Source organism: Myxocyprinus asiaticus, chromosome 38, assembly GCF_019703515.2.
Source record: "Myxocyprinus asiaticus isolate MX2 ecotype Aquarium Trade chromosome 38, UBuf_Myxa_2, whole genome shotgun sequence".
Classification (NCBI taxonomy): domain Eukaryota; kingdom Metazoa; phylum Chordata; class Actinopteri; order Cypriniformes; family Catostomidae; genus Myxocyprinus; species Myxocyprinus asiaticus.
In genome coordinates, this window is record NC_059381.1 from 40936567 (window position 1) to 41224924 (window position 288358).

At 41.0% G+C, this 288358-nt stretch overlaps 1 protein-coding gene across 2 annotated transcripts; it reads right to left on the reverse strand.

The window, feature by feature from the left end:
- Positions 1-17994: 17994 nt before the first annotated feature.
- Positions 17995-235669, reverse strand: LOC127429136 (calcium/calmodulin-dependent protein kinase type II subunit alpha). 2 transcript variants are annotated; one of them, XM_051677981.1, is made up of 19 exons: positions 235493-235669; positions 233900-233994; positions 184784-184843; positions 152039-152093; positions 151336-151401; positions 150419-150491; positions 143624-143726; positions 124662-124745; positions 122788-122882; positions 120556-120678; positions 116890-116973; positions 115046-115088; positions 79167-79207; positions 46891-46923; positions 46371-46419; positions 45772-45847; positions 41077-41171; positions 23114-23355; positions 17995-21353 (listed from the first exon to the last, which is right to left on the reverse strand). In XM_051677981.1, the coding sequence occupies exons 1-18, from the start codon at positions 235552-235554 to the stop codon at positions 23123-23125; spliced, it is 1470 nt and encodes a 489-aa protein (XP_051533941.1). In that variant the 5' UTR covers positions 235555-235669; the 3' UTR covers positions 17995-21353; positions 23114-23122. The 2 variants fall into 2 exon arrangements, with proteins under 2 accessions (XP_051533941.1, XP_051533942.1); XM_051677982.1 differs by lacking the exon at positions 46891-46923.
- Positions 235670-288358: the final 52689 nt, after the last annotated feature.

Here is a 288358-nt window from a genome sequence, read left to right on the forward strand (position 1 = left end):
AGAAGCTATGAAAATTCAGACTTGAGCCAGCAAGTCTAAGGCTGCAGGATCTGTTGAGTGTCAACCGTCTTGAGAACAATGAGAGTTCTGTGGATGCACCAAGACCTTTCCTCATACATGTTGTAAATCAGGGAATACCCCTATGACATGTCCAGCTAACCATCTCAACAAAGAGACCATAAGGGCAGAGGTGATAGTCAGCATAAAACCTCACATGACTATCGTCATTGTTCAAGACAGAGATTGAACAGACTTACTGGATCTGAACTGTTTAACTTCACTTTAGCAGGACACAACTAATGATCTGATCAAAAATAAAAAGTAACAGTCAGTATCTGGTGTGGCCACCAGCTGCATTAAGTACTCCAGTGCATCTCCTCCTCATTGACTGCACCAGATTTGCCAGTTCTTGCTGTGAGATGTTATCCCACTCTTCCACCAAGGCACTTGCAAGTTCCCAGGCATTTCTGGGGGGAATGGCCCTAACCCTCACCCTCCGATCCAACAGGTCCCAGATGTGCTCAATGGGATTGAGATCCGGGCTCTTCGCTGGCCATGGCAGAACACTGACATTCCTGTCTTGCAGGAAATCACGCACAGAATGAGCAGTATGGCTGGTGGCATTTTCATGCTGGAGGGTCATATCAGGATGAGCCTGCAGGAAGGGTACCACATGAGGGATGAGGATGTCTTCCCTGTAATGCACAGCATTGAGATTGCCTGCAATGACAACAAGCTCAGTCCGATGATGCTGTGAAACACCACCCCAGACCATGACGGACCCTCCACCTCCAAATCAATCCCGTTCCAGAGTACAGGCCTCAGTGTAACGCTTATTCCTTCGACAATAAATCACCCCTGGTGAGACAAAACCACGACTCATCAGTGAAGAGCACTTTTTTGCCAGTCCTGTCTGGTCCAGCAAAGGTGGGTTTGTGCCCATAGGTGACGTTGTTTCCAGTGATGTCTGGTAAGGACCTGCCTTACAATAGGCCTATAAGCCCTCAGTCCAGCCTCTCTCAGTCTACTGCGGACAGTCTGAGCACTGATGGAGGGATTGTGCATTCCTAGTGTAACTTGGGCAATTGTTGTTGCCATCCTGTACCTGTCCCGCAGGTATGATATTCGGATGTACCGATCCTGTGCAAGTGTTGTTACACATGGTCTTCCATTGCGAGGACAATCAGCTGTCCTTCCTGTCTCCGTGTAGCACTGTCTTAGGCATCTCACAGTACAGACATTGCAATTTATTGCCCTGGCCAGATCTGCAGTCCTCATGCCTCAATGCAGCATGCATATGGCACGTTCACGCAGATGAGCAGGGACCCTGGGCATCTTTCTTTTGGTGTTTTTCAGAGTCAGTAGAAAGGTCTCTTTATTGTCCTAAGTTTTTATAACTGTGACCTTAATTGCTTACCGTCTGTAAGCTGTTAGTGTCTTAACAACTGTTCCACAGGTGCATGTTCATTAATTGTTTATGGTTCATTGAACAAGCATGGAAAACATTGTTTAAACCCTTTACAATAAAGATCTGTAAAATGATTTGGATTTTTACAAAATTATCTTTAAGTACAGTGTCCTGAAAAAGGAATGTTTCTTTTTTGCTGAGTTTATATCTAAAATATTTGTGATATTATTTTCAATAAGCCATGATAATAGTATTAATCCAATAAGTGAATGAATCATAATTCCCTTATTAAAGCTAATTCCTAACAATAGAAATTGTGAGCGGATACAACGAGCCGTTGTATTAAGATTTTATTGGTGGAGAATTTTATTCAGATAATTTAATTATTTGTCATTTATCCTTCTTATAATGGTGGTCGAATGCGGCTAATTTCATTATAACATTTCTTACATAATGATGGAGGTACGTGAGCACTTTATCCCATACCGTATACATTTACACTACCAACTTTCCTACATAATGGTGGGGAATGCAGGCAAAAATCTAAATTAGTTGTTTGTCTTTTTATACACATAGTCATTCTTTTCTTTGAATCCAAAAATCAGCTCAGAAACACATGAAACTAGTCTAAAGTGTTGCGTCTGTGACATATGTATTATGTGCCGGCTTGTTATTACAATCAAGAAAGCAAGAGCTCGTATTACCTCCCTGTTATGAGTAAAAGGATTAACAAAAAGAGCACATGAATTGAACTGAACTCTCTGATGAAACAAACCCAGTCACAATTTATGGAATAAAGTTCCAGTTAAAGTGAAAGACTCCACGAAAAGAGCTTGACATTTCCCTCTGCCAGGACGAGAATTCTCCTCACAGTGTGGTAAGGAAAAGAATGGCCTTATTTTATAGCTAGTTTGATGACATTGCAATGTTCCACTGCATTCAACTTGTCTATCTTAACTGTCTGTGGTTTAATCATAGTAATGATGTTCACAGTTTTGTGCCTGCTTGCTGATTGTTACAATGTGTAGCATTGTCTGAGTGTAATTTTGAATGGGAATGAAAATGTTTGATCATGCTAGAGATTTGAAGTAATTCTGTGTACCTTCAGTGGACAGACCCTGTTTTGTATCCAGAAACTGACACGAAAATCCACTCTGATCAAATTGCATTGTTATTTAACCTGCCATTTAAATATAGAATAATCTCACTCCGAACAAGTTGAAAGTATAAGCGCCACTCCGTAAAACAATTACGTGAGTTGTCTGGAACTTTCATTGCTTAAGAATTGCTCTTTAAAAGAATGAGAGTGATAAATACCATGCTGCAAATGGCCAAGTGTGCTATTTTATTTGTGCATTAAGATTTGCCTTGAATGCGTGGAAATTGCAAGCACCATGTAGAGTTACAACAAGCTGAACATGACAGCTGTAATTTGTGCATTGTTGAGCGCGCTGACATTCATGCGATTCGCTGAAACTGTGGTTTCCATTAATGCATTGGTGTTGGTTGCTATGACGACGAGAGTTCAAGGGAATTCCTAGGAGACTCTTCCGGGTCAACTCACCACAAATGCGCAACCTGCCGATGCCATATTGTCAACAAAGCACAGCATAGCTAAGCTACAAAGTTAGCGGTATTACATTGAAAGCCTATACTAAACCATAGCATCAAAGCTATAGGTTAGCATCCTGTGGCCTGTTACAGTGAAATACAGCTTTGAATAAACATGAAGTGATTTATCCCTTTAATTTCTTAAATGTAAAACACATTTTTTCTCTCTCTCTCTTATGCATTTTATTCAAATTGTCTCCCTCTCCATTTATCTCATCACACAAATTACTGTCTCTCAATGAACAATTGAGTTGAGTTTAATTTAAGCTGAGTATGAAGAGCCGATTAAAACTGATCTTTTCTTCACGTTTCCTTTATTATTACTTTTTTCCAAACTCTTATCAAAGCTTAACTGCTTTAGGTAATAATAGGTCTGAAGCAGTGTAAGTGTACAGAAAACTTACAGCTGCCTCTCATCCTTATTATTACCTACCACCCATTAGTTTCCATCTTATTTTCAATTACTTATTGGCTGTTTTCTTTTATTTCCCTTTTGTGTGATGGGCATTGAGGTGATCTGTTTTACGCGGAGGGCCCCCACCGGAACATTATCAACTCAATCTCCAGGCCACACAGTATTAGAAGCTATCCACTTCCCTGTTGTGGAATTTTAAATTGACAAAATCCCTCCAATAAATTTATATGTTACACAATCACGGTCAACGAGCACCGAGCCTCAATCAGAATCCCTGATACTGATATTAAGCATAACAACAGAACATTTATTGGTGGATTTTGTTCATTTTAGTCTTTGTTTATTTTCCATTTTATTTTAAATTCTGTCTTCCTCTGACTTTTCTCTTCTTACTGTTTACAGTCTAGAGACAAAGCCTGTTGAACCACCGATAATTCTGGTTAAAATATTTGTCATCAATAAGGGTCATCCTGAAATGTCAAATCATTAACCAAATTTTGTGTGTTCTTCCTAGTCTACCCTCACTCAACCACTCTCTCTTTGTGTTTATCAATGCAATCCAAATTCCGGCATCCAAACGCAGCCATGTCCGAAAATAAATTGCAGAGAGAAGCGCCAGGTAACCGTCACCACCAACCCCCGAGCGTGCCTTTGAGGCATCTGTGGTAAGCAGTTCAACTGTGCCGCATAAACAGATGTATGTGTCAATCCTGCCAGATTGAAAATACATTTAATTACACTTCACTAGTTGCTCACATTCATTGAAAACAACACATAGCTGATACTACCCTTCATTTGTGTCCCCACACACTGAAGCCAACACATAGCTGTAACACTACACCTAGGCCGTTAACCCTGTGCAGATCTGTGTCAGCTCTCTCCCTAGTCTTCCTCTACAGTGTGCCAACATGTCGCTGAAGAATGACCCCACGGCCCACTGGAAAGACTTGGAGGCGTGGCTGAATGTCATGCTGGGAAAAATCACCAGCTCCCTGGCTCACAACCTCATAGGCTAGATGAACACCGCCCATCTGATGACCTAAAGCTGCAGTCCACAAAGACCCAAAAGGTGCTAACGCATGCCATGTGCTGCATAGACCAGTTAGAAGCTGAAGCCCAAGATCGATGCAAGGTGTCCAAACAACTGGAACAAGCATAAATGAGAGAAATCGACTGGATCAAGGAAGCCCTGGCAGCTGCCAAGCACAGAGAGCAGCAGACTTAAGCCACCCAAGAGGACCTGGAAAAGAAACTCCAGCACATTGAAGCGCAACTGGAAAAGGCCAGGTTTGATTTGAAAGACATGAACTCTCGAAAAACAAGGCCTTGGAAGGCCATCTGGAAATGTCCAGATCTGAAGTTGAAACCCTGACCCAACAACTTGACCTCACCAAAGATGAGCTTGACATGGTCAGAGATGAACTGAAACACACTTATGAGTTAATGTGGCAGCTTAAAGTGGACAGGCATCCCATAGCAGCACCCCTGCTCAACAAAGCAGCATCCTCCAAACAAAAGCTTCCACCTGATGAGAGAAACGAGGGCCTAGAGCACAAAACCTCACTTGCCCTCTTCCAAGAACCCCTCTCCAACAGCAGTGAAAGGGTAAACATCCTAACGAACCCTGAAGCAGCACATGGAATGGATTTTAAAGACCTCGACAAGCTGGCAAGGAACATTGAGAAGTTCACACCAAATCCTGCTGAGGGTCACGATATCCATGCCTAACTGTGAGACATAGACTTCCACCTGAATATGAGGCCTCAGATGACTAACAGAGACACTTGCTACGTACTCTGGATAACATCAAGTCTTGAGGCATGAAGTTTTCTTGACAGACAGCCAGACCACACAAAGTCTGACTTCCAACTTTTAAAAGAGGCCCCGATTAAAGAATTTTCAGACCCAGAGTCTGAGCAAAAACTGCTTACCACCCTGAACACCAAACAGGGTCGAAATGAGACCATACAAACCTACTACCATAGACTATGGCAAGCCTACTTCAAGTCCCGGAACGAACCTGAGATGGAAGAAGAAATCAACTTCAAAACCATCTTCCTCAGAAACCTGCATCCCACGGTGATCATCTAGGAGTCACAGCCTGTCCTCGTACGATGACAACTGAACAACTGCGTGACTTGGCATATAAGGCCTATGTTAAACAAAGAATTGTCTCAAGAAAGGCCCACAAGGCATCGTCATTCTCAAGCCTTACCTCTCAAAACCAAGGGCTGGCATCAGAAGATATGTGGCATCACAGCAAAGCCTGGTTCTTCAGCATAGAGTGGAATAAACCCCATAGGGATCAAGAGTGTGACCCCCACATCAGCGCCAGACCCATATGCATGTCCAACCACTGGGAGAAACTGTGGAACAAACCACATCCCTCAAACCATCCAGGAGATGGATGTTTAAAGGCAACTGATGACGAAAGCCATTTCAACACTGTGCAGACAGACACAGAACTAAGCCTGCACACAAACCAGATAAGCCACCTGCAGAAGACTCACCAGAACTGCTAAAGCTACTCACAGCATACTTCAAGAAGAAACCACCCAAGGCCAACCATAAAGACATTTCATACTCATCTTGTCTTGTTCGATGACAGGAACACAGGTACCAGGCACAAGAGTGACCAACACGGCACCGGCTTATTGACAAAAACACAGCTATTAGCCTAACCTCAACCACATCTTAATTCACAGCATGACAGGAACTCAGTCATACAGCAGCTCATGACCAGTCATATACAGACAGCAAGAACAGTGTGAAAGACTTCTATGAACTGTGGCTTCATCAGCACCCACAGCCACCTAGAGGATCCAGATTAGCCAAGACACAAAGCGCCAGTCTTCAAATGGGTCCACCGATACCAAGTCGATAGACCAGAGCTCTGAAATCCCAGAAAAGGGGGGAGCTTGAAACAGTCTTACACAGTTTAAAATAGTCTCACACACAGCTAAAACTGTCTTGCATAGTTCTAACTGTTCTTACAACACACCATTAACACATCCAACCACAATAAGAAAATATCATACTGTTTGCCTCATAGATAAAGCACCCAACATTACTTTAAGGTACCTGAAACCCTAGCCACTCTACACTAAGTTCAAACAAGTACACACCAACCAAATTTGCTGCTCTGATCATCTTTCAAGAACATCTTATAATTTATATTTTTAAATCCAATCCCAATGCAACCCAATACACCATTCACATGATTGTAATTAAAACTTTCTTCCCATCTTATGTTATCTTACACATTATGATAGGAAACACTCAGATTCCCCTTTTACTGGCAAAATGCTAAAGCTAATCCAATTAGCCAGCAAGAAAGTCAATGGCACTATATTAGAATTGACTCCTTATGCTTTTCGTTCACGAGCAACCATGAATTCATAGAGCATTCAGAAAGCCTCATGCGAATAAGACATTTATCCATGATATGCCATGATAGTGTGGACAAGAAACAGTTCCAACTAAACTGAAGGAACTTACTGCGTTACGCTACACAATTGAACCATGTGGATCAATTTCCATAAGAAAGCAGTCCTTCATGTTTATGACTTAGCCTTCAGTACTTCCCGAGTGAAGAGTGTCAAACGAAGCTCAATCCTTCTTGTTTTAAATGGGTACTACTTCACCCTTGGTTCTGAATCATGACAGAAACAAGGCGGAAGGAATTCACCTAACGGAACTGACTCTAATCGATTAAATTCACAAACGATCAGTCGTATTCACGACGATTCACCCCAATCAAATCCAAATTACCCTTTACTGGTTTCTGAACCACTTAGGAATATTAAAGATGACTCTTAAACATGAACAATCATAGAGGAATCCAAATAACACCAAAAACATCTCAAGATGCATCTGAACGCCTAATGAATAATTAATTATTCTGCACCAGTGCTTTAGTTTTGATGGAGGTGTTGTCTTGTTGTGTTTGTCTGCTTCTTCTGCCTATATTCCAGCAATTGTCAATGCCCACATTTCGATCATTTCTGTCGAAGGGGGGATATGTAGGATCAGAGTATCCCAGCAGAAGGAAATTAAGAAGAATTAAAAACAGAATTAAAATAAGAATTAAATAATCTCGTCACTTGATAGAACTATATCTAAAATATTTGTGATACTATTTTCAATAAGCCATGAGAATAGTATTACTCCAATAAGTGAACTAATCATAATTCCCTTATTAAAGCTAATTCCTTACAATAGAAATTGTGAGTGGATACAACGAGCCATTGTATTACGATTTTATTGGTGGAGAATTTTATTTAGATAAATAATCTAATTATTTGTAATTTATCCTTCTTATAATGGTGGTCGAATATGGCTAATTTCATTATAAAATTCCTTACATAATGATGGAGGTACGTGGGCACTTTATCCCATACCGTGTACATTTCTACTAACAAAGTTTCTACAATATATATAGCCTATGCAAGAATTAACGGTTATTTGTTTTATTTGTGTACTATAATGTGCTTTTCTGTGTATAGTGAATTTTTTTTCCTACTTAGAAATATACATTTAAATGATTTGATATCACGAGAAAAAGGCATGCACGCACACACACACACACACACACACACACACACACACACACACAAAGACATTTCATATAATTACGGTACATGCTTGTCCAGCATTTGCAAAAAGCATCAAAAACTAGCACGGCTGCAATAACATGCAGTATTTTCACAAAGATTATTTGCATAAGTTAAATGTATACAGGTATATATATATATATATATATATATATATATATATATATATATATATATACAGTTGTGCTCAAAAGTTAGCATACCCTTGGAGAATTGTATGTATCATTTTTAAAGAAACATGAGTAAGCAGGCAAAACACATTTCTTTTATTTCTTATGGGATTCATATTCAACTGTAGATTATAACAGAATGGCACAATCATAAAACAAAACATGGCAACAAAGAAAAAAATGAAATGACCCCTGTTAAAAAGTCTGCATACCCTTAGTTCTTAATAATGTGTCTTGCCCCCTTTAGCATCAATGACAGCATGCAGTCTTTTGTAATAGTTGTCTATGATACCCCAAATTCTTGCAGGTGGTATAGCTGCCCATTCGTCTTGGCAAAATGCCTCCAGGTCATGCAGAGTCTTTGGTCGTCTTGCATGAACCACACATTTGAGATCTCCCCAGAGTGGCTCGATGATATTAAGGTCAGGAGACTGTAATGGCCACACCAGAACCTTCACCTTTTTCTGCTGTAACCACTGGAGGGTCAACTTGGCCTTGTGCATAGGGTCATTGTCATGCTGGAATGTCCAAGAGCGTCCCATGTGCAGCTTTCGTGCAGAAGAATGCTAATTTTAGCAATTTAGCATGATTACTCAAGGATAAGGTGTTGAAGATTTGATCAAAAATGACTTTTTTCAAATAGCGATGGTGCTGTTTTTTACATCAGTAATGTCCTGACTATACTTTGTGATCAGCTGAATGCCCTTTGGTGAATTAAAGTACCAATTTCCTTCCAAAACAGCAAAATCTGTACATTATTCCAAACTTTTGGCCGCAAGTATATATATATATATATATATATATATATATATATATACATATATATATACACATACACACACACACACACACACATTTACGTTTAGCAGGGAAACACATTTACAGTGCAAATTATGGTTACTCCAGGGATGGTTGTGCATCAGCATTAGTTGTTGGAAACGTCCCACCTCTTACTGAAATGGAAAATATGATTGATTAGCAAGTACCCAATCGCATCTGAAATTAACGTTCTGATTGGTGGATTAGCTTAGTCGGACTGTCTTGCTTGTGCCATCAGTTGCGCTCCTGCCTCCCACTGCTCTGTGCGCATTTAGAGAGAATCTCTGTACACTTTTTTAAATAATAATAATAAAACACAATTCACCCAATGGTGCAGCGGCATCGCGTTATTAGACTGAAAAAATTCTGGGTCAAAAGTCAACTCATTGCATGGTCGGCCATACGTATCATCACTTGTTTGAAGTTGGCATACACAAAATCCTAAGATAGATAGGTGGGCATATAGCGTATGCCTGCATATGCCCTAGACTACACTAATGCCTGAGTAGCGGTTTGGATTTGGGCCCACCCTGGCAAGTTTGGGGTCTCTATAACCACGTTCCCTGATGCCCAGATGTTTTTAGGGCCGAAAAAAAATAAAAATAATGACTACAGCTGCAAGCAAGCAATTTTCGGGGTTCAAGCAGCATAGGGCCTTTAAGTGCATGTGTTAAAAATAGTGCTGTCAGTCAACTGAAATATTTATTAGCAATTAATCACATGATTTTGAAAGTGCTGATATTTTACTCTACAGTGTTGTGGAAAAGTATTTGCCCTATTCTGATTTCTTCTGTTTTTATGTATTTGACATACTAATTTGTTTTAGATCTTCATTAAGGCAGTCTGAGTTAGGGGCAGTGGTGGCTCAGTGGTTAAGGCTCTGGGTTACTGATTAGAAGGTTGGGGGTTCAAGTCCCAGCATTGCCAAGATGACACTGTTGGGCCCTTTAGCAAGGCCCTTGACCCTATCTGTTCCAGGGGTGTTGTATCATGGCTGACCCTGCACTCTGACCCCAGCTTAGCTAGGATATGTGAAAAAAAGAATTTCACTGTATATGTGCAAATGTGTGATAATTATAATTAAACACACACACAAAACCCTTCAAATAACAGGTAATACATGCTTGATGCTTCCCAGTAAGGGGAGAGCAGGCTAGTTATAATGTCACTAGGAAACCCACACCAATCAAATTTACACACAGTTCACACGCACACTCTACATACCATAAAGTTGAATGTAGGTGATAAACAGCACTCAGTGAGAGACAGACACTGCAGCCACCAATACAGCACAAGAAAAAAAACTAGTCCACCTCATTGTGGCACTAAGCACCTGCAAAATGACAAAAAAAACACTCAAATAATATATACAAAACATTTTCTTTTACTCACAAAAAGATACAGTAAAGATTAATAATCCAACATTTCTGTACATACGATCAAAAACAAAAGAATAACTCAATCAACACAATCATTAAATCAACGAAAAAAAAACAGCAGCAGCGCTGCTCGAAGAAGGGCGGGGGAGAGCTGGCGTTACACATCATTGCTCAGGCAACCAGCACACAGCCGGAAGGGCATTCGTTTTTTTTTTTTAAAACAAATGAGTGTTACAACAATTTAGAGCAAAGTTTTCCCACTCACTAACGAAACAAATATAAATGACATACCGATGATTTAACTGATTTGGTACAGTGAACAGCAGGTGCGCAAAAGATTCAAACTCGCTGAAAACACAAATATGGCCAAATTTAGCCAGCACACTAACCAACTCTGTATGGATTCCAATGGTTCACACCAAAACAAAACATGCCTGGGAGCAAGCAGCCTGCCACGAGCAGTACATTGCGATTGAATTGAGCAGCCTCTCTGAAAATCACACTACAAATTCAATAAAAGGAATATTACTACTAAAAAAGGAGACACTGAGTAGCACTGCTACAAACATACCACCACAGTTGCGCTGAACAGGAAGAAGGGGGCAGGCTCTCGACATTGACGCATACCAGGTGGCATGTCAGAAGGATTTAAATACCCTAATAGCAGTAGCCCATATGCCATCCATTCATAATGTGATTGTGACGTAACCAACCAAAACATAGGCCACACACTCCACTACATTTAGCAGCAACAACTGCAAGCAAATGCTTACGATAACTGGAGATCAGTCTTTTACGCTGTGGTGGAATTTTGGCCAACTCTTGGCTGATGGCATGCTGCACGAGTGTTTGTAGCTTGCTAGCCTGCTTAGCATTGCTTATTCTTATATGTTCATCATTTTATCTTTTGCCATTTTACCACGTGCTTCGGGTTTTTCCGCTTTTCTACAGTTTCATCAGTGTGTATTATACCACGCACACCCGTTTCCCTCATTTTTTAATTTTTCTGTTTTCCGCTTTCTCCACTTGTTTACATCTTGCATCTCGACTGTGTGCATTCATTTTCTCCACTGTGTTTTAGACGGATTATTGCATCAATTATTAGGAATCGATCTCAAATCCTCGCCGAACAACCATAAAAATAACAAAAAATTACGGTAAGTCATGGCATCTGCTCATGTTATTTCTTCCTGCATTACATGCCACATGTTTACAATAGCTTCTTCCGTCAGCAGTGAGGGATTCACATTTGATAAATGAAAGGAATTAGTCAGGCTGAAGGTTAATGAGCTAGAGACACGCATCCGAATGCTAGTGGAGGTCAGTGAGAAAGAGAAGCCAGTAGATACTGTTTCGGATGCAGGTAGAACAGCGAGCAAAACACATGCACACTTTGGTTCCTGCTCTAGAGACCCCACAGCAGGGCATTTGGGTGACGTCTCAGCGGCATACTCGCTCAGCAAAGCGTCATCACTCTCCCATTCCACTCAGAGATACACCAACTGAGGATCATGTTGAAAGAGCCCTAATAATTGGTGATTCTATTGTAAGGAACATGGAAATTGAGACTCAAGCCACTATTGTTAAATGCATATCCGGTGCCAGAGCGTCTGACATCAGATCAAATTTACAAGTGCTGGCTAATGCTAAATGTAGGTACAGTTGTGCTCAGAAGTTTGCATACCCTTGGAGAATTGGTAATATATGTACCATTTTTAAAGAAAACATGAGCGAGCAGGCAAAACACATTTCTTTTATTTCTTATGGGATTCATATTCAACTGTAGGTTATAACAGAATGGCACAATCATAAAACAAAACATGGCAACAAAGAAAAAAATTAAATGACCCCTGTTCAAACGTCTGCATACCCTTAGTTCTTAATAATGTGTATTGCCCCCTTTAGCATCAATGACAGTGTGCAGTCTTTTGTAATAGTTGTCTATGAGGCCCCAAATTCTTGCAGGTGGTATAACTGCCCATTCGTCTTTCTGCTGTAACCACTGGAGGGTCAACTTGGCCTTGTGCTTAGGGTCATTGTCATGCTGGAAAGTCCAAGAGCATCCCATGCGCAGCTTTTGTACAGAAGAATGCAAATTGTCTGCCAGTATTTTCTGATAACATGCTGCATTCATCTTGCCATCAATTTTCACAAGATTCCCCGTGCCTTTAGAGCTCACACACCCCCAAAACATCAGTGAGCCACCACCATGCTTCACAATGGGGATGGTATTCTTTTCACTATAGGCCTTGTTGACCCCTCTCCAAACATAGCGCTTATGGTTGTGACCATAAAGCTCTATTTTGGTCTCATCACTCCAAAACATGAGGCGTGTCAAGGTGTTGTCGGGCATATTGTAACCGGGCATTTTTGTGGCATTAGTGCAGTAAAGGCTTCTTTCTGGCAACTCGACCATGCAGCTCATTTTTGTTCAAGTATCGTCATATTGTGCTCCTTGAAACAACCACACCGTATTTTTCCAGAGCAGCCTGTATTTCTCCTGAGGTTACCTGTGGGTTTTTCTTTGTATCCTGAACAATTCTTCTGGCAGTTGTGGCTGAAATCTTTGAAATCTGGCTTGGTATCAAGAGATCCCCGAATTTTCCACTTCTTAATAAGTGATTGAACAGTACTGACTGGCATTTTCAAGGCTTTGGATATCTTTTTATATCCTTTTCCATCTTTATAAAGTTCCATAACCTTGTTACGCAGGTCTTTTGACAGTTCTTTTCTGCTCCCCATGGCTCAGTATCTAGCCTGCTCAGTGCATCCACATGAGAGCTAACAAACTCATTGACTATTTATACACAGACACTAATTGCAATTTAAAAAGTCACAGGTGTGGGAAATTAACCTTTAATTGCCATTTAAACCTGTGTGTGTCACCTTGTGTGTCTGTAACAAGGCCAAACATTCAAGGGTATATAAACTTTTGATCAGGGCCATTTGGGTGATTTCTGTTATCATTATGATTTAAAAAGGAGCCAAATAACTATGTGATAATAAATGGATTCATATGATCACTATCCTTAAATAAAAGACAGTTTTTTTGCATGATCAGTCATATTTTCAAAATCAATGCCAAAATTTCACAATTTCTGCCAGGGTATTCAAACTTTTGATCACAACTGTATTCTAAAATTGTTATTCATGTTGGCACTAATGATGCCCGGCTTCGCCAGTCAGAGATCACTAGAGATAATGTTAAAGAGGTGTGTGAACTTGCAAAAACAATATCAGACACTGTAATATGCTCTGGCCACTCCCTGCTTTTCGTGGTGACGAGGTTTATAGTAGATTAGTGTCACTGAATGGCTGGATGTCTGAGGGGTGTCTGGAGAATAGCATAGGATTTATAGACAATTGGAAAAGATTTTGTGGTAGACCTGACCTGCTAAAGAGAGACAGAGTCCATCCCTCCAGGGAAGGTGCCACTCTCCTCTCTAGTAATTTGGCTCATAGTCTTAATAATGATAGTATTTGACTAACTGAGGCCCAGGTCAGGAAGCAGACAAACTGGTTAATCCAAACATCTGCTTGCTGGCTTGATATGTCACATAGGTCACATGAACTACAACACATACAGACTGTATCACCTAGATATTATATAGAGACTGTGTCTGTTCCCCGAATTACCAAACACAAAACTCTCACTAAATCATTTAGAAAAAATCTGATTAAGGTCAAACTTTAAAAAAAAATAAATAAAAAAAATAAAAAAAATGAAGATTAACATCATATAAAGGTAGGGCTACTAAACATTATCTTTCTACCAAAGAACTAATTGTAAATGAAATTATTACAGATCATAGTTTGGATGCGCTCTGTTTGACTGAAAACTGGCTTAAACCAGATGAATTTATTAGTTTAATGAATCTACTCCCCCAGGTTATTGTTAACATGAGCCTCATCTGAAGGGTCGAGGAGGAGGTGTTGCTACAACTTATAGTGAAATGTTTGGTGTTACTCAGAGGACAGGATATAAGTTTAAGTCTTTTGAACTAATAATGCTTAATATGACACCGTCAGATTTAAATAAAAAATCTCTGTCTTCTTTTGCCCTGGCTACAGAACATAGATCACCCAGGCCTTACTCAGGTTTCCTTGGTGAATTTGCAAATTTTCTATCTGATCTAGTAGTTACTGTAGATAGAGCTTTAATTGTTGGTGACTTCAACATTCACATAGATAATGAAAATGACACATTGGGATTAGCATTTATTGATATTCTCAACTCTCTTGGAGTCAGACAAAATGTGACAGGACCAACTCATCGCCATAATCATATGCTAGATTTCATTCTGTCATATGAAGTTGATGTTGATACTATAGAAATTCTACCGCAGAGCGATGTCATCTCAGATCATTACCTCGTCTCTTGTTTGTTGCGATCAGCTAATGTCACACAATCTACACCACACTATCTTTCAGGTAGAACTATTCTTTCAACCACTAAAGATAGCTTCACTAATAATCTTCCAGAATTATCTCACATAATCAGTAAGCCAAAAAGCTTAAAAGAACTTGATAAAATAACAGAAAATATAAATACAGTCTTCTCTAGCACTCTTGATAGTGTCGCCCCCTTCGATTAAAGAAAATTAAAGAAAAAAGACTCACACCGTGGTACAATGTTCACACTCATGCTCTCAAGAGAGCAGCTCAGAAAATGGAGCGCTAGTGGAAGAATACAAAATTAGAGGTATTTCGTGGTGCATGGAAGGATAGTGGCTGTGGCTACAGACAGGCACTAAAATCTGCCAGGTCAGCATATTTTAGTAAACTCATAAAAAATAACCACAACGATACTAGATGTTTATTTAGTACTGTGGCTAAATTGGTTAGGAATAAAGCATCGATTGAACCAGATATTCCGCCGCAGCACAATAGTAATGACTTCAAGGATTTTTTACTGATAAAATTTAAATAATCAGAAATAAAATTGGAACTATGCAACCAACATAATTATAAGATTATTTTCACAGCACCTCAGAAAACAGTGTCTCATCATTTTGCTCATGAGCAACTTCAATCCTTCACTGTCATAGGTCATGAAGAGCTAACAAAACTTACCAAAAAATCAAAAGCCACAACATGTATGTTAGATCCAATACCAACTAAGCTCTTAAAAGAGGTATTCCCAGTAATCTCAGAACCTCTTCTTAATATAATTACCTCCTTGCAGTGTTCAGGATGCAGACACACTCACTCAGTTTAAGTATAGACTAAAGACTCATCTGTTTAGCCAGTCATACACATAATTTATCCATCAACTCACAATTAGACTGCTTTAGTTAGGTCTGCCGGGACCAGAAACATCCATCATGATGCATAAAATTGAATGGCATCTACACTAATATTATTCTGTTTGTTTCCATGTCTCAACCTCGGGATTCATACCAGAGCCTGCCAGATCCAGCTCCATTCCTGCTTGGTGTTGGACTCCACTGCTACGTGTCACTGAGAGATGATGACAAACTATAGCCGGTGCAAGCCAGACATCACTTCAGTTTTTTTTACTTCAGAGGATGAACTGATGCCAACTCCAACTGTAAGACATCGGATACATCATATGCCACTGCCTGAACCTTGGACTTAGGATGGAACCCACCGAGCCCCACCGAAATGCCCTGCAGGTTGAACTGCGATGCACCTCGTCATTTATCTCTGCCTATATCACCTTTGTCTATTGATGGACTACACCTCTTGAAATGGAATACATAGACTATCATTTAATTGCCCACAAAAGCCTTCATCAGCCAACTAACAAAGGACAATGCATCTATGTGAACTTCTGCAGTTAATCCAGGATGGACTTCAAAGACATTAGTCATTAATCTTAAAGTTCATAAAAAAAAAAAAAATATATATATATATATATATATATATATATATATATATATATATATATATATATATATATATATTTTATTTTTAAAACACTGGACCTTAACTCTAACTTATTTTACAAATTTAAAACCATGACTTACACTGCACACAAATAACTAATACTGGCATTTTATTCATGTTGTTTAGCCAGAGGGGAACTTGCCCCCACAGTGAGCCTGGTTTCTCCCAAGGTTATTTTTCTCCGTTAACCAACATCTTATGGAGTTTTGTGTTCCTTGCCACAGTCGCCTTCGGCTTGCTCACAGGGGTTCTAAATACAATTATTATTTATTTAATTTCTATACACATTTTACAATCATATTTAATCAAACTACACAATGATCACTGTAAGACATTATTGATATTACAGTTTCATTTTTTGTTTTTGTTAATGCATGATTTCCTGTAAAGCTGCTTTGAAACTGTGTGTTGTGAAAATCGCTATACAAATAAATGACTTTCGAGCATGAACTGCCCATTTAAATTCCTGCCACAGCATCTCAACTGGGATCAAGTCAGGTCTTTGGCTAGGCCACTCCAAAACTATAATTTTGCTTCTTTTGAGCCATTTAGAGGTGGATTTACTCCTATGCTTTGGATTATTGTCTTGCTGCATAAACCAGTTGCGCTTGAGCTTCAACTCAGGGACTGATGACCTGACGTTCTCCTTTAGGATTTTCAGGTAGAAAGCAGAATTCATGTTTCCCTCAGTTACTGCAATTCTTCCTGGCCCTGAAGCAGCAAAGCATCCCCACACCATCACACTACCACCACCATGCTTGACCATAGGTATGATGTTCTTTTTGTGGAATTCTGTGTTTGATTTATGCCAGATGTAACGGGGCTCGTCTTCCAAACACTTCCACTTTCGACTCAACATTCTTCCAAAAGGTTTGAGGTTCATCAAGGTGTGTTTTGGCAAAATTCAGACAAGCTTTAATGCTCTTCTGGGTTATCAGTGGTTTTCGCCTCGCCACTCTTCCATGGATGGCATTTTTTGCCAGTGTCTTTCTGATAGTGGAGTCATGAACAGTGACCTTTATTGATGCGAGAGAGGCCTGCAGTTCGTTGGATGTTGTCCTTGGCTTTTTTGTGACTTCCTGGATGAGTTGTTGCTGTGCTCTTGGAGTAATTTTGGAAGGTCGGCCACTTCTGGGAAGGTTCACTACTGTGCCAAGTGTTCTCCATTTGGAGATAATGGCTGTCACTGTGGTTCTTTGGAGTCCCAGAGCCTTTGAAATACATCAGTCTGGGAAGGGTTAGAAAGCTATTTCGATCACCTTTTTCCTCATTATTTCTGGAATTTCTTTCAACCTTGACATAGTGTGCTACTGGGTGAGAACTTTTAGCCAGTTTCATGCTGCTGAAAAAGTTCTATTTAGGTGTTGATTTGATTGAACAGGGCTGGAAGTAATCAGGTATGGGTGTGTCTAGTCCAGCTGAACCCCATTATGAATGGAGTTTCATAGATTTGGGGATTTAGTAACTAAGGGCAAATACTTATTCACACTTGGTATTGGATAACATTTTTTGCTCCAATAAATAACATTAACATTAAAATTTTTATTTTGTGTTTACTCAGATTGCCTTTGTTTTATGTAAGATTTTGTTAGAATTTTTTAAACAATTTAGTACAAGATATCCACAAAAAACAGAAGAAATCAGAAAGGGGGCAAATACTTTTCCTGTCAAAATGCATTTATTTTCTTCTAGGGAAAGAAAAAAAAAAACCAATATGTAATAATAATGCTTTATAACATTTTCCAAACAAAGCCTGCCACAGTACAAAGGTAGAAATGCACTAAAGTATCACCAACTCAAGTAACACTAAACATTTCCCAAAGTCTAAGAGGGAAATTGGCTAATTAAAAAGAATAGTCCCAATAGGTTGCACATCTCTCTCTCTCTCTCTTAAACCCTCTTCCTCCACAATATTAATCATCTGGCAGGCTGATGCTATTTAATAGCTGTAGCAATTGCGAAGCTGAATTCACATGATTTGTGCCGATGTAAACTCCACATGAAGTGCTGCGGAGAATGTCTGTTTTAGTGATGGCACTGCCCAGTTAATGATACTTCATTTGAATTGTCCGATATATTGGTAAATGTGTTAATTTCGGCAGCTCTACTTATACTTAACATTTCTTTGTGTTTTAACACAAAACTCTTTGTAACACCTAAAAGAGCAATGTATCTCCTTAGATACAAAGATTTTGTCCATTTATGAAAAGTGTAAATATTTAATTCATACATTTTCAACATCAACAGTGTAATTCCTAGATCAAATATTTTAAGCAAGGCATGTCCCTCCAAATACAGTTAATATGTAAAAAAAAAAAAAAAAAAAAGATCAATGTTTACCTTGAGGTCAGACGTTTTGTCAAGACATGCTGTCATGTTACCTTTAGATAAAGATTATGAGTTTATGCCAGATTTTTTATACAGTCAGATGACCAAAGTCTAATACAAAGTCTTTTGGGCTAAGGTAAATTATATCACTCAGTCATCCCACATCATCTACAGAATGTCATTTTTGTCATACAGTTTTGGTGATCTGCATGCACCCCTCAAACAACAAATCTGCTCAAAAGCAATCTGTATTGACAGATTGACGTCAAATACACAAGTGACAAGCCTTTGTAGAGCACTTTAATTTACAAGATTAGGTGCATTACACCTTAACTACAGAAAGTACAATTTACTCAAAACATATCATACACACCCACTTTGTGGCAATAAAACCGCATGCCTCAATAAAACACATTATATACGTAAAAAAATATCAAAAGATAACATTATGCCTTTAACAAACAATAGAGTAGACAACAACAAAGGCCACAAAGCAACTTTTTTTTTCAGTTGTTTGCACATAACCACAGATTACTAGAGGACATAGAAAAGGTTTTTCATGCATTTAATTAAACTTCTAAATGTGTCTTTTGCCGTTAAATAATCAGTACAATAACAATAACTTTGGTTCAGTAATGACAATTGAATAATTGCAGTTAATTAATAATTCAATATTGCAAGTGGATATTTGTAAAGTCAAAAGTAGTGTAAAAGTGTTTTTTGTTTTAATCAGAAATGTGATTACAAAGTGCTGTCTATGGTAAGTGCTCCAGTCACATGATGTAAACTGATGAAAAGCAATGTATATACAGCCATGGCCAAAAGTTTACATCCTTTGGATTTAAATCAACATAACACAAAAACTCATGCAAACTGTCTTCACATTAAAATTTGTTTTTAATAAAGACTAAGAACCAGCAATATGACACCTTTAAGTAATCTGCTAATATAATAGTTCAGATTGTTTTAGACTGTAAAAAGAAAAAATTCCTTAATCTTACAATGTAACTGTTTATCAGTGACTGCACTAATAAAAATGTAACTGGTTTATTAAATCTGAACATATATGTGCATGTAAGAGGGAAAGGTCAAAAATGTATACAGGTGTTAATACTTTAATTTTTCAGATAAGACAGAAAGACTGTATTGAATAGCACTTTTTCTGCTTACAACAGCGAAAGGCTGATTTCAACAGCCCAGAAACTGCAATACTTTGAATACAATATCAAAAAGGTACAAATGTAGGGTCTTGACCATCACACATAATTTAAAGTAACACTTCCCTAACGGTTTACATCATTGTTGATAGAAAATGCATTCTAATTACTTTGTAACATTTAAGAACGGCAAAGCTGATTATTTACTAATTAGAATGTATTTGGTGTAAGCTCTCTCTCTCCGTAGAGTGCAATACAGCCCTTTAATTTGAATAAGTTAAACCCAGGAATCAAATATATCCTTTGGAGCTATTATGACAAAAAACAAAACAAAAAAAAAACTTTATATATTACAAATAGAATTACTATCATCACACTGGAATTAAAGGTGACAGTGTGTAAATATGTATCTGCAATGAGGTAACACTTATAATATATTAAAAACTAATGTTGACTGCAGACAGATGGCAGATTTCAACAAAATGTTGCCATTCACGTTAGCTGGCATGACAGTGTCTTGTGTTATTGTCCCCCTCAAACATAGAGGCTAAACCCTAAATACAAAAAGGAAGAGCAAATGTAATGGCTCTTTTGAGTGGAAGAACTTTATTGAAGTGCTCAGAGCACGACACATCAGGCCAGGGATGGAGAACAACCTTGATCAAAGATTTCATATTCAAAACATTGTACTTTCTTGATAACCCCATCATAAATGCCACACTTAACTTTAACCAACGCTTTGTTGTGCAGGTTGGATTTAATCATGATCAATCACTTTTGATCATGTTTTTGCCATAGATGCAGCTTTGATTTCAAGGGCTATTAAATGTTAAATGCACTTCACTAAAGCTCTGTTAGTACACACTAGAAAATGTTCAGTGGTGAACTTCTGGAAATTGGGCTGGGTTGATATTTCCAATTTTCTGTCACATGACAGCATGAATCACAAACAGTTACATTCTTTGGGGTCATCACAAAAACAATTATCAAATCATGGCAAATGTACTTATTCTACTTATCTATTCTCTAAATACTTAATTTACAGTACTCTACAATGTAAATGAGGGATTTTAAACATACCACTTTAGTTCAGATATATAAACATAGTCAGTCAAAAAATCTTTTGGAATTAAAGAATTTCTCCATGCTTGTCTCAAGTATTCATTTTATGTGACAATACTGTACCTAAGCAGTTTTTGAAAATATAGGTCTTGATCAAAAAGATGGCCAATAAGTTTGTAAAAATATACAAGATATTCTAAGAAATTGTTTAGTTTTACTCCCTGACAGGCTGTAAACTTCCCTTCATCTGTATGATCCATCAGTAAATCACTTAATCTTTGAAACAGAACCATTAATGCCACATGTGGCAAAAACAGCAGAATGTGACTTGAATCAGTTTATCCATTAAGAAATGTGTTGAGTAATATAAGCAAATGTAAATTACACTGTAAAGGGTAGGGCCAATGAAGTTCAAGTAAAAGATGCAAAGCTGTGGGCTAGTACATCCTCAAGCGAATAATTCTGCAACTCTTATACACCACTAGAGAGAGAGAGAGAGAGAGAGAGAGAGAGAGAGAGAGAGAGAGAACATGAGTTAGTACTATACATTATGTCACTGCTTGTCATGTCAACTATGAGTTACATGCTGTATTCAAAACTAGTATGAAAATATTTTTAATTCTTTTATAATTATTATATGCATTTTAATGCGAACAGTGTGTCGGAATGTAGTCTCTCAATACAATTTGTACTTTCCAGTTTCCATTTGTCATGCAGCAGGACCAAATTAATTGGTTAATTTTTTATTTGAAATGATAACCATGCTATTTGTAAATGCTGTTGTTATGAAGTCAGAATGAGATTCACAGATGCATTACATGATTTAATAAGTGTGTTTATAAATATTTTCCCAATGCACACACAAAAACACATTTCAAGGTAGGGCTGGGTGATGTGGCCAAAAATAATATCCCAATAAGTTTTTTTTTCCATTACGTTCGATATAGATATCACAATTTTCTGTACGTCATACCATTAATGGGGCGGAACAGCATTCCACATGTTTGTTAGACCTCAAGAATGAATTCAACAACTTGTTTGTTTACAAGTAAAATCCAGAGGGTAATCTACTTTAAAGTATACTCTGTTTAGTATTTAATCCTACATAAGGTGCGTGACCTCCTTTCGAGGAAATTTTGCCGATTTCATTATCTTCAGCTGATGTTTGACTTCACTGAAAGACTTTCTTGTGACACTCCACATCAGGTGGCGGTAATGCACCACTGGATGGATTGCCAACCACCAATAAACATCACAAGAAGAAATATTGTCTTGCCAGTGACAGAGTTTTGGAAAAAACATTTAACTAAATAGTACATAAACAGCAATGGTTTTGATGTCGGAATTATTGTTGTGTTCAGTCGAGAGCTATATTGCATTGTCAGTTTTGTCTTGGTCGTTACACAATGATATCATATTAGCCAGATAGCTAGCTGCTATAACTTTGCTGAACTGCTCACGTTTTTAGCAACACGCACCTGATCCATTTGTCTAGCTGTAAAGCATAGAACATTACTCAAGTTTATCAATATCGGAAAAAAAAACATTCCGATAAATATTGATATCGTTTTATCGCCCAGCCCTATGTCATGATACATTTTTTTAAGCTGCCTTTGTAAACTATAGCGGACCCCATAATTTGTTGGTGCATAATGACAATGCATATTATTTGCAGTCGCTTTACAAAAATGGGCTTTTTTCATGCAGACATGTTTTACATACTGGGTTTTTACCTTTTGACCAGTGGCTCAAAATAAAAAATAAAATGAATCACAAAGAGCGATTTCTAGGTGATGAAATATCTTAAGAACAGAACAGAACTAGTGAAAATATAAATATAAACTGTACCATGACTTTTCCAAGACTACTTTAACTAACAAACATGAATTTTCAAAGCCTGGAAAATCACAGTTTTAAAATTCCCTGATAATTACAAGTTCTCCATGAGCGTGGAAACCCTCTGCGGAAGTTTTATTTCTGGGAGAAATATCGGTTTGTTGGCTATTTCTCTTGCTAACATTAGATGAAAGATTCTAGTATCTAAAATGATACTTTTGTAGATCTGAAATATTCAAAATATTTTTTTAATTTATTTTGCTTATTACAGGTGGAGAGCATCTTTTAAGCAATCAAAGGTTTGTCATTGGTGAGAGCTACACATATGCCAAAGAACTTGCATTTGCAGAAATAAAAAAATAAAGTGCTCTTATTGCATGTTGTAATTTTTACATTAATCATTACCTGACTCTCTTATTTGGTGATGGCAGAGGGAGCACCAGAGCGGTGGAAATGAACAATCTGCCACTTGCCGTCTTTGCGGTGCCAGATCCGCGTCTCCTCTGATTGGGCAGTGTGCGGCATGCCGTTTACGTCGAGGTACTGCGTGATGCGGATGTAGGCAATGCAGGCGGCCTCCTCGCCAATCAGATGAATGTGAGGGTTCAGAATGGTGGTGTGAACAGGCTTGCTGTTCTTTGACCACACTGTGAAAACAAAAACACAATGAAGTTTTACAAAAGGTTGAGGAGAGATAATATCAACACTGTATACACGATTCACGGAGGGGTTGAATCCTTGAGATGACACGTTTATTGCAATACTCCTTACTGGATGCATGTCTTTTCCCAAACCAGTCATAATTTAAACTTCTTTTAATGTCAAGAAGTGGGAAAAAAAAAAGAAACTGCTCCCTAGAGTATGCTTGGAAGGTTGAACCCAGCTGCCATCAGCCAGCGGTTATGAAAATAACCACCATCTATAAAATGTTGATATGCTTAAGACTGTATTATAAAATGGATAGTTCCGATCCTGGATGCTGATTGGTCACATGATAAAGCACAGCTCTGACCTCTTCACAAAACTTCTATTTGTATCACTACACATTACTGGGAGGATGTCCTGCAGGTTCAAAATCAGTTAGTTAAAAATGCAGCAGCTAGAGTGCGGACAAGAACCATGAAATATGATCATATCAGCCCAGTCCTAGCGTCGCTATATTGGCTACCTGTTAAATTTTATATTAATTTTAAGATACTTCTAACAACTTACAAAACTTTGAATGGTCTAGCTCCACAGTACTTGCGTGACCTATCACGCTATATTCCATCACGTTCATTACAGTCACAGAATTCTTGTCTGTTAATAATACCTAGGATATCAAAATCCACAAAAGGAGGTAGATCCTTTGCTCTTTGGCTCCTAAACTATGGAAGTCTTCCAAAGATCGTTCAGGACTCAGAAACACTTTCAGTTTAAGTCTAGACAAAAGACTCATCTTTTCATCCAGGCATACACCTAATTTATCCATCAACTCATAGTTCTGCTGCATTAGTCAGGTCTGCCGGAACTGGAAACACTTCTCATATTCTATAATCCTGTTTTAAAGTGAATGGCATCTACACTAATATTATTCTATTTGTTTTCCTGTCTTAACCTCGGGATACATATTCTGAGGTTACCAGAGCCTGCCAGATCCAGCTCCGGTCCTGCCTGATGTCCAACTCCCACTACTACGTGTTGCTGAGTTATAACAACTAACTGCAGCCTGTGCCAGCCAGATATCACTTCAGAGGATGAACTGATGCCAGCACTAACCATCAGACATGGGATACTTCACTGCATGAAACTTGGACTTAAGTTGGACACTGGAAATTAATCTGCCACAAGCTTAGTCAAACTGCAGTGCACCTTACTGACCTCTGCCTGCATCACCTAGGTCAAAGGATGGACTACACTCTTAAAATGGAATACACAGACAATATATTAAATTAATAATTAAAGCCTTCATCTGCCAAATAAAAAAGGACGGTGCATCTACATGAACTTCCGCAGTTGATCCAGGATGGATTTCAGTCATTAATCTCACAGTTAATTTTGTAACACCTTCTCTATTGAATTTGATATGTGCTGCATATAAAATGAGGGTCCAGAGAGACTAAATTTCCATGAGTCAAGTGTGTTAGGCACAAAAATATAAAGATCTTGAGCAGTGTAATAAACAACATAACCAGTGCAAACAACCCTAAACATACATTCACAGTCAATATGAAATCATAAATAGTCCACAGTCTCTCTCAAATAAGAGTCTTTGCAAAATGTAGCACTTGGCTACAAAAGGCTCAGGCTGGAGTGGTGAATGAGATAAAAATAGTACTTAAGTTTGGTGTTGTTGAATCCTTTGCAATCCAAGAGTAATCCACAATGTGATCTATGTTTAGTAGCAATGATTGTAGATAGATGGATGATTGCTGAATGATGATGACACTTTTAGTCCTGGTCTTTATAATGGTTGTGCTGGTTTCTCATACATGTATAAAAAACTAACTTTTCTATATGGTAAGTACCTATTTGATCTGGGTTGTCAAGAGTTATTACTTGGTAATTGACATTAACCCTTTTCAAGACTTTGTCAAGGTCCTTGCCATTTGGGTGCTAGTTTGGCCATAAAAGAATCTGCAGCACGAGACAGAGGGTAAGGATCCAAACCAGGTCTCCTTCCTCAAAGGACTCTGGTTTTCTCCACTTGTTGTAGTACTTGCCTTGTCTCTCGAGCTCAGCTAGTCCATTGCTTCACCTGCTCGATGAGATCTTGGTCTCTCAACAGTGCAGTAGGCTATATGGTCCGGGTTTGGTGGTTTGCGAATCAGCCATTCTAGTAGCTTGTGTCCAAGTGCAATCTCAGCAGGGGTGAGGCCAGTACTTTCCTGCCATGACATGTTAATGATATTCCAGAATTCTGGAAACCATGTCCCAAAGGCAGTGATTGTCATGGATGTATGACGCTATCATAGTCTTAAGAGTGCAATTGATTCTTTCTGTTAGGTTGGTTTGTGGATGGTAAGCTGTAGTAGGTTTCTGGATGACTCCACATTGTTTACAGGTGTCATTCAGGAGTTGTGCGGTGAATTGTGGGCCATGGTCGGATACCAGATATGCAGGCATTCCCCACCATGTGAATATCTCCTTTGGGAGAATGTTAGCAATGATGTAAGTTTTAGCAGATCGCATTGCGAATAATTCCACCCACTTGCTGCAGTAATCCATGGTTACCATCAGATATTCATTGGATCTGGAGCTTTTTGGGAAATGGGCCCATCAGATCGACACAGAGCATGTGTCCTTGTTCCACTACGGGCGTTGACTGAAGCAAACCAGATAGCTTCGAGATTCGAGGTTTGTAGGCCTGACACGTCTTACATTCGTTTGGAGTTTCTGTAATCACTTTACGAATCTCGGGGCAATAGACATTGTCGAGCAATCGTCTTAAGGTTTTCATCCTTCCCAAATGTCCACTCAACGGGTTGCAATGTGCAAACTGTAAAAACTGTTCCCTCCATGAAACTGGTATGATTAGCTGTAATGTGTGTCCCTTGTTTGTCTGGCACACTGCGGAACAAGTAATCATTCTGTATGATATAGGATATGCGGGTAGGGTCTGTGACAGGTTGCTTGGCGATTCTTGCATCTGCGTTTCACCAATTTCATCCCAGCTGACTGGCAAGTTGTAGTCTGGTTCCGAGGTTTGACAGATGGCAATGTGTCCGACGACTTCCGGCATGGCTACTCCCCGTGATAGGGCGTCTGGCACTACATTACACTGGCTCTTATGGCACTTCACTGTAAAGTTAAAACCTTGGAGACATAGAGCCCACCTTGTGAGGCGAGAGGATGGTTTGGGGTGATTGAATACCCAAGTTAGGGCGGCATGGTCCGTGAGTACTTCAAAGTTCCTTCCCTCCAAGTACTGTCTCCACTTTTCTACTGCCCACACCACCGCTAAGCATTCCTTCTCTGCAATAGAGCACGATTTCTCTGCCCCATGTAGAAGTCGAGAAGCATAAGCTATGACATGCTCTGCTCCGTCAAAGTCCTGTGTAAGTGCAGCTCCTAGTCCGACATTCTACTATAAAATCCTTACTGAAGTCAGGTGGCATTAAAACTGGTGCTCTTTGAAGTGTGTCTTTAAGATCATTAAAAAGCATGTTGGCATTCTGATGTCCAGTTCCAAGCTGCATTCTTTCCCTTAGTGCATGTAAAGGTGCTGCTTGCTCTGAGAAGTGAGGAATGAATCTGTGATACCAGCCAGCAAGACATAAAAAAAAAACAATGTTGTACCTCTTTGAGATTCGTTGGCATTGGGACATTTTGGACTGCTTTGACTTGAGGCTTCGATGTGGACTCCTCCTTCGGAGATAACATGTTCAACGTACGTGATGGCCTTTTGAAGCATGTTACACTTAAGGTTGGGTATTGAACCTGAGGCTTCCAGTTTCACAAAGAGCTGTTTGACATGTACAAAGTGATCAAAGATGTTTTTGGAATAAATCACTATGTCGTCGAGATATACAAAACAGATTTTCCCCAATGAATTCTCTTAGTATGGTGTTCATGAGTCTTTGAAATGTTGCTGCAGAGTTTGAGTCCAAACGGTAGACGTACAAATTCGAATTGGGCATTTTTGGTCACGAATGCAGTCTTTTGTATGCCATCCTCATCCATGCAAACCTGCCAATAGCCACTTTTGAGGTCCCGTGTGCTGAAGATGGTTGCTCCATACAGAGATTCAAGTATATCCTGAATCTGCAGCATAGGGAATCCATCGAGAGGGGTCTTTGGCGTTCAGAGCTCGGTAGTCAACACAGAAGCAGGTACTTCCGTCCTTCTTGGGTACGAGGACTACTGGGCGCTGCCCAAGGTGAAACCGAAGGTCTTATGATGCCTTTGAGCATGTTAGTTACCTCCTCTTTGATGACCTGTTGTTTGCTGACCGAGACAGGATATGCTCTTTTACGTACTGGGATCTCATCGGTGGTGTTGATTTGATGACGAATTATGGCAGATGTCCTAAAGCATCAGTGCACACAGTCGGCCGATCCATCAGTAATCCTTCCAGTTGCTGTTTCTGGGCTCTGGAGGCATGAGCATGACTCACTAGCTCCTTTAAGGTAGATAGTATGGTGGAAGACATTTGCACTAGGGGTAATGCAAGGTGCAGACTGACAGTGGGTAATGAAGATAAAATAAATGGGTGATAGACATCACTTTCTTCAGGAATTGCATACATGGTGGTTTTAAAATCAATGATGTATCCTGAGGAATTCATAAATTCAAGTCCTATTAAAATAAAAAAAATGTTAAAATCACAGTCTCTCGTTACAAAGGCTCGCAGAGGATAGTTGTCCATGGATCGTGCACTGCCAAGTTACTTTTCCCAAGGCAGAATGTACATATCCATTTGTGAGGAAAAATGACTGTCCTCTGCTAGATTGCAAAACTTCATGACGTGACTTCAGCTGGTGCCAGAATGATTCTTGCATTAATGAGTAAGTACTTCCTGTATCCGGTATGGCTTGACATTGATGATTTTTAATGGTTATGCGTAGTGTTAATTGGTGTTAGCGGCTTTTTGATGTTCTCAGAAAAGACAGCTATATGGTGATTTGGTTGTCGCCCTTTTGCTGGTTTTATTGCATCAGTTGACTTTGAGGTTGGTTCCGTTTGTCTTTGTTTCCAGAAAGATCTCTCCTCGCTGATATCCCTTTCTACGAGTGTACCCACCCCCGTCTGGTGTTGAAAGGTTCAGAAGTGTAGTCTGGCTCCAAAGGGAACTCACCCTCTGTCTCTTCATACAAGGCAGCCATTTTGTGTTCTTTAGACTATATGAATTAACCTTGGCTAAATAGTTCAAAGTTAATGTCATGCACTTCTCAAAATATATTACTTTAAATACCCATTTTCTGCAATGACTCATGGAGGATAGAATTTTTTGTCTCTCATATAAAAGCAAGATTCAGGTGAGGCTTCTAAATTTTCATGAGTCAAGTGTATTAGGCACAAAAAAATTAAGATCTTCAGCAGTGTAATAAACAACATTACCAGTGCAAACAACCCTAAACATACCTACCATTCACAGTCAATATGAATCACAAATAGTCCACAGTCTTTCTCAAATAAGAGTCTTGTTTGTCTAAATGTTGCGCTTAGCTACAAAAGGCTCAATCTTTGGAGTGGTGAATGAGATAAAAATAGTACTTAAGTTTGGTGTTGTTGAAACCTTTGCAATCCAAGAGTAAGCCATGATGTGATCGATGTTTAGTAGCAATGATTGTAGATAGGAGATGGATGATCAAAGATTGTTGAATGATGATGACAGATTAAAGATAACTGATCCTTTTAGTCCTGGTCTTTATAATGGTTGTGCTGGTTTCTCATAAATAAAAACCCTCTGCATGTAACAGAATAGACAGGTCATAAACACGTGTTCTGTGCTAATAAACCATACTTACAAACCAAAAATATATATACACAGAAAGAGTACTCAGGATTGTACTTACATTTGAGCATAAGAGCAAACAAGTTCCTCAAAACAGGGTTTGATATGAGAGAACAAAGATGAGAAAGTTTCTCTATGTGCATAGTATCTGACTTCCTACCTAACACTTCTTCTCTTACTGTTAAATAGTCTGAGTGACTGCTTGATTAACACTGACAGGTATATTCACATAAGTGGCCACTGGGATTCATGGGACAGTGAAACTGTTACAATTTTAACCCATGATTGCACTACACATAAATAACTAATATTGGCATAATATTCATGCTATTTAGCCAGAGGGGAACTGGACCCCACAGTGAGCCAGGTTCCCCCGCCAAGGTTTTTTTCTCCACTAACCAATTTCTTATGGAGTTTTGTGTTCCTTGCCACAGTCGCCTTAAGCTTGCTCACTGGGGGTCAAAATATAAATATAATTATTTTCTATTATTTATTTTAAGGCACAATTTACAATCATGTTTTTATTTTTAATTTTTTAATTTTATTTTATTTATTAAACTGCACTATTATGACTCAAAGACATTATATTACAGCTTTTTCTGTTAAAGCATAATTTTCTGTAAAGCTGCTTTGAAATGATGTGTGATGTGAAAAGCAAAAGATGTTCATCTATATTTTCACAAAAGATGTGAAAATATAGATGAAATTACTCTGACGTCACATTGCAGGAAACCACGCTTCCGAGCTCTTTTGAGCAGCAGATTTCAATGGTGGAAATAGACAGCGCTGCAGTTTGAATCATCTTTTAAGCTTTATAGAGTGTAATAATGTCTGTTAATGTTAATAAAAGTTATTATTTTAATAATTTTAATATTATGTTAATATTTTTATTAAGATTTTCCATTATACAACAAACACAAATCAAAGAAGAAAAACTAAATAGAAAACAAAAACAGAGAACAACCCAGGCATATTTAAGAAAGTACTGAGTTACGTGACTGAATTAGTATCACAGCATATCTTAGCACAAGCACTCAATAAGAGGTGGGCAGCACCCTATATATGCTTCATCAGGGTCAGCATCGTACTGGGCAAGGTGATCCAGAAATGGCTGCCATATTCCAGAAAATGTATCAAGGTTACCCATTATGCTATATCGGAATCTCTCCATGTGTAATATACCAATGAGCTCAGTCAACCAGGTGTTAAACTGAGGGACAGTATCTGACTTCCAGAGCCTTAGAATTACCTTCTTATCAATAACCATTCCATACATAATAGTGCTTTGAAGCGAGACACTGTGGTTTAGCAGGGAAAGAGAATACCCAAATAATGCAATCTCTGGGTCAAGTTCAAACGTATAGCCATACATGTCAGAAAACCACTTGAATATGTCACACCAGAAATGGTAGAGTTTGTCCAGAATGTCCAGAAAAGGTGGGTCAGAGAGCCTTCAGCAGATTTACATCGGTCACACAAAGAAGAGATGGTGGGAAAAATTCTATGCAATTTGGTTTTTGAATAATGAAGTCTATGCACCAGCTTGAATTGGATTAATTGATGCATGGTATTAATAGAACAAGATCGGATTCTACCAAGGCTCTCCTCCCAAACATCATCCCCAATCTGTATACCAAGTTCCTCCTCCCAAGCATTTTTCAGAGAATGAGTGGCATAATTTACTTTTTCAGAAAATACATTTACAAAGTCTGAAACCAAGTTTTTGGAGTCAGGTAGGCCCAACAAAATCTTATAAATCCTTCTTTCTTCAGGGAGAGACTCAAAGTTAGGCACCGAATGACATACATAATTTCTAATCTGTAAGTGTTGGAAAAAATGTGTTTCGGGAAGAGGAAACTTGATTTTTAACTGAATAAATTAAGCACAATATTTATTGATATACAAATCTTTCAAAGTGACTATACCTTTTAGCCTCCAACTGTCAAAAGTCGCATCCAAGATGGGTGGGGGTAATGCGTGGTTGCGATATACTTGGATGTGAATAGAAGTGCCAGGCTGTCTGCAGCCCTTCTTAATTTGCTGCTATATTTTCAAGCAATTCAAAATGATTAAGTCCACATTAATGGTTGCAGGCAATATGGGTGTTGAGAAAAGGAGTGCTGGAAGTGAGCTGTTTTTGACATTATTCTTTTCAATGGCTACCAGGGGGGGGTATCGGTAGAGATTTTCGTTCTGTAATCTTCCTGCCAGTAGACAAGGGCCCTTGCATTCGCTGCCCAGTAATAATGCAAGAAGCACAGAAGCCCTAGTCCACCTTTCTGTCTTGGATTCTATAAATTTATTTTTTTGTAATTACAATTTTTTATTGATTCAAAAATACACAACAGAGAAAAACACAACACATACACGAATCAACATCTAACATTTAACCCCCACTAATATCCCTCCCCAATCACCAACCCCACCCTAACCCCCACTGAACACCCCTGTGGTCACATATAATAATACACACACACACACACACACACAAAAATGTTAATATATAATAAACATACATAATTAAACTAGACTTCTCACTCCCCATCCCTTCCCTGAGACTCCCCGAAAAACACTAAATAATTACCCCATTTCCTGACAAACAAGTCCCCAAACCCCAGCCTTCTACTTGACACCTCCTCGAAAGCTGCCACCCTCCCCATCTCCGCACACCACTCTGGAAATGATGGCGCTCCATCCGACTTTCAACCCCTTAAAATAATTTGTCTGTCAATCATGATACTGGTCAGAACCCAATTTTTTATATGTTTATCCCCCAAATTTATGACTGCCCCATTGCCCAAAATACAAAGTCTGGGGCAAAGTAAAATTTGAGTGCCCATTATGTCACACAAACAACTCTGAACCTTCAACCAAAATTCTTGGATCTTAACACACCCCCAAAAGACATGGGTTGTGTCTCCAACTTCTGATTGGCATCGCCAGCAGGTGGGTGTGTCTTTAAGACCAAGCCTATACAATCTAGAGGAGGTCCAATAGAATCTATGTAAAATCTTGAACTGCATAAGGTGAACCCTTGCATCTCTAGATGCAGACTTGACATTTTTTAGAATCCTAGCCCACACTCCCTCCTCCAATACCAAATTTAAATCTTTCTCCCATAATCTCTTGAGAAGTTGAAGCTCCATCCCCCAGAATCTGAATTAACAGGGAGTAATACACTGATGCCTCATGACCTTTTCCAAAAGCAGTAATCACCTCTCCCAGAGTATCTGCCTCTTTAGGTGGGTGTGTGCTACTCCCAAAAACAATACAGAGCAGGTGACACAGCTGTAAATACCTATAAAACTGAGATGTGGGAATCCCAAAATGTTGAACCAAATTCTCAAAAGATCTCAACACTCCACTCTCATACAGGTCACCGAGTGTAGTGTAAATATTATACATAAACATGATGAAAAACATTTATAGTCAAAAGTCTCAAAAGATCTAAGACCAAGATTTTTACACATCCTATGAAGCGTCAATGTTGCTCTAGGGGGCTTACACATTTTTGCAGCCATCAATAAATTAAAGTCTCCTCCCAATATTATATCATGAGGGGTGCCAGCGGCTTGCAACATCCCTTCAAGATCTATAAAAAGATCTTGAAGGTGCGTAAATATTAGCCAAAATCAACCTTTGCCCCTGAATTTCTGCTAAAACAATAATGACTCTTCCTAATTTATCTTTAATCTGTTTGAGACATTTGAATTGTAGATGTTTACTTATCAATGTATTGACTCCCCTGCTCTTACTTGAGCCAGCACTAAAGAAAATATGTCCACCCCATATCTTCCCAAATTTTTCAGCTCCCTGCAGAGAAAGATGCATTTCTTGAAGAAACACTATATCATATTTCTTACATTAAAGAAAAGAAATAACCTTCCTTCTTTTGATGAGGTGCCCCAACCCATTCACATTCCATGTGGAGAGATACAATCCACTCATATTAACATTTGACATTTTGACATATTAGAAAAAATAGATTGTGTGTCAAAAATAAAATTATAAAGACCACATTCCAACACTGGTGCAACAATCAACCCCCGATCTTTTCCCAGAAAAAAAAAAAAAAAAAAATAGAAAAAAGAAAAACGTGCACATTAACCCCACGCATGACAGCACCAACCGGTGTCCATTCTTCTAAACTCAAACAGTCTATGTACGCCTACGAGAGCCCCCGTGACAACTTTGCTGTCGGATTGCTCAAGTACGGTGTTTCTATAAAAAAAAATTTGAAACAGAATTACACAACAGAAGATAATCTATAAAACAAACTCCAGCCATAAGGCGGGATAAACACAAGGAACGTGTAGATTCATCCGCATAACTGTCCCGAAGGTGTGTTCCTCCACAAAATAAACTCCAGCCTCTAGCGGCACCAGCACACACAAAAAAAATAAAAAAAATATATATATATATATATATATATATATATATATATATATATATATATATATATATATATATAATTTTATATATGGATAGATAGATAGATAAATTAAAAAAGTGGGCTGTTCAATTTCGTCGGACAGTCAAACAAATGTTCAGTGAGCCAGCCCATTAGAGACTAGAGACTTCACCAAAAGACTTTATAAGATCTAGCAAAATGGGGATAGACTGCTCAAGAAGCAATAAGAAGAGAACAACGTCATCCGCGTATAGGGAGGTGTGATGGTCTATGTTCCATATTCATATAAGTTCAATAGATGGATGATTCCTCATACTAACTGCAAGGGGCTTGATAGTGACTGCAAAAAGCAGCAGGCTAAGGGGACAGCCCTGGCGTGTCCCACGATGTATTGAAAATTATTTTGATCTTTCCTAGTTTGTGAGGATGGAGGAAGTTGGGTGAGCATACAATGTTGTAATCCATGACTCAAAACGACTACCAAACCTAAATTCCTCTAACACCCTCACCATATAAGACCATTCCAGCTGGTCAAATGCCTTCTCCTTGTCTAAGCAAAGGGCAGCTACCTTAGAACTTTCCTTATACTTATGATACATTATGTTCATTAAACTTCTAATGTTATAAAATGAAAATCTATTAGGGACAAAGCCTGTTTGGTCCACCTGGACAATAGATGAAATGTATTTTTTTTTTTTTTTTTTTGCTAATGACTTCGTAAAGATTTTCATGTCAGAGTTCAATAATGCAATAGCATGAAAAATGAAGGCTCAGTCTTGTCCCTACCCTCTTTTAGTATTAAGAAAATACTGGCTTCATATAGTGTGTCAGGAAATTTCCAGATTCCAAATGAATGAGTAAACATCCTCAACAGAAGGGAAGCCAACTGCGCAGAATACTTTTTGTACAGTTCAATACCAAAACCATCTGGGCCCGCAGTCTTGCCATTGGGAAAGGATTTTATAGCATCGAAAATCTCTGGAATAGTGATGTCAGAGTTTAAGGCCCCTTGGGCATCATCGCTCAACTTCAACTCCAATCAAAAATGTCCCCTTTTGCCTTTGACGTGTATGATTGTTCATAATATTCTCTAAAGCAATCATTTATACCCTTAGGATCAATAACATGACCCCAGGTTTTGATCTGATTTTGTGTATAGCTCTATTAGCTTGTAAGCCTCTCAGCTGTTGAGCCAGTAATTTATGGGGCTTTTCCCCCAGCTCAAAATGTTTTTGTCTTATCTTAAACAGCTGATCCTATACCTGGCCAGATAAAATGGTGTTATATTCATACTTCAGTTTAAGAATATTCTGTAAAATGGAAGGGCTGGAGGAAGCTCTGTAGGTGGGTTCCAATTGAAATAATTCACTTTCAATTTTTAAGAGGCGCTTATGCCTTTCTTTTTTATCGAAGATTCAAAATAAATTATATGTCCCCTAATCACGTCCATAAAAGTTTCCCACAAAGTGAAGTCTTTGACATCTGTGGAGCGGGACATGGTCATGTGTCTGTCACTGGGGAGAGAGGAAGCGGTAAAGGCCATCACCTGGTGATTAATGATATGTAACACCTGTGTCTCGTTACAGTGACGATGGAGATGGGCTTGAAAAGGCCGCCGAGAACGCCAGTGAGAGAGAGAGTCAGAGACAAACACACACCTGAAGCTGCTAGCTGAAAAGCCAATACTTTGATTGTGGAGCTGAAAAGCCAATACTTTGAGTGTGAAGCTGGAAATGTTTAAACAAAAAGCTTGATTTACCTGGACTGCCACCCCTCTTCCTGCTTCCTTATTGTTGATTCCTCCACAACATCCAAGTTGTCATTGGTCTCCAGGAATTCCGAAATCTCGATGGAAATAAATTGGCAGAATGATGCGTCAAAGAGCAGGGAAGGACGAAAGCGCCAGTTATACTGCTGCTTCTTATGGTCAAGGATAAGTGAGGACGGAGAATGATCAGAAATTAAAATATTGTGTTTTTGTGTTATTGAAGTGATCACATTAGATATCAGTTTAGAGTCGATTAAGAAATAATCTATTCTTGAAAATGACTTGTGTTTTTGTGAGAAAAAAAGAGTAGTCTCTATCCGTGGGGTACCTCAGTCTCCAAATATCAACCAGATTTGTGGAAGTCATTAGGTTATTAGGCAGAAGGCAATTGGCTTATTGCACCGACCTGTCCAAACAATTATCAAGCAGCACACAGTTAAAAATCACTACCTATTATCACATGTGTATCAGAGAGTAAATTAAATATCTTTCTAAAGAAATTTGGGTCATCATAGTTTGGTCCACATACATTGAGGAGTGTAACATGAAATTAATATATGTAGCCAGTGTAGGTTCTAATGGTTGTTTAGATCAGTGTTACTATCAGAAATAATTAATAATTATTTCTTTAGTTATTAATTAATATTTAAATTAAATAATAGAATCTAACTCATTAAAACCTCACACGGTGCACCATTAAATGTAGTGTGCCATTTTCAGGAGCAGGTTTGGTTATTAGCAATAATTAATAATTATGAAAGATAATTATTAATTATTAAAATCAATAGAACATTGATGAGAATCAATGTTAGCTTTTTTAATCCTTTAAATCAACAATTATCAAAGATAATCATTAATTATTAACTTTTGATGAAACACTGATTAAAATTAACACTAGCTTATTGATCCTTCAAATTCAACAATCATCAAAGATAATAATCAATTAGCAAAAATCCATAGAATATTAATAAGGATTAATATCGCCAGGGCACCACCCTGGAATCAGGGACTAATAACCAGATAGTATAACAGTCTCAATATTAGATTGTTCTCTTAGGAAAATCGACATCCGAAGAATATCGACCTTCAAAAAGAAACAATGAAGGCTTGAATCCGAGCACTGACATCCCCTGTCAGCATTTGACACAGGTGTATGCAGAACAAACCAAAACACTTCACTTTGAAATATAACAAAGTTTATTTATGCAGTAATATCAATTAATAATCAATGCAATGCAGTCAATAAACTTCTGACTTACAACTACAAACTAAACAGTGACATGATTAGATATGGTAACCAAAATAAGCCTATAACACATGAGAGGAAGGTGTGTGTGTGTGAATGTGTGTGTGTGTAAGGAGTGACGTGCACAAAATGGCGGACGTGCCTCTCGTGGAGAGTACGTCACGCGAGATTTCCGGCCAGAGAATATGGCAGCGAATGTGGGCGGAGAGAAGCCAGTCAATGGCGTTTGCCCGTTTACCGCATGTCTTCGCTTGTACGATAACTTAGGGACAAAGCTGAGCTTTATCACGAAGTTATATACTAGCCAAAAGTGTGTGTGAGAATGTTTGTGAGGGGTCGCGTGTGTGTGTGGTTAGTACGAGAGAGAGAGAGAATAAAGTGGCGGCACCAAAGCCGGTTTCGCGATCGTGGGAGAGAAAGCAACTGTTAGTTTATCACTCAGAGACGCGGTGGACGGCTTGTAAACCGTCCCGCAGTCTTTGGTTCTTTAATGGATAAACTCAGTGTGCCGGTTTCACCCGCGATGGTGGAAATGCACAACAGTTCAATGTGGTTGGACTACAACACAGCAGATCTCATTCGTGATAACAGTACATTACAGTAATACCTTGAGTATTATTAGCAGCAATGAGCAGACTCGGCGGTCCGTAAACTGTACAAGCAATAACCTTGATACACAAGAATAACACACTATAATATTCTATCTCTGCCCAGACGTAAACCTCTTACTTGAATCACATGAGGATGCAGGTAGAATGTGTGTTCATCCGTCATTTGACTCCGACTCGTTTCCTCGAGGCTCGGGTGATGACGGGAGGCCGTTTCCTCGCTCTGTCGGCGGGCGGTATGGCTGCTGATTCTCGGCGGGCTGGCGGAGAAATCAGCGACGTCGGCTTGATTGAAGATGGAACAGAAATCTTTTTTCTCTTCACTTCTGCAGGCAAATGGATGAAGATGCGGATTGCTCGGCGATCTCCTTCGGATCCGTTAGAGTGTTCGCTGGAACACAGAGTAATCTCAACTCGTCCAGCGAGATGGAGATTGTATGGCCACAGTTTCAAGTCGTACGTTACTTCCTTGTGCCACGAGGCTACACCTGAGAGCAGCGATGAGCTGCACAGCGAGCAAGGATCTCAGAGGTATTTCTACTCCCGATGACGTCATGGTTGAGGGGCGCTCTGTTGTGTGCCTCATCCAATAGGAGTTGAGAGTTCGATCCTTTAGTGAGCAAGGCTTCATGGGATTTGTAGTCTGTTTTGGACTCCCTTTGTTTGATTTTGGCGCAATTTTTATCAGTAAGATTTATGACTTTGTGTGTGGGCCTCAGTTAGGTTTTACGACTGTGTTAGGCCTGCCTTTGTCTTCTATCTGAATACATGAGGCCCAACACCAGTTACCAGGATATAGTCACTTTCAGACATCATCAAAAGACTGGCACTGCTTCATTATCTCTGTCGGGAGGTCAGGAAAGAAGTGAATCGGTCTGCCTTTGTAGCGCAGAGGAAACTACTGGCGAGCCAGTTGTAATATTTTCTCCTTTGTTTGGAAATAATGAATCCGAGCTATCATTACGCACGGTCTCCCGTCTTCTCCGGAGATCTGCCTTCCCAGTCAGTGTGCTCGATCCACTTCCACCGGCCTGGAGAAGTTGCTAGCACCCAGCAGGTCAGGAACTTAGTCAGTAACTCCATCAGGCACCTGTTCTCAATCTTCTCAGGTAGGCCAACAATTTTGATATTCTGCCGCCTGAAGCGAGCCTCCAGGTCGATCACTTTCAGGCGGAGAGCTTCGTTCTCTGACCGTATTTTCATGCATGTTTGTTCAACGAGTGAGCGGTCATAGTCGGAGCTAGCACTTTCCACCTCCTTTATTCAGTCCCCAAAGCTAACCAGAGATGCTTGGGTAGATGCCAAAGATGCTTCTAAATGGTCAAATCAATCAGACATCGTCTTGCTCATACTCCGTATTGCCAGGAGGATATTTGTAGATTCCGCGTCAGCCTCATTACTAGACTCCAAAGCTACAGCGGCCTGCTCTGCTAGCTCCGATGGCAGTTGACCATCAATCTCATTTGAAGCTTTATCCAGCTTCTTTCCCCTTTCGGCCTTCGGCTTTGTCATTCTGCGTCTCTTAGGCATAAAGAATTATGAGGTAATGCCGGAAATATAATTAAACATTAAGTAAATGACCGAATTATTTGGAATATGGAGAGGAGTACAGAAAAACAATTCTACTCCATACGGTGCTCACTAGTGCCCCCCAGCAAAACAAGTTTAAACATGGTTCAATGAGCCTGTGTGATTATGTCCTACATGTAACAGGCTGATGAACACATCCTCACACATTTAACACACTTCTAAAGCCTAAGAGTTTGGTTATTTAGAAATGAAAACTACCATCAGACATACAGTATGTGTCTGCTTAAATAATTAACCCACATACAATAAATCATTTATTTCAATATGATAATATTCCACATCAAAACTTGATAAAAGCCATTTTTTATTGAACAATATGATTTACTCTTAAAAATAAATGCAAAGACATCATTTTAGCAGAATGACATTTATTTTTATTCACTTATCCTTTCACAAACAGTAGTCCATGTACTGTGGTGGTGAAGACGGGTCTCGTTATTCCTGTTTTATCGTATATTTTGGTCTTGATTATATAAGATCATCGTTAGATAATATTTGACCAATTGACCTCATATCTGTCACAGCGATAGCACTTTGGAAATTATAAACAGCCGGAGATTGCACGATTTCTTCGTAAAAAAAAGTTAATATCCACCAACAGCTGCCACGGGTCAGCTGTGTCTAATAGAGCAGACGCATTAATGATGGTGACCCAAGAAATATCAAGAAATAGAGTTTTCCCGGATGCAATGATGTGGTGGAAATTTATAATCCCTAATCTCCAATAATCAGTGGGAAACGGGGTGTTTCAACCCCACAAACAGCACTTTTGGGGTAGTTTCAGCGCAATTTGAGCGAAGCGTCCATAGACAGCAGTTCTTTTCTGGGCTACCAAAAGAACCCGAAAGTGGCGAGGTGGAGTGTTTGTTTGTAAACAGTAACTTCATCTATACAAATAAAAATGACTCAACTTGACTCATAGCTGACAGTTATTCTAGTTGCCTAGCAACGTTCTGTTTACTGTTCACTGCCAGGGACTATATTGTTCTGGAGGGAAGAATGGCATTTAATGATTTTACTTACAAAATATACAATTTTAATGAACATTTGTGTCTTCAATATTTTTATTATGTGGTGACAAAAGCAATAAGGCACTCCAGGCTGTGACATATTGTGAATATAGTCACGACTAAAGGGTTACTGATCTTAAGAGCTTACTTCATGAAGTAAGCTTTTTAGCAGAAAGTAAAGACCCCATGGTTGTGGAGAAGAAAATGTCTGTTTTGAATGGATCTCAAGTAGAATCTCTACTCAAGTAAAATATCGGCTTTGCGTCTTGCCTAACAATGCCCTTCAGCCAGTAGCATTGTTAACCACCACGCAAACCACGCAAGTGTGTGGGGCCCCAGACATTTCGGGGGCCCCGGTCAGAAAGCTGAGTCTGGTGACACGGGAAGGGGTAATTATTTTATAAAATCAGTTTAATGTATTTCCCCCAGTTGTACGCTGAAAGGGGGCCCCCGGCTGGACGTTTGCTTGGGGCCTCGGAAATCGTAACCCCGCCCCTGCCTTCAGCCATGACTATATTAACAATATAGTATGGCCTCTCATGCCTTATTGGTTAATTATTAAAAAAGTTCAGTATCTGGGCTAATTTGCTGAATTTTAATAAAAAAAAAAAATAATAAAAAAAAAAGAAGTAAAAAAGGCATGTATGATTCAAGAGAAAGCAATAGCATTAACTTGATATGTGAATGCAAAGAAAAAGTCGCCCTGTCATCAGTGGTATGTCTTATGGATATTTTCTTATTGTTCTATATTTTTTTTAAACAAATTAATGGCATAGGTGGTGAAATAAGTCCGAAAAGCATGCCATTCTGCTTCGAGCTGGATGAATTAGACACACAGATATTTTGGTTCCTGCAATATCATCTTTTAAGATCCTTCTCACAATTTGCATTTTTATCTGTATATAAATCAGGTCCCACTTTTACAAATTAGTTTAGGCACAAGTTTGAAGGTTTGCTGGACAAATTACTGAGGTAGGAGTATCACACACACACAGATAAGATCACTGCTAATAACCAGGCCCTCAGTTGTTCATACATCATTCCTTATACTTCTGACATAATATGAAGCAAACTTTAAAGAATGGAATAGACCAAAGATTAGTGATCCACTGGTTTATCAATAATAAAATCCAGATAATTTACAGTAATCCACATATGACAAAAATATATTATAAAATATACAATTATTGAAAACAAATAGCATCCAGATGTAATGTACATATTAATAAAATACTAATACAAAATGAATGTATATATTTTATCTGTCTTGTTATTGATATACAGGAAAGTTTCTCTTACAGTTCTCAAAGTAGAAGCGATGGAAGTCCAGCCCCTCCACCAGATTTCCCAGAGCTTCAGGCTCAAATGCTGTTACACTGGGATCACACATCTTCCTGCACACAAACATCACTGCTTATAGATGACTGAAACCTGAAAGCACTCAAATCCTAAGCTTTCCTTTCTAAGGGCAAGGTCATTAACAGCTTTAGAATAAACTGACTAAGGTAGATTTTTGCCCACAACCCCGGTTACTCATAGCATGTTAACCCCTTTACCGGTGTTCTTAAAGGAATAGTTCACCCAAAAATGAAAATGTGCTGATAATTTACTCACCCTCAGGCCATCCAAGATGTATCTGAGTTTCTTTTTTCATCAAAACAGAATTTAAGACTTTTAGGATTTCATTTCAGGCCTCCTCCTCTAAACAATGCAAGTGAATGTCCGCCATTTCTTGACGGTACAAAATGCATATTTAGGGTGCATCAAAATAATCCACACGACTCCAGTCGACAAATAAAGTTCTTCTGAACGCAAACGATTGATTATTTTTAGAAACAAAACAATATTTATATACTTTTTAACTACAAATGTTCACTTCAGTACAACTCTGTGACTTGCGCTTATGAGAGGGATGACGTAAGCTCGTTAGTAAGGTCACGTGTCATGTGAAGGAGTCAGGAAGCGCGTCATGGTTTACAAGAGAAACTTGTGCCATTCACAAACCAAAACAGTCCAAAACAATTTCAAAACAATATAAAATCAAATAAAAAATCATTTCCAAATAATAATAATAATAATTAAAAAAAAAACAATGTAAACAATGATGCGCTTCCTGACTCCTCCTCCACGTGATGTGTGACCATACCAACGAGCTTATGTCATCCCTCTCATGAGCGCATGTCACAGAGATGTACGTGAGTGAACATTTGTAGTTAAAAAATATATAAGTATTGTTTTGTTTCTAAAAAAGAATCAATCGTTTGGGTTCAGAAGACCTTTATTTGTCGACTGGAGTCGTGTGGTTTATTTTGATGCACCCTAAATATGCATTTTGGACCGTCAAAAAATGGAGGTCATTCACTTGCATTGTTTAGAGGAGGAGGCCTGAAATGAAATCCTAAAATTCTGTTTTGATGAAGAAAGAAACTCAGATACATCTTGGATGGCCTGAGGGTGAGTAAATTATCAGCAAATTTTCATTTTTGGGTGAACTATTCCTTTAAGGCGCAGTCACATTTATCTTTGCACTGTGAAATTCCGAAGGCGAAATACAAAATCTCAATAGGAATCCAAAACTTTCACTTGGAGTTAAGTTTGGTGAACTCTGACAGGCGAATTCAACACACTGACCAATAGGAAGATGCTTGGTTTGGCAGTGACCTCTGTGTTGGCGGTATTTTGAACACAGCAACACTGAATATTCACAATGGACAGTCATATCATTTTAGCTGAGAGTTTCTTTTTAACTTCACTCTCCCAAAGTATTAAGTGAAGCATTAAAAAAATGTGCTCAACATCCGCCCATGCTTTTTTTGCCCATGGAATTTCACTGTGCAAAGGTAAATGTGACCACGCCTTTACCGGCTTATCTGATGTGCGCAAGTGTTGTGCACATGCCTGTTTACGTTTTGACGTCAAAAGCAGAGAATAACCTGATGATTTCAAGTCTCATGTAAACACGTTTTTCATCTGTTGTTGAATTTTTTGAATAAACTAATGTTTGGTAGTTATCGACATGTTGAGATCACATGACCAGCCTAATATTGCTTGCCTTATCTTGCTTGCTTGCAGTTATCCCACTTTTAAGCACTGAATAAATTAATCATGGCTGACTGTGAATAGTGCATTTCTACAATGGCACTGGTAACTAAAAAATACAACTGGGTCTCATAGAATCATGGTACTAGAACTACATTTTTGCAAAATGAGTTTTACGTTGCTCGTTGTACATATTGTGAAATTTTCCTGTAAATAAAAAAATCACACAAATGTAACACAAAACACTAGAAAAAAGGCAGATTATCAGTTCATAAACACTTATTTTTGCTCTGTTCCTCACACAGTGCAATCTAATGACATCTATACACTTTTACTATAGTGCATGATTTGAAAGGCAATACATTTTAACTTTTGCACTACACAACCAACTACATTCACAAGTTTATTCTAGCATTACAAGGTAAGACAGTAGCTCAACTGATATTGTGTTGTATTTGCAACGTGAAAGACCGAGATACGAGTCCAGCAGAGCATGAGCTGAAAGTGTCATAGAAGCACAAAATGACTTGGTTGCTTCAGCAATTGCGTTTTTAACTCACATTTGCTTTTATGACACTATCGGTAAGGTTTAGGATAGGGAGGTAGGTTTTTTTTTTTTATTATTTAAAACTCTATTGAGCATTAACTTTAAAAACTTCATCTGTTTTTCATCTCACATTTTATTTTTATGACACTATTGTTTAGGTTTAAGGTTTAGGGTATGGAGGTAGATAGGTAAGTTTCGACATTTAAAACTCAATAGAGCATTGACCTTAAAGGTGGATTCATTAATATTTTACTCATTAAAAACGTTTAACTTCTAAAGGCATGAATTGTAATTTTGCAATAAATATAGGAAATCTTGACCACTTACATTAAAATGAAGACTTCAGTCATATCAGTAACCTTATAAAAGCTGTTTTATTCTACATGGAGAGGGTCCACACATGGAGGCTGCCGTTTTAGAATCACATGACCAGGTTGCCAAATACTACACTTTCACTCATTGATTAACCCTTAAACGCATACCTCGTGTCTTTAGAGACCTGGGACCTCATTCCACCTCCTGTACCTCATCCATTTTTTGGAGTTGTGCCTACGTGTCTTGAGTATTCCTCAATCTTTTTCTTATAAATAGTGTGACACACAAAAAAATGCCTAAATAAATACATTTTATAATGGTTTAAGTACCAAAAGTATATAGGATCTCTAGAGACCAAAGGTATGTAAGAGTGTCATTTTTTTTTCTTACATAAATTATATTTTTATAATTATTTCATATCTATTTAAGTTTACTATTGTAGGGCTTTACTGGTTGTTTAGATCAGTGTTACTATCAGAAATAATTAATAATTATTTCTGTAGTTATTAATTAATATTTAAATTAATTAATTGGATCTAACTCATTAAAACCTCATATGGGGCTCCAGTAAATGTAGTGTGCTACGTTTAGGAGCAAGTTTGGTTATTAGCAATAATTAATAATTATCAAAGATAATTACTAATTATTAAAATCAGTAGAACATCGAAGAGAATCAATGTTAGCTTTTTTTTTAATCCTTTAAAATCAACAATTATCAAAGGGTTTGGTTATTAGCAATAATTAATCATTATCAATGATAATTATTAATTCTTAAAATCAATAGAACATTGATTTGAATCAATGTTAGCTTTCTAATGTTAATCTTTTATCTCTTCACTACTGCAGGCAAACGGATGAAGATGTGGATTGCTCAGCGGTCTCCTTCGGATCTGTTAGAGTGTTCGGTGGAACACAGAGTAATCTCAACTCATCCAGTCAGATGGAGATTGTATGGCCACAGTTTCAAGTCGGACATTACTTCCTTGTGCCACGAGGCTACACCTGAGAGCAGCGATGAGCTGCGTCTACACAGGGGAGCACAGTTGCTGGAAGCAAATCCCGGAAGCATTTCAGAGGTATTTCTACTCCTGATGACGTCATGGTTGAGGGGCGTTCTGTCGTTTGCCTCATCCAATAGGAGTTGAGAGTTCGATCCTTTAGTGAGCAAGGCTTCATGGGATTTGTAGTCTGTTTTGGACCCCCTTTGTTTGATTTTAGCGCGGTTTTTACCAGTAAGATTTATGATGGAGGCCTCAGTCAGGCTTTTACGACTGTTAGGCCTGCCTTTGTCTTCTATCTGAATACATGAGGCCCAACACTATCACAGGATATATATTTATATGTGTATTACAAAAGAAATGAGTACTATAGTCATACAAAATAAATACTATCACGTTGAGTTTCTGTGCAACAATGAACTATCAACAATAGTGAATTATCTGTATTTTATATGCGAATACACATACTGCACTGATGTTTCAGTGATTGACTTAATTTACATTTGACATTGATATTTGATGAAGAAACAACATTGAAGTTAACTTATAGCAAGTACAACACATGAAAAGTATGAAATGACTATTGCCATTTGGGTGTATTAGTGAAATAATGTAAGTTGTGCATCTATTTCTTCTCAACAAGTGCCTGACATATACACATAAAATACACATGAGTTACACAAGTTACACATACTGTACATTACACATGTGTAGATTATGTGTTATGTGTAGCTCAATGTGTGTTTGACAGCCAGTTGCATCTCATGAAATTTCAGTGTGAAAATCTAAGACGACTGCCATATAAGTCAACGCAACAAAACAAAACATTACTGAATTTACCTTTAAGAAGTTGGTGAAAGTTGGTAAAAAGACTAAACATTCCATAACTAGTCAGAGCATGTTTATCCCAATGCCTCAAATAGTAGACTTTAAGGACTGCGGTTGTCCATTGAGTGGAAAGATGCTTTGATTTTCATTTTTTGTTGTTGTTTTGTTTAAAAGTCTAATTACTTCATTTCCCCTGTTGTGGGTACTACTACCTCACATCAAGGCTCAAGGCTCATTGCATATATATCAGATGGCCTCCAAACTCACGTGTAATTCTCAAAATCTCCATTGCTGATGGCTTCAATGAGCTGTTCAGTAACTTTGATGATCTCCTGTTTCCTCACTGTAAAACAGACAGAGATGTTTTAAAGCTGCTCAAGGTTCAAATGATGGTGGATCCCACTTCAGTACAATTCATGTGCATATCATTTAAATTTCAATTTCGATGCAAATTCGTTGAACAATCTTTCATGCATGATACTTTAGCATTAAAACCCACTGCCTATTTACTAACCACCTGCAAGACAACTTAAACAGATACTTATCTGTAAATAGCACTTAGTCAATGTAATTCTTGTAAGTGCAAGTATGTCTCCTTTCTATGTAATCAGGCTTATTTTAGAATGTGCCTTATCCACAAAACTCTTTGCCTGGCTAAATTATAGTCACTTTATTACCACCTGCAGAAAGTAACTATTACTACTGAAAATGGCAAATGGCTGCACCCTCAAAGTGTTTGACAATCATGAATGTAATTGCAAAAAAATCCCAATTAAATCCATTTTACATCCAGGCTGTAACACAACATATCCAAGGAGAACTGAATACATTTGCAAGGCAATGTAAATAGGAAGGTGTGCAGGTACCTCTTGTATCCTCATCCTCAATGGTGGTGTTGGTGCTCTCGGATGATTCCTATAAATGACAGATAGTCACAGTCAGGGTTTTATGGTTAATTTTAAAGGCTAAGATCACAGAATTCATGAGGTGGCAGCTGCTCTCTACGACTCTTCTGTGTCCTCAAGAAAGAAAGAGTTAGTGGAGATCAGAGGTAGGGGGAGCTGAGCTGACACTGCTCCTGCAATAATCCCATTAAGACAATGAGTCAAGTAATTTTAATATTACAGTGCTTTTCACAATACACATCCTTTCAAAGCAGCTTTACAGAAAAATCATGTTCTAATACAAGTCATTTATTAATTGAGTGAATGGAGTATATAACATAAACACATCTGATTTGACCAACTTTACAGATGAGATGTTACATCAACAACAGTAAAAAGAAAGTCCAGCTCCATGACAGCCATCGTTTGCTCATTGAGTTGCCTTTAAAGCTTTAGGCTATTTGCAATGTCTTTCCTTGAGGCAGATTCTCCAAACACTCACCCTCAGCTGGGTGTTGGAACTGGACTTCCTTTTCTAGAAGAGAAATGAGAAGAAGTTAGACAGGATCAAACACTATGAAATGGACAGATGGAGAATAGCAAACACGATTCAGAGTGTATGAATGAAATGCTATTGCGTCATTACAGCCTAATACTCCACCAACCCTTGTGTTTGTTCCTTGAATGGCTTATACAGTAAGTCGCTTTTGTACAATTTAAAGGCTATGATACACTCACAACTGTATACTGTTTGTGAACATTCAAACACCACCCAGGTATGAAGGTAAAAAGTAGCAACGATGTGAAAACTTGTAAAAAAACAACAGAAGTTTAATGTTGCAATCTGGACTAACAGACAATAATCAAAGACCTGTGTTCCGAATTCAAAGTTGCAGACAAATTATTCACAAATGTGTAAAATTGCATTCACATAAATACAATGACGGAAAGTTTATTGTGTGTATTTGCAGTTGTAGGGCTTTACTGGTTGTTTAGATCAGTGTTACTATCGGAAATAATTAATAATTATTTCTGTAGTTATTAATTAATATTTAAATTAATTAATTGGATCTAACTCATTAAAACCTCATATGGGGCTCCAGTAAATGTAGTGTGCTACGTTTAGGAGCAAGTTTGGTTATTAGCAATAATTAATAATTATCAAAGATAATTACTAATTATTAAAATCAGTAGAACATCGAAGAGAATCAATGTTAGCTTTTTTTTTAATCCTTTAAAATCAACAATTATCAAAGATAATCGTTAATTGTTAACATCGATGAAACATTAATTAAAATTAACACTAGCTTATTGATCATTCAAATTCAATCAAAGATAATTATCAATTATCAAAAATCAATAGAATATTAATAAGGATTAACATTGACGGGGCACCACCCTGAAATCAGGGACTAATAACCGAATATTAAAACAGTCTCAATATTAGATTGTTTTCTTAGGAAAATCGACATCCGAAGAATATCGATTTTCGGGGGGAAAAAAACAATGAATGAAGGTTTGAATCCGAGCACTGACATCACTGACACAGGCGTATGCAAAACAAACCAAAACACTTCTCTTTGTAATATAACAAAGTTTATTTATGCAGTAATATCAATTAATAATTAATACAATGCAGTCAATAAACTTCCGACTTACAACTACAAACTAAACAGTGATATGATTAGATATGGAAATAAAAATAATCCTATAACACATAAGGTGTGTGTGTGACAGAGTGTGTGTGTGTCAGTGTGGTTAGTGAGTGAGAGAGAGAGAGAGAGAGAGAGAGAGAGAGAGAGAGAGAGAGAGAGAGAGAGAGAGAGAGAGAGAGAGAGAGATGATTCAGTGACAGCCCGAAAGCTGATTTCGCGATAGCTGGAGATAAAGCAGCCGTGTTCATCACTCAGAGACGCGGTTATTTGACTCTTTAATGGATGAACTCAGTTTCTGTCTCACCAGCGATGGCGAAAATGCACAACAATCTAATTTGGTTGGACCACAATACAGCAAAAAAAATTTGTGATAATTAATACCCTGAGTATTAATAATGAGCGGACATGGCGATCCGTAAACTGTACAAGCAAAACCTTGAAACACAAGAATAACACACTATAATATTCTATCTCTGCCCAGACGTAAACCTCTTACTTGAATCGCATGAGGACACAGGTAGAATGTGTTTTCCTCCGTCCTTTAACTTTGACCCGGTTCCTTGAGGCTCGTGTAATGACGGGAGGCGTTTTTTTTTTATTTCGCTAATCCTCCTAAAGTATTAATACTTCACAGCCTACGTCACAGAGGAAAATGGTGTTAAAAGACGGCCGCAAACACTAAGCCAAGCCTGTAGTTAGCTGACCCAACAGTCCTTAAAATGTTAGCGGTTACCTTTAAACTGTCTGGTTAAATGAAATGAAATGTTGTGCTGCGCTGTTGGCTGTCAAAATCGCAATGGCAAAAAAAAAAAAAAAAAAAAAAAGGGCTTTACTTTTATCGGGTTCCGTCAGAGAGCTGACTGGACTTAAGAGATCATTTCCAACTCGTGGGTTTGCAAGAAACCTTTTATTACAGGTATGTTTATTACAGGTATTCATATAATTATAATAATACTATATCTTAAGAATATTTCTGTATATGATGGCTTTGTGCCGAACTTTCGTTTAATCGATGATTCTAACAAGCTGTGTTATTAGCAATAGTGAACCTAAACCTAGCTAACTTTGAACCTGAAGGCTAATTTTATTCTATATTATTTTTAAGATACGTATATTTATTGGAGCTGTCTAATCTGTCAAATCTAACACATTTTGCTGGCATTCTGCCACCACTTACTGCGCATGCACTGCAATGTTTGTAAACAATGGGATTGGTGTATATTGATGTTGTATCAAGAATACCAATCCTCACTTAAAACTATTGACTGTGATTTTATTATTTATTTACCATGAAAATGAATGCGTATCATGAGCTTTGAAGTAAAAAAGAAATTTCTCCTTTCGTTCATCTTAACTCGCAGAAATGCTGAAAGACACAAGTAGTCACAGACAGTGCTCATGTTGCGCATTCACAACACTCTTTCACATTAAATAATGATGAATCTAAATGTGAATTTTAGGTTTGTGTGATGTTTGTTATACGTTTCCATAAATTAATAATTGTTAAGACATTGATAGTGTTCTGTAATTGTTGTTAAAAATGATAAGGACCGTTGAAATTAACAGCCACAGCACCCACGTGAAAACTTGTCAAATACAAATCTGAAGTTGCATGTTGCAATCTGCATTCACAGAAAATAATCCAAAATCTGTGTTTTGAATTCAACGTTTCAGACAAATAGTTACAAATGTATAAAATGTCATTCACATAAATACAACGACAGACACAAACTTGTATTACACATGAACTTTTGTACTTTAATTCAGTTTCACAGTACAACCACAAGTCTGCACTTTTAACCTCTCTAATCTGGCACTGAATCTTCAAATCTTCCCGCCTTGACTTTTGCAACAACTTTTGTGATAAACCTGCAGCAAAACTCACTTGGGCTCTTGTAAATCTGGATACAAGAGAGCAGAGGCACGTTCAATCTCAAAACTGTGTGCACCGTTTTGCTACAGTTTCAGGGTTGAACGACATGTTTCTTCGAAACAGTGTGCAACGGGCTTTGAGGTACATTTTCTCTCGTTTGGTGGGTGTGTCAGAGGTGCTACCCAATCAGCAGCGACGTGTATATAAACCCCGCCGTATTAAAAAGGCAGTGCACACAATGGATCCAACTAAAGTCCTTTACAAATGTGTCCACTTTAGCTTGGTGTATGCAACAATTGAAGACATTAGAAGAAATGTTTGCCTTGTCATCCTGAAATGCGAGGCAAATGTTGGATCACCATAATTAGGAAACAGTTTCCACATATCCCTTCACTCGACTGGGATGTTCTCTGCTATTCTGGACAGCAAGGGCAGTGACTGTAACATCTAGCATATTTTGTAATATTAAACATGTATTTAACCTGATTTCATCAGGCTCTGAAAATTCTTTGAAAAGAACGCAAAGAATGGCCTTCTCAGCTGCCCTAGTTGCAACGCTTGTGTAACACAACAGGGTGTTCAACACACCACCGTTGCCATTTAAATAAACGTTTTGCTACGGTTTGTCGGGGCTGAACGTGCCCCAGGTAGCCAGGGTTGGGTGGGGGGCAATTAATTTGTGACTAATCACAAGAGATGGAATAATCGATGCAGGACCAATCAAAACTGAAAATTTGACTTACTTAGGTGATAGATGTCTACTTTATAAAGAATTCAGAGTGTTATAATGACTTGTCTGCATCTGAAATAGTATTTTATATTTAGCATTTCAGAATAAAACTTATCAAAAAACTTACACTGTACATTCCAAGATACCTCAGAAAATGTCAGCATTAAAAAATATGAATTTCCAATAAGCCTCAAGAAGCTAATCCAGCCTCTCAAAAATCACATCCAGCCCCCACGTTCCATTCATACATACATACATACAAACATACACATACATACATAAACATATACACACACACACACACACACACACATATATATATATATATATATATATATATATATATATATATATATATATAAATACACATATACATACACTTATAATAAACATACAACTCTAAACTATACCTCTCTCTCCACAGACCCACTGCGAGAGCCCCCCAAAAACGTCAAATATCTACCCCAATAAAAAGAATCCCATATCCCCAGCCTTCTACATGATACCTCTTCGAAGGCTGCCACCTTTCCCATCTCTTCATACCACTCCCGAATTGAGGGTGCTCCCACCGACTTCCAACCCCTTAAAACAATCTGCCTGCCTATCATCGCACTAGTGAGGATCCAATTGTTTATGTGTTTATCACCTATGTCGATGACCGTCCCATCACCCAAAACACAGAGTCTGGGGCAAAACGAAATCCGAATGCCCAACATGTCACACAGAACACTCTGTACCTTCAACCAAAATTCCTGAATCTCAGCGCACCACCAAAAAACATGGGCCATGTCTCCTTCCTCTGATTGGCATCGCCAGCAGGTGGGTGTGTCTTTCAGACCAAGCCTATACAATTTAAAGGGGGTCCAATAGAACCAATGTAAAATCTTGAATTGTATAAGGCTCACCCTTGCATCTCTCGATGCAGTTTTTATGTTTTTTAAAATCCTAGCCCATTCTCTCTCCTCAATTCCAGGTTTAAATCTTTCTCCCATAATCTCTTGAGAGTGGTTGAGACTCCGTCCCCCAGACTCTGAATTAATAAGGAATAATACACTGATGCCTCATGGCCCTTTCCAAAAGCAGAAATCACCACTCCTAGAGTATCTGCTGCTTTAGGGGGGTGTATGCTACTCCCAAAAATAGTACAGAGCAAATGGCATAACTGAAGATACCTAAAAAACTGAGATCTGGGGATTGCAAAATATTGAACCAGATTTTCAAAGGATCTCATCACACTGCTCTCGTAAAGATCACAGAGTGAATTAACCCCCCTCGCAATCCACTCTTACCAACAAAAAGGGGACTTATTAATGCATAGTTTGGGGTTTAGCCATAGGCTCGAGGCAACATTTAGATAAATATCTGAATTAAACACTCTGGACACTTTTGTCCATACTGAGTGTAAATGTGAAATAATGGGGTGTGATTTAACTTCTCTATTTAGTTTGATGGAAAGGCTGTGCAATGGCAAAATAGGGGCAAGGAGTTCTTGTTCAATGCAGAACCAGGGAGGGGCTCTTTCAGGTGGAAGCGACCAATGAGCCAAATGTCTGAGACCAAATGCATAATAATAAAACAAAATCTTGGGTAGGCCTAGCCCACCTTTGTCAATCGGCCTATGTAATTTATTGAAATGTAGTCTGGGGCGCTTACCACTCCAAATGAAAGACTTCGCTATGCTATCAAATTGCTTGAAATAAGAGAGGGGGACATCTACAGGGAGAGACTGTAGCAAGTAGTTAAATTTTGGAATACAGTTCATTTTAATAACATTAACCTTCCCAATCATCAATAAATGTAATGAAGCCCACCTGTCTACATCGCTCGAAAACCGTTTTATTAAAGGGTCAAAATTAACTCTGACTAAATCAGACAAATTTGTTGGTAATAAAATGCCCAAATACTTAATGCCCTGTTTGGGCCACTGGAAGGCGCCTGGCTGGAAGGCCGTTACTGGACAGTATGCTGTCAAAGCCAAAGCATCGGATTTAGACCAATTGACTCTGTATCCTGAGAACATGGAAAAGGAATTAATAATTCTGTGGAGGCAAGGCATAGATCTAGTGGGGTCGGAGACGAATAATAAAATATCATCTGCATATAGCAGAAGCTTATGCGCCACACCTCCCGCCATCACCCCTGGAAAATCATCATCTTTTCTTATCGCGGCTGCTAATGGTTCCAGGGCAAGACAGAACAATAATGGGGAAAGAGGGCAACCCTGATGGGTGCCCCATCCAGAGTAAAATAATCTGAAATTAACCCATTTGTTTGCACCGCTGCTACAGGGTGTCTATAAAGTAACTTGATCCAACCAATAAACGTACTCCCGAACCCATACATTTCCAAAATCTTAAAAAGATAATCCCATTCTACCATATCAAACGCCTTTTCGGCGTCAAGTGAGATGGCAGCGACCGGAGTCTGATCATTCGCCACTGACCACATGATATTGATGAGACACCTGATGTTATCAGAAGAGTTGCGGCCCCGAATAAACCCCACCTGATCTATATATATATATATATATATATATATAAGAGATGTCATAACTTTAATTAATCGGTTAGCCAAAATTTTAGCCAGAATTTTTACATCTAGCTGGATCAGGATAATTGGACTGTAACTTTTACACTTGCTTGGATCTTTGTCCTTTTTAAGAATCAGACTGATCCGGGCTTGTGTCATGGTTGGTAGAAGCTTTCCATTCTTTAATGATTCAGTATAAACTTCTAACAAAAGTGGAGCCAGTTCTGTAGCATAAGATATAAAAAATTCAGCGGCAAAACCATCTGGCCCCGGAGCCTTACCAGTAGGTAACCAGTTGCTTCACTATGATCAAGGACTGAGTCCATCAAAAGATTAAAGTCTCCTCCCAATATTATGTCATGAGGGGTGCCATCGGCTTGCAACATCCTTTCAAGATCTATAAAAAAGCCCTGATCATCAACGTTAGGTGCATAAATATTAGCCAAAATCAACCATTGCCCCTGAATTTCTCCTAACACAACAATGACTCTTCCTAATTTATCTTTAATCTGTTTGAGACATTTTAATTGTAGATGTTTATTAATCAATATAATGACTCCCTTGCTCTTACTTGAGCCAGCACTAAAGAAAACATGCCCACCCCATATCTTCCCAAATTTTTCAGCTTCTTACGGGGAAAGATGCGTTTCTTGAAGAAACACTATATCATATTTCTTGCGCTTAAGAACAGAAATAACATTCCTTCTTTTTATGGGGTGCCCCAGTCCATTTACATTCCATGTGGAGAGAGATAACCCATTCACATTAACATTTGACATATTGATATAATAAAAAAAATTAAAAAATGAGTGTGTCAAAAACAAAATTATACAGACCACATTCCCCATTAATGCAACAATCAAACCCCGAACTTCCCCCGGAACAAAACAAACAGAAAAAGAAAAACGTGCGCATTAACCCCGCGCACAACAGCGCCAACCGGCGACAATCCCTTTCAACTCAAAGAGTCCATGTACGCCTATGAGAGCCCCCGCGACAACTTTGCCATCGGATTGCTCGAGTCCGGTGCTTCTGCACAAATTTTGTGAGGCACAATTACAATAACAGAAAATACTTTGTAAAACATACCCCAGCCAACAGGCAGAATAACAGAAAAAACACGTAGATTCATTCACAGAACTGTCTTGAAGGTGTGTTCCTCCTCAAAATAAACTCCAGCTAATATAAAGCCATTCAGTTTCCTCGGACAGACAAACAACTGTTCAGTGAACTGGCTGTTATGAGTGCAGCAGATGAGGTAATCATTCTACTAGGAGGCATAAGCGCAAAGAACAAACATATTTAACCACAACTGTCCCGAAGTAGTGTAATTCCACAAAACAAGCTCCAGCCGTTAGGCAGAGCCAGCGCGAAAAACAAAACCGGCATCCCGGTTCCTCGGATGATCAAGAGCCAAACTAACTCGGAGGCCGTGCGCAAAAAAAAAAAAAAAAAACATAACTTACTCAACCCGTCAACTTTATAAAAAATGTCCTTTATGTGAGCATATAGATATTTTGTGGTCATCCAAAGTGTCCATTCTCGATCTGGCCATAAACTTCAGTGTAACAAAAAATCTTCCGTCATGCAAAAGTTTCTTGGAGTCATGCCATAAAACAAACTCCAGCTGCTAGGTGGAGTCAACACAAAAAGAAACAAAAATGGCACCCAGCTTCCTCAGATAATAGAGTCCCTGAACCGCGAGTCAGTCCGCTAATATAAGAAACATCAAATGGCTTACTCCAATGTATTTATAAAGGAGAGTGCCTGTTTTGGACAAGTAAATACTTTGCGACCATTCTTCGTTTCTATTCTCAGTTTGGCATTAAACATTACAGCAAACGAGATCTTTTTCTGAGTTTTTTGCATTCCTTGAACCAATCGCGTTTCTCTCTTGTGGAATTTGCAAAGTCCGGGAACAATGTAAATATTATGGTTCTTCCAAGAAAGCTTCCCTTTGCTCCTCGCCTGGTGTAACACGAGATCTTTATCGGAAGATTTCAGAAATTTGGCCAGAATCAATCTGGGCCTATCTCCCTCAGCAGTTCTGCGAGCAGGCATTCTGTGAGCTCGCTCGATTTCCAGCTTGTGGCCTATGTCGAGCAGACTCGGGAAAAACTCGTCCAGGAATTTCACCATATCTCTGCCCTCTTCATGCTCAGGAATTCCAACAATTCGTATGTTGTTCCTTCAGCTCATATTTTCGAAATATTCCAGTTTTTCCGAAATTAATTCCAAATCTGTTTTGGACGCGGGCGGATTAGCGGTTAATTCCCTTTCTGATGACTCAAGATAATCGATTCGTTCTTCAACTTATGTCACTCTTGTAAACAACTCAGAGAATTTTGTTTCCATCGCCGTAATCGATCAACGTATTACAGCGAGATCCTCCAAGTCAGCAAGAACCTTCGTCTACATCACCGACATGTTGGACAATTGACGCTGAATATTTTCTCCCGACATGCCGTACAAATCGTGTCTCCGGTCCGCAATCCCTTCAGAGGCCTCAGCTTGAACACGTAAGTGTCTTTTAATGTCTCCAGAGTCTAAGAATTTTGACTTCTTTGCCATATTTACCTCAAAGAGCAAGTATGTAATTGGGTGTATCGAATCTCACCGGATCACAACATGAAAATAATTAAAAAACTAATTAAAGTCTGTCTCTTGCATGGCGTCACGTGAACCTGTCAAAACTTTAATTTTGGCTTTTAAATATAATATTAAGAATTACTCATTTTATCCTCATAATTCGCAAATATATATATATTAGAGGTATCGGTATTAGTATTGATTTTGACATTGATACTACATGGTTTTGCACTGAAAAGAAAATGAGATGAAAATAAGAAAATAAGCTTGTCAGAGCTTTTGTAAGCATTGTGGTTAGTGAATGTGCCTTACTATGCAGATTAGTGATGTCCAAATCATTCTTGTGTTTGTTAATATTCTTTTTATTTATGTTTAATGTTAAGGTTTAATGTTATTGTTTTTGTTAGTTTACTTATTAGGGGTCAAGCTCCGAAGGGGCAAAAGACCACTATTGTTTTCGTTAGTTTTCTTATTATTTTTAGGGGTTCAAGCCTGAAGGGTTGAAACCCTATTGTAATAATTGTAAGGATTTGTAGTTGTATTATTATTCTGCCCTAAAACTGATTGTGCAGACCAAACCGTAAGTCGTAGACAGCTGAAACTCCCCCAGAAGGTAGGTAGGTAGGGAAGGTAATCCCCCAGAGTACTACAGCGTATCAAAGTTTCAGCCCAATCGGTCTCAAGGTGGCGCTATATTGATCATGTTTACATTTTGGCCCATAACTCCTAAACTGTTTATCGCACACTCAAATGTCACACTTACATCATTGGATTACTTGTCTCAAGATGAACAAATATATCTCCGATTGCATTTCTGTCATGAAAATGTGTGCGCTAATTTGCATAAATCGAAAAACCTACTTTTTTTAACTCCTCCTAGGCCGTATGTCCGATTTGCACGAAAATTGGGGTGTGTCTACTTTGAACCCTCCTGACAAAAAGTTATCAAAGGTATTTTGATTCGTTGAAGCGTTGCGAAGATATAAGCCAACAAATTGGTCAGGTGTCTTCCATTTGTATGTATTGACCAATATCTACAAAACGAAAGGCGAAATGTTACGAAACTTGATACACATAGACAACAGGACATTCTGAGGATGCACGCAAAGTCATGAAAGATGTCACCTATAGGGGGCACTACAACAAAAACGCTCATAACTCCGCAACCATATGATCAATGAAGTTGAAAATTGTTATGCGTCTTGTAGGCTATGCTATCATATTCTACAATATGACTCAGACAAATAAAAAAACATGGCCGCCAGCAGCCAATCAAATTTCAGCAAAATGGCTGTATAAATGCTGTGTAAATTATTGTATATTATCCAATGTTACCTGCTATTGTGAACTACATGTAGGACTCCCTAGGTCAATAATTATCAAAGAAAAGTTGAACTTTAGTTATTTATTTAGTTATTTAGGGGTTGCATTTATCATGTGGGTTTGACCAAGTGTATCCAAAAGCCTATAATTCCTAAAATAAATATTAGAATTTCTAAAACCTTTTTGAAAATTGGGTGCTTTGTGGCTTTATAACAGTTAAAAATTAAAATCACCATAACAATTATCCTGTTTCAGGATCATTGAACACAAGACATCAGAGTCATATTTAACACCAGTTTGCAAATTCAGCAACTTACAAATTACATATACATATACAAATACATACTTTTTTTGCATACTTTGAAAGTTCTTAAAAGGCTTGAACCCTGGCAATTGCTGCTTGCAGCTATATTTATTACTATTCTTCCACTTCTTCTTCCGCTCTTGAGTCTATGGCTTCCCATAGAACCGCTTGCGGGAAAGTTATGAAATTTGGCACACAAATAGAGGACAGTCTAATCTGTTACCACAGCAAATTTGGCATCTCTACCTTAAACTCTCTAGCACCACCAACTGCCTAAATTTGCACTCATATTTATGTTAATAACTTTAGAACCGTGAGTCCTAGAAACGAAAATCCTCTGATTCCTTGGCTCAAGACAATTCGATTGCTATTTTTCTGCCATTTTGAATTTTCTGAATGTGGAGCGGGACATGGTTGTGTGTCTGTCACTGGGGAGAGAGGAAGCGGTAAGGACCATCACCTGGTGATTAATGATGCGTAACACCACAAATCAAATCAAATCACATTTATTGTCACACAGCCATATACATATATACATATATACATAAGTGCAATGGTGTGTGAAAATCTTGGGTGCAGTTCCGATCAATATAGCAGTCGTGACAGTGATGAGACATATACCAGTTTACAATAACATCAAATTAACACAACACAATTTAAAGTCTAATATACACATAATTACACACAACAGTATACAAATAATAACATACACTGTACAGTATACAATACGCACAATATAGATACACATTATTCAATAAAAATAAAAAAGTATATATAGTAGTATATATAGAATGTACAGTAGGTTGTATTGTACTGTATTGACATTCAGGCTGTCGGTTGATAGTAAGTTGTTATGAGAGAATATATATATAATAATAATATAATTTATGACAGTCCGGTGTGAGATATAAGAGTAATAGTAATAAAATGCAGTGCTGATGTATTTTGATCATGGGAGATCAAGAGTTCAAAAGTCTGATTGCTTGGGGGAACAAGCTGTCATGGAGTCGGCTGGTGCGGGTCCTGATGCTGCGATATCACTTGCCTGATGGTAGCAGTGAGAACAGCCCATGGCTCGGGTGGCTGGAGTCTCTGATGATCCTCCGAGCTTTTTTCACACACCGCCTTGTATATATTTCCTGGAGGGAGGGAAGCTCACCTCCGATGATGTGTCTGGCAGTTCGCACCACCCTTTGCAGTGCTTTGCAGTTGTGGGCTGTGCTATTGCCATACCAGGTGGAGATGCAGCCAGTCAGGATGCTCTCTACAATGCAGGTGTAGAACCGTGTGAGGATGTGGCGGTTCATTCCAAACTTCCTCAGCCGTCTCAGGAAGAAGAGGCGCTGATGAGCCTTCTTCACAACGACTTCAGTGTGGATGGACCATGTGAGTTCCTCAGTGATGTGGACACCCAGGAACTTGAAGATGCTGACTTTCTCCACTGGTGCTCCATTGATGGTGATGGGACTGTGTTCTCTGTCTTTTCTTCTGAAGTCCACCACAAGCTCCTTTGTCTCACTGACGTTGAGGGAGAGGTTGCGCTCCTGACACCAGTGTGTCAGAGTGTGCACCTCCTCTCTGTAGGCTGTTTCATCATTGTCAGTGATCAGATCTACCACCGTTGTATCATCAGCAAACTTAATGATGGCATTGGAGCTATGTGTTGCCACACAGTCATGTGTGTACAAGGAATACAAGAGTGGGCTGAGAACACAGCCCTGTGGGGCTCCAGTGTTGAGGGTCAGTGATGAGGAGATATTGCTGCCTATTCTAACCACCTGGCGTCTGCTTGACAGGAAGTCCAGGATCCAGCTGCACAGTGAGCTGTTTAAGCCCAGAGCCCTGAGTTTCTCATCTAGCTTGGAGGGCACTATGGTGTTGAATGCTGAGCTGTAGTCTACAAACAGCATTCTCACATAAGTGTTCTTTTTTCCAGGTGGGAGAGAGCAGTGTGTATTGTAGATGCAATGGCATCATCAGTGGAGCGGTTGTTGCGGTAAGCAAACTGCAATGGGTCAAGAGAGAGAGGCAGCACAGAGCAGATGTAATCTCTGATTAGTTTCTCAAAGCATTTGCTGATGATGGGGGTCAGAGCTACAGGACGGCAGTCATTTAAGCAAGTTATTTTTGATTGCTTTGGCACAGGCACAATGGTGGATGTTTTAAAGCATGTGGGGACTACAGACAAAGAGAGGGAAAGGTTGAAAATGTCTGTAAAAACACCAGCCAGCTGGTTCGCGCACGCTCTGATGACGCGGCCTGGAATGCCATCTTGGCCCGCGGCTTTGCGGATTTCTGTTTCTCATTACAGTGACAACAGAGATGGGCTTGAAAAGGCCTCTGAGAACGCCAGTGAGGGAGAGAGAGTTGCGTGAAGCCTAAAAGCCACGTCTGTATCCGAAAGCCTGTTTAGTGTTATGAAGCTGAAAAGCCTGCTCTTTGTTTGTGAAGCTGAAAAGCCTATGCTTTTTCTGTGGAGCTGAACGCTTGAATAAAATCTTAATTACCTGGTTCCTTTTGGAACCTTTACACTGGTGCCGAAACCCGGGACATCGAAGGAAGAAGACCGGTCGCCATGGACACCTCACCACTGGGCAAAGTCATCCACGCCCTGGCTAGCATCCAGGAGACCCATCACCAAGCCCTGCTCACACAGGAGCGTCATTTCCAGGAGCTCCTCTGGGCCCAGTCCGAGGATCGGCAGGCTCTACGGAGCTGGTTAGCTCCAGGCAGATCCTCCGCCACGACCCCAGAGGCAGCGATAAAGCTGTACCTCCTGCTGATGAAGATGGGCCCTCAGGACGACCCAGAGGCATTCCTGGGCCTCTTTGAGCACTCAGCCACTACCTCCAGCAGGCCTCAAGCCCAATGGGCCCTCCAACTCGTGGTGCAACAACTACCAGCTGCAGACCGCCTGGACTATGCAAAACTGAAGACCACTGTCCTGCAACGGGTGGCCCACAACCCCGAACAACATCGCCAGCGGTTACACTCCATTACGCTGAGTGAAGTCGGCCACCCATTTGCATTGCCCAGCAGCTCCGTGATGCCTGCGGCAAATGGTGCTAGCCAGGGAAGGGCGCACCGTGGAGGACATAATAGAGTTGATACCCAAGAAGACTGCGGAATGGGTCCAGTGCCATCGCCCCACATCGGTGGATGATGCCGTCCAGCTGGCTGAAGCCCACATGGCGGCCTACCCCAAAGCCGGCGAGCAGTCCAAGTCTCTCTCTCTCTCCCTCTTCTACTGCCCCTTCTGCCCCTCCCTCTCCTCCCTCTCGACCTGTTCCCACCCCCCAAACCAGCGCCCCGCTTCCACGGGCTGCACTACATGCCGACCCCCTCCCCTACCCCTCTCCGTTGTCCTTCCCAGGGTGATGTCTCCGCCTCCACGGGTGCAGCTGGGGAGCCTGGGCCGGTCTGTTGGAGTTGCGGGGAGCCGGGACACGTCCAGGACCGGTGTCCGGTAATGGAGGTGGGGACGTGGATCCGGGTCCCCGACACGCCACAGGCCGCCCCTGATCAAGCTGGGATGTATCACATACCGGTAAGGATTAAGGGGCGTACATACCATGCCCTGGTGGATTCGGGTTGCAATCAAACCTCGATCCACCACGGCTTGGTTCATGACAGGGCTTTGGGTACAAATCACAAGGTGTTGGTGAGGTGTGTGCACGGGGATGTTTACGAATACCCGGTAGTGACCACTGTTATTCAATTTCGGGGTGTAAAACATAGAGTGCCATAAAACATAGAGTGCCACCTCTCACCGTCCCAGCAATGCTCGAGATGGGGGTAATAGAACAATCGCACAGCGATTGGGCGAGCCTGGTACCTAAGAATGACAGGTCAGTCTGGATCGGTGTTGATTACCGGAAAGTCAATGCGGTGTCTAAATTTGACGTGTACCCAATGCCCCGAATTGACGAACTGCTCGATCGGTTGGGTGTGGCTCAATTTTATTCGACTTTGGATTTAACTAAGGGATATTGGCAGATCCCCTTAACTCCATTATCCCGAGAAAAAACAGCCTTTTCCACACCGTTCGGATTACACCAATTCGTCACTCTTCCATTCGGTTTGTTTGGGGCTCCCGCCACAAAAACATGTCGCAAAGCTTCTTTTGCTGCTCATGGTGCTGATAATTGGCTTTACCCCAGTATCGCTGCTTGCAGCTATATTTATTATTATTATTAGGGGTAAAGCCCCGAAGGGGCAAAAGACCCCTATTGTTTTCATTGGTTTTTAGGGGTTCAAGCGCTTAGCGCTGAAATCCTATTGTAATTGTTAAGATTTTTATTATTATTAGGGGTTCAAGCGCTTAGCGTTTGGCCACTTGGTGGTGCTATAAGTTTTATAGGAAAAAAACATGAAAACAGCTCTAACTACACAACCGTTAGTCTGATTGTGTTGAAAATCGGCATGCAGTGTCTTTGTCCAAGGTGCCATGACTGTCTATGAGGACATTGGCATATCTTAAAAAACATGGCTGCCATCGGCCAATGAATTTTGAGCACCTATTAGACAAGGTTAACAGAGGCCGATCGGCACAAAACTCGGTGGACCTGTTTGAAACAGGGTTCACAAACTGTCTAAATATTTTCACCATGGTCCATTTCTGTATATAATAAAGAGTATAAACTATATATAATCGCATCTTAGTAAGTTATGTCAACATTTGAACCACTTTAAAGTTTTTCTTTTTTTACATTTGTATCATTAGATATTTGAGTAAGTTGAAACCCAATAGTTACGTTTAAAAGTGTAATTCAGCAATTTCTCTCAAAAAAAATCCTGTAATCACTGCCGTGCGATTAATTCTCGGTTAGGCAAGGCTGCGAAGGATCCATCTGTTGTATCCTTCATTTCACGGGAAACGAAGGACAAATTTGGAGGCCGCATTTGGAGGAGCCTTCGAATTGGGACAGCTTTTGCCACGCAGCAGTGATGCAATCGGCCTTCGAATGCGACCTTTGAAGAATGCAGCCTCTGAATTGGGACGCAGCTATAATTCATATAATTTGTTAGATCTCTTCATACTGGACCATAGGTGGCGCTATGAGCTTTAAAAAGCTTTAAAAACCATGTATTTCCTTAGTAAATTGCCTGTATTTGTTGTAAATGGTCTATTCCATCTATGATCTAGGTGGTTACATGCTTGCTAAATAAAACATAATACCTTTTTACGCATGTGCTTAAAGGCCTTAAACCGCTTGAACCCCATTAATTGCTGCTCGCAGCTATATTTATTATTATTATTATTATTATTCCGCCATAAAACTGATCGGGCAGAGCAAACCGTAAGGCCTAGAGACTTGAAACTTGGTCAGATGGTAGTAGTTTTGCATACTACTGAGAAACACGGACTCGGCCAAATCGATCAATGGGGGCGCTACAGCGATCAAAAACGCGAAACTGCTCATAACTCCTAGACCGTTTGTCGTAGACTTATACCATTGGAATCCTTGGCTCAAACCAAACAAAACGTATATCTCCTATTTCATTTCCGCCTATAAAAATGTTCCACCATCTTGGATTTGTCATAAAACCTACTTTTGCGAACTAGTCCTAGGTTTTTCGTCCGATCAGGACCAAACCAGTGCCAAACGATTCTATGGAGTCTCAATATCAAAAGTTATCAAAAAAAGTTTAAACTCAAGACTCAAGCTAGCTACGGTATGCAAAAACATCAGAAATAGGAGTGGCCAATTTTACGTAAATGGCTATAACTCTTGAAGGAAATTAGATAGCTTCATCAAACTTGACATGCTTTGGCGAGGTTTTGCCACATGGTGGCGCTATAATACCAAAAAATACATGAAATTGGCTGTAACTATGAAACCGTTAATCCTATTGACTTCAAAATTTGCATACATTGTCTTTGTCTCAGCTGCCATCATTGTCTATATGGACATTCACATATGATGAAAAATATGGCCGCCATCTGCCAATCAAATTTCAGCAGCTATTACACAAGATTAACAATGACCGATTGGAACAAAACTTGGTGGACCTATTTGACTCTTGGTTGGAGATGGTTGTGCAAATCAGCCACTAGTTGGTGCTATCACAATTTTTGATTTTTGCTTACTACGCGACCACGAGGACTTAAAAGCACATTGGGAATTGGGCATTCCAAATTGGGAGAAAAAGGGGAAAAATCCACAAAAGAAATTTCACGATTATGTAAAAAACCTACTTTTGTGAACTAGTCCTAGTTGCATTGTACTGTGTCAATAAAACCAATGCAGTACAATTCTCTGGACTCTCTAGGTCAATAATTATCAAAAAAAAATGTTGAACTTTACCCTTTGGGTAGCTATAACAGTGTCATTTAGAAAATGGGCATGGTCAAGTGTACAAATAAGCCCATAATTCCTAAACAAAAATTCAGAACTTCACGAAATTAGCACATGCAACATATGATTCTAAACAAGCATGCAAACTCTTATGGAGATCGGGATCAAAAACGTGAAACTGCTTATAACTCTTAGACCGTTTATCGTAGACTCAAGTGCTTGAGTATAGGGGCTTCTGCCTATAAAAACCTTCCGCCATCTTGGATTTTTCATAAAAAATACTTTTGCGAACTAGTCCTAGGTTTTTCGTCCGATTGGGACCAAACCAGTGCCAAACGATTATATGGAGTCTCAATATCGAAAGTTATCAAAAAAAGTTTGAACTTTCGACTCGAGCTAGCTACGGTATGCGAAAACATCGGAAGTAGGAGTGGCCAATTTTACGTAAATGGCTATAACTCTTGAAGGAAATGAAATATCTTCACCAAACTTGGCATGCTTATGTAAGAGGTCAATCTTTGGTTGCCCAGAACTGTTGGTGCAGTTTTGCCACATGGTGGCGCTATAATACCAAAGAACATGAAATTGGCTGTTATTATGAAACCGTTAATCCTATTGACTTCAAAATGTGCATACATTGTCTTTGTCTCAGCCATCATTGTCTATATGGACATTCGCATATGTTGAAAAACATGGCCGCCATCGGCCAATCAAATTTCAGCAGCTATTACACAAGGTTAACAATGACCGATCAGAACGAAACTTGGTGGACCTATTTGACTCTTGGTCTGAGAGGGTTGTGCAAAGTTTTAAAAATATCGGCCACTAGGTGGTGCTATCACAATTTTTGTAGGTGTTAATGGTTGTATATAATGCAGTGTTGTGAAAAAACACAAGTAATATATATCATCTGATAGCACTTCTCATTCTAAACAACTTTGCCTCAAGAAGCATTGGTGTCTGTCAAACCGTTTGGTAAATATTTCAGATAATGCCAGAAACCTACTTTTGCGAACTAGTCCTAGGTTTTTCACCCGATCGGAACCAAATCAGTGCAGAAATATACTCTGGAGTCTGTTTATCAATAATTATCAAACAAAAGTTGAAATTTCGACTCACAGTTGCTAAGGGGTGCCAAAACGTTTGAAAAGGGCAGCCAAAATTTTACTAAAATGGCAGTAACACCTGAACGAAATGAGATATTTTCACCAAACTCGGTACACTCATGTATGAGCTCAATCTGAGGTCACAATGACAAAACCACTGAGTTTGGCCACTTGGTGGTGCTATAACAGGAAAAAAAACATGAAAACAGCTTTAACTACGCAACCGTTAGTCTGATTGAGTTGAAAATGCAGTGTCTTTGTCCAAGGTGCCATGACTGTCTATGAGGACATTGGCGTATCTCAAAAAACATGGCTGCCATTGGCCAATGAAGTTTGAGCACCTATTAGACAAGGTTACCGGAGGCCGATCGGCACAAAATTCGGTGGGCCTGTTCGACTCCTGGCCCTAGAGGTCTGTGAGAAGTTTGAAAGAAATCGGCCAATGGATGGTGCTAACAAGTCTTACGCCTCTGTAATCACGTGGTGTTTCACACATACACACAATGGCTGTGTCCCAATTCAAAGGCTGCATCCTACGAAGGACTCTGACTTCAAAGGCCATGCCTTCGGCCGCGAAGGTCAGACTGAGCATTGTTAATTGGGACAGTCTAGCCTACGGAGGACTGTTCTTGTCACCTAACAACTGTGACAGCTGCCGAGTGACTGTAACGTTTGTACTGGACTTTTTTGAAAGTTAAATTAAACTGTCTGAAAACAAAACAGGGTTCACAAACTGTCTAAATATTTTCACCATGGTCCATTTCTGTATAAAATAAAGAGTATAAACTATATATAATCGCATCTTAGTAAGATATAAGTCAACATTTGAGTTTTTGTTTTTTTTACATTTGTATCATTAGATATTTGAGTAAGTTGAAACCCAATATTTACGTTTAAAAGTGTAATTCGGCAATTTCTCTCAAAAAAATCCTGTTGTCACTGGCGCGCAATGAATTCTGGGATAGGCAAGGCCGTGAAGGATCCATCTGTTGCACCCTTCATTTCACAGGAAACGAAGGACGCATTTGGAGGCCGCATTTGAAGGAGCCTTCGAATTGGGACAGACTTTGTCGTGCAGCAGTGATTCAATCGGCCTTCGAATGTGACCGTTGAAGGATTCAGCCTCTGAATTGGGACGCAGCTATAATTCATATAATTTGTTAGATCTCCTCATACTGAACAACTTTGCCTCAAGAACCACTGCTGTCAATCATATCGTTCATTAAATATTCACCATTATGTAAAAAACCTACTTTTGTGAACTAGTCCTAGGTTTTTCGCACAACCTCAATAAAACCAATGCAGTACAATTCTCTGGACTCTCTAGGTCAATAATTATCAAAACAAATGTTGAACTTTACCCTTTGGGTAGCTATAACAGTGTCATTTAGAAAATGGGCGTGGTCAAGTGTACAAATAAGCCCATAATTCCTAAACAAAAATTCAGAACTTCACAAAATTAGGTGAGCACATGCAACATATGATTCTAAACAAGCATGCAGACTTTTATGGAGATCGGACTATAGGTGGAGCTGTGAGCTTTAAAAAGCTTTAAAAACCATGTATTTCCTTAGTAAATTGCCTGTATTGGCTGTAAATGGTCTATGATCTAGGTGGTTACCTGTTTGCTAAATAAAACATAATACCTTTTTACGCATATGCTTAAAGGCCTTAAACCACTTGAACCCCGTTAATTGCTGCTCGCAGCTATATTCTTCTTCTTATTATTATTCCTCTTCTTCTTCTTCCACTCTTGAGTCTATGGCAACCCATAGAACCGCTTGCGGGAAAGTTATGAAATTTGGCACACAGATAGAGGACAGTCTGATCTGTAACCACAGCAAATTTGGCGTCTCTACCTCAAACATTCTAGCGCCACCAACTGCCCAAATTTGCACTCACGTTTATGTTAATAACTTTTGAACTGTGAGTCCTAGAAACTAAATTATTTTTTCCTCTGATTCCTTGGCTCAAGATGATTCTTTTCCGAAAGACTACATTTTTCCGGCATTTAGAATTTTCGGGAAAACCTACTTTTTCGAACTCATCCTAGGCCATTTGTCTGATTTTACAGGAAAATTGGCCTGCATCATCTAGAGGCACTCATGACAAAATGTTATTCACAGAATTTTGATAAACCATACCGTTTTCGAATGGCACTTCAACAAATTTGAGGAAGAACATGCAAAATTGCACTTGAGGCTGTATCTCCGCAATGCTTTGAGGGATTGGGACGAAACTTGGTACGTGTCATCATCATTAGGCCCTGAGGTTACCTGCAGGGTTTTGGCACACTGCCCCCTACCAGTCACGAGATATGAAAAAAGCACACTTTTGCTTGTAACTTCTGAACAGTTTGTCATAAAATCATCATTAGATTCACTGGGGTATAGCGAGTCCAACGATATGAAAAATTCCTATGACAACCATTTTGGACGTCAGCCATTTTGAATATTCTGAAAAATCTACTTTTTCGAACTCGTCCTAGGCCGTTTGTCTGATTTACATGAAAATTGGCTTGCATCATCTAGAGGCACTCATGACAAAAGTGTATTCACAGAATTTTGATAAACCATACCGTTTTCGAATGGCGCTTCAACGAATACGAAGAGCATGCCAAAATGGACATGAGGGTATATCTCCATAACACTTCAGCGTATTCATACCAAACTTATTATTTGTCATAGGCACCATGACTCGAGGGTGCCTGCTCAGTTTCGGAACAGTGCCTCCTAGTGGTCATGAGATATGAAAAAAGCATATTGGTTGCTTATAACTTCTGAACAGTTTGTCATAAAATCATCAAATTGGTCTCATTAGATTCAGTGGGGTATAGTGAGTCCAATGATATGAAAGATTCCTTTGTCGGCCATTTTGGACGTCAGTCATTTTGAATTTAGTCATAAAATGCTGTAGTTTGTGAACCACTTGGCGTATCATTACAAAACTCGGTATGTGTCTTTGGCACCATGCTCTGAAAGGACTCAAAAAGTTTTGGGACAGCGCCACCTTGTGGTCAAAAATTATAATGCTATTCCTAAAAATGCTAATAGCTATTGACTCCTTTTGCTTACTGTCATGAGACTAGTCTTGATAGATTACGTGGTTCATGCCGAGAACAATGATACCAATAATGTCATGATCGAGCAAACTTCCTGTCCGCCATTTTTAAATGTTTTGAAAACCTACTCTTTCGAAGACCGATTTGCACGAAAATTTACGTGCACCATCTGGAGACACTCAGGACAAAAAGTATTTAAAAGAATTTTGATAGACCAAACCGTTTTTGAATGGCGCTTCAACAAATTCAATGAAGAACGTGCAAAATTGAATTTGAGGCTGTATCTCCACAACGCTTTGACGGATTGTGACGAAACTTGGTATATGTCATAGCCATCATGCCCTGAGGTGACCTTTAGCATTCCAGCACAGTGCCTCCTACGGGTCCGGAGATATTAAAAAATGCTATTTTTGCTTATAACTTCTGAACGGTTTGTCCTAAAATCCCGAAACTGGACTCTTTAGATTCTGTGGGGCATACCATGTCGAATTACACCAATTTTGCCTATGTCGGCCATTTTGGGCATCGGCCATTTTGAATTTTGTTGTAAAATACTGTATTTTACAAACGAATTGCTGTATCGGTACGAAACTCGGTATGTGTCATCGGCACGAAAGTGCTCAACAAGTTTCAGGACAGCGCCACCTTGTTGTCAAAAATGATAACGAAATATATAAAAATGCTAATAACTTCTGATAATTTTAGCCTATAGTTATGACTCTGGTCTTGATAGATTCTTTGGGTCAAGCCAAGTTTAATGATACCACACATGTCATGGTCGGCCAAACTTCCTGTTGGCCATTATTAATTTACTTGAAAACATACTTTTTTGAACTCCTCCCACAGCGATAATCAAATTTCACCAAATTTTACTCAGATCATCTTCAGACCATGCTAATCCAAGTTTTTGTGAGCTTGCAGTCTAAACTGAATGTAACAACACCAAAATAAAAATAAATAAATAAATAAATAAATAAAATAAAAATACCAAAAAACACTTCTTGTCATTTTCACTCATTCCACTAAATTTACTCAAATTAAAAAAAATTACTTTATAGCATTGCCTGTACAACATCGCCATAATTCACTCTTACTCACAAACTTGCATGCTGATTCAGTCTGATAAATCATTCAACTAAATGAATGGAATCACTTAGGGCTGTGTTAACCAAAAGCATTGTTAGCCCAAGTTGCTCTTAAAGACCATTGGTGCCTACGATCAACTTACACTAATGATGCTTTTGGGAAACACAGCCCAGAACAGTTAATAAATGAACATCTGACTCACTGCACTGCATTTCTATACTCTGTCATCTCTGACTTCAAAATAACAAATGTTCGGTATACTTTCCCCTTAACTGGCACTCCCCTTTTTTAGCATTTACCAGAAAAATACATTTTCAACTTTACTATTGAATGTTTGGGACTAGAGACCTAATTTTGGTAAAGTAAAATTTATAAAGAGTTATAAAATGCCAAATTTCTTAGAATTATTGTAGATGCAGTACCAAATGTGGCCACAAGATGATATCAAAGCTCCATTGTTCCAAGAGTGACATACTCAGATTTAAATGTTTGAGTCTACAGACCTATTTATGGACTCTTTTTAAAGAAGACACTTGGGAGATTATTGTGCAAGTGAAATCAGTTATTTAGGTTCATTTAAAAAAAAAAAAAAAAAAAATTATATAAGTTTGAGTTTATTGAAATGAAAATACAATGCACTTTAACTTTTATTTTATTAAAGTGGCCACAGGATGAAATCATTGGTGCAAGAGTGAAAAGTAATTTCAGAATTTTTTTGAAAAACTAATTTCAGAAACACCACTCAAACCACATGAGGACACACTATTTTATTGCAAAACATTATATAAAATTAATTACAGATTATAATTATTATAATTATATTTATAATGCATGGTTACAGTGTAAGTATTGTTAGCGGTAGAAGCCAGTAATTATTCACATTTCTAACAAACATATCATATTTTTCTGCCATAAATGATATAATAGATTGTTTACACCACTAAATAAAATAATAAATGATCCAAAGTGCCCATTCATTCACACTGATCAGTGCCTGTGCATTTAGCTTTAGCCCTATAGCAGCTAGGGATGGGCATTGTTGGTCATTTTGTCTACTTGAGTCCTCGAGGGGCAATGACATGTACATAACTGTATATATAATAATATGTCTGGCAAACGTCTTTGGCTGCTGAATTGCGTCTTGTTGTTCCAGTGTATGATCTATTCATTTGTATAGGCTGTTAGAAAATAATCTGTTACAAAATGTACAAAATATTGCATAATCAAAATATAATGCATCATATTTTGTCATTATGTGAAGGTTCGCTGCCCAACTCAATGAAATAATGGGCACAATACGCGTCTGTCTGTTCTTCCTTCAGGTTAGTAATTGTATAAATCTTAGTAATCGTGCACCAGTTTTTCATGACTGTCTAAACCGTCTATTTACAAATCGCTTTCAGTTTTGAAGATGCTGCATTCTGTTCAATTTAACTGCGCTCTGTCTAGCTGTTTGAAACACTCGCCTGCTGTATATGCATTGAGTTCAGTGCCACACGCGCCTGGTGTGTGTGTGAGTGTGTGTGTGTCCAAGTGTTCGGTCCTGTGGGAAAGCCGCGATGCTCCGTATTGTTGTTGCTGTAATGATTCGTGAAGCGTTCCATTCAACTCGGAGAGTCTGAATTTCCACCTTTCAACTGGGGAAAGTGCAATGGAATGACGCTTCTAACTTGGAAACTGGTGAGGAAATCTTCAACTCCCATTTCGACGAGATGCAAGTGTGTGTTACGTCACTCAGGGCAGGAAGGTATACAGTCAATGACAAACATTCACTTTTATTGAATAATATCCATTCATCAAAAAATCCAAAGCACGAGAACTCGTGGAGTTGCAAGGGAATATTAAAAGTGCCGAGGCAGACCTGAAGTGTCGAACGTCGTCTGATGACCTCAGAGAATTGACCCGATTGAAATACAGATATAATTCTATTTTGTCACGGAAGGTGGAGTTTTGGCTATTCAGGGCAAGACAGTCATACTTTGAGTCGGGGGACAAAGCAGGGAAGCTTTTGGCTAGATATATAAAGCAGATAGAGTCTTTTTCTACCATTCCCTCAGTGAAAACTGCTAGTGGTGAAATATTTACCTCGGTCATTGACATTAATAATGCTTTTAAAGAATTCTATTTTGATCTCTATAGTTCCACGTCTTCGTCTACTGATGAAGATATTAGAACCATTTTGTGGAACCATTAGAACTCCCTAAACTGATGACTGAGCAAAAAAATTCTCTTGATTCTGAGATAATCTTGGAGGAGCTTGGCGAGATAATTAAGGCCTCACCTACAGGCATGTCTCCAGGGCCAGATGGTTTGCCGCTGAGTTTTTTAGATCTTATTCTACAGAATTGGCCCCACTTTTGTTAGAAGTGTATACGAAATCATTAAAGAATTGAAAGCTTCTGCCAACCATGACACAAGCCCGGATCAGTCTGATTCGTAAAGACAAAGATCCAAGCGAGTGTAAGAGTTATCGTCCAATTTCCCTGATCCAGCTAGACGTTAAAATATTGTCAAACACCTGTGTCTCATTACAGTGACGATAGAGACGGGCTTGAAAAGGCTCCCGAGAACGCCAGAGAGGGAGAGAGAGACAGTCCAGTGACGTTGTGTGTGTGTCTACTGAAAAGTGTGTCTCATGTTCCTCATGCTGTTCTCTTTCCATGTGGGAAAGTGAGAAAGAAAAATATGATGACCATAGTTTGAGTCAGAACAGATCGTCAGTTGCTCAACAGTCAACTTGGTGGCTTGCTGGAGCATGATGATGGCCACCGTGAACATTTTGGTCGGGAAAGTGGACAGGACACTGTTCAGGTTGTCATCCCTGGCTAGTGATGGGGTAATTCTCCTATCACTGGCAGTGTCAGTTTGAAATCATGAAATGAGTTATCGACCAGCATCCCTAGCGGTTGCCGCACTGTCACCTGAATCGGGACGTGCGTCAGGTTCTGAACCAAGAAGTAGGTTGAGTGGTGGCTCAACTCGAGTAGGGGTGTGCCGCAGACAGTTTCCGGAAGTGGGGCAATGTTTGGAAGAATGCCTGTGGGACAGGTATCTTCTGTCCTTTAGAGATCACCAGGCGGATGGGAACACCTGCTGTTCGCGCGGGGATAGTCATATCTACTTCGCTAGCAATTTAGCATGCCTGGGGAATGGTGTGGCCGGATATCAAGTGTTCTACCTCAACGGTCACTGGTTGTGCTAAACTGTGCGTTTCCTGGGTGGCCAGGTCAGCAGCTGCACTTACCTGATCTAAATCTGCTCTTAGCTGGGCAGCTTTGAGCTGCCTGCGCAGGGATTCATTTACCTCCTGCATCCGGGCATTATCTTCCTGTGCCCGGACTCTCTCAGCTTGTGTTCACCTAACTTCTTGGCACAGGCTGAGATTTTGCCTCTGCACCGCTTGGTGGCTGTTCTGCAGCTGGGTGAGCTGGGCCTGGTGCTCTGCAGTTTGCAGTTGGGTTCTGTGGTGATGAAGGAGAAAAAATTGGCCCACGAGGTCCGGGATTGTGCGCTCTGGCTTCCTGACTGGGTTGTTGACATAATCAACTAGTTCCTGCAATGCTTCATCACAACGACTAACATTGTAGCAATTAAGGTTATCTCTGTCATCTACGGAGAGATGAAGGATAGCGCCGACCACATCTTGCAGTGCTAGGTCATCTGACCTTTGAGGAGCTTCAGCTCTGGCCACGTGGGGCGATTGGTGACTCATTTTACCGGGGCTGTAATAATGCCTGCGGCACAGTGGCTCTGAAAAAGATGGCAACAGCGTGTCTGTCAGCTAGCCATCACCTGGTGTCTATGCTATATGTTTCTCCTGTTGTTTTCCTGCTTTGTTTTTGTCTGCTTCTACCAAGACACAACAGACTCCACAACAGATTTATGACCGTGAATGTCTCTTGAACATTCGAAACTCTGCTCCAGACGTATGCTGTTGGAATCCTAAAGGACAAAAGCCATTGCACTCTTCATTTTTTGCACAACTACCAGCGAACCTTTGATGCATACTGGACTGTATTCTCCACAAAAAGAAATGCTATATGAAACAGGGGAAGAAAGGTGGTGTTCTGGTGAGGCTGAGATCAACCAGAGTTTTCTCCAGATATTCCGACCTCTTGGCTTCGACGAGCGTGGTTCCTTTACCAGGACAAACTTATTCACCACGCATCCATGAACTAAGGTACTCTTTTCTTCGATATGTTATTCTGGAACACCTTCAAGACGGCATGTTTGCAGAGGAGTAAACCCCTCCAACCTTCGAACATTAAATTTTGTCTCACTGAGGAGCCCACAAATCAATACTCTTTCTTCAGAAACTGACATAAACTTAAAAATTGCCTTAATAAAAATCAGGTCCAAATTTTTATTGAATGATTTTATTTCATTTCAGGAAATTAACTTCATGTTTATGACAGAGACCTGGCTAAATGTTGGAGATCTTGGCCCTCTATCTGAAGCTGCCCGTGTGATTTTAACTTTTTAATTCATTACTTTGGATTCTTTTTTATTATTATGTATTTATTTTTTATTATCCCTTTTCTTCCAATGTTGGAATGCCCAATTCCCACTACTTTAGTAGGTCCTCATGGTGGCGCGGTTACTCACTTCAGTCCGGATGGCAGAGAACAAGTCTCAGTTGCCTCCGCTTCTGAGACTGTCAGTCCGCGCATTTTATCACGTGGCTCGCTGTGCATGACACCGTGGAGTCTCACAACATGTGGAGGCTCATGCTAAACTCCGCGATCCACGCACAAATTACCACGCTCCCCACTGAGAGCGAGAACCACTTAATCATGACCATGAGGATGTTACCCTATGTGACTCTACCCTCCCTAGCAGCCGGGCCAATTTGGTTGCTTAGGAGACCTGGCTGGAGTCACATTACTTTGGATTCTTATGCATACACACTGTGACAAAACTGGCACATAGGATGCCTTAACACCATTAATGTTGGCTAGGAGTGGGTTTGGTTATTAGCAATAATTAATAATTATCAAAGATAATTATTAATTATTAAAATCAATAGAACATTGATTAGAATCAACATTATCTTTTTAATCCTTCAAATCAACAATCATCAAAGATAATTATTAATTATTAAATCAATAGAACATTGATTAGAATCAGCATTAGCTTATTAATCCTTCAAATCAACAATCATCCAAGATAACTATCAATGATCAAAATCAATAGAATATTAATAAGGATTAATATTGCCATGGCATCACCCTGGAGTCAGGCACTAATAACCATACAGTATAACAGCCTCAATATAGGATTGTTCTCTTAGGAAAGTCAATGTTCGGAGAACATCGACATTCAAAAGGAAAACAATGAAGTCTTGACTCTGAGCACTGACATCCCCTGCCAGCCCTTGACACAGGTGCATGCAGAACAATAACAAAACACTTCTCTTTAAAGTATAACAAATTTTATTGGTGCAGTAATATCAATTAATAATCAATACAATGCAGTCGATAAACTTCCGACTTCCAAACTAAACAGTAACATGATATAATACATGAGGAGGGTAGGTGCGTGTGTGTGAATGGGTGTATGTATGTGTGTGTGTGTGTGTGCGTAAGGAGAGAAGAAGGGCAAAAATTGCGGACGTGGCTCTCGTGGAGAGTACTGTTTCTGGCCAGGGAATGTGCCCGCGAATGTGGGCGGAGAGACTGGTTAATGGCGCCTGCCCATTTAACGCGGGACTCCGCTGGTACAATACCTTAAGGACAAATCTGAGCCCTATCGCCAAGTTATCTGTTCGCCAAATGTGTGTGCGGGTATGTTTGTGAGGGGTCATGTGTGTGTGCAGTTATTATGAGAGAGAGAGAACAGATTGACGGCATCGAAGCCGGTTTTAGTGATCGTGTGAGAGAAGGCAACCATTAGTTTTATCACTCAGAGACGCAGTGAACGGCTTGTAATCCATCCACCGTGGTAGTTGGTTCTTTAATGGATAAACTCAGTGTGCCGGTCTCACCTGTGATGGTGGAAATGCACAAACAGACCAACGTGGTTGGATGATAACACGGCAAATCTCATTTGTGGTAACAGTAATTTACAATAATACCTTGAGTATTATTAGCAGCAGTGAGCGGACTTGGCGGTCCATAAAGTGTACTAGCAACAACCTTGATTCACAAGAATAACACACTATAATAATCTATCTCTGCCCAGACATAAATCTCTTACTTGAGTCACGTGAGGATGCGGGTAGAATGTGTGTTCGTCCCTCGGTTAACTTTGACTTGGTTCCTCAAAGCTCGGATGATGACTGGAGGCCATTTCCTCGCTCTGTCAGCGGGCAGTACGGCGGCTGATTCTCGGCGGGTTGGACCGAGAATATAAGCGAAGTTGACTCAGTTGAAGAAGGAAGAGAAATCTACTTTCTTCACTTCTGCAGGCAAAAGGATGAGATGCGAATTGTTCAGCAGTCTCCTTCGGATCCGTTAGCGTGCTCAGTGGAACACCGAGAAATCTCGGCTCGTCCAGTTCAGGTATGTACGTTACTTCCTTGGGCAACGAGGCTACACCTGGGAGCAGCAGGGCTGCAACTAATCACGGCTCATACTGTCTCTGGAAGTAAAGCTTAGAAGGACCTCCGAGGTTTTATTCTCTCGATGATGTCATGGTTGAGGGACGCGTTCTGTTGTGCGTTTCATCCAATAGGAGTTGAGAGTTTGATCCTTCAGAATTTCACACCTAGGTGTAAAGTTAGCAAGGCCTGATGGGATCAGTAGTATGTTTTGAACTCCCTTTGTTTGATTTTGGCGCCGTTTGTGTTGTCAGGCTTTGAGTGTTCCTACAGACTGCAGTCAGGCTTTGTGACTGTATGTAGGCCTGCCTTTGTCTAACAATTCGCTATAAATAACGGCAAGCATGAATCCACCAACCGAAACCCTGCTGAACTTGCTCTGGGTAGACAACTAAAAGGACCATTAGAAAGACTGATTCTCCACTCTCCAAACCCTAATCAACACTCTTACACTGTTATGGAAAGACAACACTAGCTCAGTGAAGAGGTAAAGTGATCTGTGCAGAATGCTCAACTTAGACAAGCCAGGTATTACAATGCCCACGGGAAAGATGTGCAATTTCAAGTGGAAGATCTGGTCTGGGTCCGGGACTCTGCGACATTGCCACATTAGGCCAATAAACGTACAAACAGACACATTAGTATTTACCAAAAAAGGGGGTAAATTGCTTTTGAGAATTAATGTATGTGAGTTTGAATTACTGTTTTTGTCCTAATTTATGTTCACTGAAAAAAAAAAAAATACTGGTTAAAATTTTTTAGTTGTAATTCATTTAATTTCTTTAATACTCATGGGTTAATTTATTTGACTTTTATGAGAAACCTTAGCTTCCTACTGAAGTTAACAGGGACTCTTATTTTGAAATACAGCCACATGGCTTAAAAGAGACAATGGGGCAAACATTTTGGAGAACAGTACCATTGGAGGATTACCTGTTGTTGGGGCCTGCTGCCAGTCAAACAAACCTCTCTTCATTGGATTACTTGAAGATTTTTTTTCCAAGAGAAGACGTTTATTGGTGAGATTGTGTTTTGTCCTTTCTCTTGTTGTTGGCCAACACTTTATTTGTTTATTTTTTTTTATTTTTTTTTTTTTGTGGACCATTGAGGATGATTTTTTTTTTTAATTTTTTTTTTATTTTTTAATGGACTGATAAATTTTGTTTGATTTTTCGATAGCGATTTGACTCATAATTCGAGAGGACTCAAGTAGGAATTGTGTTTGTTGCTTGAATACTTCTGTTTGATAATACTTTTTTCTTTAACCTGGTTTCTGCCTTGTGAATTTAATTTGAGTTTAAGTTTTATCATTTGAAACTGTTTGCACTATACCAGAATTGCCAAAACTTAACAGTAACTGTTGTGTTTATTAGTAAGCTTAAACCAATTTGTTACAATTTGTATCTTACTTCCAATCATAATTCAGTTGTTATAACAGCTCCTTTTACTGATCTCATGTGGATTACATTCATAGAATGTCAGATTTCAGATTCTGTATAGAATATCTAGCCTGCAGAAGATGACAGCTGTACAATGATTCTATTATGCTTGCAATAAACATAATAAAAAATAAATAAAAAAAAAGACTGCTTGGAAAATATAGACAAACCATATATTTTTGTAATCGTCTATTTATGTCTCATCAGTCAAAACATATCTGTATGCTTTATGTTTATAAGGCTAATACCCTAATATAGTATAGTATGCAGAAGTCCCTGTTATGAGGGCACTGAGGTTCGCACAACATAATTTCTTTTTTGACCATATTTAGACCATACGAGAGTATTGGAGCACTGCAGTGCTTCAGATTGCATAATTTTGTGGAAAACTGACATGAATAGTTATTCATGAAAAATAATTCTTTATCAAGTAAACATGAGAATCCATCAATATTTCTCTAAATGTACATTTTGACAATGTTTTGTTGGACGTTGTTCACTGAAGTCTACTAGAGACAAATCACAGGAGTGTACACCATTGAATAGTACACCACTGAATAGGTATGTGCGTCTTTATAAAGGTTTAATTTAATAACTCTCATTTTGTTTTGATATGTTGACATAAATTAAGACATTACTTAAGATTAAGTATTTTACCTTTCTAGTGATGTATAGTTTGTCATAAAGAATTGTATGGTAATAACATGCAGTGAATGTAAACAACAATAATGATCGATAGATGTTTTTTTAAGTGCAAATATTACGTTTACAGTAGTATTATTAGTTATTTTAGTGGAGTAAATATATTAACTGAGCTTCAGAGATGTGTGTGCTGCTTATTTGTGACACCTTGTGAAACTTGTTCAGGCACACTGGAAAAAGTTCCATAAACTTGTGCATATGCTGTATGTATGTGCTTTAATCAGCAACATTTAAAAAGAACATGTCTTAGCACAGTGATTGATACTGACAGGAACATCTTTCACCCTAGAACTCAATGGTTTCACTAGGCTCAAGCATGAGGAGTCAAAAAAATATATCATATAGGCTTATCTACTGAAATGTTTATGACAATATAATGGATGCTACGCCCCCAAATGTAGCCCTAGTTCTTCTAAAATGAAAACAAGTATGACGGATAAAAATAGATCATGAAAGAAACTCAGTCCATCAGAGTGACAGATAAAGATGTTTTGTAGTGTAAACTCTGAACATGATGCCAAACATCTCTAATAATTTAACCCTCCTATGGTCTTTGGTCATTTTTGACTGGAATCACTTGATGATTTAATAAAAATGGTTTCCTTTATCCGAGCGGTAAAAGACTTTGTGACTTTTCCTCCACTTGCCATCTGAGCATACAAACAATTTTTGGGCATGATTCGATAAGTCTAAGTGGTTGTAAAAAAAAAACAAACAAAAAAAAAAAAACACCTTTGGTCTTTGTGGTCAAAATTGACTGACCATTGAAAATTAATGAGAAAAGACCATAATGAAGAACAATTTTTTTTTTTTTTTTTTTAATCTGTCAAATTTAATCAATAAATCAGCCACAATGCAGAAAAAACACACAAATTAAAAGGTGAGACTATAAAACATACACGGCCACTTACACACACAAAAAAAATTAACTGGTGAGACTATGACGGATCATTTGTTTTATTATTATTTATTTGTCAAATAAAACCACCAAATCAGCCACAATGCTAAAAACACACACACACACACACACACACACACACACTCAGAAATGAGGGGGTGAGACAAACACCCACAATGCAGAACACGTGCGTGCGCACGTGCACACCAAGAGACATTAAAACCAGAATGGTATGCAAAAATTGCGTCATTCTTTAATGTTCTCACTGTTTTTTTTATTGTTTTACTGTTTTTTTTTTTATGCATTTATTGTTCTAGTTCACCTCACTGACTTGGAAATGTTTGCAAAATAAATTTTTGCTATGGAAAGTTTGAAATTGCAAAATGTTTACTCTGATTCTTCTGGTTTATAAAGTTGAATCCAGTTTTCAGAGCATTTGTAAAGATTGGTACATCTCTAAAGCTATAAATATACAGTATAAAAGCATTTACATTTTAGATGCAAATGATATTGTACATTTCAGGGTCAAACATACAAATATGTAGGTAAAAGTTGTATGTACAAATGACTACATACAATTGAGATTACGATTCTAAATGTGAGAGCTCCAGAAAAACACTGCTGATATAATGAATTCACGCCCTACCTTCACACCATCTGTCTTCTTGCTCACTCCACTCTTTCCTCCTGAATGAGAGAAAAATAAGTAGAGGGAAACTGCTATAAGAAAGGGCATAAAAGCCCAGAAAAGCATTACAAAGGGCATTGCACTGGACTGCTCTCCAACTCAAGTTCAGCTCTGGAGATCTGGTGACTTTCTAAAACAGGTGTTGGGATTTTCCAGCAGAACATAATCATGTATTCCCACACTGCAGGAACTGTTCACTTTTAATGACTGCTCAGGATAAACACATAATTAGTAACAGTGAGTGAATCTCTGATGTTGGATTCAAAAATCTAGACATGTTTGAGTAACAAGTTCTATAAGAAGATTTATCCCACAGATAGAAGCAGTCAAGATAGGAGCCCTCCACATGACTGGAATCCACACAAAAACTATTCTAGGATGGGTATTCCCCACCTTTGTTTATTTTTATCAACAACTTTGCTCATTCAAGTTGGTTTCTCTGGCAAGTAGTGTGTATTTATAATTAATTATAATTAATAATAATTATAATTGTATTTATTTATCACATGTTATACATTTGCACATATACAGTGAAATTCTTTTTTTTTCCACATATCCCAGCTAAGCTGGTCAGAGTGCAGGGTCAGCCATGATACAGCACCCCTGGAGCAGATAGGGTCAAGGGCCCAACAGTGGCATCTTGGCAGTGCTGGGGCTTGAACCCCTGATCTTCTGATCAGTAACCCAGAGCCTTAACTGCTGAGCCTGGCATGAGACATGTAATGATTTAGCTTTATCCATTACATGCACTAGACCTTCCAGAAAATTTGCTGGAAATAAATGAAAACAATTGGAGAATTTTTCCCACCTGAAATTTAGAGAAAAAGTGCTCAAAAATAAAATTACAGAGAAAAACAATAGAACACATGGAATTTAATAATAAATAATATCATAAAGTAGTCTATATGGCTTGTGCTATATTCATAATATTCACCTCGGAGGTCCTATATTAACTGTAAGTCATAGAGATAAAAATATAAATAAAAAATATTCACTGTTAATCTTCTTAATTTGATAATAACTTGATAACACTACAGTCCCATTCATAAACTAGTCTTTCAGATCTGACACAAATGAACAATTTGTTCACGAATCAGACATTGCTACTTCTCTCAAGAACATGCCATGCACAGTATAGGTAAGGCAGATGTCAAGATTTTTAGTTAACAACCATTTAAATTTTATTTTGTTCATCATCTTTCATATGACTTTCATATACTTATAATATAGCAAACAAGTTCAATAGACTATTTGTTTTGGTGCTTTTTCATCTTTGTAAGCTTAAAAGCCACAATCCCCATTCATTGTACAGTAATTGTAAAGAGCAATCAGGGCATTATTTAAAAGGTCTCCTTGTGTTCCACAGAAGAAGGAAAGTCATAAAGGTTTGGAAAAACATGAAGGTCAGTAAATAGTGACAGTTTCATTTTTGAGTAAACTATTCCTTTAAGCTCCTGCTGTACATATTAGAAGTTGTAGTCAGACGAGAATAGCTGTATATCTGTTTCTGGTGAGCTCTGGTTAAAAATAGACAATGCAATTAATGATGAATGGTGTTTAGGATTGTTTAGAATGGTTTCAACGTGGCACCATGTCAGCATTTCATGGCAGGTGGAGCGATCTATTTTAGATCAGCTGGGACATGCCTGACCTTTTATCACTTTGTGTGATAAACTAACCAAAATCTAAGTTGTTATTCACTCACATCAAATCAAATTATTGATCAACTACCGTAGACTGCACACTAATCAAATATGGTGACAAATCAATATCATCAAACTTCACTGGTTCTTGCACATCTTGTGACCAAACGTCATGATTCAATGATCATTGTCTATTTAATTTGAGAGTGAATAATGATATATGTTTCGGTCTGTTCATTATGGAGCAAGAATGATCTCAAAAAGAATATATTTACAAAATACAATTCATAAATGCACAGCACAATTCACATTCAAAAAAATCCGACTCATAAATTCAAAATACTATTCATAAATATACAAGTGAGGGCACAAATATTTCCCCAACTGCCCACACAAATACTTATTTATTTGCGTCAAAACATTTGTGAATATTGTTACATTTATTTATGGATTGTTGAATCTGCATTTGCAAAATGTCACGTGTGTGGATCGCTTTGGATTGGTGTGTGGCTTTTTTTACTTTTCTGCCAGTTTTCGATTCACAAATTGCGTTTTTTTTTTTTTTTTTAATTTTTTTTTTTAGGAAGTCCTCTTTAGCCAATCACACTGAGCTTTTTTTAATCCACCAATCATAACGCCTTGCTGAACTCTGGTGGACATCGGGCGCATTGGTGGTTTAGTGTTTCCCCATTACCATAGTTACTCATTCATTCCTATGAGAACAGTGGGGAGAAATATCCAATAGATTTAGCTATTTTAACAACAAAATAATGACAAAAAGCTCTTGTGTAGTTTTTTGCACTTCAGACAAAGCCAGAAAACGTCATGGTTACTGGTGTAACCTCCGTTCCCTGATGGAGGGAACGAGACGTTGGTGTCGATGTAGTGACACTAGGGGTCACTCTTGGGAGCCCGAGACACCTCTGGTCTTTGATAAAAGGCCAATGAAAATTGGCGAGTGGTATTTGCATGCCACTCCCCCGAACATACGGGTATAAAAGGAGCTGGTATGCAACCACTCATTCAGGTTTTACGTTGAGGAGCCGATATAAGGTCCGGCCATTTCAGCGGGTAGTTCAGCGTTGTGGCAGGAGGGACCAACGTCTCGTTCCCTCCATCAGGGAACGGAGGTTACACCAGTAACCATGACGTTCCCTATCTGTCACTCACTCGACGTTGGTGTCGATGTAGTGACACTAGGGGTCCCTATACAAAACGCCACAAGGCTGAACTGTGTTACGTGAACTGGCGGTGTGTGGTGGGCAGACTTGCTGTGTGCCTCATAGCCAGCACACCAGGTCGACACGTAACCTCCCCCAACACATTTATGAGTGTCGAACGGCCCTTTTTGGGGACAAGTCATGGCCTCTTTCCCCTTCTCTTTTTCCACTCCCTAAAAAAGAAGGGGGATTATCCGACTGGGCCGCCAGGTCTAGTCGGGGGGTGTCCCTCCCAAGGGGAGGACACCGCGGAGACCACACCTCGCCCCAAGAGAGGGGGGTGTGGAGCCGAGGAGGGCGGGGCCGGGTTGGAATGAGACACACCCGGTCCCCAATCAGCCTGATGGGGCGCGCGAGGGATAAAGGCGGCCGGGGACGACAGTTCGAGAGAGAGAGAGAGAGAATTACAGACAGCTGTGCTGTGTTTTTAGTTGTGTGTTTTTGTTTAATAAATTATTATTTAAGTTGTCAAGCCGGTTCTCGCCTCCTCCTTTCCTCTAAATCCCCTTACACTGGTGCCGAAACCCGGGAAGGAGGAGGGATTCCCGTCGCAGAGTCCTCGACACTGCCGTCCACCCAGGGGAGCGCCGCTGCCGTCCGACGGGGGACGGAGTAGCCCGACTACCCGGACGCGGGGAACGGCCGCCGTCCGCGAGGCGAGTGGGGACGGGACTCCCCGACTGCCTGGAGCGAGGGAGCCGCTGCCGGGGGCGGAGGAGTGCCCTGCCGTCCCCCGGGAACGCGGAGGGGTTGAGAGAAGACCGCCGTCCGCGGGGGGGAGGAGGGAAGTGACTCCCCGACCGCCTGGAGTGGTAGGGCCGCTGCCAGGGGCGGAGGAGAGTCCCCACGGGACGCCGGGAACGCGGAGGGGCGTTCTGTCCGCTGGGGGTCGGAGGTCTGACTCCGGTCCGCCCGGGGAGGAGCGGCTGCAGTCCGCCTGAGAGGGTGGAGTAGTGATCGAGGACCACGCGACGGCGCATCAGAGAACCGGTGAGGTTTTTTTTTTTTTTTCTCTCTCTCCTCTCTCTCTCTCTCTGCCGCTCCGTGTTGGCCTTTCCCTCGCCATTTTGTGTTTTTTTTTTTTTTTCTCCTCCCAGGTCGAGGAAGGCGGGGAGGACCCGCCGGCAGTCGGGGCATAAGGCACGCCCCCCCCACCCGGAGAGGAAGGGTGAGGGGGGATGTACGTCATGCCGGGGGCTCCCCGGCCTGAGGCAACGCCGGGAGGAGTGTGGAGCCGAGGAGGGCGGGGCCGGGTTGGAATGAGACACACCCGGTCCCCAATCAGCCTGATGGGGCGCGCGAGGGATAAAGGCGGCCGGGGACGACAGTTCGAGAGAGAGAGAGAGAGAATTACAGACAGCTGTGCTGTGTTTTTAGTTGTGTGTTTTTGTTTAATAAATTATTATTTAAGTTGTCAAGCCGGTTCTCGCCTCCTCCTTTCCTCTAAATACCCTTACAGGGGGATATTTAAGTGGAAGAATACATCACATGGTCTTTCCAACCATGTGGAGAGCCTTCAAGGTAGATCCTACCCAATGGGGGAGGAGTTACTACAACATGGAGACTGAGGGGCTCTGCCCAAGGAAGACGCAGTTTGCCAGTAGGGAAACGAACTAGCGGAAGATATAGATCGCATGGGGTTAGCCTTACAGGGAACCGCCACATGCGGAGCACCTACCCCAGAACCGGGCTCTTAGTTAGCGCGTGTACTGGGCCGGCAGCGAGTCTCTCCGAAAACTCGACTGCCACAGGGCTCGGAGGAAGTCAACCAGGGAACAACCTTTGTGAACACTACTGGGAATTAACAGCGCACGTCTTCAGCTCAAAAGGAGGTGGAAGGCGCTATGTGCAAGCGATACACCCGGCCAGCTATCCCGGGCTTATCCGCTTGTGTTGCGTGCCACTACCTGGGACGAAACCGGTTCCACCCGGAGGTTGTAGAACCTTGCAAAGGTGTTGGGTGTTGCCCAGCCCGCTGCTCTGCAATGTCTGTTAGAGAGGCACCTCTGGCCAGGGCCCAAGAAGCCGCTACACCACGAGTAGAATGGGCTCGTAGCCTTACCGGGGGTGGCATGTTTTGGGCGAGACATGCCATAGTTATGGCGTCAATGAGCTAGTGGGCGATCCTCTGCTTGGAGACAGCGCTTCCTTTCCGCTGTGCACCGAAGCAGACAAAGAGCTGCTCAGAGAGTCTAAAGCTCTGCGTGCGATCCAAATAGATGCGCAAAGCGCACACCGGACACAGCAACGCCAGGGCTGGGTCCTCTTTTTTTTTTTTCTTTCTTTTTTCTTCTCTTTTTTCTTTCTTTTTTCTTTTTTTTTTTTCTTTTTTCTTTTTTTTTCTTTTTTTTTCTTTTTTCTTCTTTTTTGCCTCCTCCTGGGGCAGCGCTTGCAGGTTCACCACCTGGTCTCTAAAAGGAGTGGTGGGAACCTTGGGCACATAGCCCGGTCGGGGGTCTCAGGATCACGTGAGAATAGCCCGGACCGAACTCCAGGTACGTTTCGCTGACAGAGAACGCTTGCAGGTCACCTACCCTCTTGATGGAAGTGAGCGCAGTCAGGAGGGCAGTCTTCAAGGAGAGTGCCTTAAGCCCGGCTGACTGCAAAACTCAAAGGGGGCTCTCTGTAGACCCTGAAAAACTACAGAGGTCCGATGAGGGAACAAGGCGTGGCCTGGAGGGATTCAGCCTCCTGGCGCCTCTTAGGAACCTGATGATCAGATCATGCTTCCCTAAGGACTCACCGTCGACTGCGTCATGGTGTGCTGCTATGGCAGCAACGTACACCTTCAAGGTGGAAGGGGACAGCCTCCCTTCCAACCTCTCTTGCAGGAAGGAAAGCACTGATCTGACTGCGCACCTCTGGGGGTCTTCCTGATGGGAAGAACACCACTTAGCGAACAGACACCACTTAAAAGGCATACAGGCGCCTCATAGAGGGAACCCTAGCCTGAGTGAATGTGTCTACCAACGCAGGTGGGAGACAGCTTAGGTCTTCCGCGTCCCGTCCAGGGGCCAGACATGGAGATTCCAGAGGTCTGGGCGCGGGTGCCGGATGGTGCCCCTTCCCTGAGAAAGAAGGGCCTTTCTCAGGGGAATTTGCCCGGGGGGAGCTGTCACGAGGAGCATGAGGTCCGAGCACCACGTCTGGGCGGGCCAGTAGGGTGCTTACCAGGACGACCTTCTCCTCGTCCTCCCTGACCTTGCACAGGGTCTGTGCGAGCAGGCTCACTGGGGAAAACGCATATTTGCGAATGCCAGGGGACCAGCTGTGTGCCAGCGCGTCTATGCCGAGGAAGGCCTCAATGAGGGCGTACCAGAGCGGGCAGTGGGAGGATTCTTGGGAGGCGAACAGGTGCACCTGTGCCTGACTGAATCGACTCCAAATCAGCTGGACCACCTGAAGGTGGAGTCTCCACTCTCCCTTGAGGGTAACCTGTTGTTACGGCGCGTCCGCCGAAGTGTTGAGGTTGCCCGGGATGTGAGTGGCTTGCAGCGACTTGGTGCTGCTAACTCCGTTGGAGGAGACGGCGGGCGAGTTATGACATACAGCGGGAGCGCAGACCGCCTTGGCGGTTGACATATGCTACCGCTGCCGTGCTGTCTGTCCGAACTAGCACGTGCTTGCCCTGGATCAACGGCCGGAACCTCCGCAGGGTGAGCAGAATTGCCAGTAACTCGAGGCAGTTGATGTGCCAACGCAGCTGCGGACCCGTCTAGAGGCCGGCAGCTGCGTGCCCGTTGCCAACAGCGCCCCAGCCCATTTTGGAGGCGTCTGTCGTGACCACAACGCGCCTGGAGACCAGTTCTAGCGGAACACCTGCTCGTGGAAACGAGAGGTCGGTCCAAGGGCTGAAAAGACGGTGACTGACCGACGTAATGGCCACGCGGTGTGTCCCGTGGCGCCATGCCCGTCTCGTGACTCGAGTCTGGAGCCAGTGCTGAAGCGGCCTCATATGCATCAACCCGAGCGGGGTGGCCACCGCCGAGGACGCCATATGCCCCAGGAGCCTCTGAAAATGTTTCAGTGGAACCGCTGTTTTCTGTTTGAACGCCTTCAAACAGGCCAGCACTGACTGGGCGCGCTCGTTCGTAAGGTGCGCTGTCAAGGAGACTGAGTCCAACTCCAAACCGAGAAAAGAGATGCTCTGAACCGGGAGGAGCTTGCTCTTTTCCCAGCTGACCCGAAGCCCTAGGTGTGAGAGCACCAGGTCCCTGTGTGCGCATAACCCGTCTCGAGAGTGAGCTAGGATTAGCCAGTCGTCGAGATAGTTGAGAATGCGAATGCCCACCTCCCTTAACGGGGCAAGGGCAGCCTCTGCGATCTTCGTAAAGTCGCGAGGAGACAGGGACAGGCCGAAAGGGAGGACTTGTACCGATACGCCTGACCCTCGAACGCAAACCGCAGGAAGGGTCTGTGTCGAGGAAGGATCGAGACGTGAAAGTACGCATCCTTCGGGTCTACCGCCGCGAACCAATCTTGATGGCGGACGCTCGCTAGAATGCGTCTTTGCGTCAGCATCTTGAACGGGAGTCTGTGTAAGGCCCGGTTCAGTACTCGCAGGTCCAAGATTGGCCGCAACCCACCGCCTTTTTTTGGTACAATGAAGTAGGGGCTGTAAAACCCCCTCTTCATCTCGGCTGGAGGGACAGGTTCTATCGCGTTCTTCCGTAGGAGGGTAGCGATCTCCGCGCAAGGTAGCAGCGTTTCCATCTTTCACCAAGGTGAAGTGGACACCGCTGGACCTGGGCGGATGCCCAGCGAAGTGAATCGTGCAGCCGAGTCGGACGGTCCGGACCAGCCCTCGCGACGGACTGGAAAGCGCAAGCCATGCACCCGAGTTCCGCGCAAGGGGGACCAAAGGGACAACGTCATCGGATGTACCGGCGGGTGGGGCCTCACGGCGGGGCGGAGCTTGAGGTGCCACACCACATCGTGGCCGTGCTGAGTCCGAGGACATCGAAGCACTTACCTGGCTCCTTGTGACCACCCCCGGAACAGCCTGGGACGGGGGAGGAAGAGGCCTGTCCTCATGACCCGTGGAGACTGTCACATCGGGGGCGGATTTGTGCCACAGCTGGGCGCTCAGGGCGGGAGACCGCCGCTGGAGCGCCAACCTGCCAAATGGAGTGGTGGACGGTGGTCGTGATGCCAGCCGTACACACCGAATATGTGACCCAGGAAACAAGGAAACCACTCTTGCGGAGCTCTTGAGTACTGCAGCCACTTGGGCATGCAGCGCAATTAAATGCAAAAGATAACAAAAAGAAGATCTGCTTACCAGCTCCAGAGCAGCGGGTTTCGTTGTCCCTGGGTCGCCCGTCTCAGGGGCGCTTCGAAGACCTCCGTGGGTTCTTCGGTGCCGGCTGTGAGACGGGTGGCGTCGGCTTCCTGCGGTGGGCTCCACGCCGGGGCCGGGCCGGAGGGGCGGGCTGCGGCGGAGCCGGTGCAGTCACCGCAGGGGGACGCCCTCGGCGATGAGTAGATGGGGGGATCTTGAGCCACGCCGGGGCAGGACAAGCTGGCTAGCATCCATCTACTGCTCTACCATCGAGAACTGCTGTGCAAAGTCCTCGACAGTGTCGCCGAATAGGCCCGCCTGGAAAATGGGGGCAGCAAGGAATCGTGTCCTGTCGGCCTCACCCATCTCGACCAGGTTGAGCCAAAGGTGGCGCTCCTGGACCACTAGTGTGGCCATCGTCCGCCCGGGAGACCGCGCCGTGACCTCCATCGCTCGGAGAGCGAGGTCGGTCGCCGAGCGCAGTTCCTGCATCAATCCCGGGGCGGAACTACCCTCGTGCAGTTCCTTTAGTGCCTTGGCGGACTTGCAGGAGAGCCATGGCGTGCAGGGCGGAGGCGGCTTGTCCAGCAGCGCCGTAGGCTTTGACCGTCAGAGACGACGTAAACCTACAGGCCTTGGACGGGGGCTTTGGGCACCCACGCCAGGTGGCGGTGCTCTGCGGGCATAGGTGCACCGCGAGCGCCTTTATCCACCGGGGGATTGCCGAATAACCCTTGGCCGCCCCACCATCGAGGGTAGTGAGAGCGGGGAAGCTGAAAAGATCGGGACCGGGCAGTAAAAGGTGCCTCCCGCGATCTTGTCAGCTCTTCATGCACTTCCGGGAAGAAAGGAACGGGGCGGGGCGTGGCTTTGAGCGGCGCCGCGAGCCCAGGAACCAATCACAGAGCCGCGAGGGTTCAGGGAAGGGCGGTGAAATCCACTCTAACCGATGCTCGCGGCTGTCCGGGAAAGCATGTCGTCAACTCCGCGTCAGCCTGTGACTGGGCGATCGACCCCGAAGGGAGGAGCCCAGCCGAGGCTTCCGACTGGACGAGCCCGCTCTCCGATGCTGCGCTCGAGAGCTCATCACTCTCGCGGGCTCCGAATAAGAGGTCGAACTCGCCGTGAGACGAGCCGGCGGACTCACCCGGAAGCCCGATCGGGGCAGACGAGCGTGCTGGGGAATGGGAGTTCCGCGGGGGGATACCCGGCGGAGGCGGTCCCATTGGGGTCCCCAAATCGCCCCCAGTGCTAGCCGCGCTGGCCTCAAACCCGTGGGTAAAAGGACCGAGGCGGGAGCCTCTGGGGTGGCTCGCTTCCTTACGAAGGCGAGCCGCGACCGCAACGTTGCCATGGACACATTCTCGCAATGAGAATGTGACCATCCACGAACGCTGTCTCCGCGTGAGCAGTGCCCAGACACGAAAGACAGTGATCGTGACCGTTAGAAGGCGAGAGATAACGAGCACAACCAGGAATAACACACAATCGGAAAAGCATCTTTAAAAAGACGCGTCTTTAAAAAGACGTTCCGTGTGTGCGCTCTTTTAGAGATATATATACTCTTTTAGAGGGGAAAAATGCTCTTTCAGAAAATATACTCTCTAGTTTTTCTGCCGAAGCGCCCAGGGGCGTTCTCTGCAGTGCACCAGTGCAGAGGAGGGAGAAGCCGCTGAAATGCGCCGTCAGATCCAGCAGGTGAATGAACAGTAGTATTCAGCTCAATGAGCATGACCGTTCGGCTCCGAAGACAAAATCTGAATGAGTGGTTGCATACCAGCTCCTTTTATACCCGTATGTTCGGGGGAGTGGCATGCAAATACCACTCGCCAATTTTCATTGGCCTTTTATCAAAGACCAGAGGTGTCTCGGGCTCCCAAGAGTGACCCCTAGTGTCACTACATCGACACCAACGTCGAGTGAGTGACAGATAGGGAACCCGGAACTGATTTTTTAAATCACCTTTCATCCTGCAAAATAGAAACCTAAAAAAGAGCACTGTGGCTGCAAGCTGTTGAGTCATACAGTTCAGTTGTCTCAGTAGTCAGTACAGAAGTTTACATTTACGATTTTCACGTTAATGTTTTATTTGATTGGAATCTACAACATTTAACTGCTTTGTTTAAATCATAAACACATTTATTTTTATCTTTTAATTTAATTATTAAAGTGTTTTGTCAACACATTAATGATATTTTAAAATTATTCTACACTAATATACACTATATTGCCAAAAGTATTCACTCACTCATCCAAATAATTGAATTCAGGTGTTCCAATCACTTCCATGGCCACAGGTGTATAAAATGAAGCACCTAGGCATGCAGACTGCTTCTGCAAACATTTGTGAAAGAATGGGCCGCTCTCAGGAGCTCAGTGAATTCCAGCGTGGTACTGTGATAGGATACCACCTGTGCAACAAGTCCAGTCGTGAAATTTCCTCGCTACTAAATATTCCACAGTCAACTGTCAGTGGTATTATAACAAAGTGGAAGCGATTGGGAATGACAGCAACTCAGCCACGAAGTGGTAGGCCACGTAAAATGACAGAGCGGGGTCAGCGGATGCTGAGGCGCATAGTGCGCAGAGGTCGCCAACTTTCTGCAGAGTCAATCACTACAGGCCTCCAAAGTTCATGTGGCCTTCAGATTAGCTCAAGAACAGTGCGTAGAGAGCTTCATGGAATGGGTGCAGCTGCATCCAAGCCATACATCACCAAGTGCAATGCAAAGCATCGGATGCAATGGTGTAAAGCACGCCGCCACTGGACTCTAGAGCAGTGGAGACGCGTTCTCTGGAGTGACGAATCACGCTTCTCCAGCTGGCAATCTGATGGACGAGTCTGGGTTTGGCGGTTGCCAGGAGAACGGTACTTGTCTGACTGCATTGTGCCAACTGTGAAGTTTGGTGGAGGGGGGATTATGGTGTGGGGTTGTTTTTCAGGAGCTGGGCTTAGCCCCTTAGTTCCAGTGAAAGGAACTCTGAATGCTTCAGCATACCAAGAGATTTTGGACAATTCCATGCTCCCAACTTTGTGGGAACAGTTTGGGGATGGCCCCTTCCTGTTCCAACATGACTGCGCACCAGTGCACAAAGCAAGGTCCATAAAGACATGGATGAGTGAGTTTGGTGTGGAAGAACTTGACTGGCCTGCACAGAGTCCTGACCTCAACCCGATAGAGCACCTTTGGGATGAATTAGAGCGAAGACTGCGAGCCAGGCCTTCTCGTCCAACATCAGTGTCTGACCTCACAAATGCGCTTCTGGAAGAATGGTCAAAAATTCCCATAAACACACTCCTAAACCTTGTGGAAAGCCTTCCCAGAAGAGTTGAAGCTGTTATAGCTGCAAAGGGTGGGCCGACATCATATTAAACCCTATGGATTAAGAATGGGATGTCACTTAAGTTCATATGCGTCTAAAGGCAGATGAGCGAATACTTTTGGCAATATAGTGTATATATATATATATTTAAGAGGTAAACCTGTGATATGGCTGATGCGATTTCAATGGAAGTCCTTTAATTATTTTAATTTCACAATTTACAGCCTCAGCGGACAATGCAAGAAAGCTTTGGTAAGGTTAAAATAGTACACGTAGAATAAAACTATAAACCAAAAAAGCACAGAAGGGGGATGCAATACATTTTATTAGACAAAAAATATACAGTAACATGCAATATAATAACAATTAATCTTACAATCATAAGCAGTTTTGATTATTGTTGCTTCTTAATAAGTACTTGCAGTAAAGACAGTGCTAATGGAGATGTGTATACATTCATACCCAGTACTGTGTACCTAAACATTTACAGTAACTTAACTTGAACGGTAAGCACAATATCCCCCGAGTGTTTCTCAAACACACTAAACCACGTATCCAGCATTTGGAGCAGCCACAGCGCTCTTCTTTAGCCTTCTATATGGTTGAAAGGCGATACAAAATCAGTTCCAGGTTTTATTGCTTTGTCTAAAGTGCAAAAAACTACACAACAGGTTTTTGTCATGTTTATCTTTGTTAGAATAGCAAAATCTATCAGATATTTCTCCCCATTGTTCTAATAGGAATGAATGAGTAACTATGGTAATGTGGAAACACTAAACCACGATCGAATGTGCCCACCAGAGTTCAGCAAGACATGTTATGATTGGTGGATTAAAATCTCAATGTGACTGGCTAAAGAGCACTTCCTAAAAAAAAAAATAATAATTGTTAATCGAAAGTCTCAAAAAAACCACACACAAATCCAAAGCGATCCACCCACATGTGACGATTTGCAAATGCATATTCAATGATCCACAATAAATGTAACAACATTCACAAATGTTTTGATGCAAATTAATTCAAGAACTTGATAGATACATATTTGTAAAAACGTTTTGAATTTAAGTGAGAAGTATTTATGTGGGCAGTTGGGGAAATATTTGTGCCCTCACTTGTATATTTATGAATAGTATTTTGAATTTATGAATCAGATTTTGTGAATTGTGCTGTGCATTTATGAATTGTATTTTGTAAATATATTCTTTTTGAGAAAATTCTGGCACCAAAGTTCATCACACAATGTCTAGAGATCGTGGTTGTTCTGTTAAACTCACAGAAAAAAATAGAGAAAATAATAAATTATTTTTTACTGATATACAATTACTTGAGCTGTTATTGCTGCAGATTAATCATAAGTGTTCATGAGCGCAGATGTCTTCCATGACAATTGTGACAACTGACATAACATTTTTAATATGCTCCTACATAGCTCACAAGCTACTACAAATCTACCTGACATTTTCTGAGAAATGTATGAAAACAATACCAGTACTATAAAATTATGTATATTGAGAAAGACTTGATAATAATATTTAATTTAATGTAAAACAAGATATGTGTTACAATCTCCCCCATTATAAAGACAATTATAACAGTGGTTGGGGGCAGTTTTAGTACTTGAAAATCAAGTATCTCAAATAATGCATTTAAGTTGTGTGGCAGTCCTGACTCAAAGCAGGTTAGATCAAACATGAGACTACTCTGATGCATCAGAAAAAGTTACCTGCTAGGTGTCAATTCATTTTTAATGATAAACTGCTATGGATGCAGCATGCTACCCTAGAGAACAGTGCAGTGCCACTCTATATATCTTTTGCTAGGATCGCCAATGCAAGTCACTCACAAGAGAAGTGCCTCAGTCAATGTGTAATTCAGGTAGTATATTCTGGACTATTTTCAAAACAAACTGCAAATTGTATTTGCAATTGCGTTTTCTATTTGTGGATGCATAAATTGTGACATAATCCAAATGCAACTGCAAATTGCGTATTACTGTTTGCATTTTCGTTTACGCACATGTACAATGTCTGCCAAATTTCAAATGGAAAAGCAAAGTCCATTTCCAATTGCATTTCCCATGTCTTATGAGTTATGACCCTGTCATATCGAAAAATCAATTACCCCATTTGCTATTTCACTTCCTCTGCATCCCATGTGGTGCCTGCCAAAATTCAAATGGAATCGCAATTCCCTTTGCACTTGCATTTCCAATGCCTTACACAGACACCTTTCAATCAGTGTTGGGGGTGGGAGTTTATATTGTGGGGCATGTTTTTAGTTGGACCATGAGGCATGGTACTTGACAAAAGTGAAGCGAACGGCTGCTGGAGAGTTTGGACATGCGCAAGAGACTCCACGCATCTGCGGAAAAAATTATCAGCGCGAGAGAGATCTAACCAATGCCAAACGCGTGAGAGTGCCCTGGTGTGCACGAAAGAGATCGAAAGTGTCCGCAAGAGAAAGTGAAACTACGCGAGAGGAACTGAACCATATGTATAGTGTGTGTGTGTGTGTGTGTCATCCTACAAAGTGTATTACAGAAACTGAAGAGGAAAAAGAACTAAGAAACAAAAAGTCAGATAAACAATTATAAAAGTTTGTACATTATGAATAACTGAACCAATAATAATTGATAATCAATGATCTGTAGATTTGATCTTAGTCAACTATTAATCAGTGATTAACTTCAGATGTTTCACATCTTGCCATATGCTCTACTATATCATGTAATGTAAAAAATGTCATAACATATAGTAGTAGAGCATTGTGAAAAAAAATATAAAAAATAAATAAATGTTACAATATAAAGTGCAGATAACACTTCGAAAGGCAGTAAAATAGTTAAAATAAAGAAAGTTACAATTATATTAAAAGAACAAAATAAATGTTGACTGGTAAGAGATAGAAGACAGCAAGGCGCTCTAAAATGCGATTGATTGTGACTGTCATCACTTTTATCTAAAAACACGCCCCACAGTATAAACTCCCACCCTCAACACTGATTGACAGGTGTCTGTGTAAGGCATCGTAAATGCAAGTGCAAAGGAAATTGCGATTCATTTGAATTCTGAAAGGCTACACACGGGACGTCGAGGAAGTGAAATAGCAAATGGGGTAATTGCATTTGCTTTTTCGATATGACAGGGTCATAACTCGTAAGACATGGGAAATGCAAATGGACTTTGATTTTCCATTTGAAATTTGGCAGACATTGTATGTCTGTGTAAATGAAAATGCAAACAGTAATATGCGATTTGCAGTTGCATTTGGATTGTCACAATTTATGCGTCCACAAATAGAAAACGCAATTGCAAATACAATTTGCAATTTGTTTTGAAAATAGTCCGGAATATACTTCCATATGTAATGGTTTCCATTGGGGAAATCTAAACAGAAAAAACTCCATATTAGAATTTATTTTTTTTATTTTTTTTTTATTTTATTTTATTTTTTTTATTAAACTTGTTTTGATGCCTTTGGCTTATGGATTATCAAAATTGTATATGCAATAAAAGTGAAAGCCTAATTAGGAATGTGTTGTCCAGAGTGTTGTTTAGAGCACTTCTGGTCAAATAAGTTACCAGTACAGCATTTTTACAATGATTTCCTTTCTGTTAATTTGTTAAAGTGTTGTGCTTTAATTTTGTTGTGTTGTAGCTTATTTCCTTGGGTTGTGGCTTAATTTTGTTGTTATGTGGCTTTTCTGGTGTAGTCGGGACTTGGCCTCTTATTATTAGGGACTTTAAGCAATAGCTGTTTATAGGACGGCTTTCTTTGCTCTATTGTGCATGCATGTCTTTAACTTGCTACTTCCTGATGTTGCACTATAACTAACTACTACGGGAGAATCGCTACTTTGCCGTCGTCGATACTATGAGACAGATTAGGTACATGTCGTGTTTCACAAGAGATAATGCAAAGTGAGCACAGTAATCAGCTTAAACATCCACCTCAAAACATATATGTTGAATTTATTACCCACAGTTCGTTAGAATAGATCTATAAAAAAATCTATAATATTAGTACTTTATGGGTGTTTAGACTCACTGACATCTTATAAGAGTAAAAACTCTAATTATAATTTAACACTAAAAGCAACCATTCTCTTGCTGTTTTAAATGACATTTGTGACCTGCTCCATCATTTTAAGTTGCACTGATCCAGAATCATGTTTTGAGATTCTAAGGAAGATCTCTTTATGCTTCTATCCCAAACAGTTGCAGAGAGAAAATCATTTAAATGATGGCTGTCAGAAAACCTTGTTTTTGAGAAAATGCCTCAGTTACTGATGTAACCTTGGTTCCATAAAAGGAGGGAACAAGACGTTGCATCAGTAGCTGACGCTGTGGGAGCTCCTTCTAGGGGTAGTGACCTTGAAACCTTATACCATCATGGCAAATTGATTTGCTGGTGATGCTTTGCGCTCCACCCTACGTTTGCGTTATTGCGGGCATATAATCCCGGATCCCAGCATCACACCATCAAGATATTTCGCCTGAAGCAAGGAGAGTGCATCTCGGTCCCTTGACAGCAAAAAATAAATAGTGTGGCACAGCTATGCAGCGTCTCGTTCCTTCCTTTCAGGGATGAAACCCTCCTTTCAATTCAGTAACTTCGACACTGCATCAGTAACTGATGCTGTGTGGAGCCATTTACCATAATGCCATGCTACTGATAAGACAATGCCCACTTGCCTACAGGGAATTAAAAAGACATTGCTGTAACCACCCCCTTATATTGAAAAATAGGGAGAAAAAAGTGGTGGAACAATAAACCATATGGCTAGATGCCTAAAGAGCCATAATGGGTAGTGGTCCAACGTCTTAACACATCTTCCCAGCAGGGCGGACGAAGCCAGGGTTTCATACAATGTAACTATCTACAGGGTAATGCAACGTTTCTCGCATGCTCCAATTCACACCAGTGGGAATAGAGAGACTATAGATTTTGACCTAACACCCAATACAATAATACTAACCAACCAGTCAGTGAACACTGAATGGTCAACCCTCTTTCTCAGTGAAAATCTGGGAAGACCACGACTGCTATGTTGCTCGGAACTGCACCCAAGAATTTCACACACTATTGCACTTGTGTATATGGTTGTGTGACAATAAAAGTGATTTGATTTGATTTGGGGGCAGGTTATAAAACCAGGCAAAGATGTTAGTGGGAAGCCAAACCCACAGACATATGTCTTCTATTGACATGCCCTTTGCCCATGTTCAGGAGGAGGCCATACTCCTGGTGGAATGAGCCTTAACACCCATTGGACACTGCATGCCTTGCAAATCATAAGCAAGTGCAATGGCATCCACAATCCAGTGGGATATTCTATGCTTGGAGATAGCCAAACCCTGTGAACTTCTTCACAGCAAACAACACCCTGAATTGATTCATTCAGTCAGTGTACATGCACAATTCCCTCACAAGGCAGAGCATGTGCAGTCTCTTAGCCTTGTCTGACTCAAAGGTAGGGAGGAGAGAATGCTTGCAGGGTAACAACCTGAGGCCTAAAGGGGGTTGCCAGCACTTTGTGCACATAACCCACTCTAGGTTTGAGAGTGGCCATTGACAGGCCTGGTCCAAACTTTAACAAATTGCTGACCCCAAAACGTTTCCCAAAATATTTGACTGATGCCAAACAGGGAACCTGTAAGAACATTTAATATTAGCGTTAGGTCCCAGACCAGGACGGAAGCAGGGCAAGAGGGTCTCAACTGTCTCGCATCATGCAAAAAAATTTACTGACCAGAGGGTTTTTGTCAACAGACAAGCCCTCAAGAGGACATATGCTTGGGGTGTGGATGGAGTGAGTCCTGTATACAAACACACTAGCAGAAAGGAGAGTATCGTCTGCACAGGGCAAACAACAATTGGCAAAAAGTTACCGTTTTAAGGCATACAGCCGCCTCTTTGAGGGGGCCCTGGCCTGTAGTATAATAATAATAATAATAATAATAATAATAATAGTGCTATCAGTCGATTTAAATGTTTGAATCATGATTAATCGAATAATTTTTGGTAGTTAATCGCGATTAAACACAGATTTTGAAAGTGCTGAAATTTTACACTATATGTCCTTTTTCTTTTTTTTTTTTTTTTTTGTCAAAATGCATTTATTTCCATATTAGGAAAGAAAACAAAACAATATGTAACAATATTATGCTTTAACTTTTTCTAAACAAAGCCTTCCACAGTATAAAGCTGGAAATACACTAAAACAGCACCAATTCAAGTAACATTAAACATTTCCCAAAGTATAAGTGGAAGTTTGACTAATTGAAAGAACTAGTTTTCCCATTGGTTGCATATTCATTGCAATGGGCATTAAATCTCTCAAACTATCATCCTCCACAATATTAATCTCACTTTCCTACAGCAATCGTGAATCTGCATTCTAGCACCATTTTGGACTCACCATGAAAAGCGCTTGCACAAAAATGTCTCATTCTTCATTTTGGTGATAGTTAAGATTTGGTCTGCTTCTGTGGTAATTAAAATGCACCCTACATAGGCTGAAAAATACTAGATTTCTTCTCACAAGTCCCATCTGGGCTTGTTTTGTACATCAAATAGAGCTAATTCCTAATGGGTAGTGATGTCAGAGATTATTTTATTTATTGAGATAACGACCTCTATCATAGGAGAGTGCGTAATGGTCAAATAGCATGTTAGAACAGTACCGCCCATAGAATGTCTATGGGACAGCCATGTAAGCTTGTAGGCTGGTAGAAGTGCTCTGGCGCTGTTTGTGTCATGTGTGTCAGTGTAATGACTCCGGGCGGATTACAAAGGTTCCTCAAACCAATGTTTATATTGTATTAACAGTAAATGCGTTAATCAGGATTAAGACAAAATAATGCATTAAACTTTAATCACATGCGTTAATGCGTTATTTCTGACAGCTCTAAATAATAATAATGTTTTATTTATAAAGTGCCTTTCCCAAGCTCAATGACGCTGTACAAAGACATAATGACATGAATCAACAATACAATACACAACAGTAACAACAATAACAGCACACCAACACTGGTCAGAGGTATGCAGATAATATTGAGGGAAGAGATGGGTTTTTAGTTGAGACTTAGAGAAGATAGTGGAGATGTCACAAAGACTCTGAGGAAGTGAGTTCCAGAATTTAGGTGCCATTACACTGAACGATCTGCCATCCATTGTGGAAAGTCTGAAATGATGAAGAGTGAGGAGTTTGGAGACAGAAGACCTGAGTGAGCGAGCAGGTATAATTCTGCAGCAGTTCAGACAGATAATGAGGAGCAAGATCATTGAGGCATTTAAAAGTTAACAAAAATGTTGTACTCTATACGGACAGAAATAGGTAACCAGTGAAGCAGTATATGCACTTTTGCCATTAATAATAGCCAGCAGCATATCACCATGCAACTCTTGCCTGGTTACCTACTGAAGCTAAGCAGGGTTGAACCTGCCTAGTACCTGGTTGGAGACCTCCTGGGGAAAACCAGGGTTGCTGCTGGAAGAGGTTTTGGTGAGGCCAGCAGGTGGTGCTCTCCCTGTGGTCTGTGTGGGACCTAATGCCCCAGTATAGTGATGGGGACACCATCTTTCGGTTGAGATGTTAAACCGAGGTCCTGACTCTGTGGTCATTAAAAATCCCAGGGCACTTCTTGTTAAAGAGTAGGGGTATAACCCTGGTGTCCTGGCCAAATCTGCCCATTGGCATCTATCCATCATGGCTTCCTAATAATCCCCAATATATATGAATTGGCTACATCATTGTACTCTCCTCTACACCAACAGCTGGTGTGTCGTGGGCATTCTGGTGCACTATGGCTGCTGTTGCATCATCCAGGTGGATGCTGCGAACTGGTGGCGGTTGACGAGATTCCCCCAATACTATGTAAAGCACTTTGAGTGTCTAGAAAAGTGCTTTATAAATGCAATTAATTTGTATTATTATTATTTCAGGCTGGACTTCAAAGATACTTAGTCATTAATCTTACTGTTCATACAAATTCCTTAAGTTTAAACATTGGCCACCAACATCTACTCAGTTTACTAATTAAAAGCATGACTTGTATTACAAATATATAACTAATATTGGCATTATCTTCATGCTGTTGTGCCAGAGGGGAACGGGCTCCCCCGGTGAGCCTGGTTTCTCCCAAGGTTATTTTTCTCCATTAACTATCATCTTATGGAGTTTTGTGTTCCTTGCCACAGTCTCCTTTAGCTTGCTCACTGGGGAACTAAAGATGAATAATTTATTAGGGCATTATCTACAATTATGTTATTTAATTAAACCATACAATTAGGACTTTAAGACATTACAGATATTACAGCTTTATTTTCTGTTAGAGAATTATTTTCTGTAAAGCTGCTTTGAAACAATGTGTGTTGTAAGGAGTGCTATACAAATAAAAATGACTTGACTGCAAGCAGTTTCAGGAGATTTGTGTCACACAGTTTGTGCACCTTTCCAGGTGCTAAACACCAGACGTCTGTTGCACAGGGCTCCCCAGCCAGTGTTGGATGTGTCCCTGATTACAATTTTGCATCTGACCATCATGACAAGTGTGTCACCTTTCCAATAAAACTCAGCTCTCCTCCAATAGATATGTAGTTAAACAGCGACGCACCACTAGGTGGTAAAGGTGACCGTGTAGCCAAGTGTAATGAGGGACATTCGGGCTGAGCCAGCACTGGAGAGGTCTCATCCGTAGCAAGCCTACCAGGGTGACGGAGGCTGCAGCGGCCATCAAGCCAAGCGCTCACTGGTACTGATGCAACAGCAAGGTTTTCCCAAGCTTAAACCTTGTCAAGTATAGGAGAATGGACAGAACACATTTGTTGGTCAGGTGCCAACATGGTTACCGAGTCGAGGTTTATTCCTAACACCATGTCTACATCGGACACAAGCGTCATGTCGCATCAAAAGCAATAGGATCCATTATAATCAACGATGCTGTCTACAGTAAGCATCCATTGCGGCAAAACAGGTGTTCCACTCCATTTTGCCTTGCACGCGCTGTCGACAACAAAAAATGTTTAGAACATCTGTGTCGACGAGTCCGCCATAGACAATCTCAAGACATTGCATCATGTCAACGGATGCGCCCAGTTTAGACGGGGTGTTAGAAGGCAACTTCAAATCAAATCAAATCAAATCAAATCACTTTATCAAATCAAATCACTTTATTGTCACACAGCCATATACACAAGTGCAATGGTGTGTGAAATTCTTGGGTGAAGTTCCGATCAACATAGCAGTCGTGACAGTGATGAGACATATACCAATTTACCATAACATCAAATTAACACAACACAATTTAAACATCTGTTATACACATAATTACACTCAACAATATACAAATAATAACATACACTGTACAGTATACAATACGCTGTTTTTTTTTTTTTTTTACTATATAGATACACATTCAATAAAATAAAAAATATATATATTAAAAAAAAGTATATATATATATATATATATATAGAATGTACAGTTTTGTACTGTATTGACATTCAGGCTGTCGGTTGATAGTCAGTTGTTAAGAGAGAACATAATATAATAATAATAATATAATTTATGACAGTCCGGTGTGAGATATAAGAGTAAGGGTAATAAAGTGCAGTGCTGATGTATTTTGATCGTGGGAGATCAAGAGTTCAGAAGTCTGATTGCTTGGGGGAAGAAGCTATCATGGAGTCGGCTGGTGCAGGTCCTGATGCTGCGATACCGCCTACCTGATGGTAGCAGTGAGAACAGCCCATGGCTCGGGTGGCTGGAGTCTCTGATGATCCTCCGAGCTTTTTTCACACACCGCCTTGTATATATTTCCTGGAGGGAGGGAAGCTCACCTCCGATGATGTGTCTGGTGCTTTGCGGTTGTGGGCGGTGCTATTGCCGTACCAGGCGGAGATACAGCCAGTCAGGATGCTCTCCACAGTGCAGGTGTAGAACCATGTGAGGATGTGGCGGTTCATTCCAAACTTCCTCAGCCGTCTCAGGAAGAAGAGGCGCTGATGAGCCTTCTTCACAACGACTTCAGTGTGGACGGACCATGTGAGTTCCTCAGTGATGTGGACACCCAGGAACTTGAAGCTGCTGACTCTCTCCACTGGTGCTCCATTGATGGTGATGGGATTGTGTTCTCTGTCTTTTCTTCTGAAGTCCACCACAAGCTCCTTTGTCTTACTGACGTTAAGGGAGAGGTTGTGCTCCTGACACCAGTGTGTCAAGAGTGTGCACCTCCTCTCTGTAGGCTGTTTCATCATTGTCAGTGATCAGACCTACCACCGTCATGCCATCAGCAAACTTAATGATGGCATTGGAGCTATGTGTTGCCACACAGTCATGTGTGTACAAGGAATACAAGAGTGGGCTGAGAACACAGCCCTGTGGGGCTCCAGTGTTGAGGGTCAGTGATGAGGAGATGTTGCTGCCTATTCTAACCACCTGGCGTCTGCTTGACAGGAAGTCCAGGATCCAGCTGCACAGTGAGCTGTTTAAGCCCAGAGCCCGGAGTTTCTCATCTAGCTTGGAGGGCACTATGGTGTTGAATGCTGAGCTGTAGTCTACAAACAGTATTCTCACATAAGTGTTCTTTTTTTCCAGGTGGGAGAGAGCAGTGTGTATTGTAGATGCAATGGCATCATCAGTGGAGCAGTTGTTGCAGTAAGCAAACTGCAGCGGGTCAAGATTGAGTGGCAATACAGAGCAGATGTAATCTCTGATTAGTCTCTCAAAACATTTGCTGATGATGGGGGTCAGAGCAACAGGACGCCAGTCATTTAAACAAGTTATTTTTGATTGTTTTGGAACAGGCACAATGGTGGATGTTTTAAAGCATGTGGGGACTACAGATAAAGAGAGGGAAAGGTTGAAAATGTCCGTAAAAGCACCAGCCAGCTGGTTCGTGCACGCTCTGATGACGCGGCCCGGAATGCCATCTGGGCCCGCGGCTTTGCGGATATTCACCCGTCGGAAGGATCGGGTTACATCCGCTACAGAGACGGAGAGTGAACTAACCTCTGTAGCTTCAGCCTCGAGAGCTCTCTCCGCGAGGGTGGTGTTATTTCCCTCGAAACGAGCATAAAAAGTATTTAGCTCATCCGGTAGAGAGGCAGCGGTGTTCATGGCGGAGTTTTTATTCCCTTTAAAGTCCGTGATGATGTTAATTCCCTGCCACATGCTTCTAGAGTTGGTGGTGTTAAACTGTCCTTCAATCTTGCTCCTGTACTGGCGTTTTGCTGTTTTGATAGTTTTTCGGAGGGCATAACTGGCTTGTTTATGCTCCTCCGCGTTCCCGGAATTAAAAGCGGAGGTACGCACAATAAGTGCCGTGCGAACATCGCTATTGATCCAAGCCTTCTGATTCGGATAGATTCGTACAGTTCTGGTCGGAATCACTTCCTCTACGCACGTTCTGATGAAACATATTACGCTATCAGCGTAAAGCTCGATGTCGTCATCAGAGGCGGACCGGAACATCTCCCAGTCCATGTGTTCAAAACAGTCTTGTAGCATAGAGTCTGATTGGTCTGACCAGCACTGGATCTTTCTGAGGGTGGGTGCTTCCTGTTTCAATTTCTGCCTGTAAGCGGGCAGAAGCAGAATGGAAGAGTGGTCCGATTTGCCAAATGGTGGGCGGGGGAGGGATTTGTAGCCATCCCGGAACGGAGAGTAGCAATGATCCAAAACCCGGTCCCCTCGTGTGTTGAAACTAATGTGCTGGTGATATTTGGTGCGACTGATTTTAAACTGGCTTCATTAAAGTCCCCGGTCACAATGAACGTGGCCTCAGGGTGCGCGGTTTCCTGCTCACTTATAATCCCATACAGTTCCTTGAGTGCCCGGTCTGTGTCGGCTTGTGGGGGAATGTACACAGCAGTGATAACGACTGCTGTGAATTCCCTCGGTAGCCAGAATGGTCGACATAGAAGCATAATAAATTCCAGATCAGGAGAAAAGAAAGACTTGATGGAATGTACGTTCCTCTGATCACACCAGGATTTGTTGATCATAAAACATACATCACCTCCTCTAGTTTTACCTGAGAGGTCTTTCGCTCTGTCCGCTCGGTGCACGGAGAACCCCACGGGTTCAATGGCTGAGTCTGGAATCTCCGCAGACATCCAGGTTTCTGTTAGGCAGATAATGCAGCAGTCCCTCGTCTCTCATTGGAAAGAGATCCGCGCTTTCAGCTCGCAGAGCTTGTTATCCAGAGACTGAACATTTGCCAGTAGAATAGTGGGTAGCGGGGGTCGATTTGCGCGGTGTCTTACTCTGATGAGAACACCGGCTCTGTTTCCCCTTTTCCTCCTGTGTTTCCGCGGCCGTGCTGCCCAGACAAAGGGCTCCGCTTGCGTGTTTGTAAACAGCGGGTCGGCATTGAGGAATGTGAAGTCCGGTTTTCGGTGTGAGATCGCTGAACCAATGTCCAAAAGTGTTTGTCTGTCGTAGACAATAAGGCAGACAACATCCAAGACAAAAAACATAAGAATTGTGAACAAAACAAACAAAACATTGCTATGTTGTGTCGTAGCTCGCAACGCAGCAGCCATACTCGGCGCCATCTTGAGTCCAATGTCCAACTTGCTGACTGGGCATCAACCCACTTTTTGTCCAGTTGACTTTGAGGCCCGAATGCATGAGCAACAGGTCTCTGTGCTTGCACGCTTGTACCTCTAATCGAGCTTGCAGCAACCAATCATCGAGGTAATGTGGCCGCCGGTCAGCCTCAGTAGATCTCACCTGGAAATGTGCGCAAACAGGGACAACCCGAAGGGTAGGACATTGAACTGGAATGCGCACACAGGGACAACCTGAAGGGTAGGACATTGAACTGGAATGCACACAAACAGGGACAACCCGAAGGGTAGGACATTGAACTGGAATGCAGTCCTTTTTAATGCAAATCTCAAGAATGTCCTGTTGCAAGAGGTTGTCTGCACACATGCACCTTGCAAATCGCTTGACACAAACCAGTCCAGCAGATGGACATGTGACAAAATCTGTCTCTTGAGTAACCACCTTGAATGGTCCAATTTGAGTACCTCAAGTCAGGTATGGGCCATAGCCCACCATCCAACGTGGCAACCAGAAAATTTGCAGTTGTTGAAACTGCTGGAGACCCCTTGGAGACCGCACCATGCATGCACGCTGACGGTCAAAGGACCCCTTATGGGGCGGTCGCTCAGTGCAACCGAGTCAGTTAAGCTGGATTTTTGTTTAATTTTTGTCAACATGTTTGTGCCTAGTACAGCCACTATGAAGTCTGTCAGTTGTGCTGAGGCATGGCAGACTTCTGGAACACTGCCAACAGCAAAGACTGGAATAGTGTTCTTTTCTGGCATACTGAAGGGTTTGATTGTAGATCCCCACACTTTTAATAATTTTGCATATACTATATGCCTTTTTATAATACATACATACAAGCAGTGTGAGACACGTCTGTGTGTGTGTGTGTGTCCTGTGTGCCTTATTGATAAAAAGAAGTCCATGCCTAGGTTATAATGTTCAGTGACTAGATTACTGTAACAAAGGTTCCACAGTTCAAGTGAGTCAGTTTTATTCACAAATAACCAGCAATCGCTGTACAGCTTCACTCAAAACACAAGATGGCTTTTCAGCATCACTAAAATAAACAGTCCACTTTTCAGCTTCACACAACACAAGACTCTCAGGGGTCAAACATGAAGACTCTGGTCTGTCTGTCTCTGTCCTCTGTGAACTGGCCATCTTTTTATGTCCCCCAACTCTCACTGTGAACATAGAGATGGTAATTAGTCACAATTCATCTCAGGTGGATGTCCTTACCACTCTCTCTCTCTCCCCAGATGGGCGCTCGACCACGCCCTCACCTCCACATACCTCCAACACCCAACTCAGGCCAGGGGAACCGTCTGGACTGCCCACTCCACCACCCCCCCCTTTCTGGAGAGGAAGTCCGTGACAGCCGTCTGTGATCCTGGTCAGTGGACTACCTCAAACTTAAATGGCTGGAGCGCCAGATACCAACAGGTGATCCAGGCGTTGGAATCCTTCATGCGGTGGAGTCATTGGAGCGGGGCGTGGTCCGAACAGAGGGTGAATGCTCGTCCCAACAAATAGTAGCAGAGAGTGAGGACTGCCCACTTGATGGCCAAACACTCCTCTGTACTTTGTCTCTCTCATAGAGAGCTTTTTACTAATGTACAGCACCGGGCGCTCCTCCCCCTGGAATGCAGAAGCGGCCCACCACAAAGTGCAGCTTTTACCTGCGTGAAAGCTTGTTGGCACAGCTCCATCCACTGGACGGGGTCTGGGGCTCCCTTTTTAGTGAGAGAAGTCAGCGAGCTGGTGACATCAGAAAAATTAGGCACAAACCTTCAATAGTAGCCGGCCAGCCCCAGAAACTGTCTCACCTCCTTTTTGGTCTTGGGTCTCTGGAAGGTCGCAATCACTGCGGTTTTATCAATTTGAGGTCGCACCTGCCCATGACCCAAGTGGAACCCCAGATATCATACCTCCACCCATCCAACTGTGCTCTTCTTCGGGTTTGCTGTGAGCCCCGCTCATCGCAGTGACCTCAGAACTGCCCTCAGATACTGCATAGCGGCATACGCGATGTGTGGTCTGAGGATTTGTCCATAAGATGCTGAAACGTAGCCGGGGCCCAAACAAACTGAACGGAAGGGTCACAAATTGGTGTAAGCCAAATGGTTTGTAGAAGGCTGTTTTCTCACGGGACATCAGCGTTAAGGGTATCTGCCAATATCCCTTTGTCAAATCCAGTGTCAAATAAAAGTGAGCCGAGCCCAACCGATCGAGCAGTTTGTCAATACAAGGCATTGGATAAGCATCCAATTTTGACACCGCATTGACCTTTCTATAATCCACACAGAACTGGACCGAGCCATCGCTCTTAGGTACCAGAACCACCGGGCTGGCCCAATCACTGTGGGATTCTTCTATTATGCCCATATCGAGCATGGCCTTTAATTCTTCCCGTATTACTTGTTTCTTGTGTTCAGGTAAGCGGTAGGGACGACTACGTACCACTACTCCTGGGGCTGTCTCAATGTGGTGTGTTACAAGATTAGTGCAGCCAGGGAGAGGCGAGAACAATTAAGAAAATAATTTTGCAACATGGAAACCTCCATACGTTGTGATGGTGAGAGGTGGTCTCCACAAGGGACCGGGATGAACTGATTGGCTTTTAGACTTGCCTCCAGGCCGAGCTCCTCCCTCTCCGGAACTACCGTAGCTAAGGATACGGGGACCGCCTCTCTCCATGGATTTAGTAGGTTGAGGTGGTAAATTTGACGAGCCCTGCCCCTATCCGTACGCACTACTTCATAACTGACTTCCCCAACTCACCGTGTGACCTCAAAAGGCCCTTGCCACTTTGTGAGTAATTTAGAACTCGATGTGGGCAGTAATACAAGTACTTTATCTCCTGGTGCAAATTCCCATAGCCGAGCTCCCCGTTATACAGCCGGGACTGACGTTCTTGTGCCTGTAGCAAATTCTCCTGTGCTAGACGCCCCAGTGTATGGAGTTTTGCTCTCAGGTCAAGAACTTATTGAATTTCATTTTTGCTTTGTGAAGGTCCCTCCTCCCAATTTTCCTTCATGACATCTAACACGCCACGAGGTTTACAGCCATATAATAATTAAAATCGGGAAAACCCCATGGAGGCTTGTGGGACCTCTCGTACTGCAAATAACAGGGGTTCAAGCCACCTATCCCAATTCCGAGCATCTTCATGCACGAACTTACGAATCATATATTTTTTAAGTTCGACCAAGCCGTCCATTTTGTGGATGGTACACGCTTGTCTGAATCAATTTAGTACCTAATAATTCATACAGCTTGCGTAGTGTATGTGACATGAAGTAGTGCCCTGGTCAGTGAGGATTTTTTCCTGTCCCAAATGACCCACCATCAGACTATGATGAGCCGCCTGGAAAAACATTTCCCGACGGCTCCTTGGTACTAACAACTGGGTTGTACCTTATTTTGTCTGAGCGTCCAGCGTCACTTAATCCAACCGGTGATTTATAATTGAGAAGTACGGATATGTGAGTGCAATGCGCGGCTTAAGGCATTAACCATCGATTATTTTCACTTGGTCAAAAGGTTGCTTAAGGGTTTCGTCTCGCTTCTGCTCCAGAGGGAAATCCCCAGCGGGAATTCCCCTAAGGGCTGGGGAAGCCGAGGCTTCCCCCTCCCTTACGTCATCCTGCTCTGCCTCCCCTGTCAGCGCGTTGCACCCCACACCATCCCACTGTATTACAGGACCCATCCACACACAACCCCTTTAACAATTTGGGAAAAGCCAGCCAATTAGTACCCAAAATTAGTGGATGGGTGAGGTGGGAACTAACCACGGCCTCAATGTTATGCTTTTGACCCCGAAATAGAAAAGTGACAATCACTGCAGGATGATCGTAAATATCCCTGTGCACACACCTCACCTTCACCCGATTATTTAAATCCAATGCCCCATTTTGAACCAAGCATTGATGAATAGAGGTTTGGTTACAACCTGAATCCACCAAGGCTTGATATGAACCCCCCTAAATACTCACGGGTATTTGGTACATCCTGGCTCGATCGGGGGCGGCCTGTGGAGTGTCGGGGACCCGGATCACCGTCCCCACCTCCATCACCAGACACTGTTCGCGGACATGTCCCGGCTCCCCACAACTCGAACAGACCGGCCCAAACTTCACGCCCACATCAGTGGTGGCAGCTTCCCCCACCTGAGAGGAAGAATGGGTAGAGCCGGGGGAGAGAGACACAGGAGTGTTAGCACTGTTTCCGGGGGAACGGGATAGGTCAGAAAGAAGGAGGGGAGGGATGACAGGGAGAGAGAGAGAGAGAGAGAGGGGCTCGCTGGCCCCCTGGTACGCCATTAAATGGTCCTCCGCCAACTGCACTGCTTCATCCAGTGACGCCGGTCGGTAGCACTGGACCCACTCCGCAGTTCATTTCGGTAGTTTGGCAGCAAATTGTTCCACAACGAGATCGATGATGCCCCCGACGTCGCTGGGCTCCTCGGCCAGCACCCACCACCGGCAGGCGTCGCGGAGCTGTTGAACGAAGGCAAATGGGCGGCCGACTTCACTCAGCATCAGGGTTCGGAACCCTGTCTCACAGGACTGCCCATTGCACCTGCAGCCATTCCAGAGCTTGGGCCGTGTGCTCGAAGAGCTCCAGAAAGGCCTCTGGCTCATCTTGTGCTCCCATCTTCGCCAGCGTCACACGGGGGTTCGTGCTGTTGCTGCTCCGCCCACAGATCTTTCTAGCATCTTCAATTCCTTTATTTCACTCTTTATTATGTAATATCTTAATAGATAGAAAGATTCTATGATTTTTGCTCTGATACTATTTTTGTTTTCTTTATTTTAATATTGTAGTTATTTTTTTGTATTGTTCGTAAAGGCAATCATTGATATATACAGAACAGTTTCTAATCACTACTTATTTAGTTTATTTGACAACATTTTTGTATTGGACTTTTGTTCTTCTCCCTATGTTTTCACAGAAAGTGAAACCTGCATTCCAACCAAGGCCACAGAAAGGCTGCAGCGAAGATAATACACAAGCTACCCTGTCTAAATGATCTAGCTGTAGACATGTTTATAGTCAATTTTTAACATGTGACTAGCATGGTGAAATATTTGGGACTTCGAAAAGTGAAGTATTCACAACTAATAGCTAACCTCTGACACCTGCATGCAAGTCTACCAGACCCATGATGAGAACTTGATTAATGTTATGACTATCTAAATATTGTTTGTTAGAAGGCGGATCTAGAATATGTTTTCATATTGTAACCTATCAGAATCTTAGAAACACCTGTAACAATTACATTTTGCATATGCCTATAAATCCTTTTTTTCTGTTTTAAGTTTGTTCGTTCCATGAACTCATCTGTAACCTGTCTTTATGATTGTTGCCATTGGAATTGTGGAGAATGGAAAACACTTTATCTTTAGTAAACTCTGTCATTTAATTGAAATCCTGACTTTTGAGTAGTTATTATACATTACCCATTTTGGGGACCAAGCTGTCTGCCCCTACAATACAATGGCGGGGAAAGCGTGAGCACTGTCCTGGGAATGCGGGAGAAATTGCTTCAGAGGGCCTATCCAGCATGCATGCCTCGCAACGAGGTCTTAAGTTTGCATTGTGACATGGCAGTCTTCTGACATGTCACCAAAAACAGTAAAAAAAGGAATCAAAGTGACCTGTGTCATGCCACCAACTCGTGGCTGCTTATGTGACATTGAGACGACTAAAATCTCAGTGTTGCGACATGGTCGTCTTTTGGCATGGTGTCAACAACAGTAAAAACAAGGCTAAACCATCCTGTGTTACAGCGGAGACAACGGAGGGGAAAGTGAGGAAAAAAAATTCCTCACAATTTTAGACAGGGGTGTCCACTGACACCAGGATGCCCATAGACCTGCCAATATTCTAGGCAGAGAACTTGGTGGCCGGAGTATGGTGAAGAACTTGTGCAAGCAGAAGGAGAGGGGAGCGGCTTCGGCCTTCAGAATGAAAGCAAGTCGCTAGAGACAAGTGTCATGAGTTTCATGTGATCACAGTGAACGCAATCAGTCTCAGTGATCATTGTTACAATACAGTGCTCATGCCTGTCAGACAGATGGATATATTATTCATTTTCTTGTGGAAATATTTGCAAAAACACTGTTTATAAAAAGATGTTGCAAACAAAAAGCTCTTTTAGTTTCTTTTGCACACAATGCAAACAATACAATGACACAGAAGTGTTCAAAGGATATGCTTCTTTTCTGGGGCACGCAAGGAGAAGAATAGAGTTTGTTCTCACTGACCGGGTGCAGATAGATGGGTTCCAGTGCATGAGAGATGTCTATGCTACCCTGAAAGAGGAAAATTTTGATGGAGTGGTGCTGGGCTCCACACTCCAAAATAAGTTCATTGCGCACATGCATATTAATTTATTCAAAATCTATATTACATTAATGTGGATTTTGCATTGATTTTATATCATTTTAGCCAACTGCTTTGAATCTCTCAACATTGCATCTAATATTCATTCATGTGTTTTTTTTTTTTCTTGCTGTAATTTGTGGTAAAGTGCTGATCAAAGGAGACGCTATATGGAGCACTTCCATCTGAACTGACACCAGCAACAGTACAGCAATTTGACACAACCTATTAAAGAGCATAAAAACAGCATTTACAGTTTGAATTCCATGATAACATTGACATAATTTGAAAGCTAGGACTTTGTTTTATCAAAACAATAGGTAACCCAAAACAGTCAAATCAAGTTTTTGATCAAATTTCAAGTTTTTTCCGAAAACGACTCATTGCAACTTCTGAATTATTTTGATGGAGCGCGTCACATTATTTTATTTTTTTGGTACTTGAATCAGTGATTGAATGCCAGTCATCCTCTATATTGTTGTAACTTTTGTGTTTCTTGGCTACGGTGGTTGATTAGTTCACTTCTGGTCACCGTAGCGGTCACAAATTCAGCTGTTGCTTATAGTCCCTATTATGCTTCCATTGCTTCTGCTATGAGTCAATAGCAGCCCTATGAACCGTTTTGGAGGAAAATATGGAAAATTTTGGCAACAGTGTTGGGCAAGCTATTAAAAAAAATTAGTACTCTACAGAAAAATGTATTAAGCTAAGCTGAAAGCTACACTTAAGAGAAAGAAGCTAGTTACATTACAAGCTACATGCCAAAAGTAGCTTGCTAAATTTTAGATTCTTCATTTTTTTTTTTCAACTAGATGCACAGAGCATACCATCATAGGAAAATAATTTAAAGACTTATTTACATGACCTTTATCAAAGCCATGGTACAGTATATTATTGTGCAATACAGTAGAGTCAGTGGTCGAATTAAAATGAGAAATCTTTTAAAAATCTAGTCTAAAACACTTGTGTCATGTTCTCAGAAATGTAATCTTTGTGTCCAATTTGGTTTCATACATTTTTGAAGAACTTTATAGCATTTTCTAAAAAAAAAAAAAAAAGTTTTTTTAAATTGTCGTGGTGTGACCATCAAGTAAAAAATATTATAATACTTTCTTTGCACCCCTGAATACATCAGATTATAAAAACGTAATCATTAATTTCCTAAAAGTTTTCAAACACATTTTTTAAGGTATATATATATATATATATATACACAGGTGCATCTCAATAAATTAGAATGTCATGGAAAAGTTCATTTCAGTAATTCAACACAAATTGTGAAACTCGTGTATTAAATAAATTCAGTGCACACAGACTGAAGTAGTTTAAGTCTTTGGTTCTTTTAATTGTGATGATTTTGCTCACATTTAACAAAAACCCACCAATTCACTATTTCAAAAAATTAGAATACATCATAAGACCAATAAAAAAAAAACATTTTTAGTGAATTGTTGGCCTTCTGGAAAGTATGTTCATTTACTGTATATGTACTCAATACTTGGTAGGGGCTCCTTTTGCTTTAATTACTGCCTCAATTCGGCGTGGCATGGAGGTGATCAGTTTGTGGCACTGCTGAGGTGGTATGGAAGCCCAGGTTTCTTTGACAGTGGCCTTCAGCTCATCTGCATTTTTTGGTCTCTTGTTTCTCATTTTCCTCTTGACAATATCCCATAGATTCTCTATGGGGTTCAGGTCTGGTGAGTTTGCTGGCCAGTCAAGCACACCAACACCATGGTCATTTAACCAACTTTTGGTGCTTTTGGCAGTGTGGGCAGGTGCCAAATCCTGCTGGAAAATCAAATCAGCATCTTTAAAAAGCTGGTCAGCAGAAGGAAGCATGAAGTGCTCCAAAATTTCTTGGTAAACGGGTGCAGTGACTTTGGTTTTCAAAAAACACAATGGACCAACACTAGCAGATGACATTGCACCCCAAATCATCACAGACTGTGGAAACTTAACACTGGACTTCAAGCAACTTGGGCTATGAGCTTCTCCACCCTTCCTCCAGACTCTAGGACCTTGGTTTCCAAATGAAATACAAAACTTGCTCTCATCTGAAAAGAGGACTTTGGACCACTGGGCAACAGTCCAGTTTTTCTTCTCCTTAGCGCAGGTAAGACGCCTCTGACGTTGTCTGTGGTTCAGGAGTGGCTTAACAAGAGGAATACGACAACTGTAGCCAAATTTCTTGACATGTCTGTGTGTGGTTGATGCCTTGACCCCAGCCTCAGTCCATTCCTTGTGAAGTTCACCCAAAATCTTGAATCGATTTTGCTTGACAATCCTCATAAGGCTGCGGTTCTCTCGGTTGGTTGTGCATCTTTTTCTTCCACACTTTTTCCTTCCACTCAACTTTCTGTTTACATGCTTGGATACAGCACTCTGTGAACAGCCAGCTTCTTTGGCAATGAATGTTTGTGGCTTACCCTCCTTGTGAAGGGTGTCAGTGATTGTCTTCTGGACAACTGTCAGATCAGCAGTCTTCCCCATGATTGTGTAGCCTAGTGAACCAAACTGAGAGACCATTTTGAAGGCTCAGGAAACCTTTGCAGGTGTTTTGAGTTGATTAGCTGATTGGCATGTCACCATATTCTAATTTTTTGAGATAGTGAATTGGTGGGTTTTTGTTAAATGTGAGCCAAAATCATCACAATGAAAAGAACCAAAGACTTAAACTACTTCAGTCTGTGTGCATTGAATTTATTTAATACACGAGTTTCACAATTTGAGTTGAATTACTGAAATAAATGAACTTTTCCACGACATTCTAATTTATTGAGATGGACCTGTATATATATAATTTTTTTAATATTATGAATTGAGTCAAGAATATCAAGAAGTTTTCTCAGGGTTCCATCAAAAGACTTTAGGACAAAAAGTGCCTTTTTATAAAAATGTCAAAATGAATATCAGAAGTTTTTTAAACTTCACACTCAGTCTTGAGGGTCTAAAGGTGTCCGCACTGTTTTATGGTTTTTATGGTCAACATAAACTACAAAATGGCTACCACATTGGTTTCACCCAATTACTTTGGTTTGGTGGACAAAAGCGTTTTTACACATGAACGCTTAAATTTAATTTAAATTTTAGAACACAATTGTTTTTTTGTTTTTGTTTTTTTTTTTGTTTTTTGTTTTTTAAATAACAATAGAAGATTATTCTGCACTAGTCATGCCACCATTTCTTTTTTTAAAGAATTTCAGCTTTTAATGAGACTGACTTTTTTGTACTGTCTCTTGACACCACATTACATTTTTTACTTTAAGCCCAAGAAAAAATATCAGTATGACTTTAAACTCAGAAATTGAAAATATGCGCATCATAGAAGAGGTGTATTCAAGTAAATGGTTTGTGTGAATTGCATTTTTTTATATATTTTTTATTTAATAGATCTGGCCAAAAATGGGTGTCACTTCATTGACCCTTAGGACACATGGCCATAATATGCACGTTACCCTCTGTTATTGTATTTTATGATGAATTTTGTGAAAAGAATCCATGTTATGATTGTGAAAAAGGCTTTTTTTCTAGATTGCTCACCCACTGTCACATACATGAATTTTTTCTACTCCAAAAACTGAACTAGTAAAGGAAGTTTGTGCTGATTCTATGAAGGATGCTTAAACAGTGGTGTAAGAAAGTTGTTCTACACACTTTTATGGGCGAAACCCTGTAAAAATATGTACATGTTGTAACTGTACACTTGCCATAGCAATATCTTATCTTCTGTTCTCTTTATTTTTTTTTTTAAGAAAGAAAGACAAAATATTTTCTTGAACTGTTCTCTTGGCCATTTTTGAAAGTGCACAAAACTTTTGAAAACTTGCATTACCTTCAGTGGCGTAAGTTCCATGTGAACACTAGGAAGGACAGGTCAATCCATCGCTAAACTACGACATACCTGTTTGCCAGTGTTTTAAAAAAAGAAAAACCCAGCATCTCTTCGCAGTGAAGAGAGAGCTTGTGTGCTCATGGTTGCCAGATTGCGTGACTAAAGTGTTACCCTGGCAGAATATTTCCAAACTGAACAAGTGTCAAGATCTAATTGGAGGATTTCACCTATTGAAATCTGGCAACCACGCACATGTTGAAATCTAATTCTGACCGGCTAATCATCCTTATTTTAAGTCTGTTATTTATCAAGCATAGAAAATTAAATATTTTACTTGCAAGGGGGATGGTGGTTTTACAAGGTGGATGCTTTTTGGTATTTCTTGCAACAAGGGGGATGCCATCCCCTTGCATCCCCCCTCAACTCGAGCCCTGAGTATAGTATGGAAAGTATACAGTATGGTATACTAATAGGTCTGGTATGTATACAGTATAGTGAAATATAAAATTTATGTGCTTATAAAAAAACATGTACATTTATATTTATACATGCTACCTATACAAACCCACATGTTCAATATGCAAAATCACTTTTTTTACATTTCATTTTTAATATTATATACCGGTACAAATCCATACCTCTTTGCACATTCCTGTATATAACAACTCTAATTACAGTACATGTATGATTCATCTTATCCTGTAATTCTGTGTCTAGCTGTTGTCTTTCTCTGACTGGAAGTTTCTGTTCAGAAGCCAAATTCCTTGGAAAAATGCAGAAAGTTTTTTGTGAGGGTTAGGGTTAGGGGATAGAATATATAGTTCATACAGTATAAAAATCAGTATGTCTATGGAGAGTCCTCATAAGGATAGCCGCACCAGCGTGTGTGTGTGTGAGCACACCTGGGCAATAACACTCTGATATCTGATGGTATCAGATGGTAAAATAATGTTATTTTATACAATTACCATATTTTTGTACCATTCTATATTTACATGGTACTACCATGGTGATGGTACTATGAAATATGGTTCCTATATTCAAATACAACTGTATTTACATGGTGCTTCCAGGTAATGGTACATGTCAAAAGACATGGTAATGCCATGGTACTTTTTTGAGGATCTAAGCCTACCCTTAACCCATACTAAGGACATGTAGTTACCTAATATTACTCAGTATTTTCTTGGGTAAGTACACTGTAAGAATATTGAAGGTACACATACTGTAAAATAAAGTGCAACAGTTGTGTGTGTGTGTGATTCTCCATGTTTAAATTATTCTGTTAGCGTGTTGGTGAGTGAGAAACCGCTCCATACTATTCAATGCATACATAGTCCAAGTCATTCTGATTGAATCCCGAACTGTTTTGCTTTCACGTGTGTCCAATTTTTGTTGTTCAGTTCTGATTCATACCACCGATAGTAAATACCAGATACACGGCTTGATATAAAATACATCTGTATAAATTTGAATACACCATGAATCACAACGACTTCCGTGTGTGTGAATCCATCTTTTAAAATTAAATAAAATACTCTGCATATTTTCACCCAGTGATGAAATAGAATATAAATCTCACCTGAGAAGTTTCTGGTGGCCAGCATAGTCGTGAGAATGGCACCCTTAAAGCAAGCACAGTGTATGCATTAGCAACACACACATAATCATGTTTATCAGCCACAATGGTGAATGGTTATTTTTAGGATTCAGATGTAAATCATGATAAAAAAAAAAAAAAAAAAAAATCAAATAAAAAAAATCTATAAAAATTTGAATTCTTGTTACGACTTTTGCTTCCTCTAGATAGTCAAGTTTGATCATCTTCTCGGCACTCTGCCAAGGAGCCCTGGTGGGGCTGATCCGAGGACCTCACTAAACCATCCAATCAGTAGTAGCGACAGACGGTGTGTACAAAGGGCAGGGACTTAATCAACGTGAGCTTATGACCCGCGCTTACTGGGAATTCCTCGTTAATGGGAAATAGTTGCAATCCCCAGCCCCGATCACGAGTGGGGTTCAGCAGGTTATCCACACCTCTCGGCACAGGGTAGACACACACACTGATCCACCCATTGTGGCGTGCGTGCAGCCCCGGATATCTAAGGGCATCACAGACCTTTTATTGCTCCATCTTGCATGGCTGAATGCCACTTGTCCCTCTAAGAAGTTGGACACTGACCGCATGGGGCCATATAACTATTTGAATTCTTTAAAAGTAGATTTAATATCTGCAAAAGACTAGCTCTAAAGTATTGAATAATCTTGGTAAGTACGATTACACTAAAGTGTGAGATTACTAATAATTTTGTCAAATTTCTTCTAAGGTCACAGTTGGGTGTAGTCTAGTAAATTGAGCCATCAGGTAAAATCAGCCTGATGAGGTTGGAATGTCACAGTCTTTAAGATCCAGTTGCCAATAATTGTTAGTGGCGATGCACCAATATTTAAATTCTGGCAAATGCTGTACTGATAAGACATGTTATGGTCAATAACCAATGAATAATGCTCTTTAAGTTATTGTAGGAGTTATGGCAAAGTTTTAACTCGTCTTCAGTAGGTGGAAATGAGCATCCACAAATAAGAAGTAAGTTTTGGCTGACTAAATATGCAATATTGATTGATAAAAAAATCACTAATATTAACTGATAGTAACAATATATAATGCATCCCCAATTGCTAGTAATTTAAATAAGCATAACCTAGCCAAGCAGAATGTGTTGCTGGAACAACACTCTTTGATGGTCCTGGAACAACATTCCCATCAAACAAGCATAGCTCTAACCCAAACCATAAAGCCTAACATTAAAGGCAAATGATTGGATGATGGTTTAAGAATGTTGTTGAACTAAAAAATTATCTCTAAAGCACTTGAACACATTTCTTTTTGACCTAGATTTCTTGTAATGGCACACTCAACAAAATTGAATTAAAGTGTATTTTTTCCTTGGCTCGCAAGGGGGCGCAAGGGGGCACTAGCGAGGCAGTGGGGAAAAAAAGGTAAAAGAATTCGACAAAATTAATTCGAATTTCTAAAATTTGGAAATCTCGAGATTAATCAAAACTATTTCATTCTACTTACAGCCATAGTTTCTCCTCACCACTGTCCCCTTTAGCTTAGTGGGGGTTGTAAAGCAATATTCTCTGTAAATAATATTTGATGTGTAAAGGGCTATGCATTTGAATTGAGTTGAACATTTTAATTTGAGTTGAAAATTATTCTTTTTACTTTCAGGAAAGGGGATCATCGTATTTGGGGGACCTTTGCATCAGAAAGTTGGAAAACCCCTGCTGTAGATGTTTTCCCAAAAAGTGGATTAACCCTCCAATCCTTTAGTTAGCAGCCCACAGTTTTAACCATTACACCACACTAATAGAAGTTTCCTGCTATAGTGGAGTTGATGTGACAGCCTTATGTTAACTTACCTTTAGCTTCCTTCTTGCATTGAACTTCTTCAAACATTCAACAGTTTCCTGTCTGTGCATGCAAGATGCAACAGTGGAGCGATGCTAAAAACAGAAAAGAGAGAATGTTAGTTCCCTTTCAACCATTAAAAGACAACATAATAGCTAAAAAATATATATATATATATATATATTTTGCATCTTGTGGACATTCAGTAATACAGGACATACATTTCCATGTGAATTTTATCATTTTATAACTCAAGCTAGCCAACTAATATTCATTCAGAATTTTTTTTATTTTTAATTTTTATAATAAACACTTATAAAGTTATAGAAATAACAGAAACTGCTTGAGGAACCATAGACATCTCTTCTGACGGATGCTGTTCTCTTCCAGGGCGAGAACGCTGTGCGCGTTTGGCTGCCACTTCGCACCTGGACTATCGTTTGTTCTGTCTGTTTTTGTTTGTGCCTTGTTTGGATTATTTTGTTTTTTGATTCCCAAATGTTTTCTGTTTTGGACTCTCTTGGATCCTGATATATTGATGTTCCAATTTTGTGTTGCCTGATGCTTGTTTGGCCATCGGCCTGCTGCGAGCTCTCTCCCCGCTTTGTCTGACACTGCTTTCGGCTTGGCTGATGGGTGAGTTAACGCTCTCTTTGTCAGTTGCGCTGATCGTTTACTGTTTGGATGGGTTGCCTTCCTTTTGGTGAGCTGTATATTAGTGATGTGATGGTTGGGGAACTGGCTAATGTGGTATCGCTGGTGGCCTGCATTATATCTATCAGCGTAAATATGCCTCGGACATTAGCGCTCATTCTGCTTTTATTTTGCTTCACTTTTGTTGACAAAACCGAAATGGAAATTGGATACTCACCATCTCAACTCAGGGCTTTAAACTGCCATCTGCGCCTTGATTCTGCGACATATGAGTACTGTCAGATGCTTGGAATTACACGTCGTCCACGATATATACACCGCTCATCCAGAAGATCCCTGAACATTTACTGTTCAATGCCTGCTGCTATCCCATGCATCTGGTCTAACAACAGGGCTCCACCTAAGTCTAAGCTCCCTTTTACGGACTGCAGAAAACGCAGATTGTTGATATAACTTAACAGCGATGACCAGCACCATAATTCGTCGATCAACCCTGATGTTTCATGTCATCACTTTGCTCTTCTGAACTGTCGTTCCATCTCTGATAAAGCCTCTTACCTCAATGAAATAATCACTGACAATAACCTTGATATGTTACTACTCGTTGAAACCTGGAAAGTACCCAACGATTATTTGCAGCTGAACCTTCTTACCCCAGATGGATATAAACACCTGTCCAGACCACGGCTACATGGCAAGGGGGGTGGCCTTGCTGTCATCTGTCGAAATGATTTGTGTCTCACCCAACTTGACTTCCACAACACAAATACATTTGAATATATGGTATTGAAGGCTGATTCTCACTGTCCTCTCACAATTATTCTACTATATCATCCTCCTAAGGCTCAATCTGACTTTTTTTCCAAACTCAGTGAACTGTTGACTCTTGACTGTGCTTCGTCATCTCGTGTCCTCCTGCTTGGTGACTTTAATATTCATGTGGATACAGTTTGCTCTAATTCATCTCAACTGTTGTCTGTTTTTGACTGTTTTAATTTGACTCAACAGGTGTCTTTTTCTACTCATACTCATGGTCATATTCTTGATTTAATCTGTACATTTGGGTTTGATATTGCTTCAGTGTCTCCTTTTGACACTGGCATCTCTGATCATAAGCTTATTGAATATAGTTTTAGTCTAACTGCTCAGAAAAAATGCAATAACAAAATGATATCCTGACCTTAAATCTGTCAATGTCACATTATTTTCTGCTTCCATCGCTTCCTCTGCTATTTCTGATGGTTTGATGTCTCCTGTCCTTCACTGATACTTTGTAAGTACCACTCTATTATTTCTGAAATTTTGCATGAGCATGTTCCTATTAAGACTAGGTCCGTTCCCTCCTCCCACACTTCCCCCTGTATACACCTGAGATCTGGGCCTTAAAAGTCACTGGTAGACAGCTTGAGCTCATATTAAATCTGTATCTAAAATCGCCTTCTTTCACCTTCGCCACATTGCTCGCCTTTATCCCTTTATCAGTCTCAAAGACGCCGAAACACTGGTTCATGCATTTATATCCTCACGTCTTGACTATTGCAATGCCCTGTTCATTGGTTTACCTGCTAACTCTATTGCTAGGTTGCAATATATTCAAAATTTTGCTGCTAGAATTCTTACACATACCAGGTGCTCAGCTCACATTACTCCATTCCTGTTTGAACTTCACTGGTTACCAGTTTTGTTTCACATCAAATATAAACTAATCCTGCTTACATTTAAATCACTTCATGGTTTGGCACCTCACTATCTTAGTGAATTGCTTCTCCCCTACAACCCGATCCACTCGCTTAGGTCTTCTGGGTCCGGACTCCTTTCTGTCCCTAGATCTCACCTCTCTACTATGGGTGGCAGTTCATACAGCGTAGTAGCACCCAGTATATGGAATTCACTCCCCCTGACTCTTCGCAGCATTGTTAAAAAAAAAATTGTCATCTCCAGGCCTATCTAATCTTTTCCTCACTTCTCCACGGGCGCATCATTACGATGAAATACTTCCTCTCAGAAGCTCAGCACATTCGCTTAGTCGCAGGGGTGGACTGGGAAGGGAAATCAGCCCAGGATTTTACATAGAAAAGGGGGGGGGGGTGTTGCTGTCCTTTGCTGCATATAGCCGCTCCCTTCAGCATATCATGGCATGGGTTTGTGGCCCGTTCTGCATAACACGGCGGCCCATTTCAGCTTATCGCGGCCCATTCGGCTCCATTTCACGGCCGGCCCTTCGGGAAAAGTCCCGGTTCTCCCGATGGCCAGTCCGCCCCTGCTTAGTTGTAGTTATTAGCTAGACAGCATTACTGGTGATGGCGAGCAGCGGAGTCTCTTTAAGAATTTGTGGAGGTGGAGGCTGCCGGGGTTTCATTTTAAAAAGCTGCCAATGTCCCAAACATTTCAAGTTGCACTAGATGTAATAAGCAGAGGTTTCATTAACTAAGTTCTCCATCATTTGCAAACTTCTAAAACATTGATGGTTAAATCCAAATGTTGTCTGTCATTTTTACAGATAACAAAAGATGAAAAACATTTTAACATAGCGCATTAGTTTTCATTTTAATTATCTATACGAGGCTTCCTTTTTTATTTTGTGCGCTTGTATGTCATTGTGTCTCTCTATCTCTCTCTCTAAAACACGCGTGTGATTGTGTACTTATCCATATAGGGATTGCTGTCAAAAGTGTATGTTCATTTCAGCTTTCAGTGAGAAAAGGATTTATGTTCAGTAAACACAGACTATTTTGACTGTTTTTAGTGATGTTTCAGTGCTTGGTATTGGCAATAAGCTGCAAACCTGAAGTCTATAACATCCACGATGGAAGCACGCGCTAAGCATACTGGGTAATTTTTTTTGTTTTGTTTTGTTTTTTGGATAGTTTGTCTGGTTCACACAGCCCCACTGTGTGGCAGAGTGTCACTTTTTAATAGTTTATTATTTGCATTTAGCATTGTTTTTCTCCCTTCTGTCTTTTCCATGCGAAACTCTTTGCATGACATCTGACCAGTTGAGAAGAACTGATGATGGAACTCACTGAGATCCATGGATGTTTGAGAGCCTCGGCCGCAGTGATGCGTTTGGATGGGTTGATGGTCAGCATTTTATTTATTAGATCTTTGGCCTCTGGAGTGACTGTGTCCCACTCAGGTGATGGAAACTGTGAATGCAACAAAAATTATTCAAGTATGATGTACTGTATTACATCATCCAGTGTTATCATTAACAAAAACTAAATGACAACATTTCTGTTAACTGAAATAAAATAACAACAATTGGAAAAACTAAAATTAAACTAAAATATATTTTCATGACTTCAGAACTAACTAAAAGAAAATAGAAATGACCAAGGATAAATTTAAGTAACATTTTTAAATAGTTTTTGACACATACTGGGGGAATTCAATAAGAATGAATTTCGACCGGTAAAAGCACCCGATTGACTAAAGGAATCATGCAGATCAGGCAACAGCGCAAACGTGCCCACAAAATCGCTACTGAACACAATTTGCACGCGCAATCTTGCAGGCCAATTCTGAGTGATTTAAAGTGGAGGATGCAACACAGACCACCATTATCTGACACACTTTGGCAGGACTGAACAACATCACTGACTACTGTAATCCAGACACCTGAATCATCTCTTTAACATGCAGAAAGTGCGCTTGACTACACCGTGCATCTGGATATATGCAGGTTATAACGATCCTCTCCATCATTTGATCATTATTTGATGAATTACTGCTGATCAATAGAAAATGCAAACAAACCTCTCATTTAAATAAAATGTATTTTACCACCTGCTTTCATCTGGCCTGCTTAAACTAGATTATTAGTGGTTTGTTAATAAGACGCAGGGTTTTTTTCGCTGAAATACCAGGCGCAAAATTGACGCAACTGTTTAGTGAATTCGCTCCACAGTGTTAACACCATGGATTGTGGAACCGGTACATATATATATATATATATATACATTATACACACACACACACACATATATACAGTATATATATATATATATATATATATATATATATATATATATATATATATATATATATAATGACATTGTTAATGATTTATTATATTTTTGACAAATGCTACTGCATTAATTCTGGGTTATAGGCAGTATTTTAATGTATATACAAGTTTTTAAACCAATAGTATGAAATTTTTAACTCTGCCCGCGCTGATTAATGTGATCGTGATCAGTTTCATGTGTGCAATATGGAAACATCGGTCGATTTCAGACTACTTCAAGAGTAAGCAGACAAGAGACACTAATCCCACAAGTTCAAACAACTCTTCAAACACTTCAACATTGTGTTCTAATGCAGTTTTGGAAAATGCCAGCACATCAGAGGCCTTCCCAGTTTCTCCCTATCAAGTGCTCCCCTCTATCCTCACTCTCTCTACATCCAGCTTGGTCGAAATGCACTGTTCAAGCGAGTGCTGCAAGAATCTTACAAGATTCAAAGGACACATCCAAAATGTGTTGTGTAAGGTATCTAACAAAGAATTGAGAAACACTAATTGATGCTTTCTTGTTTCTTTGCTCCTCCGTCCTCAAGCCTATGACCCGGAAACCAATCAAAGCCTGCCATTATGAAGGATATATCAATTCTAGAAATGCACCAAGATGAGTGAGAACAGAGGAAACTTTCTTAGGAGGCTTGAGTGAGGATGCACAGGTGGATCAAATTGTGGATCCTATTTGGAAGTCTTTTCTGTGAAAGCACATAACACACACCCTTCACATCTGGCACAACAGTTTTAATAAATGATTCGCTTTTGCAGTTAAATAACCCGTTATTATCACATACTTACCAGTGCAAATTAAATTATAAGGATTTATTATGAATATATAAATTAATCAAATTATCATAATGATGAACGCTCCAAAGTAATGCAGCCGCGTAAAGACAACACACTGTACTGACGCTTGAGTGAGCAGGACATTCTATTTTACAAATACATCTTGCTTTGATTCCTTCATCCTCATTTCCTGTCCTTGCATCTGTTCCCCGTTTCCTAAGAAGGAGGAGCTAGGATGCAAAGAAAAAACCAAAGCTAGCAGCACACATACACACACACACACGCACACCTGGGAAAGATTTCACAGACAGATTTCTGACAACAAAACAAACAAAAACTAAACCTAATTTAAAGGAAAAAGAAAAATGAAATATAAAGCCTAAATGTAAAATTCAAAACTATAATAAACATGTCATCATCATCATAACTATTATATAAAGATGATTAAACTGACATCATATGCCCCAGCTTTAATTTGCTGATAGAGACGGTGTTGGTCTTCATCCCAGAATGGTGGATATCCAACCAGCAGAATATAGAGAATCACACCTAAAGCAGATAATGAGATGGAAATTAATTTACAATTATCTGTTAACAAATGAACACCTTTGAGCTCAATAAAAAAAAAAATATAAAAAAAAAATATATATATATTGTCCATGCAACATTTGTCAATGTAGCATTCATTGGTCAATAGTCAAAAGTCTGGACACACCTACTCATTCTGTATCATTATTTTTTCCACACTTTCAAATAATTTAATGTCATAGACAGTATCAGATAACACAAATGGAAGCATGGGAATCATGTAATGACCACAAATATGCTTTACACCAGTTCCTGTCCTATAATCTGATTAGACAAGTACCATTCCAAAAGTTAATTTGGAATAGCCTGATAAATACAATCCATCACACATCAGTAAACTTTCTATGGCAAGTGTCCATTGCATAACACCTGATTGTAGTTTTAGTCCAAAAAAGTGATAAGTCAAAGAAATATCTGAAAATAATCATTCATAAACGTTTTCCAAGACATATGCTAACGCACCCAGAGAAGCTTTTATGTATATGATCTATTCCCATAGACTATTACAAACAAAATGAGCCTCCTCCAATTTACTTTATATAAAAATAAAGGTATTTTAGAGGTATTTTATTCAAAATAGCCAACCAAGTGGCTTTTTAAGAGTCCCCAAGTGGTAATTTCTTGGAAATATGCCTATAGAAAAAAGCTTGCATGAGCCTAATTTTTTGTCATTTCATCCTTAAATCTGAAACATAACTTATTGACACTTGTGACTTTAAGACCATTGCTTTTCAAATTATGTTTATATACAGTGTGTATATATATATATATATATATATATATATATATATATACACTACCGGTCAAAAGTTTTGAAACACTTACTCATTCTTTATTATAATTGTTTTTTGTTTTTTTCACATTTTCGAATAATAGTAAAGTCATCAAAACTATGGAATAACATAAATGGAATTATGGGAATTATGTTGTGACTAAACAAAATCCAAAATAAATCAAAACTGTGTTATATTTTAGCATCTTCAAAGTAGTCATCCTTTGCCTAGATTTTGCAGAAATGTACTCTTGACATTTTCTCAACCAACTTCTTGAGGTATCACCCTGGGATGCTTTTTAAACAGTATTGAAGGAGTTCCCATCTATGTTGGGCACTTATTGGCTGCTTTTCTTCATTATTTGGTCCAAGTCATCAATTAAAAAAACTTTTTTTATTTTATTAAATTTGAGTTTTATAAAGAAATAAATTAATATGGTGGCACAATTATATTTTTGTCTACAAAATTAATTTCAAACATTTAAGCATATGCCTTCAGATCAAAAGATTTGTAAGATCATGAGAAACATTTCAGTCAAGTGTTTCAAAAGTTCTGACTGGTAGTGTGTGTGTGTATATATATATATATATACACACACACACACACACACACACGCCTAACACTACAGTTCTGATATGCATAGGCTTTTATGACTTTTTTTTAATTTTTTTTTTATTTTGTTACTTTAAAATAAATAAATAAATAAGCACTAAGTATCCTCTTTCAGACGATACCAAAATTATGTCTCTAGCTAAAAGGCTACCAAACTGCAACTATTTCATGGTAGAAGAATTGAGTTCCTCAACAAGTTAGTCAAACATCTTCCAGCATAAATAACTTTCAGATCCTAACATTTGACAAGTACTTCAGTAAAACATTTCTTCATATGGATATCAAAAAAATTTCTGTGACTTGGTTTGAAAATGCATATATGTTCTCCTTTGAATTAATCAAATGAGACACTAACCACATGCCCACAGGTCTACAGCTTTTCCATAAGGGTCCTTCCGTAAGACTTCAGGGGACAGGTAACCAGGAGTGCCCGCAAAGCCTTAAGAAGAAACATGATTAAAGTACTAATCACTTAGGCCTGTGTTTGAATAAACCACCTCATGAAGAGCTTGAAAATATTGGTATTAATGGAATGTGTGAGAAAACATGTCAAGACTATTTCATCTGTACTATTTAATCCTACAGATCTCAATACTATCTCTTTAGTCACACTTGAAGTCATGAAAACATTCAATCAAAATGTAATCTATTTACTTTAAGTATTTACTTTCTTAATGCACGCTCCTGTTGTCTCTCGTCTTTAGTCTAGTATTTATTAGTACACATCAAAAAATATATATTTTTATATTCTTCCATCAAAATGTAATAACTTTCTCTACCTCTGAAGTGGCCTTCCTTTTCAGCTAATATAGGCTTTTATCAGCTTTTTATCCATGGATAAAATCAAGTCCTGCCCTACATTATTTTTATTTTTTTTTTCTCATTTAATACCCTGTTTCACTTTAAAATAATTCATATTAAGGAAGAAAAATTGCAAAGGTTGTGAATACTGTTTTGTGTTTAGTTTAAACGAAGTCACTCCCACTGTAGATGTTGCATAACCCTTTCAAAAAATATAGAGTTCTGACAAACTAGCCGCAAACTTGTCACTCAATATTTTCACATGCAAATGAGCTTGTGATTAGCTGCAAATATTTGCCAGAAGTTTGTAGCTCTTCACCAGGAGTGTGATTTGCTGCAAAGCTCAATTGCATGAGAAAATGATCAGTGGCGAATTTGCTGCAAGTTTGCAACAATTATGCCATGAACTCTCGATTTTTAAGGGTCTGGACTGTTAATAAAGTATGTTCTTGACGTATGGAGGTGTGTAGTAAATACATTCCCAGACATACTACATCTCAAAACATGAACATTGTCCTTTGACCCCTATGTATGGCGTACTAACAACAACCGCAAAACTAATTTACTCTGGTGTTGTTAATAAAGTATAATTTAACCATGAGGAACAACTGGTTGCACACTTTAGAATCGCAGCAAATGCAGTTAGTCCTTTCCCCTTTTCAGTGTTTCTACATTTTAAGTCAGCAGCAGGTCAAAACAATGGAGTTGTGTACTCCACCATTTTGTGCACTTACATGTGGCTATAGTTAGACTGTATACCAAATTTGGCGAGAATCGGCCACAAGGTGGCACTATAATGATCGAATTTGCATTTTTGCTCATAACTTCAGATTCTTAAGGGTCTAGAATAAAAATAGAATTTCCTCTGATTCCTTGAGTCAAGGCGAATAAAACATATATCTCCGATTTTAATTCCATCTTGAAAAATGTTCCACCATTTTGCATTTTCTGAAAAACCTAATTTTGTGAACTCCTGTGCTGTTTGTCCGATTTGCTCAGAATTTTGTATGTGTCATCTAGGGACCATCCTGACAAAAAATATGTTTTCGGATTTTATATTTGTCAAACCGTTTCGAAGATATAAGCTAATTAATTATTTTGCCGTGGCCCTAATTTACTCAATTGCCTGTATCTTCTGAACGCAAACTTGGAATACTTTGATATCAGAACAATGTTTCGTCCAATTTCGCCATTAGGGGGCGCTACAGCTAAAAAAAAATCCTTATAACTTTGCAACCGTTTGAGTGAAAAGGTTGAAATTTGGCATGCAACATCTTTGGGTCATTAGCTAACATACACTATATTGCCAAAAGTATTCGCTCATCTGCCTTTAGACGCATATGAATTTAAGTGACATCCCATTCTTAATCCATAGGGTTTAATATGACGTCGGCCCACCCTTTGCCGCTATAACAGCTTCAACTCTTCTGGGAAGGCTTTCCACAAGGTTTAGGAGTGTGTTTTGACCATTCTTCCAGAAGCGCATTTGTGAGGTCAGACACTGATGTTGGACGAGAAGGCCTGGCTCACAGTCTTCGCTCTAATTCATCCCAAAGGTGCTCTATCGGGTTGAGGTCAGGACTCTGTGCAGGCCAGTCAAGTTCTTCCACACCAAACTCACTCATCCATGTCTTTATGGACCTTGCTTTGTGCACTGGTGCGCAGTCATGTTGGAACAGGAAGGGGCCATCCCCAAACTGTTCCCACAAAGTTGGGAGCATGGAATTGTCCAAAATCTCTTGGTATGCTGAAGCATTCAGAGTTCCTTTCACTGGAACTAAGGGGCCAAGCCCAGCTCCTGAAAAACAACCCCACACGATAATCCCCCCTCCACCAAACTTCACAGTTGGCACAATGCAGTCAGACAAGTACCGTTCTCCTGGCAACTGCCAAACCCAGACTCGTCCATCAGATTGCCAGCTGGAGAAGCGTGATTCGTCACTCCAGAGAACGCGTCTCCACTGCTCTAGAGTCCAGTGGCGGCGTGCTTTACACCACTGCATCCGACGCTTTGCATTGCACTTGGTGATGTATGGCTTGGATGCAGCTTCTCGGCCATGGAAACCCATTCCATGAAGCTCTCTACGCACTGTTCTTGAGCTAATCTGAAGGCCACATGAACTTTGGAGGTCTGTAGCGATTGACTCTGCAAAAAGTTTGCGACCTCTGCGCATTATGCGCCTCAGCATCCGCTGACCCCGCTCTGTCATTTTACGTGGCCTACCACTTCGTGGCTGAGTTGCTGTCATTCCCAATCGCTTCCACTTTGTTATAATACCACTGACAGTTGACTGTGGAATATTTAGTAGCGAGGAAATTTCATGACTGGACTTGTTGCACAGGTGGCATCCTATCACAGTACCACGCTGGAATTCACTGAGCTCCTGAGAGTGGCCCATTCTTTCATAAATGTTTGTAGAAGCAGTCTGCATGCCTAGGTGCTTCATTTTATACACCTGTGGCCATGGAAGTGATTGGAACGCCTGAATTCAATTATTTGGATGGGTGAGCGAATACTTTTGGCAATATAGTGTATCTTTACAAAAATAATTTAACAATTCAACAAAAATGGCCACCGGCAGCCAATCAAATTTCAGCAGCTAATAACTTGCATTGCACATGGCCGATCATTATGAAATTTACGTTGCCAAAATTAGGCTGTATACCAAATTTGGTGAGAAATGGCCACAAAGTGGCATTTTTGCTAATAACTTCTGAATCACAAGGGCTTGAACAAAATAGTTTTTCTTCTGAATCCATCAGTGTCCCCAAATAATTTAGTAATGTGGACTTCAACTTGGTCACATGTCCTTCTTCTTTTTCCTCTTTTTCTTCTATTGTCATTCCAATAAAATTCTAATTTTGCAACTGTGATAAAAATCTTTTGAAAGAAATTTTACACAAAAACTATTATGTCCAATTTAATATCCTGGCCATACGTGCTTGGACCCTGATGATTGGCGCTTGTGGCTATATTTAAATTGTGTTTTTCTACCCTAATTTGAACCCAATGTGCTGAATTCCAGACATGGCATGCTGGGACTGTTCATGCCTGTGCTGTGTGTAGCTCATCAGACATCCTCTGCCTTTTGATGTCACATCCATTCAAAGTTGTAAGTAAAAAAGCTGTTTTGGTCTCAAAACTGCTGTGCATGTGCACAACTGTAATTCCAGTGTCAGCCACTGGGAGACAGTTTGGATATTTGAAAAGCATAATTTTAGCAGTCAGAATAATCAACCTCCTGTTGCAGCTTTTCCCATGAGATCAGTCTGATTTAAGCAGGCGCAGCTTGTCTACATGGGCAGGTAGGGCAGTACCCCACCAAAATATTCATCCACTTGAAAACATAGATCCATACTATAGACTGACAATTATGCTATTTTTTAAACCGTAATTGTGTTCAAAATAATGACACATGTATTTAAAGCAGGTATAGTAAAAGCTGTTATACTATTTTTTAGTTGTAATGCAGCCGAAACCTTGTTTACACTTTGTGTGATAGACATAACCAGAGTCGGCCCAAGGCATAAGCGAACTAAGCGGCTGCTTAAGGCCCCCGTGGCCACCAGGGGGCCCCAAAGAGCACATGAAATGACAGCTTTATTTTATTTTATTTTTTATTATTATACATTTTTTATTATATATATATATATATATATATATATATATATATATATATATATATATATATATATATATATATTATGTCAATGGACAATGGTAATTATACAAAAACGCAATATTAAATGCAATATTATGTTAATAGGCTGCAGGATGCAAGCACAGTCAGTTAGTTGATCTGAAGAGGCAGCAGTATTGCAGCAAAACAGCAATGTCACAAAAAAGGACATATCCCTCTAGTGCAGAGAAAATGAAAAAGAAGAAAACCAAGGAGGAGAAAAACAGCAAGATAAAGGTATGTTAATTAGCTAGGCTATGTTGCGCGCTAATGTTAGCTGGCTAGTAAGTTAACATAGCCTAGGTAGCATATCGTCTTGTTTTAGGAAAGTTCACATTTGATTAAACATCCGTAAATAGCCTTGACATCTTAATATATATAATACTTAACATATATAATACAACATATTACTTAGCTAGTTTTAGATTAAAGTTTTTGTCTTCTGTGTAAAAATAACTTGTTCCTGGGTATATATTTTTGTAATAAAAATAAGCTTCTGTTCCATAAACTTGGTACTGATAACAGCTTAACATTATTTATATTAGTCTACCATTTTGGGGTCTTTGCTATTATATTCCAATATCATTATGCCTCAATTAGCTAGTTATAGATTAAGAGTTGTTGTTTTAGGTGTACATATGGCTTGCTGCTGTGTATAATAATTTATGTTGTTAAAATAACATTCTGTTCCGTCAACTATGTACTCTTATGAAACTTCCCTAGGAGCACTGATGAAATATTTTGGAGGTGGGGCACAACCAACGCCACCTGCCTCCAAGTGCCAGTGCTACAGCTGATGATGATACAGCAGGTGAGTTTTCAACAATCCCAGATCAATATATTTATATGGATAAACCATGCCTTTTGTGAGATCTTTTTTTTTGTTTTTGACAGACAGTTGCATTACCTTCTAATATGACATCTAACATGGCTAGCTTTTATTATTATTATAATTATTATTTTCATCTTTCATCAGGTTCATCCTCTGCAGGCGAGAAGCACTTACCAGCACCTGCATATACTGATCCTACTGTTCCTTCCATGTCTGTTTCAACCTCAGTGGATGTGGCAGGTAAGTTATAAGCACAGCAGCCTTTATATTTGCTCAGTTTACTGTAGAATATCCTGAGATTAATATTTCTAATTATAATTATTAATGTAATTTTCTTATAGGTACTTCTACTTCTTGTGGGTTTGCTACTATTCCAATTAAAAACCGTAGAAGTGTAAAAACATGCCAAGCAAACATTGGTATGATGTAAGCAACACAGCTAATGGGTGTGTTAGATTTATAGTGTGCGAATAATCAAGCATTGACAAAAGTCAATTGTATTGGTGGCACCGAGGGGCCCCCAAAATCAAATTCTGCTTAGGGCCCCAAAAAGGCTTGGGCCGGCCCTGGACATAACAACATGTGGGGCAGATCTACTGCCCACCCGAACTCAACAGAGCCCCTCATTTTTTCAAATGTAAATCTGTAGTCAAATATGGAACTGCAACAAGCCCTAACTGAGGCCAATTGGGGCATAAATTAATCTGCCCTGCTTGACCTTAAAGGGATAGTTCACCCTAAAATGAAAATGTTCTCATCATTTACTCACCCTCATGCCATCCTAGATGTGTATGACTTTCTTTCTTCTGCAGAACACAAACAATGATTTTTATAAGAATATTTCAGCTCTGTAGGTCCATACAATGCAAGTGAATGGTGATCAGACCTTTTGTAGCTCGAAAAATCACATAAAGAAACATAAAAGTAATCCATATCTTCAGAAGCGATATGATAGATGTGGGTGAGAAACAGATCAAAATTTAAGTCCTTTTTTTTACTCTAAATCTCCATTTTCACATCTGAAATTGAAAGTGGATATTTAGGGTAAATAAGGACTTACATTTTTATCTGTTTCTCACCCAAACCTATCATATCGCTTCTGAAGATATGGATTTAACCACTGGAGTCATATGTTTCCTTTATGTGATTTTTGGAGCTACAAAGGTCTGCTCACAATTCACTTGCATTGTGTGGACCTACAGAGCTGAAATATACTTTTCAGTATATCATTGCATAATCTTTGTTTGTGTTCTGCAGAAGAAAGAAAGAAACATCTGGGATGGAATGATGAATGATGAGTAAATTATGAAAGAAATGCAAGGAAGTAACCATTAGCTTGCTCACTGGGGATCTAAATACAAATATAATTTACTTATTTATTTTATTATTTATTTTAAGGCAAAATTTACAATCATGTTGCTTATTGAACTGCAGTGTTATGACTCTAAGACATTAGTATATTACAACTTCTTTTACTGTTAAAGCATAATTTTCTGTAATGCTGCTTTGAAATGATGTGTGTTGTGAAAAGCGCTATACAAATGGAAGCTTCTGTCACCATGACAAATTCCTTGTGTGTAAGCATACTTGGCAATAAAGCTCATTCTGATTCTGAAATAAAAATGACTTGACTTGACTAGAATTTTCATTTTTGGGTGAACTGTCCCTTTAAACATGATAACTATATCCATATTTCATGATATTGTCATGGTACTACAAGGTACTTCAAAAAATACCTTGGTTTTACTATAGCACATGTCAAAAACATGGCATTACCATGGACCATGTCTAAAAAAAGATTTGTAATACCATGGTGCATTTTGTGAGAAATATAACAGAATAGGCTATTATTTGTGATAAAGAAAACAATGACAATTTTTTTATATGTATATAATAAAAAAGAAAAGCTTTTTATCCTTCCGCCCCTGTCCCTGCTGAGGTCTGAAGATGTATCTGAACCAGCACAATGAATTATTATGCAGAGACAACACACTCTACACAACAAATAAAGAATGTGTTGGACATTATGATAGAACAAACACATTGTAGCGTGGAGGAGGGCGGGGCCGGGCCGGAATGATGTACGCCCGGACCCCAATCAGCCTGATGAGGCGAGCGAGGGATAAAGGCGACCGAAGACAGCAGTTCGAGAGAGAGAGAGAACTACAGGCAGCTGCTCCGTATGTGTTTATGTTTGCGTGTTTTTGTTTAAGTTTATCATTAAACTTTATTTATATTGTCTCGCCACCTCCTTTCCCTTATAACCCCTTTACATTGGTGCCGAAACCAGGGAGCGCCACTGCCATCCGCAAGGGGACGGAGTAGCCCGACCGCCTGGACGCGGGGAATGGCCGCCGTCCGCGAGGCGAGGAGGGATTGGACTCCCCGACCGCCTGGAGTGATGGAGCTGCTGCCAGAGGCGGAAGAGTGCCCTGCTGGCCGCCAGAAACGTGGAGGGGTCAAGGGAAGACCGCCGTCCGCGAGGGGAGGAGGAAATCGACTCCCCGACCGCCTGGAGCGGTAGGGCCGCTGTCAGGGGCAGAGGAGTGTCCCCACGGGCCGCCAGAAACGTGGAGGGGCATTCTGTCCGCTGGGGGTCAGAGGTTTGACTCCGGTCTGCCTGGGGATGAGTGGCTGTCATCCGCCTAAGAGGGAGGAGGAGTGACTGAGGACCACGCGACGGCACATCAGAGAACCGGTGAGTGAGTTTCTTTTAAAAATGAAAAGGAGCAGGACTAAATAATCCTCTCTGGATGTTTTTTTTTTTAACAAAGAAATTAAATAGTGCACAGGAGAATGGTGGGAGCAGCAGTGAAAAGAAGGAGGACTGTACCAGTACTTTCAGTGAAACGTCATCTAAAGTTTCTAATACGAATCCTCCAATGGATATCCCTATGTTATCAACCAGCATTACCTACAACACAATCGAAGATATCAGCAAAACTAAAAATGAAGCACCGAGGTAGCCGCAGCTATTAAACTTTCAAACTTTTGTCAATCTTCACATTGTCAAAAAGGTATTAGCTATTACATTTGGTCTGTCCAAACAGCTGCAGGAGTCTTGCCTTGTTGTCCTCAAAGCAATAGCTCTGATCAGAAGCACTAAAGAGCACCTTGAGACCATCAGATCTGACAATGAATGGGAGGCTGTGTCACACTAGGTGTTTCACCTGAGTATGCAGCCACAGTATCCAAGTCCCGACCAGCAAGACTACAGAAAGCATCACCACTCTTGAGTGGATATCTCACTGCTTCAACTACTGGATCTAGAGAAAGCATGGGTGTAGACAACGTGAAAGTGTGTACTTCTCTGTCCTTGATTGTTCTGTTGCCGGTTTAGTGACAACGATGCCCTTTTACAGTCACTAGAGGTCTTTGACAAAAGCTCACCTTTGTTCTTGGATTCAGCGAAAATTGAGTCCCAGGTCATCCTTGAGTCCCAGGTCAGCTCTACAAGGATTTTTTGTGTAACAACAAACCAACAAATGACAACAACATTTTGTCAGATTCCATTCAATCACAGTCAATGCCAGTAACCTACAATGAGTTTATTAAACTATTCCAAATCGTGCTGACCCTACCGATCACAACAGCTTCCAACGAATGTTTTTTCTCTGTCCTTAAACAAGAAAAACTTATCTAAGGACAACAATGGGTGATGAGAGACTAAGTCACTTGAATGGCAAATGGATTTGTGAAGTGTGTTGATAAACAGTCTAATTTTAGTAGTTCTGTAGACTTGGAAATTGGCAGAAATTGTTGTTATCTGTAAGTCTGAGTCTGAGGTATTCTTTTAGTATAGTGGATTTTTGCACATATTGATGTTTAGATATAATGTGGTTTTATGGTTCCGTTACTCGGAAATGTCATTGTGGTATGGCCAGAGGGAACTATGCCATACCCTAGGTTTTTGTGAAATGCTGCCACTGCTTGTCAACCAAACTAAGTGTAATGTACAGAGAAACCGTACTTGTTTAGATAAGTCTAAGTGGTCAGAAAAAAAGTGACATTTACTGTGCGCAGTCAAAATTGACTGATCAAAGGAAATTAATGGGAAAGACTAAAAAATATATATATATCTATGTATATCTATATCTATCTATATATATATATATATATATCTATATCTATCTATCTATATATATATATATATATATATATATATATATATATATATATATATATATATATATATAGTATTTTTTTTTTTTTTGGTCCAAATACAAACTATAAATCAGCCACAATACAAAACAAACACTCACAGAAATGAAGGGGTGAGACAATACAGCATGCTAACTGCAAAACATGCATGCACACACACATGTTGGTTTAGCTATCCTTATGAGGACTCTCCATAGCCATATTGATTTTTATACTGTACAAACTATAGATTCTATCCCCTAACCCTCCCCAAACCTAACCCACACAAAAAACGTTCTGCATTTTTACATAAAAAAAAACATAGTTTAATATGTTTTTTAACCGACTTGAATTATGGGGACACCAGAAATGTCCTCATAAAACCACATTTATAGCATAATACACTTGTAATTATCAGTTTGTAACCTAAAAAAAAAATTCCTCATAAATCAATCCCAGAACAACAGCAAAGGACCTTGTGAAGATGCTGGAGGAAACAGGTAGACAAGTATCTATTTCCACAGTAAAAATGAGTCCTATATCGACATAACATGAAAGGCTGCGCAGCAAGAAAGAAGCCAATGCTCCAAAACCGCCATAAAAAAGCTACAGATTGCAAGTGCACATGGGGACAAAGATCTTACTTTTTGGAGAAATGTCCTCTGGTCTGATGAAACAAAACTTTAACTGTTTGGCCATAATGACTATTGTTATGTTTGGAGGAAAAAGGGTGAGGATTGCAAGCCGAAGAACACCATCCCAACTGTGAAGCATGGGGGTGGCAGCATCATGTTGTGGGGGTGCTTTGCTGCAGGAGGGACTGGTGCACATAAGGAAAATTATGTGGATATATTGAAGCAACATCTCAAGACATCAGCCAGGAAGTTAAAGCTCGGTCGCAAATGTGTCTTCCAAATGGACAATAACCCCAAGCATACCTCCAAAGTTGTGGCAAAATGGCTTAAGGACAACAAAGTCAAGGTATTGGAGTGGCCATCACAAAGCCCTGACCTCAATCTGCTAAAAAATTTGTGGGTAGAACTGAAAAAGCGTGTGCGAGCAAGGAGGCCTACAAACCTCACTCAGTTACACCAGTGACCTCAAGACTAGATTATTTTTATTGCATTACTGGGAGGATGTCCTGCATGTTCAATAAATAAACTTCAATTGCTTCAAAATGCAGCAGCAAGAGTGCTGAATAGAAAAAAAACATATGATCATATCAGCCCAATTTTATCGTCGCTGTCACATATTCAGGGGCAGTGGTAGCTCAGCGGTTAAGGCTCTGCGTTACTGATCAGAAGGTCGGGGGTTCAAGCCCCAGCACTGCCAAAATGCCACTGTTGGGCCCTTGAGCAAGGCCCTTGACCCTATCTGCTCCAGGGGCACCATATCATGGCTGACCCTGCACTCTGACCCCAGCCTAGCTGGGATATGTGAAAAAGAAGAATTTCACTGTATATGTGCAAATGTATAATGTGTGATAAATAAAGAAAATTATTATTATATTCCCTGTTGTTTGTTTAGACTTTTTATGTTGAAATTCTGGTTTAGTTCCCTGTTCCTGTTTCCTGTTAGTTTTGTAGTCCTTTGTAGTTTCTTTTGATGATTGGTTTTCCCCTGATTGTTTCCCCAGGTGTTCCTCATTCCCTTGTTTTCCCTTGTGTATTTAAGCCCTTGTTTTCCCATTTTTTTTTTTTTTTTTTGTTTGTTTTTTTGTTTTTGTTTTTTGTCAGTCTTCATCTGTATTATGCTGTTCTTTGTTCCCTGTGTTTTGTTTCATTATGTTCCGAGTTACCTGGTTTACTTTTGTTTTATTAAAAAATGCTGCATTTAGATCCTCATTCCTCTCCTGTCTCGTCACAGTCGCAACATTGGCTACCTGTTAGATTTTGTATTCATTTTAAAATTCTGTTAATTATTTATAAAGCCTTGAATTGTCTAGCTCCATAGTACTTAAGTTACCTTTTATCACACTATATTCCATCATGTTCACTAAGATTGCAAAATTCTGGCCTGTTTATAATACCTAGAATATCAAAATCCACAAAAGGAGATAGATCATTTTCCTATTTGGCTACTAAACTATGGAATAGTCTTCCTAGCATTGTTTGGGACTCAGAAACTCTCTCTCAGTTTAAGTCTAGACTAAAGACTTATCATACAGCCAGGCATACACCTAATTTATCCATCAACTCAAACCAGAAACAGAAACACTTCTCATATTCTATAATTCTGCTTTAAAGTGAATGGCATCTGCATTAATATTATTCTATTTGATTCCCTGTCTCATCCTCAGATAAATATCCTGCGGTTTCCAGAGCCTTCCAGATCCAGCTCTGGTCCTGCCTGATATCCGACTTCGGTCCTGCTGATGTCTGACTCCCACTACTATGTGTTGCTGAGTGATGACAACTAACTACAGTCTGTGCCAGCCAGATATCACTTCAGTCTACTACGATGGACTTCACAGAGGATGAACTGATGCCAACTCCAACCATAAGACATCGGATACTTCACTGGCCACTACCTGAACCTTGGACTTAGGATGAACTTCACCGAAAAGAAATGCCACAATCTTCCAGTTGAACTGCAATGCACCTCACTGACCTCTGCATGCATCACCTCGGTCAAAGGATAGACTACACTCTTAAAATGGAATATATAGACAATAAATTAATAGCCAACTAAAGACTTCATCAGCCAAAATAACAAAGGACAATGCATCTGTGTTCACTTCTGCAGTTAATTCAGTATGGACTTCAAAGACTTTAGTCATCTTACAGTTCATACTAAAACTTTTTGTTTAAACATTGGCCCCTAATACTTACTTAGTTTACTAATTTTAAACCATGACTTGCACTGCACATAAATAATATTGGCATTATATTCATGCTGTTAGCCAGAGGGGAACTGGCCCCAACAGTGAGTCTGGTTTTCCTCAAGTTTATTTTTCTCTATTAACCAACATCTTATGGAGTTTTGTGTTCCTTGCCACAGTCGCTATTAGCTTGCTCTATGGGTCTAAATACAAATATTATTTACTTATTTATTTATCTATTTATTTTAAGGCACAATTTACAATCATGTTTTTATAAAACCGCACAATGATGACTGTAAAACATTACAGATATTACTGCTTCAATTTCTGTTAAAGCATACATTTCTGTGAAGCTGTTTTGAAACTATGCGTGTTGTAAAAAGCGCTATACAAATAAAATGATTGATTTTGCTGAAAGTTGCTTTTATCTTTTTTATAAAAGCTCCTAATCTTACACAAATCCTACATTTTGACTTTTTTTGACACTAAAGTCAAAGTTTAAGACTATTCTTAAGAGCATTTCTGGGAATTTTTATACATACAGCCCTTGATATAGATTTAATACTAAGATAATGATTCTTTAATTTCTATTTGAATTGTTATTTTATTTTATTGAATACTGGTTATTGTTATATGCTGTATGTTTATTATCATTACTGCAGCTTATTATTATTATTTTCTTGTCACTGTTTTTGTTGTGTGCGTTGATACTTTAGCAATGTTGTACTTTGAAATTTAATGCGTTCTTATTATATCTCCAAATTAATCTTAGACTACCACCTTGTGGTGGAATAATGCAAGGACACAACGCATTCTGTCAGGTAAGCACATTTATAACTTATCTGTGGGTGAGCAATCGAATGTGAGGGGGATGTGTCGTTGTATTTTGATATCTGTTTACGTTTTTTTTAAAGATGATCTTTGATATAATTATGATATTATAGATCACATCTTAAATCAATAAAAGATTTCTTTTAATTATGAGCTTAATTCACACTTGTAATTACTGTCCCAAAGCATACCAGTTCATTTGCCCTCTTTGATGATTGTGTGAGTTGTTTACGCCAATAATGACGACATAAACAGGCAGCAGTTAAAATATTAGGCGTAAAAAAGTGAATTTCTCAATGCCTCTCCTCAGTGCAGTCTCAATGCAGTCGATTCTACTAAAAATCACTGGATATAGGTTAATACATTAATACTGATTCTTTGCTGTTACAGTTTGACTGAGAAATAGTTCTGTAATATTATGTATAAATATTCTCTTTGAGAAAGCTTATACGTTTTCCAGCCAAGACTGAGCTCTTTTTTGCCCCAAAATGGCGAAATGCAGTACCTAGGCCTATGCCAACAGTGAAACCAAGAAATATGGATTTAAAATGTTTTGATTGTTCAGCCAAATGTGGATTATTAAAATGTTACACTCCATTTTCATTGAATCTTGTTTGAGTCTAATCTGCCTTTACATGACAGATATAGACTAAGAGCTAAATTTTGACAAAATATGTTGTTACTGCAGTTTTCCTTTAAAGGACAGTTTTGTTGTTTGACAAATATTCCATATTTACCAGTTTCATATATAATACTGTATATGCAAAATTATTTTGTTGGCTACCTTGTTTTAGGTAAAAATAAAATGCGCTGCATGTGGGTATCTAAATGAACTGCTTCTTTTTTTTTTTTTTTTTTTTTTATCAATAAAAATATCATTGAATATGACCAAATCCACCTGATTACATTAGGTTAAACAAATAAACCAACAAAGTATTTATTACTTTGTTTTTAAGATAGAAATAGATCCTCAAAGTAAAAATGTACAGGTGCATCTCAATAAATGAGAATGTCATGGAAAAGTTCATTTATTTCAGTAATTCAACTCAAATTGTGAAACTCGTGTATTAAATAAATTCAATGCACACAGACTGAAGTAGTTTAAGTCTTTGGTTCTTTTAATTGTGATGATTTTGGCTCACATTTAACAAAAACCCACCAATTCACTATCTAAAAATTAGAATACATCATAAGACCAATAAAAAAAAACATTTTTAGTGAATTGTTGTCCTTCTGGAAAGTATGTTCATGTACTGTATATGTACTCAATACTTGGTAGGGGCTCCTATTGCTTTAATTACTGCCTCAATTCGGCTTGGCATGGAGGTGATCAGTTTGTGGCACTGCTGAGGTGGTATGGAAGCCCAGGTTTCTTTGACTGTGGCCTTCAGCTCATCTGCATTTTTTTGGTCTCTTGTTTCTCATTTTCCTCTTGACAATACCCCATAGATTCTCTATGGGGTTCAGGTCTGGTGAGTTTGCTGGCCAGTCAAGCGCACCAACACCATGGTCATTTAACCAACTTTTGGTGCTTTTGGCAGTGTGGGCAGGTGCCAAATCCTGACGGAAAATGAAATCAGCATCTTTATAAAGCTGGTCAGCAGAAGGAAGCATGAAGTGCTCCAAAATTTCTTGGTAAACGGGTGCAGTGACTTTGGTTTTCAAAAAACACAATGGACCAACACCAGCAGATGACATTGCACCCCAAATCATCACAGACTGTGGAAACTTAACACTGGACTTCAAGCAACTTGGGCTATGAGCTTCTCCACCCTTCCTCCAGACTCTAGGACCTTGGTTTCCAAATGAAATGCAAAACTTGCTCTCATCTGAAAAGAGGACTTTGGACCACTGGGCAACAGTCCAGTTCTTCTCCTTAGCGCAGGTAAGATGCCTCTGACGCTGTCTGTGGTTCAGGAGTGGCTTAACAAGAGGAATACGACAACTGTAGCCAAATTCCTTGACACGTCTGTGTGTGGTGGCTCTTAATGCCTTGACCCCAGCCTCAGTCCATTCCTTGTGAAGTTCACCCAAATTCTTGAATCGATTTTGCTTGACAATCCTCATAAGGCTGCGGTTCTCTCAGTTGGTTGTGCATCTTTTTCTTCCACACTTTTTCCTTCCACTCAACTTTCTGTTAACATGCTTGGATACAGCACTCTGTGAACAGCCAGCTTCTTTGGCAATGAATGTTTGTGGCTTACCCTCCTTGTGAAGGGTGTCAATGATTGTCTTCTGGACAACTGTCAGATCAGCATTGTGTAGCCTAGTGAACCAAACTGAGAGACCATTTTGAAGGCTCAGGAAACCTTTGCAGGTGTTTTGAGTTGATTAGCTGATTAGCATGTCACCATATTCTAATTTGTTGAGATAGTGAGTTGGTGGGTTTTTGTTAAATGTGAGCCAAAATCATCACAATTAAAAGAACCAAAGACTTAAACTACTTCAGTCTGTGTGCATTGAATTTATTTAATACAAGAGTTTCACAATTTGAGTTGAATTACTGAAATAAATGAACTTTTCCACGACATTCTAATTTATTGAGATGCACCTGTACATGACCGTTTTTTTACAGAGCCATATATTACATATATGTAAATTTTGTTTTGTCTCTTAACCTCTGGTTTGCATTGCAGCTACTCAGAAGAGTCGATGAAAATTGACTATGTGTGGGAGCACAAAGTATTTTTCACCAAGAGTTGATGGTGTGAGTCTACAGCACCCCTTTACTACGTGAAACTGCTAGTGAGGTGTTTTCCTGTCACTGTAAATGTTCGTTTTTCCGACACACATGGAGGTAAATTGGACCTGGCAAATCACATTCCGACAGCTATGACACACTGCACTTTTTCATGATGCAAGCATTTTATTGTTATATGTGTAATTCTGCTTAATTTTTTAGGTTTCAACTTGTTAATTTGTGTAAAATTGTTTAGTTGACATGAAATTTCAAACATTGACAGCTCGTATTATTTCACATGTAAGTTAATAACATTAAAAGAAGTTACATTTTGTACTTAAAAAAAAATGTAAAAGACTTAAATGTGATTAAAACTGTTGTTAATGGAATATAAAATAAAACGTTCACTTTCACGTGTATATGTATGTGTACATGTGCGTGTATAAATATAGCAGCACCCCTTCCCCCGTCCCAGTTTAACACTAAAAAAATCTGCTGGCAACAATAACATGATGGGTGAATTACATGAGAAGATGGTCAGACGTGTCATAGAGATATTTTTTTATATCACTTTGTGTTGTCTCTGGAGTTTCATGAGCACAGTGGCACATCAGTACATCCACAGCGTAAAGGTAGGATCTTGTGTGTTTATGAATGAAGTACTCTTGTTTTAAAATCTCCCTGGTCTGCTTCCAGTTGTTATGACATCCCCAGAACACTTTAAAATTTTTGTGATACCTTTTGGCAACTCTATAACCTGTAAATCCACTTCACTAGCTAATTACACTTTGACATACACCATAGATTTCTATATAGCAACCACTAGACTGGAAGTTCAAAGACGTTTAGAAATGTGCTAGTTTCTAAAGAGAATAATCTGCACCACCTATATCTGTGGTCAGGAGGTGCTACTGGGTTAAAGACATTGCTCACCTGTGATTTGCTTAATTATATGTGCAGATCTAAGTTTTAATATTATGTTTATGTTGTGGATATTGTCACAAACTGCCTCGTGTTTTTTTCCCTCACCTTCAGTTCAGTTCAGTGACTGTTTAGTTCCCCCCTTTGTTCATGGACTACACTTCCCAGCATGCACCTTTTGATTACGCTCACCAGCCCTCCATCTTCAACAGTTGTTCCCTGTCCCCTCATCATTCTTCTGTGTGTATATATACCCTCCTTTCATTCTCTCATTGTCAGTTCTTGTTCTTATGTTCCTATGTGATGCTGTAACGTTAATGTGTATATTTAGTTCTTTGTATTCCATGTTTATTGTATTACCTTCTTCCTTGTCTTCATTAAACTAAGCTACGATTAGATCCTAAGCCTCTTCTCTAAAAGATCACCACCACTGTGTTACAGGTATAGCTGATTAATTGGGTTATTTGAATCAGATCTTTATATATATATATATATATATATATATATATATATATATATATATATGTGTGTGTGTGTGTGTGTGTGTGTTCTAAATTCATTGTCAGTGCATTGTTAATATCTTGCAGTTATTTTTTTCTGTTATATTTTTGTCAACAGTATTATAATAAAACCATTTAATTTTCATCATAATGCATTTTTATATTGTCTTCATTATTGTTGATTTATATATATATATATATATATATATATATATACAGGTGCATCTCAATAAATTAGAATGTCGTGGAAAAGTTAATTTATTTCAGTAATTCAACTCAAATTGTGAAACTCGTGTATTAAATAAATTCAATGCACACAGACTGAAGTAGTTTAAGTCTTTGGTTCTTTTAATTGTGATGATTTTGGCTCACATTTAACAAAAACCCACCAATTCACTATCTCAACAAATTAGAATATGGTGACATGCCAATCAGCTAATTAACTCAAAACACCTGCAAAGGTTTCCTGAGCCTTCAAAATGGTCTCTCAGTTTGGTTCACTAGGCTACACAATGCTGATCTGACAGTTGTCCAGAAGACAATCATTGACACCCTTCACAAGGAGGGTAAGCCACAAACATTCATTGCCAAAGAAGCTGGCTGTTCACAGAGTGCTGTATCCAAGCATGTTAACAGAAAGTTGAGTGGAAGGAAAAAGTGTGGAAGAAAAAGATGCACAACCAACCGAGAGAACCGCAGCCTTATGAGGATTGTCAAGCAAAATCGATTCAAGAATTTGGGTGAACTTCACAAGGAAAGGACTGAGGCTGGGGTCAAGGCATTAAGAGCCACCACACACAGACGTGTCAAGGAATTTGGCTACAGTTGTCGTATTCCTCTTGTTAAGCCACTCCTGAACCACAGACAACGTCAGAGGCATCTTACCTGCGCTAAGGAGAAGAACTGGACTGTTGCCCAGTGGTCCAAAGTCCTCTTTTCAGATGAGAGCAAGTTTTGCATTTCATTTGGAAACCAAGGTCCTAGAGTCTGGAGGAAGGGTGGAGAAGCTCATAGCCCAAGTTGCTTGAAGTCCAGTGTTAAGTTTCCACAGTCTGTGATGATTTGGGGTGCAATGTCATCTGCTGGTGTTGGTCCATTGTGTTTTTTGAAAACCAAAGTCACTGCACCCGTTTACCAAGAAATTTTGGAGCACTTCATGCTTCCTTCTGCTGACCAGCTTTTTAAAGATGCTGATTTGATTTTCCAGCAGGATTTGGCACCTGCCCACACTGCCAAAAGCACCAAAAGTTGGTTAAATGACCATGGTGTTGGTGTGCTTGACTGGCCAGCAAACTCACCAGACCTGAACCCCATAGAGAATCTATGGGGTATTGTCAAGAGGAAAATGAGAAACAAGAGACCAAAAAATGCAGATGAGCTGAAGGCCACTGTCAAAGAAACCTGGGCTTCCATACCACCTCAGCAGTGCCACAAACTGATCACCTCCATGCCACGCTGAATTGAGGCAGAAATTAAAGCAATAGGAGCCCCTACAAAGTATTGAGTACATATACAGTACATGAACATACTTTCCAGAAGGCCAACAATTCACTAAAAATGTTTTTTTTATTGGTCTTATGATGTATTCTAATTTTTTGAGATAGTGAATTGGTGGGTTTTTGTTAAATGTGAGCCAAAATCATCACAATTAAAAGAACCAAAGACTTAAACTACTTCAGTCTGTGTGCACTGAATTTATTTAATACACAAGTTTCACAATTTGAGTTGAATTACTGAAATAAATGAACTTTTCTACGACATTCTAATTTATTGAGATGCACCTATGTGTATATATATATATATATATATATATATATACACTTTGTCAATGTACATTTTCGTCAGTTCTTGGACGAGATAAACACTGCTTCAGTCTGATGCATGTTTAACATCAAATGGCATTTAACTCATCTCAGTAACTTCCTAAACACCTAAACTTCTCATGTGAACATTATGCTATAGCTGTTAACAACCCATGACCAACCATACCAATCAGCCTTTTCATCCTTAAATCAGGTTCCTCTTTGCCTGTCTTGTCATATGATTGTTTTTCTGTTGTAATTCATCTCTTTACATAAAGCTGTGTGGTGGAATAATGAATCAGTATTTACCAAACCAGGCCTGTTGGTCCCCTTCAACCTCAATTGCAAGGCCAAAGTCTGCTAACTTCACAGCTGCACCTTTGGACTTAGAGGCAAGAAGTAGGTTCTCTGGCTACAAACAAAGCACAGAAATAGGACAACATTGCATTAACATGTACAACAAAACACATATAACTATCAAAATCAGTTCACTATGAACCACATTTTAAGGGTCTATGCAAATCATGAAAATGTTAATTCAAGAAAATGAAACTATCTTTTTTCCTTTGTCCTTGACACAGTCAGACTATTGGGGAGTTTACCTATGTTACTTCACTTGTTAGGAGGGTTGTTTTCATGGTGCCCCTATGCATTGCATACATTGCATATATGGTTTTTGCTTTACCCCTATTTACAAAGGTAAGCGTATAAAAATTATCTGTATTTTGATCTGTCGGGACGGATTTGGCACAAAATCGCAGGCTTATCACTGGCTTCGGGGCAGTGGTGGCTTGGTGGTTAAGGCTCTGGGTTACTGACTAGATGGTCGGGGTACAATCCCCAACACCGCCATGATGCAACCGTTGTGCCCTTGAGCAAGGCCCTTGACCCCATCTGCTCCAGGGGTGCCGTATCATGGCTGACACTGCGCTCTGACCCCAGCTTGGCTGGGATATGCGAAAGGATATTGGACTCAAGATGGCGCCGAGTATGGCTGCTGCATTGCGAGCTCCGAAACAACATTGTAGTTTTTTGTTTGTTTTGTTTACAATTCTTATGTTTTTTTACCCAGTATTCTACTGGCAAATGTTCAGTCTCTGGACAACAAGCTCTGCGAGCTGAGAGCGCGGATCTCTTTCTAATGAGAGATGAGGGACTGCTGCATTATCTACCTTACAGAAACTTGGATGTCTGCGGAGATTCCAGACTCAGCCATCAAACCCGCGGGGTTCTCCGTGCACCGAGCGGACAGAGTGAAAGACATCTCAGGTAAAAGCAGAGGTGGTGGTGTATGTTTTATGATCAACAAATCCTGGTGTGATCAGAGGAATGTACATTCTATCAAGTCTTTCTGCTCTCCTGATCTGGAATTTCTCATGCTTCTGTGTCGACTATTCTGGCTACCGAGGGAATTCACAGCGGTCATTATCACAGCTGTGTACATTCCCCCACAAGCCAACACAGACCGGGCACTCAAGGAACTGTACGGGATTATAAGCAAGCAGGAAGCCGTGCACCCTGAGGCTGCGTTCATTGTGACCGGGGAATTTAACAAAGCCAATTTTAAATCAATCGCACCAAAATACCACCAACACATCAGTTACAACACATGATGAGACCGGGTTTGGGACCATTGCTACTCTCCCTTCCAGGATGGCTACAAATCCCACCCCCGCCCACCATTTGGCAAATCGGACCACTCTTCCATTCTGCTTCTGCCCGCTTACAGGCAGAAACTGAAACAGGAAGCACCCACCCTCAGAACGATCCAGTGTTGGTCGGACAAATCAGACTCTATGCTACAAGACTGTTTTGATCACGCGGACTGGGAAATGTTCCGGTCCACCTCTGATGACGACATTGAGGTTTACGCTGATAGCGTAACGTGTTTCTTCACAAAGTGCATAGAGGATGTTGTTCCATCCAAAACGATATGTATCTACCCGAACCAGAAACCTTGGATTAATAGCGATGTTCGCGAGGCACTTAATGCGCGGACCTCCGCTTTTAATTCCGGGAACGCGGAGGAGCATAAACAAGCCAGTTATGCCCTCCGAAAAACTATCAGAGCAGCAAAACACCAGTACAGGAACAAGATTGAAGGACAGTTTAACACCACCAAATCTAGAAGCATGTGGCAGGGAATTAATATCATCACAGACTTTAAAGGGAATAAAAACTCTGCCGTGAACACCGCTACCTCTCTCCCGGATGAGCTAAATACTTTTTATGCTCGTTTCGAGGGAAATAACACCGCCCTCATGGAGAGAGCTCTCGCGGCCGAAGCTACAGAGGTTAGTTCACTCTCCGTCTCTGTAGCGGATGTAACCACATATACACCAGGCAGTGTGTGAAAAAAGCTCGGAGGATCATCAGAGACTCCAGCCACCCAAGCCATGGGCTGCTCTCACTGCTACCATCAGGCAGGCATTATCGCAGCATCAGGACCCGCACCAGCTGACTTCATGACAGCTTCTTCCCCCAAACAATCAGACTTTTGAACTCTTGATCTCTCACGATCATTATACATCAGCACTGCACTTTATTAATCTTATTATCTCACACTGGACTGTCATAAATTATATTCTCTTAACAACACACTGGCAACTGACTATCTACCGACAGCCTGAATGTCAATACAGTACAATACAACCTACTGTACATTTTATATATACTATTTTTTTTATTTTATAATATGTATTCTATATTGTGTGTATTGTATAATGTACATTGTATGTTATTATTTGTATATTGTGTTGTGTGTAATTATGTGTATATTAGATTTTAAATTGTGTTGTGTAAATTTGATGTTTATTGTAGACTGGTATATGTCTCATCACTGTCACAACTGCTATGTTGCTCGGAACTGCACCCAAGAATTTCACACACTATTGCACTTGTGTATATGGTTGTGTGACAATAAAAGTGATTAGATTTTTTTATTTGATTTATGGCATACATCCTTGCATCATTACATCATGTCTGTAAACACAGGAAAGAAAAACCGGTTGTCTCATGTTCCGGCTGGAGAAACTACGTTTCCGTGTTAACAGTAGATGGTGGTAATGCACTATTTTAGTTTGCAAGCTGCCGATAAAAAGAAGAAAGAAGAAGAAAGAAAGCAGCATTGTTGCAGTCTGGGTGGATTTTACCTGTTATCCATTTAGTGAAGTTGTTTACCTGCTATAATGCTTTATGTTTTCTGGTAGGGTTGTTGAAGCTAATATTGCTTGTCATGCTTGTATGAATCGAATATTACTCGTGTATTAACTGGTTGCAATGTATCTATGTTTTCGTGGAAAGTTACTGTGACATGTTTACTAATATTTATGACTTCTGAAATTGACTTCTTATAACTGTTATATTGCATAGTTAAGCATATTATTTTAATGTTTGATAAAGTCTATTTTATCGCCATCATTACTGAATCCTTGTTTTATGTTTTTAGGTTACGGTCTTATTGTGAGCATTGCATTGACATGCTATTGTAGTATTACGGTTCACTTGCATAATCAACTGAGGCTGTACAATATAATATAAAAATAATAAAGTCTTCCATTGAACTCGTATCAGCCATATCACGAGTATCACCTCTTAAATTGATGTGTGTACAATACAAACATTAATAGTGGATAAAACACTTGAAAAATCATATTAAAATATACTGTTAGTGATTGAGGTGATTGAGTCCCCTGTTCTTTATGTAAATGTAGTGTCTGAAAAGCATAAGTGTAAAATTCCTTCTTTCAAAATATGTAAATACAAGTGTTGTTTAACTTCATGAAATCAAGTAATATTTCAGTTTTAAATGTTTAATTGTACAACACAATATCAACATGAAAATAGCTTGTTATGACTCTGGCTCTGAATATCTTCCATCATGATCACACACAGGTGATGTCCAGGTAAGCTCAAATCATGAGATACATCTGCCAGAAGAGCAATGCCAAAACACGACTCAAGTAAATTTCAACCGCAGCTGTCGCTACAGAGCACAAAGTTACGTAGTGCAGCTTTAAGTGTCACCTCAGTCAGCAATTAAGAATCATGCTTAGAGTTTGCTGCCTTTAGTTTCATTATAAAATGCTTTTACTCTTTTTTTGTTATTAACAATTTTTAATGATTCCAATGACAAATCAAACAAACATAACAGGAAACATGGAATAAAACTACATGAACCTAAACCCTTCCCTCCCAACATCCTCCCCGAGCACCCAACACATCACAAATAAAATTCTGAACCCTCAACCAAAATTCTTGAATCTTAACACACCCCCAAAAAACATGGGTTGTGTCCCCATCTTCTGATTGGCATCTCCAGCAGGTGGGTGTGTCTTTGAGACCAAGTCTATACAATCTAGAGGGGGTCCAATAGAATCGATATAAAATCTTAAATTGCATCAGACGCACCCTCGCATCTCTAGATGTAGACTTAACGATTTTTAGAATCCTAGCCCACACTCCCTTCTCCAATACCAAGTTTAAATCTTTCAAGCTCCGTACCCCAGACTCTGAATTAATGGGGAATAATACACTGATGCCTCATGACCTTTTCCAAAGGCAGTAATCACCACTTCCAGAGTATCTGCCGCTTTAGGGGGGTGTATGGTTCTCCCAAAAACATTACAGAGCAGATGGCGCAGTTGTAAATACCTAAAGAACTGAGATTATGGGAATCCTAAAATGTTGAACCAAATTTTCAAAAGATCTCAACATTCCACTCTCATATAGGTCACCGAGCGTATTAACCTCCCTCACAATCCACTCTGACCAACAGAAAGGGGACTTATTTATATTCAGCCATATGCTCGAGGCAATATTTAAATAAACGTCTGACTTGAACACTCTGGACACTTTTGTCCATACCGAGTGCAAATGCGTGATAACGGGGTGTGATTTAACTACTCCGGTTAGTTTAATTATGTCTCTCAAGCACATTTGAAAGGATTTGAAATGGCAAAATAGAGGCAAGAAATTCCTGTTCAATACAAAGCCAGGGAGGGGCTCTCTCAGGTGGAAGTGACCAATGAGCCAAATGTCTGAAACCGAATGCATAATAAAACAATATCTTGGGAAGTCCTAGCCCACCTTTGTCAATCAGCCTATGTAATTTGTTGAAATGTAATCTGGGACGTTTACCATTCCAAATGAAGGACTTCGCTATGCTATCAAATTGCTTGAAATAAGAGAGGGGGACATCTACAGTGAGAGATTGTAGCAGGTAGTTGAATTTTGGAATACAATTCATTTTAATAACATTAACCTGCCCAATCATAGATAAATGTAATGAAGCCCACCTGTCCACAGCGCTCGAAAACCATTTTATTAAGGGTTCAAAATTAACTCTAACTAAATCACATAAATTTGCTGAGAATAAAATACCCAAATACTTAATACCCTGTTTGGGCCACTGGCAGGCACACGGCTGAAAAGCCGGTACTGGGCAGTACGCTGTCAGAGCAAAAGCTTCGGTTTAGGCCAATTAACTCTTAGAAAAGGAATTAATAATTCTGTGGAGGCAAGGCATAGATCTAGTGGGGTCGGAGAAGAATAATAAAATATCATCTGCATAAAGCAAAAGCTTATGCATCATACTACCCTTGGAAAATCATCTTCCTTTCTCATCGTGGCTCGCATGGTGCCACGCGACTCCCAAATGCTTATACCCTTAAACAAGTCCTACTTTTTGTAAAGACTTTTTGAAACTTAAGTCAAAATTTAAGACTATTCTTAAGAGCATTTCTTACAGCACCAGGGGCCGTATGTATAAAACTTTTTAAGATTTAGTTTCTTGATATAATGCAACACATTATAAAACAATATTTTGATAAGAGGTTATTTTCTGTTGATTAATTCTTTGATTAATCAAATGAGAAAGCCAAATTTAATTTCCTGTATTTTACAACATTACTCCACATCTTATCAAATGTTGTCCTCAAACAATGTGCAAATTGAAGGCTACAAAAATCAAAATGCAAAATCGTACAATATAAATTGCATATGGTTTTCACAACAGTTTAAATCACAAAATGAAATGATAATAAAACAGACTGTTGCAATCCTATTATAGCTACATGTAAGATTTCAGTTCAACATGGTTCAATTTTGTGGTAAATCTGACGTTCAATATATCAACAATATTTTATCGTAGCACTCTGTTTGGTTGAGCAGCATTGGTGCTCACTCCATGAAGTAAGCCTATTTTATTTGTTTTATTTTGTATTTTATTTTTTGGCCTATTTGAAGTAATAATGACTCACTTGCAGTTTTGGACAAGTTGTTTTGCAAAATGGAAATGGAAACTTGCATGACTTTGGGTTTATAATATTTACAAATAAGAATATATCAGTAAAATGTAAGTAATGAGCTGAGGTTTAAGTCTCTCAAGCACATTAAACTACAGAAATAATCTGTCAAAGCACCTGATACCCCACACAAAACTATTAGCTTATTAAACATTTCTCCTTCTCAGGTTCCTGGTTGGAATGAGCACAATAGAGCACTGGGTGCTCTTCATCACCGTATATTAGGAGAGACATATTCTCAGAGCATATTCAATGTATTGTTGCAAAGAGAAATAGTATTTACCACCTGACATACCAGATTTAATTGGTTCACTTAACCTTAAATAAAAAATGTCTTTTAGAACAATTTCAAGGAGCTGGTCAAATCACTAAGAAGTGGAGTGTACTCCACAATGGAGGTAATACCCTAACGGAGTGATACACTTTCCACTGCTAAGGACAAATTTTATGTTTAATGTTCTGTAACACAGGCTCTGGGTAAAACAAGGTTAGGGGAACCAAGTTCCAATTTATTACAGTACCAAAAATAATCTAAGAAACAGTCTAACAAGAATCATATTAAACCCTTGGCAAAGCAAGAACACAAAAGCAGTGCAAAAATTTACCAGATAAACTGAGTTACACTGAACAATGCTAGACAAGAGATAAAGAAAACATTAAGGTTATAAACAGTATACCCAGAACCAAATGACTAAACTAGTCACACCTGGAGACAATCAGGGAGGGATGAATGAACCAAACAAATAAATGAGGGCTAAAATAATGTAAAAGGTTAATTATTATGAAATGGTGAAATTACCTTCAAATCTCTATGGACGACTCCCATCTGATGGCAATGAAGAACTGCCTCCAAAATCTGTTGAATGCAATGACTATAGGCAAAACAAGACAATCATTTCACTCACTTTCTGGAATACATTGCCTATACAGCACTTCAGCACAGTACTGTGTGATGCATCTATACACTGGTCAATGTCAAGCTAATATACACATTCAGTATGCAAAAAATGAAGTAGTTCACATAGAAAAAAAAGAAAAAAAAAAAAGAATACTGAAAAATCAGCATTCAGTCAAATATAATAGGATTCAAGATTAACTATTTATCCCAGAAGGGGAATTCATGGTGTTGGTAATAGCAGAGTAGCCAGTAGGTCTCATTCACAAATAACTGTTGCATACTTATGTGTGCAGAAAAGGTTAGATGTTCATAGATTGCTTTATTCTCTCATAATTACATTATTTCAACACAAATCAATATTTTATGTCCATTTATTTGGATAGTAGCCATGTAATAAACCCCTTCAGGGTGATACAAGACTGGTCCTGGTCATCCTGTCATGGTTTATTTTGCGAATAACAACCGGCTGACTGTACATTATCCCTTACTTAAAAGTTTATTATATTACAATTCAAATTGCAATATTTTTCAAAATAAAGCAGCCCAACAGGTAAGTGAATGAGACCCAGTAGAAACAAAAACCTGCAAATAGTTTTGTAAAAACTGTGGGGTACTTGACTTTAGTCAAGTCAATGAGACTTTACTTGGAACCATTTCATCTTGTGTGATTGACTTATTTGCAGATTTTTGTAGTGTTGCTGTGGAGTAATGCATTTGATGTGTTGTGAGATTTTACAAACATTGTTGTAGCATTTTCAGTGTTATTTGTGTAATACCTTCATATATATATATAGTCCATTTGTGCCCACCCCACCAACCTGGCATCTGCTTCACTGTAATATTCCCTGGCAACAATGTCTTCAAACAGCTCACCACCCGTTACTCTAAATCACAAGAAAAGATAGTAATGGCACTTGTTAAACGATCATGTGACCTGAGACAATGGTCGATTTATACTACTCAATATCTGACCATTTTAAAGCTGAAGTGTGTAACTTTTTCGATGTTAAAATATTTTCTCCTATTCCAGCTGAACATTTAGAGACAACTAAGACATTCATAGGTTGATTTCCTCGAAAACTCTAAAGACTGTGTGTCTGTGGCACATAGAAAACTCCTGGGTTTGTTTGAGAGGCCCGTCCAGCCTGACACAACAACATTGACTCAACCAGTGGTATGAGTTTGGGGTGGGGCCATCTGTTTGTTCGATCAATAGTTCGGGAAAGCAGTTTGAAAACAATGTTTATTTTTGCAATTCAGTTCCATGGCACAGACATTACACACTTCAGCTTTAAAAGATAGGAGTTTTATGATGGCTTCTATTTGTCATTTTAGGTGCTGCCACTTTAAAATGAGAAGATCTTTTATTTTTGTCCACAGAAAATCTGACATGAGCAGAGATAAGCAACAGTATTTCAACAGCCACTTTTCCAAACAAATAATTGTAATCTACAGTTTAAACAGTTTTCTTTTATTCCACAGTTCATTATAGCATAATATGGTTGGGTGAGAGAAACTCACAAGTCAAAGATGAGGTAATGGTGACCCTCTTCTGAGATGCTGTCATGTAGCCGTACTGGTGAAGCATTGGCATGATCACGGTTGTGGTTTTGATGAAGGGAGGAAAGTGAAAAGAGAGAGAGAACATGATGATGATGTCACTGCTACTACTGTTTTGCTTGTTTGATAGTGAAGTTACTTTAAACATTTTATTTCTAAAATAAAGCATTCTTTAAACAAACTTCAGTATGCTACTTGAATAAGTATTCAATAATTTCATATCAATAGTGTGTAGAACCAACTTTTGCTTTAGTCAGCATGTGCATAGCAATATGCTGCTTACTGCTTACTATCAAAAATCAGTTTATTAAAAAAAAAAAAAAAAACAATGTAAAAAAACCTGCAATTACGTGATTTTTTAAAATCATCTGATTTTTCTCTGCTTTTAAAGGGGTCATGAAATCGAGAACACAATTTTCGTTGATATGTAGACATACAGTATAATAGGTAACTGTACTATAAAAACATACTGCCAATTTCAGATCTCAAAACTTCCTCCCCAGTCTAAAAAGAGCATTTATAGTTACCACCCTGCTGAAATGTTTCATTTTGAAATCTGTTTGTTCATGACATCACAAAACATTGCTCATTTGTATTTACACATCCCACAACATGTGTCATCGCACCATTGGCCCCGCCAACTGGCACGCAGTTCAAGTCAAGAGAGCAGGCCTTGTGTGGCTAACTCTTCCTGAACACCAAAGGGGACCCATCTGGACTATTTTGAATTATTTTGTATAAAAACATGAACTATACAGACTCTTTGAACGCTGCCATGTATCTCAGCATTTTTAAAAGACGCGGTGTAAAGTTACAACTCAGAAAGAGAGAAGCAGTTCTCTCATTCAGCTGTTGTCTCTTGTTGTTTTCACCACAAATGCATCATGGACGCGTTCTTTTGCCCATATGCTCTATTTTAAATTGTTGGTGTAGGTAAACATAGACTAGACAGATGTCTTTGACCGTTTCGATGTGTTTCTGGCGATGTGCACCTCAGTGTGCCTACAGTATGTGTGTGCGTCATTTCACCGTGCTTGTACTATGATGATGCGTGCGTGTTTTTTTTTTTCGGCTCATGTCAGCGTGGATTGCTTGTGAAACAGTCATAATACGATTCAAGCTCTGCAAAGGAACTTTTATTGAAGAATGGAGCAGTTAAAAACACTTGGACGCGATCAAAAACGTAAGTAAACCGTTTCATTCATGAATATTTCAAATGTCATGACTGTTTGATAGTTTATGGTGCTCTGTGTTAACAGTTGTGCTTGAGATAAACAGTTTAATATATTCGGATGCAATGCGTTGAATGTGCGTTATGTGTAAACCCTGAAATTTTGTTTTATAATGATGAGGAGCTTGTTCATTCTCTTCCAACTGATTTTGCTGAATTTAAGGGGCTGCATGATGTTAGCCATTCATAACAGTGGGCATTTACGTTTAAGTTTTAAGGAGGCGCTTAGGCCAACACCGAGCGTTTCAGACAGAGGACCAAAAACAGTGTGGAAAATTATCATATATTAGTAAATTGTGACTGTTTTGGTGCAAAAAAAAACATTTATAATGTTATCATTGTATCTCAGGGAAAATAATAAAATTATTAAAGAAAATAGCACATCATGACCCCTTTAACATCAAAATAAACAGGCATGTGAATAACATTTGCGGCCATTGGATAAGCTGGTAAGAATGTTGGTAAAGGTGTTTATATTGCAACAGAAAATCGGGGGAATTGGCAATTATCTACCTGTGTCGATTGGTTTTTTCTTAAACTGTTCAGAAAGACGTACTTTTCTTATGACATCAAAACACTTTCAGTAAAGTGTATGTCTTGTAGGGCAATACATTTTAATGTCTGCATTAAATAATCAACTAATAAATTATTAATAACTAATAACTAATTAAACAATAATAATTTACAAGCTTGTTTGAGTGTGATCAAATTACTCATTACCTCAACTGATAGAGCGCTGCATTTGTGATGCAAAGAGTACGAGTCATGAAGAGCACGCGAGTCGACATGTGAGCCAAAAGTGTCATAAAAGCACCACTAAATGATGAGATTGCTTTACTAATTGTGTTTCTTATTTCACATTTGCTTTTTATAACACTATCAGTTAGGTTTAGGTGTAGGGTTAGGGCAGGGAGGTAGGTTTTGTTGATTTTTAACTCGAGCATTAACCTTAAAAACCTCATCTGTTTGGGAGAACATTTTACTCGCTTTTAGCTCCACTAAGTGGGCATTTCACTGCGGCAATATGTGTAAGGAGTTGTGCAATATAATTTTGCACAACTACATTTGTTACATGTATTTCGTTACATGTAACGTGATTACGTATTTAAAATACAAATATTAAGTAACTGTATTCCACTACAGTTACAATTTAAATCATTGGTATTTAGAATAAAGTTACATTCAAAAAGTATTTTGATTACTGAAAAGATTACTTTGCATTTTATTGTCATTTGTTTCATTTAATATTTAGTCCTTTCAGATGGAAAACATTTATACATATAAATGATGCGATCCAAAGTGCATTTGAACAGCGGTGAAACACTTTCTTATGATGTGTTACATTCATACGAGCAGACAGAGAAGTACGTTTGAAGTAAGTTTAGAGCAGAAGAAATAGAAATAAACCTTGTGTAAATTGTCAGCTTTATGCTAAGCTAAAATGCTATTTCTAGCCATTTTACATGCACGTTACCAGACACGATCATATTTTTTTATCAAGAAAATTCATGTTATATCATAATTTATTTTTTTCTAGTAAGACCTTTGATATTAGTGCAAAAATTGTATTCTTGATAATAATTTTTTTATTGTTTTCCTGTAGAAATATCTAAAAATCCTTAAAACAAGATCAATTTGATTTATCTTGTTTCAGAAACAAGTTTTATGTTTGTTTTAGAAACTTGTTTTAGGTTTTTCAGAGAATGTATTTTTAACATGTATTTTGTCTTACTGTACTGGCAGAGTTTTTATAGTCAAAACAAATGAAAAAATCTACCAGTGCTGAAGAAGTAATTCAAAGTATTTAGAATATGTTACTGACCTTGAGTAATCTAATGGAATATGTTACAAATGACATTTTACAGCATGTATTCTGTAATCTGTAGTGGAATACATTTCAAAAGTAACCCTCCCAACCCTGTATATATATATATATATATATATATATATATATATATATATATATATATATATATATATATATATATATACACACACACACCGACCGGCCACAACATTAAAACCACCTGCCTAATATTGTGTAGGTCCCCCTCGTGCCACCAAAACAGCGCCAACCCGCATCTTAGAATAGCATTCTGAGATGCTATTCTTCTCACCACAATTGTACAGAGCACTCACTGGATGTTTTTTGTTTTTGGCACCATTCTGAGTAAATTCTAGAGACTGTTGTGTGTGAAAAATCCCAGGAGATCAACAGTTACAGAAATACTCAAACCAGCCCATCTCTAGAATTTACTCAGAATGGTGCCAAAAAAAACAACAAAAAAAAACAGGCCAGACTGTTTCGAACTGACAAAGTCTACGGTAACACAGGTAACCGCTCTGTACAATTGTGGTGAGATGAAAGAAACTTCCCTTAGTAACGACACTAATCTGTTTGTCAAACAATAATGATTTGTCAAAAATGACTCCAAAATTTTTGACCTGCATGTGTATATTGGAGGAGAGCAGACCTAACTGGTCTTCAATGACAGATGAAATCCTGGCCGAGCCTAAAATCAATACTTCAGTTTTGCTTTCATTTAATAGCAAAACATTATTTGCCATCCAGCCTTTAATTTCCTCAAAACAAATAAGAGAATCAACAAAGCAGCTGCTATCAGGCCTAACTGGTAAATAAAATTGTAACAGTGATAGCAGACATTATGTTTTTGAAAAATGGAGGACTGGGGAAGCATATAGAGAGTGAACAATAATGGTCCCAGAATAGAACCCTGGGGCACACCGCAATATAGGGGGGCTGTTGTAGAGGAAAAATTACCAGTATTAACGGAGAAAGTCCTCTCTCTCAGATAAGAGGCAAACCACTGCAGAGCCAGACCCTGAATACCCACCATACACTCCAACCGGTTTAAAAATATTTTGTGATCAATCATGTCAAATGCTGCACTCAGATCCAATAAAATCAAAACAGCACTTGATCCTGAGTCAAGTGAGAGCAACAGTAATGAAATCATTTATAAGAATGAAGTGCATTCACATTGTAAAATTTTGATTTAGCAATCGCAATAGCTTATTAAAGAAAGTAAGGACTTACTGTCATCGCATGTTTTTGCTGTCATCGGAGGCTCTTTTGTAAAACAAACAGTTAAAGAAGTCAATAAAAATGGTTTGATATGAGTGTAAAAAAATGTTCAGTTCACACCTGCAGGAGGATGTCCACTAACATGAACTTTCTCTGGTTCCAGCGCATCACCAGCATAATTTGTGAAACTTTTCGGGTAAATCATGATGGTAAAAGCGATATACTTGCAACTGGGAGAATCTTCAAAGAAATTAATAGAATGCCTGAAGAAGATCTTTGATATATACAGTGAAAGATATTAAAGATTTGTAAGCTATATACAACAGTGTGTGGGCTTTTTCAATTTTGTCCTGTTGTATTGTGTACGCACCTGCCCGCGATGTGTTTATTTATGGGTTTAACAGCATTAGCATTGACCATATGTTATTAACTGAACGCGATTCAATACAGCATCCGTTTTAAAGGATTTCTGGGCCTTACGCTGTCTCCATCTTCCAAAGGCATCTCCAATATTTATCCTTGTTTTACTACACCTCTGGTCATGGTGGTTTTTAGACGGATGGCGAGGCTTTTTAGGTCGGGTGGAATCTGTTATCTCTGATCCAGTTAATTTGCTGGCTTCCATGGCTGCAGCACGCAGTGTTGTTTGCCTGCATACTTGTTCAAATCTGGCAACCCGGTGGTTTGCCAAAACATAAACAGAAATTCCGGCCCAGAATGGAAACTTCAAAGTAGAATGTTTACTAATTCTCTGATGACATATTATGGTAATTTTATGATTTAGTACAGTAAAAATATTACATATAGCACCTTTAAGTAATATCGATAAATGAGTCAATGTTCCTACATTACATGATATTAAAGCTTGTTTAACAAATGCCTGCAGAAACAGGTGTATAAAACATGGTATATTATACTCTCTTTTCATAATCGTACACCTGTAGCACGAATGCTAGCATTGCAGCATTGTTTATCAGTTGGGTTGCTAGGAGACATTTCTGGTTGTAGTTTTGTTTCCTTTCACGTCATCTTCGGAGCATCTGGCAATGGAATGCCTTTATGGTCGGGATATCAAGTAGGAATATCCCACATCCGAGTTGAATGGAACGCAGCAACTAGAGTATATCATTTTTGTCCTTTGATAATGATTTGGGTCGAATTTAATGGAAAACTATGTGACTTGCACTCCTTGGCACTTCAGAATGTTGAAGCTGTGCGTTGGTGGTGTGTGCGTACCTTTGTAGAAAATTAATAATTGTTTTGAATTTTAGAATGCACGATGTCGTCCCCGAGACGCATCCGGTGTGCGACCCCCTTTAATTACCAAATTTTTCTTAAGAAATATGTCTGAAGAGACAAAGAATATTATGCAACCAACAGCCCTTTTTATATCTGAAAAATCATCGGGAAAATCTTACGATTATCAATGCGTAAAAAAGGCACCGATCCCAAGCCTATAAATTATGAAACCAAAATTATAGAGCTCATATCAAATAAAAAAACATTTATTATTTTTTGAAAAAATCAAATGCAAATTGCCTCTTTCCATGAACTTTTCACCTTATGCCAACCACTTCTGCTTGAAAAATGATAAGCAGAGTTTGGAAAAAAACTATTCTTTGAAAAAAATAAATGTAGCAAAGAAACATGTCTAAATAAGTATAGACTATGGTTTAAAAAGTAAACAAAGCTTTTTTTTTTTTTTTTTTTTTTTTTTACTAATATATGCTATTTTTTAAGGTTAATTTCACACTTAATTATTAGTTAATTTTTTCATGACATATTTAATTTCACTTCTATCAAAATGTAGTCATGGCAGTTTGCCTGAAAAACACAACACATTCGGATGTTTTACGCACGATTCACACGTGGTCGTGAGCAGGCATAAATTTTGTTTGTACCAACTAATGTTTTGAAAATACAAAAACGTTCATGAATCCAAAAATTTACATCAGAACTGCTTTACGAACAATTTACACAAAAATTAGTTCTGACATTTTTAATCCTAAAAAGAAATGCATTTAACACAACATTTATGAGCGAGCGTACAGTCTAGCAATGTCTCTTATTTCAACCATTTTAAGATTTAAATTATTTTAGTAAGACATTATCTTTGGTAAGTAATAACACCTATTATCGGGCACTCAGTTACTGCATACAGTAATAACAGTCAAACTCTTAATTGTAAGTAGATAACGGGATTGGCTAGATCTACTCACTATTTAGGAAACATCACTTTCCTCTATATAGGGTAATTTACACTAGTATTTTTTTTTTTAGTAGTGAAACAACTAGTAGCTAAAAACTAGTTTTGTGTGACACAAAAGAGGGCTGATAGGCCTAAACAAATTAAAGCTCTGTTTTTTTAAGTTTAGACACTGTGCAAAACTTTGCATTCATTGAATCTATAGCAGCAGGATGTGACATTGAGAGTGAATCTTCACCAGGCTAGTCCTTTTAACACCACCAAACGGTGGATGGTCCAAACAGGAAGCGATATTCCAAACATTTTTAGATCCTTTAGAAGTTTTGCTGCTGGCACCTAGTTCGAGTCTGTGTTTGTAGCCTTCTATCTTTTTTAGCATACAGTTGTGCTCAAAAGTTTGCATACCCTTGGGGAATTGGTAATACAGGTGCATCTCAATAAATTAGAATGTCGTGGAAAAGTTCATTTATTTCAGTAATTCAACTCAAATTGTGAAACTCGTGTATTAAATAAATTCAATGCACACAGACTGAAGTAGTTTAAGTCTTTGGTTCTTTTCATTGTGATGATTTTGGCTCACATTTAACAAAAACCCACCAATTCACTATCTCAAAAAATTAGAATATGGTGACATGCCAATCAGCTAATCAACTCAAAACACCTGCAAAGGTTTCCTGAGCCTTCAAAATGGTCTCTCAGTTTGGTTCACTAGGCTACACCATCATGGGGAAGACTGCAGATCTGACAGTTGTCCAGAAGACAATCATTGACACCCTTCACAAGGAGGGTAAGCCACAAACATTCATTGCCAAAGAAGCTGGCTGTTCACAGAGTGCTGTATCCAAGCATGTTAACAGAAAGTTGAGTGGAAGGAAAAAGTGTGGAAGAAAAAGATGCACAACCAACCGAGAAAACCGCAGCCTTATGATTGTCAAGCAAAATCGATTCAAGAATTTGGATGAACTTCACAAGGAATGGACTGAGGCTGGGGTCAAGGCATCAAGAGCCACCACACACAGACATGTCAAGGAATTTGGCTACAGTTGTCGTATTCCTCTTGTTAAGCCACTCTTGAACCACAGACAACATCAGAGGCATCTTACCTGGGCTAAGGAGAAGAAGAACTGGACTGTTGCCCAGTGTTCCAAAGTCCTCTTTTCAGATGAGAGCAAGTTTTGTATTTCATTTGGAAACCAAGGTCCTAGAGTCTGGAGGAAGGGTGGAGAAGCTCATAGCCCAAGTTGCTTGAAGTCCAGTGTTAAGTTTCCACAGTCTGTGATGATTTGGGGTGCAATGTCATCTGCTGGTGTTGGTCCATTGTGTTTTTTGAAAACCAAAGTCACTGCACCCGTTTACCAAGAAATTTTGGAGCACTTCATGCTTCCTTCTGCTGACCAGTTTTTTAAAGATGCTGATTTCATTTTCCAGCAGGATTTGGCACCTGCCCACACTGCCAAAAGCACCAAAAGTTGGTTAAATGACCATGGTGTTGGTGTGCTTGACTGGCCAGCAAACTCACCAGACCTGAACCCCATAGAGAATCTATGGGGTATTGTCAAGAGGAAAATGAGAAACAAGAGACCAAAAAATGCAGATGAGCTGAAGGCCACTGTCAAAGAAACCTGGGCTTCCATACCACCTCAGCAGTGCCACAAACTGATCACCTCCATGCCACGCCGAATTGAGGCAGTAATTAAAGCAAAAGGAGCCCCTACCAAGTATTGAGTACATATACAGTAAATGAACATACTTTCCAGAAGTCCAACAATTCACTAAAAATGTTTTTTTTTATTGGTCTTATGATGTATTCTAATTTTTTGAGATAGTGAATTGGTGGGTTTTTGTTAAATGTGAGCCAAAATCATCACAGTTAAAAGAACCAAAGACTTAAACTACTTCAGTCTGTGTGCACTGAATTTATTTAATACACGAGTTTCACAATTTGAGTTGAATTACTGAAATAAATGAACTTTTCCACGACATTCTAATTTATTGAGATGCATCTGTATATGTACCAATTTTAAAGAAAACATGAGTGAGCAGGCAAAACACATTTCTTTTATTTCTTATGGGATTCATATTCAACTGTAGGTTATAACAGAATTGCACAATCATAAAACAAAACATGGCAACAAAGAAAAAAATGAAATGACCCCTGTTCAAATGTCTGCATACCCTTAGTTCTTAATACTGTGTATTGCCCCCTTTAGCATCAATGACAGCATGCAGTCTTTTGTAATAGTTGTCTATGAGGCTCCAAATTCTTGCAGGTAGTATAGCTGCCCGTTCGTCTTGGAAAAAAAGTATTTGGTCGTCTTGCATGAACCGCACGTTTGAGATCTCCCCAGAGTGGCTCGATGATATTAAGGTCAGGAGACTGTGATGGACACTCCAGAACCTTCACCTTTCTCTGCTGTAACCACTGGAGGGTCAACTTGGCCTTGTGCTTAGGGTCATTGTCATGCTGGAATGTTAAAGAGCATCCCATGCGCAGCTTTTGTGCAGAAGAATGCAAATTGTCTGCCAGTATTTTCTGTTAACATGCTGCATTCATCTTGCCATCAATTTTCACAAGATTCCCCATGCCTTTAGAGCTCACACTCCCCCAAAACATCAGTGAGCCACCACCATGCTTCACAGTGGGGATGGTATTCTTTTCACTATAGGCCTTGTTGACCCCTCTCCAAACAAAGCACTTATGGTTGTGACCATAAAGCTCTATTTTGGTCTCGTCACTCCAAATTACAGTGTGCCAGAAGCTGTGAGGCATGTCAAGGTGTTGTTGGGCCTCATGTATTCAGATAGAAGACAAAGGCAGGCCTAACACAGTCGTAAAAACCTAACTCAGGCCCCCACATTCCAGGTCATAAATTATACTGATAAAAATCGTGCCAAAATCAAACAAAGGGAGTCCAAAACAGACTACAAATCCCATGAAGCCTTGCTCACTAAAGGATAGAACTCTCAACTCCTATTGGATGAGGCACACAACAGAACGTCCCTCAAACCATGACATCATCAGGAGTAGAAATACCTCTGAAATGCTTCCGGGATTTGCTTCCAGCAACTTTGTTCGCCAAGTATAGACGTAGCTCATCGCTGCTCTCAGGTGCAACCTCGTGGCACAAGGAAGTAACTTCCGACTTGAAACTGTGGCCATACAATCTCCATCTCGCTGGACGAGTTGAGATTACTCTGTGTTCAACCGAACACTCTAACGGATCCGAAGGAGACCGCCGAGCAATCAGCATCTTCATCCGTTTGCCTGCAGAAGTGAAGAGAATTAAGATTTCTCTTCCATCTTCAATCAAGTTGACATTTCTGAGTTCTCCGCCAGCCCGCCAAGAATCAACAGCCGTGCCCGCCAACAGAGCGAGGAAACGGCCTCCCGTCATTCTCTCTCGTACTAACAACACACACACACACACGCACGCGCACGCGACCCCTCACAAACATTCTGGCACACATTTTTGGCTCGTAGATAGCTTCGTGCTAAAGCCCAGCTTTGTCCCTAAGCTATCGTACAAGCGGATACACTCTGTAATTGGTAGATGCCATTGACTGGTTTCTCTTCACCCCCATTCGCGGTCATATTCCCTGGCCGGAAGTCTCGCGTGACATACTCTCCACGAGAGTCACGTCTGCCATTTTGTGCTCATCCCTCCTTACACACACACTCTCACACACACACCTTATGTGTTATAGGATTATTTTAGTTTCCATATCTAATCATATCACTGTTTAGTTTGTAGTTGTAAGTTGGAAGTTTATTGACTGCATTGTATTAATTATTAATTGATATTACTGCATAAATAAACTTTGTTTATATTACAAAGAGAAGTGTTTTGGTTTGTTTTGCATACGCCTGTGTCATGCTGACGGGATGTCAGTGCTCGGATTCAAGCCTTCATTCATTGTTTTTTTCCCCCGAAAATCGATATTCTTCGGATGTCGATTTTCCTAAGAAAACAATCTAATATTGAGACTGTTATACTATCTGGTTATTAGTCCCTGATTCCAGGGTGGTGCCCCATCAATGTTAATCCTTATTAATATTCTATTGATTTTTGATAATTGATAATTATCTTTGATGATTGTTGAATTTGAATGATCAATAAGCTAGTGTTAATTTAATTTATGTTTCAACGATGTTAACAATTAACGATTATCTTTGATAATTGTTGATTTAAAGAATTAGAAAAGCTAATATTTATTCTCATCAATGTTCTATTGATTTTACCTGTGGTAAATTCAGTTGATTGGACATGATTTGGAAAGGCACACACCTGTCTATATAAGGTCCCACAGTTAACAGTGCATGTCAGAGCACAAACCAAGCCATGAAGTCCAAGGAATTGTCTGTAGACCTCCGAGACAGGATTGTATCGAGGCACAGATCTGGGGAAGGGTACAGAAAAATGTCTGCAGCATTGAAGGTCCCAATGAGCACAGTGGCCTCCATCATCCGTAAATGGAAGAAGTTTGGAACCACCAGGACTCTTCCTAGAGCTGGCCACCTGGCCAAACTGAGCGATCGGGGGAGAAGGGCCTTAGACAGGGAGGTGACCAAGAACCCGATGGTCACTCTGACAGAGCTCCAGCATTTCTCTGTGGAGAGAGGAGAAACTTCCAGAAGAACAACCATCTCTGCAGCACTCCACCAATCAGGCCTGTATGGTAGAGTGGCCAGACGGAAGCCACTCCTCAGTAAAAGGCACATGACAGCCCACCTGGAGGACTCTCAGACCATGAGAAACAAAATTCTCTGGTCTGATGAAACAAAGATTGAACTCTTTGGCCTGAATGGCAAGTGTCATGTCTGGAGGAAACCAGGCACCGCTCATCACCTGGCCAATACCATCCCTACAGTGAAGCATGGTGGTGGCAGCATCATGCTGTGAGGATGTTTTTCAGCGGCAGGAACTGGGAGACTAGTCAGGATTGAGGGAAGGATGAATGCAGCAATGTACAGAGACATCCTTGATGAAAACCTGCTCCAGAGCGCTCTGGACCTCAGACTGGGGCGAAGGTTCATCTTCCAACAGGACAACAACCCTAAGCACACAACCAAGATAACAAAGGACTGGCTCCGGGACAACTCTATGAATGTCCTTGAGTGGCCCATCCAGAGCCCAGACTTGAACCCGATTGAACATCTCTGGAGAGATCTGAAAATGGCTGTGCACCGATGCTCCCCATCCAACCTGATGGAGCTTGAGAGGTCCTGCAAAGAAGAATGGGAGAATCTGCCCAAAAATTGGTGTGCCAAGCTTGTAGCATCATACTCAAAAAGACTTGAGGCTGTAATTGGTGCCAAAGGTTCTTCAACAAAGTATTGAGCAAAGGCTGTGAATACTTATGTACATGTTTTTATTATTATTATTTATTTATTTATTTATTTTTAATACATTTGTAAAGATTTCAAACAAACTTCTTTCACATTGTCATTATGGGGTATTGTTTGTAGAATTTTGAGGAAAAGAATTAATTTAATCCATTTTGGAATAAGGCTGTAACATAACAAAATGTGGAAAAAGTGAAGCGCTGTGAATACTTTCCGGATGCACTATAAAAATAATATGAATGTTTAGATTATATTTTAACTAGTGTTTATGCTGCCTCATTATCATCAATGAAGCTTGTGCTTGCAAATATCTGTTTGGGTGTAAAATGTGCTGTAAATATGCCCATATTAGAAAATCAGCATATTAGAATGATTTCTGAAGGATCATGTGACACTGAAGACTGTAGTAATGATGCTGAAAATTCAGCTTTGATCACAGGAATAAATTGCATTTTATAATATATTCAAATAGAAAACACTTATTTTAAATTGTAAAAATATTTCACAATATCACTGTTTTTGCTGTATTTTGGATCAAATAAATGTAGCCTTGGTGAGCAGAAGAGACTTCTTTTAAAAACATTAAAAAATCTTACCGATCTAAAACTTTAACTTTAGGTCTAAAGTTTTTATGTAAAGTCTTTAAGTAAAGAAAATGTATAGTCAGATTATTTCTTTTAACTTAAACTTGATTTTGTGAATAAGCTACAAACAATAAATTCAATCATTAAGTCTCCTCACATTTATTCTCTCTCAGAGGAGGGGTCTTTGTCTCCTTAGGTGTGAATCACATCAATATTCATGATCATTCACGCCTCCTCGCATATGGCCTTTCCAACACTAAAAGTGTCTTACAAAAGTTAAATGACTATATTGTTTTGTATGAATGAGTGATCAGGATGGATTTCTTTATTTTGTAACAAAAACTCTAGGCTACAAGATCCAGTTCTCAAAAGTCTTGTGAACAAATGTTTAGTATGTGTTATGTGGCCTTATTTCAGTGACTTAAAATATTTGTTTTTTCAAAAACCATGCATAAACATTATTTTTTCAAAGATACAAACGTGTACATACATGCTGCTCACATATTATTGTAGCCCAGTTTGTGTTGAATACAGTGTTATCAGACTTTAGCCATTAATATGTTTTAAGCAACTGAAAAAACACAAATGTCAAGGCATATCAAAACTTCTCCAGGGCCCAAAACACCCTCAGACCCCAGAGGGTTAAGGTCAAACTTAAAAAAAAATAAATAAAAAAAAAAAAACATTTGAAGATAAACATCATATAAGGATAGGGCTACTAAACATTAGATCTCTTTCAACCAAAGCACTAATTGTAAATGAAATTATTACAGATCATACTTTGGATTTGCTCTGTTTGACTGAAACCTGGCTTAAACTGGATGAATATATTAGTTTAAATGAATCTACTCCCTCAGGTTATTGTTATAAAAATGAGCCTCGTCTGAAGGGTCGAGGAGGAGGTGTTGCTACTATTTACAGTGATGTTTTTGGTGTTACTCAGAGGACAGGATATAAGTTTAACTCTTTTGAACTAATAATGCTTAATGTAACACCATCAGATATAAATAAAAAATCTCTGTCATCTTTTGCTCTTGTACAGTATATAGATCACCTGGGCCTTATTCTGATTTCCTTGGTGAATTTGCAAATATTCTATCAGATCTAGTAGTTACAGTAGATAGAGCTTTAATTGTTGGTGACTTCAACATTTACATAGATAATGAAAATGACACACTGGGATTAGCATTTATCGATATTCTCAACTCGCTTGGTGACAGGACCAACTCATCTCCATAATCATATGCTAAATTTAATTTTGTCATATGGAGTTGATGTTGATACTATAGAAATTCTACCGCAGAGCGATGACATCTCAGATCATTACCTCATCTCTTGTATGCTGCGATCAGCAAATGTTACTCAATCTACACCATGCTATCATTCAGGTAGAACAATTCTTTTGAACACTAAAGATAGCTTCACTAATAATCTTTCAGATCTATCTCATACATTCAGTAAACCACAAAGTCTAGAAGAACTTATAAATACAGAAAATATAAATACAGTCTTCTCTAGCACTCTTGATAGTGTCGCCCCCCTTCGATTAAAGAAAATTAAAGAAAAAAGCCCAGCACCATGATACAATGATCACACTCATGCTCCCAAGAGAGCAGTTTGGAAAATGGAGCGCAAGTGGAAGAATACTAAATTAGAGGTATTTCACGGTGCATGGAAGTATAGTGTCTGTAGCTACAGACAGGCACTAAAAGCTGCCAGGTCAGCATATTTGAGCAAACTCATAGAAAATAACCACAACAATCCTAGGTGTTTATTTAGTACTTAGACAAAATTGGTTAGGAATAAAGCCTCAGCTGAACCAGATATTCCATTGCAGCACAATAGTAATGACTGATAAAATTGAAGAAATCAGAAATAAAATTGGAATTATGCAATCATCTGTCACAGTACCTCAGAAAACAGTGTCTCATATTTTTCCTCATGTGCAACTTCAATCCTTCGCTGTCATAGGTCATGAAGAGCTAACAAAAATTATCGAAACATCAAAAGCCACAACATGTATGTTAGATCCAATACCAACTAAGCTCTTAAAAGAGGTATTCCCTGTAATCTCAGAACCTCTTCTTAATATTATTAACTCCTCACTATCCTTAGGACATGTCCCAAGAAACTTTAAAATGGCAGTTATCAAACCGCTTATTAAGAAGCCACAACTTGATCCTGGAGAATTGGCTAATTATAGATAATTTCAAATCTCCCGTTTATGTCGAAAATACTAGAAAAGGTTGTGTCCTCCCAATTATGTTAATTTCTACAGAGAAATAGTATATATGAACAATTTCAGTCAGAATTTAGGCCACACCACAGTACAGAGACTTCACTTATCAGAGTTACTAATGACTCTTATCATCTGATCACGGCTGCATTTCACTTCTAGTGCTTTTAGATCTTAGTGCTGCCTTTGACACGATAGATCACGATATTCTCTTGAATAGGCTAGAGAATTATGTTGGCATTTGTGGACTTGCATTAGCTTGGTTTAGGTCTTATTTAGCAGACTGCTACCACTTTGTCTGTGTAAATGAGGAATTGTCAAATCAAACAAAAGTTAAGTATGGAGTGCCACAGGGATCAGTTTTAGGGCCTCTGCTTTTCTCCTTATATATGCTTCCCCTGGGAGATATTATCAGGAATCATGGAATAAGTTTCTACTGTTATGCCAACGATACCCAACTTTATATTTCTTTGAAACCCAAAGAAATTTCACAGTTCTCCAAATTAGCAGAGTGTATCAATGAAATCAAAGATTGGATGGCCAGAAATTTCCTTCTACTCAATTCCGACAAAACAGAGGTACTATTTATTGGACAAAAAACCTCTAAAAATAAGCCGCTAAAATTTAATTTGACTCTCGATGGATGTATTGTTACATCATCTTCAACAGCGAAGAACTTCGGCATTATATTTGATACCAATATGTCATTTGAAAATCAAATTTCCAATGTTTGTAGAACAGCATCCTTCCACCTAAGAAATATTGCTAAGTGACGACACATGCTCTCTGTTACTGATGCCGTTAATGCGTTCATGACCTCAAGACTATATAATTGTAATGCATTACTGGGAAGATGTCCAGCAATTATGTCTATAACTCTGCAAAAAATTGAATGGCATCTACGCTAATAATATTAGGGCTCAACCCCCCGAAGGGGCGAAAGACCCCTATTGTTTTCGTTAGTGTTCTTATTATTATTATTCTTCTGCTTCTTCTTCTTCTTCCGCTCTTGAGTCTACGGCAGCCCATAGAACCGCTTGCGGGAAAGTTATGAAACTTGGCACACAGATAGAGGACAGCCTGATCTGTTACCACAGCAAATTTGGCGTCTCTACCTCAAACCCTCTAGCGCCACCAACTGCCCAAATTTGCACTCACGTTTATGTTAATAACTTTTGAACCAAGATTGCACCCTATGACGTCATTTTCCATCATTAAAATTTTTCCGCCATTTAGAATTTTCTGAAAAACCTACTTTTTCGAACTCATCCTATGAAATGTGTGCATGTTGATATTCACAACTACCCTGTGGTGACACTTGTGATTAAATTCTGGGGAACAAAACATAGATTGGAAGCCGCAGTTAGTTCCCACCTCACCCATCTGTTGATTTTGGGGACTAATTGGCCTGAATTTAGAAATGTATTAAAGGGAATATGCCCGGATGGGTCCTGCACACAAGCGATGAGATGTGAAATGTGCGATGCTCTGGCAGGGGAGGTGGAGCCAGGGCCATCTTCGTCTGCTCCACATCAGGCTGCAGCCCCTCCCATCCTCAGGGGATTTCCAAAAGTGGATTTCCCTTTGGAGCAGTCGTGAGACGAAACCCTCAAGCACGCCTTTGACCAAGTGAGAGTGATCGATGGTCAACAACTCCAGCCAGGTGTTGCCCTTTCATATCCTTATTTCGCTATTATAAACAAGCGGTTGTATAGAGTGACGCAGGACGCTCAAATAAAGGAAGATACAACCCAGCTCTTAATACCGCGGAGCCGTCGGGAAATGGTGTTCCAGGTGGCTAATTATAATCCCATGGTGGATCATCTAGGGCAAAGAAACACACTGAACCGCCTAATAGCCCATTTTTATTGGCCGGGCATTGGCGGCGATGTCCACAGGTGGTGTGCGGCATGCTGCGAATGCCAGCTGGTGAATCCACCAGCCACCCCAAAAGCGCCATTGTGCCCTCTTCTGCTGATCGAGGTCTCTTTCGACAGAATTGGAATGGAACTCGTCGGGCCATTAGAGCAGTCAACACGCGGACATCGCTTTGTATTGGTCCTAGTGGACTATGCAACTTGATATCCGGAAGCAGTGCCTCTGCGCAACATCTCAGCACACAGTGTTGTGAAGGCACTCTTCAAAATAATTCCGAAAGAAATCCTCACCGATCAGGGCACAACTTTTATGTCATGGACACTACGCGAGCTTTACGAATTATTGGGCATTAAATCAATCCACACCAGCGTTTACCATCCGCAAACAGATGGCCTGGTGGAGCGATTTAATAAAACACTTAAAAATATGATTTGTAAGTTCGTGCATGAGGATGCTAGAAATTGGGACAAATGGCTCGATCCCCTGTTATTCGCAGTACGAGAGGTCCCGCAAGCCTCCACTAGGTTTTCCCCATTCGAGCTGCTGTATGGGCGGCACCCGCACGGCGTGCTTGATGTTATACACAAAGCTTGGGAGGAGGGACTTTCAAACAGTAAGAATGAAATTCAATACGTTCTTGATCCTAGAGCAAAACTCCGCACTCTGGGGCAACTAACACTGGAGAATTTGCTCCAAGCTCAAGAATGACAGAGCCGACTGTATGACAGGGGAATATGACTGCGGGAATTTGCACCGGGAGATAAGGTACTCGTATTACTTCCCACATCGAGCTCCAAATTACTCACCAAGTGGCAAGGACCCTTTTAGGTCACACGATGAGTGGGGGATCTCGATTATGAGGTAAAGCGGACCAATAGAAAATTGTGGAGGGAGGCGGTCCCTGTGATGTTGGCTACGGTAGTCACGGAGAGGGTGGAGATCGGGCTGGAGGTGAATACAAAACACAATAATTTAAACTCGGTCATGTGCGGAGACCACCTCTCACCGTAGCCAAGTTGCAAAAGGAGTTTGCAGACGTGTTATCCTCTCTACCGGGTCGTACAAACCTCATCCAGCACCACATCGAGACCGAGCCGGGGGTGGTGGTACGTAGCCTTCCCTACCGATTGCCCGAGCACAAAAAGAAAATTGTCCGGGAAAAATTGGATGCAATGCTCGATATGGGGGTAATAGAGGAATCCCACAGCAATTGGTCCTAACCCTAACCCTAAGAGCGACAAGTCTGTACGGTTCTGTGTGGATTATAGAAAAGTCAACGTGGTGTCTAAATTTGATGCATACTCAATGCCTCGCATTGATGAGTTGCTCGATCGGTTGGGCACTGCTCGATTTTATTCAACACTGGATTTGACAAAGGGTTATTGGCAGATCCCCTTGACACCAATTTCCTGTGAAAAAACAGACTTCTCCACACCGTATGGATTACACCAATTTGTGACGCTTCCGTTCAGTTTGTTTGGAGCCCCGGCTACGTTTCAGCATCTCATGGACCGAATCCTCAGACCGCATTTGGCTTACGCCACTGCCTATTTAGATGACATCATCATTTACAGCAATGATTGGCAGCGGCACATGCAGCATCTGAGGGTGGTTCTGAGATTGCTGCGTCGAGCGGAACTGAGCAGGTGCATCCCCAAATTGACAAGACTGCAGCGATTGCGACCTGCCTGAGGCCCAAGACCTAAAAGGGGGTGAGACAGTTCCTGGGGCTGGCTGGCTATTATAGGATATTCGTGCCTAATTATTCAGATGTCACCAGCCCACTGACTGATCTCATTAAAAAGGAGCTCAAGACCCGGTCCAGTGGACGGAGCAGTGTCAACAGGTGTTCATGCAGGTTAAAGCCGCACTTTGCGGGGGGCCGCTTTTACATTCACCCGATTTCTCTCTCCCTTTTGTCTTGCAGACGGATGCTTCAGACAGGGCTGGGGGCCGTGCTCTCACAGGTGGTGGAGGGGGAGGAGTGCCCGGTGCTGTACATTAGCCGCAAGCTCTCGCTGAGGGCGACTAAGTACATCACCATTGAAAAGGAGTGTCTCGCCATCAAGTGGGCGGTCCTCACTCTCCGGTACTACCTTCACCCTCTGCTCGGATCACGCCCCACTCCAATGGCTCCACTGCATGAAGGATACCAACATGCAGATCACCCGTTGGTATCTGGCTCTTCAGGCATATAAGTTCAAGGTGGTCCACAGACCAGGAGCGCAGATGGCTGTCGCTGACTTCTTTTCCAGAAATGGGGGGGTAGACAGGCTGGATGTTTCCCCGGCCTGAGTCAAGTGGTGGGGATATGTCAAGCGTCTGAGAATGCAGTAAGGGCGCTTGCACTTGAGCTAGATTATGTTTAACACCTGTCTCTAATTCCAGTGAGCATGGGGAGAGTGGCATATAAGCAGCCATGCCACCAGCAGAGAGGGAGAGAGAGTCTGGCACAAGGAAGGCCATGGTGCTCCTGAAGCTGTTGCATTTAATCTGTTGTGTTTGTGAAGCTGTTGTGTCTAAGTACCTACGTGCCTGTGAAGCTAATGTGTTTAAAAGTCTACATGCCTGTGAAGCTGACGAGTTTGTAAAGTTGTGAAGCATTGAAGTGGCTGATTAAAAGTCTTACCCGAGCCTGGAAAACCCACTTCCCTGTGTTCTCCTTCCCTTCTTCTGTGAAGTTGTGTTACAGCCACATACTGGAAAATAAATTCTAAGAAGTAGCTATTTTTAGTTATTTTTAAAATAAATGGGTTTTCTTTATTTAAAGTTTACTTTTTCTAACTCCTCATACACTGTTCATCGGACTCTAACCAAAAACATGTCACAAAGTTTCTTTTGCTGCTCATGGTGTCGATAATTGGCTTGACCCTGGTATCGCTGCTTGCAGCTATATTTAGGGGTCAAGCCCCGAAGGGGCGAAAGACCCATTATTGTTTTCATTAGTTTTCTTATTATTAGGGGTCAAGCCCTGAAGAGGCGAAGACACCTATTGTTTTCGTTAGTGTTATTATTAGGGGTCAAGCCCCGAAGGGGCGAAAGACCCCTATTGTTTTCGATAGTTTTCTTCTTCTTTTTTTTTTTAACAATTTTTATTTATTCCATTCAACAAATTAAATAAACAGCACAGAAAATGCGGAAACAACTTATGTACAATTAAACCCTTCCGCCTGAACATCCCCACCCGACACAAACACACCCCAGCGGTCATAAATATTTAAAAAAAAAAAAAAAAAAAACACAAAACACGCACACACAAAAAATTATAAAAATAAATAAAAAGCATATTTTCAAAAAAAACAATCAAATTGCACACACATATTTTAAACTAGAGATCCCTCTCCACTACCCCTCCCCGAAAGCCTTCCAAAAAGGCCAAATATCTGCCCCATTTCCTATCAAATAACCCCAGATTTCCCAGCCTTCTATACATCCCTTCCTCAAAGGCCACCACCCTCCCCATCTCTGAGCACCACTCATGAAATCTTCCTTTATTTTAAACCCCTTAAAATAACCTGTCTGGTGATCATGATGCTCATTAGGACCCAACTCTTTATGTGCCGATTCTCAACATTGATGACCACCCCATCGCCCAAAATACAGAGTCTGGGGCAAAGTGAAAGCCGAGTGCCCAATACATCACATATAAGACTCTGAACTTTAAACCAGAAACCCTGGATCTCAACACACCCCCAAAAGACATGAGTTATGTCTCCAACCTCTGATTGACATCGCCAGCAGGTGGGTGTGTCTTTAAGAATCAAATCAAAATCAAATCACTTTTATTTATATAAACCAAGCCTTTACAATCTGGAGGTGGTCCAATAAAATCGATGTAAAATCTTAAATTGCATAAGGCGAACCCTTGCATCTCTAGATGCAGACTTGACATTTTTTAGGATCCTAGCCCACACCCCCTCTTCCAATGTCAAGTTTAGATCTTTCTCCCATAATTTTTTGAGAGAATTCAAAGTTCCATCCCCCATACTCTGAATTAGCAGGGAGTAATACACCGATGCCTCATGACCCTTCCCAAAAGCAGCAATCACCACTCCCAGAGTATCTGCCGCCTTGGGGGGGGGGGTATGCAGTGCGTGCCACTCCCAAAAACAGTGCTGAGTAGGTGACGCAGCTGTAAATAATTATAAAACTGAGATCTGGGAATGCCAAAATGTTGAACCAAATTTTCAAATGGTCTCAATACCCCACTCTCATATAGGTCACCAAGTGTATTAACCCCCCTCACAATCTAATCTGACCAACAGAAAGGGGACTTATTAATACATAGTTTAGGGTTCAGCCATATGCTCGAGGCTACATTTAAATAAATATCAGAATTAAACACTCTGGACACTTTTGTCCATATCAGGTGCAAATGCAAAATAACGGGGTGTGACTTAACCTCTCTGGCTAGTTTAATCGAAAGGCTTTGCAGTGGTGAGATAGGGGCAAGAAATTCCTTTTCAATACAAAACCAGGGAGGGGCTCTCTCAGGTGAAAGTGACCAATGAGCCAAATGTCTAAGACCGAATGCATAATAATAAAACAAAATCTTGGGTAGGCCTAACCCAACTTTGTCAATCAGCTTATGTAACTTATTGAAATTTAACCTGGGACACTTACCATTCCAAATGAAGGACTTCGCTATGCTATCAAATTGCTTGAAATAAGAGAGGGGGACATCTACAGGGAGAGACTGTAGCAGGTAGTTGAATTTTGGAATACAATTAATTTTAATAACATTAACCTTCTCAATCATCGATAAATGTATTGAAGCTCACCTGTCCACATCATTCGAAAACCTTTGTATTAAGGGATCAAAATTAACTCTGACTAAATCAGACAAATTTGTTGGGAATAAAATTCCCAAATACTTAATTCCCTGTTTGGGCCATTGGAAGGCACCTGGCTGGAAGGCCGTTACTGGACAGTACACTGTCAAAGCCAAAGCTTCGGATTTAGACCAATTGACTTTGTATCCTGAGAACTTGGAAAAGGAGTTAATAATTCTGTGGAGGCAAGGCATAGATCTAGTAAGGTCAGAGACGAATAATAAAATATCATCTGCGTAAAGCAGAAGCTTATGCGCCACACTTCCCGCAATCACCCCTGGAAAATCATCCTCCTCTCTTATCGTGGCTGCTAATGGTTCAGTTTTCTTATTATTATTATTGAGGTTCAAGCCCCGAAGGGGCGAAATACCCCTATTGTTTTCGTTTGTTTTCTTCTTCTTATTATTATTATTATTATTCTGCTGCTTCTTCTTCTTCCGCTCTTGAGTCCATGGCAGCCCATAGAACCGCTTGCGGGAAAGTTATGAAATTTGGCACACAGATAGAGGACAGTCTGATGTGTTACCACAGCAAAATTAGCATCTCTACCTCAAACACTCTAGTGCCACCAACTGCCCAAATTTGCACTCACATTTATGTTAATAACTTTTGAATCCTAGAAACGAAATTCTTTTTTCTTCTGATTTTTTGGCTCAGGACAATTAGATTGCACCCTGTGAAGTCATTTTCCATCATGAAAATTTTTCCACCATTTTAAATAAAATGTCATAAAATCATAAAATTGGTCTCATTAGATTCAGTGGGGTATAGCGAGTCCAGCAATAGGAAAAATTCCTATGTCGGCCATGTTGGATGTCTACCATTTTGAATTTAGTCATAAAATGCTGTATTTTACCAACGACTTGACATATCATTACGAAACTCTGTATGTGTCTTTGGCACCATGCTCTGAAGGGATTCAAAAAGTTTTGGGACAGCGCCACCTTCTGGTCAAAAATTATAATGCTATTTCTAAAAATGCTAATAGCTATTGACTTCTTTCACCTACTGTCATGAGACTGGTCTTGATAGATTCCGTGGTTCATGCCGAGAACAATTATACCAATTAATTCATGATCGAGCAAGCTTCCTGTCCGCCAATTTTAAATGTTTTGAAAACCTACTTTGTCGAACTCCTCCTAGACTGTTTGTCCGATTTGCACGGAAATTGGCCTGTATCATCTAAAGGCAATCACGACAAAAATTATTCACCGAATTTTGATAAACAATACTCTTTTCGAATGGCGCTTCAATGAATCCAACGAAGAACATGCAAAATTGAACTTGAGGTATGTGTCATCACCATTAGGACCTGAGGTTACTTGCAGCATTTTGGTGTACTGCCCCCTACTGGTCAGGAGATAGAAAAATTTATATTTTGCCTTATAACTCTTGAACGCTTTCCTGCATGATAACCATCATGCCCAGATACTACCTGAGTAGTTTCAGAACAGCACCACATACTGGACAAAAATTCTAAGAAGTAGCTCTTTTTTGTTATTTTTAAAATAAATGGGTTTTTTATGATTGAAAATTTACTTTTTCTAACTCCTCATATACTGTTCATCGGACTCTAACCAAAAACATGTCACAAAGCTTCTTTTGCTGCTCATGGTGCCAATAATTGGCTTGACCCCGGTATCGTTGCTTGCAGCTATATTTAGGGGTTCAAGCTCTTAGCGCTGAAACCCTATTGTAATTGTTTAGATTATTATTATTATTATTAGGGGTTCAAGCTCTTAGCGCTGAAACCCTATTGTAATTGTTTAGATTATTATTATTATTATTAGGGGTTCAAGCCCAAAGGGCTGAAACCCTATTGTATTTGTTATGATTTTTATTATTATTATTATTATTATTCCGCCATAAAACTGATCAGGCAGAGTGGGCCGTAAGGCCTAGAGACTTGAAACTTGGTCAGATGGTAGTAGTGTTGCTCGCTACTCAGAACACGGACTCGGTCAAATCGGTCAATAGGTGGCGCTACAGCGATCAGAAACGCGAAACTGCTCATAACTCCTAGACCGTTTGTCGTAGACTCAAGTGCTTTATACTATTGGGATCCTTGGCTCAAACCAAACAAAACGTATATCTCCTATTTCATTTCCGCCTATAAAACCTACTTTTGCGAACTAGTCCTAGGTTTTTCGTCTGATCGGGACCAACCCAGTGCCAAACGATTCTATGGAGTCTCAATATCAAAAGTTATCAAAAAAAGTTTGAACTTTCGACTCGAGGTAGCCACGGTATGCAAAAACATCGGAAGTAGGAGTGGCCAAGTTTACGTAAATGGCTATAACTCTTGAAGGAAATGAGATATCTTCACCAAACTTGGCATGCTTATGTAAGAGGTCAATCTCCGGTCGCCCAGAAACGTTGGTACGGTTTTGCCACATGATGGCACTATAATACCAAAAAACATGAAATTGGATGTAACTATGAAACCGTTAATCCTATTGACTTCAGAATTTGCATACATTGTCTTGTCTCAGCTGCCATCATTGTTTATATGGACAGTCACGTATGTTGAAAAACATGACCGCCATCGGCCAATAAAATTTCAGAAGCTATTACACAAGGTTAACAATGACCGATCGGAACGAAACTTGGTGGACCTATTTGACTCTTGGTCTGAGAAGGTTGTGCAAAGTTTTTATAAAATCGGCCACTAGGTGGTGCTATCACGATTTTTGAAGGTGTTAATGGTTGTATATAATGCAGTGTTGTGAAAAAACACAAGTAATATATATCACCTGATAGCTCATTCTAAACAACTTTGCCTCAAGAAGCATTGGTGTCTGTCAAACCGTTCAGTAAATATTTCAGATAATGTTAAAAACCTACTTTTGCTAACTAGTCCTAGGTTTTTTGCCCAATTGGAACCAAACCAGTGCAGAAATATACTCTGGAGTCTGATTATCAGTAATTATCAAAAAAGTTGCAATTTCGACTCACGGTCGCTAAGGGGTGCCAAAACATTCGAAAGGGGCGGGCCATTTTTATTAAAATGGCTATAACTCCCGAACGAAATGAGATATTTTCACCAAACTCAGTACACATGTGTGAGCCCAATCTGAGGTCACAGTAAAAAAAAAAACATGGAGTTTGACCACTTGGTGGTGCTATAACAGGAAAAAAACAAGAAAACAGCTCTAACTACGCAACCGTTAGTCTGATGGAGTTGAACATCGGCATGCAGTGTCTTTGTCCAAGGTGACATGACTGTCTATGAGGACACTGGCATATCTCAGGAAACATGGCCGCCATCGACCAATGAAGTTTGAGCACCGATTAGACAAGGTTATCAGAGGCCGATCGGCACAAAACTCGCTGGGCCTGTTCGACTCCTAGCCCTAGAGGTCTGTGAGAAATTTGAAAGAAATCGGCCAATGGATGCCGCTAACGAGTTTTACATTTCTGTAATCACGTGGTGTTTCACACATACAATGGCTGTGTCCCAATTCAATTGCTGCATCCTTTGAAGGACACCGACTTCAAAGGCCACGCCTTCGAAGGCCACAAAGGTCGGACTGAGCATTGTTAATTGGGACAGTCTAGCCTACGGAGGACTGTTCTTGTAGCCTAACAACTGTGACTGTAACGTTTGTACTGGACATTTTTAAAAGTTATATTAAACTGTCTGAAAACAAAACAGGGTTCATAAACTGTCTAAATATTTTCACCATGGTCCATTTCTGTATATAATAGAGTATAAACTATATATAATTGCATCTTAGTAAGATATAAGTCAACATTTGAACCAAATTAAAGTTTTTTTTTTTTTTTTTTTTTTTTTTTTTTTTTACATTTGTATCATAAGATATTTGAGTAAGTTGAAACCCAATACTTACGTTTAAAAGTATAATATGGCAGTTTCTCTCAAAAAAAATCCTGTCATCACTGGCGCGCAATGAATTCTGGGGTAGGCAAGGCCGCAAAGGATCCATCTGTTGTATTCTACATTTCACTGGAAACGAAGAACGCATTTGGAGGCTGCATTTGAAGAAGACTTCGAATTGGGACAGCCTTTGTCACGCAGCAGTGACGCAATCGGCCTTCGAATGTGACCTTTGAAGGATACAGCCTCTGAATTGGGACGCAGCTATAATTCATATAATTTGTTAGATCTCCTCATACTGAACAACTTTGCCTCAAGAACCACTGCTGTCAATCAAATTGTTCATTAAATATTCACGATTATGTAAAAAACCTACTTTTGTGAACTAGTCCTAGGTTTTTCACTCAACCTCAATAAAACCAATGCAGTACAATTCTCTGGACTCTCTAGGTCAATAATTATATATATATATATATATATATATATATATATATATATATATATATATACATATATATATATATATATATATATATATATATATATATATAAATTTGAACTTTATCCTTTGGGTAGCGTTAACAGTGTAATTTAGAAAATGGGCGTGGTCAAGTGCACAAATAAGCCCATAAACAAAAACTCAAAATTAGGTGAGCACATGCGACATATGATTCTAAACAAGCATGCAGACATTTATGGAGATCGGACCATAGGTGGCGCTATGAGCTTTAAAAAGCTTTAAAAACCATGTATTACCTTAGTAAATTGCCTTTATTGGCTGTAAATGGTCTATTCCATCTATGATCTAGGTGGTTACATGCTTGCTAAATAAAACATAATACCTTTTTACGCATGTGCTTCAAGGCCTTAAACCGCTTGAACCCCGTTAATTGCTGCTCGCAGCTATATTTATTATTATTACTCTTCTTCCGCTCTTGAGTCTATGGTAGCCCATAGAACTGCTTGCGGGAAAGTTATGAAATTTGGCACACAGATAGAGGACAGTCTGATATATTACCACAGCAAATTTGGCGTCTCTACATCAAACCCTCAAGCGCCACCAACTGCCCAAATTTATACTCACGTTTATGTTAATAACTTTTGAACCGTGAGTCCTTGAAATTAAATAATTTTTTTCCTCTGATTCCTTGGCACAAGACAATTCGATTGCACCCTATGACGTCATTTTCCATCATGAAAATGTTTTCGCCATTTTTAATTTTCTGAAAAACGTATTTTTTAGAACTCGTCCTAGGCCGTTTGTCCGATTTGCACAAAAATTGACTGCATCATCTAGAGGCACACATGACAGACGTTATTTACAGAATTTTGATAAACCATACCATTTTCAAATGGCTCTTCAACGAATTCGACGAAGAACGAGCAAAATTGAACTTGAGGCTGTTTCTCCGCAATACTTTGAGGGATTGGGACGAAACTTGGGACTTGTTATTACCATTAAGTCTTGAGTTTACCTGCAGAGTTTTGCCATACTGCCCCCTACTGGTCACAAGATATGAAAAAAGCACATTTTTGCTTATAACTTCTAAACAGTTTGAAATAAAATCATCAGATTCTCATTAGATTCAGTGGGGCATAGCGAGTCCAACGATATGAAAAATTCCTATGTCGGCCATTTTGGATGTTGGCCATTTTGAATTTTATGAAAAACCTACTTTTTCAAACTCGTCCAAGGCCGTTTGTCCGATTTGCATGATAATTGGCCTGCATCATCTAGAGGCACTCCCGACAAAAAGTTGTTTACAGAATATTGATAAACCATACTGTTTTCGAATGGCGCTTCAACGAATTCAGCGAAGAGCACGCAAAAATGGACGTGAGGGTATATCTCGAAACGCTTTAGCGCATTCATACCAAACGTATTATTTGTCATAGTCACCATGACTCGAGGGTGCCTGCTCAGTTTCGGAACAGTGCCACCTAGTGGTCACGAGATATAAAAAAAGCACATTTTTGCTTAAAACTTCTAAACAGTTTGTCATAAAATCATCAAATTGGTCTCAATAGATTCAGTGGGGTATAGCGAGTCCAACGATATAAAAATTCCTATGTCGGCCATTTTGAATTTTCTGAAAAACCTACTTTTTCAAACTCGTCCTAGGCCGTTTGTCCGATTTGCAAGAACATTGGCCTGCATCATCTAGAGGCACTTACGACAGTTGGGACAAACTGTACTTTTCATTATCATTAAGCCTTGAGGTTAACTGCAGTGTCTTGGCTTACTGCCCCCTACTGGTCACGAGATATGAAAAAGCACACTTTTGCTTATGACTTCTAAACAGTTTGTCATAAAATCATCAAATTGGTCTCATTAGATTCATTGGGGTATTCACAGAATTTTGATAAACCATACTGTTTTCGAATGGCGCTTCAACGAATTTGACGAAGAACGCGCAAAATTGAACTTGAGGCTGTATCTCCACAACGCTTTGAGGGATCGGGACGAAATTGTACTTTTCATTATCATTAAGCCTTGAGGTTAACTGCAGTGTTTTGGCTTACTGCCCCCTACTGGTCACGAGATATGAAAAAAGCTAATTTTTGCTTATAACTTCTAAACAGTTTGTCATAAAATCATCAAATTGGTCTCTTTAGATTTAGTGGGGAATAGCGAGTCCAACTATATGAAAAATTCCTATGTTGGCTATTTTGGACATCGGACATTTTGAATTTTCTGAAAAACCTACTTTTTGTAACTCCTCCTAGGCCGTTTGTCCGATTTGCACGAAAATTGGCCTGTATAATCTAGAGGCACTTACGACAAAAAGTTATTCACAGAATTTTGATAAACCATACTGTTTTCAAATGGCGCTTCAATGAATTTGACGAAGAACGCGCAAAATTGAACTTGAGGCTGTATCTCCGCAACGCTTTGAGGGATTGGGACGAAACATGGGACGTGTCATAACCATTAGGCCCTGAGGTTACCTGCAGCATTTTGGCATACTGCCCCCTACTGGTCAGGAGATAGAAAAATTTATATTTTGCCTTATAACTCTTGATAACCATCATGCCCAGATACTACCTGAGCAGTTTCAGAACAGCGCCACATACTGGACAGAAATTCTAAGAAGTAGCTCTTTTTTGTTATTTTTAAAATAAATTGTTTTTTTTTATGATTGAAAGTTTACTTTTTCTAACTCCTCATTCACTGTTCATCGGACTCTAACCAAAAACATGTCACAAAGCTTCTTTTGCTGCTCATGGTGCTGATAATTGGCTTGACCCCAGTATCACTGCTTGCAGCTATATTTCTATTTGTTTCCATGTCTCAGCCTTGGGACTCCTATCCCAAGGTTACCAGAACCGGCCGGATCCAGCTCCATTCCTGCTTGGTATTGGACTCCACTGCTATGTGTCTCTGAGTGATGATGACAAAATGCAGCTGGTGCCAGCCAGACACCACTTCAGTCTATTACGATGGACCTCAGAGGATGAACTGATGCCAACTCCAACCATAAGACATGGGATACTTCATATGCCATTGCCTGAACCTTGGATTTAGGATAGACCTCACTGAAATTACCGGCCAGTTGAACTGCAAAGCACCTCACTGATCTCGGCCTGCATCACCTTGGTATAATGATAGATTACACTCTTTAAATGGAATACATAGACTATCAATAAATTGCCAACAAAAGCCTTCATCAGCCAACTAACAAAGGACAATGCATCTATGTGAACTTCTGCAGTTAATCCAGGATGAATTTCAAAAACATTAGTCATTAATCTTACAGTTCTAACAAAATCTTTTTTTAAAGGTGCAATATGTAACAATTTTCATGTAATATTCACCTTTTTTTTTTTTTTTTTGCCAATGTGTGAATGGCTTGTAACACAACTTAAAAAATGAGCCCTTCACGGACTTCCTAGGTTGCCTATTAAAGCCTGTAGACTGATTTTCATGCAAAGGGAGCAGGTCGGTTTTGCTGGGAAAATCCAAAGGATGGATTATTATAAGGTTTATGCGTGCTCCCGAGAGCCTTGCCTCAGTAATAGCTTCTCTTCCACATCAACAGACAGTCTGCAACACTAGGTAACGTTATCTTAGATATGGAATCTAGCAAACGTCCAGCTCCCAGCACAACACCGACTCCTACACAAACCCAGAGTAAGCCAAAAAAAAATTAAAAAACCCTGAATTGGCGTTCTTGTTATTGGACAGGTAAGCTTACATAACTGCAAAGCATGTGAAATATAGTACCATAAGGATTGATCTGTGTAATTTTAGCTAACTTGATCTTGCCTGCACAGTAACTGTCATAAACCATGTTAATCTGTAATTATTCAGCAAGGTAAACTACAATAACACATGAAATTAATGCTAGACAATGTTCAAGATAATGCAAAAAGACCCATTCATTAGTGTAACATAACATGTTTATACAGAAAATATATACATTCTATTATTATAAAACAATAGCGCATCGATATATCAAAATGACAGTTGTGATGGAATCACATCAAAACTGAATTGTGTCAACATATTTATAATGTACAGTCTATTTTATAAACAGCTACTGTCATCATCCACCAAATTTAGCTAACAGCTATTGATAAAGCTGGCTAGCTAGCTAACGCCGACATTGACTGCATTTATACGATAGCATATGTATCATGCAAAGAAAAGTAATTATTTCAAACTACAGTCTCGCATAGTCAGACCTATATCCACACTTTGTTTTAGCCCTGTTCCAGCACTGGAGAATCAAATTGAATATACAGTCTCAAAGTTTGTAGTAAAACAATCATGCTACCTCATCTGTCAGCATGATGCCGGTGGATCACATTCAGTCTCTTTGAACGTTACATCATTGTTTTGGTCGATGCTCGCTCACTCGCATCCCTATGGAGTGTGTGCATGAGCGCGAGCATGAGCAACAGGTAGCTGGCTGCAGTTCACTTAACGGCCACAAGTGTCATTAATAACAAGGGTTTCTGAATCTTACATACTGCACCTTTAAACACTGGCCCTTAACACTTACTTAGTTTACTCATTTTAAACCATTACTTGCACTGCACATAAATAAGTAATATTGGCATTATATTCATGCTGTTAGCCAGAGGGGAACTGGTCCCCATATTGAGCCTGGTTTCTCCTAAGATAATTTTTCTCCATTATCATCTTATGGAGTTTTGTGTTACTTGCCACAGTCGCCTTCAGCATGCTCACTGGGTTTCTAAATATAATTATTATTTAATTACTTATTTTTATATACAAATTAAAATGACTTGACTAGATCACAATAAAAACAACAGAAGTCAATGAAAAGTGCCACCATTATTGGAAACTAGGGATGCTCCGACTGATTGGCCACTGATCGATATCGGCCGATATTCACGTCCTATGACTTGATCGGTAATTTGGCCGATCGCATAAACCGATCACTCATGTCGCAAAAGTCGCGCGTCTCCCTTAAGACATCAGCAGCACTGTCATGACATCACGGAGTGTGGGGAATACTGGGATAGTGTTGTAACTTATGACAACAAACTTGATTCAGCTGTTAAGAACGATGCAGTGGGACAGGTATGGCAAATATGAAAAGTTTGTGTACTGTACTGTTAATGTGGCATTTCACATGTGACAAGGCAAAGGGAAAACATCGCGAGCTGTGAAACGGTTCTTATTATTCTTCATATCTGCAGCTTTTTAGTCTCTGCTGGGCATAGGCATCTCAGTAATAATGCAAGTTATAAGATGTGGCGTAATTCAAACATGTCTATTAAATATCTCCCGATTAAATGGCATTAACAATAGCAGCTGTAGAGTCCAGAAACATGCACTCTTTCTCTACTTTCCTTTCATCTCTTGCCCTCATGAGAGAGCACGTGTTCCCGTCTTTAAATTTCAAGCAGCAACAAGTGAAAAATGAACTATTAATACAATCATCCAACTAATTGAAAAGGCAGGGAAGGAATTTATAAATACTGTATAATAATTTCTATTCAATATTAAAATACCATAATATAATGTTTTAAATATAATGCAAAAATAAATTAAGGAATAACAATAATATATGAAATAATGACCATGAATCAACTATGTGTCGCAACTATGTGTTATCCGTTTGTCTTCAGTTTGACACTAAGCTTATTTTTTTACATTTTATCTTAATATAGAGAATAATTTGTTAGCCTATACTTGTTTTAAATTCTTCTAAAAAAGACCCTGATAAAAGGTGAAATGATCAGGATTGGTATCGGCCAATCACGTGACAAGAAGATCGGTGATTGGTATTGGCTGTAAAAATCCTGATCAGAGCATCCCTATAGGCCATTTCAAGGACTGTTCTTTAGTGACATCATTGTTACATGAACATTTCCTGTGTGTCAATACAGAGACTATTTAGCAGAGACAGGCCACTTCTATTAAAATTAATGGGAGAAATTGGAACGCCCAATGGCAGCCAATGGTCAACAGATGTAGAAAGGAAGTCCTGCCTTACAGGTAAAATAGCCAATCACCTTTTAGATACAGAAATCGCCTGTCAATCTGTGTGAGAACGCGCATGCACATTAGCTATGCAAGATGGTAAAATTTCATTTTTTAGCGTAATCTGATTTAAAGATGCAAAATGTATTATAACAGTTGTGACGGAACGACATGCCCCTCCCGTGGATCATCACCCGCTGTGTCTTTTTCCCATTTTGCGGCATGTGACGGGGCTCACCTGAACCCAATGAAGAGCCTCATCACCACCGCCTTTAAACGCAGAGTGCACCTCTCCTCGGGAGACCGGTCTCTACCTGCTGGCATCTTTGCAGGTCGAGGAACGGAGCAGGGAGGGTCCGGTGCGAGTTAGATGCATCGCCAGACCCGTATCCCGGAACCCCGGCAGAGTTAGATGCGATGCCGGGATTGGAGCACGTGTCACGGCCGACGGGCCAGGATGCTGGGCCGCTATTCCCCTCAAGTGCCGAGGCCCAGGGAAGCCAGGCTGCTCGAGTGAAGCCACAGCCCCACGTGCCTTGGACAAAGGAGAGGAGCGTGTTGCAGCTGCCGGGATCCCACCCATTATCACCTTGACCTTGCCCTGTCCTCTCTATTCTTCCTTCACATAACCCTTTCCACCGCGAATGCCCCAGATTCCCCATTGTTTTAGACATTTTAAATAAATGCCTTTCTGAGGCCTGATGCCACACCCACTGTGTCCATCTCTTGCTCACCCCACCATACAGTGTTGTCAGATTTTACTTTTTATTTGAAATATGTCCTTTTATCGTAATCTTGACCAACCATTTTTGGAGATTTCGGTCTTTCCCCATTCAAGAAGATAGGAGTTGCACTTTCATGATGCTTGTTTACATAGAAAAATAGCTGCACACATAGAAAAATAGCTGCCCAAACTGCCCATGAGCATTTCAAAGATGGCCGCAAAGTAGACTGACTTACCTTGAAAAAGAGACTTTGTTGAATGGATCCGGAAATAAGTTTGGACCGTGTGTGTGTGTGTGTTACGTGTGCGTGTGTGTTTGTGTGAACTTACCAATATTGGAGTGTTTGAGAAGTCTGCAGATTCTAGCCTCCCTGTCTAGCTTCTGGTGATCTGAAAGAGAGATTTTTACATACATTATAGAAAGAAAAAAAAAAAAACACACGATAAACACTATTTCACAACATCAGTCAACACTAAAACTGATGGATATAAACAGAACATGAAATGCCAGTTATAGGCCTTTACTGGTTGTTTAGATCAGTGTTACTATCAGAAATAATTAATAATTATTTCTGTAGTTATTAATCAATATTTAAATTAATCAATTGAATCTAACTCATTAAAACCTCATATGGGGCTCCAGTAAATGTAGTGTGCTACGTTTAGGAGCAAGTTTGTTTATTAGCAATAATTAATAATTATCAAAGATAATTATTAATTGTTAAAATCAATAGAACATTGATGAGAATCAATGTTAGCTTTTTAAAATCCTTTAAATCAACAATTATCAAAGATAATCGTTAATTTTTAACATGGATGAAACATTAATTAAAATTAACACTAGCTTATTGATCATTCAAATTCAATCATCAAAGATAATTATCAATTATCAAAAATCAATAGAATATTAATAAGGATTAACATTGACGGGGCACCACCCTGAAATCAGGGACTAATAACCAAATAGTAAAACAGTCTCAATATTAGATTGTTTTCTTAGGAAAATCGACATCCGAAGAATATCGATTTTCGGGGGAAAAAAACAATGAATGAAAGTTTGAATCCAAGTACTGACATCCCATCAGCATGACACAGGCGTATGCAAAACAAACCAAAACACTTCTCTTTGTAATATAAACAAAGTTTATTTATGCAGTAATATCAATTAATAATTAATACAATGCAGTCAATAAACTTCCGACTTACAACTACAAACTAAACAGTGATATGATTAGATATGGAAATAAAATAATTCTATAACACATAAGGTGTGTGTGTGTGTGGGTGTGTGGTTAGTACGAGAGAGAGAGAGAGAATTAATTAAGTGACAGCCCTAAAGCCGATTTCGTGACAGTGGGAGAGAAAGCAGCTCTCAGTTTATCACTCAGAGACGCGTAAAAGTCCCCGTTATTTCACTCTTTAATGGATGAACTCAGTTGCTGTCTCACCCGCGATGGCGAAATTTCACAACAATCCAATTTGGTTGGACCACAATACAGCAAAACAAATTTGTGATAATTAATACCCTTAGTATTAATAATGAGCGGACATGGCGGTCCATAAACTGTACAAGCAAAAACCTTGAAACACAAGAATAACACACTATAATATTCTATCTCTGCCCAGACGTAAACCTCTTACTTGAATCGCATGAGGACACAGGTAGAATGTGTTTTCCTCCGTCCTTTAACTCTGACCCGGTTCCTTGAGGCTCGTGTGATGACGGGATGCCGTTTCCTCACTCTGTCGGCGGGCACGGCTGTTGATTCTCGGTGGGCTGGCGGAGAACTCAGAAATGTCGCCTTGATTGAAGATGGAAGAGAAATCTTTAATTTCTTCACTTCTGTAGGCAAACGGATGAAGATACCAATTGCTCGGCGATCTCCTTTGGATCCGTTAGAGTGTTCGGTTGAACACAGAGTAATCTCAACTCGTCCAGCGAGATGGAGATTGTATGGCTACAGTTTCAAGTCGGACGTTACTTCCCTGTGCCACGAGGTTGCACCGGAGAGCAGCAAAGAGCTGTGTCCACACGCTGCAAACAAAGTCGCTGGAAGCAAATCCCGGAAGCATTTCAGAGGTATTTCAACTCCTGATGATGTCATGTTTGAGGGACGTTCTGTTGTGTGCCTCATCCAATAGGAATTGAGAGCTCAATCCTTTAGTGAGCAAGGCTTCATGGATTTGTAGTCTGTTTTGGATTCCCTTTGTTTGATTTTGGCGCGATTTTTATCAGTAAGATTTACGACTTGGAAGGTGGGGGCTTGAGTTAGGTTTTTACGACTGTATTAGGCCTGCCTTTGTCTTCTGTCTGAATACATGAGGCCCAACACAGTAATAAATAGGAGATTTAAGGATTTTTTCATTGAGTTGGCTTTTAGTTCAACTGTGTCTACTTCATGAATAACACATGCCTTCAAGCGCATCCCTGTTATCTGTTACAGACCGTTTACGCGATATAAATGCAAGACCAAACGCAACCCACACAACCTACGGCCACTTTGCACTTTTGCACCTGCTCCACTCTCTTTCTCAGTGGGACTCTGGAACTGCCAGTCAGCTGTGAAGAAAGCTGACTTCATTCCAACCTTTGCCACGCAGTCCACCCTCAGCATCCTGGCACTGACAGAAACATGGATACATCCAGAGGATACAGCAACACCTGCTACTCTCTCCAACAACTTCTCCTTCTCTCACACTCCTCGACACACCGGTAGGGGTGGGGGAACAGGTTTGCTCATTCATAACAACTGGACTTTTTCACCACACTCTTCACTATGTAACAATACTAGTTTTGAATTCCATGCTATTACTACAATTCAACCCACAAAAATACATGTTGTTGTCCTCTATCGCCCTTCAGGTCAGCTGACAAACTTTCTTGAGGAGTTGGATGTCCTGCTGTCCTCCTTGCCAGAGGATGGTAGGCCACTTGTGGTTCTTGGTGATTTCAACATACACCAAGACAAGCCCCAGGCCACTGAACTGAATACTCTCCTGGCCTCATTTGACTTGGAAAAACTACACAACACAGCAGCTCACAGATCAGGCAACCAGCTGGACCTCATCTTTACACGTAACTGTACCTACTCAAATATTCTTGTTACTCCTTTACATGTCTCTGATCACTACTTTGTTCAATTCAACATGACCCTCCCATCTACATTAAAACAGACTCCACCATTGGTTTCCTTTCGCCGTAACCTCCATTCCCTCTCACCCTCTCACCTCTCCACTGCTGTCTCTACCTCTCTTCCTACACAAAATGTATTTACCACGCTTAATGTAAACACTGCCACAGACATACTAAGCTCTACTTTAACAACCTGTCTAGACAACATCTGTCCTATCTCCTCTAGGCCAGCACATGCTACACCACCCAGCCCCTGGCTGTCTGACGTCCTTCGTGAACATCGGACTGACCTCAGGGCAGCTGCGAGGAGATGGCGGAAATCTAAAGATCCAGCAGATCTAGGTAAATATCAGTCCCTGCTTGCAACTTTTTCAGATAATGTTAAATCTGCAAAAACCTCCTATTACCAGAACAAGATCAACAGCACCTCAGACACTTGCAGCTTGTTTAGAACATTCAACACACTTCTCTGCCCTCCCCCTCCACCGCCTGACACATCACTGACAGCAGATGTCTTCGCCACATTTTTACTAATAAGGTTACAACCATCAGCAATACATTCTCAGCACCACACCTTGTCAAACACCTGTTTCCTGTATGCAACTCTTCTGTCTCTATGTTCTCTCCTCTGACTGACACTGAGATCTCTAAACTCCTCCTCTCCAACCACCCCATCACCTGCTCCCTTGACCCCATTCCTTCTCACCTTCTCCAGGCCATTTCTCCATCCATCCTACCTGCACTCACACACATAATTAACACATCTCTATTTACAGGCACTTTTCCCACTAAATTTAAGCAGGCTCGAGTAACACCGCTGCTGAAGAAACCTGCACTTAATCCCACACAAATAGAACACTACAGACCAGTCTCTCTCATCCCATTCATGGCAAAAATACTTGAAAGGGCAGTTTTCAATCAAATCTGTGCCTATCTCTCACAGAACAAGCTGCTGGATGACAATCAGTCAGGCTTTAAAAGTGGACACTCCACCGAGACTGCCCTGCTGTCTGTCACTGAGTCGCTGAGATGGGCGAAAGTTGAATCCAGATCATCAGTCCTGATTCTGCTGGACCTTTCTGCAGCCTTTGACACAGTCAACCATCAGATCTTACTCTCTAGCCTCTCCTCGCTGGCCATCACAGGAACTGTGCTTGACTGGTTTAATTCCTATCTCTCAGGTAGGTCCTTCAAGGTAGCCTGGAAGGACATCAGCTACTTACTGGGGTACCTCAGGGATCAGTGCTAGGGCCACTTCTCTTCTCTATATACACAACATCACTGGGACCCATCATTCAGGCACATGGTTTCTTTTACCACTGTTATGCTGATGACACGCAACTCTACTTGTCTTTCCAACCCAATGACACCACAGTGACTGCTCGAATTTCTGCCTGCCTGGCGGACATCTCGGCCTGGATGAAGGAGCACCACCTGCAACTCAACCCAGCCAAGACTGAACTCCTTGTCTTTCCAGCCAACCCTGCTCTCGAACACAACATCACAGAGCAGCTGGGTGCAACTACAGTAACGCCTTCCAAATCGGTCAGAAATTTAGGGGTAACCATCGACAACAGACTAAATTTCACAGACCACATCTCAAAGACCACAAGATCATGTAGATTTACACTCTATAATATCAGGAAGATAAGACCCTTCCTCTCTGAACATGCCACACAACTGCTTGTCCAGTCACTTGTCATAACTAGACTGGATTACTGTAACGCTCTCATTGCAGGCCTCCATGCATGTGCAATAAGACCCCTCCAAATGATCCAGAATGCAGCATGTCTGGTCTTTAATGAACCAAAGAGAGCACATGTTACACCACTCCTTGTCTCTCTTCACTGGCTGCCGGTTGATGCACGTATCAAATTCAAGGCTCTGATGCTGGCATACAGAACAGTCAATGGGTCTGCTCCAGCATACCTAAAATCATTTATGCAGAGCTATGCGCCCACTAGAAGCCTGCGGTCGGCTAAGGAACGTCGCCTTGTTGTACCAACACAAAGAGGCACCAAAACACTTTCCTGGACTTTCAGCTTCATCTTACCACATTGGTGGAACGACCTTCCCAACTCCATCCGTGAAGCTGACTTAACCAGTCATTAAAAATAAATAAATAAATAAATAAATTCTGTTGTACTTTATTCTGTTTTGAATACTATTATGATGCTAGTGATACTTTGTAATACAGCACTTTTCATACCACTGTCTCCTAAGATGATTCACTTATGTTTTCCTCTTTTGTGAGTCACTTTGGATAAAAGCGTCTGCCAAATGAATAAATGTAAATGTAATGTAAATGTAATGAACTGGCTTATTTTTCCCTTGTAGTTTTGAACAACATCTCAAACTGATTTTTTTATGTCTGTCATGTCAAATATAATTTTATCAGTAAAAGCAGCAGAATCTAGTCAGGTGTTGTAGTTAGTTTATAGGTAGGTTGAATATAAATAATAGTGGAAACTTTTAGATGCTTTTCAGGGTATGAGGCAAAGGATGCTCATTTCATAAAGAAATTAGCAAAGCATGACCCAATGTTTTCTTCATGGCTTTCTCCCCGTCATGAATATGTCAGCTCTTAGTGCCAAAATGAGTATGTCATTTTCCTGAGCTGTGCAGTTGTCAAAGGCTTAACTAAAATCACGTCTCAACCAATTGTTAGGGATTCAGTGGAAGCTATTGTCAAGTGCCTGTATGTCAGTAGTGTATTCTAGCGCAGTGTTTCCCAGCCTTTTTTGCTGAAAGTACCCCCAAAGTACCTTCAGTAAGGCTCAAGTACCCTTTAATCAACACAAAACCAAACATGTGTACCAGAATCAGAATCAAAATGAGCTTTATTGCCAAATATGCTTACACATACAAGGAATTTGTTTTGGTGACAGGAGCTTCCAGTACACAACAATATAAAAACAGCAAAAAGACTTTTAAAAAATAATTAAAATTGAATACAAAATAGATAAATATTGAAAAGAAAAAGTATATATAGAATACACAATAGACAATATATACATTCACATACATATATACACATATATACACATACACATATATATGAATGAATATACATACATACATACATACACATACACATACGTAGTGCAAATCTAAATACAAATTGGTTATATACAGTGCAAGGGAAAGTAATGGCAGAAGAGGTAGGATGTGTTGGATAATATAAAAAGACTAAGCTGTGTATTGCACATTAATTATTGTTCAAAGGGGCAGTTTTAACTGTTCATGAGATGGATAGCCTGGGGGAAAAACTGTTCCTGTGCCTGACGGTTCTGGTGCTCTGAGCTCTGAAGCATCGGCCAGAAGGCAACAGTTCAAAAAGGTAGTGGGCAGGGTGAGTGGGGTCCAGAGTGATTTTTTCAGCCTTTTTCCTCACTCTGGAAGTGTATAGTTCTTGAAGGGAGGGCAGGGGGCAACCAATAATCCTCTCAGCAGTCCGAACTGTCCTTTGTAGTCTTCTGATATCCGATTTCGTAGCTGAACCAAATCAGACAGTTATAGAAGTGCAGAGGACAGACTCAATGACTGCTGAGTAGAACTGTATCAGCAGCACCTGTGGCAGGTTGAACTTCCTCAGCTGGCGAAGGAAGTACAACCTCTGCTGGGCCTTTTTCACAATGGAGTCAATGTGGGTCTCTCACTTCAGGTCTTGTGAGATGGTAGTGCCCAGGAACCTGAATGACTCCACTGCAGCCACAGTGCTGTTTAGAATGGTGAGGAGGGACAGTGTTGGGGTGTTCCTCCTAAAGTCCACAATCCACCGTTTTGAGTGTGTTCAGCTCAAGGTTGTTTTGACTGCACCAGACAGCCAGCTGTATAACCTCCCTTCTGTATGCAGAATCATCGTCATCTCGGATGAGGCTGATGACAGTAGTGTCATCTGCAAACTTCAGGAGCTTGAAAGAGGGGTCCTTGGCGATGCAGTTGTTGGTGTAGAGGGAGAAGAGTAGTGGGGAGAGCACACATCCCTGGGGGGCACCAGTGCTGATTGTACAGGCGCTTGAAGTGAATTTCCCCTGTCTCACAAGCTGCTGCCTGTCTGTCAGAAAGCTGGTAATCCACTGACAGATAGATGTGGGAACAGAGAGTTGGTGTAATTTATTCTGGAGTATAGCTGGGATGATGGTGTTGAAAGCCGAATTGAAGTCCACAAAAAGGATCCTTGCATATGTCCCTGGTCTGTCCAGATGTTGCAGGAAATGATGCAATCCCATTTTGACTGCATCATCCAAAGACCTGTTTGCTCGATAAGCAAATTGAAGGGGATCTAGAAAGGGTCCAGTGTTGCCCTTGTTGGGCCTCATGTATTCAGATAGAAGACAAAGGCAGGCCTAACACAGTCGTAAAAACATAACTCAAGCCCCCACCTTCTAAGTCGTAAATTTTACTGATAAAAATCACGCCAAAATCAAACAAAGGGAGTCCAAAACAGACTACAGATCCATGAAGCCTTGCTTACTAAAGGATCGAGTGCTCAACTCCTATTGGATGAGGCACACAACAGAACGTCCCTCAAACATGACATCATCAGGAGTTCAAATAATTCTGAAATGCTTAAAGATTTTGCTTCCAGCGACTTCGTTCACCGAATAAAGACGTAGCTTTTGCTGCTCTCCGGTGCAGCCTTGTGGCATAAGGAAGTAATGTCTGAATTGAAACTGTAGCCATACAATCTCCATCTCGCTGGACGAGTTGAGATTACTCTGTGTTCAACCATACACTCCAACAGATCCAAAGGAGACCGCCGAGCAATTCGCATCTTCATCCGTTGGCCTACAGAAGTGAAGAGATTAAAGATTTCCCTTCCATCTTCAATCAAGTCGACATTTCTGAGTTCCTCGCCAGCCCGCGGAGAATCAACAGCCATACCGCCTGCCGACAGAGCGAGGAAACGGCATCCCGTCATCACACGAGCCTCAAGGAACCGGGTCAGAGTTAAAGGACGGAGAAAAACACATTCTACCTGTGTCCTCATGCGATTCAAGTAAGAGGTTACGTCTGGGCAGAGATAGAATATTATAGCGTGTTATTCTTGTGTTTCAAGGTTTTTGCTTGTACAGTTTATGGACCGCCATGTCCGCTCATTAATACTCAGGGTATTAATTATCACAAATTTGTTTTGCTGTATTGTGGTCCAACCAAATTGGATTGTGCAATTTCGCCATCGCGGGTGAGACAGAAACTGAGTTCATCCATTAGATTCAAATAACGCAGGACTTTTACTCGTAAAACCGTGTCTCTGAGTGATGAACACGGCTGCTTTATCTCCAGCTATCGCGAAATCAGCTTTCGGGCTGTCACTTAATCATCTCTCTCTCTCTCTCTCTCACTAACCACACTGACACACACACACACACACACACACTGTCACACACACACCTTATGTGTTATAGGATTATTTTTATTTCCATATCTAATCATATCACTGTTTAGTTTGTAGTTGTAAGTCAGAAGTTTATTGACTGCATTGTATTAATTATTAATTGATATTACTGCATAAATAAACTTTGTTTATATTACAAAGAGAAGTGTTTTGGTTTGTTTTGCATACGCCTGTGTCATGCTGACGGGATGTCAGTGCTCGGATTCAAACCTTCATTCATTGTTTTTTCCCCGAAAATCGATATTCTTCGGATGTCGATTTTCCTAAGAAAACAATCTAATATTGAGACTGTTTTACTATTTGGTTATTAGTCCCTAACTCCAGGGTGGTGCCCCGTCAATGTTAATTCTTATTAATATTCTATTGATTTTTGAAAATTGATGATTATCTTTGATGATTGAATTTGAACGATCAATAAGCTAGTGTTAATTTTAATTAATGTTTCATCGATGTTAACAATTGACGATTATCTTTGATAATTGTTGATTTAAAGGATTAAAAAAAGCTAACGTTGATTCTCATCAATGTTCTATTGATTTTAATAATTAATAATTATCTTTGATAATTATTAATTATTGCTAATAACCAAACTTGCTCCTAAACATAGCACACTACATTTACTGGAGTCCCATATGAGGTTTTAATGAGTTAGATCCAATTAATTTAAATATTGATTAATAACTGATAGTAACACTAGTAACACTGATCTAAACAACCAGTAAAGCCCTACACCCTTCAGGTGGGCCAACACCAGTCTCTCAAATGACTTCATGACCACAGACGTCAGGGCAACAGGTCTGTAGTCATTAAGTCCTGTGATTTTTGGTTTCTTTGGGATGGGGATGATAGTGGAACGTTTGAAGCAGCATGGGACTTCACACTGCGCCAGTGATCTATTGAAGATCTGTGTGAAGATGGGGGCCAGCTAGTTAGCACAGGATCTAAGACATGCAGGTGAAACGCCATCTGGGCCGTGTGCTTTCCTTATCCTTTGTTTTCGAAAGACACGGCACACATCATCTACACAGATCTTAAGTGCAGGTTGAGTGGCAGGAGGGGGGAGGAAGGGGGTTGCAGGAGGTGTTGGTGTTTGTGTGAAGTGAAGTGAAGGTCAGAGTGGGTGTGGGGTGTGAGATTGGGCCTTTCAAATCTACAGTAGAACACATTCAGGTCGTCAGCCAGTTGTTGGTCCACCACAGGGTTGGGGGCAGGAGTCCTATAATTCGTAAGTTGTTTCATGCCACTCCACACTGATGCAGGGTCGTTAGCTGAAAACTTGTTTTTCAGCTTCTCAGAGTATCTTATTTTAGCCACTCTGATTCCCTTATTCAGTGTGTTCCTGGCCTTATTGAACAAGACTTTATCCCCAACTCTGTAAGCATCCTCTTTGGCCTGATGAAGCTGCCTGAGTTCTGCTGTAAACCATGATTTGTCATTGTTAAATGTTAAATAAGTCCTAGTAGGAATGCACATATCCTCACAGAAACTGATATGTGTTACATTATCTGTGAGCTCGTCCAGATTGGTGTCTGCAGCTTCAAAAGCACTACAATCAGTGCAGTCAAAGCAGGCTTGTAGTTCCAGCTCTGCTTCATCAGTCCATCTCTTAACAGTCCTTACTACAGGCTTAGCAGATTTTAATTTCTGTCTGTAAATTGGAAGAAGATGAACCAGACAGTGATCAGATAGTCCCAAAGCTGCTCTAGGGACAGAGCGATATGCATCCTTTATTGTTGTGTAGCAGTGATCCAGTATATTTCTGTCTCTGGTTGGGCATATAATGTGCTGTTTGTATTTGGGCAGTTCACATGTGAGATTTGCTTTGTTAAAATCCCCAAGAATAATAATAACTGAGTCCGGGTATTGTTGTTCCATGTCTGTGATTTGATCAGCCAGCTGTTGCAGCACGGCATTCAAACAATAAGTGTATTAACATGATTTTAGTGTGATAAAATTGCTAACTAATCTTTTCTGTGTAAAGTTATAGCCAATTTTACAACTTCGTTGCCATGACGATGTAATGTCAACAAAACCTAAAATCCTAAAATGACTAAAATTGACGATTTAAACAACTTTACAGCTCAAATAATGCATGAGTTTTAATAGTAATTAATGAATGTGCTTTTAAAATTAAAAAATTATAAGCTTTACATTTCTGGGTTTAAACTCTCCAACAGTTGGCCACATTCACTTTCATTGTAAGGACCTCACTGTAACCTCGATATTTGCTTTTTTAAAAGAAAAGGAGGGATGAGTTAAAATACATTTTTGTGTTAATCAACATTATGCCACAAATACTGTTGATTGAACTTCACTTGTATTGAACACGGAACATTCCTTTAAGAGATTAAACAGAATTTTACTCAGGCTAGGAGACCAACTATACTGACACCAACAAACAAAAAGGACCCTTGTCCGACCACTGTACGATTTTTCTAACTGTGCATACTCTGTACGCATGGTTTGTGCATGTGCTTAGAATTGTTTGCAGGGGATCCACAAGGTGGTAACACACATTTGGGTTGTTGCTTTCACAAAGTTCAAGAAGATGACATAGGGAGCCTGGGTAGCTCAGCCAGTAAAGACACTGACTACTACCCCTGGAGTTGTGAGTTCAAACAGAATGAACAGAATGTCATAGACATTTGGGGATTGGCTCTTTTGAGTCAGATTAGTAATCAGCCAATAAGAATATCTCTAGTCACTGGCTAGCCACGCCCTAGCAACCATTTAGAGCACGCTAGCATCCAGCCCTTTTGACTTCCATTAAAAATGGCTGAGAGGGATATCTTTGGATCAGAACATACTACAGACATGGCAGTTGGCTTATTTCACTTGGGTGAGCAATCAGTCTTCATGTATCCACTTGAAAAACTACTTAGCCACGCCCTAACAACCATTTAGAGCACCCTAGCAACCATCCTCATTGACTTCAATTCAAAATGGCTGAGAGTGATATCTTCGGATCAGAATGTCCTAGAGACATGAGAGTTGGCTTGTTTTAACTGGGTGAGCAATCAGTCTTCAAGTATCATCATGGTAACTACTTAGCTATGTCCTAGCAACCATTTAGAGCACCCTAGCAACCAAACCCCATTGACATCCATTCCAAATTGCTTAGATGGTATCTTAGGATCAGAATGTCAAAGAGACTTCATTGTTGGCTTGTATGACTCAGGACAGAAAGCAGCCTTCTTAGTATCATCCTGGCAACTGCCTAGTAACCACATGGGCTTACCCTAGCAACCAATTAGCAAAACAGCAATTAGCAAAGCATATATCTCTGCACCAGAACATCATAGAGACTTCTGGTTTCATTCATTTGACTCAGGGTAGCAAGGAGCCTTTTGAGTATCACCTTGGTAACTTCCTAGCAACCAGATGGGGATACCCTAGCAACCAAGTAACAAATCACATATCTCTGAACCAGAACATCGTAGAGACTTCCGGTTTCGTTCATTTGACTCAGGGTAGCAAGGAGCCTTTTGAGTATCACCTTGGTAACTGCCTAGCAATCAGATGGGGTTACCCTAGCAACCAAGTAACAAATCACATATCTCTGCACCAGAACATCGTAGAGACTTCTGGTTTCGTTCATTTGACTCAGGCCAGCAAGGAGCCTTTTGAGCATCACCTTGGTAACTGCCTAGCAATCAGATGGGGTTACCCTAGCAATCAGGTAACAAATCACATATCTCTTCACCAGAACATCATAGAGACTTCTGGTTTCATTCATTTTACTCAGGGTAGCAAGGAGCCTTTTGAGTATCACCTTGGTAACTTCCTAGCAACCAGATGGGGATACCCTAGCAACCAAGTAACAAATCACATATCTCTGAACCAGAACATCATAGAGACTTCAGGTTTCGTTCATTTGACTCAGGGTAGCAAGGAGCCTTTTGAGTATCACCTTGGTAACTGCCTAGCAACCAGATGGGGTTACCCTAGCAACCAAGTAACAAATCACATATCTCTGAACCAGAACATCGTAGAGACTTCCGGTTTCGTTCATTTGACTAAGGGTAGCAAGCATGAGTATCCGTCTACTATGCCTACTTTTACACCATTCGCAATGTTTCATGGGATACGTAGTTCACTCCATAAAAAAAGACATTTACCTAAAAGTCTTGCGCGGTACCTTTTCCCGATTGTCATTTTTTTCTGCTAATCAAACGTTCGATTTAATTCAGTTCAATTCAAATAGCTTTATGGAATGAAAAGTAAAGATGTACAAAAGTTATCTATCTATCTATCTATCTGATAGACTGAATGATCTTATAATCTTTAAACTTTGAACTTTTAAAACTACTACTTAAACTTGTAACTACTTCAAACTTAAAACCTTTAAACTTCAAGCTTTTACACCTACTTCAAACTTTCAGGCTAGGCTTTCTCAAGCCAACATCAAAGTTTGTCTTGACGAACTTTTTTTATCTAGTTTAAACTAATATATTAATCTGCACCAGATTAAGCCAGGTTTCAGTCAAACAGAGTGCATCCAATCTATGATCTGTAATCATTTCATTTACAATTAGTGCTTTGGTTGAAAGAGATCTAATGTTTAGTAGCCCTACCTTTTATATTATATTTGTCTTCTTTCTTCTTCTTTTCAAGTTTTACCTTAATCAAATTTTTTCTAAATGATTTAGGAAGGGGTTTGTGTTTGGTAGTTGGAGGAACAGACACAGTCTCTATGTGATATCTAGGTGATACAGTCTCTATATGTGTTGTTGTTTATGTGACCTGTGTCATATCTCAAGTCAGCTAGCAGACGTTTGGATTAGCTAGTTTGTCTGCTTCCTGACCTGGGCCCCAGTTAGTCAGATACTATATATATATATATACATATATATATATACACTATATTGCCAAAAGTATTTGCTCATCTGCCTTTAGACGCATATGAACTTAAGTGACATCCCATTCTTAATCCATAGGGTTTAATGTGATGTCGGCCCACCCTTTGCAGCTATAACAGCTTCAACTCTTCTGGGAAGGCTTTCCACAAGGTTTAGGAGTGTGTTTATGGGAATTTTTGACCATTCTTCCAGAAGCGCATTTGTGAGGTCAAACACTGATGTTGGACGAGAAGGCCTGGCTCGCAGTCTTTGCTCTAATTCATCCCAAAGTGCTCTATTGGGTTGAGGTCAGGACTCTGTGCAGGCCAGTCAAGTTCTTCCACACCAAACTCGCTCATCCATGTCTTTATGGACCTTGCTTTGTGCACTTTGTCCACAGTCATGTTGGAACAGGAAGGGGCCATCCCCAAACTTTTCCCACAAAGTTGGAAGCATGGAATTGTCCAAAATCTCTTGGTATGCTGAAGCATTCAGAGTTCCTTTCACTGGAACTAAGGGGCCAAGCCCAGCTCCTGAAAAACAACCCCACACCATAATCCCCCCTCCACCAAACTTCACAGTTGGCACAATGCAGTCAGACAAGTACCGTTCTCCTGGCAACCGCCAAACCCAGACTCGTCCATCAGATTGCCAGATGGAGAAGCGTGATTCGGCACTCCAGAGAATGCGTCTCCACTGCTCTAGAGTCCAGTGGCGGCGTGCTTTACACCACTGCATCCGATGCTTTGCATTGCACTTGGTGATATATGGCTTGGATGCAGCTGCTCGTCCATGGAAACCCATTCCACGAAGCTCTCTACGCACTGTTCTTGAGCTAATCTGAAGGCCACATGAACTTTGGAGGCCTGTAGCGATTGACTCTGCAGAAAGTTGGTGACCTCTGCGCACTATGCGCCTCAGCATCCACTGACCCCACTCTGTCATTTTACGTGGCCTACCACTTCGTGGCTGAGTTGCTGTCATTCCCAATCGCTTCCGCTTTTTTATAATACCACTGACAGTTGACTGTGGAATATTTAGTAGCGAGGAAATTTCACGACTGGACTTGTTGCACAGGTGGCATCCTATCACAGTACCACGCTGGAATTCACTGAGCTCCTGAGAGCGGCCCATTCTTTCACAAATGTTTGTAGAAGTAGTCTGCATGCCTAGGTGCTTCATTTTATACACCTGTGGCCAAATTACTAGAGAGGAGAGCAGCACCTTCCCTGGAGGGATGGAGTCCATCTCTCTTTAGCAGATCAGGTCTACACCATAAACTCTTCCAATTGTCTATAAATCCTATGCTATTCTCTGGACACAACTCAGATATCCAGCCATTCAGTGACACTAATCTACTATAAACCTCATCACCATGACAAGCAGGGAGGGGGCCAGAGCATATTACAGTGTCTGACATTGTTATTGCAAGTCCACATACCTCTTTAAAATTATCTTTAGTGATCTCCGGCTGGTGAAGCCAGACATGGTTAGTGCCGACACGAATAACAATTTTAGAAAATCTACATTTAGCAGTAGCCAGCACTTGTAAATTTGATTTGATGTCAGATGCTCTGGCACTGGAAATGCATTTAACAATAGTGGCTGGAGTCTCTATTTCCATGTTCCTTACAGTAGAATCACCTATGACCAAGGCTCTTTCAAAATGATTCTCAGTGGGTGCATCACTGAGTGGGGAGAATCAATTGGAAACCCTAACAGGAACGGGAGAGTGGTCTCACTTTGCTGAGCGAGTATGCTGCCGAGACGTCAACCAAATGCCCTGCTGAGGGGGCTCTACAGCCGGAACCAAAGTGTATGTGTTGCTCACTGTTCTACCCACATACAAAACAGTATCTACCGGCTTCTCTTTCTCACAGACCTCCACTAGCATTACTAACTCATTAAACTTCTCCATCAGCCTGACTAATTCCTTACATTTATCACATGTAAACCCCTCACTGCTGATGGAAGAAGCTATAGTAAACATGTGGCATCCAATAAAGGAAGCAATAATATGAGCGAATTCCATGACTTACCGCAATTGTTTGTTGTTGTTATGGTTGTTCTTGAGCGGCGAGGGTTTGAGATCGATATGAATCCCTCACGCAATTGTTTGCTGTTGTTGTGTTAGTTCCTGATCAGCAGATGTTTGAGATTGATGCAGTAATCCGTGTAAAACACAGAGGAGAAAACGAATGCACCAAGTTGAAATGCAAGCGGAAAAAAATTAAAATAAAATGGTGCGCGCAGTAATATACACGCAGTTGAAACAGTAGAAAAGCGGAGGGAAAAACGAAGCACGTGGTAAAATAAAATGATGAGCGTAGAGGAATAAGCAATGCTAAGCAGGCTAGCAAACTACAAACAGACAGACTCATGCAGCGTGCTGCCAGCAACCGGAACAGGAAACAGGATGGTGAAATATGCAGGAGTTTACAGCATTACAGTTTTAGTTTGGATAGAAGAGAGTACTGGCTGCTTCACTTCAAGCACTGGTGACGGGATGCATAGTGATGCATTCCAGCAGGTTGTTTCTTGCGATGCAGGATTAAATTTCAGAGTTGAAGGTGGAAGCGCATGGTGATTCCATGAAATGTGGACGGGAATGGGCGGTCAGAAAATATCCTGAAAAATCCAATGTGGATATCTTTTTTATTTGATTAATTAATGAATGCAAGAAAAAAACAGTAATTGTTTTGGGGTTTTTTTACAAGGTAAAATAAATGTGCACACAGCACGTTTATCAAATTATGCAATATTTAGAGCAGGCAGGGAGTCAGCTGGGGCCGGTTGCACCAGCTATACGTATGTTACAACTTAGCCTAGATGTGGCATAAATGGGCACTAAGTCACAATTTATGCTCTACTAAATATTTGAGCGTTGCACCATTAATCTTAGGTAGGCCTAGGGTGACCATACGTCCTCTTTTTCCCCAGACATGTCCTCTTTTTCGGACCTTAAAAAGTGTCCGGACAGGATTTCTAAATTTGCGAAAATGTCCGGGATTCGGCTTTAGTTGCATTATGATGTGCATCTGGTCTAATACTTCATTGTGTGTGCATGCATATTTGCATTGCTTTAACCCCTCTTTGTAAGTCCCGCCTTCTTGCACACCAATTGGTCGAGGGCTTGCAGCAACTATTGGCCAAATTCCTGCCTGTCAATCTCTCCACGAATGCGCAAAGCACTGTTGTGTTTGGCATCAAACAGTTGCTTGACAGTACCAGCAAATGACAGTGGAAACAATGCCCAAATGAAAATGCAAATTTACAGAAGATTTGCACAAAAAATTCCCATGCTTTCATCCAGGTCAAAATCCGTGGGAAGCAGAATGTATGACATATAAAGCTGGCACCTATGTGTCAGTTGCTAATAAAGGTGCAAGTGATTTAGAAGTACACATTAGCTCTGTGATACATAAAGGGTCAGCAAAAGGTGAAAGTTCATCAGGTAAATTAACGGACTACTTTTTGCGACCAGGTAAAATTATCACATTGCTTACTTTTCCATGGCCATTCAAAATAATAGTAATAGTAAATTAAGGTACACTTATGGCATCAAATATTTTATTTTAGTATATGGACATTCAAAAGAATGTTAGAAATTTTTTGAGATGGGTGGCGTCTACTTCCTGCAGTGGGCTCCACGCCATGGCTGGGTGCGGGGGCAGGCTGTGGCAGAGCCGGTGCTGTTGCTGCAGGAGGACGCCCTTGGTGACGAGCAGACGGGGTGCGGGGTCTTGAGCCGCGCCGGGGCAGGATGTGTTGAATGGCCTCCGTCTGCTGCTTCAACGCCGAGAACTGCTGGGCAAAGTCCTCGACGGTGTCGCTGAACAGGCCAACCTGGGAGATGGGGGCGTCAAGGAACCATGCCTTGTCAACCTCTCTCATGTCGACCAGGTTGAGCCAAAGGTGGCATTCCTGGACCACCAGAGTGGACATCGCCTGCCCGAGAGACCGCACCGTGTCCTTCGTCGCCCGGAGAGCGAGGTCAGTCGCTGAGCACAATTCCTGTATCAATCCCGGGTCAGAACTACCCTTGTGCAGCTCTTTTAGCGCCTTGGCTTGGTGTACCTGCAGGAGAGCCATGGAATGCAGGGCGGAGGTGGCTTGTCCAGTGGCACCATAGGCCTTAGCCGTCAGAGACGACGTAAACCTACAGGCCCTTGATTGGAGCTTCGGGTACCCGCGCCAGGTGGTGGCACTCTGCGGGCATAAGTGCACCGTGAGCGCCTTATCCACCTGGGGATCACCGAATACCCCTTGGCCACCCCACCATCAAGGGTAGTGAGAGCAGGGGAGCTGAAAGATCGGGACCGGGTAGTAAAAGGTGCCCCCACGATCTTGTCAGCTCCCCATGCACCTCCAGGAAGAAAAGAACCGGGGCGGGGCGTGGCCGTGAGCGGCGCTCTTGGCCCAGGAACCAATTACGAGCTGCGAGGGTTCAGGGGAGAGTGGAGGGTTCCACTCTAGCCTGACGCTCTTGGCTGCCTGGGAAAGCATGTCCATCATCTCTGCGACGGCCTGAGACTGGGCGACCACACCCGAAGGGGGAAGCCCAGCCGAATCCTCCATGTCAGAGTGGACGAGCCCACTCTCCGATGCTGTGCTCGATAGCTCATCGTCTTTCCGGGCCCCGAATAAGAGGTCGAACTCGCCCTGAGACGATCCGGCGGTCTCATCCGAGAGCCCGACCGGAGCAAGCGAGCGTGCTGAGGAATGGGAGGTCTGTGGGGGGTTACCCGGTGGAAGTGGTCCCATTGGAGTCCCCAAATCGCCCCCAGTGCTAACCGACGTGGCCTCAAACACGTAGGTAGAAGGACCGAGGCGGGGAGCCACAGGGGTGGCTTGCTTTCTTACGAAGGCAACGTTGCCATGGTCATGTTCTCGCAATGAGGACAAGACCCATCCACAAAGGAAGTCTCCGCGTGGGCAGTGCCCAGACACGTAAAACAGAGATCGTGGCCATCAGAAGCGGAGAGATAACGACCGCAACCAGGAATAACACACAAGCGGAAAGTCATCTTTAAAAAGACGTTCCGTGTGCACCGCTCTTTTAGAATTGAAAAATATACTCTTTTTTTTTAGAATATACTCTTTTTTTTTTTTTTTTCTGCTGAAGCACCCAGGGGCGTTCTCTACACTCCACGGGTGCAGAGGGGGAGAAGCCGCTGAAATGTGCCGTAAATCCAGCAGGTGAATGAACTCGGCGGATGAATTCAGCTCAATGAATAGAACCGATCGGCTCTGAAGAGAAAATCTGAATGAGTGGTTGCATACCAGCTCCTTTTATACCCGAATGTCCGGGGGAGTGGCATGCAAAATTCCACTCGCCAATTCTCATTGGCCTTTTTTCAAAAAAGTTGGGAGCTTGGGAGTTTGGGGCTCCCAAGAGTGACCCCTAGTGTCACTACATTGACACAACGTCGAGTGAGTGACAGATAGGGAACCTCATTTCCTTCAACAAAGGTGACACAACCTCTTTTTTTTTTTTTTTTTTTTGGTTGCTGCTAGTCATTTCTGTTATCATGAAAGAGTTTGTTCATGGTTTTCCACAAAAAAAAGGGTATAAGTGTGTTATTGGATCATGTTAAATTCAGATGAGAAAATGAAAGAAAGAGAAATAACTCTCTCATTTCCTGACTATTGTTCTCAGTACATCTTCATTAAAGGTGCAGTATGTAAGATTCAGAAACCCTTGTTATTAATGACACCTGTGGCTGTTAAGTGAACTGCAGCCTGTAGCTCATGATCGCGTTCACTCCATAGGGAACAAAACAAAGAGACTGAACGTGATTCACCGGCATCATGATGACAGATAAGGTAGCATAATTAAAATTACACAGTTATGATTGTTTTACTACAAACTTTGAGACTGTATATTATATTTGACTCTCCAGTGCTGGAACAGGGCTAAAACAAAGTGTGGATATAGGTCTGAGTATGCGAGTCTGTAGTTTGAAGTAATCACTTTTCTTTGCATGATACATTGACTGCATTTATACGATAGCCTATGTCAGAGTTAGCTAGCTAGCCAGCTTTATCAAGAGCTGTTAGCTAAATTTGGTGGATGATGACAGTAGCTGTTTATAAAATAGACTGTACATTATAAATATTTTGACAATTCAGTATTGATGTGATTCCATCACAACTGTCATTTTGATATATCGATGTGCTATTGTTTTATAATTATAGATTGTATATATTTTCTGTATAACCAAGTTATGTTACACTAATGAATGGAGCTTTTTGCATTATCTTGAACATTGTCTAGCATTCATTTCATGTATTATTGTAGTTTACCTTGCTGAATAATAACAAATTAACATTATGTCAGTTACTGTGAATCAGCATACCTGACTTTTAGTATAAAGAGAAGATCGTTGAAATTATTTGAAAGTTATGAAGCAAGGTAGCTTGCAATTCATCAGCGTTAGCAGGCAAGGTCAAGTTAGCTAAAATTACACAGATCAATCCTTATGGCACTATATTTCACATGCTTTGCAGTTATGTAAGCTTACCTGTCCAATAAGAAGAACACCAATTTAGGGTCAGTTTTGATCCCCAAAACCGAACGAAGGTCCCTCCAGGAATCCAATACCCTGCTGATGTTCACTGTAGTTTTCGCTCGACCATGATCACGTTTACGCTTAGCCAGACGGGAATATTTTTATTTTTATTTTTTTTTTTTTGGCTTACTCAGAGTTTGTGTAGGAGTGTGTGTTGTGCTGGGAGCCGGACGTTTGCTGGATTCCATCTCTAAGATAACGTTACCTAGTGTTGCAGTTTGTTGTCGCTGTTGAATAGCGGAAGCACTGAGGCAAGGCTTTCAGGAGTGCGCATAAACGTCACATCCTTTGGATTTTCCCGGCAAAAGTGACCCGCTCCCTTCACATGAAAATCAATCTACAGGCTTTAATAGGCAACCTAGGAAGTCCGGGAAGGGCTAATTTTTTAAGTTGCGTTACAAGCCGTTCACACATGCTTCCTCTGCTATGTTTTTAAAAACTAGACTAATCCATTAGTTTGTTTAATGTAACAAATGTTCATTGGAGTAGCCATCAGATTGCAGACCAGATATCAGTTGCTATTCAATGAGAGAAGTAATTAATGTTGCATTGAATGAAGTTCTCAAAGTGAAACCCCTTGTCTAAATGTAAAGATTTACAGTTATGACTAAAGTGCACATAAACAGCAGGACAAAAAGTAGATTTGTATCAAAATACCAGATCTGTGCATTAATATTAATAAAAATAAATAAATAAGAAAACGTGAAAACCACTCACTGCTCTTGGCTGGATAACTTTAAAAAGTATTATAATGTGATGTATTATAATCATACCAACATGATCACATGGAAAGTCAACATGTTTCAGTACCCTGACATCGACCTCCTTCTGCCGAGTTACGCCATCTCCCACCAGATATTTTTGCATCAGTTCAAGCATGTTTACCTTTAAAAAACACTTCCCACTTCCACCACTGGGGCAATAGTTTGAATTTTGGTAAGATCGAGGGCGAGTTCGGAATGGCATACTACCATGCTACTCTTACTATTTCTGTCATAGACAAATATGGCAGAAGTAGTAAGAGTAGTATGGGTAGTATGCCATTCCAAACTTAGCACAAGTTAAGCTAAAGAAGTTTTGACCTAACTGTTGCCGAATTCCCAGTGAGATCAGTCTGAATCATACAGTGGAGACCAGTAATTTAAGTAGTTTTGTATTACATTTCATTAGTTTTTCAATTCTGGATGTTTACTTAAAAAACATACACTATTTACAATCTATATTTATATTGTGCATGGTAGCTGGGCCGTGTGCAGACATTTTGAGGGGCAGTGGCCCAAACCATAAAAAAGGGCACCACCATCCTTACAAAAATCGAGAGTTCATTGCAAATTTGCCACAAACTTGCAGCAAATTCACCACTGATCATTTTCACATGCAAATGAGCTTTGTGGCTAATTGTCAGTTGTTGCCAAAGGTTTGCTGCAGGTTCAACACAACTGGTGAAGAGCTGCAATCTGGAAAACACTTGCTGTTAATCACAAGCTCATTTGCATGTGAAAATGATCAGTGGCAAATCTGCATCAAGTTTGTGGCAAATTTGCAATGAACTCTAGATTTTTTGTAAGGGCACCCCACACCCCTTTTACAAACAAGACAACAAGTAACCAAAAGAGTACAAGACAGCAAATAATAAGTAATATACAGGCAATACGGAAATGAACACTGTCCTTCTCACTTTTGATACCATCATATTATGGTAGATCACATTGCTGTGAATGTCACTTTAAACACAGTTTTGATCCCTATACTATATTTAGTGGTATAATAAATCAGGGGTGTCCAATTCATTTAGGTGAAGGCCTGGATTGGACAAAACCTCACCTTATGGAGGATGGATTTTTTTATTTGTTAACCCTGGTGTACCCATGTAGAGCATATCCACAACACATGCTCTTCTGGAGCATATAAATTCAGCCCTTGTGGGCAAAGGGGCAGTGGCTCAGGCCACTGTGGCCACCCCGTCTGCACTTCCCTGCATGGTAGTTCTTACTATAAAAAGATTATGAAAAAGTATGTTATAGAAGTGTGAGCATTCCTGGTGTAAAGAAAGATCTTTTCAATGAACTGGTTGAACCAGTTCACAAAACCGTTTTGGAGGATTCATGCATGAATCAGACAGAATTGGCTCAAACAGTTCTTGAGTCAACAACTCACGACACATTGAAGAACCGCCACTCTAAGACATGTCTGGGTCATAATGAGCTAAACTGATGAGTTTAGCGAAAACGAAGAAAAAAACTTTTTATCACACAAAACTCGTGTTTACTGTGTATAGCATATACCCTAACCCTAACCCATGGAGACGGTGTTAGGATCCATGTGCTGGAAGTTTATTATGAACATAAGCAAACAATCCAAATCGGCAGGCAAATAGAGGTAGTCATAAAGCAAGCGGTATAATCCAATAAACCAAAAAGACAGTCCAACAAGGCAAACAAAACAAAGGGGTATCCAAAAGGCAGTAAATTCAGGAAAACAGGCAATGGTCATAACATGAAAACAATCAGCAATGGCAATGGAAAAACACTTGGTAAGGCAGGGTAAACTGGCAATACTTTGCAAGGTCAAAATGGAACAGCATGGTATTTATATAGTTCAAAAAGGAAATCACCAAAGAAGAAACGGTACAGAGTTACAGAACCCCCCCCCCCCACCCCTTTACGAACAACTCCTGGTGTTCTTCTACTGGGACATCCCCTTGGTCGTGGTGCTGGATGATTACGACGGGCATGAATAAATTCTTGGATCAGGGACGGGTCCAATATGTCCTTGGCAGCTACCCATGATCTCTCCTCTGGTCTGTAGCCCTCCCAGTCAACCAAGTATTGCATCTGGCTCCCTCGTCGTCTTGAGTCCATGATCTCTCTGACCATATACGCTGGGGCTCCATCTACCTCCAATGGAGGTGGAGGCTCAGAATCCATGGTTCCAGAGCCAGACGCCAGGTGGACGGGTTTCAGCAAGGACACATGGAAGGAAGGAGCGATGCAGTAATTAGCAGGAAGCTCTAAACGGTAAGTAACTGGGTTTATTTGACGGATAATTCTGAAAGGACCCACATACCTTGGACTGAGCTTCCTGCAGGGTAGCCGCAACTTGAGATCCCTTGTGGACAACTCGACCCTCAGTCCTGGCTGATAGTTGGGATGGGGACGCCTCCGTCGGTCTGCCTGGAAGCGTTGTGCTCTGACCGCTCGCTGTAGCCAGACATGTGTGCTGTCCCACACCCTCTTGCTTCGTTTAATCCAATCGTCCACCGCTGGCACCGTAGAAGGTTCTCCTGACCAAGGAAACATTTGGGGTTGGTAGCCCAGCATGCATTGGAAGGGGGTTAGACCCGTAGAGGTATGAGTGAGGGAATTCTGTGCATATTCGGCCCAGGGCAGGAAATCGCTCCACTTCTCCTATTCACGGCTACAATAACTCTGAAGATATCTGCCTATCTCTTGGTTTAGACGTTCCACCTGTCCGTTGGCCTGAGGGTGGTAACCAGAGGTGAGACTCACATTGATATCCAGTTGTTTGCAGAAAGCCTGCCAAACTCAGGACGTGAAATGTGGATCTCTGCCAGACATGATGTCCTCTGGTATTCCATAAGCCCTAAAGACTTGGTGGAACAAAGCATTAGCGGTTTCCATGGCAGTGGGTAAACCCTTGATAGGGACAAGTCTACATGATTTAGAAAATCTATCTATTATTACCAGAATGGTAGTGTTACCATGGGAGTTTGGCAGGTCTGTGACGAAGTCGATGGACAAGTGGGACCATGGTCTTTGTGGTATTGGCAGTGTTTGAAGCAACCCCATGGGCAGTTCTCTGGGGGTCTTGGATTGGGCACACACCTGACAAGACTTTACATAGTTAGTTACATCATGAATCAAAGTTGGCCACCAGAAGGAATTATGCGCCAGGGTAACAGTTCTTTGGATGCCAGGATGTCCAGTGCTCAAGGAAGTGTGGATATTGGATAGTTGGATAGTCGCAAGGTCAAAATGGAACAGCATGGTATTTATATAGTTCAAACAGGAAGTCACCAAAGACGAAACGGTACAGTTTCGGGTTAGTATTCGGGAGAGGGCTCCCTCTGGTGGTTGGTAGGAGGGGTAACAACCTCGGATGTTACATTGTTTACATCTTATGGCTATCACTTTGAAATACATTTTTATTTTTAATTAAATTTAGGAATTATTTTTAGTGTCCTAACCAGATGCAACATGATAAGATTCCAGCAACAATCAAACTGTCTATCCACACTGAACGTGACACGTCTGCATGACATGGTGGAGATCTTCTAAGCTTAGTTTCTAAGTTTTTTGAGAGGAGTTTACAAAATAAGAATGTAATTGTGCAAAAAAGCACAGATGACAATAAAGATCTTGAAACTTGAAACTTTCTTGAAACTGTTACATGTGCTTGTGCAGTTAATTTGCTGCTATAGTTAATAAAATGTCTTGTTCTCCTGCATACAAATGCCCCCATGCATATTAATGTGAATTGCTGCGGTGGTAGACAGCTTAGGTCTTCCGCGTCCCGTCCAGGGGCCAGACATGGAGATTCCAGAGGTCTGGGCGCGGGTGCCGGATGGTGCCCCTTCCCTGAGAAAGAAGGGCCTTCCTCAGGGGAATTTGCCCGGGGGGAGCTGTCACGAGGAGCGTGAGGTCCGAGCACCACGTCTGGAAGGGCCAGTAGGGTGCTTACCAGGACGACCTTCTCCTCGTCCTCCCTGACCTTGCACAGGGTCTGTGCGAGCAGGCTCACTGGGGAAAACGCATATTTGCGAATGCCAGGGGACCAGCTGTGTGCCAGCGCGTCTATGCCGAGGAAGGCCTCGGTGAGGGCGTACCAGAGCGGGCAGTGGGAGGATTCTTGGGAGGCGAACAGGTGCACCTGTGCCTGACTGAATCGACTCCAAATCAGCTGGACCACCTGAAGGTGGAGTCTCCACTCTCCCTTGAGGGTAACCTGTTGTTACGGCGCGTCCGCCGAAGTGTTGAGGTTGCCCGGGGTGTGAGTGGCTTGCAGCGACTTGGTGCTGCTAACTCCGTTGGAGGAGACGGCGGGCGAGTTATGACATACAGCGGGAGCGCAGACCGCCTTGGTGGTTGACATTTGCTACTGCTGCCGTGCTGTCTGTCCGAACTAGCACGTGCTTGCCCTGGATCAACGGCCGGAACCTCCGCAGGGCGAGCAGAATTGCCAGTAACTCGAGGGAGTTGATGTGCCAACGCAGCCGCGGACCCGTCTAGAGGCCGGCGGCTGCGTGCCCATTGCCAACAGCGCCCCAGCCCATTTTGGAGGCGTCTGTCGTGACCACGACGCGCCTGGAGACCAGTTCTAGTGGAACACCTGCTCGTGGAAACGAGAGGTCGGTCCAAGGGCTGAAAAGACGGTGACAGACCGACGTAATGCCACGTGGTGTGTCCCGTGGCGCCATGCCCGTCTCGGGACTCGAGTCTGGAGCCAGTGCTGAAGCGGCCTCATATGCATCAACCCGAGCGGGGTGGCCACCGCCGAGGACGCCATATGCCCCAGGAGCCTCTGAAAATGTTTCAGTGGAACCGCTGTTTTCTGTTTGAACGCCTTCAAACAGACCAGCACCGACTGGGCGCGCTCGTTCGTAAGGTGTGCCGTCAAGGAGACTGAGTCCAACTCCAAACCGAGAAAAGAGATGCTCTGAACCGGGAGGAGCTTGCTCTTTTCCCAGCTGACCCGAAGCCCTAGTCGGCTGAGGTGTGAGAGCACCAGGTTCCTGTGTGAATGCGAATGCCCACCTCCCTTAACGGGGCAAGGGCAGCCTCTGCGATCTTCGTAAAGATGCGAGGAGACAGGGACAGGCCGAAAGGGAGGACTTGTACCGATACGCCTGACCCTCGAACGCAAACCGCAGGAAGGGTCTGTGTCGAGGAAGGATCGAGACGTGAAAGTACGCATCCTTCGGGTCTACCGCCGCGAACCAATCTTGATGCCGGACGCTCGCTAGAATGCGTCTTTGCGTCAGCATCTTGAACGGGAGTCTGTGTAAGGCCCGGTTCAGTACTCGCAGGTCCAAGATTGGCCGCAACCCACCGCCTTTTTTCGGTACTGTACCGGCGGGTGGGGCCTCGCGGCGGGGCGGAGCTTGAGGTGCCACACCACATCGTGGCCATGCTGAGTCCGAGGACATCAAAGCACTTACCTGGCTCCTTGTGACCACCCCCGGAACAGCCTGGGACGGGGGAGGAAGAGGCCTGTCCTCATGACCCATGGAGACTGTCACATCGGGGGTGGATTTGTGCCACAGCTGGGCGCTCAGGGCGGGAGACCACCGCTGGAGCGCCAACCTGCCAAATGGAGTGGTGGACGGTGGTCGTGATGCCAGCCGTACACACCGAATATGTGACCCAGGGAACAAGGAAACCACTCTTGCGGAGCTCTTGAGTACTGCAGCCACTTGGGCATGCAGCCCAATTAATTGCAAAAGGTAACAAAAAGAAGATCTGCTTACCAGCTCCAGAGCAGCGGGTTTCGTTGTCCCTGGGTCGCCCGTCTCAGGGGCGCTTCGAAGACCTCCGTGGGTTCTTCGGTGCCGGCTGTGAGACGGGTGGCGTCGGCTTCTTGCGGTGGGCTCTACGCCAGGGCCGGGCCGGAGGGGCGGGCTGCGGCGGAGCCGGTGCAGTCACCGCAGGGGGACGCCCTCGGCGATGAGTAGATGGGGTGCAGGATCTTGAGCCACGCCGGGGCAGGACAAGCCGGCTAGCATCCATCTACTGCTCTACCATCGAGAACTGCTGGGCAAAGTCCTCGACGGTGTCGCCGAATAGGCCCGCCTGGGAAATGGGGGCAGCAAGGAATCGTGTCCTGTCGGCCTCACCCATCTCGACCAGGTTGAGCCAAAGGTGGCGCTCCTGGACCACTAGTGTGGCCATCGTCCACCCGAGAGACCGCGCCGTGACCTCCGTCACTCGGAGAGCGAGGTCGGTCGCTGAGCGCAGTTCCTGCATCAATCCCGGGGCGGAACTACCCTCGTGCAGTTCCTTTAGCGCCTTGGCGGACTTGCAGGAGAACCATGGCGTGCAGGGCGGAGGCGGCTTGTCCAGCAGCGCCGTAGGCTTTGACCGTCAGAGACGACGTAAACCTACAGGCCTTGGACAGGGGCTTTGGGCACCCGCGCCAGATGGCGGCGCTCTGCGGGCATAGGTGCACCGCGAGCGCCTTTATCCACCAGGGGATTGCCCAGTAACCCTTGGCCGCCCCACCATCGAGGGTAGTGAGAGCAGGGAAGCTGAAAAGATCGGGACCGGGCAGTAAAAGGTGCCTCCCGCGACCTTGTCAGCTCTTCATGCACTTCCGGGAAGAAAGGAACGGGGCGGGGCGTGGCTTTGAGCGGTGCCGCGAGCCCAGGAACCAATCACCGAGCCGCGAGGGTTCAGGGAAGAGCGGTGAAATCCACTCTAACTGACGCTCGCGGCTGTCCGGGAAAGCATGTCGTCATCTCCGCGTTAGCCTGTGACTGGGCGATCGACCCCGAAGGGAGGAGCCCAGCTGAGGCTTCCGACTGGACGAGCCCGCTCTCCGATGCTGCGCTCGAGAGCTCATCACTTTCGCGGGCTCCGAATAAGAGGTCGAACTCGCCGTGAGACGAGCCGGCGGACTCACCCGGAAGCCCGATCGGGGCAGACGAGTGTGCTGGGGAATGGGAGGTCCGCGGGGGGATACCCGGCGGAGGCGGTCCCATTGGGGTCCCCAAATCGCCCCCAGTGCTAGCCGCGCTGGCCTCAAACCCGTGGGTAAAAGGACCGAGGCGGGAGCCTCTGGGGTGGCTCGCTTCCTCACGAAGGCGAGCCGCGACCGCAACGTTGCCATGGACACATTCTCGCAATGAGAATGTGACCATCCACGAACGCTGTCTCCGCGTGAGCAGTGCCCAGACACGAAAGAAAGTGATCGTGACCGTTAGAATGCGAGAGATAACGAGCACAACCAAGAATAACACACAATCGGAAAAGCATCTTTAAAAAGACGCGTCTTTAAAAAGACGTTCCGTGTGTGCACTCTTTTAGAGAAATATATACTCTTTTAGAGGGGAAAAATGCTCTTTCAGAAAATATACTCTCTAGTTTTTCTGCCAAAGCGCCCAGGGGCATTCTCTGCAGTGCACCAGTGCAGAGGAGGGAGAAGCCGCTGAAATGCGCCATCAGATCCAGCAGGTGAATGAACAGTAGTATTCAGCTCAATGAGCATGACCGTTCGGCTCCGAAGAGAAAATCTGAATGAGTGGTTGCATACCAGCTCCTTTTATACCCGTATGTTCGGGGGAGTGGCATGCAAATACCACTCGCCAATTTTCATTGGCCTTTTATCAAAGACCAGAGGTGTCTCGGGCTCCCAAGAGTGACCCCTAGTGTCACTACATCGACACCAACGTCGAGTGAGTGACAGATAGGGAACATAGAGCTATCACAGCCAATCATCATATTCACAATAATCAACTTAGTTTTTATGTATCTATACAACAAAATAAAAAATGTAATTATGATTGGAGAGAAGCCAAGCAACCATTTAGTAAGCCCAATGCAAAGATCTCCGTAACAACAGAAATTTTAACTGCTTGATTTGTTGTCGTGGGTATTCGAACCCACAACCTTCGAAACTATAAACCAGTGCTTTTTTCAGATTAACAATTTTTTATTGATTCTCATAAATAAAAACAGAAAAACAAAACATATATACACAGAATCAATCTTAACCCCCACTATTACCCCTCCCAATCCCGAACCCCGTCCCAGCCCCAACAACATCCCGGTGGTCGCAAATTATATAGACACACACACCAAAAAAAAAATATGCATATATATATATATATATATATATATATATATATATATATATATATATATATAATAAAAATAATCACCCATCCATAAAATGATATATACCTGCCCCATTTCTCCACAAACCTGTTGTACTTCCTTATTCTTCTAAACGACCCCTCCTCAAAGGCCGCCACCCTTCCCATCTCCGAGCACCACTCCTGAAAGGAGGGTGCTCCAGCCGACCTCCAGCCCCTTAAAATGATCTGTCTGGCGATCATGACACTGGTTAAGACTCAACTCTTTATGTGTCTATTTTCAATGTCGATGACCGCCCCATCACCCAAAATACAGAGTCTGGGGCAAAATGATACCCAAGTGCCTAATACATCGCACACCAGACTCTGAAACTTCAACCAAAACTCCTGGATCTCAACACACCCCCAAAAGACATGGATTATGTCTCCATCCTCTGATTGGCATCGCCAACAGGTGGGTGTGTCTTTAAGACCAAGCCTATACAATCTAAAAGTGGTCCAACAGAACTGATGTAAAATCTTGAATTGCATAAGGTGCACCCTTGCGTCTCTAGATGCAGTCTTGACGTTTTTTAGATTCCCAGCCCACTCTCCCTCCTCCAATTCCAAGTTTAAATCTTTCTCCCATAATCTCTTGTGAGTGGTCGAGGTTCCATCCCCCAGACTCTGAATTAACAGGGAGTAATACACTGATGCCTTTTCCAAAAGCAGTAAATACCACTCTCATAGTATCTGCCGCTTTATGGGGGTGAATGCTATTCCCAAAAATAGTACAGAACAAGTGGTGCAGCTGTAGATGCCTAAAAAACTGAGATCTGGGATCCCAAAATGTTAAACCAAATTTTCGAAGGATCTCAACACACTACTCTCATATAGGTCACCGAGTGTAGTAACCCCCCTTACAATCCACAGGGAATTAATATCATCAAAGACTTCAAAAGGAATAAAAGCTCTGCCGTGAACACCGCTGCCTCTCTCCCGGATGAGCTTAATACTTTTTATGCTCATTTCGAGGGAAATAACACCGCCCTTGCGGAGAGAGCTCTCGCGGCTGAAGCTACAGAGGTTAGTTCACTCTACGTCTCTGTAGTGGATGTAACCCGATCCTTCTGACGGGTGAATATCCGTAAAGCCTTGTCTGTGGTCCCCTCATGCTTTAAAATGTTCACCATTGTGCCTGTACCAAAGCAATCCAAAATCACTTGCTTAAATGACTGGCGTCCTGTTGCTCTGACCCCCATTATCAGCAAATGCTTTGAAAGACTAATCAGAGATTACATCTGCTCTGTGCTGCCTGTTTCATTGGACTCACTGCAGTTTACATACCGCAACAACCACTTCACAGATGATGCCATTGCATCTACACTACACACTGCTCTCTCCCACCTGGAAAGAAGGAACACATATGTGAGAATGCTGTTTGTAGACTACAGCTCAGCATTCAACACCATAGTGCCCTCCAAGCTTGATGAGAAACTCCGAGCTCTGGGCTTAAACAGCTCACTGTGCAGCTGGATCCTGGACTTTCTGTCAGGCAGACACCAGGTGGTTAGAATGGGAAGCAACATCTCCTCATCACTGACCCTCAACACTGGAGCCCCGCAGGGCTGTGTTCTTAGCACACTCCTGTATTCCCTGTACACACATGACTGTGTGGCAACACATAGCTCCAGTGCCATCAAGTTTGCTGATGATACGACGGTGGTAGGTCTGATCACTGACAATGATGAAACAGCCTACAGAGAGAAGGTTCACACTTTGACACACTGGTGTCAGGAGCACAACCTCTCCCTCAGTGTCAGCAAGACCAAGGAGCTTGTGGTGGACTTCAGGAGAAAAGACAGAGAACACAAGCCCATCACCATCAATGGAGCACCAGTGGAGAGAGTCAGCAGCTTCAAGTTCCTGGGTGTCCACATCACTGTGGAACTCACATGGTCCGTCCACACTGAGGCCATTGTGAAGAAGGCTCACCAGCGCCTCTTCTTCCTGAGATGGCTGAGGAAGTTTGGAATGAACCACCACATCCTCACACGGTTCTACACCAGCACTGTAGAGAGCATCCTGACTGGCTGCATCACTGCTTGGTACGGCAACAGCACCGCCCTCAACCGCAAAGCCATGCAAAGTGTGGTGCAAACTACCAGACACATCATCGGAGGTGAGCTTCCCTCCCTCCAGGACATTTATACCAGGCGGTGTGTGAAAAAAGCTTGGAGGATCATCAGAGACTCCAGCCACCTGAGCCATGGGCTGCTCTCACTGCTACCATCAGGCAGGCGGTATCGCAGCATCAGGACCCACACCAGCCGACTTCATGACAGCTTCTTGCGCCAAGCAATCAGACTTTTGAACACTTGATCTCTCAAAATCAATATACATCAGCACTGCACTTTAATCTCGCACTGGACTGTCATAAATTATATTCTCTCTTAACAACACACTGGCAACTGACTATCAATCGACAGCCTGAATGTCAATACAGCACAATACAACCTACTGTATATTTTATATATACTATTTTTATTGTATATTGTGTATTCTATATTGTGTGTATGTGTATTCTATATTGTGTGTATTGTATACTGTACATTGTATATTATTATTTGTATATTGTGTTGTGAGTAACTAGGTGTATATTAGATATGTAAATTGTGTTGTAAATCTGATGTTTATTGTAAATTGATATATGTCTCATCACTGTCATGACTGCTATGTTGCTCGGAACTGCACCCAAGACTTTCACCCACTGTTGCACTTGTGTATATGGTTGAGTGAAAATAAAGTGATTTGATTTTGATTTGATTTGAATCCACTCTGACCAGCATAGGGGACTTAATAAAACGTAGTTTAGGGTTCAGCCATAAGCTCGAGGAAACATTTAGATAAATATCCAAATTAAACACTCTGGACATTTTTGTCCATACCAAGTGCAAATGCGAGATAAAGGGGTGTAATTTAAGTTCTCCGGTTAGATTGATAGAAAGGATTTGCAATGGCAAAATAGGGGCAAGAACTTCCTGTTCAATACAAAGCCAGGGAGGGGCTTTTTCAGATGGAAGCGACCAATGAGCCAAATGTCTGAGGCCAAACACATAATAATAAAACAAAATTTTGGGTAGGCCTAGCCCACCACTAGGGAGTGACTGTAGCAGGTAGTCGAATTTTGGAATACAGTTTATTTTAATAACATTAACCTTACCAATCATAGATAAATGTAATGAAGCCCACCTGCCCACATTGCTCGAAAACCTTTTTATTAAGGGGTCAAAATTAACTCTAACTAAATCACACAAATTTGCTGAGAATAAAATGCCCAAATACTTATTGCCCTATTTGGGCCACTGGAAGATGCCCGGCTGAAAAGCCGTCACTGGGCAATATGCTGTCAGAGCCAAAGCTTCGGATTTAGACCAATTGACTCTGTATCCTGAGAACTTAGAAAAGGAATTACTAATTCTGTGGAGGCAAGGCACAGATCTAGTGGGGTTGGAGACGAATAATAAAATATCATCTGCGTAAAGCAAAAAGTTATGTGCATACCTTCCGCCACCACCTCTGGAAAATCATCTTCCTTTCTTATCGCGGCTGCTAATGGTTCCAGGGCAAGACAGAACAATAATGGGGAAAGAGGGCAACCCTGCCGGGTGCCCCTATCCAGAGTAAAATAATCTGAAATTAATCAATTTGTTTGTACCACCGCTACTGGGTGTCTATAAAGTAACTTAATCCATCCAATAAATGTATTCCCAAACCTGTATATTTCCAAAATCTTAAAAAAATAATCCCATTCTACCATATCAAACATCTTTTCGGTGTGAAGTGAGATGGCAGCGACCGGAGTCTGATCATTAGCCACTGACCACGTGATATTGATAAAACGCCTAATGTTATCAGAAGAGCTGCGACCCCAAATAAACCCCACCTGATCTATATGTATAAGAGATGTCATAACTATACTTAATCGGTTAGCCAGAATTTTTGACAATATTTTTACATCTAGCTGGATCAGGGAAATTATCTTGCCTCACTTGGATCTTTGTCCTTTTTAAGAATCAGACTGATCCGGGCTTGTGTCATGGTTGGCGGAAGCTTTCCATTCTTTAATGATTCCGTATAAACTTCTAACAAAAGTGGAGACAGTTCTGTAGCATAAGATCTAAAAATTCAGCGGCAAAGCCGTCTGGCCCCGGAGCCTTACCTGTTTGGCGAGGCCTTAATTACCTCGCCAGGTTATCTCAGAATCAAGAGAAATCGTCAGTTTAGAGAGTTCTAATGGTTCCTCAAAGTTTCTAATATCTTCATCAGTAAACGAAGACGTGGAACTATAGAGATCAGAATTCTTTAAAAGCATTATTAATATCAATGGCTGAGGTAAATATTTTACCACTGGCAGATTTCACTGAGGGAATGGTAAAAAAAGACTCTCTTTGCTTTATATATCTAGCCAAAAGCTTCCCTGCTTTGTCCCCCGACTCAAAGTATGACTGTCTTGCCCTGAATAGCCAAAACTCCACCTTCCGCGACAAAATAGAATTATATCTGTATTTCAATCAGGTCAATTCTCTGAGGCCATCAGACAACATTCGGCGCTTCAGCTCTGCCTCGGCACTTTTAATATTCCCTTCCAACTCCACGAGTTCTCGTGCTTTGGATTTTTTGGTGAATGAGGCATATTGTATGATCCGACCCCTAAGAAACGCCTTAAGTGCCTTCCAAGCCACGCCCACAGAGGATACTGAGGACCAGTTGGTCTCCATATAAACATTGATTTCATACTTTAACATTTGTTGGAATTCAGGATTTTGTAATAGGGATACATTAAAGCGCTAACTTTATGATTTCTTTTTCTCCGTATGTGGCAACACCTCTAAACTCACCAGGGCGTGATATGAGACTAAGATGTTTCCAATTGAGCAATCAACAACAGATGAAATGAGGGACTTAGATTTAAAAAAAAAAAATCTATTCTAGAATAAATCTTATGGACTGTTGAAAAAAAAAAAGTATAGTCCCTACCAGATGGGCTCAAAAGTCTCCAAATATCTGTAAGACCAAGATTTTTATACATCCTGTGAAACGTCAATGTTGCTCTAGGGGGCTTACACACTTTTGCTTCACTATGATCAAGGACTGAGTCCATCAATAGATTAAAGTCTTTTCCCAATATTATATCATGAGGGGTGCCAGCGGCTTGCAACATCCCTTCAAGATCTATAAAAAAGCCCTGATCATCAGCGGTGTGTAAATATTAACCAAAATCAAACTTTGCCCCTGAATTTCTGCTAAAACAATAATGACTCTTCCTAATTTATCTTTAATCTGTTTGAGACATTTGAATTGTAAATGCTTACTTATCAGTGTAATGATTCCCCTGCTCTTACTTGAGCCAGCACTAAAGAAAACATGTCCACCCCATATCTTCCCAAATTTTTCAGCTTCCTGTTTGGGAAAGATGCGTTTCTTGAAGAAACACTATATCATATTTCTTACGTATAAAAGTGCAATATGTAACAATTTACATGTAATATTCGCCCTTTTTTTGCCAATGTGTGAATGGCTTGTAATGCAACTTAAAAAATGAGCCCTTTCCAGACTTCCTAGGTTGCCTATTAAAGCCTGTAGACTGATTTTCATGCGAAGGGAGCAGGTCGCTTTTGCCGGGAAAATCCAAAGGATGTGACATTTATGGCGCTCCCGAGAGCCTTGCCTCAGACAGTAATAGCTTCTCATCTGCTATTCAACAGCGACAACAAACTGCAACACTATGTAACGTTATCTTAGAGATGGAATCCAGCAAACGTCCAGCTCCCATCACAACACCGACTCCTACACAAACTCAGAGTAAGCCAAAAAAAAAAAACATTTATCTACTGAATCCAGTCTGGCTAAGCGGGAACGTGATCGTGGTCGAGCGAAAACTAGAGTGAACATCGGCAGGGCATTTGATTCCTGGAGGGACCTTCGTTTGGTTTTGGGGATCAAAACTGACCTTGAATTGGTGTTCTTCTTATTGGACAGGTAAGCTTACAAAACTGCAAAGTATGTGAAATATAGTGCCATAAGGATTGATCTGTGTAATTTTAGCTGAACTACAATAACACATGCAATGAATGCTAGACAATGTTCAAGATAATGCAAAAAGACCCATTAATTAGTGTAACGTAACTTGCTTATACAGAAAATATATACATTCTATTATTATAAAACAATAGCGCATCGATATATCAAAATGACAGTTGTGATGGAATCACATCAATACTGAATTGTCAAAATATTTATAATGTACAGTCTATTTTATAAACAGCTACTGTCATCATCCACCAAATTTAGCTAACAGCTCTTGATAAAGCTGGCTAGCTAGCTAATGCCGAGATATGCTATTGTATAAATGCAGTCAATGTATCATGCAAAGAAAAGTGATTACTTCAATTTACAGTCTCGCATAGTCAGACCTATATCCACACTTTGTTTTAGCCCTGTTCCAGCACTGAAGAGTCAAATATAATATACAGTCTCAAAGTTTGTAGTAAAACAATCATAACTGTGTAATTTTAATTATGCTACCTCATCTGTCAGCATGATGCTGGTGAATCACGTTGTCTCTTTGTACGTTACGTCATTGTTTTGGTCGATGCTCGCTCGCTCGCATCCATATGGAGTGTGTGCTCGAGCGTGAGCACGAGCAACAGGTAGCTGGCTGCAGTTCATTTAACGGCCACAGGTGTCATTAATAACAAGGTTTATGAATCTTACATACTGGTTATTTCTCTTCCTTTAAGAAGAGAAATAACCTTCCTTCTTTTCATGGGGTGCCCCAACCCATTCACATTCCACGTGGAGAGAGACAATCCACTCATATTAACATTTGACATTTTGACATATTAGAAAAAATTGATTGTGTGTCAAAAATAAAATTATAAAGACAATATTCCAACATTAGTGCAACAATCAAACCCTGAACTTCCCCCCGAACCAAACAAACAGAAAAAAGAAAAACGTGCCCATTAACCCCGCGCACAACAGCGCCAACAGGTGTCCATCCTGCTAAACTCATACAGTCCATGTACGCCTGCGAGAGTCCCCGTGACAACTTTGCCGTACACATTTTGTGAGACAGAATTACACAACAGAAGATAATCTATAAAACAAACTCCAGCCAATAGGCAGAATAAACAGAAAGAACATGTAGATTCATCGATATAACTGTCCTGAAGGTATGTTCCTTCACAAAACAAGCTCCAGCCGCTAGCGGAACCAGCACAAAAATAAAAGCTGTTCAGTTTCCTCAGGCAGTCAAACGAATGTTCAGTGAGCCGGCCCATTTGACTGCAACTTGAGTACCACAAAATTACTTACTCAGTCCATTGACTTTATGAAGGACATCGCTTGCTAGAGACATGTAAATATTTTGCGGCCATCCTTAGCATCTATTCTCAATTTGGCCAGGAACATCAGTGCAAAAGCGACCTTCTGTTGATGTAAGAGCTTCTTGCATTCCTTGAATCGATCACATTTCTCTCTTGTCGAATTTGCAAAGTCTGGGAACAAGAAAATGCTGTGGTTCTTCCAAGAAAGCCTTCCTTTATATTTCACGTTACACAAGATCTTTATCAGATGATCTCAGAAATTTGGCCAGAATTGATCGAGCCTGTGTCCCTCAGCGGATCGCCGAGCCAGAACCCTGTGAGCTCGCTTGATTTCCAGTTTATGGCCTGTTATGTCAAGCAGACTGGGTAAGAGCCCGTCCAGGAATTTCACCATATCCCAACCTTCTTCTTCCTCAGGAATTCCAACAATTCGGACGTCATTCCGCCGAATGCAATTCTCCAAGTCCTCCAACTTTTTCCAGACGTGCTCCAAATCCACTTTGGTCGCTAGTGGATTAGCAGCTAATTCCCTCTCTGATGACTCCAGATAATCGATCCATTTCTCGACATCCCCCACTCTTGTAACCACCTCAGTGAATTTCGTCTCCATGGCAGTGATCGATCTACGTATTACAGCAAGATCCTCCAAGTCACCAACATCCTTCGTCAGCATTGCCGACAGTTCAACAATTCTCGCTGAATTTCCTTCACTTCTCTGGCCAAATCGTCTCCCTGGCTTGTGGCCTGCTGCTCAGGGGTGTCACTTTGAGCACGTAAGTGTCTTTTAATGTCTCCAGAGCCCGAGGATTTTGAATTCCTTGACATATTGTCTTCCTAGACCAGTTAAGGATCAGGGTGTATCGAATCTCACCAGTCGTTGGTCGTTGCTGACATAAAAATTATTAAAACTAGCAAAGTGCGCAGAGCTCACTGTTCACACATCCGAACCCCACATGGCATCACGTGACTCCCCGAGAGTCAGCATGTTTTAAATTTAAGAAGTATTCAAAAGGGTGGTTAAATCTATATCTTCAGAAGCTATATGATATGTGTGTATGTGAAACAGATGGAAATGTAAGTACTTTTTTTACTCTACATCTACACTTTCCCTTTAACATCTGAAAGTTACATGTGGTGCTGGTTTAGTTTCACTTGCACATCTGAAATATTAGAGTGAGAAAAATATCGACTGAACATAAATAAAAACAAATATAATATTACGAAACATGAGCTCAAACAGAGTGTATAGCACTGTGCGTAGCTCAAGTTTGATCAGCACGTAGCTCGAGTTTGTGTTTGTAGCCTGCTAAGCCTTCTCTATTTTTCTTCTCTACTTTATCATTCTATTAACACACTTACAACACTTTACTTTTATATTGTGAAAGTAAAGTAGCTGTTAGATACTATTTCAGATGCGGCCAGTACAGCGAGACATGTACACTCTTCAGTTCTGGCAGTAGAGCCCCTGCAGCAGGGCGAATGGGCATAGCCTCAGGGCGAAGCGACACCACTCTTCTGTTCCTGTTAGTGTTTCCAACAAGTTCTTCCCACTAATGCACCCACTGAGAATCCTGTTAAAATCACCCTGTTCTAGGGGATTCTATATAATGAATGTAAAATTAGAGACTCCAGCCACCTTAGTCAAATGTCTTCTGGGGGCGAGAGTGCCTGACATTAGAGTAAATGTAAAAGTTCTGGTTAATGCTAGTTCCCTGTCTGTCACTCACTCGACGTTGTGTCGATGTAGTGACACTAGGGGTTCGATCTTGAGAGCCCCAATCACCTTTGCTTAAAATAGAAATGTGGAATTTGCATTCAACTCTCTGCCCTGTACATACGGGTATAAAAGGAGATGGCGTGCATCACTCATTCAGATTTTTTTCTTCGGAGCCGAATGCTTGTGTGTTCGTCCTCTCACCTCTTGCTACACTGCTGGATATTTTACAGCACATACCCTCGCACGGTCGAGTGTGGTGCTTCCCCTGGGTGCTTCGGCAGCCTGAGTCTGCAGGTGCTAAAAGAGTATATTCAAAAGAGTATATTTTCTCTAAAAGAGCTCGCGCAAATGCTTGGCGTCTTTTTAAAGATGTCCTTCCGCGTTTGCGCTACTGGATGTGGCCATTATCTCTCTCCAGATATCCATGAGATTTGCCTCAAGTGTCTGGGTCGCCAGTACGCCGAGGCGGCTTTCGTGGAAGGGTTGTGTTCTCATTGCGAGAACATGCCCATGAGAACGTTGCAGTTGCGGCTCACTTCCCTCTTCATGAAGCAAGGAGCAACCGCGGCTGCTCCCCAACCCGGTCCGTCCTGGGCTGACACTCAGCCGGTCAGGTCGGCAAGCACCGCTGGTGATCTGGATGTGGACATGGGAGTGTTTCTGCCGGCTCAGCCCCCGTGGACCTCCCATACCCCAGCACGGTCGTTCTTTCTGGACGAGCTGACGAGCGATGCAGGCGGTCTGCCTCAGGGCGGGTTTTATGTGTTGTTCGCGGCTCGCGACAAGGATGAGCTTTCGGTCGCAGCATCGGAGGGTGGGCTTCTGCTATCAGAAGTGGAAAAATCTTTTGAGCTCCTGCCCACGGGCGGTAGAGCACAGGATGAGTCGAACGCTGAGCTTGCCCGGGAGGCTGCGAACATCGGGCTGAAGTGAACCCTCTACCCTTCCCTGAGCATTCGTGGCTGGATGATTGGTTTCTGGGCTCGGAGCGTGACTCACGGCCGTGTCCCGGCCCGGTGCCTTTCTTCCTGAAAGTGCACGAGGATAAACAAATTTGTGGAAGGCACCTTTTACTGCCTGTACACGCTTCACGGCCTTGTCCACTCTGACTACCCTCAACGGCGGAGCGGCTAAGGGATATGTCGGGCTTCCCCAGGTAGAGCGCATAATAGCGGTGCATTTATGCCCGCAGGGCGCAGCCACCTGGCGCGACCAACCAAGACTCCCTTCCAAGGCCTGTAAGTTCTCTTCCTCTTTAATGACGAAGGCTTACAAGACCGCGGGTCAGTCCGCTTCTGCCCTGCATGCCATGACCATCTTGCAGGTCCACCAGGCCAAGGCATTGAAAGATTTGCACAAGGGTAGGACTGACCCAGGGCTGATGCAGGCACTGCACACTGCGACCGACCTCACCTTACATGCGACGAAGGTCACGGCGCGTGCCCTGGGCCGGACGATGTCCACTCTTGTGGTCCAAGAGTGGCACCTGTGGCTCAACCTTGCGGAGATCCGTGACGCTGAGAAAGTCCACAAGGGGGGGCTTTTTGGCAACACCATCGAGGATTTTGCCCATCAGTTCTCGACGGTGAAGGAGCAGACTGAGGTGATTAAACACATCCTGCCATGGCGCGACCCAGCTACCTTCAGGCCACCGAGGTCCGCACCCCGTCTGCTTCTCACCAGAGCCGTTCCCCTGCACTGCGAGCCCCAGCTCCTTTAAGATCCTCCCATGGGAAGTCAGCTCCACCTGCCCGTCAGCCAGCCCCCAAGAACCCCAGACAGGCTTCAAGGTGGTCCTGACATGGGCCGTCCAGGGATGAGGCAACTTCTCCTCACCTGTCTGGCCCGGGGCATCTCTCCAGCCCCACCATCGCCCCAGGGCCAGCACATAGTGAGTATTACATCGCCATGTGCCCTCCGGGCAATATAAGAGCAGTTTCCTCATTCCCTGGGCCAGCGCACTCACAACGACCAGGCGCTAGAAGTCTTTCCGGTCAATCAGGCGAACGCGAGTACATCCCGTTCCCTCAATCTCTGTCGAGAGACAGCCGGTGAACAGGTAAGTGTGCTGGTCTCTGGGGCCGCTGGTCTCTGGGGCCACCCCAGTCACTGGCCATCGTTGCGGGCTTAAGGAGCAGCACGTCTCCCCTGGGCTGTCTTCCAGGTGGGGCGCCTGCTCTGCCTTGCCACGAACCACCCTGCCCGGGCACGGTAGGTCCAGTCGTCCCCCTGGTGCCGCTGTCACAGAGGCTGGAGGCCTGGTTAGCACTCTACAGCCCCTCGCGGTGGCTTATCAGGACAATTTGCCTTGGCTACACGATCCAGTTCCCTATCTGTCACTCACTCGATGTTGTGTCGATGTAGTGACACTAGGGGTCACTCTTGGGAGCCCGAGACACCTCTGGTCTTTGATAAAAGGCCAATGAAAATTGGCAAGTGGTATTTGCATGCCACTCCCACGGACATACGGTATAAAAGGAGCTGGTATGCAACCACTCATTCAAATTTTCTCTTCGGAGCCGAACGATCATGCTCACTGAGCTGAATTTCTACTGTTCATTCACCTCTGCTGGATCTGATGGCACATTTCAGCGGCTTCTCCCTCCTCTGCACTGGTGCACTGCAGAGAACGCCCCTGGGTGCTTCGGCAGAAGAAAATTAGAGACTATATTTTCTGAAAGAGTTTTCTTCTCAAAAAGAGTATATTTCTCTAAAAGAGCGGCACACACAGAACGTCTTTTTAAAGACGCGTCTTTTTAAAGATGCCTTTCCGATTGTGTGTTATTCCTGGTTGCGGTTGTTATCTCTCAACTTCATGACCGCTGTCTTTTGTGTCTGAGCGCGACCCACACAGAGGCAGCGTTTGTGGATGGTTCATGTTCTCACTGTGAGAACATGACCATGGCAACGTTGCAGTCGTGGCTTGCTTTCGTAAGCAAGCCACCCCAGCGGCTCCCCGCCTCGGTCCTTCTACTTGCGGGTATGAGGCCAGCGCGCCTAGCACTGGGGGTGATTTGGGGACCCCAATGGGATCGCCTCCGCCGGGTATCCCCCCGTGGATCTCCCATTCCCCAGCACGCTCGTCTGCCCCAGTCGGGCTTCCGGATGAGTCCGCCTCTTGTTCGGAGCCCACGAAGATGATGAGCTCTCGAGCGCAGCATCGGAGAGCAGGCTTGTCCAGTCGGACGCAGAAGCCTCAGCTGGGCTCCCCCCCTCGAGGATGATTGCCCAGTCACAGGCTGATGCAGATATTATGGACATACTTTCCGGGGCGGCCGCGAGCGTTGGGTTACAGTGGAACCCTCCGCTCTCCCCTGAACCCTCGTGGCTCGATGATTGGTTCCTGGGCTCACAGAGCCGTTCAAAGCAGCCACGCCCCGCTCCAGTGCCCCCTCCCCAGCACCTTTTACTGCCTGGCCCTGATTCCACAGTTCCCCCGCCCTCGCTACCCTCGATGGCGGGGCGGCCAGGGGCTATACGGCGATTTCCCCCAGTAGATAAGGCGCTCGCAGTGCACCTATGCCCGCAGAGCGCCGCCACCTGGTGTGGACGCCCTAAGCTCCCATCCAAGCCCTGTAGGTTCACGTCATCCCTGACGGCTAAAGCCTACAGCGCTGCTGGACAAGCTGCCTCTGCCCTGCACGCCATGGCTCTCCTGCAGGTCTACCAAGCCAAGGCGTTGAAAGAACTGCACGAGGGTAGTTTCGCCCCAGATTTGATGCAGGAACTGCGCTCGGCAACCGACCTCACTCTCTGAGCGACGAAGGTCACAGCGCGGTCTCTCGGGCAAATGATGGTCACATTAGTGGAGGCTATCCGGCATATCCTGCCCCGGCGCGGCTCAAGATCCCACACCCCGTCTGCTCGTTGCCAAGGGCGTCCCCCTGCAGTGACTGCACCGGCTCCACCACAGCCCGCCGCTTCGGTCCAGCCCCTGTGTGGAGCCCACCACAGGAAGCAGACGCCACCCGTCTCACAGTCGGCCACTAAGAACCCACGGAGGTCGTCAAAGCACCCCTGAGATGGGCGACCCAGGGACAATGAAACCCACTCATCTGGAGCTGGTAAGAAGACCACTCCATTCCCCAGTGGAGGGCCGGGTGGAAAATCTTTTGTTGCCTTTTTGTTCGATTTCGCCGCATGCCCAAGTGGCTGCGGTACCCAACAGCTCAGCAAAAGAGTGGTTTCCTTCCTCCCTGGGTCAGATACCCGGTGTGCACGGTTGTCATCAAGGGTCAGTGTTTAATCAAAGGTTTTGTATGAACTGTAATACTAATGACTAATGTCTTTGAAGTCCATCCTGGATTAACTGCAGAAGTTCACATAGATGCAATTGTCCTTGTTAGTTGGCTGATGAAGGGTTTTGTTGGCAATTAATTGATAGTCTATGTATTCCATTTCAAGAGTGTAGTCCATCATTAGACCGAGGTGATGCAGGGAGAGATCAGTTAGGTGCATCGCAGTTCAACCGGCCAGTCATTTCGGTGAGGTCTATCCTAAGTCCAAGGTTCAAGCAATGGCATATGAAGTATCCCATGTCTTATGGTTGGAGTTGGCATCAGTTCATCCTCTGAAGTCCATTGTAATAGACTGAAGTGATGTTTGGCTGGCACCGGCTGCTATTAGTCATCATCACTCAGAGACACGTAGCAGTGGAGTCCAACACGAAGCAGGAATGGACCTGGATCCAGCCAGTTTTGGTGACCTCAAGATAGGAGTCCCGAGGTTGAGACAGGGAAACAAATAGAATAATATTAGCATAGATGCCACTCAATTTATTGCAGAGTTATAAATCATGATCAATGTTTCAGGTTTCTGGTTCCGGCAGACCTAACTAAAGCAGCCTAATTGTGAGTTGAAAGATAAATTAGGTGAATGCTTGGCTAATTAGATGAGTCTTTAGTCTAGACTTAATTTCTAGGGAATCATATCCCAAGGTTATCAGAGCCGGCCAGATCCAGCTCCGTTCCTGCTTGGTGTCGGACTCCACTGCTATGTGTCTCTGAGTGATGACGACTAAATACAGCCGGTGCTAGCTAGACATCACTTCAGTCTTTTAAGATGGACTTCAGAGGATGAACTGATGCCAACTCCAACTGTAAAACATCGGATACTTCATATGCCACTGCCTGAACCTTGGATTTATGGATGGACCCCACCGAACCTCACCAAAATGACCTGCCAGTTGAACTGCAAAGCACCTCATTGATCTCTGCCTGCCTCACCTTTTCTATTGATGGACTACACTCTTGAAATGGAATACATAGACTATCATTTAATTTCCAACAAATGCCTTCATCTGCCAACTAAAAGAGGAAAATGCATCTATGTGAACTTCTGCAGTTAATCCAGAATGGACTTCAAAGACATTAGTCATTAATCTGACTAATGGCCCCACCTTCTCCAGGCCATCTCTCTGTCCATCCTACCTGCACTCACGAACATAATTAACACAACTCTACTTACAGGCACTTTCCCACTACATTTAAGCAGGCTTGAGGTAACCCCGCTGCTGAAAAAACCTGCACATAACCCCACACATGTAGAACACTACAGTCCAGTCTCTCTCATCCCATTAATGGCAAAAACACTTGAAAGGGCAGTTTTCAATCAAATCTCTGCCTATCTCTCACAGAAAAAGCTGCTGGATGACAATCAGTCTGGCTTCAAAAGTGGACACTCCACTGAGACTACCCTGCTGTCTGTCACTGAGTCGCTGAGACAGGCGAAAGCTAGATCCAGATCATCCGTCCTGATTCTGCTGGACCTTTCTGCAGCCTTTGACACAGTCAACCATCAGATCCTACTCTCCACCCTCTCTTCTCTGGGCATCACAGGAACTGTGCTTGACTGGTTTAATTCCTGTTTCTCAGGTAGGTCCTTCAAGGTAGCTTGGAGAGGTGAGGTGTCCAAGTCACATCAGCTACTTACTGGGGTACCTCAGGGTTCAGCACTTGGGCCACTTCTCTTCTCTATATACACAACATCACTGGGGCCCATCATTCAGGCACATGTTTTCTCTTACCACTGCTACGCTGATGACACACAGCTCTACTTGTCTTTCCAGCCCAACGACACCACAGTGACTGCTCGAATCTCTGCCTGTTTGGCAGACATATCGGCCTGGATGAAGGAACACCACCTGCAACTTTACCCAGCCAAGACCGAACTCCTTGTCTTTCCAGCCAACCCTGCTGTTGAACACAACATCACCATGCAGCTGGGTTCAACTACAGTAACGCCCCCACAGTGAGCCTGGTTTCTCCCAAGGTTATTTTTCTCCATTAACCAACATCTTATGGAGTTTTGTGTTCCTTGCTACAGTCGCCTTCAGTTTGCTCACAGGGGTTCTAAATACAATTATTATTTAATTATTTAATTTCTATACATAATTTACAATCATATTTAATCAAACTACACAGTGATCACTCTAAGACTTTATAGATATTACATTTTCATTTTTTGTTAATGCATGATTTTCTGTAAAGCTGCTTTGAAACGATGTGTGTTGTGAAAAGCGCAATACAAATAAAAATGACTTGACTGGACTATTGAATTAATTGCAATTAATCAAATATATCAATATTTTCAGAGAAAGACTCCCAAATAAAAACAATTCAATATATAATAATTAAATAATTACAAATATAATATAATACTTTAAATATAATAATTCAGATAATTAAAATAAATTACAATATTGTGGCATTCAAGTAAAGAATTGAATAGGCAAAAAAGTGGCTTTAGAAAGCAATATATTGTTCATTTTCTCTCATTGGCCTACAATGCACAGCAATCCATTTTGCAACTGAATTCGTCAATCTGTCAGAGGTAAACTTATTATAAGGGCTTTTCTAAGGATGCAATTATGTACACATGCATCAAACGGACACATTTGGAGCGTCTCACTTTGGTTGTGTCACACCATAAACATGTCATAAACACGTGTTTTTGGACGCTGTGTCTGGTAAAATGTAGTTTGAAACTTACAAAAACACATCTCGTGACCTCTGCATTCGGAGTTGCGCTCCGTCCAGCTATCTTTGAATGCAAGTACTTATCATCATCTTGAGCTGTCTTCTGCTTAGTAAGTGTGGTTTGTTGCCTGTGCAGCTGTGCTTTGCGCTGAATGCCCCCTGTTGACTGGTACTTGCAAAAACATGAAGGTGGAACTTCAAGCTTATATATATATATATATATATATATATATATATTAAATTAAATTACTAGCTTAATCTTTACTGTGTGATTATTAGAGTTACAGTAATACAGATTTGATACAGTCAGAGTTTGACTAAAAAGCAGACCTGTTATTGAAATGTATTTGGCTTAAAGCTACTAAAGTTTTCCAGACAAAGACGGTGAGTATTTTTCTCTTTTTCTTGTCAATGTTGTTGTTTGATTAATATTAAACATAACAGATAGCAGCAGGTCTATTAGGCTGCATTTACCTATTAAAAAGATCTGATATTTTGAGAAGATTTTTGTCCTGTCTGCATCACAAAATTCATTAACATCTTTGTTTAAATTAATATTGTGTCAGGATGGAGCAGATTTTTGTCCTGTCTGTTTACACTCTCGTAATACATTAGATTAGCGGCTCTGTTTACATTCATATCATGTCAAGAAGGGTGATTTTCAATGTTCACGCGTGCAGCTGCATTCACCGCGAGGCACGCTCTATAGATCTTATAAACAGTAGCGCCATCTTTGATTTTTGACGGGAATGAAAACAAGGCTGTGAGGGATAAACTCTTCAATGGCATGCACTTAAAAAGCTATCTAAAAGCTCTTAGATCACATCTAAATTTCCACAACTTATGTTGTCTGGAGATTTTTCTTGGAAAGCTATTTTTTCAATATTTTGTCAGCTGAACGATCCATTGAAGAGACTATACGTCTAATCCCTCATTGTCTGCTGTGAATAATGTCTATAGAGCATGCGGTGACATACGCATGTGAGCATTTAAAAGCAGCCAGCTGTAGTCAAACAGGGCGTGGGTATGGAGTCAGTACTGTGTACTGCCAGTGATTTTAACAGGTGGCTATTAAAATATTAAACTGAGCAGAGATTTCACGGCAACCCAAGCCAGTAATGGAACCACTGCTCTACATCTTAGGGTGCTTTCACACTGGCAGTTTAGTTCGAAACAGAGCACGGTTCGCATGAAAAATTGGTAATGTGAAAGCTGTCATGTGGACCGGCGAGACTACCTGTAGGAGGTGGTCTGAGTTCGGTTGCAATGGAACTGTAGCTCGATTCGCGTGAATGTGAAAGCAACTCGGACTTGGGTGCGCACTCGTTCAGGAAGTAAAGTAACCTGCGCATGTGTTTTAGCCGATGACGACATCATTAGTTTCAACAACATACGAGGATCCACACATTCCTGAAAGTCCCAAAAAAGTAATGACACCACAATGACATACGAGTACAATCAACACTATAAATATTGTCTGTCTGTCTATGTATCTATACACCTTATAAATACTGTATATAAATACTATTATAGGTTATAAATACAGGGTATAATAGGAGATGACAGTGGCGATAACTTCACCTTGGACACGAGCGTGAGTAAGCGTGCAGTGTAAACAAAGATGCAAATGAATTCCTTGCAATCAGCTGTCTCCTCAAAAAACACCGTTTGCGAGCAGCAGCAAGCCGCCTTCCCCTGGACATCTGATGAGTTATGCCATGAAGCGCATATATACGCAGTTGTCATTCACTCTGCTGTGCATAATGGCACCAAAATAACAAAAAAACAAAAAGTATGATGAGTCGCGTTGTGTTCTCCATGCAGGATGACATAAGATGAACACAAATGGTAATGGGGTTCGATAGAATCAAGTGAGTGTGAAACCAGACCAATGCTTCGGGGGGACCGGGAACAATCGCACTCGGAATCAGACCGCAGCAAACGTGCTTAGTGTGAAAGCCCCCTTAGATTAAGGTCATCCTGTCACCTACATGTTTGGCAGTAACCTCAAAGGATTAGTTTACCTTCCTTCACTGACCACTGAAGCAACTATGGTAAAATACAGACAGAAATCATCATGAAAGCCTGATTCAGTGATCAGAAACTGCCAGTTCTTTAGTGACATTCTGTGTCTTTTATCATGTTTGTCTCATTATTTATGCTCAGTCTTGGTCAAATCTTCATTGCTTTTATGGCTAATCATGATTATTACATATGAAATGAATAAACCTAGAATACTGTTGGCCTGGATGAAGAATTAGTTGACTGTAGATAAACAGCAGGCTTTACGTGTCGCTCTTTGGGAAATTCTCACACTAGATTTATTTTTATTTTTTTTCACCAAATGTTACAGCCTCTGTTGTAATCTTCACAAACACACAGAAACAGATAAATTAAAATACAGAATGCAACAGAATAGAATAAAATGGACTAGAATAGAATAAAGCAGAGTAGAAAAGAATAAAACAGACTAGATTACAATAGAACAGAACATAAAAGATTAGAATAGAATGGAATAAAATAGAACACAGTTGAATACTGCTAGAACCATTATTACTAATAATGTAAGGGGTTTGGATTGGCTGTCAGTGAGGGAGATTGTTAGCAACAAAGATGGATCACATGCACACTGCATTGTATGAAAAACAATTAAAACAACAATTCAAGTACAGTAGCTACTATTTGAAGCCTATCATATGAAGTGTTCTTGGCAACATGGTGTAGGAGGTGTAATATGGCTGCCTTCAGGGTATATCACTGCCTCCCACTGCAATACTTGACTTTCAGCTTTCACAATATAAGCTTACAAGGAAAAAAAAAAAAAAAAAAAAAAACTCAAGTGAAACCTCATCTGTAAAACTTTACATGCACTGCAGCAGTGTAGTTATTATGTAACATTACAGCAGGACTCCATCTCCAGTCGTATGGCTGCCATTTTTTCAGCTATGCCCATGACACCTACAACGCTGTTGTATTATTTATAAAAGCAGATACTTCAGGTCATAAGTAATAGAGGACTTGTTTCTTCACATGAATCCACCGGTTCAGTTCTTTCTCAATCACAATGAGAAATGCAACTCAACAACTTCTACATCCAGAACGTCAAATAACAAAAAAGATAAATGCATCCTTATCCCTGACAGTTCCTACAAGCATAAACTAGCATGTCTCTTGTGTAACTAAAAGCACTAAATTTCTCTGACAATATTATCAGTAGAGTTTAATATTGAATTTGCCTCAGCATTCGATCTGAATCCCCTTTAAGTATTAGTACTGCTTTTGTCAGCATCATTAGGTTTCATATTTAATGAAACTTTTAGATTATTGTCACAAACACTGTACATGCACTTTTTTGTTACTTTGGTAGGGAAACATGTTAATGTGAATGCATGATTGTTACCAAGTTAAAAAAAAAAAAAAAAAATGGTACTGTAACAGTTTACATTAATGTTCCCTTTGTTAAGGGTTTATAAATGAGTTCATTAATGACTACTACTTCTTTTAAAAATACTTTATATATATCACTGATATGCAGTTATAACAAACATGAATAAAAAAGATAACTTTTATGGAATACCTGCCAAATAGAGAGCCTTTTAACTTGCATGTAATTGATGCTTAATAAATGCACTTATTCATGCTTATTCATATGAATCCAAAACATAATATGCCCTAATTCATGATATCTGTCAAATAAATATTATTATTCTGAGATTAAAAGGAGGGATTGTGTTATTTTGCTACAGTCTGCTTTCTGTTTATATTTATTACTGTAATGTTTTGACTCACTTGTGTTGTCACTGATGTCAAAAGAATGGTGCTACTGCGAGTGCTGTCCCAATTTACCTAGTCCTAGTACCCTAAAGTCCTCTGAATTAGCATAAATAGCTAATTTTTGCATAGCAAATTGTTCAGTATATCATATAATGAAGACTTATGACCATTAACCATACAGAACTTTATGTACATGTCCACTTCGCATTAAGGTACATTTTCATAGGTTACTAATGTTGAATAATGTGTTATTAACATGTGATGTAAAATGGCTCACTATTTGGCAGGTATTGCATGAAAGTCACCCTTTTTATTCATGTTGCTATAACCGGAGATCAAGGATTTATAATGCATTTGTAAATTATTATTAGTCATAATGAACTCCTCTATTAACCCTTAAAAAAGAAATCTTTAATGTAAAGTGTTACCAAAACAATGTATGCTGACTGCATTGACAGTAAAATGTAATGATTATTGGATTTTATGTTACCTTTATAGTGTTCAGCAAGGTTCAAAAGAACTAGACATTACAAAAAGATAAAAACTATTTCCTGCTCTTTTGAATTACTTTCAAAAGATTTCCTTTCGATCAAATCAGTCTCACGCAAGACACTCATCTATACATAATTGTGTTATTCCAGATAAAACTGAATGAGAATAAAAGCAAAAAGATCAGTGTTGTAAACAAAGCTAGAGATTGGCTAGATATTGGCAATCGATTAACTGTAGAGAATGTTGACCATAGATTGAGTCCACTTATGATGCTGTACATATTAAAGGACCATAAACGGGTCGAAAAACTATTATTGAGTTTAAACTCAGATGTGCACCTACCCCGAGTAGACAGCTTCTTTGTATTGATGATCTTGGCAGCATACTCTTGCCCTGAGAGAACTTTCACACATCTCCGCACCACGGAAAATGCACCCCTACAAATCAGAAGATAAAGGAGATGTGTCTATATGTTGAACATTCAGTGCAGTATGGAACTGCAAATATAAACTCTAAGAAACAGAAGCAAGTTTACCTGCTAGGCAGGCAGTAATATGTTGGATTATGCAATTTTTCAATGTCTGTATTGAATTGCCACCCACAAATGCAATTATGTAAGCAGACTGCCCACAGACAGAAAAAGAAGTGTGTTCATTTGTGTCTGTGTGTGCGTAGGTGTATGTGTGTTCAGTATGAGTATGTTTGTGTGTGTGTGTGTGTGTGTGTGTGTGTGTGTATGTAGGAGTACAGCAGTGGGCACAAGGCCAGATGGAGTTGGAGACCCATCTCTGTAGAGGAGTTACATGCACTCAAATGAAGAAAACAAGTATACAATGCACTTGCTCAGGAATGAATACTGTAGTACAGAGTGGGCGGATGGCAAGAGGGAAGTGAGCTGAATTTTATTTTTAAACTTCTGCCTAAAACATTGGCTGCCATAAAACACCATATGCATCCACATATGTTTTATCTACATTTTACATTTGCAAATAAGGAAATATAGGTATATAACCCTCAACTGAATTATGTTCACGAACGTATATGATGTGATGTATGATGCTTATGTTAACCTAAAATATTTGCTTTGTGTGGTAACATCTAAATGGTTTTCTTCAAGAACAAAAATGTCTGAATCAACCTGAATACATTAGGTTACACCAACAAAATTAATTTTAAGTGTAAGATCAGGTAGAAATAGCTCCTTAGGGTAATAATTGCGGGTTACAACTATTTACAGTGTGTAATCATATTCATTTCTTGTACTGTTTTTTAAGGCATCTTTTGATACAATTTTTTTTTTTTTTTTATGAATCTGTAAAAAGCTGCTTGTTCTGCCAAATTATTTCATTCCATCACAATGAGAAGTACATTTTGACCCAACATTGCCCCCTAACACCATCTTTACCACTGTAAGCTCAACTTCGGTACTTTCTGTGTGCTAGACATGCATTTGTATTTTCTCAAATAACTCTTCAGACATTGCAGCAGAACTTTAAAGTCTTCTCCACAGTGGATCTCCTCCACCCAGTTGTTATGTTATGTAATATAAGTTGCGCTGTGTGCATTTTGATCAAGTTAGCATACACTCACTGATCTATTCTGCACACTCTCATAACAAAATATATCAATGAATCTCGATACAAGCGGAATTACCTTGCAACTGGTTCCAAATGAAACTTAAAGTGTATTTGCATTTCCCTTGGAGTCTTTCATGTATAATTTTTCTGTTTGTCCCAATTCTTCAAGGGGCAAGCTGTTTAACCATCAGCACATAACATTTCCTGACATGTACAAATGTTTACCTTGGAATCAATACAAATTGGAGAACTGTGCACCTCAGGATCATTTGTAAATAAATTATTCTTATTCACTGACAGAACACATACCTTTACATATTCTGCCTTTGTTGTAAAAATTCTTGCTTTTGCAACTTACTTTCCCAGTTCCTCAAACAGCTGGTATTCCTCTGTAAAGCGTGTGCAGATGATGGTCGCCATACTCAGTACCGTGAGCGCCGTGAAGCGTTTGAAGGAATGCAAGTGTGGTCAGATGCTCAACAGAGACGATCGGCTTCTAGATCTGGAAAAGTAGAATGAGAGAAGAATGGTGGCTCTTCCTGCTCTGCCTGCGACTGGCTGTCTCTTCCATACACAGCCCCCGTTGCCATGGCAGCCGCATCCCTCCTCAGATGCTCACACACATGAAGCCACGCAGAAAGTAAAACACACCCACACACCTTCAGAGCTGTTACTGTATGTGTGAATAGATATTTAAAATAGCCATCACTGATCAACTGAAACTGTTACTGTAAACCTTTATCTTTATATTCAAATGACCTCCCTTTACTCCAATGCAGCCTGTTTTACTAATTGGCTGGAAAACATGTATGAAAATACTTGCCTGTTCTAGCCTGTTGCAGAGTGATTTTATTTTGCTAAATTTTCTAGAATCTATGAGTGTTTTTACATGCACAATCTTACACTGATTATACTTAAGCCAACAATGATTGTGGTCATGTAAATGTATAAACGGCTTTCCTTTATCAGAAACGGTTTAAGCATAAACCAATCTGCACAAGTAGATTTTTGCCCATTACCCCCAGATTTCAGGTTGCATGTAAAAACTTTTACCGGCATTCTTACCGGCTTATCCAATGTGCACAATTATTGTGTGCATGACTGTTTACGTTTTTTCTATCTAAATATGATTGTGAATCTGACTGGTCAATCGTGTCAATCAGTGGTGAAATATTTCTTAATAATGACCATGTCCGTGTATTTAGTTTATTTGTTTAATAAGCACGATAACCAGGACTCTGATGGACTGATCAGGACTCTGTTGCTAAGCAGGGGTTCAGTGATCCTGGACACCCCACGCTCAATTTTATTCCCATAATAAGATCATTTGAACTCTAATCAATATTTAATTCCATGTGCATTCCTCTGCTTCATGTCACCCTGTTGGGGTTTATTTTGTGATAATGACTGCCTAACTTTACATTTTTTATTACTTAACCCTATAAAGCTGTACATATCATATTTGATACATAATTATCTAAAGCCTCTATATCAGTGGTTCTCTTTGCTTCAGGACGGACATTTTACATTGGACTTCAAGTGTGGTGAACCAACACAGTAAAAAAGTAACCTGTATTTAACGTAACCTGTATTTAATGTAATAAATTAAAATATGTGTTGTGAAAATTAGTAGCATACAAACATTTAGAAACTTTAACTACAACTGCCACAGTTGTAATAAAAATTAGGTCTAATAGATGCTTCTTAATAGATTATTTAATATGAAACTATAAGATTTTTGTAAAAATATTAGAAGAAAAGGTTCCATATGAACCCTAAAGGGTTCTATCACTCGCTTCATATTTGGAACCCCTAAAAGTTTCTACCCTTTTAGGGGTTCCCAAAATGCAATCGTAACATTTGGTTTTTGTTTAGTGTTAAATTTATTTTTTGTTTTATTACCAGAAGAACGTTTAATGGTTATGCGAATTGAATAGTTAATATACGGTATCACTAAGAAAGTGAAATAACCATATAAAAGACATTTATGTATCATTAAGTAAAGCATTTTTAATAGTTTGTATTTACAACAACACAACCAATAATTAACAAAATTCATAATGCAATAGTTATGAGAATTGACTTAATAAATCCACAGGTTTGTAATAATAAGCTAAAAGTTAAATAGTAGTAATATATGTAAAAATCATAAATATTAAATCATTTAACATTATAACCATAAGTAAGATTTATAAACAAGTTAAAAAACTAAGTAAAAATAAATAAAAAACAAATGAAAAGCTGTTAAACAATTTTAGCACTGGGGCAATTCATGAAAAACACAAGAGGGCTATTTCAAAGTCTGTTGAAAGTGCCATACTTCCTGCTTCCAGTTGGTGCTTCCGTGACCCATAATAGCTGCATCAATGTGATCAGCCCCCATCACCAAACATACAGCTGAATTTTGATCTAAATCACACATTGCACACAGAAGATATGAGACACTACCTGTTTCACATTTTTCACCACTAATTTAATGCCTTGCCATGGCAAAACCATTTGATATATAAAAAATCTGTTCACAATTTAACATCTTCAGTGTCTTGGCATAATGTTGTCTAAATGTGGTGACAGTCTCATGAATCCATTAGGAGGAGTATTTACAAGTTCAAAGACTGCAATATTAAAGAAATCCAAAATAGCTGACTTCCTGCTGGGCGGAGCTAATAACTATAATTATGAAAGTTGTATGGCTTAATGAGAACTATATATGTACAAAATTTGGTGACTGTAGGTGAAAATGGAGGTGCTACAGAGACCCCATTACATGCCCATTTTAAAGGGGATGCTGCAGAGCCCCCCCTACATGCCCATATGTGAACTTTTGCCCAGTTCTAATGGCCAACGACTCTGATGTGTGTGCAAAATTTCATGAAATTTTAAGCATGCCAAGTGTCTCAAAAACACCCAAATATTGGAAGAAAGGACACAATACACACAAAAGATATAAGGCACATCCTCTTTCCCCATTTTTCGCCATTAATTTATTGCTTCGCCATGGTGACACCGTTCAAAATGTCAAAAGTCCATTCGCAATTTAGCATCTGCAATGACTTGGCATGATGTTGCACAAATTTGGTGCCAGTCACATGAATCCCCTAGGAGGAGTATTTAAAAGTTCAAAGCCTGTGATTTTCAGAAAATCCAAAATGGCCGACTTCCTGTTGGGAAGGACATGACTGTGACTGACTATGACATGACTGTGAGTATGAAAGTTGTTCGGCTTGATAAGAAATACGTATGTACCAAATTTGACTGTAGGTGAAAATGGGAGTGCTACATAGCCCCTTTACATGCCCATTTTCAAGAAGGAGCTACAGAGCACCCCTTGACTCAAAATTTCAAGAGTTTTCACGCATGATAAGTGACCCAAGAGTACCAAAAACCTTGAAAAGAATAATAATAATAATAATAATAATAATAATAATTATTATTATTATTATTCTTAGAAGAACAATAGGGTCTCCGCACTTTCAGTGCTTGGGCCCTAATAATAATCCTTAGAAGAACAAAAGGGTCTCCGCACTTTCAGTGCTTGGGCCCTAAATATGTACCTTTTATGACATTGTTTATGTCATTGTTTTGAAGTCAAATGTCCCCTTGTCATGGCACTGATGGTGTTGATGGCCAGAACTTCAGAAGTGCTGTTAGGTGAAGGTCTTTGCTAAAAACCCATGTTAAATTAAAATGGCATCTTCAATAAAAACATGCATAATTATCATATAATTGTAGGCTATGACATTAAAATTACAAACACCAAATGCTCACAAGTTGAGAAATTGAAACATTTCCATCACTTCCTCTCTTTGACTTTGGACATTTGAAATATTCACACTCTTGCATACACCTTGATTAATCTCTTTATATCAGTGCTGTTGGCTTAATTCAGTGCTGTGATGTGCTTCTGGAAACTTGTTTAGTTTTTTCCCATGTTTTCTAGATGCAAAAAAAAAAAAATATATATATGTTATTAGAACATAACCTGGCATAAGGATTACTAGTCAATCCACAATAGAGATATTAGTGATTCAAGTTTGAAATGATTAACCTCCTGGCGGAGATTATCACAGGCCTGGACGAAACAATTTTGTCTACATTTATTCTTTGCTTGCTGAAATAAACATGTAAGTCATAAATAACTAGGAGTTAGGTCAAAATAAAAACAAATAACAAAATTAATCAACAAATTAATCTATTTCTCTTACTTATGAGGGTAATGTCACTCTCAAGCTTTCAGATCAACCGACTTTCCGTGACCGTTAAAATTTGAAATAGGATGCTCGTGCATTTTGATCACTTACGCAAGTTGCACGATTGCGAGCGTGCGGCTTAAATGTGCCTTTGCGCTATAGATAGGAGGGGGGAAACAGTGCTACATGCTCAAGTTGTTTGCTGTTTATGATAAACAAAATTTTTTGCATCTTTTGTTGAATTGAGTCAAGAATAGACTATACCATAGACTGTATATTAATACTAAGATAAATATGTTGTCTAAAAGAGAAAGGACTTTCTGATCATCTGTCATTTATTCTTTCTAATCAAACCCAAAGCTGTAGAAGTACAGAAGTTAAATTTTTCTGCAGTAAGAAATGCAAATGCATAAGTAATGTAGTGTAGTGTTCAAAACTATAAACAAAACATTCATAGTGTAATTTATGCATACACATACATACATACTCACATTGAGCAATTCACGAGTTCACATGTTCATGTAATCTTTGAATGAAGAGAAGGCAAACATATGTGGCTTGCTGTCCATAATGGAGGGCTCAAGCTCGAGACTCGACCCGAGCCCGAGGTACCCCACAAAACTGATGATGATGTCGATTGCTACCGTGGATAATGATCAGGACAGCAAGCCGGGAATATGGTCATTTAAAGAGATACTGTGGATTGTGCCTACTGGTTTCTTATAAGAAACCGACCCCCGCCAAAAGTATTTGGAAGTATTTACTGAATAGAAGCTGTGTGGGCGTTGATATAAGGGATGAAGTGCTTGTAGTGGCATTTAGTGCTGTGAGCTCCTGCGGGAGCTGTCTGGTGCTGAAGGGTAGGGTAGGGTAGGGTGGGGGTGCTTCGATAGATGTTTGATGGCAGCGGATGTGTTTGTGAGTACGCATACCTACAGTATACATCCAGACGTGAACCGTTCGAAAGGGAGGGCTCGCGCTGCGATCCGAACGGGAGTTTGTGGTGCAAATGGGAGAGGGTTCTTTCTCACAGCATTCGAACGGGCAAGCCCAGCAAGCAATCGAACGGGGCGCCCACACCGCATTCGAATGGGAGAGCCCCCTCAGCGCTTTGAAAGGGAGAGCCCACGATACAAATAAACGTGAGTTAGCTCACAGAGCCTTCGAATGGGAGAGCCCTCGCTGCGATTCGAACAGGAGAGCCCGGGTTGCATTCGAACAGGCGAGCCCCCACTGCGATTCGGACGGGAGAGCCCACAGCCAGATCGTGAAAACCCACACAGCGCTCGAAAGGGAGAGACCACGGCCGAAGCCTGGAGGCTCACACGGAATTTGAATGGGAGAGCCCACGGCCGGAGCATGGTAACTCATGCCATGCTCGAACGGGAGAGCTAGCGCGGTGCTCGAATGACGGAATTGAAAGCTTTCTAGAGGCCCAGGATATGAAAGGAACCTTGAGCTATGAATGATGGCTGAGATTATATTGCAAATATTTATTAATGAAGATATTTATTCGTTCATGTATGACTAACCGCTTATGAACGCATGAATATGCACATATGCATACCTATAAACGAACATACGAGCAACATGCGCATGGACGCCCATATATATATATATATATATATATATATATACGCCCTTTAATTAGACAAGAGTGCGAGAACATTGGTGAGGCCGACTGAATGGGTGATTCCTTCAAGGGCAAATGAGCTAATTAGAATTTGGTGAGCTCTTCTGATATGGAAACGGTTCGTTCTGATGTAACTGTGGAAAGCATCTGAAGACTAACTACCAAGAGATTGAATTTGCTGCCGGGGTAGACCTTTTTGGGCGTGGTAGTTGCTGCTCCGATATGGAATAAATGACTGTAATAGAGGTCGGCCAGGATGCCAGATTGGATGAGAACGGATTTGAGGTGCTGAAACCAAAACCTTGATACGGCATGATTATTGTTGTCAGTGAAAGGGGGCAGAGTGGGTTTTAAATCCGGGTTCCTCTGTATGCTAGGTAAAATACGAGGGATTGATAAGGTTGAATGGGGGTGGGCAAATTGAAAATGTAAATGAAATAGCCTTTTTTAACTTGGTCTGTTTTACTCTGCTTAATGAGAAATCTGATAGTTTTGCTATCTAGGATTTGTAAGTCTGAGAATGTGGGGTGTATTTTTGAATAAAATTTTGAACTGGTTTTGAGTTCTGAGCAGCGAAGAAAACCAAAGAAGGCTAGATTAAACATTGCATCTAGTGTTCGGGCTGTATTGACTGAGTGGTAACTAAGATGAAGGGTAGTGATGCATTTGATTAGCAAGTCAATGGTTAAAGGAGTGAGTGGGTTGAGATTTTTCGATGCCTTTGATGAGGAGCGATATTTGACTATTTGCCGAAAATTAATTTATATAAAATTGAATGCCACTCAGATAGCCTTTAATAGTACTCCCTTGAAAACTTTTACAATAGCTGAAATACGAAACGAAAGAAGAGATGGATAGCAAGGAAAAATCTGGAAATGGCAATTTGTAGGTTTGGTGGAATTGTTTGAAACATTTTCAAGTGGTCCAGTAGGTTTGAAGGGTTCTAGGGGAAATAGCTAGTAATATGGAATTGAGTGATGCATTAAAGAGTTGTTTGAGGGGATGATTTAAGGGAAGATCAGCTCTGAATAAGGAGGTACTGGGGTTAGAGTCAGGTCTGCCTCGGACGCCAATGCTCTGAAATTCTGTAAAGAAAAGCAAGAAAGGGAGTCAGCTATTTGGTTCTTAGATCCAGGAATGTGAATTGATTACAGGCTGAGATCCAAATTAAGCACCTTAGGAAAGGCATCAATGCTGAAGAATGAGAACGGCCTGTGTTGATGCATTGTACTGTAGCTTGGTTATTGCAGTGGACTAAAATGCTTTTTGAAGTCCATGCTTTCCCCCACAGAAAGGCTGTGGCAATGAGAGGATACAATTCGAACAGGGCAGAGGACACTACGGACTGTGGAAAATCCAACAGCTCAGGAGGCCATGTTGAGTCATTAATATCCTCCGAAGCCGGCAGAGATGGTGGCATCGGTGAATAATTGGATATCATTTGGATGTGAAAGAAGGTGAGTCTGTTCCATTGTTTAAGAAATGTTAGCCAAAGCGATAGTGTCACATCTGCACCCAGTTCTGCTCTCCACCACCAGAGGTCCTCCTCAACCGAATATTGACTCTCACTCCACACCTGTTCACTATCATGCTGATTACTCTCCCTGGCCATTTATACTCCACACAATCTGTGTATCTTTGTGAAGTCTTGCCAGTCTCTTGTAGTTTTCCTTTCTGAGCGTTTGTTACCAGCCTGTATTCCTGTGGTTTACCCTTGCCTGTTTTGCCTGGATTATTCTCTATTGCCTGCCGATTTGGATTTGTTTGAACTGTGTATTGCCTGCTTACCTGGTTATGACCCTTGCCTGACTCGACTACTCTTCTTATTAAAACTCTGCAAATGGATCTTACCTCTGTGTCTAAGCCTGATTCGTCACATATAGCTCAGTGCGACAGAGTGGATTTAGGGTTATTGTGTTGTCTAGGGCTAAGACGGATGCAGTGAGAGAAAGGAGGTGCAAGATGAAAGGGCGACCTTGCGGAATTATATGCATGGTAAAATTTAGATGGTCGAGAAGGGAGAGAAGCTCATGTTTGGAGAAACTTTGACTGGATAAGTGGTTGGATGTGATTAGAAATATTCTATCGATTTTCTCTTTAGGCAAAGAGGCTTGGAATTCATTTGAGTCAAGATGGATGCCTAAAAATTCGATAGACATGGATGGACCTGCTGTTTTCTCTTGGGAAATGGGAATGCCTAGTTCAGCAAAAACACTTTGGATGGTGCACAAGTGAGGAAATGCATCCGATGTTGAAATCATCGAGCAGGTGCACGAGGTAAGGACATCTACATGGTTCATGGACAAAGGCCCATTCAAATACATTGCCATTAGGCGCATACATGGTGTGATGGATCGTATCGTGAATTGGGCGCCCATTTGCCTATTAGCTATATGACAAAATGGACGTTTTCACCTTACCAGAGGAAATCCTCACCAATCAAGGCACAACATTTATGTCACGTACACTGCGTGAACTTTATTAATTGCTGGGGATTAAATCGATTTGCACCAGCGTTTATCACCCACAAACTGACGGGCTGGTTGAACGATTTAATCAAACCTTGAAAAATATGATTCGTCAGTTCGTACACGAAGATGCTAGAAATTGGGACAAATGGCTGGAACCCCTATTATTTCCAGTCAGAGAGGTCCCGCAAGCCTCCACAGGTTTTTCCCCCTTCGAGCTCCTGTATGGATGTTAGCCCCGTTGGGTGCTTGTCGTCATATCGGAGGTGTGGGAGGAAAGACCTTCCCAAAGCAAAAATGAAATTCAGTATGTCCTTGATCTTCGAGCAAAGCTACACACACTGGGTCGGTTGTCACACGAAAATTTGCTCCAAGCTCAAGAGAGGCAAAGCTGGCTCTATAATGGGGGTGCCCAGCTACGGGAATTTGTACCGGGAGACAAAGTACTTGTATTACTACCTACATCGAGCTTGAAATTACTCACCAAGTGGCAAGAGCCCTTTGAGGTTGCACGGTGAGTCAGAGCATGTCAAATTTACCACCTCAACCTCACCTTAAATTATGGAGAGAGGCAGTCCATGGCGACGGTAGTTCCGGAGAGAGCGGAGCTCGGGCTGAGGGGTGAAGTTCAAAGCTGATCCATTCAACCCGGCCCCTTGTGGAGACCACCTCTCACCGTCCCAGCTCACAGGGGTGGCCAAGTTGCAAAAGGAATTTGTGGACGTTTTCTCTCCTGGTCGTACGAACCTCATACAACACCATATCGAGACCCCACCGGGAGTGATAGTGCGTAGTCGGCCGTACCGCTTGCCCAAACATAAGAAAACAGTGATTCGGGATGAATTGGAGGCAATGCTCGAGATGAGGGTAATAGAAGAATCGCACAGCGATTGGGCCAGCCCGGTTGTTCTTGTACCTAAGTGCGACTGGTCAGTCTGGTTCTGTGTAGATTACCGGAAAGTCAACGCGGTGTCTAAATTTGATGCATACCCTAACATAATAAGAAGAAGCCTTTATTTTGTCACACATTTGCATATATACAGTGATATACAGTATATACTTTTTTCACATATCCCAGCTAAGCTGGGGTCAGAGTGCAGGGTCAGCCATGATATGGCACCCCTGGAGCAGATGGGGTCAAGGACCTTGCTCCAAGGACCTGTTCTAAGCCTTGCCCAACAGTGGCATCTTGGTGGTGTTAGGGCTTGAACCCCTGACCTTCTGGTCAGTAACCCAGATCCTTAACCGCTGAGCCACAACTGCCCCTAACAAAGGGGTATTGGCAAATCGCCTTAACTCCATTATCCGAGATTATTATTTATATGAGATAAAACAGCATTTTCCACACCATTTGGATTAACCAATTCGTAACTCTTCCGTTCGGTTTGTTCGGGGCTCCCGCCACATTCCAGCGCCTCATGGATAAGATTCTCCGGCTGCACGCCGCATATGCCGCTTCCTATTTGGATGACATTATTATATACAGTAACAACTGGCAGAGGCATATGCAGCATCTAATAGCTGTCCTGAGGTCACTGAGGTGGGTGGGGCTCACGGCAAACCCGAAAAAGTGCGCAATTGGACTGGTGGAAGTATGGTATCTGGGCTTCCACTTCAGTCATGGGCAGGTATGGCCCCAAACTGATAAGACTGCGGCGATAGCGACCTGCCCACGTCCCAAGACCAAAAAGGAGGTGAGACAGTTTATGGGGCTGGCTGGCTACTACCGAAGGTTTGTACCTAGTTTCTCTGATGTCACCAGTCCCTTGACCGATCTCACTAAAAAGGGGGCACCAGATCCGGTCCAGTGGACGGAGGCGTGCCAACAGGCTTTCACGAGTGTGAAATCTGCACTCTGCGGCGGGCCGCTTTTACGTGCTCCTAACTTCTCTCTCCCCTTCATTTTGCAGACAGATGCATCAGAGAGGGGGTTGGGGGCGGTGCTCTCACAGGAGGTGGAGGGGGTGGAGCGGCCCATGCTGTACATTAGTCGCAAGCTCTCTGTGAGGGAGACTAAGTAAAGCACGATTGAGAAGGAGTGCCTGGCCATCAAATGGGCTGTCCTAACCCTCCGCTATTACTTGGTGGGGTGGGCTTTCATCCTCTGCTCAGATCACGCCCCACTTCAGTGGCTCCACCGCATGAAGGATACCAACACGTGGATCACTCATTGGTACCTGGCCCTTCAGTCGTTCAAATTTAAGGTGGTCCACAGGCCGGGGCCACAGATGGTTGTGGCTGATTTCCTCTCCAGGAATGGGGGGGTGTTAGCAGGCCGGACGGGGCCCAGGCCTGAGTCGGGCGGTGGGGGTATGTGGAGCGGGACGTGGTCTTGTGTCTGTCAGTCATCACCTGGTGATTGTTGATATTAAACATCTGTGTCTCATTTCAGTTACGGCGGAGACAGGCTTTAAAAGGCTAGTGGAAAGACAGACTGGGAGAAAGAATCCCGGTCACACAGACCCAATGTTGCAAGGAGCTGAATGCTACAAAGACTGTTAACTGAGTACTTATGAGTTTATGTTGACTAGTATGCCCGACACTGATGAGTGTAAACTAAAATAGACCTGAAAGGCAAAAGTGTGACTGGGAACCTGAGGAATAAAATGGATTACGTGGACTGCAACCCCGGCTCCCGCTTCCTTCTTGCTAGAAATTCTATAATTACGTTTAGAACAGAATTCCTTTAGTTCTTTTAGTGGAATATCTGTATTAACTGACAGATGTGTGTGCTTCTCATCTGTGTCACTGCATGTTGATATCACGCATACTAAAGAAGATCCGTGAAGTTCTGGTACATGAATATTTTTCAGCTTTTTTACATTTTCCCATCAGGATGTTATTTCCTTTTAAATCCACACATAATCAGCAACAGATCAAATGGATTGCCCAAAATGCAAATGAAAGATACAGTCCCGAAATTCATTCACAAACTCACACACATAGCAATGGGACAGTGTATTTGTGATAACATGTCAACAAACAACATGAAAGGGCTCGCGCCAAATTATTGCACTGATTTGAATAATATTAGCATAGAGATCATTCACTTCATTAAGCCCGTTTCACATTGCAAGCTTGAGCAAGGCGTGAGCAGAGCATCAGTGCAAGTACATTGTAACTAGCTGCAGACTTGCCAGTGACAGTGGCCAATGGCATCATTTAATGGCATGATAAGAACACAATAAGAACACAATAAGCTCTGATCCTTACAAACATCATCTTTCAGTGGAGAAACTAGGTTTGATCATGGGGGGGAGGGTGACAAGCCTTTGAATGTTTGTACAAAACAGCACGTGATCACTCGGTTTGGATAGATCACTCTTCAACATCAGCCAAAACTAGAGTTTGGGTACTCGAGTTCAATTTTAGTCCAATTTTAATGGACTTGTACTTGTCATGGACTTGGTTGCATTTTTACTCGGACTTGACTCGGACTCGAGCCTTTCGGACTCGAAATTTTTTTTCTGAGTCCATGGCATATGTGATGCAATGAAATAAATTCATAAATAAATAACGAAACAGAAATAACTGAATACATCTCTTTCTGCATGCAGCTGTAGCATCCCCTGAAGTCATAGAGGTAGCCAGAGTTTGTTTCACCATGTTAAGCAAACACACGTACACACATACACACGCGCACAGTCACATTAATCAGTCAACCAGTATGATTAAATGTTACTACGGAGACTACTGTTTAACATCGATTACCAAGGTGGCTGGCACGACTAAAACATAAAGACAGGTATGTAGCCAATGCACTAGAAACAAGACAGTTTCACACAGCACAGGACCTGACAATTGGTAAAATTGCACATGCCATTTGTGCAGCCAAGAAGGTGCTCGCATTGCAGTTTCATCGTGGTTAAGAACTTCAAATGAAGAACTTTATTGTGTCACCCACATCATGACAGTTTACTAAAAACAACATTTTGAAATAAAAATTCAGAAAAATAGTTTTAATATTGGTCTATTAAGTCTTTACATGTCCACACATGTAGGCTTCTGTAGTCTCTTGTGGTCCATGCAGTGTTGTCAGCTTGAAATGGCCCATAATCGTTCATGAACGATTCATTAATTTTGAATGAGTAGTCTCAGAGAGTGATTCGTTCATTTTGTGTTGGCCACGCATGCACATTGTGCAACCTCCGTTCATTGTTACGTGAAAACCGCATAAGCGCTGTACAGGAGACAGAAATTATTAGTTCACCTTTCAACTCTTTTGGTTTGAGTCGTTCGTTCTTTTGTCACGTGACAGCCGTATAAGCTATGCATTGCTCACACAGGAAACAGAAATTATTAGTTCACCTCTCGAGTCATCTGGTCCGAGTCGTTCATTCTTTTGTCACGTGACAGCTGTATACGCTATGCAGTGCAAAAAGAACAAACGACTCAGACAAGAAGATTCCAGAGGTGAACTAATCTTTCTGTTTCTCATAATTTGTCCTTGGCTGGTAACATTTTAATTTAATTCTGCTCAAATGAACGAAATTAACGAAATGACTTAGTCAGTAAAATGATCCGATCTTCCCATCACTACCCATGATAGCTCAATTAATTAACTGTGTAACTTTTTTAGTCAAAAAAAAAAATCTTTATTGCTAAAGCAGACAGCAACTCTGAACAGATAAACAGCACCTATTTTTAAAGTTTTTATTTTATTTTTACCACTGGGTAACTTATGCACATATTGTTTTTAGCCTATATCTCTGACAATTCTGTTAAATTTAAGACTCAATATTATTATTTTTCATGTTTTTGTAGTTAAAGAAGACCTCGGTGAAATTCTTTGGTTGGTATTTAAAGATTTCATAATGATTGTAGACTAACATGTTTGCCACTCAAGCAAATTTCAAATATTTTTTATCTTCGGCATCAGCTGCTGCTAGATGCACACGGATGCATCAGGGTTTTAGGTGCATGAGCAGCACGCAGAACTGTTTTCCGCAAATTAACTATGTCTGTGTTTTTGGATGTAACATTTGCAGTCAAATCGAATGCTAATTACTACTGTGTTGACTAATTTGTATGTGTTTTCCCAAACCAGTCGGCAGATAGAGACTCAGAAAGAAATCTCAGTATAGACTATTATTTATATAGATAGGGATACTTTTAGATAAAAATAAACTAAATTGAAAGGACAAATTGAAAATGTAGTAGAAATAAAAACTAAATTAAAATTTGAAACAATAACCCAGGTTGTAATGACTAACACAAGTTTCACTTACTTTAGTCTATATTTGTTTCTCAAGTTTTTGTTACATTTATATATTGACAAGTTGTTTTTCTTAGTTGTGAAGGTTAAAATAAGCTTAAAATATTGATGTTGAGTTTACGGTGTAACGTATGGAAGGAAGTCATGAGAGCTGGATCTAAGTGCAGTGAAACAGTATTTAATAAAATAAACAAAGTACAGATTAATGGGGTAAACACAGGAACAAAAGAAACATCCACGACAGGAAAAACACAAGAACAGAGAAAACATCTATGAAGGGAACTGGTCAATGAACAGGAGGTCAAAACACACAACAACTGACAAAGACTAAGCAAACAACAGGGCATTAAATACACAATGGGTAATGAGTTAATGAAAGACAGGTGAAAACAACAGGGAACAGCTGGAAGTGATTAGGGCAGGGAATTATGGGAAGTGTATTCCAGGAGGAACAGATGACAGGGGAGAAACACAAGGCCAATAACAGTGAATCATGACATAGCCCCCCTCTAATGGGTGGCTCCTGATGCCCAAGGAAGGCTGGTAAGGGAGGCAGGGCCAAGATGAAGCCAGAGACCAAAGAGACCAGAGCGGATCAGGTGGAGGGCCGGAAGACCAGGGAGACCAGAGCAGATCGGGCGGATGGCCGAAAGACCAAGGAGACCAGAGCAGATCAGGCGGACGTCCGAGAGACCAAGGAGACCAGAGCAGATCAGGTGGACAGCCAGGAGACCAAGGAGACCAGGGCAGATAAGGCGGACAGCCATGAGACCAGGGAGACCAGAGCAGATCAGGTGGATGACCAGGAGACTCAGAAGACCAGAGCAGATCAGACGGACAGCCAGGAGACTCAGAAGACCAGAGCAGATCAGGCGGACAGCCAGGAGACTCAGAAGACCAGAGCATATCAGGTGGATGGCCAGAAGACCCAAGAGACCAGAGTATATCAGGCGGATGGCCAGAAGACCAGAGCAGATCAGGTGGACTGCCAGAAGACCCAGGAGACCAGAGTATATCAGGCGGATGGCCAGGAGACCCAGAAAACCAGACCAGATCAGGCGGAGGGCCAGGAGACCCAGAAGACCAGAGCAGATCAGGTGGACGGCCAGGAGACTCAGAAGACCAGAGCAGATCAGGTGGACGGGCAGAAGACCCAGGAGACCAGAGTATATCAAGCGGATAGCCAGGAGACCCAGAAGACCAGAGCAGATCAGGCGGATGGCCATAAGACTCAGTAGACCAGAGTAGATCAGGCGGATGGTCATGAGACCAAGGATAACAGAGCAGATCAGGTGGACGGCCAGGAGACCCAGAAGACCACCTCAGTGTAGGAACTGGGTCAGGGGGTCTGGTTGACGGCCACAGGGCTGAAACAGGGTCAGGAGGCCTGGGTGGTGACCCCAGACTAGAGACTGGAGCCGTGGAAGACTCTGAGGGCGGAGCCATGGTAGGCGGAGCTGTAGGAGGCTCGAGGGGCAAAGCCGTGGCAGGCAGAGCCGTGGGAGGCATGAGGGGTGAAGACATGGAAGGCAGAGCCATTGCAGATAGAGCCTTGAGAGGCTTGAGGGGGAAGACGGAGCCGTGGAAGGCTTAAGGGGCGAAGCCATGGAAGGCGGAGCCATAGGAGGCTCGAGGGATGAAGCCGTTGAAGGCGGAGCCATGGCAGGCAGAGCCTTGAGTGGCTCGAGGGGCAAAGCCGTGGAAGGTGGAGCCGTAGGAGGCTCGAGGGACGAAGCCATGGAAGGCAGAGCCATGACAGGTGGAGCCTTGACAGGCTCGAGGGGCAGAGCTGTGGAAGACGAAGCCATGGGAGGCTCGAGGGACGAAGCCATAGAAGGTAGAACCATGGCAGGCTCGAGGGGTGAAGCCGTGGAAGGCGGAGCCATGGGAGGCTCGAGGGGTGAAGCCGTAGAAGGCGGAGCCATGGCAGGCTCGAAGGGCAAAGCCGTAGAAGGCAGAGCTTGAAGCTAAGAGTCCAGGATGAATGGGAAATGACCTCAGTGGTCGTGAACATGAGCAGAGTCTCGAGAGCGACCTCTGTGGTCGTGGGCATGGACAGAAACGACCTCTGTGGTCGTGGGCATGGACAGGGACTCGGGAACGACCTCTGTGGTCGTGGGCACTGATATCAGTGGCGGATAATTCAACTTGGAGACAAGGGCCGTGAAGGGCTTTGAGACCGGGGCCACGGAATGCTTAGAGCAATTAGTCACGGAAGGCTGGACTGTGTCATGGCGTGGAGCCGACTCAGACGTGGATGTGACATGGCATGGAGCAGACTCAGATTTGACTGTGACATGGTGTGGAACAGATTCAGACGTGGCTGTGACATGGCGTGATGCAGACTCAGACGTGGATGTGACATGGCGTGGAGCGGACTCATATTTTACTGTGACATGGCATGGAGCCAACTGTGGCGTGACTGTGACAGGGCACGGAGCAGACGGAGATGTGGCTGTGACATGGCGTGGAGCGGACTCAGGCGTGGAAGACTCGGAAGCCGGAACCGGGATAGAGAGAGGAGGATCCTCTGCACCGAGTGTCTCTAAGATTAGCCTCACATATTCTTCCCACATGCAATCTCCGGTCTCCGGCAATTCCCTCCACCGGCGTGTTGTTAGTCCAATTCTGTAAATGGATTTCAGGGTATCATCATCAAATCCAATGTGGACGGCAACGGTGGAGAAGAAATGGGAGAACTCACTTATTGATAAGTCCGCCTGGCTTAGTTGTACGAAGTACGCCGCTAGATCCATTTTGCGGTCAGTTGTTCTGTAACGTATGGAAGGAAGTCACAAGAGCTGGATCTAAGTGCAGCAAAACAGTATTTAATAAAATAAACAAAGTACAGATTAACGGGGTAAACACAGGAACAAAAGAAACATCCACGATGGGAAAACACAAGAACAAAGAAAACATCTACGATGGGAACTGGTCAATGAACAGGAGGTCAAAATACATAACAACACATAACAACAATTAATGCCCTGTTGTAAGCAAACAACAGGGCATTAAATACACAATGGGTAATGAGTTAATGAAAGACAACAGGGAACAGCTGGAAGTGATCAGGGCAGGGAATTATGGGAAGTGTAGTCCGGGAGGAACAGATGACGGGAGAAACACAAGGCAAACAACAGTGAATCATGACATACGGGTATAATTTTCAGATTCATTCGGACTCGGCCTGTTATGGACTTGATCTTGAGTCCGACTCAGCCCCTTTTGGACTCGACTCGTACTCGATTGTTTAAAGACTCGGACTTGACTCGGACTCGACTAAGGTGGACTTGAACCCAACACTAGCCAAAACTGTTGAATACTTTCTTCATTAAAATAAGGACGCACTTCCAAAGGAAATATGTGAACTCACGATCACAGCGTAAGCAGCTATGCACTTCATTTCTTCACGATCAATCTTGTGTCATCCATCATCAGTAAAAGACTGAGGTAAGTTCTGAATTTACCGACCACACGTGGTGCCGCGTGCATTGTTTACATTTGGCATCACACTCGGTTGAGTGGATGGGTATTGCTGTTAACTTATTTGTTATTTTGTTTGTTTAAGGCTATAACTTGTAGTAAATTGTATGTTTTAAATGACAAAACCAGACTTCTGCCTAAGCTATATAATTAAAATAAGTTATTTTTGTGTCATTTTACATATGACAAGTGTTTTTCTTTTTTCTATGTGCTCTAATTCATATAAAACACATACTAGACTACAAATATATGCTTATTCTGTGCAATTTGTACTTTTTTGTGTCAGATGACATTAATGTTGTCCATCAACAGTGCACTTTTACTTGAGCATGAGCAGTGCTGCACGCAACGCTCAAGCTACACTTTGACATGCTGCTGACGCTTCCAGTGTGAATGCTCTAATCTGTTAACATGGACACCGAAAAAATACGCTACACTCACGCACTGCTCACACTTGCGATGTGAGAAAGGCGTTATGAAACAGCATAAATGCCATTCACTTCATTATCGCATTGACAAAATTACAGGGTAATGTGCCGATTCCACCAAATTGGAGACATGGCCTCCTCTCGCATGACCTTTTGCCTGTATTTCGCAGTTACTTCACATTCACGCCACGCTTTAGGATCACAATGAGAATATACTGAGCTCAAGAGAGGCGAGAGAGACACTGCTTCCCTCTGAAACTTTATCCGCTGGTCACCGTTGGACATTTGAACTTTAGAAATATAACCACTTTACACACTAAAATCATTTAATCATTAATTATTTTGTAATATTTGATTTTTTTATTTTTGTACAGTCAGTAATTAGTAATTTTTCTCATCCATATTTTTGGAGGAGACACTACATAGAAGGGGAAACTCCCTATTTTTACAGATGAAAAAACAGTCTTGCAACCTTAATTTCATACCAGTAAACTAGAGATCCATTAGCAGAACTTCATATTCTGCTTTGGTTTTATGTCTGTGAAATAGTTTGTACTAGTTTGTACTGGTTATCATAATGGCCTATATTTGGCATAGATTTTTCTTGAACATTGAGGGGGTTGCAGCATGAAGCATTTACATGTTTCCATTGATTATGGTATAAATGTATAAATGTATAAATAAAGGGGGGGTTGTACTTGCTTGTTTTGATTATTGGAAAATCCCCGGAATCTACGTCCCTGGCCTTTTCTCTTACTCAAGTCCATTGTTGGCTCAGAGTGGCATGTTAAGTTATCTGGATCTTTAATTATTTCTCCACCTTCAAAGTGATCCTTCAAACAAACAAAAGCTTTCAAAAGAAACAGAAATGATACAATCAGAAATTATGTGTTCATGTGACAGTCCTTAAGCATTTTTAATTCTCTGTAGATACAGTAGATGACAAACTGCCTCAAATGTGTTGACCTTGACTCACAGAGGCAGTGGATTGTGCTGCCCCCTGCTGTTGAAAATTAAAGTGCCATACAATTGACTGAAATGTGCACTGGAGCAAAATGTCAGTTTCAAAGTCAAATCAGGGTTTATTTTTTAATCAAATGTGCACAATATAGCCTGCAGCAGGAAATATTGAGTCCAGAAAAAATAACAAATTAGCAAAAATTGTAAATATGGCTAATAAATTCATTGGGGAAAAAAGATCTGACATTTATAACACAGACCAGAAGGAAAGCTACACTTAGAGTGAATGATTGAACACACCTCCTGTTTGATTATATTGAAAAATTGCCCAGAGCCACTTAGAACATAAATTTTACTTGCATTTTTAATTTGATTTTTGAATTATACTGAATTATGTTTCTTTAATTTGCAAATGCTTTGGCACAAGACAGAGAAGAGTGCTTGCATATTTTGTTTTAGGGTCCCTGGATGATAATCTGTATAGACCAGTAGAAGATACATTTGCGACCACATGTCATAATTCTTCCCTAAAGTGAATAAATGCGCTGATGTGCCACAACAATGTTCCACTGTTATTTTAACACACAGGAATTCAAAACCATTTACCATCTCCGCTGGATCCCTCTTGTTAGTGTGGATGTTAATGTTCTTCTTCAAGATGGTATTTAAATTAATGCATGTTATAACCATACAATTCTTATTTAATTGTGACAACCTATACATCATTAGAAAGGTGTATCATTAATATGAATAAGAATCATCGTGTTCTAAGATGATCCGTTCAAGGCATGAAGATTTGAATTTACAGTGGCAGATTTGAAAGGTTGTAAGTGCCGATTCGTGGTTGTACTACAAAAGTGAATTAAAGTACAAAAGTAAATATGTAATACAAGTTTGTGTCTGTCGTTGTATTTATATGAATGTCATTTTAAACATTTGTTACTATTTTTTTGCAACTTTGAATTCAAAAAAAAAAAAAAAAAGATAATTTTTTCTTATAAGCACCTATTTTTAGCCTATTTATAGCCTGTTATCTTCTATACTAAATTAAAAACACCAGACGAGTCAATACCAATACCAAAATAAACCAAAAGTCCTCAAAAGTGCACATTGTATCAACCTTTTGTGAACACGACTCTTTTTCCAAGCAGACTGATAAAAAGTCCTGTGTGCTTTTGTTTGCGGAAGTTACATCAAACCAGCCAGTAAGATTTGTGCTGATGGTTTGAGAAAGCATTTTCCAATATTGTGTTCTGTGTGCATCAGACGTTAGAGCACAGACTGTGGGAACTACACTCTATGATGGTATGATGTTTCCTCATTGACGGCCATTAGCCTTGTTTTCTAAATTTTTTTTTTTTTTTTTTTTTGTGGCTGCTTTTTTATTAGGTGCTACTAGTTACAAATCAAAAAGGGAAATGGAAAATGCACACAGCAGTCACGCTCGGGTCTTAGGAGGTTAATGGTGGATTAATGCTTTTCAACTCTTTCGGGGCAGTGGTGGCTCAGCAGTTAAGGCTCTGGATTACTGATCAGAAGGTTGGGGGTTCAAGATGCCACTGTTTGTCGCTTGAGCAAGGCCCTTGACCCTATCTGCTCCAGGGGCACCATAACATGGCTGATTCTGCACTCTGACCCTAGCTTAGCTGGGATGTGTGGAAAAAAAAGAATTTCACTGTATATGTGCAAATGTATAATGTGTGATAAATAAATACAAAAATTATAATTAAATAAATTATAATTATATTGCCGCTGCCCAGCCTCCACAGACTCTCATTTACCTGACACAACCTCACACCTACTCACCGAACACTCACAGATCCACAGCGGAAAAATAATCAGCACACAACATTTTCTCCCCATTCTTCATATTCAATAATGACGCTCCAGAGAAACTGTTCACTGCTACACTGCGCCTCGTCTCTCCATCACAACCAAGGGTCTGAATTTAACAATCACCAAGTGCAAGTAATAATGGGCAAGTACATAAACAAGAGTTAATCACCAGTTGGACAGTAACACTTGTAGTCACTGCAACATAACAGATAATTTCAATGGCAATGTAAGAACAATCATTCTTTTGCCTTTTTTATCTGACTTCAGTGAATCAAATTAAAGAGATTTAAGATTAAAGGCCTTTGATGCATAAGATTAGATAAATAACTCTACATTTAAAAGTAAATGTATAGCTATTCAGGAGTGATCACCATCGTTTATTGCAAGAATGTTTGATTTTATTTAGAATGCTGATTTTTATCAATGAGGAATTAATTTGATTAGGAAAAGTGGGCGTTTCATACCACAATGTAGTGTGCAGTGGATTGTGGAGGACTCGGCACTCATTTTAAGGAGGCTTTTCGACTAAACCAAGGAGGCAGAAAGTCAATACACAGTAGGACCAGGAATATGTATTAAAGTAAAGAGTCATTTTTGATTTTATGTCAACTTTAAGGACCCAGAGAGTCAATCCATGCACACTGGCATCTTGATCAAAATTAAGAATAGAGCATAGTTTATACGTTTGTAGAAGTCGTAATGGTAATATTCAACTTAACATAATATTACTTGGATGGGCACAATATTGTGTAATTGTATAATTTATGTTTATTAATTTATTAAATAAAATATTATCTTTCATATCTAAGCCATCTCCATGAGAGGTACAGTATTGCCAATCCTACTTCAGAAGATAACTGAGGGTACAAGTTTTTTAATTTATTATAATCTTTATTAGTCATCATCAGTAGTGGAACTGAAAAATGTTTCAGTAAAATTCAGTTAAATGTATGCATTTAAATGTATTTCATTAAAAAAATTACACTGTCATAATATTAGAGAGAATTTGAAACTCTTACTCAGAAATGTGCTATTAATCTGCATTAACACCAAGTAATGGACTTGTACACTTTTGTTTCACCATTTGCAAACCCAATATGTAATACCTGCAGTGGTTGACTGGGGACAGTGAGCGCATTAGTAAGCCTGTGCTATCAGTTTTAATGCATGTTTGTGCTCTCTGGAAGCACCTTTTCCAGACACATTCCAACATCACCATGGTAACAGTGAGGTATGAGTCATCTTTAGAGCACACATTCAGATGCCTGAGGCATGAGGTGGGTGGTTGAGTATACTCCAGTAAGAGCACAGTATATACTTTATGAAACCAGCAAACAATCAACGTTAAGTCATCTAGTTAGCAATACTTGATTCAAGTCCATTTAACATCAGTGTTTGTTCATTTTCTGATGGCACCAACATTGTTTGCCTGTACAAGTTCATACTTAGAATGTGAAAGTTGTGTAACTGACATGACATACTGATCAATTAATCAAATAATTAAAAAAAGTTGCATATATCAATATTTTCTGAGAACAGCCCCAAATAAAGATAATTAAATATATAATAATTAAAATAACTATAAATATAATATACACCGACAAGGCCACATGTCAAGGTCTGGGTAGATTCGATGGTAAGCGAACAATCAGTTCTCATAGTCAACATGTTGAATGCAGGAGAAATGGGCAGGTGTAAAGGCCTGAGCGACTTTGACAAGGGCCAAATTGTTATGGCCAGATGACTGGGTCAGAGCATCTCTGAAATGGCAAGGGTTGTGGGGTGCTCCTGGTCAGCAGTGGTGAGCACCTACTGACAGGGGTCCGAGGAGGGACAAACAACAAACCAGTGAGAGGGTATTCGGTGCTCAAGGCTGATCAATGCACTAGGGCAACAAAAGCTATCCTGTCTGGTCTGAACCGACAGAAGGTCTATTTTGGCACAAGTCACAGAAAATTTGAATGATAGTTACGGGAGGAATGTGTCACAAAACACAGTGCATCGCAACCTGTTGCATATTGGTCTGCGTAGCCACAGACGGTCAGAGTGCACATGATGACCACGTCCACCATTGAAAGTGCCTACAATGGGCACGCGAGCATTGGAACTGGACCTTGGAGCAGTGGAAGGAGGTCCCCACACATCCAATTAAACATCGTTGCAGACCAGGTACACACCTTCATAGCAATGGTATTCCCTGATGGCAGTAGCCTCTTTCAGCAGGATAATGCGCCCTGCCACACTGCACACATTGTTCGGGAATGGTTTGAGGAACATGATGAAGAGTTCAAGGTGTTGCCCTGGCCTCCAAATTCCCCAGATCTCAATCCGACTGAGAATCTGTGGGATGTGCTGGACCAAGAGATCCGATCCATGGCAGCTCCACTTCGCAACTTACAGGACTTGAAAGGTTTTGCTGAAAATGTCTTGGTGCCAGATACCATAGGACACATACAGGGTCTTGTAGAGTCCATGCCTCGACGGGTCGGTGCTGTTTTGGCAGCACACGGGGACCACCGGCTAGGCAGGTGGTCATAATGTTTTGGCTCATCATTGTGTATATATACTGTATATAATAAATATAATTCAAAAATTCAAAAACCTTACATTACTGTGGCAGACTAGTGAATACACAATACAAAAATGTCTTTAGAATGCAATATTTTTTTTTATTTTTTCCATATTATTAAACGTAAGCCTATCACTGGCCTACAGTCCCAAGCAATCAATTTGAGTTCAGTAATCTGTCTGAGGTAGATTTAAGGGCTGTTCTCACAGGGAGCTTTCTTGCATTCCATCTGCATTATTTTTATGATGGACTTTTGGAGCGTCTCACTGCGGTTGCATAGTGTTTCACAGGTTTTCAGCATCTCAGCATAAATGCTATGTCAAGTTAAATGTTGTCTGAAACTTTAAGAAGTGAGTCTGAAGACCCCTGCTTTTGGATTTGTGCTCTATACAGCTCTCTTTAGAATGCATCCTTGAAGCTGCTGAAGGCTTATTTTGTGCTGCCTGCTCTTGATTTTTGTGGTTTGTGCTGCCTGTGTCGTGGTAGATTTCTTCAAAACAGCAATGGAAGTGCAGTTGAGTCAAAGATTCTGATTCCAAAACTCTTTATTCGTACCACCCGGCCGAGGGCAAAAGCCACAGGACTTCTCCCCCCTTATTTTATGACAGGCTTATATAGGATGTACTTATGCATAGTTCCTTTGTTTATTAATATGTTACATGTGATATCAGCAAAATATCTTTTAGGATGCATTCTATGTTACTCTAAGTTTGTCATATGATCAGATGCATGCTCTTTATAATAAAGAGACATTTGTCATTTGCTCAAAAACGGGATGTTCCATTTGAACTTATCACATAATGCTTTTTCTAGCTGCAAAGTACCTAACTATTATATTTTCTTTCACACTAGCAAAAGCATAACTATTTCAATTTATATGCATAAAACACACTATAATCACTTCATATAGTTACATACTAAATGACTAACTGAAAATATACCATATATTTCCCCCTTTGGGACTCTATATAGTCCCACTAATTTAGCCTAATTCAAGAGTGCTACTTCATAATCCAGTCCCTTCACTTATCACTTTCTATTGACCAATTTTAGGTCACACAGTCTATTTTACTAATGACCAGATCATGGAACAGCACTCCTGTGGAGCATCAGGACCAAACATCTCCTCCCACTCTTATCAAGAGAGGAGTAAAAGATCCTGTCTCCCTACTCTCAAGAGATAGAATATTGCGTTCTAAGCATGAGCATGTAAATGGTTCAGCAGTTGCCCGTGGTTTCACGGTTATGTAGAATATAACAGAAAATATAATTCAAAAGCATAACATTTTGATTATAGTAGCATGAAAATCAAAAACCTAGTAAATATATAAAAAACATCAAAATAAAAAGTTATTTCTTTCAAAGATTCCATTAACAAAAGATCTTCAACCCAGTTACTTTGCGTAACACAGAGGTTCACCTCCGGGGAGAGGTTAGGCAAGCACTTTCATCCCAAGCACGGCTCATCATTAATTTCCTTATATATCTGTTCAGTGGAGGAATCAATTTCCTCCCATTTTGTTCTTTCTGTCCATCCAGGAGAATAGTCATTGTATTGTAGTGGACCATTCACATTGATCAATGTCATCTGTTTCACTGTTGCTCGGATCAAGAATGATTTTATCAATGGTAACACACAACAGAATATTATTCCTCCCACAAGGATTGTTATTCCAATCATTATACCAATTTTAGCCAATCAAGCACCCCATTTCTTAAACAATTCTATTTAAATTGTTATAAACAAACAAGACAAGCAATCTAAATCTTTAGTCACCACCGTGTTTTCTTTTTCCATATTTCATTTAATATTAAAATGTACATGAGTTCAATAAAAGCATAAGTAAAAGTAATAAATCATCTTTCAATCTTAATTATTCATCATACAAACATTCCCAGGTTTGTTTAATACTTATTTTGTAAGTCAGGCACTCTTTTGTCCGCAACAGTTCTCAAAACTTTACCCCCAAAACCAATCTATAAATAATCTTCTACACAGGGTATGATCCCCTGATGGCACAGTGACAGAATGCTTGGTATTTAACACTGTGATAAGCTGTTTTAGTAAAACAGTAATTAAAATGCAGTCGGGTTGAGTGGAACTCACAATTTTCAAGCAGCTTTCTTCTAGACCTCCCTTTTGATGTGTCCGACCTAAAAGCATCCATCCACTTCCTTAAACCATATCACACCTCCCTTCTTGGGCAGGTTTCCAGGGCAGTGATGCCCTGCCTTAGGTTGCCTCACCTCTTGCCATTGGTCTAGATACCGCTCAGTCCTATTAGCCAATCCTTAATAATTTGGTATCAGTAAACAGATTTTTTTTTGTTTCAGGGAGTATCACTTGAGAACTGTCACAGCCAATGGAAACATCTACAACTGCTTAAATATGGAGATAGTTCAAAACATGGTTAAATTCACAAAGCATTATTCAAAATTCAACAATTTATTAAAATTGTCCAAATTAAAAGTAAGAATTCTAAAATTGAATTCATGTACAGATCATACATTTCCATTCAGGTTGTATTTCTGCTACTTTAGCAAAAGACCATGTATCATGGTGGGGACTAACATCAAAACAAAATAAAGGGTAGCCTCTGTCAAGCTTCTAGGAAGCTTCATTTAAAAACATCACCTTAATTCAATAATAGTCTGTAGATTGTTTTTGAACCTACATTTCAAAATCAAATCAAATCAAAATCACTTTATTGTCACACAGCCATATACACAAGTGCAATGGTGTGTGAAATTCTTGGGTGCAGTTCCGATCAACATAGCAGTCGTGACAGTGATGAGACATATACCAATTTACAATAACATCAAATTAACACAACACAATTTAAACATCTGTTATACACATAATTACACTCAACAGTATACAAATAATAACATACACTGTACAGTATACAATACGCACTATATAGATACACATTATTCAATAAAAATAAAAAATAAAAATATATAAAAAAGTATATATACATAGAATGTACAGTATTGTACTGTATTGACATTCAGGCTGTCGGTTGATAGTCAGTTGTTAAGAGAGAATATAATATAATAATAATATAATTTATGACAGTCCGGTGTGAGATATAAGAGTAAGGGTAATAAAGTAAAGTGCTGATGTATTTGATCGTGGGAGATCAAGAGTTCAAAAGTCTGATTGCTTGGGGGAAGAAGCTATCATGGAGTCGGCTGGTGCGGGTCCTGATGCTGTGATACCGCCTACCTGATGGTAGCAGTAAGAACAGCCCATGGCTCGGGTGGCTGGAGTCTCTGATGATCCTCCGAGCTTTTTTCACACACAGCCTTGTATATATTTCCTGGAGGGAGGGAAGCTCATCTCCGATGATGTGTCTGGCAGTTCGCACCACCCTTTGCAGTGCTTTGCGGTTGTGGGCGGTGCAATTGCCGTACCAGGCGGAGATGCAGCCAGTTAGGATGCTCTCTACAGTGCAGGTGTAGAACCGTGTGAGGATGTGGCGGTTCATTCCAAACTTCCTCAGCCGTCTCAGGAAGAAGAGGCGCTGATGAGCCTTCTTCACAACGACTTCAGTCTGGACGGACCATGTGAGTTCCTCAGTGATGTGGACACCCAGGAACTTGAAGCTGCTGACTCTCTCAACTGGTGCTCCATTGATGGTGATGGGACTGTGTTCTCTGTCTTTTCTTCTGAAGTCCACCACAAGCTCCTTTGTCTTACTGACGTTGAGGGAGAGGTTGTGCTCCTGACACCAGTGTGTCAGAGTGTGTACCTCCTCTTTGTAGGCTGTTTCATCATTGTCAGTGATCAGACCTACCACCGTTGTGTCATCAGCAAACTTAATGATGGCATTGGAGCTATGTGTTGCCACACAGTCATGTGTGTACAAGGAATACAGTAGTGGGCTGAGAACACAGCCCTGCGGGGCTCCAGTGTTGAGGGTCAGTGATGAGGAGATGTTGCTGCCTATTCTAACCACCTGGCATCTGCTTGACAGGAAGTCCAGGATCCAGCTGCACAGCAAGCTGTTTAAGCCCAGAGCCCAGAGTTTCTCATCTAGCTTGGAGGGCACTATGGTGTTGAATGCTGAGTTGTAGTCTACAAACAGCATTCTCACATAAGTGTTCCTTTTTTCCAGGTGGGAGAGAGCAGTGTGTATTGTAGATGCAATGGCATCATCAGTGGAGCGGTTGTTGCAGTAAGCAAACTGCAGCGGGTCAAGAAAGAGTGGCAATACAGAGCAGATGTAATCTCTGATTAGTCTCTCAAAACATTTGCTGATGATGGGGGTCAGAGCAACAGGATGCCAGTCATTTAAACAAGTTATTTTTGATTGTTTTGGGACAGGCACAATGGTGGATGTTTTAAAGCATGTGGGGACTACAGACAAAGAGAGGGAAAGGTTGAAAATGTCCGTAAAAACATCAGCCAGCTGGTTCGCGCACGCTCTGATGACGCAGCCCGGAATGCCGTCTGGGCCCGCGGCTTTGCCCGTCGGAAGGATCGGGTTACATCCGCTACAGAGACGGAGAGTGAACTAACCTCTGTAGCTTCAGCCGCGAGAGCTCTCTCCGCGAGGGCGGTGTTATTTCCCTCGAAACGAGCATAAAAAGTATTTAGCTCATCCGGTAGAGAAGCAGCGGTGTTCATGGCGGAGTTTTTATTCCCTTTAAAATCCGTGATGATGTTAATTCCCTGCCACATGCTTCTAGAGTTGGTGGTGTTAAACTGTCCTTCAATCTTACTCCTGTACTGGCGTTTTGCGGTTCTGATAGTTTTAAGCATAACTGGCTTGTTTATGCTCCTCCACGTTCCCGGAATTAAAAGTGGAGGTCCGCACATTAAGTGTCGCGCGAACATCGCTATTGATCCAAGGTTTCTGATTCGGATAGATTTGTACAGTTCTGGTCGGAACGACGTCCTCTACGCACGTTCTGATGAAACACATTATGCTATCAGTGTAAAGCTCGATGTCATCATCAGAGGCGGACCGGAACATCTCCCAGTCCATGTGATCAAAACAGTCTTGTAGCGTAGAATCTGATTGGTCCGACCAGCACTGGATCGTTCTGAGGGTGAGTGCTTCCTGTTTCAATTTCTGCCTGTAAGCGGGCAGAAGCAGAATGGAAGAGTGGTCCGATTTGCCAAATGGTGGGCGGGGGAGGGATTTGTAGCCATCCCGGAACGGAGAGTAGCAATGGTCCAAAACCCGGTCCCCTCGTGTGTTGAAACTAATGTGCTGGTGATATTTTGGTGCGACTGATTTTAAACTGGCTTTATTAAAGTCCCCGGTCACAATGAACGTGGCCTCAGGGTGCGTGGTTTCCTGCTCACTTATAATCCCATACAGTTCCTTGAGTGCCCGGTCTGTGTCGGCTTGTGGGGGGATGTACACAGCAGTGATAATGACCGCTGTGAATTCCCTCGGTAGCCAGAATGGTCGACACAGAAGCATAAGAAATTCCAGATCAGGAGAGCAGAAAGACTTGATAGAATGTACGTTCCTCTGATCACACCAGGATTTGTTGATCATAAAACATACACCACCTCCTCTGCTTTTACCTGGGAGGTCTTTCGCTCTGTCCGCTCGCTGCACGGAGAACCCCGCAGGTTCAATGGCTGAGTCTGGAATCTCCGCAGACATCCAAGTTTCTGTTAGGCAGATAATGCAGCAGTCCCTTGTATCTCATTGGAAAGAGATCCGCGCTTTCAGCTCGCAGAGCTTGTTATCCAGAGACTGAACATTTGCCAGAAGAATAGTGGGTAGCGGGGGTCGATTTGCGTGGCGTCTTACTCTGATGAGAACGCCGGCTCTGTTTCCCCTTTTCCTCCTGCATTTCCGCGGCCGTGCTGCCCAGACAAAGGGCTTCGCTTGCGTGTTTGTAAACAGCGGGTCGGCATTGAGAAATGTGAAGTCCGGTTTATGGTGTGAGATTGCTGAACCAATGTCCAAAAGTGTTTGTCTGTCGTAGACAATAAGGCAGACAACATCCAAGACAAAAAACATAAGAATTGTGAACAAAACAAACAAAACATTACTATGTTCGCAACGCAGCAGTCATACTCGGCGCCATCTTGAGTCCTTGTTTATTCTTTCAGATGAACATTCAACTGAATCTCTTATCTTTAGTATAAACACTTAACTTCAAATTGCCCTCTGAATATATAAAATCTTTAATCATGATGAGGAAAGCTGTTTGAACCTCTCCTTCATATCACTGTATATAACAGTATTGTCAAGTCACATTATTTTCCATATAAAAGAAAATAACATCAAAAGAAATTAAAACAATTTAGAGATGTGCCTTTAGCACACTTCAGAATTGTAACAGTGTGTTTCCGTCGTGTTTCCAAGGACTCTTATTTTGAAGTGTTTTTTGTCACCTGTCTTCTGTTTCCCCCGGAATACATTTCCAATAATGCACTGCCCTCATCACTGCCATCTGTTCCCCATTGTTCTCACCTGTTCTCCATTCCCTCATTAGCCCTTGTGTGTATAAATACCCTCTAGTTTTGTAACCTCTTTGTCAGTTCTTGTTTGTTGCTATTTGAGTTCACGTTTGTTTGTTTCACTTTCATCATCTTCATTAAAAGCCTGCAATTAGATCCAGCAACTCCCGTCTCATCTCAGCAACTACTCGTTACAGAAGAACTGACCAACATGGATCTAGCGGCTGTCAGAATTCTTCTGCTCAATCAAGGGGACCGTCCAGTTGAGGATCACATCCGTGAGTTTTTAGAACTGGCGAATTTAGTGCACTATCCTGACCGCTCTCTGGTGGTTTTCTTCCAGACCGGTCTGAATAGTGCACTGAAGGAACTGATGCCTCTGGCTGACCCTCACTGGACACTGAGTGAGTATGTGGAGAAGGCTCTGGAACATTGCGGTTCCCCTTACACAGTGGATTATGGCGGAAACCCCGGGCCAAAACCTGCATCCACAGCTCTTTGCTCCAAGCCTCCCATGGCTCTTTGCTCCAAGCCTCCCACGGCTCTTTGCTCCAAGCCTCCCACGGCCAACGAGTCAGTGCCCGCGCCTGCCACATCTGTCCATGAGCCATCATTGCCAGCCTCGTCCATCCCAGAGCTAGCGTTCACACCTGTGTAACACAGTTCAATGGAAAGGAGGAGGCGAGAACCGGCTTGACAATATAAATTATAGTTTAATGAAACCTAACCAAAAAGACAAATAAACACACAGGTGTCGGACAGCTGTCCATAACTCTCTCTCTGTCGCACTTCCGTCTCCGGTTGCCCTTATCGCTCTCGGCCCTCATCAGCCTAAGTGTGTGGAATCACGACCCAGCCCTCCACCCTGACACATTCCTCCCTTGTTCTCTCAGGGGAGCCCCCAACATGACGTACATCCCCCCCCCTTTCCCTGGGGGGGGGTGCTCTTCTGGCCCCGTCTGCCGGCAGGTCATCCCCATATTCCTGGAAATGGGAGGGGACAAGGGGAGGGAAACAACAACAAAAAACACGGTACATACACACCGTAATGGTGATATTACCATCTTAAAATATAATAATAATAATAATAATAATAATAATATTTAAAAAGAGAGTGAAAGGCCAACGCGGAGCGGCAGTGGGAGAGAGAGAGGAGAGAGAGAGGAAAAAATTATAATTTACTTGCAGGTGTCGGACAGCTGTCCGTAACTCTCTCTCTGTCGCACTGCCGTCTCCGGTCACCCTTATCCCTCTCGGGCTTCATCAGCCTACTTAGGAGCCGGGTTTAGTCGGATTTTTACCTTCCCATGCAGCCCTCTTATATCTACGCAATAGAGCGGTATCCATAGGACTTTCTTTTCCTGCCTACCTGTACAGACCTCTTATCGCTACGCAATAGAGCAGTATCCGTAGGACTTTGTACACATTAATTTATCTTAAATTCTCACTGTTATCCATCAAGGCCCACTTAACAGTAAAACAATGAGATCAACTCAATGCTTTTGGAACCAGAAACCCATCTGTTCTTTAAATTGGAGAAGCCTTTTTAAGAATAATCTTACCACTACGGGCAGACTTTGTGGCGAGCTAACACAAACTTTTATACTGAAAGCAAAAATGCTTACCTCAGAGTGGCCACTCTTTGTAGATAGCTCACCACAGCTATCCCAATGTGGCAGCCTTCACTCCGCTCCTGAACCAATCCCACTTCTGGCACCACTGAATTATGTCGTGGTAGATTTCTTCAAAACAGCAATCAAAGTGCAGTTGAGTCAAAGATTTCTGGAGATGCAAGGGAGAAGTCCTGTGGCTTCTGCCCCCCTTATTTTATGACAGGCTTATATAGGATGTACTTATGTATAGTTCCTTTGTTTAATATGTTACATGTGATATTAGCAAAATATTCTATAGAATGCATTTGTATACATTCTATGTTACTCCAAGTTTGCCATATGATCAGATGCATGCTCTTTATAATAAAGAGACATTTGTCTTTTGCTCAAAAATAGGATGTTCCATTTGAACTTGTGATCACATAATGCTTTTTCCAGCTGCAAAGTACCTAACTATTATATTTACTTTCACACTAGCAAAAGCATAACTATTTCAATTTATATGTATAAAACACACTATAATCACTTTATATAGTTACATACTAAATGATTAACTGAAAATGTACCATACCTGTTCAGCTGAAGTTGCACTGCTGACTGAGACATGCAAAAACATAAAAGTGGTACTTGAATTTCTCTTTTGGAAATTTAGGTACAGTTTAATTGTAATTAAATTTTGTTCATTCTTTTGTGTTAATTGTCAGCCTTAATTAAGGATAAATAATTTCAAGGACAATCATGGGCATACATTTCTAGCTTCATACACATCAGATAAAATGATTATTTGCATGCTCTATGAAAGTGTTATCAGATAATCTACAATAAGCTTTGACAAAACCAGGCAGATCCTAACCAGTTTTGATTGCATAAACATTCTCTGTCAATTTAGAGTTTGATCCTGAGTTCATGATTAACCTGAAGCACGTGCACATGTAAGAGTGAGGTTTGCTGCAAACAGACAATTGCATGAAAAAAGAAGTTGCCGTGATTTACTTCTCATGAGGGATTCAGCGTGATTTACTTCTCATGACTTCTCTTGACTACGCCACCATGGAACTTGCACCCAGGGAAATAATCCCCCCCCCCCCCCCAAAAAAACACATATGTTCATTCTTACAACAGAAAGCTAAGAGATGTGAGTACAAGTACCAAAATATAATTCTTTATTCCTCTTTACAAAAGGTAATTTAAAGGTAAGGATGAGCAGATAAAACAACATTAATGGTTACGGTTGCAGATTTCACAAACAGAATAAAAAAACAATCTAAAGGAGTGGGGATTACTGGTAGCAGGGCAAACTAAACATGAGCTTGGTCGGTCCCTAGAAAAACCACAATCACCCACATGTGCACGTTCACTCAGACACACTCACAGATGAAATCGTTGCAAGTGCAAGCACACAGCACTCTGTGAACAGTACACCACTACCTGTCCCTGACACAGACTAGTCCCCTCTACCCTTTGCAACAAACTAAGAAAAAGAAAAATAATCAATACAAATAAATCACATTATTTAATTTGTGTACCAGTTATCACAAAATAAGACATAATAACCCAACTTAATAAGTACAAATCAAAATAAGAAAAGTCAACTCATACCCAAAATTAAACTAAACATAAATCAAACAAATATGGAAGGAAGGAAATACTTGTAATTAGCCAAACAGCTAAAAGGTACCAGACCAAACAATGTGATATCGGAAAGGGTTACCATCGAGAAGTGATGCTTACCCAGGTGACACATAGCAGCCCTCTTTTATGCACAGAATAACAATAACTGATGCCACTAACAGGGAACCGCCCTATCTTGCTACAATCCACCCCTGCTCCTCGCATCATCGCCCCGACAATGGAACAAAACACAAGTAAGTACCCACTTCTACTTCCAGGCACAAAAATAGGGGTAACAGCACCAGCCTGGGAAATGGGGGCATCACGGAAGTGAACCTTGTCGGCGTCCCTCATCTCAACTAGGTTGAGCCAAAGGTGGTGCTCCTGGACCACCAACATGGACATCGCCTGCCCGAGAGCCCACGATGTGACCTTCGTCGCCCATAGGGCGAGGTCGGTCACTGAGCACAGCTCCTGCATTACTCCCGGGTCAGGACCACCCTCGTGCAGCTCTTTCAATGCCTTGGCCTGGTGGACCTGCAGGAGGGCCATGGCATGCAGAGCAGAGGCGGCCCGCCCCATGGCACTGTAAGCCTTCACCGTCAGAGATGACATAGTCTTACAGGCCTTGGATGGGAGCCTAGGATGGTTCCGCCAGGTGCCGGCGCTCTGCGGGCAGAAATGCACCGCAATTCGCCTCCTCTACCTGGGGAACATCCATGTAGCCCCTGGCCACCCAGCTGTCGAGGGTGGTGAGAGCAGCAGAACTCGAAAATCCGGTCCTGACAGTGAATGGTGCCCGCCACAAATTCACGAGTTCTTTATGCACCTCCAGAAAGAAAGGCACCAGGACGGAGCATGGCCGTGAGCAGCCCACTGACCCCAGGAACCAATCATCAAACCACGAGGGTTCAGGGCAGGGTGGAGGGTTCCACTCTAGCCTGACGCTCGCGGTGGCCCGGGCAAGCATGGCCGTCAGCTCGGCGTCAGCCTCAGACTGGGCGACCACACCCGAAGGCGGAAGCCCAGCCGAGTCCTCCGCATCGGACTGAAGCAGCCTGCTCTCCGATGCTGCTATCGAGATCTCATCCTCCTCCTGAGCGCCGACTGAGAGGTCGAACCCGCTCTCAACCAGGGCGCATGAGCATGCTGGGGAATGGGAGGTCCGTGGGGATTCACCCGGCGGAGATACTTCCATTGAAGTCCCCCAATCACCCCCAGTGCTAACCATCGTGGTTTTGTGCCCGCGGGCAGAAGAACCGGGGAGGGGAGTGGCTTTGGGTGATCGGTTTTGAGTGATCAGCATGGGCAGAGCATGTGTAGAGAAACTTCTAGAAGATTTACCTATATGGGAGGGTGACCGTAAAAAAAAAATCTTGTCTAAAACTCACATTATCTCTGATCTCATTATCTCCTTATTTTCATAGCAACTTTTGTATTTGAACATTTTAAATGCTCTATACTTTTTTTGCTCCAAAAAGTTTTGTTTGTTTTATAAGATTGTAGGCCAGTCTTATTAGTTAAGGGATGTTAAACAACAACAACCACAGCAATAGATAAGGTCATTAAAAACTATAAATAAACCCTTTGTGCATCAATGAATATAAGGCTATAAGAGGTAAGCAATGGGTGCCGTGAATCATTAAAGAAACATTACTGTCTGTAATATCTGACTTCTCAATTCTACCTGTAAGGCCTGTTACACATACTGTGTTTGTGGTTGTGAGTAGCACCAGATTTGTTTTCTTGCACATAGTAATGGGTTACAACATTTACACTGCTTCTACAAGCTTCAATGCACTATAAACTATCAACACAATCCTTTGCTTTATGGCCTTTTCTGAAGCAATGTAAAATACTGAAGTGGAATGAACAACTCACCCATTAATTCCAAAAAATACATCTGTGCTGGTCTTAAATCAAGTTACACATGCAGTGACAGGCACACAAACAGCTTCACTAAATCAGACTTAATCAAGATGACTTAAGCTGTTTATAATCTGATATGTAGGTTCTATTTTGTGTAAATTAATTACCAAAATGCGATCCTTCTCATGTAAATTACATTTTGTGATGATAACATTTATAGTTATTGATGACTCATTTGTGATAACAATTTTATAATTTATGGCTGCATAATGCATGGCTGTATGGCTACTAAAAGTAGTAAAACTACTAAATTTTTCAGTAGTGTGACAGTAGTCCAGCTATTTTCACAATAGTGTAGCTTTTCCAGTAACATTTTTCAATAAGTAGTGCTGTAGCATCACAAAACACTACATTTGTCACATTGTAATGTGAGTGCAGCAATGGAGCTGAGGGAGTAATTAAACACTCTCCTAAACCATCCTCTCTCTCTGTCTTATGTAGCGCTGGGAAAAGCAAATAATTTAAGTGAATCGGTTCTTTTAGACATTCATGTAAATGGACCACTTAAAATAAACTATTCCCTTACATTTAGTGTTGGGTACTCTAAATCATTTTAGAAAGTCAGTTCTTTCGGATGTGTTCATGTAAATGAATTAGTTCACATAAACAATTTACTAATTTCATGTGTTTTTTAAGTGAAATATTTAGTATATTGCTGCTGTTTATCGCTATATTTTGATTCAGTTACATGAAAGAGTGTTTTCAAGTTTATTAGTGTATATTAAGTATAAATTTATGTTCAATTTAATGTTGTCACCCAATTTGTACAACTCTTATGAAAATATCTATAGTTATGAAGACATAGCATATTTTTCTCTGGCAGAAAGCAAGGTTTTAGTTACCATGACTGTAGTAAACATGTTGTTTTGTGGGTGGAAACCTTGGTGCGATACATCTCTAGATTTCTTTGTTAAGGAGGAAGCGGGAGCCGAGTAAACATCCAACGTAAGACTTTTATTTCTCCACTTTTCAGTAACACACAAGGGTTTGCTTTTCAGCATAACAAAAAAGACACAGAACACTCTGCTGTGTGCATCTCTCTCCTCCGTCTGTTTGAATTGCCATTTTATCCCTCTCCAGCTCTCACTGGAGAGGGATACTCTGCAGGTGGTAACCAGAAGAAAGGCTGATAGTCACTCCCATAAGAGAGAAGAAAGCCCTCCAGACTCTGGAGATGAATTGAGGGCCTCGGTCAGAAACGATGTCTTCAGGGATCCCATAATTTCGGAACACATGGTTGAAGAGGGCTTCTGTGGTCTCCAGAGCAGTGGGAAGTCCCTTTTGTTTTCAGTTTTGCAAGCTTTGGAGAAGTGGTCGACGGTTACCAAAACGCAGGTGAAGCCATCTGAAGGAGGCTCTCCTTGTTGCAGGACCCATCCACACACATTCCCTTAATAAGGTATTAAATGCTGGCCAATTTGTTCCCAAGATTAATGCATGGGTGAGGTGGGAATTAACCGCAGCCTCAACACTGTTTTTTTGTCCCCGAAATTGAATAGTGATTGTCACTACAGGGTACCTTTGGATATACCCGTGATCGGTTTTGGGGTAGAAATTCCCCATTTCTGGGGAATAGGAACAGGGTGAGGGGAAGGAGAGGGAGAGGGAGGAGAGAGCGAGAGAAAGGAACAGGGCTGCTGGCCCACAAATACGCCACCAAATGGTCCTCAGCCAGCTGGATTTCCTCCATTAGCGACGCTGGGCGATGGCACTGGACCCACTCCGCCATTCCTTTCGATGGCCTGCTGACGAACTGTCCCAGTACCACAAGATTGTTAACAGCTCCAGCATTGTGATGCTCTGCCAGCACCCACCTTCGACAGGCATCACGGAGCTGTTGGGCAAAGGCAAACGTGCGACCATTCGCTGAATGGCAGGGTGTGGAAGCGTTGCCGGTGTTGCTCCGTATTGCAGGATGGCCCGCTTTGGGTCCGCGTACTCCAGGATACTTGCGACCGGCAGTTGTTGGGCTGCAAGCTGTGCTTCGCCAGACAGCAATGGCATCAATCAGGCTGCCCACTGAGTGTTAGCCCCATGCTTCAGCTGCCTGCTGGAAGAGCTCAGTGAAGGCTTCGGGTTCATCTTGTGGCCCAATTTTCGTGAGCGTGATGTAGACGCCCTCACATCACAGCCCATGGCTGTGGCCGATGTCGCTGCTGGAGTACTCCCCTGGGCCATCAGGCTCTGTAATACCTGTCGGTCCTCTGCCTGGGCCTGGAGCAGGACCTGGAAAAACTGTTCCTGCTACGCACATAGATCCAGGAGGGCTTGTTGCTGCATCTGGAAAATGCCGGTAAGAGTCGTGACTTCAGCTAATGGTAAAGACTCATGATGGTGTTTTCTTCCTCCTAATCCCAGGTTTCAGCACCACTGTGATACGTCTCTTGCTTTCTTTGTTATGGAGGAAGCGGAAGCCGGGTAAACATCTAACATAAGACTTATATTTCTCCACTTTTCAGTGACACACAAGGGTTTGCTTTTCAGCATAACAAAAAACACACAGAACACTCTGCTGTGTGCGTCTCTCTCTCTCTCCTCCTGTGGTTTGGATTGCCTTTTTATCCCTCTCCAGATCTCACTGCAACACAAAACAGCTGTTAGAGGTGATTTCCCAGGGGTGTCAATCCTTACCATTCTTCCTCTCCCGGCCTCGCTCTCCACAGACGTCGCTCGGCCACGCCCCTATCACCACACTTGGTTTTATACAATTAACTACCATTTTACTACATAAATACTGTAGTATACATATAGTAACCATGGTTTTACTATAGTAATATTTTAGTATCCGTAAATATAGTAACCCTTTCAAGTCGGTCACTTCAACGCTGTAGCAGATGCCATGGGAAACTCCTCCCAGTAGTGACAATCTCTGAAGCCCTTTAAAATCATGGAAATTAATTGGCGCTTGATGGCCCGCCCCCCATCACGTGCATGTAAACCAGGGTAGAGTGCCATTTCAGCAGAATTTTTCTCTTCAGGGTCATTATTTCATCAATCACTGCTCTGGATGCCCCATTGTAATAGGTAAGGGATGGGCAAGGAGGAGGCGGAAACTGGCAGAACAGTCAATGTAAACTTTAATGACAGCAATGAACTTAAAACAACATAAAACACATAAACGCGCACACAATGGCCGCATGTGTGTGTGTGTGTGTGTGTGTGTGTGTGTGTGTCTCTCTCTCTCTCTCTAACTGGCGTCTCTGGCTCCCCTTTATCTCTCTCTCTCCCGCTGATTAGCTGACTCAGCGCTGGACGTGCACCCTCAGGGCCCGGCCATGCCCTCCTCCTCGTCACTTCCATCTTCGCTATATCATTGAAACTGCACACCTGTATTATAGTATATCTGCAGTATCACACTGCTAAGTTCTCAGAGTAGCTGGAGTATTATAGAAACTAGCCCAGAACAGACAGTCAATTATTTTATTTTTTATTAAATAGTAAGTGCAATTAATGTGGGTTTGTTCAGTGCTTGTGGAACAGATATGTTTTCAGCTGGTTCTTGAATGTTGAGATTGTTTCAGCAAATCATGTGGAGGTTGGAAGCTCATTCCAGCACAGAGTGAATGATCATGAAATGGACTTTGTGCCTCTTTGCGATGGGACAACCAGGTGCTGTGCATTCATTTACAGCAGAGAGCGAGTGGGGATAGATCTGGAGGATTGAGTTGAAGAGGGTGCTGTTCCATTGGTTGTGCTGAAGGCCGAGTCAAAGCCTTGAATTTGATGTGGGCAGCTACAGGTAGCCAGTGGACAGGGTTGGGGGGTAACGGAATACATGTAATGGGATTACATATTTAAAATACAAAATATTAGTAACTGTATTCCACTACAGTTACAATTTAAATCATTGGTAATTAGAATAAAATCATTGGTAATTAGAATACAGTTACATTCAAAAAGTATTTTGATTACTGAAGAGATTACTTTGCATTTTATTGTCATTTGTTTCATTTAATATTTAGTCCTTTCAGATGGAAAACATTTATACATATAAATTATGCGATCCAAAGTGCATTTGAACAGCGGTGAAACACTTTCTTATGATATGTTACATTCACACGAGCAGACAGAGAAGTAAGTTTGAAGTAAGTTTGGAGCAGAAGAAATAGAAATAAACCTTGTGTAAGTTGTCAGCTTTACGCTAAGCTAAAATGCTATTTCTAACCATTTTACATGCATGTTACCAGGCACGATCATATTTGTTTATCAAGAAAATTCATATGATCATAATTTCTTTTTTCTAGTAAGACCTTTGATATTAGGGCAAAAATCATATTCTTCATCATTTTTATAGTTTTCCTGTAAAAATATCTAAAAATCCTATAATCAGTTTGATTTATTTTGTTTTAGAAACAATACTGCATAAGATATTTAGGTTTTTCAGAGAATGTATTTTTAACATGTGTATTTTGTCTTAATGTACTGGCAGAGTTTTTATACTCAAAACAAGTGAAAAAATCTACCAGTGCTGAAGAAGTAATCCAAAGTATTTAGAATACATTACTGACCTTGAGTAATCTAACAGAATACGTTATAAATTACATTTTACAGCATGTATTCTGCAATCTGTAGTGGAGTACATTTCAAAAGTAACCCTCCCAACCCTGCCAGTGGAATGAAATCACTTTGCTTTTGAAATGCTGTTGCATTGTGATTGTATTGCATAGGTTCTCTCTAGGGTGCTCGAGAAGGTCAGACTTGAGTGGCCCATTCTGAATGAGCCAGAACATTCTTGACTTGACTTAAATGGTTCTTACAGAGTCGGCACGACTCTGACATCGGAAACCGGGAGCTACTGGCTATCAAACTGGCCCTGGAAGGGGGCCCAACATCCCTTCCTGGTGCTAACGGACCACAAGAACCTTGAGTATCTTCTAGAGGCTCGTCGCCTCAATCCCTGCCAGGCACGATGGGCCCTCTTCTTCACTTGCATCAATTTTACCATCTCCTATTGTCCAGGTGACAAGAATTCCCTTTCCTGTCTCTACATTCCAGAGGAAGGTCCAGAGGAACCTAACACCATTCTCCCACCTCACGTCATTGTTAGCCTCATCCAATGGTCCCTGGACGATAGCATCAGCGAAGCTGCCACCACGGAACCAGCTCCGTCGGGATGCCCCACTAATAAAACCAATGTACCCTCCTCCCTACGTTTGACACTAATCAACTCCGTACACACCTCCTTGGGCACTGGCCACCCTGGGATCAATAGGATCCTGTCGCTTATCCAGAACTGGTTCTGCTGGCCTCACATGGATCGAGATGCCAGAAGGTTTGTCCAGGGATGTCTGGAATGTGCTATGTCCCGAACACCACGACAACTACCGGCCGGCAAACTCCTTCTGCTGCCCATCCCAAGTCGACCCTGGTCACACCTAGGGGTCGATTTTATCACAGATCTGCCTCCTTCAGATGGCTTCACATGCGCTTTCGTAACCATGGACCGCTTCTCCAAAGCTTGCAAACTGATTCCCCTCAAGGGACTTCCCACCACTCTGAAGACCACAGAAGCCCTCTTCAACCACGTGTTCCAAAATTATGGGATCCCTGAAGACATAATTTCCGACCGAGGCCCTCAATTCATCTCCAGAGTCTGGAGGGCTTTCTTCTCTCTTATGGAAGTGACCATCAGCCTTTCTTCTGGTTACCACCTGCAGAGTAATGGGTAGAGGGAGAGAAAGATCCAGGAGATAAGCCGTTTCCTCAGAACCTTCAATCATCGCCGCCAGAAACTCTGGAGTCACTTCCTGTCCTGGGCTGAGTATGCCCAGAACTCCCTATGTCAATCCACCACCATCCTCATACCCTTCCAGTGCATACTCGTCTACCAACCTCCTCTCTTCCCCTGGTCTGGTGAACCCTCAGACATCCCAACTGTCAACCATTGGTTCAGAGAAAGCGAGAGGGTCTGGGACTTAGCTCACCACCATCTGCAGCAGGCAGTGCACCACCAGAAGATCCATGCTGATGCCCGGAGATGTTCATCTCCTCTTTACCAGCCCAAGCAGAAGGTGTAGTTCTCCACGAGGGACATCAGGCTGCGCCTCCCATGCAAAAAGCTAAGTCCCCGTTACATTGGTCCCTTCACTATAACCAGACAAATCAACCCTGTCACTTACCTGCTCCAACTCCCCCCCCCCAATATCGCATTCACCCTGCCTTCCACGTCTCCCTTCTAAAACCTTACCACCCATCTCTCTCTCCTCACTCCTCAGAACCTGATCCAGCTGATGACCCCCCAGCCACTTATCCTGGATGATGGACCAGTCTACGCTGTCCGACACATCCTGGACTTCCGACGCTGCAGGGGTCGTCTCGAGTACCTCATAGATTGGTTAGGTTACGGTCCTGAGGAAAGATCTTGGATTCCCCAAGACGACATCCTGGACCCAACCCTACTCTCCAACTTCCACGACTCACACCCTAATCGTCCAGCTCCGTGTGGATGGGGTCGGCCACGGCGTCGGGAAGCACGTCCCACTGGAGCAGTCCGTGGGGGGGGGGTAATGTCACGGATCCATCTGACCTGCCTGCCACATACACTCAACCCTCTCTCTCCCCTGAATACTGATCACCTACACCTGCCTCCAATCACCACGGCAATCAGCTCATCTATTTAAACCTCGCTCCCCATTCATTAAATGTCTGGTCTCAACTTTGTATACAGACTCACTTACCTGTGTCTCCATACGTCTTCTCCGCGAATCCTCTCAGCCTCAACTCCAGCGATCCCGTTTATCCTTCTCCCCCATGTAAGCTCCTTTGTTGTGTATACTCCACCTTATGGATAATCGCCTACAGAGTCAACACCAGCCATCATCACGTCATCGACTTACACATCTGCCCGAACTTCTTTATTACTACTCACCTGCTTGTCTTTGTGTCTTGTGTCACAATAAACACCTGCTATTGGGTTCAATACCATCCTCGAGTCTGGGTATTCCTAACAGATACAATGGAATGTAATTTTTAAATTAACATATGAACATTCATTGACTGAAGGAACTGTAGAAAGAATGTGGGTTGTGTAATGTCATTATATATTTTGTAATTATGGTTATAATATTAACTTTTTATTTGTAGTAATAAATATAAATACATAAAACCATCTCTTTACAGTGACAAGTATGGAAACCTTTCCAATGTGTTCTACATTAAAAATATTATATTATAAACCCAAATCTGGTGAAAATTTCAAGCAGAAGAAGACGTAATCTGAGCTTCCACGAGTACTGTGATGCTATCAAAAGGGCATGCATGTACCGACTGTAACGATGCTGGCAAAGACAATGATGAAGACGATGAAGTGACGAACCCAAGTGCAGTTTATTTTTCAAACATGGAAACCCAAAACACTGACTACAAATGTGAACTAAACAAAAACATGAACTTGATTTGACTAAAACTAGACTTGAACTATACTAGACATAAACTTGAATTGGCTTGACTTAACAAAACAACAAGGTTACATTCACAATACCGACATCAGACAATGGCAAACATGAGGGCTTAAATACAAGGACATGGGTAACAGGTAAACAAGACAACCAATCACAAGACTAAACTATAAACAAGATAAGACTAAATGAACTTTAACCAATGAAAAGACAAGACTAATAACAAAGTAATCAAACAATGAACCAATGAAAACAAGACACATGAACAGGGGAAACACATGACAAGATCACATGAGGGAACAGGAAATCACATGACAGGAACTGGAACTAAACTTGAAAATAAAAGACAAGAAAACAAAAACAAAACACATAAACATGACATATCCCCCCCTCTAGGGGTGGCTCCCGGCACCCCAAAACATAAGTTAATTAGGGAGCTGGGGGGGCGGGGTCCTTGAGACGGGGTGTGGCCTGGCGAGACAGAGCGTGGAGCATGGGAACAGGGCAAAGCCAATGGAAATTGGGGAACTGAGAGGCTCAAGGGGTGTAGCCGATGGGGATGAGGACCAAGGCGGAGCCGCAGGGATGGAGGTCCCCAGTGGAGCAGAGGCGGGCCTGGACTGTGGAACAGAGGCTTGCTTGTGACATGGAGCAGATTGAGGTTCGGCTGTGACATGGCATGGAGCAGGTTGGGGCTTGGCTGTGACATGGCATGGAGCAGGCTGAGGTTCGGCTGTGACATGGCACGGAGCAGGCTGAGGTTCGGCTGTGACATGGCACGGAGCAGGCTGAGGTTCGGCTGTGACATGGCACGGAGCAGGCTGAGGTTCGGCTGTGACATGGCACGGAGCAGGCTGAGGTTCGGCTGAGACATGGCACGGAGCAGGCTGAGGTTCGGCTGAGACATGGCACGGAGCAGGCTGAGGCGTGGCTGTGACATGGCCTGGAGCCGACTCTGGCGTGGCTGTGACATGGCCTGGAGCCGACTCTGGCGTGGCTGTGACATGGCCTGGAGCCGACTCTGGCGTGGCTGTGACATGGCCTGGAGCCGACTCTGGCGTGGCTGTGACATGGCCTGGAGCCGACTCTGGCGTGGCTGTGACATGGCCTGGAGCCGACTCTGGCGTGGCTGTGACATGGCCTGGAGCCGACTCTGGCGTGGCTGTGACATGGCCTGGAGCCGACTCTGGCGTGGCTGTGACATGGCCTGGAGCCGACTCTGGCGTGGCTGTGACATGGCCTGGAGCCGACTCTGGCGTGGCTGTGACATGGTGTGGAACTCGGGCTTGGCAGCCATGATGTGGAGCAAAGTTGTGGAAGGCCATGGGAGGCTCGAGACTAAGAGTCCCAGATGACTGGGAAGAGACCTCAGTGGTCGTGTACAAGGGCAGAGACTCGGAAACGAACTCCGTGGTCGTGTACATGGGCAGAGACTCGGAAACGAACTCCGTGGTCGTGTACATGGGCAGAGACTCGGAAACGAACTCCGTGGTCGTGTACATGGGCAGAGACTCGGAAACGACCTCTGTGGTCGTGAACATGGCTGAGACTTGGAAACGACCTCCGTGGTCATGTACATGGGTAAAGACTTGAAAACAACCTCTGTCGTGGACATGGGCGGAGACTCGGGAACGAAAGTCTTCTCCTCCTCCTCCTCCTTCTCCTCCTCCTCCTCATGGCCGAAGTTGGCAATGCTGGCTCTGGGACGGACGAGGCTGGCAACGCCGGCTCTGGGACGGACGAGGCTGGCAACGCCGGCTCTGGGACGGACGAGGCTTCAAGCTTGTTGGCCGTGTCAGGCATGGCCGTTGGCTCGTTGGACATGGCAGGCATGGGCGTTGGATCGTTGGCCGTGGCAGGCGTGGGCTCGTTGGCCATCCACCCATCAATAGGGCAAGGTCGATATACCGAGCAAGGCCGTTGGCACACCAACCGTCAGGCATCAAAGAGGAAATCGGCTCATTAAGCCCAAAACGGAAACAGTCTTTGAGGACCACCTCATTAAAATCCACCCTGCAGGCCAGAGCGCAGAATTCCTCCACACAATCCTCCAGGGGACGACTCCCCTGGTGTAGACGAAGGAGCTGAACTACCAGGTTCATCTTGAGTAGGTCAGGTATTCTGTAACGATGCTGGCAAAAACAATGATGAAGACGATGACGATGAAGTGACGAACCCAAGTGCAGTTTATTTTTCAAACATGGAAACCCAAAACCCTGACTACAAATGTGAACTAAACAAAAACATGAACTTGCTTTGACTAAAACTAGACTTGACGACTTGACTTGACTTAAACTAGACTAGACTAGACATAAATTTGAATTGGCTTGACTTAACAAAACAACAAGGTTACATTCACAATACCTGACACCAGACAATGGCAAACATGAGGGCTTAAATACAAGGACATGGGTAACAGGTTAACAAGACAACCAATCACAAGACTAAACTATAAACAAGATAACAAGACTAAATGAACTTTAACCAATGAAAAGACAAGACTAATAACAAAGTAATCAAACAATGAACCAATGAAAACAAGACACATGAACAGGGGAAACACATGACAAGATCACATGAGGGAACAGGAAATCACATGACATGACAGGAACAGGAACTAAACTTGAAAATAAAAGACATGAAAACAAGAACAAAACACAAACATGACACCGACAACCTCTGAAACGTAATGCCATTTAGGGTACAACCTTAAGGAACACCTTATGGAAATTAGCTTTTTTCTGGTCACAAAGTGTATTAAGATTGAAAAAATATAGTGTAATTTTTTATATAGAATATTGATGGAGCTACATAATTTGTGTGAAAATAAATAATAATGGAACGTTGTTTTGATTAAAATTATTATTATTATTATTATTATTATTATTATTATTATTATTTTAAAGGTGGCAAGGTAGAATGTGGCAATGGCCCCCACATTTGGGGTAAAAGGCCCCCAGGGGGGTTAAAGAGATATTGTGTAAATATAGGGACATAGTTATAGGGCAACTTAGGCAAATACTTTTGAGCAAAATGTTTTTTTCAGTAACAAATTAAGATAATACTTATTCAAAATAACCACTTCAGAAAAGGGTTAACCATTTTCTGTTCATTTCAATCACATTTGGTATTTCATAACATCTCAAGTATTCTATAAACAAATTAATCTCCACTGTAATTGGATCAGTCACTGTGAGCCCACTTTGAACATTTTTCACAACAAATCTCTTTGCCCCACTTAAGAAAAACAATGTGTTTTATGGGGGCTTTCAGCCCCTAAAACAAGGGGGATTTTTACCCCAAATACTATCATTTCACTCATTGGAGAGTAATTAAAAAACTTTTTAATACCTTGAACAAAGCTGAAAATGATAAATTGTTTGTTTAAAAATAAATGTGATATTTTCATTAGCTACATACATTTGCAACATTTTACAAATTAATTCAAAATTAAGCTTTAGAGATTGCAAACAATGATCTCATGGATGACACCAAATGGAAATATTACTAAATCTGCTTAGCTGAAAATACAGAATTATGGTAAATACATATGCTTTCACATGATTACACACATTTAAAATATTCTAAATGAATATTTGTTTTAATGCTCAGCAGCCATATCACCCTGTAGCTCTAGACTGGTTACCCACTGAAGCTAAGCAGGATTGAGCCTGATCAGTACCTGGATGAGAGACCTCCTGGGAAAACAAAGGTTGCCGCTGGAAGAAGTGTTAGTGAGGCCAGCAGGGGGTGCTCACCCTGTGGACTGTGTGGGTCCTAACGCTACAGTATAGTGATGGGAACACTATACTGTAAAAAGGCACCATCTTTCGGATGAGACGTTAAAAGAGTAGGGGTGTAACCCCAGCGTCCTGGCCAGATTCCCCCCATTGGCCCTACTCAATCATGGCTTCCTAATAATCCCCATCTGTAAACTGGCTCTATAACTCTACTCTCTCCTCCCCACCATTAGCTAGTGTGTGGTGAGGGTACTGGTGCACTATGGCTGCCGTCGCATCATCCAGGTGGATGCTGCACACTGGTTGATGTTGAGAGTCCTCTGTTCACTGTGTGAAGTACTTTGAGTGTAGTGTCAGAAAAAGCGCTATATAAATGCAACATTCATTCATTCTGATCACTGTGTAAAGCACTTTGAGTGTAGTATCAGAAAAGTGCTATATAAATGCAACATTCATTCATACATTTGCAACATTTTAAAAACTAATCCAAAATTAAACTTTAGAGATTGCACACAATGATCTCATGGATCAGGAATATTTTTGCAGTGTATGTTGACAAACAGGTGTTAAGGAAAGTACTGTGGTAGTTTTTGTTGCTGTTTAGTTAATGTATCTGTTTAGAAAATTATAATCAAAATCAAAAATTAAAAATCAAAAGTGCCTTTAGCCCCATTATACCCTGCCTCTGGAACATAACCTGCTCTGGACCAGGTTAGGTTAGGGGTGCAACAATTAACTCATCTCTCGAATCAGTTCAAAGTTTTGTTTTTGTTTTTTTTTGTTTTTTTGTTTGTTTGTTTTTTTTTTTTTTACTTTTAAGACATTTGCAGTTCCTTTCCTTCACTAGTAAAACTTAACTTAAACAAATTTACTGGGACTAAAAATCAGCCCAGCATAGGGCAATGGTGACACCAAATGGAAAATTACTAAATCTGCTTAGCTGAAAATACAGAATTATGTTAAATACATATGCTTTCACATGATTACATACATTTAAAATATTCTAAATTAAAAAATAAAAGTGTTGTATTTACATCTAAAATATTATACATATATATACAATTTAATGGAAGTGCATGATTACCCAAATTCAGCACTTCTGAGTTGCACTCAGTAAAATTTTCCTCATTAAAAAAGTTTAACTCCTAAAAACATGAACTGTAATTTTGCAATATATATGTCAGATATCCTGACCACTCACATTAAAATGAAGACCCCAGTCATATCAGTAACATTTTAAAAGCTGTTTTATTCTACATGGAGAGGGTCTGCACATGAGGGCTGCCATTTTAGAATCACATGACCAGCTGAGTACTATTTGCTTAATCTCAGTAACCGTCCTGTTATCTGACACTTTCACTCATTGATTAAAGTAATCATGGCTGACTGTGAATACAAAATTTCTACAATGACATCTGAAACTGAAAACTATAAGTCGAAAACCTCATTCATACTGGGTTCTGATCCCGCGATATTGGCGGATCCCGGTGTTGTTCCGAAATCGGTAACCTAGGGAAATTTGTGACTAGAGGTCGCTGTTCATTAAATGTTCGCGGGAGAACGCGACTGGCGCTCGTGCACGTCATCGTGAGCACGCCTGGAGGAGAGTGTGTTGACGTGCTACAAAGAAAGCTGATTCGCCGAGTGAACAGTGAAAAACAGATTCCTTTTCTCATTTAATATGGTTAATTGACGAGTGCCACTGAATTCTCTAATATCATGATTTCTTTTCTTTCTTTTTTTTTTCGGTTTGTTTTACCATTCTGAATGTTATTTATTAATAAAATACATTAATAAAATGATGTGTAGCCTGATGCTTTTAAGTGTTAATTATTCATTTTAATTATTTGTTGTGTTTTAATATATATTTTGTGTGTATATATATAGCCTATATATATATATATATATATATATATATATATATATATATATATATATATATATATATATATATATATATACTACCATTCAAAAGTTTAGGGTCACTTACTCATTCTTTATTTTTTTCACATTTTAGAATAATAGTAAAGTCATCACAACTATGGAATAATAGAAATGGAACTATGGGAATTATGTTGTGACTAAAAAAATCCAAAATAAATCAAAACTATGTTATATTTTAGCATCTTCAATGTGGCCACACTTTGCCTAGATTTTGCAGAAATGTACTCGACATTTTCTCAACCAACTTCTTGAGGTATCACCCTGAGATGCTTTTTAAACAGTATTGAAGGAGTTCCCATTACTGGCTGCTTTTCTTAATTATTCCATCCAAGTCATCCATTTCAAAAACGCTTTTTTTTTTAAATAAAATTTTAGTTTTGTAATTAAATAAGTGAATATGTTGGCACAATTATATTTTTGTCTACAAAACTAATTTCAAACATTTAAGCATACGCCTTCAGATCAAAGGATTTTTAAGATCATGAGAAATATTTCAGGCAAGTGACACCAAACTTTTGAATGGTAGTGTATATATGTAATATATTATCTGTATTAATATTATTATTATTAATAAGAATAATAAAAATATTATTACTATTATTTTCACAAAATTCACTCTGGTGATGTCTAAACTCCTCTGTGTCATACCCCAGAAAGCATTTTGGTCTGATGTGAACAGTTGCAGACATACAGCAGGGTCACCAAATCTGACAGGGCAGTATTAGACGTTACCGAAATTCGTTACCCCTCTCTATTTCACACAGAATGGCTTTAATGTTACCCAAATTCACTCTGGTGATGTCAAATCTCCTCTGTGTCATACCCCAGAAAGAATTTTGGTCTGATGTGAACAGTTGCAGACATATAGCAGGGTCACCAAATCTGACAGGGCAGAATTAGAGGTTATCACATCAAAAATCTGTTACCCCTTTCTGTTTCACACACAGTGGATTTAATGTTACCCAAATTTACTCTGGTGATGCCTGGATTGCTCTATTTTGTTTCCTAGAAACCGCATTGCTCTGATGTGAACTGCCATACAGATAAAGCAGGGTCACCAAATCCGACAGGGCAGTATTAGAGGTTACCGAAATCCGTTACCCCTCTCTATTTCACACAGAATGGCTTTAATGTTACCCAAATTCACTCTGGTGATGTCTAATCTCCTCTGTGTCATATTTCAGATAGCATTTTGGTCTGATGTCAACAGCTGCAGATATACAGCAGGGTCACCAAATCTGACAGGGCAGTATTAGAGGTTACCAAAATCCGTTACCCCTCTCTATTTCACACAGAATGGGTTAAATGTTACCCAGATTCACTCTGGTGATGTTTGTACTTCTCTATTTTATATCATAGAAAATCTTTTGCTCTATTGCATATTGCTCTGATGTGAACAGCACTTGTCACACTTAAATGTTTCAGATCATCAAACAAGTTTAAATATTAGTCAAAGATAACACAAGTAAACACAAAATGCAGTTTTTAAATGAAGGTTGTTATTATTAAGGGAAAACAAAATCCAAACCTACATGGCCCTGTGTGAAAAAGTGTTTGCCCCACCTGTTAAAACATAACTTAACTGTGGTTTATCACACCTCTGAGTTCAATTTCTCTAGCTACACCCAGGCCTGATTACTGCCACACCTGTTCTCAATCAAGAAATCACTTAAATAGGACCTGCCTGACAAAGTGAAGTAGACCAAAATATTTTCAAAAGCTAGACATCATGCCGGGATCCAAAGAAATTCAGGAACAAATGAGAAAGAAAGTAATTGAGATCTATCAGTCTGGAAAAGGTTATAAAGCCATTTCTAAAGCTTTGGGACTCCAGAGAACCACAGTGGGAGCCATTATCCACAAATGGCGAAAACATGGAACAGTGGTGAACCTTCCCAGGAGTGGCCGGCCGACCAAAATTACCCCAAGAGCGCAGCGACGACTCATCCAAGAGGTCACAAAAGACCCCACAACAACATCCAAAGAACTGCAGGCCTCACTTGCCTCCATTAAGGTCAGTGTTCATGACTCCACCATAAGAAAGAGACTGGGCAAAAATGGCCTGCATGGCAGAGTTCCAAGACGAAAACCACTGCTGAGCAAAAAGAACATTAAGGCTCGTCTCATTTTTGCCAGAAAACATCTTGATGATCCCCAAGAATTTTGGGAAAATACTCTGTGGACTGACGAGACAAAAGTTGAACTTTTTGGAAGGTGTGTGTCCCATTACATCTGGCATAAAAGTAACACCGCATTTCAGAAAAAGAACATCATACCAACAGTAAAATATGGTGGTGGTAGTGTGATGGTCTGGGGCTGTTTTGCTGCTTCAGGACCTGGAAGACTTGCTGTGATAAATGGAACCATGAATTCTGCTGTCTACCAAAAAATCCTGAAGGAGAATGTCCGGCCATCTGTTCGTGACCTCAAGCTGAAGCGAATTTTGGTTCTGCAGCAGGACAATGATCCAAAACACACCAGCAAGTCCACCTCTGAATGGCTGAAGAAAAACAAAATGAAGACTTTGGAGTGGCCTAGTCAAAGTCCTGACCTGAATCCTATTGAGATGCTGTGGCATGACCTTAAAAAGGCAGTTCATGCTCTCAAACCCTCCAATGTGGCTGAATTACAACAATTCTGCAAAGATGAGGCCAAAATTCCTCCACAGCGCTGTAAAAGACTCATTGCAAGTTATTGCAAACGCTTGATTGCAGTTGTTGCTGCTAAGGGTGGCCCAACCAGTTATTAGGTTTAGGGGGCAAACACTTTTTCACACAGGGCCATGTAGGTTTGGATTTTGTTTTCCCTTAATAATAACAACCTTCATTTAAAAACTGCATTTTGTGTTTACTTGTGTTATCTTTGACTAATATTTAAACTTGTTTGATGATCTGAAACATTTAAGTGTGACAAACATGCAAAAAAATAAGAAATCAGAAAGGGGGGCAAACACTTTTTCACACCACTGTATATATGTGTGTGTGTGTGTGTGTGTGTGTGTGTGTGTGTGTGTGTTTCTATTGTGTATTCTATATATACTTTTTTTTTTCTTTTCAATATCTGTTTTTTTTTATTTTATTTTTTTTTTATTCAATTTTAATTATTTTTTAAAAGTCTTGTTGCTGTTTTTGTATTGTTGTACACTGGAAGCTCCTGTCACCAAGACAAATTCCTTGTATGTGTAAGCATACTTGGCAATAAAGCTCATTCTGATTCTCTTGTTTTCTTTTTTCTATTTGTAAAGCTCTTTTGGAACCAAAAAGCATTTATTTTTTTTAAAGCATTGTAGAAATGTCTCTATTCACCAAATTTTCCTTTATTTCCAATTTTTTTTTTTTTTTTTTTGTACCCCTCTCTTTACACATGCACACCTAATCGTTCTTTTCCTAATTAGTTTTCTTTGATTTTGAGGAGCATATGGTGAAACTGGTGAAACTTTTTTTTTTTATTATTTCATTCTACTTTTATATTTACTGCTATTTTAAGTACTGTAAAAAATTTCCAGGTCACAGCAACGAATTAAAAAAAAAAACATTTCTCTCTCTCTCTCTGCTGTTTTAAAGTTGTCTAAGGAGTAACTACTACAGGTGCATCTCAATAAATTAGAATGTCGTGGAAAAGTTCATTTATTTCAGTAATTCAACTCAAATTGTGAAACTCGCGTATTAAATAAATTCAATGCACACAGACTGAAGTAGTTTAAGTCTCTGGTTCTTTTAATTGTGATGATTTTGGCTCACATTTAACAAAAACCCACCAATTCACTATCTCAAAAAATTAGAATATGGTGACATGCCAATCAGCTAATCAACTCAAAACACCTGCAAAGGTTTCCTGAGCCTTCAAAATGGTCTCTCAGTTTGGTTCACTAGGCTACACAATCATGGGGAAGACTGCTGATCTGACAGTTGTCCAGAAGACAATCATTGACACCCTTCACAAGGAGGGTAAGCCACAAACATTCATTGCCAAAGAAGCTGGCTGTGCACAGAGTGCTGTATCCAAGCATGTTAACAGAAAGTTGAGTGGAAGGAAAAAGTGTGGAAGAAAAAGATGCACAACCAACCGAGAAAACCGCAGCCTTATGATTGTCAAGCAAAATCGATTCAAGAATTTGGATGAACTTCACAAGGAATGGACTGAGGCTGGGGTCAAGGCATCAAGAGCCACCACACACAGACATTACAGTTGTCGTATTCCTCTTGTTAAGCCACTCCTGAACCACAGACAACGTCAAAGGCGTCTTACCTGGGCTAAGGAGAAGAAGAACTGGACTGTTGCCCAGTGTTCCAAAGTCCTCTTTTCAGATGAGAGCAAGTTTTGTATTTCATTTGGAAACCAAGGTCCTAGAGTCTGGAGGGAGGGTGGAGAAGCTCATAGCCCAAGTTGCTTGAAGTCCAGTGTTAAGTTTCCACAGTCTGTGATGATTTGGGGTGCAATGTCATCTGCTGGTGTAGGTCCATTGTGTTTTTTGAAAACCAAAGTCACTGCACCCATTTACCAAGAAATTTTGGAGCACTTCATGCTTCCTTCTGCTGACCAGCTTTTTAAAGATGCTGATTTCATTTTCCAGCAGGATTTGGCACCTGCCCACACTGCCAAAAGCACCAAAAGTTGGTTAAATGACCATGGTGTTGGTGTGCTTGACTGGCCAATAAACTCACCAGACCTGAACCCCATAGAGAATCTATGGGGTATTGTCAAGAGGAAAATGAGAAACAAGAGACCAAAAAATGCAGATGAGCTGAAGGCCACTGTCAAAGAAACCTGGGCTTCCATACCACCTCAGCAGTGCCACAAACTGATCACCTCCATGCCACACCGAATTGAGGCAGTAATTAAAGCAAAAGGAGCCCCTACCAAGTATTGAGTACATATACAGTAAATGAACATACTTTCCAGAAGGCCAACAATTCACTAAAAATGTTTTTTTTATTGGTCTTATGATGTATTCTAATTTTTTGAGATAGTGAATTGGTGGGTTTTTGTTAAATGTGAGCCAAAATCATCACAATTAAAAGAACCAAAGACTTAAACTACTTCAGTCTGTGTGCATTGAATTTATTTAATACACGAGTTTCACAATTTGAGTTGAATTACTGAAATAAATGAACTTTTCCACGACATTCTAATTTATTGAGATGCACCTGTATGAAATATAACATTTATTTAATATTTCACAACTGCTGTTGTTTTTAAGCATTGCATAAAAGCTATCATGCCACAAAGCAATAAAAGAATAACAGACACCTCAGTTCATGAGAGCTCATGGGAAGACAGCAGTGACTAGACAACTTAATTCTGTTAGTTGGTAAAAAAAATAAATAAAAAAAAACATATAATTACATAACTACAGAAAATCTGTTATGTGTGTCTTTATTGCACCACTAAAATCTCTGCTTACAACAGGTAATCCTGCCTCAAACTCACACCATTGGTTAAGCAAGATTTTGACATAATTATATGTAACATCCTGTGAGTGCATCGCTTTCTAGTGTAGGCCTACGTGTATGTTTTCGCAGGTGTCATATTTCAGCTCCAGCATCTCGGTATGCTCATTTACAAGTGTGTGAATTTTAATGAGTGAAGAAACGATTACTAATGATAGAGAATGGACCCTGACAGCTATAAAGAAATTGTCCACTTTATCTCCAAAAATGAGTATCCTCTTTCTGCAACAAAGTCACAAAGGTTTATAATTCGAAGAAGAGCATCCAATTATGTTCTTCAAGGTGAGTAGCTAATTAGCATTTTTCATAGGTCTTACATAGGTAC

Bases quoted from the DNA above. Each gene is read 5' to 3' on its own strand.
- LOC127429136 (XM_051677981.1), bottom strand. From the start codon at position 235,554: ATGGCGACCATCATCTGCACACGCTTTACAGAGGAATACCAGCTGTTT. The intron at 124,746-143,623 runs GTAAATACTGAT...TTTCTTCTTAAG, and splicing joins GGACCAACAGGCCTGGTTTG to GCTTTGCGGGCACTCCTGGT. The intron at 45,848-46,370 runs GTACCTGCACAC...TCTGTTTTACAG, and splicing joins TGAGGATGAGGATACAAGAG to TGAGGAAACAGGAGATCATC.